Here is a 288,358-nt window from a genome sequence, read left to right as displayed (position 1 = left end):
CAAGGACATTTCTAAGTGACCTCAAACTTTTGAACGGTAGTATACATACAAACATACAAAAGTTTAGAATGATCACACCCGTGTGTTGGTACGTGTGAAAGGTTAACCAGCATGGTGACCACAGCATTCTGCAGCGATACGCCATCCCATCTGGTTTACGCTTAGTGGGACTATCATTAATTGTTCAACAGGACAATGACCCAACACACCTCAAGGCAATTTAAGGGCTATTTCATCAAGAAGGAGAGTGATGGAGTGCTCCATTAGATCACCTGGTCTCCACAATCCCATGACCTCAACGAAATTGAGATAGTTTGGAATGCAGAGTGAAGGAAAAGCAGCCAACAAGTGCTCAGAATATGTGGGAAATCCCTCAAGACTGTTGTAAAAGCATTCCAGGTGAAGCTGGTTGAGAGAAACGTCCGTCTTCAACTATGTGTGTGTGTGTGTGTGTGTGTGTGTGTGTATATATATATCAGTTGAAGTCAGAAGTTTACATACACCTTAGTCAAATACATTTAAACTCAGTTTCACAATTCCTGACATTTAATCCTAGTAAAAATACCTTGTCTTAGGTCAGTTAGAATCACTACTTCATTTTAAGAATGTGAATGTCAGAATAATAGTAGAAAATTATTTATTTCAGCTTTATTTCTTTCATCACATTCCCAGTGGGTCAGAAGTTTACATACACTCAATTAGTATTCGGCAGCATTGCCTTTAAATTGTTTAACTTGGGTCAAACCTAGCCTTCCACAAGCTTCCCACAATAAATTGGGTGAATTTTGGCCAATTCCTCCTGACAAAGCTGGTGTAACTGACACACTCTTTTTCAGTTCTGCCCACACATTTTCTATATGATTGAGGTCAGGGCTTTGAGATGGCCTCTCCAATACCTTAACTTTGGAAGTATGCTTGGGGTCATTGTCCATTTGGAAGACCCATTTGCAACCAAGCTTTAAGTTCCTGACTGATGTCTTGAGATGTTGCTTCAATATATCCACATAATTTTCCTGTCTCATGATGACATCTATTTTGTGAAGTGCACCAGACCCTCCTGCAGCAAAGCACCCCCACAACATGATGCTGCCACCCCTGTGCTTCACGGTTGGGATGGTGTTCTTCGGCTTGCAAGCTTTTTTCCTCCAAACATGGTCAAACAGTTCTATTTTTGTTTAATCAGAAAGTACGATCAAACAAGTACGATCTTTGTCCCCATGTGCAGTTGCAAACTGTAGTCTGGCTTTTTCATGCCGGTTTTAGAGCAGTGGCTTCTTCCTTGCTGAGCGGCCTTTCAGGTTATGTCTATATAGAACTCATTTTACTGTGGATACACATACTTTTGTACAGATTTCCTCCAGCATCTTCACAAGGTCCTTTGCTGTTGTTCTGGGATTGATTTGCACTTTTCGCACCAAAGTACGTTCATCTCTAGGAGACAGAATGCGACCCCTTCCTGAGCAGTATGATGGCTGCGTGGTCCCATGGTGTTCATACTTGCGTACTATTGTTTGTACAGATGAACGTGGTACCTTCAGGCTTTTGGAAATTGCTCCCAAGGATGAACCAGACTTGTGGAGGTCTACAATTGTTTTTCTGAGGTCTTGGCTGATTTCTCTTGATTTGATTTTCCCATGATGTCAAGCAAAGAGACACTGAATTTGAAGGTAGGCCTGGAAATACATTCACAGGTACACCTCCAATTGACTCAAATGATGTCTATCAGAAGCTTCTAAAGCCATGACATTTTGTGGAATTTTCCAAGATGTTTAAATGCACAGTCAACTTAGTGTATGTAAACTTCTGACCCACTGGAATTGTGATACACTGAATTATAAGTGAAATAATCTCTGTAAACAATTGTTGGAAAAATTACTTGTCATGCACAAAGAAGATATCCTAACCGACTTCCCAAAACTATAGTTTGTTAACAAGAAATTTGTGGAGTGGTTGAAAAACAAGTTTTAATGACTCCAACCTAAGTGTATGTAAACTTACGACTTCAACTGAATATATATTTGAAAATCATGTTTTTTTTGACTGCCCTGGGTCTTTAAGGAATTGAGAAGCATATTTATACTCTGGGCTGATTAAATCCTGCTCTAAGAATGTGCTAATAGTAATGGCAATGTTAACACACCAATATTATATGTTCACATAGGACCCTTTGAAAGCGTGATTACAAAGTGAAAAATGTTGCTGTTTAACATTGGCCACTCAAGCCCACTAGCTGGCATTAGCCATCCCCTGTAGTCACATGTTAGCGAGTAGGTGTTGTTTACTTAGCCTCACTCTCTCTCACACATGCACGCACACACCTCCGCTGCCATCTGACTTGCCGCCCATCGGAGGCTACTTTACAACAATACAGAAACCATCTGCTGTAGAAATTTACTCCACCGCAATTAGCATAGAATTTGCATGCATTAATCCAACCAATACACTGTGTAATATGATTTTTTTAATGAGTTGTTTTCTGCTGAGTAAAATCTCCCTTTGCCTAATTGCTGCGAAGTCCTCTCCCTGGTGCCCTGTCTCCTTGGGTCAGGGGAAATTCAGTGAGTCAGGATGCACATCCGAGACAGATGCACGCTGGTCAGTACAGGTACAGAAGTCATGGATGTATTTCACTACCACGGAGTCCATATCCATATCCACGTCCTCAATCTAATCTGTCAGAAGGTTTGAGGCCGTCCTTATATGAACACTGAACAGTGTATAAATGGTCAATAAAACCTGTATTCTATTTGCATTGATGCTTTGTCAGCTCTGCACTAGTGGATCATTTTCTGGCCCAAGTGTTCCTAGATATTTCAGCCTCTGTTAAAGCAGGGTCGATACTCCCCACTAATGGAGGTTAAGTCTGTGGGTCATGATGATTCCGGATAGAATATCTTTGCTCACTCCTGGCATATCCTTGCATTGTTGGCTACAACTTTTTGGGGGGTGTTTTCAACCATCATATCTCTGTTGCCATGAGCTCCAGGACACACAGGAAACCAAGTTACCTCTGGACTGCATCACTTCCTGCAGTGGCTCCTCATTGAAACCAAACTAGGGTTTATGTATGATACTTCGTTATTGAAGCAGAATAAAAGTCCCTTCAAATAAATTGTATTCATCCTTTGCTAAATGGAAATGTTTGCCTTTTGAAAGAAAGACTTCTTGTTACTATTTGAACCCAGGTCTGGATGGCATCTGAGCAATTGTTTGCCATTGCAATGTGGGTAGTAAGCAGCCTCATCTGAGACCTGAATAGTTGTATTAGCTTCACAAACCAATGCCCCTACTTTATTTCAGCAGGCTAACACAATCTTGTGGTGTGCAGGAGACCAGGGGTCTCATTTATCAACCATGAATACATTTCTTACTAAATTCTGGCATGTGGAGATTCTAGGATTTGTGTTTATCAAACTGTGGCACACAACACATAGGCATGTTAATTGATAAATCTGAGCCCTACTATATTTGCGCGTTACAACCCCGCCTCCATTCACTTTTTATGATAAAAACGACCTCATTTGCTGTATGATTTGGAGATGTTGAAACTGGGCCATGAGGGCTGTTGTAGTGACCATAAAAAGCCACACCTGCGGTCATGACCGAAGTAAAATTCCATGTGGCCGTTGTCATGGTAATCTCCTTTTTATGCACTCTGGACATGCTTTGGTAGTACCCAACTTGCCAACAACCATCAGGTCATAATGGCCTGGTTCAAAGGGCTCTATTGTCCCTCTAACCACTGACATCAGTGGAAATGCAAATGAAAATCACATCAAACACTTATCAAAACAGTAGGCCTATCATACTTAAAACTCACCTTAATGTGATCATCAATTTGAATTATGAAGTTCAACAGCAGGTTGAAACATGTGAAACATGGATGTTGTTTCAAAGCTGATGATTAATTCAAAACATCCATACGCAGATTAGAGCATATGCATAGGCTTATGGAGCCTAAGCCCCCCCAAACGGAATTAAAAGTGATTGTGCCCTTAAACAGTACAGTACATAGCCTACTGCATTTTAAGCATGGCAGCAAAAACCGAAAGCAAAACTGATTCAAGATGTCTTTGGTAGCCTATATAATTGGTCTAGCCTATATTCCAAAATCAAACACATTTGACTATGGACATTATGCATATTGTATGGCCTAGTTAACGTATGCTTTGCTCCAAAATGTATATCCATGAGTCTAGGAGATAATGTATAGCCCTAGTGTCACGACTTCCGCCGAAGTTGGCTCCCCTGCTTGTTCTGGCGGTGCTCGGCAGTCGTCGTCACCGTCCTACTAGCCGCCACCGATCCCTTTTTCGTGTGTCTGTTTGTTTTGTCTTATTAGTTTCACCTGTGTTCTGTTGTATGGCTTAATGCGCTTCCCTATTTTAAGTACGTGTACCCTCCCTTGTTTTGTGCGGGATTGTCTTTATGTTACGTGTGTGCGTTTTAGGTAGAGCTGGTTATATTTTCTGGACTTGGCACCCTGTGTTTTTGTGTAGTCACTTTGTTGTCTGCGCCCTGTGTTGTTGGGCTTGTCATTTTTGTGTGCCGTATTAAAGAGCACTTTTCCCCAGTGGAACTCTCTGCGCCTGATTCCTTCACCCACCTCTTCCCGCTGTTGGTTCATTGATTGTGCAGAGTGGCTTAAAGTTAGTATTTTATTTTGAATAGCCTAGTAATAGGGATTTAAAAAATATATTTTCATATTTAATTGGGTGACATTACCTTTTTAGCTATACAGAATATCTCCCCACCATGTGTTACCATCTCCTCTCAATCCTGAATTTATTTCTTGAGCGCGCAGACGGGCTGTCAACAGTTTAGTGAAATACAGTATATTTTGAAAACATGTTACTATCAATGTTTCCGAACAGATTTCACTTGGTTTCCCAAATAAAGCACTGGGTAGCTGCAGGAACAAAGTTGGGGAGCCCACGGCATAGGCCTATATTAAATTGATTTATTATTACCTTTTAAATGTAGGTGTGCATCAGCGGCTTGTATGCATGGTGGCCTGGAGATGCTAAATGTGTTTGTTGATGAACAGTAAATTACCATTAGAACCGCAGTCTTTTGCATGACAATAACCGTCTGACAAAAATGTAATGACTGTAACGCTCCGGGTGTCGTGGGTGTGGAGTCAGACGCAGGAAACAGAGAGTGCAATGCTGTGCTCTTTAATGCACAAAACGTAACACAGGGTGCTCACAACCAAACTGCCCCAAACACAGGGGACGAAAATAGTACAACCGAAATACACGACTAGGAACAAACACGTTCCTCTACTACAGAACCAAAGGTCACAATAATTAATCCCGCACAAAGAAACAGGCGGGCCGGCTGTCTAATAAAGCCCAACTAATCATTCACGAACAGGTGCTAACAATAAACATACAAGGAGGGGGAGGAAAGACAATCAGTGGCGACTAATAGGCCGGTGACGACGACCACCGAGCGCCACCCGACCGGGAAGGGAAGCCACCCTCGGTCGGACTCGTGACAATGACCGCCACAGCTCTAGCCATTGCAGTTTCTAAACAAAATAATTTATTGCATTATTGGTGTTAGGTTCTAAATAAAGTTAGTAAAGCTTAAACCAAGTTTATTCACCGATTGGAAAAACAGGGTTTATAATAAAATAACTTTTCCCCCTTCCACTTGTTAAAGGTTCCAATTGATAAAGTTTTTTAAATATTTTTTTTAATCAATTAGTATATTTGAGTTTAACCACAATTTTATTTGTATTATTTATTCTGTCTTTTCTGGTGGATTAAACTTAAATTGCAACCAACTTTCTATGGCTTGTTTAAAAAATTAACTATATTTTAGAGATTTTGTTTTCAAATAACCGAAAGTGAGCGAGGAAAAAGGCCATTCTTGAAAAGGGCACCCCCTTACTAAAATAAAAATCTCAGATTTATCAAGACCAGTCCCCATGCTTGTCTCAGAGCAGTGCTGTCTTGACCTCTGAATGCTGTCTTTTCCCCATTCCACTTGCCTCTTCCATTAATTTTGATAGAGTATTTTCCAGTAAGCAACGATTTGTTTACCTTCATTAACCTACTTTGTTCCAATATTTCTGTCATTCAGTGATATTTATTCCTATAGTAATTCATTATGGATCCATGTGGAAAATGACATGCTCAAGAGACGGTGGTAATATTTTTCCTTTTACAGACTATAATGCATGGTGTCCAGGTCAGGATAACCAAAAAAATGTCTTTATTAAAGACTATCAGAAAGAATGTTGGAACTTATTCATTTAGATCCAAAGCCATGAATGACTGAGTTATTCAGCTTTATGTAGGTGCCAAGGCTATATTGCTGCGCCATCAACTTGATTATTTAGCAGACCTTAGTGTAACAAAAAAAGTGTTTTTCCAGGTGTGCGCGTGCAGCACAGAGGAATAGCAATTCTCACAGTATTGTTCTAAATTCAATTTTGAAGTGCACAATTATCAGTTTCTATTTGGTTGATGTCGCATGTGTAGGTGGCAGGGATGTCAGACGCAGGAGAATCAAACTTGGTATAAATGGAGTAGTTTAATAACACATAAAACAAAAACTCCAAAACCATAGTACATAATAAAATAAACGTGGGTACAAGAACCTGTCGCGCACCAATCCATAAATCACAAGCATAACAATAAACAATCTCTGACAAGGACATGAGGGGAAAAACCAAAGACAAAACCAATGGAAAATGAAAAATGGATCAATGATGGCTAGATGACCGGTGACGTTGACCGCCGAGCACCGCACGAACAAGGAGAGGCATCGACTTCGGTAGAAGTCGTTACAGTCAGAGACACATTAGCGCCTTGGGACCCAAAAGCATAATCAGTACTCTAAATCCCCCTTGCGCTGGTCTGGAGCAATGAAGCAGTGACGTAGGGTACCGTACTAAACCACAAATTACCTCTAAGTCCCGCAGCATAATCTCAAAACTTTTAGTTGAGCAACCACTGTATACTCATCATTAAACTCCTAGACTGGGTTTCTGTGTCTCATCACTCTTTGACCAGAGTGCAGTTCAGTGTACATTTGCTCGGATTAATATGCTTCATTTTAAGAAGTTATTTGGACACTTTAGTTGTGATACATGTTGGGCTATATGTTTAGATTTTTAATATGTTCTAATGATGCGACTAATGATTGATTTAAAAAAAAGGTGCATGAAAGGCATGATCTCTACTTTGTGTCTCATTCACAATTTGACAATTAGTGTAACTAATTCGAACTTAGTAAAAGCCTCCATCTTCCTTTCTACGAAGGCAAGTCTGAATTTCCCGGCAGCAAGTATATCATTCACAAGTGATAACATAATATTGATTTAATCTTCTCTTTACATATACTAAATAATGTGTGAAATTTGTTTTGATTCTTCATGCATCTGTCTCGAAGCAGGGAGAAAAAATAAATGTAATTGAGGATGCTATTCCCGTAGTTAATTTTCATTCCATCCTGTACTTAATATTAAGAAAGTTGAGAAATAAATATAGTAGTACTAGCCTATAGAAAGCTGATGGGATTCTCTTTTAATAAGAGGCCATCACTTTGTTTTCTCACAATTGCATAGCCTATAGAAATGTTGCGCAACATGAGCTCATGAAGTGTTTGATTAGATTTAGGATTACTTTTGCTTTGATGTCAGAGTGATTAGTAGGTTACTAATGACCATCAGCAGCATCAGAGCTTGGAGAAGCCTAATTACCATGACTAAATGGTCACATGGAATTTGACTGCCATCATGACTCATGTGGCAGTAATACAGTCACCATGACAGCTTTGTGGTCAAGGGTGGTGCATTTTCCATACCAAGCAATTATGCAACCAGTCGAAATGCTTTTGATGGTGCAGCTGTATAACTGAAAATTTAAGGAGCCCATGCTAAATCTTTTCAGACTTCTGAGGGGATTCACTCGACTACAGCCCCGTCGATGTGGATGGGGTGTGCTCTCCCCTCTTTCTTCTGGAGTCCACTATCAGCTCCTTGGTCTTACTGACATTGAGGGAGAGATTGTTGTCATGGCACCACACCTCCAAGTCTATGACATCCTCAGTGTAGGCTCTCATAGCCATCAGTGATCAGGACTTCCACTGTTGTGCAGTCAGCAAACTTGATGATGTTGGAGTGGTGTGTGGCCACGCAGTTGTGGGTGAACAGGGAGTACAGGACGGGACTAAGCACACACCCTTGAGGGGCCCCTGTGTTGAGGGTCAACATGGCAGAGCTTTTGTTACCTACCCTCACCACCTGGGACCGTCCCGTCAGGAAGACCAGGATCCAGTTACAGAGGGAGTTCAGACCCAGGGTCCCAAGCTTGGAGGAGACTATGGTGTTGAATACTGAGCTGTAGTCTATGAACAGCATCCTCACAATGCTACAGTGTTTAGAAAGAATTCACACCCGTTGACTTTTCCACATATTGTTGTGTTACCTCCTGAATTAAAAATGTATTAAATAGAGATTTTGTATCACTGGCCGACACACACTCATACACAATAACCCATAATGTCAAAGTGGAATTATGTTTTTTGAAATGTTTACAAATGAACAAAAAACTAAAATGTCTTGTCATAAGTATCCAACCACTTTGCTATGGCAAGCCTGAATAAGCGTAGGAGTAAAAAAATTCTTTACAAGTCACATACAGTGGCAAGAAATTGTCAGGGCTCTGCTTTGCTGCCTCAGGGCCTGGACAGCTTACTGTCATCGAAGGAAAAATGAATTCTCAAGTTTATCAAGACATTTTGCAGGAGAATGTAAGGCTATGTCCTCCAGTTTTATTGCTTCTTTAATGAGTACAGCAGTTTTCAGCTGTGCTAACATAATTGCAAAAGGGTTTTCTAATGATCAATTAGCCTTTTAAAATTATTAACTTGGATTAGCTAACAACGTGGCATTGGAACACAGGAGTGACGGTTGCTGATAATGGGCCTCTGTACATATTCCATCAAATCTTTCCAGATACAATAGTCATTCACAACATTCACAATGTCCACACTGTATTTCTGATCAATTTGATGTTCTTTTAAATGGACAAAAAAAAGTGCTTTTCTTTCAAAAACAAGGACATTTCTAAGTGACCCCAAACTTTTGAACAGTAATGTAGATAAAACGTATCGGTGCTAATCGACAATTGGACATAACATTACACAAGAAGTTGGAAATCGCAAAATTCATCCAAAAATGAGGTTTTGGATGATGTCTTATGCGGCTTCATAAATTATGTAGGATGCCAGAGAGAGATGTATACTGTAGCTAAGAAAGTAATTCTAAGTGTATTGTGTGTAGTAAGCTGTTAGTAGCCCATGTGCCACACCCTAATAATTTGGTCTATTTTCACCAATTCAGTATTGCAAACTCATAGTTCGTGGCCGGTGTGTGCTCGTTTGCCTATAACCTGTTTTAGAAAAATCCTAAATATGATCCTCAAATAGAGGCAACGATTACCAGCTGCCTCTAATTGGGAACCATACAAACCCACCAACACAGAAATACCCCCCCCCCCAAAAAGGTGCAAACCTGATACCAAATGGGGGGTTGAATAGTGTCTGTGGGGGCTCCGGTGCGGGTCGTCGGATCCGGCCATGGAGCTGGGCTGGACGCCGCACCCGGACCTGGCACTGGCGCAGAAGAATGCTCTGGCCATGGAGCGGGATTGGACGCCGTTACTGGACTGGGCACTGGCGCAGAGGGAGGTTCCTGCCATGGAGCGGGACTGGACACCGTACCTGGACTGGGCACCGGCGTAGAGGAATGCTCCGGCCTTGGAGCTGGATTGGACACCGTGCCTGGACTGGGCACCGGCACAGAGGAAGGCTCCGGCCTTGAAGCTGGACTAGACGCCGTGCCTGGACTGGCACTGGCGCTGAGGAAGGCTCCTGCTGTGGAGCAGTACGGGACGCCTTGCCTGGAAGCTTCGGACCGTCGCCGGGAGGTTCCGGGCCGTGGACTGTCGCCGAGAGGTTCTGGGCCGTGGACCGACCCCGGGGGGTTCCGGACCATGGACCGTCGCCGGGGGGTTCCGCACTGGGAACCGTCACCGGAAGCTCTGGACTGTGAATGCGCACTGGAGGCCTAGTGCGTGGAGCCGGTACAGGTGGCACCAGACTGGTGACACAAACTTCAGGGCGAGTGCAGGGAGGAGGCACAGGATGTACCGGACTGGGGAGGCGCACTGGAGTCCAGATGTGTGGAGCCGGCACAGGTTTCACCAGACTGCTAACTGGATCCTCTGGTTGAATGTTGAGCAGAACACACTTGCACAACATCTCTCTAATTTCTCTCTCTCCCAACTTCTCCATCGCCTCCCTGACGGTCTCTGGCTCTTTAGGGCGAATGCAGGGTTCCGGCACATGATGTACCGGGCTGGGGAGGCGTACTGGAGATCTGATGTGTGGAGCCGGCACAGGTTTCACCAGACTGCTAACCGGATCTTCTGGTTGAATGTTGAGCAGAACACACTTGCACAACATCTCTCTCTCATCTCTCCAAACTTCTCCATTGACTCCCTGACGGTCTCTGGCTCTTGCCTCAGCTCGACCGGCCACCCCTTGTGCCTCCCCCCCAAAAAATCTTGGGGTTGTCCTTGGGCTTTCTGTGGCCACGAACTCTGGTGTTGTCGCTGTCCTCCATTATTACCTTCCGTCTGCCGCTAAGGAAGGGTTTCACATCCACCCATCACTTCTTCCCATGTCCAGAACTCCTTTCCCTTTTGGGCACGCTGCTTGGTCCTGGTTTGGTGGGATATTCTGTCACGATCGTTTTGAGAGACGGACCAAGGCGCAGCGTGAGTATAGTTCCACATATTTATTAATCTCCGTGAAACAAACAAAACAATAAATAAACAACGAAACGTGAAGTCATGACGTGCACACAGGCAACTAAACACAAACAATATCCCACAAAGCAAGAGGGAGATAGGGCTTCCTAAATATGATCCCCCAATTAGAGGCAACGATTACCAGCTGCCTCTAATTGGGAACCATACAAAACCACCAACATAGAAATACACACTCTAGAACACCACCCTAGTCACACCCTGACCTAAACCACTATAGAGAATCCAAGGGCTCTCTATGATCAGGGCGTGATAATAAACTTGTCCCAACACCAGTCCCCAACACCTTACCACTGCTACACCTGGCTTCCAGCGGAGTCCTGTCTGGCAGTAAAACAGTTAATTCAGCCTCATTTACTGCTGATAGGGTCTAGTTTCCTGAATTTCCGCCTGATTGACGTGCCAAAGTAAACTGCCTGTTACCCAGGCCCAGAAGCCAGGATATGCATATAATTGGTAGCATTGTATAGGAAACACTTTCAAATGTTTTAAAACTGTTATGTCTGAGACTATAACATGATTGATATGGCAGGTGTAAATCTGAAGAAAATACAAGCCAGGCTCTTATAATGGTAACCTATTGTTTCTTTGTAAATCCGTCTCCCAGATTGCAATTCCTATGGCTTCCACTAGATGTCAACAGTCCACTAGATGTCAACTAGTTGTCAAATGTCAGCAGTCTTTCGGCGCACGAGGGACAGGGTGCGCGCTTACTAATGTTCCTTTCCTATTGAACATACTACTTTCCGTATGAAATATTATAGTTTTACATTTTAGACTACCTGAGGATTAAATAGAAACGTTGTTTGACTTGTTTGGACGAAGTGTAGCGGTAGCTTTTTGTCTGCATGTTGAATGAGTGGATTACTGAAATCAATGGCGCCAACTAAACTGACTTTTTGGGATATAAAGAAGGAATTTATCTAACAAATCGACCATGTTGTAGCTGGGACCCTTGGGATTGCAAACAGAAGGAGATCTTCAAAAGCAAGTGATTTATTTAATCGCTATTTGTGATTTTTATGAGGCCTGTGCTGGTTGAAAAATATTTTGATGTGGGGCGCCGTCCTCAGACAATTGCATGGTATGCTTTTGCTGTAAACCCTTTTTGAAATCGGACAACAGTTAGATTAACAAGAAGTTGAGCGTTTAAATGATGTAAGACACTTTTATATTCATTGATGTTTAATATTATGATTATTTATTTGAATTGCGTGCCCTCCAATTTCACCGGAAGTTGTCAGCTTGTGTCCCGCTAGCGGGACACCTATCCCTAAGAATTCAGACTGTAACATAACAATGTGGAATAAGTCAAGGGGTATAAATACTCTCTGAAGGCACTATTTCACTTCTTGTGGAGGTGGGAGAGGGCAGTGTGGAGTGCAACTGAGATTGCATCATCTGTGGATCTGTTTGAGCGGTATGCAAATTGGGATGGGTCCAGAGTGTCTGGGATGATGATGTGTGTCATGACGAGCCTTTCAAAGCAGGCCAGGTTTGCACATTTGGGGGGGTGTATTTCTATGTTGGTGGGTTTGTATGGTTCCCAATTACATAATTACAGAAGTGAATGCTACAGGGAGATTTTAGGGGAGGGGGTGCTGAGGAGTATTTCTGTCTATAATAAAACCCTTTTGTGGGGAAAAACTCAATCTTATTGGCTGGGCCTATGCCCTCCAAGGTCCACCCATGGCTGCCAAACATTAGTCACACCATCTGGATAAGGCATTTCTGTGCTGTGCCAGAAACCCTAAACAGGGAGATCGGAAATTAGATTCGTATTATATATTTTTTTCATTTGCAAATCTCATGACGTGACTATGAGACGTAGCTGTATCTAGTGAGATTTTTATTTTATTAATCTAACACAACACTCAACTACTACAAACTAATTTAAATTACAATCAATAAAGGTTAAGTTATTTGTGGGATATAAAGATCAGCGTTTCGTCAGCAACACTAAAGTATTTTCAGGTCAGAAAATGTCAGAAATGTTCCAAATAAAAGTCCCCCCAACGTAATAGTAGAAAAGTGTCAACCTGTGTGTATTCATGATATGAAAAATAATTGTGACATTTGCATTAAATTTGGGCTTTAAACATGTTCCAATGCCCCCAATACGAATCACTGTATATGAAATACATGTTGGCTTAGAGCATGAACTATTCTGGAGTGGCGCAGTAAAAGTATTGTAGGGAATACTCAGTAGGGTCTATGGTGTCATTTCATGGGGCTCTGAATAATACGGAGTGTTGCTGGCCTTTTACTCCACCCAGTCCATTGGCAGTCACAATGCGAATCACTGTATATGGAATACATAATCACGTGCGCTTACTGCACTATGGAAAACCAACTAACCAAACATTGCAGGGCATGCTCACAGAATTAAAGGGCAACTACACTCATAAATAAAAGTTCCTTAGATTTTTCCCAGATCTCAAGTCATCCCCTAATGTGATTTAAGCATTTGTCACACCCTGACCATAGTTTGCTTTGTATGTTCCATGTTTTGTTTGGTCAGGGTGTGATCTGAGTGGGCATTCTATGTTGGATGTCTTGTCTCTGTTTCTGTGTTTGGGCCTGATATGGTTCTCAATCAGAGGCAGGTGTTAGTCATTGTCTCTGATTGGGAGCCATATTTAGGTAGCCTGTTTTGTGGGTGATTGTTCCTGTCTTTTGTGTTTGTTACACCAGATAGGGCTGTTTTCGGTTTTTCACGGTTCTTGTTTTTGTATATTGTTCAATTTTTCATCTTTATTAAAGATGTATCACAATAACCACGCTGCGTTTTGGTCCGCCTCTCCTTCAACAGTAGAAAGCCGTGACAGCATTGTTTTGAGCACAGACATATTTTGGGGGGTTTATCTACAATAAAAAAATATTTTCTATGTTCACAAACTGGGAAAAGCAGACAAAAATTGGGGGAATCCAAAACCTGGAAAAACAAAACTGAGAAAATGGAATTTGGCAAAATATGTAACTGATTTTCAAAGGCTCTACCAACATGTTTTGCTTGCATGAGTGCACTTTAGAGTCCTCTTGCAGCACAGCATTTTGGGGAAGGTTGATGTCAGGTCCAATAATGACAATGCACCCAATAGGGAAAGAGGTTGGGCCGTCCTATAACAGATGCAGATGCTTTTATCCAAAGCGATTAGTCATGCGTGAATCCATTTTTTTGTTTGGGTGGTCCCGGGAATCAAACCCACTGTCCTGGCATTGCAATGCTCTACCAAGATGCATGACAGGGTTATACATGCGTTGTGAAGCCTCAATTTAATATGATCTAAGGCCTTTATTAAAACCTCTTTAAGATCGGTGGGTCCCCTGCGGGACATTGAGTTAACATAGGCTAATGCGATTAGCATGAGGTTGTAAGTAACAATAACATTACCCAGTACAGACATATCTGATATTGGCAGAAAGCTTAAATTCTTGTTAATCTAACTGCGCTGTCCAATTTACAGTAGCTATTACAGTGAAAGAAAACCTTGCTATTGTTTGAGGAGAGTGCACAGCTTTGAACATGAACAGTTATTAATAATCCAATTAGGCACATTTGGGCAGTCTTGATACAACATTTTGAACAGAAATACAATGGTTCATTGGATCAGTCTAAAACTTTGCACATACACTGCTGCCATCTAGTGGCCAAAATCTAAATTGCAGCTGGGCTGGAGTAATTACATGGCCTTTCTCTTGCATTTCAAAGATGATGGTACAAAAAAATAATACAAAAGAACGGTTGGGGTTTTCTTTGTATTATCTATTACCAGATCTATTGTGTTATATTCTCCTACTTTCCTTTCACATTTCAACAAACTTCAAAGTGTGTCCTTTCAAATGATATCAAGAATATGCATATCCTTGCTTCAGGGCCTGAGTTACAGGCAGTTAGATTTCGGTATGTCATTTTAGGCTTTTTTTTTAAAAAAGGGTGCTTTTGCCACCCTTTATAAAGCACAGATTTGTCATTATTGACATTGGTGGTTGTCAGTTATGCCACATTTATGAACTCTTTATAAAGCATTATATACAGTTATAGATTTGTGACACATTACATTTTCCCATTATTCTTTAAAACATTTTTTCAAGCTCTGTCAAATTGATTGTTGATCATTGCAAGACAACGTTCAGGTTCAGGTCTTGCCATTGATTTTTAAGTAGATTTAACAGATGCATATCGGTTTTCCCAGTCATGTGAAATCCATAGATTAGGCCCTAATTAATTAATTTAAATTGAATGATTTCTTTATATGAACTGTAACTCAGTAATATCTTTGAAATTGTTGCATGTTGCTTTTATATTTTTGTTCAGTATAAAGAGTAAAGTACAGACCCCAAAAAGTTTTTTTTTTTTACTTAAGTATTTTACACCACTGGGTACAACTCACACTCATCAGTAAAGTTTCATGCACAGTCTTCCCTAATGCGACTGTAGGTGTTTGACCAACCCTGAAAGCAGCCCAAAGAGCACAGCACACAGTTGCTAGCGAGGTTCACGGACAGGTTGCGTTTATCAGGAGGGACCCACCTCATAATTGTTACAGAGCCACTTTAACTTCAAACATCCACAAACATCCTATGCATCCCCGCTGCCTCTCAGCTGTTAAGGGGGCTTAAAATAGAACTCAAGGTCCCCAAGCTATTCAACGCTGAAACCTGAACTGCTATTAAATGTAGTTACACTCCTTTGTTACTGACTTGTGGAGTCACTCCAAGGTGACAGGAACGGGTGTTGATTGTCTGCCCTTTTCTGGGGACATTTTCTTCTGGTGTGGCCTTTTCCAGGGGACAAGGACTTCTCTCAAGAAGTTCTATAATTATCACTGATACACTTCACTCAGACTAGACTTCATACGTATTATGAAGTCTTTCTGAAAAATACTTTATATGGACTACTGTACGTTACAGAAGTACATCTGACCGTATTTTTCTTAAATTCAATAGATGATCAATCAAACCAGATCATTGCTGTTTGGCATGACAATTCCATAAGGAGTTGGCAAGACCGCAAGAAGACTGGCACTAGGCTAGATTATTGGTAGAGTTGTCCTAGAATTAGGATAATACCGTAGTATGCCCATACTTATCTAGGCCATGAACAGGGGAAGACAGAAGCAATGGGACACTAGGACAAACGCAATGTGCTTGCTTTTGCAGCCTTGCTGTGCTGGAAATGCCATTGTGGCTCATTACATAGGAATGAGCCACTTAGTGCACATTTCTATGCAAGAGCCCGCATTAATCCCCCCAACTCCAGGGAATTTTAAATTAGAGCTGGAAGGCTTAGATACAGTCGCTAGTATGCTGATTAATGAAGAGGGTGGTTTGAATTGCCGACCAAATTAATCACGGTTCGAAATGGATGAAACAGCAGTCAGTATTCAGAGTTTACGTCAAATGCTGCAGCGAGGGATGAGAGAGGAGGAAACTAGAGAAACGTTTTGATGGGGGGGAAACCTGCTGGTGTAAATACTGCATTGGGGAAATAGCAGTTCCATCCATCTCCACTTTTACTAACTATTTGGGGCTCACTCTGGTTCTAATCATACCTTTGCATTTGGTGACAGCCTGAGGGTAACAGGAATTCACCTTTGACCTTCATTTTAGTCTGACAGTCACCTAATGTTTTGACTGATGTCTTGTGTCATGTTTTGCACCACCAGATAATGTTTTGAAATCTAATGGAGAAAGAAAGGTACGGTATAGATTGGTATAGACAGGCACTTCCATACAGTAGACTGGATTAGCAATTTTCCATAAAATAATCCAGAAAAGCCAACCAAAGCAAACTGAACACAGATGGAGAAGGTGTTCGTGAAACATTCCTGGAAAAGAAGCACTGCCATGAAACTAATTAAAAAGGCAGACTAACTAAACGGAGCACAGATATATATACACACTATATGACTAACCATCTGAATTCTTTAGCAATACAAGACCATCGTCTGACCATCGCTTAATGAGAGGTCTGGTTAGCAGATATCACTGAATTTGTTCAGGAAATGTGTCATTCTAATGCTTGTGTAATTTCTACTGCGAATAAAACTGCTGTTGTGATTGGTTTAAATTGAACTACTGCAAGACTCTACGAACAAGTGGCAACCAAATTGCTGATCATGTGTTGTACAGTACATTCAACATACTGAATGGTCCATCTTAATATTTGGTGGGTTCACAGTTTAGAGAACGCAGCACTCCAGTTTATGTAAACCTCTCCTTCGATAAAGGATCTTTCTAGGGAGTGTTTAGCACAAGTGCCATCCAAGCTGCTGCTGCTTGCTATTCAGAGATCAAAGAACAGGCTAATTAAAAAGATTCATCTCCCTTTAGGCCATTAGACGACTTCAATCATAACTGTTCCAAAGCGACAAAACCGAGATCCCCAGTGGCTAGTAAAGTACAACAATTATATCAGCAGCAATTGTAAAAGTGGCTGATTTTGTCATTCACACAATCCCAGTAAGCATCATTAGGTGTTTGCTCACACATATGTACCTGCATGCACACACACACACACACACACACACACACACACACACACACACACACACACACACACACACACACACACACACACACACACACACACACACACACACACACACACACACACACACACACACACACACACACACACACAGACACACAAACAGTATATGTGTTGTTATATAGTAGGTAGATATGTGTAACTGAATGAAAGGTTTGGGTAAGGCTTATGGTGATGCCCATCTACTGTGAGACTCTGATTAGAGAGCAGGCGGAGTCAGATGCAGATCAGTTTAAGAGTCTTTATATATTTTTCAGGTAATGGAGATGATACAGTTGACATGAACATTTCTGGAATCGGATGGACCAGCCGGTGGCTCTGTAGAGTATGTTTGTATGAAGCATGTTTTTTCTACAGAGGAGGCCCTAACGAAGCAATAAAAGCAAACATGCATAATTCATTGGCTGTTAATTAGTATAACAGATGAGTACCAATCGCAATATCAGTGTGCAAATGCTGTAAACATATTAATGGGTATTGCAGCAGTTAACTAATGGCGTGCGGCATGGTAGGCCAAAGCTAGAGCAGACTACATGAACAGTAGCATGGCATGTGGCAACAAACCACATACAGCTAACAGGGTCACAAGTATATCCATAAAGCAGGCAGAATTACATCATAATGCAACTGCATAAAAGGTGTAAACGACAATAAACAAGTCAGTTACTACATGTAACTACATGTAGTTACTACATGTAACACATGTACTACATGTAACTACATGTAACTACATGTAACAAAATCACATGACTAAATGGCTGCTTGGCCATTAACAGCCCAAATCCCACACAAACAAAACAGAAGTGAGGAAGTCGTCTTCTATGCAATAAAATATGTGATCCGTTTCAGGAAACCAGGCGTATGTCGCGGGTCAATACTTCTCAGGTGAGCCATTTGTACGTAATTTTTATTTTAAAATCAAAATGCGTTTTTTTCTAAATGCCTTCTCGAACATCTGAACTTTCAAGTGCCTTAACTTCTTGGATATAGGGGGCGCTATTTTAATTTCTGGATGAAAAATGTCCCCGTTTTAAACAAGATATTTTGTCACGAAAAGATGCTCGACTATGCATATAATTGACAGCTTTGGAAAGAAAACACTGACGTGATGAACAAAACGGAGCTATTTCGTCTACACAAATAATATTTTTTGGAAAAAATGAACATTTGCTATCTAACTAAGAGTCTCGTCATTGAAAACATCCGAAGTTCTTCAAAGGTAAATTATTTTATTTGAATGCTTTTCTTGTTTTTGTGAAAATGTTGCCTGCTGAATGCTAGGCTTAATGCTATGCTAGGCTATCAATACTCTTACACAAATGCTTGTGTAGCTTTGGTTGAAAAGCATATTTTGAAAATCTGAGATGACAGTGTTGTTAACAAAAGGCTAAGCTTGTGTTTGAATATATTTATTTCATTTCATTTGCGATTTTCATGAATAGGAAACGTTGCGTTATGGTAATGAGCTTGAGGCTATGATTACGCTCCCGGATACGGGATTGCTCGACGCTAGAGGTTAAACTTGTGTGCCATCTGTAAATACAAATACAATTGTTAAATTACGAGCCTAGTTGGTTAAGCCACAGAAAAAGTCAGCAACCTTCCCACTAGCCATGATTGGCTGAGAGAATGAATCCTGTTGAACGTTGCTTTTTAAAATGTATTGCATAGTAAAACTTAACAAAATACTCCACTATGCAAATATCCATTTCAATAGAATGTCACTGCACCAACTGTTTCACAGCGCTCTTGTCTGAGTGTGCCAGAGCGCAGAATAACTGATGAATTTATGAACGCTCAACAACCGTTGAATATGGCCGGTGTCAGTAAAAGTCAACAAAAAAGCGTAATTAAATTGTTGCCTTGAGCAAAGTTAGTCACCATCGCTCTGGATAATATGAAAACAGCCAAACCAGATCAGCTAGGTTGAGGTAAAATTGTCAGAGTTCGGGTGGGGAGACGACACAGGACTTTGTCACGATCTTCTTGGTAGGCAAACTCAGACCAACGTGCAGCGTGCCACATTTAATTAAACTGAAACAACCAACAAAAAAACTAACGACCGTGATGTACAATTGAAGTGCTCTCATGCAACAACAAGATCCCAGAAACCACAGTGGGGAAAAGGCTGCCTAAATATGATCTCCAATCAGAGACAACGATCGACAGCTGCCTCTGATTGGGAACCATACCTGGCCAACATAGAAATAAAAAAACTAGAGTACCCACCCTAGTCACACCCAGACCTAACCAAAATAGAGAATAAAAAGGCTCTCTAAGGTCAAGGCATGACAGACGTCTATTTTAATGAAAGGAGTTGCAGTCCGCCGTGAAGCTTACATCCAAGAGTAGTAAGAGTCTAGCTACAGTTTCATGTTTCTAATTTTGTCAGAAAGTTGTTTTCATTGCTAGCTGGCTCGCTAGCTAACATAACATTACTACACACAGATCATAAATGTTTTTTATGTATTATTTCTTACATTGTTACCCCAGGAAATCTTAAGTTATTTTACATACAGCCGGGAGGAACTATTGGATATAAGAGCAAAGTCAGCTTACCAACATTACCACCAGGAATACGACTTTCCAACCCAGGACAATGGATCGGATCCCAGCCGGTGAAACAAAACATAGGCGCCGCAGGAGGGGCAGAAGAAGCAGTCTTCTGGTTAGGCTCCGTAGACGGGCACATCGCGCACCAATGTCCAGTCTCTTGACAACAAGGTAGACGAAATCCGAGCAAGAGTTGCCTTCCAGAGAGACATCAGAGATTGTAACGTTCTTTGTTTCACAGAAACATGGCTCACTCGGGATACGTCATCAGAGTCTGTACAGCCACCTGGCTTCTTCACACATCACGCCGACAGAAACAAACATCTCTCTGGTAAGAAGGGCGGGGGTGTATGCCTTATGATTAACGAGACGTGGTGTGATCATAACAACATAAAGGAACCCCGGCTGAGGCGTGGGAGCCTGGCTGAGGAGCCCGACGAGGCCGGCTGAGGCATGGAAGCCCGACGAGCCAGGCTGAGGCATGACGTTGGATGAGAGCCCGACGAGCCAGCTGAGGCCCCCCGGTTCCAGCGGACCCGGACCTGACACCAGCAACAAAATCAAAAAACAAAAACTCCCTGAAGCTTCAAGTTGTGGTGTCAGAATTCTGTAAGCACTGGTGGAAGGCTATAAAGACAGTTGTCCATATAGAAGTGCTGCTCCAGGAATAGCAAGACGTCCCTCAGACCTTTTTGTAAGGACAGATGATTGGAGATGAGAAGCAAGTACAGGGAGTGAACATCTAATTAATAAACAGACACGAAACAGGACAGGACAGCATCTGGATATGAAAAACATAGCGACATTAATGCTGACACAGGGATGAAACAGACAGATATAGAGAAGGCAATCAAACTGTGAAGGAGTACAGGTCCAATGAAGCGCTGATGTGCGTAACAAAGGTGACAGGTGTGCTTAAAATGATGGGCAGCCTGGCGCCTTCGAGTGCCAGGGAGGGGGAGCGGGAGCAGGCATGACACCTTTGGCTGCTCCTCTATCCTCATGTTCCTCCAGATTAACTTCGGTACTGGCGGGTCCTCTGGAAGTAATCAAACCTGATGGAACATGTCTCGGATGTCCCCACAGATGGCAATAGCATGTTGGGAAAAACCGGAGGAATACCCAGGTCTGCGGTGGCTATCAGGCTGTTGTAGTCTGCTCCAATGACAATGGGTGTGCCTTGTCAAAGGCAGGAAGTGGGATGCCTCTTAGATGGCGATATCACTTCCACTGGATAGGACTGTTAGGCAAGGGCCAGTCGGTTGGCTGTGAAAGCTCCCTTTATGGTGTACCTCTCTTCCAGCCTGTCCGACGGTGACACCTGAACGTTGACTGATGACACAGTAAGATGAGCAACATCATGGTGGCTTGTCCTCCTGGCTAATGACTCCTCTGGGCCTTCGAAGTGTCTAACCGATGCGGGGAGAATGATTGTCTGTTCTGCTCAGTCATCTAAAATGGCATATGTACTCAGGGACTTCTAACCACTCCTGAGCATGACTGTCACTAGCTTCAAGGAGACTTGTCTGGTCTGAATAGATCGGGCAAGGTAGACCATCTAGATGGGTGACAAGCAGGACACTGGGCTCGACTTGGCTACACAACGAAGGACTTTGAGGTGTACTTAGTTTCATTCTCCATAGGCCTTCATAAGGATGCATGCATCATGCCCATGGTTAGTGCGGCAGAACTTCCTGCAATGCTTGTCGTCCTTGATACTCTTCTTAATCTGCTCTGACAACTGCTTTGCTATCTCCGGGCATTGAGAAATGTAGTGTTTGACGTTGTTCTGTGAGACGGTGGATGTCTGGACTTTCTGACCTGACTGTCTCTGAATCGCGACTGGTCAGAAACATGGTACATGGTGGTGACAGGTTGACCTTTTGGCCTTGGAGATGGTGGTTGTTCCCTTAGAGGGCTTTGTGGTTTTGCAGGAGAGCCGCTATGCTTCGGCCTTGGTCTTTGTCAGAGGTCAATCAGGTTGTACGTGTTTATCCTGTTCGTCTGCAACCTACCCTGTGCCTGTAGGTGCTCCACAAAGCTACCCCTGTAGTGCCTTGGAAGTTTACTCAGCAGGCGGCCTACGTCTCATGTGCATGACGGCTCCATGCCTTGGGGACCTTCAAGGGAATTCCACATACTAACCAGGAGTTCTACTCCGAGGGCAAAGCTCTGGAAAACCTTTGAATCCCCACCTCTGACATCAGGGGCATTAAGGATTGTAACGATCTCACTGTGCCAGCTGGTGTAATTGCCCATACTGCATCTGCAAGGCCTGTATAGCTGCAGTGTAGGGCTGCTGGTAGTGTCTACTCCACTAAAGGTTTTGTGATTATGCTGTGGGACTTAAAGTTAATTTTATGATTTAGTACGGTACCCTGCGTCACCACCCTGCGTCACCACACAGGTAAACCTCCAATATACTCAAATTATGTCAATTAGCCTGTCAAAGCTTCTAAAGCCATGACATCTTTTTCTGGAATTTTCCAAGCTGTTTAAAGGCACAGTCAACTTGGTGTATGTAAACATCTGACCCACTGGAATTGTGATACAATGAATTTTAAGTGAAATAATCTGTCTGTAAACAATTGTTGGAAAAATGACTGGTCATGCACAAAGTAGATGTGCTAACCGACTTGCCAAAACTATAGTTTGTTAACAAGAAATTTGTGGAGTGGTTGAAAAACAAGTTTTAATGACTCCAACCTAAGTGTATGTAAATAAAATTTGATTTGATTTGATTTGACTTCGACTTCAACTGTAAGTGCCTTATTACATTAATAGTTTCTGTATGTCGTGCTATGCAGTTTCAACTGTAGCTCACTATGTATGGAGTATAACATTTGTGTATGTTCCTTATAACCGCGGACACGCGAGGTAACGTTACATTCAATCGTGCTTATGTAGCTAGCAACATTCATCTAATAGCTCTGTGAAACAATGCTATTTGCGTCAGAGAAGTATTAGCTTGTGTTGTATTTTGAAGCTACCCTGTTCTTATGACTCCCAAGTGGCGCAGCGGTCTAAGGTCAGTGTCTCAGTGCTAGAGGTGTCATTACAGACACTCTGGTTCAAATCCAGGCTGCATTTCTATCAAAGTGCCTTTTTACTTTATAATAATTACTATATGTGAGCTGTATGTCCAATTACAAAAAATACCTTGTTCAGCAATCATCTCATCTGTTAGTTGACGGTGAACTATGTGGCCATTGAGGGCAGCAGTGTTGATCAGATGGAAAAATATCTTATACCACTTGGTCGTTTTCCAGAGTGCATTCCACAAAGCTGTTTATCATGTCCACCTTATCCACTGCCCCCATTTTGAGGTTATAGTCAAGCACGCAGTCTGGTTTGATTTCTCTCTCCTGTCAGGTGGTCCATCTTCCCTGTGGCCGACATGGTTGCCTATGGACAGTGGAGAGGACATGGATGTCTCGTTTGTCATGCCAATTTACTGCCAGCTGTTGACCGTTATCCTTGAACTCCACCTCTCCTCTCTGCATCTTCCTGCATCCGAATGCTGGCATCCCCTTCCTGTTCGACCGAACTGTGCCACAGGCCCCTGTGCTGTTTTGGAGCAGATGCTGGAAGAGTGCGGGACTGCTGTAACAATTGTTTCCCTTGCTGAAATGAGGAGCCAGCATGGTGTGTAATGCCCTGGACAAATCCTGTCTTCACATCGCACATGACATAGAACTTGACCCCAAACCTGTGCTTTTTGGAGGGAATATATTGACGGAATGCCAGCCTACCTTTACATAACATCAGGGACTCATCAATGCATATGTCCTTGTATGGCACAAGGACCCGACCAAATGCTGATGTCAGGCTGGTAGAACATATATTATTTTGTATTACGGGTCATTTAGGATAGCAGTAGCATTGTTGACGAAATGCAGGCATCGCAGCAGAACTAGGAAGCTGTCTTCGGAAGAGAGGGTGGCAAAGAAGGGCTGTCACCACTGAGGTTAACCTTAGGAAAAGGGATAGCGTGAGGCTTAGCTAAAATGCTTCAGTTATCGCCGACATGACAACTAGATGGACCTGTAAAGTTAACCACAATGGTACAAACCATCAGTTTCGACAAACCATAAGTATCATGACACTACACTTCCTGACCCATGATGGGGGAAAAAAAACGGACTCAAATCAAATCAAATTTTATTTGTCACATTTGCTGAATACAACCTTACCATGAAATGCTTACTTACAAGCCCTTAACCAACAATGCAGTTAAGAAAATACAAGAGTTAAGAAACCTGTTGCGTGTAGGGGGCAGTGTTTTGATGTTTCGATGAAAAACTTACCCTAATTAAACTGCGTGTTTAATTGTCAGATTAGGATAAACACTCTAAAGTTTCCAAAACTGTCTAAATATTGTCTGTAAGTATAACAAAACTGATATTGCAGGCGAAAACCTGAGGAAAATCCAACTAGGAAGTGCCTCTTATTTTGAAAGCTCCCTGTTCCATTGCATGCCTTCCCTCCATTTAAAGGGATATCAACCAGAATCCTTTTCCTGTGGCTTCCACATGGTGTGAACAGTCTTTAGACATAGTTTCAGCCTTTTATTCTGAAAAATAACGTCACGTCAGTGGATGCCTAGGTGCCAGCAGAGTTTTGCATGCGCAACAGCTTGGAGCAGACATTTTCTCTCTCTCTACTATTGAAAATGCTACGGTCCGGTTGAAATATTATCGATTATTAATTGTAAAAATAACCTGAGGATTGATTTTAAAAACGTTTGACATGTTTCTATGAACTTTACGGATACTGTTTGGAATCTGCCCCGTCGTGACCGCTCTGGCCTGTGGATTTCTGAACAAAATGTGCCAATCTTTATGGAACATTTATTGTGTAACTGGGAGTCTTGTGAGTGCAAACATCCGAAGATCAACAAAGGTAAGAGATTCACTTTATTGCTTTTCTGACTTTCATGACCAATCTACTTTGCTGCTAGCTGTTTGTAAAGGTGTTCATTCAGTCTGCTGAGAGAGATGTGCTTACATAAATGCTTGGTTTGCTTTAGCTGTAAAGCTTTTTTTGAAATCTGACACGTCAGGTGGATTAACAAAAAGCTAAGCTGTGTTTTGCTGTATTGCACTTGTGATTTCATGAAAATTAAATATTTTTAGTAATTGAATTTGAATTTGGCACTCTGCAATTCAGCTGATGTTGACACAAATTATCCCGCTAAAGGGATGGGTGCCCAAGAAGTTAAGAAACGTTTACTAAATAAACTAAAGTTAAAAGATCAACAATAAAATAACAATAATGAGGCTATATACAGGGGGTACTGGTTAGTCAAGGTAACTTTTCAGAATTCTTATGGCTTGGGGGTAGAAGCTGTTAAGAAGCCTCTTGGACCTAGACTTGGCGCTCCGGTACCGCTTTCTGTGCGGTAGTAGAGAGAACAGTCTATGATTTGAGTCTCTGGCAATTTTTAGGACCTTCCTCTGACACGGCCTTGTATAGAGTTCCTGGATGGCAGGAAGCTTGGCCCCAGGGATGTACTGGGCCCTACGCACTACTCTCTGTAGTGCCTTGCTGTCAGAGGCTGAGCAGTTGCCATACCAGGCGGTGATGTAATCAGTCAGGATGCTCTTGATGGTGCAGCTATAGAACCTTTTGAGGATCTGAGGACCCATGCCAAATCTTTTCAGTCTCCTGAGGGGGAATAGGCATAGTCGTGCCCGCTTCACGACTGTCTTGGTGTGTTGGGACCATGATCGTTTGTTGGTGATGTGGACACCAAGGAACTTGAAACTCTCAACGTGCTCCACTACAGCCCCATCGATGAGAATGGGGTCGTGCACGTCCCTCCTTTCCCTGTAGTCCATGATCATCTCCTTTAGGGAGAGGTTGTTGTCCTGGCACCACACTGCAAGATCTCTGACCTCCTCCCTGCAAGATCTCTGACCTCCTCCCTATAGGCTGTCTCATCATTGTCGCTGATCAGGCCTACTACTGTTGTGTCGTTGGCAAACTTAATGATGGTGTTGGAGTTGTGCTTGACTACGCAGTCATGAGTTAAAAGGGAGTGCATGAGGCGACTAAGCACGCACCCCTGAGGGGCCCCTGTGTTGAGGATCAGCGTAACAGATGTGTTGTTGCCTACTCTTACTACATGGGGGCGGCTCGTCAGGAAGTCCAGGATCCAGTTGCAGAGCGAGGTGTTTAGTCCCAGGGTCCTTAGCTTAGTGATGAGCTTTGAGGGCACTATGGTGTTGAACACTGAGCTATAGTCAATGAATAGCATTCTCACATAGGTGTTCCTTTTGTCCAGGTGGGAAAAGGCAGTGTGGAGTGCAATAACTATTGTGTCATCTGTGGATCTGTTGGGGCGGTATGCAAATTGGAGTGGGTCTAGGGTTTCTGGGATGATGGTGTTGATGTGAGCCATGTCCAGCCTTTCAATGCACTTCGTGGCAGAGACGTGAGTGCCACGGGTCATAGTCATTTAGACAGGTTACCTTGTTGTTCTTGGACACAGGGACTATAGTGGTCAGTTTGAAAATGTCAGTGAAGACACCTGCCAGTTGGTCAGCGTGCTCGGAGTACACATCCTGGTAATCCGTCTGGTCCTGCGGCCTTGTGAATGTTACCCTGTTTAAAGGTCTAACTCAAATCAGCTATGGTGAGCGTGATCACACAGTCGGCTGGAACAGCTAGTGCTCTCATGCATGCTTCAGTGTTGCTTGCCTCGAAGTGCGCATGGTCAGATCTTTTCTACTTATTCAGTCAAAATTACAAATCTTTCAACTAATTTCATTCAATTCAGTAATGCCCAGAGCATGCTGGATCCCCTACCGGCGAACAATAAACAAAACACTCAAATAAATCATGATACAAGTCTCTCGTTCACCTTAGGGGGCTTGTTATTGGAGCTGTCCTTTGTGACAAAGACTTGTAAAAGTGTGCATCAAACAATGTACATTTGTGATTGCTAGGCAAATAATATTGTTTATTGATACCTTTTGGAATTATCTAGTTGCAGCCGCAACCGGACTAGATGGTGAACGGCTCTTGGCGGAATGACACTGCTTGACTGCCGCAAGGGAGAATAGCACAAAACCGTTTGCGAACTGCAGCAGCCCCCGAACGATTCGTTCGAGTGTTGAGGAGAGGCAGACTGTGTATGTTTTGGTTCTACTAAAAGTTGTCCATCGAGTAACATTCAAGAATGAATTCATAGTATTCTTGCATCATATGATCAATTATCAGTTCTTAACATGTATTTTTCTCCTCTATGCTGCCAGCAGCCTGATCTATTTCCCTCCGGACCCGAATATTAATCCTGCTTTCAAGTCGGTTAAAAGAGTCATTCCAAAAGAATGAATCATTTGCGAACTGCACATGACTACAAAACAGAAACTCTGTGATACATGTGCGTCTCTCCCAATGACTGTATATGGTCACTCCAGCATAGACGGGAGAGGAGGTGAGACATCCCTCTGGCAATTTTTTTCTGGTTCATTTACAGGTAGACCAGACCCAGCTGCTATTGCATTGGTGTCTATGGGAGAGCCATCCCTTAAGTAGACCGGAACTGTGATATATTTTTCAATGGTAAAAGGCCTGAGTAAGACATCTGCCTCACATATTACTTATTGACGAAAAAAATAGATTTATTGTCGCTATCATGTGAAAGTGCAAGGCAGATCATCTCAAACCCAGGACTTGGCCCTGAAAGATGGTGGCCACTGCCACAGATTTTTGGGAAAGACAGCATACTATTAACATAATGATAAATTCACTCATCAATGGACAGTTGAACGGCAAGACACAGACACCTTTCCCGAAAAATTGCCATTGCAGAAAGAACAGACCCAAGAGTTATTTTGGCAGGATGAACATGGTACATTCATGTTTATTATTACAGAGTTGTTTGACTCCTCAGTAAAAGCATTCTTAAATCGTGCCTCCCAGTAGCCTATTCTCCAACTAAATATAACAATTTTAAAGATGTCTACTTTATTGCCGGGCCTTTCAGGCCCCTGTTTATTTTCAATGTCATTCTATTAGAAACCTTTATTATAAACGTTTGTTAGTTTCATGTTTTTAACTTTCATTAGGCCGGTGGTGGAAAAAGTACCCAATTTTCATACTTGAGTAAAAGTAAAGATACCTTAATAGAAAATGACTGAAGTAAGTGCCTATCATAGCAAAAACCAAGCCATGAGGTCGGAGGAATTGTCCGTAGAGCTCTGAGACAGGATTGTGTCGAGGTACAGATCTGCGGAAGGGTACCAAATAATGTATGCAGCATTGAAGGTCCCCAAGAACACATTCTTAAATGGAAGATGTTATGAACAACCAAGACTCTACCTAGTGCTGGCCGCCCGGCCAAACTGAGCAGTCAGGGGCAGAAGGGCCTTGGTCAGGGAGGTGACCAAGAACCCAATGGCCACTCTGATAAAGCTCCAGAGTTCCTCTGTGGAGAAGGGAGAACCTTCCAGAAGGACAACCATCTCTCTGCAGCACCACCAATTAGGCCTCAGTAAAAGGCATATGACAGCCCACTTGGAGTTTGCCAAAAGGAACCTAAAGGATTCTCAGACCACGAGAAACAAGATTCTCTGGTCTGATAAAACCAACAAATCAGTCAGAGTATGGTTAATTTGTACTGCAGGGTTTATTACAATGATCTACGGGGAAAGGAATCAGAGCAGCAGGGAAAGCCCCACTTACCCCCTTAAACCTGAATTCCAAACGTCATGTCTAGAAGAAACCAGGCACTTGGCCAATACCATCCCGATGGTGATGGCAGAATCATGCTGTGGGGATGTTTTTCAGCATTAGGGACTGGGAGACTAGTCAGGATCGAAGGAAAGATAAACAGAGCAAAGTACAGAGTGGTCCTTGATGAATACCTGCTCCAGAAAGCTCAGGACCTCAGACTGGGGCGAAGGTTCACATTCCAACAGGACAATGACCTAAACACACAGCCAAGACAATGCAACAGTGGGTTCGGGATAAGTCTCTGAATGTCCTTGAGTGGCCCAGCCAGAGCCTGGACTTGAACCCGATCCAACATCTCTGGAGAGACCTGAAAATAGCTGTGCAGCGATGTTCCCCATCCAACCTGACTGAGCTTGAGAGGATCTGCAGAGAAGAATGGGAGAATCTCCAATCTTGTGCCAAACTTGTAGCGTCATGCCCAAGAAGACTCAAGACTGTAATCACTCAAGACTGTAAGTACTGAGTAATGGGTCTGAATACTTTTATGTAAATGTTATATCAGTTTATTATAAAAATCTGCTTTTGCTTTGTCGTTATGGGGTATTGTGTGGAGATTGATTAGGAAAAGAACACCTTAATTCATTTTAGAGTAAGTCTATAATGTTACAAAATGTGGAAAAAGTGAAGGGATCTGAATACTTTCCGAATGCACTGTACATACCTTTGATCAGAGTGAGAGTAAGGATCTCACCAGGGTTGAATTTGAAGTGAGCTCAGATGTTATTGCCTGCACCCTAAACAGCTGTTTGTCATAGCAAGTGAAGATAGGAATGGTTTATATAGTGTCTTCACATTAGTGTATCCAAACAAGGACTTCACCATTGGACAGCTGACAGAACAACATGATATGGTAGACATGCTGGGAGAGGTTATAAGCACTGATTTTCGCTCATCATGTGTACTTACAAAGTGGTTTGCCACTGACCGACAGAAGGGCCTACCACGTGTTCAACCAGATGCAGAGCTAACACCAGGCATGGTACCACAGTTGTTGTCTTGTGATGTGCTTGTTGGTCCAGCATGTGAAAACACACATTTCTCATGTCATGGCTCGTGTAAATTGCTTCATGAAACATCCAAATTAATATAATTTACAGAGGTTTGGGGCAAGGCATTAGAATCTGTATCAGAGGCACAAGTTATTCCAGTTAAGAGAATTATGAAGCGCTGTGCATATATATATAGATATATATTTATATATATATTTTTCCACCTTTATTTAACCAGGTAGGCAAGTTGAGAACAAGTTCTCATTTACAATTGCGACCTGACCAAGATAAAGCAAAGCAGTTTGACACATACAACGACACAGAGGTACACATGGAGTAAAACAAACATACAGTCAATAATACAGTATAAACAAGTCTATATACGATGTGAGCAAATGAGGTGAGATAAGGGAGGTAAAGGCAAAAAAAGGCCATGGTGGCAAAGTAAATACAATATAGCAAGTAAAACACTGGAATGGTAGATTTGCAATGGAAGAATGTGCAAAGTAGAAATAAAAATAATGGGGTGCAAAGGAGCAAAATAAATAAATAAATTGAATACAGTAGGGAAAGAGGTAGTTGTTTGGGATAAATTATAGGTGGGCTATGTACAGGTGCAGTAATCTGTGAGCTGCTCTGACAGTTGGTGCTTAAAGCTAGTGAGGGAGATAGTTTCCAGTTTCAGAGATTTTTGTAGTTCGTTCCAGTCATTGGCAGCAGAGAACTGGAAGGAGAGGCGGCCAAAGAAAGAATTGGTTTTGGGGGTGACTAGAGAGATATACCTATATTGTCGGTATAAAGTGCAGTTTGCCAGAACTACAGAGATAGTAACTGTGGTAGTACCAGTTTCAAGCAGGGCTGCTTTTTAGGTATTAGGCTACTTGGAGGTGAAATACTGAGAAATCAAGGGGCCTAGCATTTGACATTTGAGAGCAAAGCTAATGTTTATTTCTTTAAATCATAGTTGTAAAAAACATTTTTCTTTATAAAATAAAGTGTATCACTTATGTTTTATTGTCAGTTTTTTATTTGGAAATTTGCATTGTACTGTGTAGCTGCTTGATGTGTTAAAATCCCATTTGTCAACCAGCCTTTTTAGCTTGGCCTTTATTCAATGACGCCTTTGTATTTGTTCTTTGATAACATTTTATCTTTAATTGCCATGCTTGTTTTTTCATTTTGTTTTAAGTGTTGCTATATTAATTTCACTTCAAACAAAGTTTGGATTGAAGTTTGATTTCATAATGGATCTTTAATTAATGATTGTATGAATATAGACTTCATAGACTATAAAGTTAATCATTCTTATTAAATGAAGACGTTTTTAAAATGAACTAAGTATAGGCCTACTAAATAAATATTTGGAGTAGACTGCCTTCTGAGCTGAACTGGGGTGTGATATAAGGACAGTAGACAAGGTGTTAGGGGCTATTATTATGTGTAAAGATCCATGACCTTCCAGAGCCAACTAATCAAGTCTGGTCAAGCTCTGTGTTTATTCTGACTTCTCAATACTGAGCATCTACTTCTTATGATTAAAGATATTCTGATATACATGTGCACACACAGAAACAGGCCATATTAAGCAGTGATAGTAGATGACCAACTATAGCCAACTGCAAGTGAGTCTCCTGTTATTAGTGGTTCCTGATGGAATTTGCCAGATACTGTTTTTATTTGCTGCATGATTTATTTCCTCAGGGAAATGTGGGCAGCATCTCAAATGTCACCCCATTCCCTACATTGTGCACTACTTTTGACCAGAGCCCTATTGGCTTTAAACCCTTTCATAAGGTAATTCTGAAATCCATCAAAAAGAGTGGAGTGCAATTTGGTGGATATTATATAGGTATAGCCGCTGATTTACTCTCCACTAGACGGTTTTATGTGCGACCCCAGTCCATCACGCAGTGTTATAACACTAGGGTAATTGCGCCGGCATGTCCTTCCTGAGCACTCCATATAACACAGTCTCTGGCTCTGCCATTTTAGGGATTGTATGTACTGTAGCTAACAATAACCTTGTCACATAGTGACTGTATAAATGGAATTAAATGTTTCCAAGACATGTGTGTGTATCGTGGCTAGATGTAGAGATCTCAGTTACTTTGAAAGTGAGTTCTTAAAGGAGCATGGGGGTTTTCTGTGTGTGTGTGTGTGTGTGTGTGTGTGTGTGTGTGTGTGTGTGTCAATCACCAGATCACAACCCAATTAAATACATGGGAGATTCTGGAGCCGTGCCTGAGACAGCGTTTTCCACAACCAAATGAAATTTTATTTGTCACATACACATGGTTACCAGTTGTTAATGCGAGTGTAGCGAAATACTTGTGCTTCTAGTTCCGACAATGCAGTAATAACCAATGAGTAATCTAACCTAACAATTCCACATTGTGCAAGTTGTCCCACTTAAAAAGATGAGAGAGGCCTGTAATTTTCATCATAGGTACACTTCAACTATGACAGACAAAATGAGGGGAAAAAATCCAGAAAATCACATCGTAGGATTTTTAATGAATTTATTTGCAAATTATGGTGGAAAATACGTATTTGGTCACCTACAAACAAGCAAGATTTCTGGCTCTCACAGACCTGTAACTTCTTCTTTAAGAGGCTCCTCTGTCCTCCACTCGTTACCTGTATTAATGGCACCTGTTTGAACTTGGTATCAGTATAAAAGACACCTGTCCACAACCTCAAACAGTCACACTCCAAACTCCACTATGGCCAAGACCAAAGAGCTGTCAAAGGACACCAGAAACAAAATTGTAGACCTGCACCAGGCTGGGAAGACTGAATCTGCAATAGGTAAGCAGCTTGGTTTGAAGAAATCAACTGTGGGAGCAATTATTAGGAAATGGAAGACATACAGGACCACTGATAATCTCCCTCGATCTGGGGCTCCACGCAAGATCTCACCCCGTGGGGTCAAAATGATCACAAGAACGGTGAGCAAAAATCCCAGAACCACACGGGGGACCTAGTGAATGACCTGCAGAGAGTTGGGACTAAAGTAACAAAGCCTACCATCGGTAACACACTACGCCGCCAGGGACTCAAATCCTGCAGTGCCAGACGTGTCCCCCTGCTTAAGCCAGTACATGTCCAGGCCCATCTGAAGTTTGCTAGAGAGCATTTGGATGATCCAGAAGAAGATTGGGAGAATGTCATATGGTCAGATGAAACCAAAATAGAACTTTTTGGTAAAAACTCAACTCGTCATGTTTGGAGGACAAAGAATGCTGAGTTGCATCCAAAGAACACCATACCTACTGTGAAGCATGGGGGTGGAAACATCATACTTTGGGGCTGTTTTTCTGCAAAGGGACCAGGACGACTGATCCGTGTAAAGGAAAGAATGAATGGGGCCATGTATCGTGAGATTTTGAGTGAAATGGAAGTGAAATGGAAGATGGGTCTTGGCTGGGTCTTCCAGCATGACAACGACCCAAAACACACAGCCAGGGCAACTAAGGAGTGGCTCCATAAGAAGCATCTCAAGGTCCTGGAGTGGCCTAGCCTGTCTCCAGACCTGAACCCAATAGAACATCTTTGGAGGGAGCTGAAAGTCCTTATTGCCCAGCGACAGCCCCGAAACCTGAAGGATCTGGAGAAGGTCTGTATGGAGGAGTGGGCCAAAATCCCTGCTGCAGTGTGTGCAAACCTGGTCAAGAACTACAGGAAACTTATGATCTCTATAATTGCAGAGGTTTCTGTACCAAATATTAAGTTCTGCTTTTCTGATGTATCAAATACTTATGTCATGCAATAAAATGCTAATGAATTACTTAAAAATGTTCTGGATTTTTTTTTTGATTCAGTCTCTCACAGTTGAAGTGTGCCTATGATAAAAATGACAGACCTCTACATGCTTTGTAAGTAGGAAAACCTGCAAAATCGGCAGTGTATCAAATACTTGTTCTCAACACTGTATGTTAGGCAAGCAATGGTACATGCAATGGTCCAACCCATCTCACTGCACCCTCATATGCTATGACTTGAAATTTGCAGACAGACGGATTAAATGTACATTTACATTGTAATTATTTTGACAGCCAACTTTCTAAATTGTCCCAAACATTTTGGACTTCATAGCATTCCCAGAATGCATGGATTATTGAGTCACTGTTAGTTTCAAATCAAATCAAATCAAATAATTTTATTTGTCACATACACATGGTTAGCAGATGTTAATGCGAGTGTAGCGAAATGCTTGTGCTTCTAGTTCCGACAATGCAGTAATAACCAACAAGTAATCTAACTAACAATTCCAAAACTACTGTCTTATACACACAAGTGTAAGGGGATAAAGAATATGTACATAAAGATATATGAATGAGTGATGGTACAGAGCGGCATAGGCAAGATACAGTAGATGGTATCGAGTACAGTATATACATATGAGATGAATGAGTATGTAAACAAAGTGGCATAGTTAAAGTGGCTAGTGATACATATATTACATAAAGATGCAGTAGATGATATAGAGTACAGTATATACGTATACATATGAGATGAATAATGTAGGGTATGTAAACATTATATTAGGTAGCATTGTTTACAGTGGCTAGTGATATATTTTACATCATTTCCCATCAATTCCCATTATTAAAGTGGCTGGAGTTGAGTCAGTGTGTTGGCAGCAGCCACTCAATGTTAGTGGTGGCTGTTTAACAGTCTGATGGCCTTGAGATAGAAGCTGTTTTTCAGTCTCTCGGTCCCAGCTTTGATGCACCTGTACTGACCTCGCCTTCTGGATGATAGCGGGGTGAACAGGCAGTGGCTCGGGTGGTTGTTGTCCTTGATGATCTTTATGGCCTTCCTGTAACATCGGGTGGTGTAGGTGTCCTGGAGGGCAGGTAGTTTGCCCCCGGTGATGCGTTGTGCAGACCTCACTACCCTCTGGAGAGCCTTACGGTTGTGGGCGGAGCAGTTGCCGTACCAGGCGGTGATACAGCCGGCCAGGATGCTCTCGATAGTGCATCTGTAGAAGTTAGAAGCCGAATTTCTTCAGCCTCCTGAGGTTGAAGAGGCGCTGCTGCGCCTTCTTCACGATGCTGTCTGTGTGGGTGGACCAATTCAGTTTGTCTGTGATGTGTATGCCGAGGAACTTAAAACTTGCTACCCTCTCCACTACTGTTCCATCGATGTGAATAGGGGGGTGTTCCCTCTGCTGTTTCCTGAAGTCCACAATCATCTCCTTAGTTTTGTTGATGTTGAGTGTGAGATTATTTTCCTGACACCACACTTCGAGGACCCTCACCTCCTCCCTGTAGGCCATCTCGTCGTTGTTGGTAATCAAGCCTACCACTGTTGTGTTGTCCGCAAACTTGATGATTGAGTTGGAGGCGTGCGTGGCCACGCAGTCGTGGGTGAACAGGGAGTACAGGAGAGGGCTCAGAGCGCACCCTTGTGGGGCCCCCTGTGTTGAGGATCAGCGGGGTGGAGATGTTGTTGCCTACCCTCACCACCTGGGGGCCGGCCCGTCAGGAAGTCCAGTACCCAGTTGCACAGGGCGGGGTCGAGACCCAGGGTCTCGAGCTTGATGACGAGCTTGGAGGGTACTATGGTGTTAAATGCCGAGCTGTAGTCGATGAACAGCATTCTCACATAGGTATTCCTCTTGTCCAGATGGGTTAGGGCAGTGTGCAGTGTGGTTGAGATTGCATCGTCTGTGGACCTATTTGGGCGGTAAGCAAATTGGAGTGGGTCTAGGGTGTCAGGTAGGGTGGAGGTGATATGGTCCTTGACTAGTCTCTCAAAGCACTTCATGATGACGGAAGTGAGTGCTACGGGGCGGTAGTCGTTTAGCTCAGTTACCTTAGCTTTCTTGGGAACAGGAACAATGGTAGTTTAAGATGTAAGACATGACACTGCTGTTGTGCTGTAGGATTTGTCCATTTTGTGTCTTGTGAAATATTCTATACATTACATTATACCTGATAAAGTGTGCTTTGCATGCAACATTCCTTCCATCTTGTGCCAATATCAGTCTTGGTTCCAATAGTACATTTTTTGCTAAGAGATTGTCAGTTGGATAGGCTCTCTGCAAGGTTTTGTATATCTTACATGTCTAATGAATATCCTTTTATAACTCAAATAGGATTCCCTCAAGATTGCTGGGATGATCAAAAGTCATATTGGTTCTTACAGAATACAGATGTCGGATCTTAATTTGACCCTTTTGTCGCAGGAGGAAAATAATCCTGCAGCAGGAGGATTTGAATACATTAAGAAATATTTAGAATTGGAAGTGGTATTTGTATACAATGCATTACCGTATCCAACATTGTACCTTACGTAGGCTACGTGCAGGCTACAGTGCGTCTCGTGTGAATTCTTATGTGGATTATAATAAATGGACAAATTTGACGGCGGTAGATGTCGTTTTCGTGAGGGAAAATTTGTTTTGTTTGATCAATTGTTTTATTATATGTTGAAGGCAAGCAATAGGCAGAATACATTATTGGTTACCTCAGGGCCTGTGTGGTGCAGCGGTTTACCCCGGCACACATATCCAGAGTCGGCATGGGTTTGAATCTGCCTCACTGACCTTTCACTCATGGATGAATGCATTTTTGACGCCTTAATTCTTCGTGGTTACAGGCTTAAAACAGAAACAACTCAAAGGTTAATAGTTTAGGCATTAAATCTGAGTAATTTAAAAAGACTACGCATGTATCATCAGTGTTCATAGCCTTCTTAGTGGTAGGCAGGTAGCCAAGCGCAGTGGTCTAAGCAGCACACTCTGGCTCCGAGCCTCATGAGTTTGCCCTCAGTGCTTGGTGAGCTAGTGACAAGTCTGAGCCTACATTAGGCCCACAAGTTAATTGCATATAAACTCAGCAAAAATGAAACGTCCTCACACTGTCAACTGTGTTTATTTTCAGCAGACTTAACATGTGTAAATATTTGTATGACCATAAGATTCAACAACTGAGACAAACTGAACAAGTTCCACAGACATGTGACTAACAGAAATGGAATAACGTGTCCCTGAACAAAGGGGGGCAAAATCAAAAGTAAAGGTCAGTATCTGGTGTGTCCACCAGCTGCATTAAGTACTGCAGTGCATCTCCTTTGCCAGTTCTTGCTGTGAGATGTTACCCCACTCTTACACCAAGGCACCTGCAAGTTCCCGGTCCCCCTGTAGTGCTGTCTTAGGCGTCTCACAGTACGGACATTGCAATTTATTGTCCTGGACACATCTGTAGTCCTCATACCTCTTTGAAGCATGCCTAAGGCACATTCCTGCAGATGAGCAAGGCATCTTTCTTTGTGTTTTTCAGTCAGTAGAAAGGCCTCTTTAGTGTCCTAAGTTTTCATAACTGTGACCTTAATTGCCTACCGTCTGTAAACTGTTAGTGTCTTAACGACCGTTCCACAGGTGCATGTTCATTAATTGTTTATGGTTCATTGAACAAGCATGGGAAACAGTCTTTAAATCCTTTACAATGAAGATCTGTGAAGTTATTTGGATTTTTACAAATTATCTTTGAAAGACAGGGTCCTGTGGACATAGTTTGTCCATTGTTTGTCCATGTGTATAGTGAGTGGAAAAGGTACTGTACAGTTACAGCATATCATTTATATGAAAGTATACACGGAAAGTATGTCGGTCAATCTCTGTACACAAAGAAAGACAATGGAGTTACATATAAATCCCAGATGGTTTTAAACAAGTTTAAGAATTTACATATAAAGTACACAAAACAAATATAACACATTTATATAAAAACGTACTGTGAAGAATGGTCATCAGAAACAATTTCATAAAACAGGCCTCATCTCCTGCCTATGTGGTGGTGATGGCAAGACTGTTTGACAGAAAGCAAGGTAGCATCCGCCACACTGTCGACTTTAGGTCCTTGGCATCCATTACAACCAGAAACCTAAGCTGCAAAATAAGTATTAGAAATGGCACTTAACATATTTCCCACCCCCTATATTTGATATACCTTTATTATGGCCAGATGGCCAGATATTTCCAATCCTGTAAGTATGTACATTTAAGTTGGTAACAGTAATGTTCTCACCGTTATGTCTACGACCCAAACTTGGCACTTTTGGCCCGTTGTAGTGACTCGATCCTGGCCCTGTCAGAAACAGTAACATTACATTGAAATAAAGTACATACTGTGCAAGAAAGAACAGATTGGCAAAGTCTCATCTGGGCTAAGTGAATGTAACATTACCTACCTCATTGGATATCACATCCACATGGTGCTGTGGTGAATATGATGCTGAGGCTGGCCAATGATCTAATGGAAAGAACAGATTAGCTAGCTTCTATAGATGACTAAAGAAAGGGTAAGTTTCTCCTCTGAATGTAGCTAACTAACTACATACGCTACATGACCAAAAGTATGTTGACAAGCTTTAACGTGTAAAAATTGTCTGTCCCCGGTTGTAACACTCACTACCAGTTCCAAACTGCCCCTGGAAGCAACGTCAGCACAATAACTGTTCGTCAGGAACTTCATAAAATGGATTTCCATGGCCAAGCAGCCACACACAAGCCTAAAATCACTATGTGGTGTAAAGCTCACAGCCATTGAACTCTGGAGCAGTGGAAAAACATTCTCTGGAGTGATTAATCACGCGTCACTGTCTGAACGTCTGACGAACAAATCTGGGTTTTGTGGATGGCAGAAGAACTCTACCTGCCCCAATGCATAGTGCCAACTGTAAAGTTTGGTGGAGGAGGAATACTGGGGCCAGTTTTCATGGTTCGGGCTAGGCCCCTTTGTTCCAGTGAAGGTAAATCTTAGCGCTACAGGATACAATGATATTGTAGATGATTCTGTGCTTCCTTGTGGAAACAGTTTGGGGAAAACCCATTCCTGTTTCATCATGACATTGCCCCCGTGCACAAAGCGAGGTCCATGCAGAAATGGTTTGTCGAGATTGGTGTGGAAGAACTTGATTGACCTGCACAGAGACCAAACCTCAATCACATTGAACACCTTTGGGATGAATTGGAACGCCGACTGCGAGCCAGGATTAATTGCCCAACATCAGTGCAGACCTCACTAATGCTCTTGTGGCTGAATGGAAGCAAGTCCCCACAATGTTCCAATATCTAGTGGAAAGCCTTCCAGGAAGAGTGGAAGCTGTTATAGCAGCGAAGGTGGGACCGCCTCCATATTAATGCCCATCATTTTGGAATGTTCGACAAGCAGGTTTCCACAAACTTTTGGCAATGTAGTGTACGTTAGCTATAAGGTTAGTCGATGTTGTTAGCCAGGTAGCAAACCATCTAGCGTAACATTAGCAAGCTAGCTAATTAACTCAGCTAGCAAGGACACAAGCAGATAGAAAACTAGCTAGCCAACTTAACCACATTCACCATAATTTCGCTAGCAATGGTCAAGTTCATGTTTCTATCTAGCTAGCTAATGTTAGTAAGCTAGCCACGTAATGTTAGCTAGGCTAGCTAGGTTACATTATTTTCCTTGTGGACGTTACACAAGTAAAACTACTAAGAAATTAAGGAATGCAGTAACATTATAGATGCATTCCAATCTGGTGCATGAACAGATGAGGACTAAAAACAAAAACAATGTTACTCCTCAGGGAGTAAAAATATAATAGTTAGCTAGGCTATCTAGCTAACAAGGTCTATTGTCTCCCACAAAGGATCCACTGCCTGGCTGCATGTAAGATTCAAAATTTAGGCTAGCGAATTGTTGCGCCATCTCATCGACCGCTACTGTAATATTATTAAGTATTTCCAAACGTTCGGTGGTGATAAATAAAACCATTAAACTGTTCTTTAGTTACAAAATCTTGTGGAATTTTCTTTCCCAAAAGCTAGCTTGCTAATGGCTATTAGCTAGCCAGTATCAGAGATTTGCAACCTCGATGGAGGATTGATTCCACTATCGTTAATTACCACAGCCACAAAGTCAATTGGCTAAATCGTAAAAATGTATGAAAACAGCTATTATCTTTTGGGTCTTAATTTAAGGTTAGGGTTATCAGTGTCGTTAAATTTAGGGTTCTTCTATTTTAAGATTGGGTTGGCAGATCGCATTCAACTTTTGAGGTGCCAGTCACAGCCTACCTACACTTAAAGGCTAGTCACGGCCAACCTACATTAAATTATCTTAATTAGTCAAATTCCTCAAAGAAAGTGAAATAGCGTCCTAGACACCACTCCCCTCCCATTTTCTCCCCCTACTACACAACCCAAACCCCAACCGGCGCCGACAGAGATGGCCGCCTCGCTTCGCGTTCCTAGGAAACTATGCAGTATTTTTTTTGTGTGTGTGTTATTTCTTACATTTGGTACCCCAGGTAATCTTAGGTTTCCTTACATACAGTCGGGAGGAATTACTGAATATAAGAGCAACGTCAACTCACCATCATTGCGACCAGGAATATGACTTTCCCAAAGCGCATCCTGTGTTTTGCCTTCCACCCAGGACAATGGATCGGATCCCAGCCGGCGAACCAAAACAACGTCGCCGTAAAAGGAGCAAACGAAGCGGTCTTCTGGTCAGGCTCGCGCACCGCTCCCTAGCATACTACTCGGCAATGACCAGTCTCTTGACAACAAGGTTGATGAAAACCCGAGCAAGGGTAGCATTCCAGAGAGACATCAGAGACTGTAACGTTCTTTGCTCCACGGAAACATGGCTCACTCGAGAGACGCTATCAGAGTCGGTGCAGCCAGCTGGTTTCTTCACGCATCGCGCCGACAGAAACAAGCATCTCTCTGGTAAGAAGAGGGGCAGGGGGGTTTATGCCTTATGATTAACGAGACGTGGTGTGATCATAACAACATACAGGAACTCAAGTCCTTCTGTTCACCCGACTTAGAATTCCTCACAATCAAATGTCGACCGCATTATCTACCAAGGGAATTCTCTTTGATTATAATCACAGCTGTATATATTCCCCCCAAGCAGAGACATCAATGGCCCTGAACTAACTTTTATGACTCTATGTAAAGTGGAAACCACATATCCTGAGGCTGCATTCATTGTAGCTGGGGATTTTAACAAGGCTAATCTGAAAACAAGACTCCCTAAATTCTATCAGCATATCGATTGCGCAACCAGGGCTGGTAAAACCCTGGATCATTGTTATTCAAACTTCCGTGATGCATATAAGGCCCTCCCCTGCCCTCCTTTTGGAAAAGCTGACCACGACTCCATTTTGTTGCTTCCAGCCTACAGACAGAAACTAAAACAAGAAGCTCCCGTCCTCAGGTCTGTTCAACTCTGGTCCGACCAATCTGATTCCACACTTCAAGACTGCTTCGATCATGTGGATTGGGAGATGTTCCGCATTGCGTCCAACAACAACAACATTGACGAATACGCTGATCCGGTGAGCGAGTTCATTAGAAAGTGCATCGGCGATGTCATACCCACAGCAACGATTAAAACATTCCCGTGGATTGATGGCAGCATTCGTGCGAAACTGAAAGTGCGAACAACTGCTTTTAACCAGGGCAAGGTGACTGGAAACATGACTGAGTACAAACAGTGTAGCTATTCCCTCCACAAGGCAATCAAACAAGCTAAGCGTCAGTATAGAGACAAAGTAGAGTTGCAATTCAACGGTTCAGACACAAGAGGGATGTGACAGGGCCTACAGTCAATCACGGATTACAAAAAGAAAACCAGCCCTGTCGCGGACCAGGATGTCTTGCTCCCAGGCAGACGAAATAACTTCTTTGCTCGCTTTGAGGACAATACAGTGCCACTGACATGCCAAAACCTGCGGATTCTCCTTCACTGCAACCAACGTGAGTAAAACATTTAAACGTGTTAACCCTCGCAAGGCTGCAGGCCCAGACGGCATCCCCAGCTGCATCCTCAGAGCATGTGCAGACCAGCTGGCTGGTGTGTTTATGGACATCTTCAACCAATCCTTATCCCAGTCTGCTGTTCCCACATGCTTCAAGTGGGCCACCATTGTTCCTGTTCCCAAGAAAGCTAAGGTATCTGAGCTAAACGACTACCGCCCTGTAGCACTCACTTCCGTCATCATGAAGTGCTTTGAGAGACTAGCCAAGGACCATATCACCTCCACCCTACCTGACACCCTAGACCCACTCCAATTTGCTTACCGCCCCAATAAGTCCACAGACGACGCAATCGCAACCACACTGCACACTGCCCTAACCCATCTGGACAAGAGGAATACCTATGTGAGAATGCTGTTCATCGACTACAGCTCAGCATTTAACACCATAGTGCCCTCCAAACTCGTCATCAAGCTCAAGACCCTGGGTCTCGACCCCGCCCTGTGCAACTGGGACTTCCTGATGGGCCGCCCCCAGGTGGTGAGGGTAGGTAACAACATCTCTACCCCGCTGATCACTGGGGCCCCACAAGGGTGCGTTCTGTGCCCTCTCCTGTACTTCCTGTTCACCCACGACTGCGTGGTCATGCACGCCTAACTCAATCATCAAGTTTGCGGACGACATTACAGTGGTAGGCTTGATTACCAACAACGACAAGACGGCCTACAGGGAGGAGGTGAGGGCCCTCGGAGTGTGGTGTCAGGAAAATAACCTCACACTCAACGTCAGCAAAACAAAGGAGATGATTGTCGACTTCAGGAAACAGCAGAGGGAGCACATCCCTATCCACATCGATGGGACAGTAGTGGAGAGGGTAGTAAGTTTTAAGTTCCTCTGCGTACACGTCACGGACATACTGAATTGGTCCACCCACACAGACAGCGTTGTAAAGAAGGCGCAGCAGCACCTCTTCGACCTCAGGAGGCTGAAGAAATTCGGCTTGTCACCAAAAGCACTCACAAACTTCTACAGATGCACAATCGAGAGCATCCTGTCGGGCTGTAGCACACCCGGTGTCACAGGAAGGCCATAAAGATCATCAAGGACAACAACCACCCGAGCCACTGCCTGTTCACCCCGCTATCATGCAGAAGGCGAGGTCAGTACAGGTGCATCAAAGCAGGGACCGAGAGACTGAAAGAAGCTGTTTATCTCAAAGCCATCAGACTGTTAAACAGCCACTACTAACATTGAGTGGCTGCTGCCAGCATACTGACTCAATTCCACCCACTTTAATAATGAAAATGGATGGAAATTGATGTAAAAAATGTATCACTAGCGCCTTTAAACAATGTCACTTAATATAATGTTTACATACCCTACATAACTCATCTCATATGTACAGTATATACTGTACTCTATATCATCTACTGCATCTTGCCATCTTTATGTAATACTTGTATCACTAGCAACTTTAAACAATGTCACTTTTATGTTTACATACCCTACATTACTCATCTCATATGTATATAATGTATCTACTGCATCTTGCCTATGCCGTTCTGTACCATCACTCTAACATACATCTTTATGTACATATTCTTTATCCCTTTACACGTGTGTGTATAAGGTAGTAGTTGTGGAATTGTTAGGTAAGATTACTCGTTGGTTATTACTGCATTGTCGGAACGAGAAGCACAAGCATTTCGCTACACTCGCATTAACATCTGCTAACCATGTGTATGTGACAAATAAAATTTGATTTGATCCCAGCCCAGCCTCTCTAACCCTTTCACACAGTCTCCCCTTCTACATCATATGTCATACAGTTCACAAAATATCCACTAAACACTCATAACACAGACCTGTTTTCATGTCTCTCTATCATCCACAACATGGCATTCAAACCTGTGGGCCCAAACCATATTCTACTCCGCACAACTTCTTCTCTTCTATATCCCATACTCCCCACCTCTTCCTTAACTGACCGGTGCACGCGATACAATTGCCTACCGTTGCTACTAGCACCCCACTCCCAAGGACTTCACTTCCCTGCGGCCCAACGGGACCTGAGTATGTACCCCCTCTCTCCTCACCGCACTCTTAGCCACCACATCAGCCTTCTTATTACCCTCTACAGCAAAAGCTTACCACCACTCCCATCCTCTCCAATACCATTAACAGCACCATCATCTCCACAAACATGTCTCCCTCATCTGACCTACCCATCACTGCAGGCGAATCAGAGCAGATCACCACTCTAAGTGGTTTCACCTCCTCCACCCATCTCAAATCATCAACTTGGCCACATACACTGACACATAATCAGTTAACCGCTTACATACTCTCACATTGAAATCTGGGATATACACCCCTGCCCCCACCCTACCATTGGCATACATAGCAGACCTTCTTCTCAAGCGTAGGGTTAGGTTTAAAATCACATTTTAAGAAGAACAATTTTAGAAATAGGCGTGGTTTATGACTTTGTGGCTGTGGTAACTAGTGACGACCATGGAGGATGGTAGCTACGAAGAACTTCCGGTTGAGGCTTTTCCATTTCTTCTGTGGGGTTTAAGAGGTGTCATCACCTAATGGCCATTGTGATCAATACTTTTCTTCAAGTGGGTGATGCGGTTTAGGGAGTGTCATTTACAGTGGTGGGAAAGGTACCCAATTGTCATACTTGAGTAAAAGTAAAGATACCTTCGTAGAAAATGACTCAAGTGAAAGTCACCCAGTAAAATCCTACTTGAGTAAAAGTCAAAGTACTTGGTTTTAAATATACTTAAGTATCAAAAGTAAATGTAATTGCTAAAAAAGTAAAAGCATTAATATTTTAAAATTCCTTATATTAAGCAAACCAGACAGCACCATTTTCTTGTCTTTTTAATTTACAGATAGCCAGGGTCACACTCCAACACTCAGACATAATATACAAACTAATCAAATCAAAGTTTATTTGTCACGTGTGCCGAATACAACCGGTACAACAGTAGACCTTACAGTGAAATGCTTACTTACAGGCTCTAACAAATAGTGCGGAGAGAAAAAAGTGTGTGTGTGTATAGGTAAGTAAAGAAATAAGACAACAGTAAAAAGACACTTGAAAATAAGAGTAGCAAGGCTATATACAGACACCGGTTAGTCAGGCTTATTGAGGTAGTATGTACATGTGGGTATGGTTAAAGTAACAATACATATATGATGAACAGAGAGTAGCAGTAGCGTAAAAAGAGGGGTTGGTGGGTGGTGGGACACAATGCAGATAGCCCAGTTAGCCAATGTGCGGGAGCACTGGTTGGTCGGGCCAATTGAGGGAGTATGTACATGAATGTATAGTTAAAGTGACTATGCATATAAGATAAACAAAGAGTAGCAGCAGCGTAAAAGAGGGGATGGGGGGTACACAATGCAAATAGTCCGGGTAACCATTTGGTTACCTGTTCAGGAGTCTTATGGCTTGGGGGTAAAAACAGTTGAAAAGCCTTTTTGTCCTAGACTTGGCACTCCCGTACCGCTTGCCATGCAGTAGTAAAGAGGACAGTCTGTGGCTGGGTTCTTTGACAATTTTCAGGGCCTTCCTCTGACACCGCCTGGTGAAGAGGTCCTGGATGGCAGGCAGCTTTACCCCAGTGATGTACTGGGCCATACGCACTACCCTCTGAAGTGCCTTGCGGTCGGAGGCCGAGCAGTGGCCGAACCAGGCAGTGATGCAACCGGTCAGGATGCTCTCGATGTTGCAGCTGTAGAACCTTTTGAGGATCTCAGGACCCATGCCAAATCTTTTTAGTTTCCTGAGGGGGAATAGGCTTTGTTGTGCCCTCTTCACGACTGTCTTGGTGTGTTTAGACCATTCTAGTTTGTTGTTGATGTGGACACCAAGGAATTTGAAGCTCTCAACCTGCTCCACTACAGCCCCGTCAATGAGAATGGGGACGTGCTCGGGGCTCCTTTTCCTGTAGTCCACAATCATCTCCTTGGACTTGGTTACGTTGAGGGATAGGTTGTTATTCTGGCACCACCCGGCCAGGTCTCTGACCTCCTCCCTATAGGCTGTCTCGTCGTTGTCGGTGATCAGGCCTACCACTGTTGTGTCATCAGCAAACTTAATGATGGTGTTGGAGTTGTGCCTGGCCATGCAGTCGTGGGTGAACAGAGAGTAGAGGAGGGGACTGAGCATGCACCCCTGGGGAGTTCCAGTGTTGAGTATCAGCATGGCAGATTGCTACCTTCCCTCACCACCTGGGTGCGGCTCGTCAGGAAGTCCAGTATCCAGTTGCAGAGGGAGGTGTTTAGTCCCAGGTTCCTTAGCTTAGTGATGAGCTTTGAGGGTACTATGGTGTTGAACGCTGAGCTGTAGTCAATGAATAGCATTCTCACATAGGTGTTCCTTTTGTCCAGGTGGGAAAGGGCTGTGTGGAGTGCAATAGAGATTGCATCATCTATGGATCTGTTTGGGCAGTATGCAAATTGGAGTGGGTCTAGGGTTTCTGGGATAATGGTGTTGATGTGATCCATTACCAGCCTTTCAAAGCACTTCATGGCTACAGACGTGAGTGCCACGGGTCTGTAGTCATTTAGGCAGGTTGCCTTTGTGTTCTTGGGCACAGGGACTATGGTGGTCTGCTTGAGGCATGTTGGTATTACAGACTCAATCAGGGACATGTTGAAAATGCCAGTGAAGACACCTGCCAGTTGGTCAGCACATGCCCGGAGCACACGTCCTGGTAATCCATCTGGCTCCGCAGCCTTGTGAATGTTGACCTGTTGAAAGGTCTTACTCACGTCGGCTAGGGAGAGCGTGATCACACAGTCATCCGGAGCAGCTGCTGCTCTCATGCATGCCTCCGTGTTGCTTGCCTCGATGCGAGCATAGAAGTGATTTAGCTCGTCTGGTAGGCTCGTGTCACTGGGCAGCTCGCGGCTGTGTTGTGTTTAGTGAGTCCACCAGATCAGAGGCAGTAGGGGTAACCAGGGATGTTGTCTTGATAAGTGTGAATTACACAATTTTCCTATCCTGCTAAGCATTCAAAAGTAAAAGTTGTCAAAAATATCAAAAGTAAAGTACAGATACCCCAAAAAACTACTTAAGTAGTACTTTCAAGTATTTTTACTTTAAAAATATTTGGGATAGGGGGCAGCATTTTCACTTTTGGATGAATAGCGTGCCCAGAGTGAACTGCCTCCTACTCAGTCCCAGATGCTAATATATGCATATTATTATTAATATTGGATAGAAAACACTCTGAAGTTTCTAAAACTGTTTGAATGATGTCTGTGAGTATAACATAACTCATATGGCAGGCATAAACCTGAGGTTTGTAGTTTTTGAACTCACCCCTATCGAATACACAGTGGGATATGGGTTATTTTGCACTTCCTAAAGCTTCCACTAGATCAACTAGTCAACCGTCTTTAGAACGTTGTTTCAGGCTGCCCCTGTGAAGGGGGGCCGGATGAGAGGGGATTGAGTCAGAGGTCTCCCTGCAGCCTCGTTCTCAGTCACGCACTTTCACTTGAGAGGTAGCTCTCATCCATTGATTTTCTACAGACAATGGAATTCTCCGGTTGGAACGTTATTGAAGATTTATGATAAAAACATCCTAAAGATTGATTCTATAATTAGTTTGACAAGTTTCTTCGACCTGTAATATAACGTTTCATCCGAATGGACCAGATCGCGCATTTGGATTTGTTTACCAAACGCCCTAACAAAAGAAGCTATTGGACATAAATGGAAATTATCGAACAAAACAAGCATTTATTGTGGAACTGCGATTCCTGGGAGTGCATTCTGATGAAGATCATCAAAGGTAAGTGAATATTTATAATGCTATTTATGAATAAATGTTGACTGCCCAACATGGCGGATATTTCTCTGGCTGGTTTGGGCTCTGAGCGCCGTTCTCAGATTATGTTTTTTTCCGTAACGTTTTTTTGAAATCTGACACAGCGGATGCATGAAGGAGAAGTGTATCTAAAGTTCCATTTATCATAGTGGTATTTTCATCAACATTTATTATGAGTATTTCTGTGAATTCATGTGGCTCTCTGCAATATCACTGCATGTTTTGGAACTACTGAACGTAACACGCCAATGTAAAATAAGATTTTTGGATATAAATATGAACTTTACCGAACAAAAAATAAATGTATTGTGTAACATGAAGTCCTATGAGTGTCATCTGATGAAGATAATTTCATCTCTATTGGTGCTTTTTCTGACTCCTCTCTTTGGCTGGAAAAGTGGCTGGGTTTTTCTGTGAGTTGGTGGTGAACTAACATAATTGTTTGTGGAGCTTTCGCTGCAAAGCATTTTTGAAATCAGACACTGTGGCTGGATTAACGAGAATTCTATCTTTAAAATGGTGCCTAATACTTGTATGTTTGAGAAATTTGATTTATGAGATTTCTGTTGATTTGTATTTGGCGCCCTGCAATTTCATTGGCTGTTGGCGAGGTGTTCCGCTAGCTTAGTCCTAGACAGGTTAAGTACTTTACACCATTGTTAATTTATTGCTAGAAACAAACCATTTAAAGGAACCTCAAATATATAGTAGCTTATATTAAAATCAGTGGTAAAATGTAGGCAATTTTGGGCGTAATTAATATATCATTAATACACTTAACCTTTTGACATGTACGAACACACGGGTGTGATCATTCTACAGTGCAGCGTATACTCAAACCGGTGTGATTAGAAAACGTATTTAGAAAGTCCAGTTACGATTGATGCAGCAGTCAGCGTTTTCACAAAAACATTTTGAACAAACAGTCTATACAATGTTATGTCCTCAATGTGAGCAGTTTATATGTGGATGCAATGTTCTGATATCCACAGAATTAGTGACAGCTCCTGAGTGGCGCAAGGCACTGCATCTCAGTGCAAGAGGCAACACTGTAGCCCCTGGTTCAAATCCATGCTGCATCTCATCATTGGGAGTCCCATAGGGCAGCATCGTCCAGGTTTGGCTGGGGGTAGGTCGTTATTGTAAATAAATAAAAATTCTTAACTGACTTGTAAAGGTTAAATAACACAATTCTCATCCAAACTGGAAAATGTAGGCTACATTAGGTCACTCTTTCGTCGCTAAAACTAACACAAGCAGACATATATAGCTAACTCTCAACTGACAGAAACCATAATATGAATTAGGTAATACAATTGCCAGTTACAATTCATCACCAAAATCAAAAGTAATCTGACAATGGGTAGTTTGTTCATGCCACCATGTTTAAAAAAAAAAATGTGTCAACCAAAGATAAGAGGTTGGAGATGAGTTGGGTCTGTTTGTAGTATGCATGTTGAAGGGGGTGTGTTGTCTACCATCATTCACTTCTGGAAGTTTACTCGAAAGACTAGTGAACCATCCTTTCACCTAATTTTGTTATAACATCTTTGGTCTGACAGACGTTTACATAACAACCAGAATGCATTGCATGATGCCAACAAACAAGGTGCCACACATAGCTGGTAATTAGCTTAGCATTAGCTCATCATAATCAGTAAAACTTTCAAAAAAGTATTTTACACACATCATGTGTGTCCATTACAATCTATGTAAGAATCGGAATGCATGATTTGACATCAGACCTGAAAACATGAATATAACAGTTAATACATTATGCGCCATACAAATGGTGTGCTATAGTAGAAAGAACAACACGATTTACAGAAACTATAATGATAACATGCTAGGACGCACGCATGTTCAAAGTTATTATTAGTAGTGTGAATGCAATGCGTGTGCCAACCGGAAAATATGCCAGGGAGGAAAACATTTGTGCTTGGGCTCTCATCAAAAAGAGAAGTTTGTCAAACACAGTAATGCCTCAAACGTAAATTGTCCACAACAGTGAAATGGGCTACTTCTATGTGAATTAATGAGGAGGCAGAACTCCCCTCAATTCAAACTTGTTAGAAAATAATTTGAAATAGACAAATTGAAGCCTATAGATAATTAACCTTGTTTGTCATCAGTGAGTGTATTCTGACATCATACTCATAAAAAACTAATGTTGGGGTGACCGTTAGAGATATTTGAATATTTGGATATTTGGATATTTGTGAAAAGGTTAAACAGTAAATTATTAGATGTTGGCCTGATGTTGACACGTTTTGTGTCATCAGCAATGATTGTAAATGGATTATGTCCACTTGTGGTTGTATTGTGTTTTTAAATTGGCAAATAAATTCAATCAAATTAAAATCACAACAGTAAGTTATTTATAGATACAACAAAAACAGCCTCTGTCTCAAATATATAGAAGCCTGCAAGGTGGCAGGCCGAATTTGAGATTAGAGAAATTCCTTGCTTTTGTCTTTCAAATTAACTCGTGCCTAAATGGCTTGCCTAAGGCTTATAGCTGTCCTCTGAGCGGATGCTAAATGCCAGAGATGCAAAAGTGGACTGCTGTGGGTTTGCAACAGATGCAAATCATGTCTAGAACGGCAAACTCCACTCGCCTGCTGGCGGTACAAACGTATAGACTTGGACGTAGCGCCAGCAGAAAATAGCACGTGGGGGACATTTTTGGTTATCAGGGACAATGCTTGAAAATATGAAGTGGTGTGTTGTGTTAGATTGCCCCAAACATAACACTTTGTATTCAGGACAGTTATTCAGGGCAGTTTTACTTTAGTGCCTTATTGCAAACAGGATGCATGTTTTAGATTTTTTTTTATTCTGTACAGGCTTCCTTCTTTTCACTCTGTCATGTAAGTTAGTATTGTTGAGTAACTACAATGTTGTTGATCCATCCTTAGTTTTCTCCTATCACTGCCATTAAAGGTAGTCATTCAGAAATCATGTTAAACACTATTATTGCACACAGAGTGAGTCCATGCAACTTGTAACTTGATAAGCAAATGTTGACTCTTGAACTTATTTAGGCTTACCATAACAAAGGGGTTGAATAATTATTGACTCAAGACATTTGTTTTTCATTTTAAATATTTCTAAGTGATCCCAAACTTTTGAACGGCATATCAACTTTTGAACGGTTTTATCAAGGCATATCAAGGTAAATCGCTTATAAATCAACTTCTGTTAGACCAAATCACTTCACGACAGTTCTGGCTGATTGCCCTGATTCCCTGTTTCAATTCAGTTGGCTCCGAATGACTCTGTGGTGTTGGGTTACATATCCGCAACCAGTCGAGGCTCGGGAGTGCCGCTTTAACACTCATTTGCTGTTCAGACTGTCCGTCAGTGTGAGGTGGAACGGTACATCCCAGGCACACAAGCTCCATAGCGCTGCAAAGCTGAGAGTCTACTGCAGTGATAGGAAATAGGCCATTGTACAATGACAAACATACAAAAAACACAATTTGAAGACGTGAAACAAAAACACTGTGTTCGTCACAGAGGGACAAAGTTTATATTAGATGAAAACTGAGATTGTGATCAGTCAGTAGATTTGCTAGCCAACCCTTTGGTACGTTCATAGGGGGATAGAGACAACAATGAATGAGAGAGCTAGTACCAGGAAATTGTCCCTTACCACGAGTTACTGTATACAAAAAAATGATTACAGTAGTAAGGCATCTGAAATCTTATAGCAAAGTTAATTATAAGTAAATGTAGACTATCAAGAAAAATTATAATTTTCATGATTATAATTTTAAAATGAAAACTGCAATGTAAAATGATTCATTCTGATTAGTATAACAGTGCATACTAGTGCAAAGAAAATTGCATACAAATCATATATAAAAAATAAATACCAAGTAAAAATTTGGAGCTTTATTACAGTACAAGGAATTACTGGGTACTGTTCATGGCCCTCTCACGATGATATGTCCACTTAACATTAATATTCAACGGGTCTGGAACTTAGCTTTACAAATATTTGTCCGTTTTGTCTATTGAGAGGACATATAGCGCAGCTGCCAAAGCAATGTCTGATTCATCTTAGCTGTGCTCAATAAAGACACTCAGTGATCCACTGCACCTGCAGACCGAGCCACTCTGAAGGTGTAAAAAGCAATCAAAAACGATTTCAATGGCTTTCAACATTGGATAATAGCATAGCTTTCTACTTACCTCACATTTGAATCGGTTGCCTGCATTCTCTGTCCTTGGTGCTTATGTGCATAATGGCTGTAGTGTGGTTGTCATGGAGGGGGTAATATTGGAACACAACAAAACATTATTGTGTCATAAGTTATATTCTCACTCTTCACAGGAACTGCCATGAGATTGTGTGTTCAGTCATCGAGACCCATAGGCTGAGTCCAAAATGACACACTATTCCCTATATAGTGCACTACTTTTGACTGGGTCCTGATCAAAAGCAGTGCATTATGTAGGGAATAGTGTGTCATTTGGGACATATCCATAGAGAGGCGTATCGCCTGATTTTGAGGCCTGCGTTTGTTGCTTCTCCTAGAGAGGGACACCTCATTTGGAGTCGTCAACTGTGATCAATGTCTCGTATTACTATTCAACACCCGTTGTTGTTCAGCGGGAGGGACAAAGTCCTGTTTATGACTCAGCCCAAGAAATGGTGGGCGACCAGCAAACAGATCTTTACAAGCAAAGGGGAGTTTTGGGGTAAAAGGATCCATTGCTTCAGCATGGTGCGGGTAACAAAAAGCCCCTGAGTGAGTTCCTGGAAAAGAGGCCACTCAGGATCCTCTTAATCAAAAACAACCTTTTTGGAAGACATCCCTATTATTATGTTGTTGAAGGGGTAGTATGAAAAAGGATACAGGGTCTCTGCCTCTTCTGTGGACTGACAATTATCTATTCTATCTATAGGAGAAGTTATTATGAACCCTCTGCACTGGTCAATTTCTAGGAATAATAAGAACTATTTTCAACAGAATAAAAAAAACGGTGGTTTTCTTTTAACCAGCAGTACAGTTCTTTCTGAGTCATTAAGTATCTCAGAGAGTTGAATTTAACCCTGTGTCACCTTATGATCAAAGCACAACATTTTTTAAAGACACCCAGGAGAGCACTCCAATCCTACACCCAAACAGAGCTGCTACACTGCGGGTGTCATGGGCGCATTTTTAAAACTCGATGTGGGTATTTAGCTGCTACACTAGCTGCTCTGTTTTCTTCATTTGAGAGACTTTAGGAAGGTTGAATGAGGCAAACGAAGCCACTACAATGAACATAGCAGCTTGTCAAAGAACAGATTGGCCATACAAAGTAAAAGGGTTACATTAAAATGTCCCTACACATGGGACCTTGCCTGGGTCACAGCTGTCATTGGCTGCCGTGAAGAAGGAGCACATCATGACATAACAAGTAGACAGCAGTCAGTGGCATTTGAACAAATACCAGCATTTGAGCCTCAAAGTTCAGGAGTGAGTGGCACTTCTCCCTTTGGGGAATGGGGAAACATTTGTCGGATCAAAGGTCCTGCCATGCAGTCACTCGTGGTTAACCTCCAGACCTCCCCAAAGGTATTGACCACTCAGACAGCTATGCTTCAGACAGAGTTATGTTTGAATAGTGGGCTCAGTTTTGAACTTAGTGTCATTCTCTCTCAGCCGTTAAAATCCGTGCCTCGCTGTCTTTTCAATCGAATGACAAGTTTTAGTATTTGCAAACTTGCGGTACGGTACGTAAAACGCTCTAAAAATTAAAAGGCAAATAGAAGCTTTGTTAACTCTGGTATATTTGATAAGTGATTTGCATATACATTATCTGCATATTTTCATGAAATTATTATGCAGTTATCTAGGTGTTTTACCCTGAGCCAATATATGGTTGCACAGGTTAAATGCAAAAAAGGGTCAATGTTTTTCACCATCATGACAGTTAAATAACAGTTGTTCCAGAAGTTCTCTCTTCTATTTTTCAACCAGAGCTGAAATCATTTTGTACATTCTTAGAAAAAAAGGTGCTATCTTGAACCTTAAAGGAAAAAAAACGTTTTTGGTTACATGTATAGAATCCTTTCACAGATGCTTCTACATGGAACCAAAAAGGGGTTCTACCTGGAACTAAAAAGGGTTCTCCTATGGGGACAGCCAAAGAACCCTTTTGGGACCTTTTTTTCTAAGACTGTACATAGGGGAATCCTTGAGGTAAATCAAATCAAATCAAATCAAATTTTATTTGTCACATACACATGGTTAGCAGATGTTAGTGCGAGTGTAGCGAAATGCTTGTGCTTCTAGTTCCGACAATGCAGTAATAACCAACAAGTAATCTAGCTAATAATTCCAAAACTACTACCTTATAGACACAAGTGTAAGGGGATAAAGAATATGTACATAAAGATATATGAATGAGTGATGGTACAGAGCGGCATAGGCAAGATACAGTAGATGGTATTGAGTGCAGTATATACATATGAGATGAGTATGTAAACAAAGTGGCATAGTTAAAGTGGCTAGTGATACATGTATTACATAAGGATGCAGTAGATGATATAGAGTACAGTATATACGTATACATATGAGTTGAATAATGTAGGGTATGTAAACATTATATTAGGTAGCATTGTTTAAAGTGGCTAGTGATATATTTTACATCATTTCCCATCAATTCCCATTATTAAAGTGGCTGGAGTTGAGTCAGTGTGTTGGCAGCAGCCACTCAATGTTAGTGGTGGCTGTTTAACAGTCTGATGGCCTTGAAATAGAAGCTGTTTTTCAGTCTCTCGGGCCCAGCTTTGATGCACCTGTACTGACCTCGCCTTCTGGATGATAGCGGGGTGAACATGCAGTAGCTCGGGTGGTTGTTGTCCTTGATGATCTTTATGGCCTTCCTGTGACATCGGGTGGTGTAGGTGTCCTGGAGGGCAGGTAGTTTGCCCCCGGTGATGCGTTGTGCAGACCTCACTACCCTCTGGAGAGCCTTACGGTTGTGGGCGGAGCAGTTGCCGTACCAGGCGGTGATTCAGCCCGACAGGATGCTCTTGATTGTGCATCTGTAGAAGTTTGTGAGTGCTTTTGGTGACAAGCCGAATTTCTTCAGCCTCCTGAGGTTGAAGAGGCGCTGCTGCGCCTTCTTCACGATGCTGTCTGTGTGGGTGGACCAATTCAGTTTGTCTGTGATGTGTACGCCGAGGAACTTAAAACTTACTACCCTCTCCACTACTGTTCCATCGATGTGGATAGGGGGGTGTTCCCTCTGCTGTTTCCTGAAGTCCACAATCATCTCCTTAGTTTTGTTGACGTTGAGTGTGAGGTTATTTTCCTGACACCACACTCCGAGGGCCCTCACCTCCTCCCTGTAGGCCGTCTCGTCGTTGTTGGTAATCAAGCCTACCACTGTTGTGTCGTCTGCAAACTTGATGATTGAGTTGGAGGCGTGCGTGGCCACGCAGTCGTGGGTGAACAGGAAGTACAGGAGAGGGCTCAGAACGCACCCTTTTGGGGCCCCAGTGATCAGCGGGGTGGAGATGTTGTTACCTACCCTCACCACCTGGGGGCGGCCCATCAGGAAGTCCCAGTTGCACAGGGCGGGGTCGAGACCCAGGGTCTCGAGCTTGATGACGAGCTTGGAGGGCACTATGGTGTTAAATGCCGAGCTGTAGTCGATGAACAGCATTCTCACATAGGTATTCCTCTTGTCCAGATGGGTTAGGGCAGTGTGCAGTGTGGTTGAGATTGCATCGTCTGTGGACCTATTTGGGCGGTAAGCAAATTGGAGTGGGTCTAGGGTGTCAGGTAGGGTGGAGGTGATATGGGCCTTGGCTAGTCTCTCAAAGCACTTCATCTTGACGGAAGTGAGTGCTACAGGGTGGTAGTCGTTTGGCTCAGATACCTTAGCTTTCTTGGGAACAGGAACAATGGTGGCCCACTTGAAGCATGTGGGAACAGCAGACTGGGATAAGGATTGATTGAAGATGTCCGTAAACACACCAGCCAGCTGGTCTGCACATGCTCTGAGGACGCGGCTGGGGATGCCGTCTGGGCCTGCAGCCTTGCGAGGGTTGACACGTTTAAATGTTTTCCTCACGTCGGCTGCAGTGAAGGAGAGTCCGCATGTCTTAGTTGCGGGCAGTGTCAGTGGCACTGTATTGTCCTCAAAGCGGGCAAAAAAAAAAATCCTAGCCACCGTGCTTCTACACCTGCATTGCTTGCTGTTTGGGGTTTTAGGCTGGTTTTCTGTACAGCACTTTGAGATATCAGCTGATGTACGAAGGGCTATATAAATAAATTTGATTTGATTTGATATTCTCCAAACAACCCACAGGGCAGACATCCCAATTATTTGCAAAAGGAAGCGATGCAGAGGACGAAGAGCCGGATACCTCGCCCGGACCCGCAGAAAACTATCATTGGACAATAAACTAGACGAGGTAAGATCACGAATATCCTACCAATGGGACATAAAAAAACGACATTATTTACCACCACAGACATATGCTGGCACTAAGACCGCACTCAGTCAGCTGTATAAGGAAATAAGCAAATGGGAAACCACTCACCCAGAGGCGGCGCTCCTAGTGGCCGGAGACTTTAATGCAGGGAAACTTCAGCATGTTAAATGTGCAACCAGAGGAACAAAAATTCTAGATCACCTGTAATCCACACACAGAGACGCGTACAAAGCTCTCCCTCACACTCCATTTGGTAAATCTGACCAGAACTCTATCCTCCTCATTCCTGCTTACAAGCAAAAATTAAAGCAGGAAGCACCAGTGACTCGGTCTATAAAAAAATTGTCAGATGAAGCAGATGCTAAACTACAGGACCGCTTCGCTATCACAGACTGGAACATGTTCCGGGATTCTTCCAATGACCTTGAGGAATACACATCAGTCACTGGCTTTATTAATAAGTGCATTGAGGACGTCGTCCCCACAGTGACTGTACGTACATACCCCAACCAGAAGCCATGGATTACAGGCAACATTCACACTGAGCTAAAGGGTAGAGCTGCCGCTTTCAAGGTGGGGGACTCTAACCCGGAAGCTTACAAGAAATTCCGCTATGCCATGCGACGAACCATAAAACAGGCAGAGTGTCAATACAGGGCTAAGATTGAATCATACTACACCGGCTCTGACGCTCGTCGGATGTGGCAGGGCTTGCAAACTATTACAGACTACAAAGGGAAGCACAGCCGCAAGCTGCCCAGTGACACGAGCCTACCAGACGAGCTAAATCACTTCTATGCTTGCTTCGAGGCAAGGACCACTGAGCAATGCATGAGAGCATCAGCTGTTCCGGACGACTGAGTGATCACGCTCTCCCTAGCCGACGTGAGTAAGACCTTTAAATAGGTCAACATACACAAGGCTGCGGGGCCAGATGGATTGCCAGGACGTGTGCTCCTGGCATGTGCTGACTAGCTGGCAGGTGTCTTCACTGACATTTTCAACATGTCCCTGATTGAGTCTGTAATACCAACATGCTTCAAGCAGACCACCATAGTCCCTGTGCCAGAGAACACAAAGGCAACCTGCCCAAATGACTACAGACCCGTAGCACTCACGTCCGTAGCCATGAAGTGCTTTGAAAGGCTGGTAATGGCTCACAACACCATTATCCCAGAAACCCTAGACCCACTCCAATTTGCTTACCGCCAAAACAGATCCACAGATGCAATCTCTATTGCACTCCACACTGCCCTTTCCCACCTGGACAAAAGGAACACCTATGTGAGAATGCTGTGCATTGACTACAGCTCAGCGTTCAACACCATAGTACCCTCAAAGCTCATCACCAAGCTAAGGATCCTGGGACTAAACACCTCCCTCTGCAACTGGATCCTGGACTTCCTGACAGGCCGCCCCCAGGTGGTGAGCGTAGGTAGCAACACATCTGCCACGCTGATCCTCAACACTGGAGCTCCCCAGGGGTGCGTGCTCAGTCCCCTTCTATACTCCCTGTTCACCCACGACTGCATGGCCAGGCACGACTCCAACACTATCATTAAGTTTGCTGACGACTCAACAGTGGTAGGCCTGATCACTGACAATGACGAGACAGCCTATAGGGAGGAGGTCAGAGACCTGGCCGGATGGTGCCAGAATAACAACCTATCCCTCAAAGTAACCAAGTCCAAGGAGATGATTGTGGACTACAGGAAAAGGAACACCGAGCACGTCCCCATTCTCATCGACGGGGCTGTAGTGGAGCAGGTTGAGAGCTTCAAATTCCTTGGTGTCCACATCAACAACAAACTAGATTGGTCCAAACACACCAAGACAGTCGTGAAGAGGGCACGACAAAGCCTATTCCCCCTCAGGAAACTAAAAAGATTTGGCATTGGTCCTCAAAAGGTTCTACAGCTGCAACATCGAGAGCATCCTGACCGGTTGCATCACTGCCTGGTACGGCAATTGCTCAGCCTCCGACCGCAAGGCACTTCAGAGGGTAGTGCGTACGTCCAGTACATTACTGGGACAAAGCTGCCTGCCATCCAGGACCTCTACACCAGGCGGTGTCAGAGGAAGGCCCTGAAAATTGTCAAAGACCACAGCCACCCCAGTCATAGACTGTTCTCTCTACTACTGCATAGCAAGCGGTACGGGAGTGCCAAGTCTAGGACAAAAAGGCTTCTCAATAGTTTTTACCCCCAAGCCATAAGACTCCTGAACAGGTAACCAATGGTTACCCGGACTATTTGCATTGTGTCCCTCCCCCCCCAAACCCCTCTTTTACGCTGCTGCTTCTCTCTGTTTATTTTATATGCTTAGTCACTTTAACTATACTTTCATGTACATACTACCTAAATTGGCCCGACCAACCAGTGCATCCCGCACATTGGCTAACCGGGCTATCTGCATTGTGTCCCACCACCCGCCAACCACTCTTTTTACGCTTCTGCTACTCTCTTTTCATCCTATATACACAGTCACTTTAACGATACCCAAATGTACATACTACCTCAATAAGCCTGACTAACAGGTGTCTGTATATAGCCTTGCTACTCTTTTTTCAAATGTCTTTCTACTGTTTTTTATTTCTTTACTTACCTACACACACATACACCTTTTTTGGCACCATTGGTTAGAGCCTGTAAGTAAGCATTTCACTGTAAGGTTTACACCTGTTGTATTCGGCGCACGTGACAAATAAACTTTGATTTGATTTGATAGACATATAACTATCTATTATATGATAGAATTTCATATTCCAGATGTTATATTGAACATTATACATGTTGAGCTCATCAACTTGTAGTTCTAAACCCGTAGTTCTAAACCCGTAGTTCTATGGGTTTAGACGTGTAGTTCTAAATTAGTTACCTCTGGTTCGTTCCGCCATTCCTATTGGGAAAATGAAAGCAGAAAGAATAGGGTTTGGGATAAACACCGAAAGTAAGTTTTGAGGTTAAATAACAAATCACAGGCTTAGGAGATCTTATACTGTATGTTTTGTTCAATGAGATTATATCAGTCAGTTAACATTATTAATTATGAAGCCTTTATGTGCTTTGTGCCTATTTACATTTGTTTTACATAAATGCTTTAAAATTCTCAAAAAGTGATGTTAATCTTCATAAGCTAACTCATAGAACAAAACTTATAAAATCTCCTAAGCCTGTGTTTACCACAGACTTTTATTTTGGTGTTTATCCAAAAACCATGAACTTTTCCCACAGGCTTTGTCCAACAAACCATGGCGGAGTTAGTGCCTACAAAAAACACCATTACTATTTCTCTCAATTCTATGGAACTAAAACAATGATTTGTTGCATAGGCTGTCTTTTCAATGAGATTAATGCTTTGAATTGAGGTTTGGGTACTGACATTGAGACAGCTCAGTATCCAGGCCATTACACACCCACACACACAGAGGACCTTGCTGATAAAATAGGGAGATGTCAAATACAAGCTAAAGACTCCATATTTACAGATGTACACACATCATTGTGTGTACAACATTTGCCTCAACAATACGAAGGACAAATACGACTGTGCGGTGGCAAACCCAAATTGTTACTTCCACTCCCTTGTTTAGAGTTAATGTTATCATTTACGGTTTAGCAGAGTAGGAAGTAAAGGGCATAAAGTGGGCAATAAGTGGTAAAGATTGGATATCCAGAATTCATCAGCCATCTCCTTTTCTAGAGGGTCACGGTAGTAATTAGTTGGAAATGTTTTGGGGAGTGACACCAAGTGATTATATCATTAATACACATATAGAGTGAGGGGGGGAAAGTATTTGATCCCCTGCTGATTTTGTACGTTTGCCCACTGACAAATAAATGATCAGTCTATAATTTTAATGGTAGGTTTATTTGAACAGTGAGAGACAGAATAACAACAAAAAAATCCATGTCAAAAATGTTAGAAATTGATTTGCATTTTATTGAGGGACAAATCTTGGGTGAGAACCTCCTTCCCTCAGCCAGGGCATTGAAAATGGGTCGTGGATGGGTATTCCAGCATGACAATGAAAACACACGGCCAAGGCAACAAAGGAGTGGCTCAAGAAGAAGCACATTAAGGTCCTGGAGTGGCCTAGCCAGAATCCTATTGAGAACTTCTCAAATGTGAGATTTACAGTGTGGGAAGACAATACACCTCTTTGAACAGAATTTGCGAGGCTGTGGTTGCTGCTTAAGATAAAGTTGATCGTGAACAGATCAAGAAACTGACAGGCTCCATGAATGGAAGGCTCATGGCAGTTGTTGAAAAGAAGGGAGGCTATATTGGTCACTGAATATTTCTGAAAGGCCAAAAATGTTATTTCATTGTCATTTTGTGTAACTTATTTGTTACACTTACTCTAAAAATAAAGTGAGTTGGTAGAAATAAATGTTGTAATTTAGTTGCCTAATAATTCTGCACACATATATTCCCCTGAGAAAGACAAAACTCATTTTTCCTTTGTTAAACATTCAGGTTTGAGGTTCAATAGCATTTTGGATTGACTGAGAGCATTTGTTCAACAAGAGTGTTTGTTCAACAAGAAAATTCATCCTGAGGAATACAAGTTGCCTAATAATTGTGCACACAGTGTATATTACACTACTTTTGACTAGAGCCCTATAGGCCATGCACTAAATAGGGAATGGGGTGCCATATGAGTTGCAGACAGTATGTATCTGTTATTCAATGTGTTTATATGGGATAATATCCGAATAAGGCCAAATTCAATGTTATATCAATAAGAAATGTTGGATACCTTGGGAGTGTTTATTAATTAAATTAATCCAAACATGTGGCACAAAGGAAAAGGGTTATCTTACCTTAGCAGGGATGTCCTGATACAGATTAAGATTGAGATACTGCCCAGCTTGAAGGCCATTGTGTAAATCAGAACCAATGACGTGCTAAATCAGACTACGAAAATAAAGCTCACTGAACATTTTGATCACACAGTGTTCCGTTATTTATCAAAGGGCAGTGGATACAGTCACTCGTCTAATGGAGAGTAAGTGTCTTCTATTGCCAAATTGAATTTTGTAAATAATTGCCACCTTGTATGTTCAATACAAATTATCCGAGCCAGAAATTTGCCCATGACAAATATACTTAGCTTACCCTTCCCTGAAATGGTCACGAAATAATAGGGTGCATGCGCCCCTCTCTTTGGGTAATAACGGGTCCATGAGCGTTCCGTTGAGATTGGCAGAGGATAATGATGATGACGACACATGGTTCCTTGAGACTGCAATGCATATCTGCCAAGTCCATTATGATACGGCCTGGCACACAGCAAAATGGATAAATACATAGTTCCTTAGCTGTCTTTTTTTTGTTCCCCTGAGACCATTAAGAACAATTGTGACAGCAGGAACAGCAAGGAACCATACTGGTGAGTGCACTTAATAATGTTGATCCGGGAACATAAAAGACATGCCATTTAGGTTTATAAAAAGACAGTTACAAAATCCCTGGGGTAGGGAGATGGCATAGTCTCGATGTTCGAGTTGGCAGGCTTTTTTGTGATTGTCAGGTAACTTTGCCTTTCTCTCTGAAATATGTTGGTCCATAGTTTCCATTGTGATAATGGTGTGCACTTATATTTCTACCATATGGATGGAGGAGTTGTAGAGTCATACTGTTGCAACATACACTGAGTGTAAAAAACATTAGGAACATAACAGGTGAATCCAGTTGATAGCTATGATCCCTTATTGATGTCACTTAAATCCACTTCAATTAGTGTAGCTGAAGGGGAGGAGACAGGTTAAAGAATAATTTTTAAGCCTTAAGACAACTGAGACATTGATTGTGTATGTGTGCCATTCCGAGTGTGAATGGGCAAGACAAAAGATTTAGGTGCCTTTGAACGGGGTGTGGTAGTAGGTGCCAGGCGCACCAGTTTGAGTGTGTCAAGGACTGGAACACTGCTGGGTTTTTCATGCTCAACAGTTTCCTGTGTGTATCAAGAATGGTCTACCACCCAAAGGATATTCAGTCAACTTGACACAAATGTGGGAAGCAGTGGAGTCACAGGAGGTTGGTGGCACCTTAATTGGGGAGAACGGGCTCGTGTTAATGACTGTAGCGGAATTAGTGGAATGGTAAATAAAACACATGGTTTCCGGAAGTTTGACATTCCATTTGCACCGTTCTGGCCATTATTATGAGCCATTCTCCCCTCAGCAGCCTCCTGTGATTGGAGTCAACATGGGCCATCATCCCTGTGGAACGCTTTCGACAACTTGTAGATTCCATGCCCCGACAAATTGAGGCTGTTCTGAGGGCAAAAGGGAGTACAACTCCATATTAGGAAGGTGTTCCTAATGTTTTGTACAAACTATTTCTCATTTGTGAATGTAACCTATATATTTCTAGTCAAACCATAAAGAAGGCATTCAAATAACTCACATTTTGTTCCCTTTGAGAATGCAAAAGCAGACATCCAGCAGCATTTTTCAAATAACTGTCCTACTTATTTTTTGTTTCCCCATACATTCCCTATTTATTTTAAGACGGTAGCTAGGTAATCCACTGGACATGAGAACCAATCTACTCCCCAAATTATCCCAACCAGAAGTTGTTTGTCCTGGAGGACATTCCATCTCTGCAAACTTGGACCTCACTACCATAGCTGTGATGTGTGTTTAGATTGCTTGACAGCCTTCATAATTCCAACACCAGTTTGTATCTCTAATTCATTCCAGTACACTATGACAACTAGGGCGGTTTGAATGTCTGCAAGGAAAGATATAGATCCTCGTTTAAATATCAATGCGACAGACTATTACATATCTTTGCTTGAACATGAAACTCATTTTCAGGTGTAGTGGGGAAAAATATTGAAATGTAGATAAAAAAGCATGGATTGACAAAGATCAACCACAAATGCGTGTCTTTCTCCTCTTTTGCCATTTTGGATTCATTTCAGATATGCTCTGTTGTTGGATTGGTGGCTAGGCTTCATCTCAATTTCAGGAAGTCAAATGTCCTCGCTTTATGAATTATTTGCCTAATGGAAGGAAGGTGACTAGAGTGAATACAGTAAATCAGTGCATGGAATAAGTACCTCAGGACTTGAAAAATCCCAGTACTGATCTTATCTCTTCGTAAAGGTTAGGCTTTAAGTAGTGGGTGACAATGGGGAAAGAATTAAATAACTATTTATTTTAATACATCAAAATACATATTTTCTATCTTAATGTGATAACTGTTGTTGCAGAGAATTTTCCTCATAGCAGGAAATGCAAACAGTAGTATATTCAGGGTTTACAGAGGCTCTAAAGTCTGAAAAAATTGATCAACCCCTACCAAAATGTAAATTTATTATAATTCAAATTTCCTGTTGCTCCAGGATTATTTTCCTGCTGTGAGAATTGGGGTCAAATTAAGATGGCGCATCTGTACCATTGACTATACCGAGTAATAAATGGCACTGTTTAGGCCCTCAACAAAATAGTATAATAAATAACACCCAATATTTCCTATTTGGACTACAGCCGTAGAAGTAGGAGAGGGAGAGCTGCTTCCCCCTCATGGAGGAGTTGTGTTTGAGGACATGGTTGAGGACTAATTAAAGCCTATCATATTCAACTCAAATAGCAAATGGTTGTCATGTGAAAGGAGTGTAATGTGAGAGAGGAGAGAAAGCTGTAGGAAAGCCAGAGATGGCTTTTATTTTCCGATTTTGCACGAAATGGAAAGCTCACGTCCCTGATATTTTAGTGCTCCTTTTTGAGTGCGACGTGAGTGTTTTTTTCGCTGCTGTATTAATGATGCACAATATTCAATACAGATTTATTCAGTGCCCTGAAAAGGAGAGGCAGTATCTCGCCAGCTTTTATAATGTGCAGTGGCATAGTCTATGACAGACAAATGGCTAATACTTGCTTGTTTAATAATTCAATGTATTCTAAAAAATGTCTTTAGACGAAACAGTATTTATGATGGTGGCCTTCAAGTGGACTGGTATCATACAAATGGTTGGGTCCTTGTGTAGCCTATCTATAGCAACTCTCTGATGATGAATTATGGCTTTGAGATACAAACAGGCAAAATTACAATGATGGAATGGATAAGCAGGTTAAAGCTAGAGGGGATACACCCAATGTTTGTAAAAGCCTTTATGGAAATGACTAGTCAATGTTACACAAGGTTTAGTGTTAGGCATTTACTCCTACATCACATTTATGTATTGTAAGCACACCCCTATGCTAAAACTTGATGTAATTGTGTTTTACAATAAGGAATTAATTTGGGAATACACAATCTCTGTTTTCACTGAAGTAAACCAATGATCACATTATTTCCCCAACCCACAGTAGCTGCATGGCTTTAAACCAACACAATGCATGTCCCTTAAAAGGGCAAAATCTTGAGTCCTGAGCTATTGTTGGTTGTAATTGAGTTCTGAACTGTTTGTAGCCCTCAGCTCTCTAAAGTGTAATCCTGGACCCTTAATTTACCATAGTTGTGCACTGCATGACAATTTCTACAACATAATCCTTTATTTTTTCCAATCATTTTTAATAGGATCTCCTTTGTGAAGGTGCTCCAAACCTAACAGGATTCAATGAAATTAAATTAAATGTTATTTGTCACATGCGCTGAATACAACAGGTGTAGATCTTACAGTGAAATGCTTACTTACAAGCCCTTAACCAGCCTATAAAACAGTGGTCAAATGAAGCAGATGCTAAACTACAGGACTGTTTTGCTAGCACAGATTGGAATATGTTCCGAGATTCTTCCAATAGCATTGAGGAGTGCATCACATCAGTCACTGGCTTTATCAATAAGTGCATTGAGGACGTCGTCCCAACAGTGACTGTATGTACATACCCCAACCAGAATTCATGGATTACAGGCAACATGCGCATTGAGCCAAAGGGTAAAGCTGCCGCTTTCAAGCAGCAGGACTCTAACCCGGACGCTTTAAAAGAAATCCCGCTATGCCCTCAGATGAACCATCAAACAGGCAAAGCGTCAATACAGGACTAAGATTGAATCGTACTACACCGGCTCCGACGCTCATCGGATGTGGCAGGGCTTGCAAACTATTCCAGACTACAAAGGGAAGCACAGTCGCAAGCTGCCCAGTGACACGAGCCTAGCAGATGAGCTAAATTACTTCTATGCTCACTTCAAGGCAAGCAACACTGAAGTATGCATGAGAGCATCAGCTGTTCTGGACGACTGTGTGATCACGCTCTCCGTAGCCGATGTGAGTAAGACCTTTAAACAGGTCAACATTAACAAGGTCGCAGGGCCAGACGGATTACCAAAACATGTACTCCGAGCATGCGCTGACCAACTGGCAAGTGTCTTCACTGACATTTTTAACCTGTCCCTGACTGAGTCTGTAATACCAACATGTTTTAAGCAGACCATCATAGTCCCTGTGCCCAAGAACTGTAAGGTAACCTGCCTAAATGTCTACTGGCTGATAGCACTCACGTCTGTAGCCATGAAGTGCTTTGAAAGGCTGTCATGGCTCACATCAACACCACTGTCCCAGAAACCCTAGACCCACCCCAATTTGCATACCGCCCCAACAGATCCACAGATGATGCAATTTCTATTGCACTCCACACTGCTCTTTCGCACCTGGACAAGAGGAACATCTACGTGAGAATGCTATTCATTGACTACAGCTCAGCGTTCAATACCATAGTGCCCTCAAATCTCATCACTAAGCTAAGGACCTTGGGACTAAACACCTCCCTCTGCAACTGGATACTGGACTTCCTGACAGGCCGCCCCCAGGTTTTAAGGGTAGGTAACAACACATCTGCCACGCTGATCCTCAACACAGGGGCCGCTCAGGAGTCCGTGCTGAGTCCCCTCCTGTACTCCCTGTTCACTCAGGACTGCACTCATGACACCATCATTAAGTTTGTAGACGACACAAAAGTGGTAGGCCTGCTCATCAACAACAATGAGACAGCCTATAGGGAAGAGGTCAGAGACCTGGCCGTGTGGTGCCAGGATAACAACCTCAACATGATCAAGGCAAAGGAGATGACTGTGGACGACAGGAAAAGGAGGACTGAGCATGCTCCCATTCTTATCGACGAGGCTGTAGTGGAGCAGGTTGAGAGCTTCAAGTTCCTTGGTGTCCACATCCCCAACAAACTAACATGGTCCAAATATACCAATACAGTCATGAAGAGGGCACGACAAAGCCTATTCCCCGTCAGGAGACTGAAAGGATTTGGCAGTGGGCCTCAGATCCTCAAAAAGTTCTACAGCTGTACCATCGAGAGTTCTACAGCTGTACCTGACTGGTTGTATCACTCACTGCCTGGTATGGCAACTGCTCAGGCCTCCGATCCACAAGGCACTACAAAGGGTAGTGAGTACGGCCCAGTACATCACTGGGGCCAAGCTTCCTCCCATCCAGGACCTCTATACCAAGGCCCTAAAAAATGTCAAAGACTCCAACCACCCTAGTCATAGACTCTAGTAAAGATGGTCTAGAGTTTTTTTCCCTCTAGTTGCACATTTAACATGCTGGTAGAAATGCATGTTTCCCTGCATTAAAGTTCCCGACCACTAGCAGTGCCACACCTGGATGAGTGTTTTACTGTTTGCTTATGGCCTTATACAGGTAATTGAATGCAGACTTACTGCCAGCATCGGTTTGTGGTGGTAAATTGAAAGCTACGAAAAATATAGATATGAATATAGAAAACTCTTCGTAAATAGTGTGGTCTATGACATACAGTGGGGCAAAAAAGCATTTAGTCAGCCACCAATTGTGCAAGTTCTCCCACTTAAAAATATGAGAGAGGCCTGTACTTTTCATCATAGGTACACTTCAACTATGACAGACAAAATGAGGGAAAAAATCCAGAAAATCACATTGTAGTATTTTTAATGAATTTATTTGCACATTATGGTGGAAAATAAGTATTTGGTCACTTACAAACAAGCAAGATTTCTGGCTCTCACAGACCTGTAACTTCTTCTTTAAGAGGCTCTTCTGTCCTCCACTAGTTACCTGTATTAATGGCACCTGTTTGAACTTGTTATCAGTATAAAAGACACCTGTCCACAACCTCAAACAGTCACACTCCAAACTCCATTATGGCCAAGACCAAAGAGCTGTCAAAGGACACCAGAAACAAAATTGTAGACCTGCACTTGGCTGGGAAGACTGAATCTGCAATAGGTAAGCAGCTTGGTTTGAAGAAATCAACTGTGGGAGCAATTATTAGGAAATGGAAGACATACAAGACCACTGATAATCTCCCTCAATCTGGGGCTCCACGCAAGATCTCACCCTGTGGGGTTAAAATGATCACAAGAACGGTGAGCAAAAATCCCAGAACCACACGGGGGGACCTAGTGAATGACCTGCAGAGAGCTGGGACCAAAGTAACAAAACCTACCATCAGTAACACACTACGCCGCCAGGGACTCAAATCCTGCAGTGCCAGACGTGTCCCCCTGCTTAAGCCAGTACATGTCCAGGCCCGTCTGAAGTTTGCTAGAGAGCATTTGGATGATCCAGAAGAAGATTGGGAGATTGTCATATGGTCAGATGAAACCAAAATATAACTTTTTGGTAAAAACTCAACTCGTCATGTTTGGAGGACAAAGAATGCTGAGTTGCATCCAAATAACACCATACCTACTGTGAAGCATGGGGATGGAAGCATCATGCTTTGGGACTGTTTTTCTGCAAAGGGACCAGGACGACTGATCCATGTAAAGGAAAGAATGAATGGGGCCATGTATCGTGAGATTTTGAGTGAAAACTTCCTTCCATCAGCAAGGGCATTGAAGATGAAACGTGGCTGGGTTTTTCAGCATGACAATGATCCCAAACACACCTCCCGGGCAACGAAGGAGTGGCTTCGTAAGAAGCATTTCAAGGTCCTGGGGTGGCCTAGCCAGCCTCCAGATCTCAACCCCATAGAAAATCTTTGGAGGGAGTTGAAAGTCCGTGTTGCCCAGCAACAGCCCCAAAACATCACTGCTCTAGAGGAGATCTGCATGGAGGAATGGAAAAAATACCAGCAAGTGTGTGAAAACCTTGTGAAGACTTACAGAAAACGTTTGACCTCTGTCATTGTAACGGTTTTCTAGTGGTGATGAAGGAGAGTCGGACCAAACTGCAGCGTGTCGATTGCGATCCATGTTTAATACAACAAAGAAACACGAACTTACAAAAAACAATAAACGAAACCGAAACAGCCTATCTGGTGCAAACTAACAGAGAGTACACATAGGACAATCACCCACGACAAACTCAAAGAATATGGCTGCCTAAATATGGTTCCCAATCAGAGACAACGATAAGCACCTGCCTCTGATTGAGAACCACTCCAGACAGCCATAGACTTTGCTAGACAACCCACTAAGCTACAATCCCAATACCACCACCAAAACCCCAAGACAAACACACCACAATTACAAAAACCCCATGCCACACCCTGGCCTGACCAAATACATAAAGATGAACACAAAATACTTTGACCAGGGCGTGACAGAACCCCCCTAAGGTGCGGACTCCCGAACGCACCTCAAAACAATAGGGAGGGTCCGGGTGGGCGTCTGTCCATGGTGGCGGCTCCGGCGCGGGACGTGGACCCCACTCATTTAATGTCTTAGTCCCCTCTCCCTTCGTCCCTGGATAGTCCACCCTCGCCGCCGACCATGGCCTAGTAGTCCTCACCCAGAACCCCACTGGACTGAGGAGCAGATCGGGACTGAAGGACAGCTCGGGACTGAGGCAGCTCGGGACTGAGGGGAAGCTCGGGAGTGAGAGGAAGCTCAGGAGTGAGAGGAAGCTCAGGAGTGAGAGGAAGCTCAGGAGTGAGAGGAAGCTCAGGCAGGTTGATGGATCTACCAGATCCTGGCTGGCTGGTGGTTCCGGCAGATCCTGGCTGACTGGCACTTCTGGCGGATCCTGGCTGACTGGTGGATCCTGGCAGACTGGCGGATCCTGGCGGATCCTGGCTGACTGGCGGATCCTGGCAGACTGGCGGATCCTGGCAGACTGGCGGATCTAACTGATCCTGGCAGACTGGCAGATCCTGGCCGACTGGCAGATCCTGGCCGACTGGCAGATCCTGGCCGACTGGCAGATCCTGGCCGACTGGCAGATCCTGGCGGATCCTGGCAGACTGGCGGATCCTGGCAGACTGGCGGATCCTGGCAGACTGGCGGATCCTGGCAGACTGGCGGATCCTGGCAGACTGGCGGATCCTGGCAGACTGGCAGTTCTGGCGGATCCTGGCAGACTGGCGGATCCTGGCAGATCCTGGCTGACTGGCGGATCCTGGCAGACTGGCGGATCCTGGCAGACTGGCGGATCCTGGCTGAATGGCGGATCTAACTGATCCTGGCAGACTGGCGGATCCTGGCAGACTGGCGGATCCTGGCCGACTGGCAGTTCTGGCGGATCCTGGCCGACTGGCGGATCCTGGTCGACTGGCGGATCCTGGCCGACTGGCAGTTCTGGCGGATCCTGGCAGACTGGCGGATCCTGGCAGATCCTGGCAGACTGGCGGATCCTGGCAGACTGGCGGATCCTGGCAGACTGGCGGATCCTGGCAGATCCTGGCTGACTGGCAGATCCTGGCGGATCCTGGCAGACTGGCGGATCCTGGCAGACTGGCGGATCCTGGCAGACTGGCGGATCCTGGCAGACTGGCAGTTCTGGCGGATCCTGGCAGACTGGCGGATCCTGGCAGATCCTGGCAGACTGGCGGATCCTGGCAGACTGGCGGATCCTGGCAGACTGGCGGATCCTGGCAGATCCTGGCTGACTGGCGGATCCTGGCAGACTGGCGGATCCTGGCAGACTGGCGGATCCTGGCAGACTGGCGGATCCTGGCTGAATGGCGGATCTAACTGATCCTGGCAGACTGGCGGATCCTGGCTGACTGGCGGATCCTGGCCGACTGGCAGTTCTGGCGGATCCTGGCCGACTGGCGGATCCTGGCAGACTGGCGGATCCTGGCAGACTGGCGGATCCTGGCAGATCCTGGCCGACTGGCGGATCCTGGTCGACTGGCGGATCCTGGTCGACTGGCGGATCCTGGTCGACTGGCGGATCTGGAAGAGTCTGATTGACTGGCAGATCTGGAAGAGTCTGGTTGACTGGCAGATCTGGAAGAGTCTGGCTGACTGGCAGATCTGGAAGAGTCTGGCTGACTGGCAGATCTGGAAGAGTCTGGCTGACTGGCAGATCTGGAAGAGTCTGGCTGACTGGCAGATCTGGCGGCGCTGGGCAGCCTGGCGGTGCTGGGCAGACTGGCGACGCTAGGCAGACTGGCAGCGCTGGGCAGCCTGGCGGTGCTGGGCAGACTGGCGACGCTAGGCAGACTGGCAGCGCTGGGCAGCCTGGCGGTGCTGGGCAGACTGGCGACGCTAGGCAGACTGGCAGCGCTGGGCAGCCTGGCGGTGCTGGGCAGACTGGCGACGCTAGGCAGACTGGCGACGCTAGGCAGACTGGCGACGCTGGGCAGACTGGCGACGCTGGGCAGACTGGCGACGCTGGGCAGACTGGCGACGCTGGGCAGACTGGCGACGCTGGGCAGACTGGCGACGCTGGGCAGACTGGCGGCGCTGGGCAGACTGGCGACGCTGGGCAGACTGGCGACGCTGGGCAGACTGGCGACGCTGGGCAGACTGGCGACGCTGGGCAGACTGGCGACGCTGGGCAGACTGGCGGCGCTGGGCAGACTGGTGGCGCTGGGCAGACTGGTGGCGCTGGGCAGACTGGTGGCACTGGCGGCGCTGGGCAGACTGGCGGCACTAGCTGCTCCATATAGGCTGACAGCTCTGGCGGCTTCTTACAGACTGACAGCTCTGTCGGCTCCGTGCTGACTGGCTGCTCCTTGCAGCCTGGCAGCTCCTTGCAGACTGACAGCTCCGTGCAGACTGACAGCTCCGTGCAGACTGACAGCTCCTTGCAGACTGACAACTCCTTGCAGACTGGCTGCTCCATGCAGACTGGCTGCTCTATGCAGACTGACATCTCTGGCTGCTTCATGCAGACTGACAGCTCTGGCTGCTCCATGTAGGCTGACAGCTCTGGCGGCTCCGTGCAGACTGGCAGCTCCTTACAGACTGGCAGCTCCTTGCAGACTGGTAGCTCCGTGCAGACTGGCAGCTCCGTGCAGACTGGCAGCTCCGTGCAGACTGGCAGCTCCTTGCAGACTGACAGCTCCTTGCAGACTGACAGCTCCTTGCAGACTGACAGCTCCTTGCAGACTGACAGCTCCTTGCAGACTGGCTGCTCCTTGCAGACTGGCTGCTCTATGCAGACTGACATCTCTGGCTGCTTCATGCAGACTGACAGCTCTGGCTGCTCCATGTAGGCTGACAGTTCTGGCGGCTTCTTACAGACTGGCAGCTCTGGCGGCTCTGTGCAGACTGGCAGCTCCGTGCAGACTGGCAGCTCCGTGCAGACTGGCAGCTCCGTGTAGACTGGCAGCTCCGTGCAGACTGACAGCTCCGTGCAGACTGACAGCTCCGTGCAGACTGACAGCTCCGTGCAGACTGACAGCTCCGTGCAGACTGACAGCTCCGTGCAGACTGACAGCTCCTTGCAGACTGGCAGCTCCTTGCAGACTGGCAGCTCCTTGCAGACTGGCAGCTCCTTACAGACTGGCAGCTCCTTACAGACTGGCAGCTCCTTGTAGACTGGCTGCGCTGAACAGGCGGGAGACTCCGGCCGCGCAGGAGAGGAGAAAGGCTCTGGCTGCGCTGAACAGGCGGGAGACTCCAGCAGCGCTGTAGAGGAGAAAGGCTCCGGCAGCGCTGAACAGGTGGGACGCACTGTAGGCCTGATGCGTGGTGCTGGCACTGGTATGCCGTGCATGCTATGCCAAGCCCACACCTTTCTTTCTACTCTGTCCAATACATCCTCCACACTCTCAGACTCAGCACTCTGCTTCGCCGACAGCTCCAATTCCATCCATGGCTCTGCCCAGGGTCCTTGTCCGTCAAGGATCTCCTCCCAAGTCCATTTATCCAAAGAGTGCAGCCTCTCCCAATGCTGCTGCTGCCTCTGTTGCTTCTCCTGCTGCTGCCTCTGCTCCTGCTGCTGCCTTTGCTGCTGCTGCTGTTGCTCCTGCTGCACCTGTCGCTTCTCCTGCTGCTGCTGTTGCTGCTGCCTCTGTTTACCACGCCGCTTGGTCCTTGGTTGGTGGGTGATTCTGTAACGGTTTTCTAGTGGTGATGAAGGAGAGTCGGACCAAACTGCAGCGTGTCGATTGCGATCCATGTTTAATACAACAAAGAAACACGAACTTACAAAAAACAATAAACGAAACAGCCTATCTGGTGCAAACTAACAGAGAGTACACATAGGACACTAAGGACAATCACCCATGACAAACTCAAAGAATATGGCTGCCTAAATATGGTTCCCAATCAGAGACAACGATAAGCACCTGCCTCTGATTGAGAACCACTCCAGACAGCCATAGACTTTGCTAGACAACCCACTAAGCTACAATCCCAATACCACCACCAAAACCCCAAGACAAACACACCACAATTACAAAAACCCCATGCCACACCCTGGCCTGACCAAATACATAAAGATGAACACAAAATACTTTGACCAGGGCGTGACAGTCATTGCCAACAAAGGGTATATAACAAAGTATTGAGATAAACTTTTGTTATTGACCAAATACTTATTTTCCACCATAATTTGCAAATAAATTCATTAAAAATCCTACAGTGTGATTTTCTGGATTTTTTTTCTCATTTTGTCTGTCATAGTTGAAGTGTACCTATGATGAAAATTACAGGCCTCATCTTTTTAAGTGGGAGAACTTGCACAATCGTGGCTAACTAAATACTTTTTTGCCCCACTGTACTTTTCCTCAGACAAAGCAAAACCTTAAGACTTCATTAATATTAGATTTTGTGCACCAGCTGTTGTTTATAAACATACATAGACCGCTACCCCTTGTCTTACCGGAGGTAGCTGTTCTCTCTTCTATTTTATCCATGTTGTCATTCAGCCACGACTAGGTGAAACATAAGATATTACCGTTTTTAATGTCCAGTTGGTAGGATATTCATGATCGTAGCTCTTCTAATTTGTTATCCAATGATTGTACGTTGGCTAATAAGACTGATGGTAGAGGCAGATGACCCATTCGCTGTCGGATCCTTACAAGGCAGCCCGACCTACATCCTCGATATCTCCATCTCTTTCTCCCGTGAATGACAGGGAATAGGGCCTTGTCGGGTGTCTGAAGTAAATCCTTCGCGTCCGACTCTTTAAAGAAAAAATCTTTGTACAGTACGAGGGGAGTAATATTTTGTTCTGATATCCAGAAGCTCTTTTCGGTCATAAGAGATGGTGGCATTGTCCTATGGCACACTATAGTGTGTCATAAGACTATTAGTGTTTGATATAGACTCGGTGCTTAGTGGAATCCTTTCGACAAACTGCTCCTATATCACTGTTAAAAGTTGTGTGATGTGTACATCCATCATGCCATACATCTTATATTTTCATGTTAGGCCACCTTAAGGCATATTTTTTTGTTTCAGTCCTAAGACCAGAGGCTTGGCTAACACTGTCACAGTGTACATTTCAACAGAAACACCAAGACAAGTAAAGTTAATGTCACGCCCTGGTCTAAGTATTTTGTGTTTTTCTTCATGTATTGGGTCAGGCCAGGGTGTGGCATGGGGTTTTTGTATTGTGGTGTGTTTTGTCTTGGGGTTTTGGTGTGTATGTATTGGGATTGTAGCTAGTGGGGTTATCTAGCAAAGTCTATGGCTGTCTGGAGTGGTTCTCAATCAGAGGCAGGTGTTTATCGTTGTCTCTGATTGGGAACCATATTTAGGCAGCCATATTCTTTGAGTTTGTCGTGGGTGATTGTCCTTAGTGTCCTGGTTCCTGTCGCTGTGTTAGTTGACACAAGTATAGGCTGTTTCGGTTTTCGTTACGTTTATTTGTTTTGTAGTGTTTGTAATTGATTCGTGTTTACGTTTTGTTGATTTAACATGGATCGCAATCTACACGCTGCATTTTGGTCCGACTCTCCTTCACACCTAGAAAACCGTAACAGTTAAACAGTTGAGTAAGCCTGTGAGATTTTACATCCACACATGGATAACATGCCCTTAATTCTGGCTGTGCATGTCTCTGACTGGCATGGCCCTTTGCTGACCTCCCCTTGCCTGGTATGGGCGGTGCGTGCGTGGCTGTGCACACACCCGTGTGTACGTGTGGGTTGATGCAAGAGAGACGAATAGGGCACTGTAGAGCTAGACACTGCTGTAAGATGAGAGCATCTTTTGCGGTCTGAACACTGAGAAAATAAACCCTGGGCAGCCAGACTGCTAACCATAGCCACAGAAAGTAGGAGTGCTGCAGCACACCCTGAAAAAAAATCTAAACCCCCCCCCCAAACTACTTTCCGTGGCTATGCTGCTAACACTACTGTTTCGGGGTAGTGTTAGACACTCCCATCAGCAGCTCGCTGCAACGCCAAGGAGCACTGGCCCTCAGTTCACTCTGCACAAAACCTTAGCAGCATGGAGGACCATGCCAATGGATTTAAACTGCACTGAACTAATTTCAAATATCTTGTAATCTCTGTGCAGAGCTATAGTTGAGTGGTAGCACTCCTAGCACAGTCCCATGCAATTATTCCCACTGGTGACCAAGGTTCAATCCTCTGGTTGATCACCCTTCCCACTGTACCCTCTTCTGATTTTCATACTATCTCAATAAAATGTCAAAAAACATATATTCTCCAATCGATTATAGCCCATAAATGGACAATTGAGTTGGTGTATTTCAGTTACTGCACCATTTGATTAAAAGTGCCCGAAAACAGCCAACACAGTACATGATCGTTTACTTAGATTTGTGTGAAATTGTTAGATATTACTTGTTAGATATTGCTGGACTATCGAACTAGAAGAGCAAGCATTTTGCTACATCAACAATAACATCTGCTAAACACGTGTATGTGACCAATACATTTTGATTTGATCCTAAAATTGCATATTAGAATAGACTGCAGTCATTCACTGATTCAGTGATGGTCGACCAAGATCAGGATTATAGCTGTATAAAGTTATGTCCCTCTTAAGTATTCACATGGTAATGGCAGGTACAGTGCAATTACAGTGTATAATTGTTACATTACCTGTTCGTAACAATACAAACTAAATATAAACATTACATTTGTAAAACAACTCAAATCAATTCCGTTGAAAAATGAGATTATGCAAGCCACTAACAGGTAGGATAACAGTGCTAAGCACAAACAAATTACAACATTACATTGTACCTCAGCAGTCAGCTGCAGTCATTCGAATTGTGATTTGTGTTTACACAATTTGAAATGGGAAACAAAGTAAAAAATGTTATTTCATATAAATGATTATCAACATTTCACATGGTTTTCATGGGGGTGAATAGTCTTTGCCTTAATCATGCGGTGGGAATGGAACTTCCAGTGCACTGTGCAGAGACAGATCCCTTGTTTCCACCCCTATGGTAAATAAATGGTTTGCTCCATGCAGATAGTGGCTCTTTGCTGAATTTCACTACAGTCGGTGCTTGCCTTGCTGCCGTGACAGTACTGTACCTTTTTCTGCGTCTGTTGATCTCTTATTGCTCTTTGAATAATTTTACTCTTGAAATTTTCCTTGGTGAGTAATTTCTTCCTCTCTTACCTTTTCTTTTTTTCTTATTTTTCTCTATTTTTGTTCCTCTTTATTTTGTTATATTTTTCCATTTCAGTGCCTCAATTCTCACAGATTTTTAAATTTTTTAAATGCATTTTGACTTTTGGATAGCTCGCAATTGACTTATAATTACAGTGTCCGAGGAAAGAATGTACATGTCTTTACTCTCTTACAAAATGTGTATTACGAATAGGATATATAGCCTATCTATGTGTTGGGAGGAATTTATATTTCCAATACTCAGCTATCTGTTTTCATGTTCTCTATTTTACTCCCGAATGACTATCATTGATTTTTGGTGTGCAGGTTTTTCTAAGCCTACAAAAAGTAACCCAATGACACACTGACCAGGTATAAAATGTTTTTTTGTTATTCGTCTGGCGTATCTCCGTTTGAGGTTATTAACCATTTTTCTTTTGAATATGTGGGGAATATAATAATTTTGTGCAACAATATTGAGATGTCCTGAATACATTAGTCCCCGTTCAGCATGCCCATGCCTACACCATTATCTAAATGTTATGAAATACCTTTCCCCGTTATGTTAGAATAATAAATACTTTTTAAGATGATATATATATATATATATATATTATTTTTATCGCTATTTTCATTAAAGTAGTTCATGCAGCCAAATATGCGTGTGGCTCAACGTGAAAGTTTAAATGCAAAATTAACATAAGGCATTAACGACTTCTTATTTATGTATTGTGTTCTTATATAGAACGTTCCATTGTACTTTGACTGATAGCATAGTGAAAAACAAAAAAACTAACCAAGAAACCATTTTCTCCAAACATGATGGCTAGAATTTCATAAGGTTTCCCTCATAGAACAAATTTCACCAACAGTCCAAATAGTTCATGTCAATACAATACTAATGATCCGACACTGCAGATAGGCTATTCATGCAGCTGACTGATGACACAGGGCAATGAGAAAGCTTAGCCCGAAGACAGCAATGGTATTTGCAGATCTGTCATCATCATTATTTAGTGTTTTACCCTAATGCATCTATTATTTGTGGATGCTGTGCTGTCAAATGTTTTGTGCTCCACCTCTGCCCTGATAGAATGTCTTTCCCTTCAACTGGCGGTAACCCCATGCTTCTATAGGGTTATCCATCAAAAATACATAATTACAATGTAATGTATGAAGCAAGAGCAGAGATGGACCTATTGAATTATAGCAGAAGCATTCATTTGTGGACGTGACGGAAGGGCAAACATTCTAGGGTCATTTTTTTAACGGAAAATGTATCATTATTTAGCTACCTCTGCATTATCAGTATCTGTCACTATAATGTATTTACAAAGGCGTTGCAACTGCTTAACCCCATCCTGACCAATTCAGTACCAGTATGAAAATAACAGACCTGGGTCCAAAAAGTATTCATTTTCTTTCAAGTACTTTACCTGCTTTTAATCATGCTTTAGTTGCGCTTTAGTTGTTGAATGGAATAGTCCCAAAAGTGCAAACTCCCTTCTGGCAGGTTCAATCAAATGCTCAAAGTGCTTGAAAGAAAACAAATACTTTTTGGACCCAGGTCTGAAAAACATGAAACTGTTGAATGACTGTTTCTGAGAGTGGGACGCCTTCTTGAAGTCCATCTGAGCTAAACTTGTTTAAATATAAGTCAAGGTGTTTTAATGTAGGGCTTAATTTTGGGCCAGGGAATGCTTCAGCCTATGCATGGAATGCTTTTAAAATGACTCAGACATACTGGTACAGAAATACTCCCGTAGATATGCATCACGTAGCTTATCATTCCAAGTCTTCTTCTCTTAAGTCTGTTAATTGCTAAGCCTCTCGTTGACTGAGGAAGATTCCCATTAAGAGTGAGTAAAGTGCCTGCATCCCAAGTCCAATTTTAATCAAAGAAATGTAGTCTTACTGAATATGGCATGAACAACCAAAATGGTTCTGAGAAGATAAACCAAACTTTTGAGTTAATTGACTAGATAATTAATTTAAGCACTCCATGAGACAAATGTGTTTTCACATAAAACTGAATGACAGATTTTGTATTTTTGACCGTCATTTTTCCAGCAGTAATGTTCACTGTCACCGGGGACAGAAGTGTTAAAATCTCTGTGAAAGCATAACAGAAGTATAGCAACCGTGTGAAGTGTAAGGGAATTTTAAATGGAAAGCTCAGGTGTATTGCCTTAGGCAAGAGCAGGCTGCCACTTCTTTGCAGGGGTCTGGGCTGAAAATGACAGGTGTTTGATCCTTTGATCTTCAGCAGGTTCTTCCAGGAGCTAACTCCAATTCACGTTGTAGAGAAAGTATGTCTTCTATAGTGTGCAAAATCCAGTGGGTAGTAACTTTTTTTCTTAAGCACGATGATCGAATATTTTCAACATCGAGCATGTGTTATGATACGGCCATGTTTTGAGGAGCATGGTTGGGTTCTGGACAGACCAGACCTCAATCTTTGATCAACAGTAATCCTATGGGTTACCTTCGAGCTTTGGAAAACACGAGTCCCCAGATCACTTGTTTCTAACCAACATACATTGCAGTAGCCTATTAGTAAGAAACTACCGTTATCTCACAGTGAACTGATTTTTCACCAAAAGATGTTGCCTAACTATCTTTTCCCTGTTGAACGCCATCAAGACATGCAACATATCCTCTTTAAATAGGACAGAATATTGGCACATACGGGGGGTATCATACAATATTTGCAATGTAAAGCTCTGTAGGGAATAATATTTTATCATCCAGATGCTGCATCAGTAATCCTGGACTCCCTAATTGAATCCACAGGGTGTTTTTAGTGATAAGGTCTCAGGTGAGCCTCTGCTGCGACAGGTTACGTCTCTGTAGTGAAATCACTCTGCTTATCATGCTTCTTTTAAATTGCAGGATTCCATTGTACAGTCCCGGGCTGAGAGCACTGGGACCAAGCATCTAGTATCAGACCTCCTCGTTACCTGGTCAGAGTAGACAGGTATGTGCAGTGGCTTTAATAACCAATACAGTATTAGGAACCTAACAATAGTCTGAGCAGTGATGTATTGAACATTTAGGAAAGATGTCATATGTTGGTTGTTATCTGGTCGGATAAGCAGATTTACAACCAGTTTAAGTATTTTCGGGTTGCTCAAATTGTTTTTGCAAAATAGTGTACAACTAGTATACAACTGGGCCATGTTGCCATACTGACGTCCTGTTTTGGCCGCTAAGATGCTGTCACCAAATGTTCTATGACAATAACACTCACATTTTCATTGTAACTGGAATGAAATTGTCCAACATGGCAGCAATGGAGGAAGTGCATGAAGATGGCTGCCTCATGCACTTACCACAAATGCCTCGTTTGCCATATTTCTCTACGTTACTCTTTCTTTGTATCGGCATTAGCATGATGCCTATTCTAGCTCCAAGACAGCAGCAATTTTAAAAAGTATATTGTGTTAATTTATTGGTGCATTGAACCATGTCGCACCCCATAGTTTAAAGACTATGTGGTAAAAACAATGACATCATATAGTATCTGTGCTCTGTCATCTTTATACATGTTCGCCATTGAAATATAACATTTGTTACAATGTAACAGTAGGTTATACCAGCTATAAGGACTAGCCTTTTGAAAATAATTTGAATGTTCTATATGGTCCTGTCGTATGACTGGTGGCAATACTTAGACTGGACACCCCCATTTTATGTTAAAACTACACTGGTCATGGTGTTGATATTTTTGGCATTAAAACAAAACTAAATGGAGTAAATATCCAACTCTCAGAGTTACTCCAATTGCCATTTTAGTATTTTCAGTGTTGTTTTTAATGAACTCCCTTGTCATTGTAAACTTTTTTGTTGTGAATTAACAATCAAGCAGAGAACATTCCTCTTTCAGTTTAGTTAATTTGAGTTATAAGGATGTACATGTTTATTTGAATATTTCACATTAAGGTGGTTTGAAATTTCTGGAAGCCAACATGCAGGAAGATATCCAGCTCTTCTATATAATTTACAAGCAATCAGAATGCCTGTCAAATTAAGGATGAAATGGCGTACATGAAGACTACCTACAGCATGTAAACTGGAACAGCAATCTTACCAATGATTGCTATAAATACAACCACTTACAGATTGGATTAGTTTAGAAATATGCATGTTTCTTATCTGTGTGTAGCATAAGATCAAAAACAATCAATGTACATGCGGAAACACATAATGAAACAAACAATTAAACAAATCAACAAGGCATGCTGGGAAATATTAGGCCCCTCCCACATTTGTGGATAACTCCATAGATTTAACTCCCTTGCCCAATTCCAAATCGGCCCCTAGATCCTACACTTTATGCAATTGTGGAGATCTGAGACGATTTGACAGGTGAAACCTTCACCTAGCCTATCAGAGGACAAGGTTATCAAATCAAATGTATTTGTCACATACACATGGTTAGCAGATGTTAATGCGAGTGTAGCGAAATGCTTGTGCTTCTAGTTCTGACAATGCAGTAATAACCAACGAGTAATCTAACCTAACAATTCCAAAACTACTACCTTATACACACACAAGTGTAAAGGGATAAAGAATATGTACATAAAGATATATGAATGAGTGATGGTACAGAACGGCATAGGCAAAATGCAGTAGATGGTATCAAGTACAGTATACACATATGACATGAGTAATGTAGGGTATGTAAACAAAGTGGCATAGTTTAAAGTGGCTAGAGATTCATGTATTACATAAAGATGCAGTAGATGATATAGGGTACAGTATATACATCAAATCAAATTTATTTATATAGCCCTTCGTACATCAGCTGATATCTCAAAGTGCTGTACAGAAACCCAGCCTAAAACCCCAAACAGCAAGCAATGCAGGTGTAGAAGCACGGTGGCTAGGAAAAACTCCCTAGAAAAGGCCAAAACCTAGGAAGAAACCTAGAGAGGAACCAGGCTATGTGGGGTGGCCAGTCCTCTTCTTGCTGTGCCGGGTGGAGATTATAACAGAACATGGCCAAGATGTTCAAATGTTCATAAATGACCAGCATGGTCAAATAATAATAATCACAGGCAGAACAGTTGAAACTGGAGCAGCAGCACAGCCAGGTGGACTCGGGATAGCAAGGAGTCATCATGTCAGGTAGTCCTGAGGCATGGTCCTAGGGCTCAGGTCCTCCGAGAGAGAGAAAGAAAGAGAGAAAGAGAGCATACTTACTTAAATTCACACAGGACACAGGATAGGACAGGAGAAGTACTCCAGATATAACAAACTGACCCTAGCCCCCCGACACAAACTACTACACCATAAATACTGGAGGCTGAGACAGGAGGGGTCAGGAGACACTGTGGCTGTGGCCCCCCGAGGACACTGCCAAACAGGAAGGATATAACCCCACCCACTTTGCCAAAGCACAGCCCCCACATCACTAGAGGGATATCTTCAACCACCAACTTACCATCATGAGACAAGGCCGTGTATAGCCCACAAAGATCTCCGCCACGCCATACATATACATATGAGATGAGTAATGTAGGGTATGTAAACATTATATTAAGTAGCATTGTTTAAAGTGGCTAGTGATATATTTTACATCAATTCCCATTATTAAAGTGGCTGGAGTTGAGTGAGTGTGTTGGCAGCAGCCACTCAATGTTAGTGGTGGCTGTTTAACAGTCTGATGGCCTTGAAATAGAAGCTGTTTTTCAGTCTCTCGGTCCCTGCTTTGATGCACCTGTACTTACCTCGCCTTACCTCGGTTGTTGTTGTCCTTGATGATCTTTATGGTCTTCCTGTGACATCGGGTGGTGTAGCTGTCCTGGAGGGCAGGTAGTTTGCCGCCGGTGATGCGTTGTGCAGACCTCACTACCCTCTGGAGAGCCTTACGGTTGTGGACGGAGCAGTTGCCGTACCAGGAGGTGATACAGCCCGACAGGGTGCTCTCGATTGTGCATCTGTAGAAGTTTGTGAGTGCTTTTGGTGACAAGCCAAATTTCTTCAGCCTCCTGAGGTTGAAGAGGCGCTGCTGCGCCTCTGGACCAATTCAGTTTGTCCGTGATGTGTACACCGAGGAACTTAAAACTAACTACCCTCTCCACTACTGTCCCATCGATGTGGATAGGGGGGTGCTCCCTCTACTGTTTCCTGAAGTCCACAATCATCTCCTTTGTTTTGTTATTTTCCTGACACCACACTCCGAGGGCCCTCACCTCCTCCCTGTAGGCCATCTCGTCGTTGTTGGTAATCAAGCCTACCACTATTGTGTCGTCCGCAAACTTGATGATTGAGTTGGAGGCGTGCATGGCCACGCAGTCATGGGTGAACAGGGAGTACAGGAGAGGGCTCAGAACGCACTGTTGAGGATCAGCGGGTGGAGATGTTGTTACCTACCCTCACCACCTGGGGGCGGCCCGTCAGGAAGTCCAGTACCCAGTTGCACAGGGCGGGGTCGAGACCCAGGGTCTCGAGCTTGATGACGAGCTTGGAGGGTACTATGATGTTCAATGCTGAGCTGTAGTCGATGAACAGCATTCTCACATAGGTATTCCTCTTGTCCAGATGGGTTAGGGCAGTGTGGAGTGTGGTTGAGATTGCATCGTCTGTGGACCTATTTGGGCGGTAAGCAAATTGGAGTGGGTCTAGGGTGTCTGGTAGGGTGGAGGTGATATGGTCCTTGACTAGTCTCTCAAAGCACTTTATGATGACAGAAGTGAGTGCTACGGGGCAGTAGTCGTTTAGCTCAGTTACCTTAGCTTTCTTGGGAACAGGGACAATGGTGGCCCTCTTGAAGCATGTTTGAACATCAGAACATCCGTAAAGACACCAGCCAGCTGGTCTGTGCATGCTCTGAGGACGCCGCTGGGGATGCAGTCTGGGCCTGCAACCTTGCGAGGATTAACATGGCTGCAGTGAAGTAGAGTCCGCAGGTTTTGGTAGCGGGCCGTGAGTGGCACTGTATTGTATTGTCAAATCCTCACAGATCTCCACAAGTGCATATGGTGTAGGGTCTAGGGGTCGATTTGGGATTGGGTTCCTGTCTCTGGTTACTCTTATTAATGGAGTAAAAACTACTCCTTCCAGTTATCAACACTAACTCCAGGGAGCGTATCACTCTGCTGAAGATATTTCCCAATCGAGTCAATTTAACCCATATTTTTTTTATCACTGTGATTTGTACTATCCTTGATTTACTGTGCATATTGATTGCTCTCGACCAAATAAAACAAGGAATATATTAAATAAATTCTCCTAGCTCAGACACATCCCCTCACATTTCTGTAATACTGAATACAGGATTATTTGGTCACACTTTACATAATGTATAATTGTTACATTGACAATATTGTTCCTTCAATTTATTTAAGTAATTGTAATGTGACAACATGTACTATGTAACAACATAATACAATGGTGTAATTACAGAGTTGCTACAAAGGCATAAGAGCAATTCATGTAACTGGACACAATAGTTAAGAACACCATTTAATTTCTTCCTATGAGTCGTTTCCTGTATCAAAGTTTGCCACGTGCAACATACCTCAGGTTGATAATTTGACCCACCTGTCCTATCCAATTACATAATTGAAGAACAAATTACACACACACACACACACACACACGTATATATACAGTGGGGAGAACAAGTATTTGATACACTGCCGATTTTGCAGGTTTTCCTACTTACAAAGGATGTAGAGGCCTGTAATTCTTATCATAGGTACACTTCAACTGTGAGAGACAGAATCTAAAACAAAAATCCAGAAAATCACATTGTATGATTTTTAAGTAATTAATTAGCATTTTATTGCATGACATAAGTATTTGATCACCTACCAACCAGTAAGAAATCCGTTTCTCACAGTCCTGTTAGTTTTTCTTTAAGAAGCCCTCCTGTTCTCCACTCATTACCTGTATTAACTGCACCTGTTTGAACTCGTTACCTGTATAAAATACACCTGTCCACACACTCATTCAAACAGACTCCAACCTCTCCACAATGGCCAAGACCAGAGAGCTGTGTAAGGACATCAGGGATAAAATTGTAGACCTGCACAAGGCTGGGATGGGCTACAGGACAATAGGCAAGCAGCTTGGTGAGAAGGCAACAACTGTTGGCGCAATTATTGGAAAATGGAAGAAGTTCAAGATGATGGTCAATCATCCTTGGTCTGGGGCTCCATGCAAGATCTCACCTCGTGGGGCATCAATGATCACGAGGAAGGTGAGGGATCAGCCCAGAACTACACAGCAGGACCTAGTCACTGACCTGAAGAGACCTAGGACCACAGTCTCAAAGAAAATCATTAGTAACACACTACGCCGTCATATTTTAAAATCCTGCAGCGCACGCAAGGGCCCCCTGCTCAAGCTAGCGCATGTCCAGGTCCGTCTGAAGTTTGCCAATGACCATCTGGATGATCCAGAGGAGGAATTGGAGAAGGTCATGTGGTCTGATGAGACAAAAATAGAGCTTTTTGGTCTAAACTCCACTCGCCGTGTTTGGAGGAAGAAGAAGGATGAGTCCAACCCCAAGAACACCATCCCAACCGTGAAGCATGGAGGTGGAAACATCATTCTTTGGGAATGCTTTTCTGCAAAGGGGACAGGATGACTGCACCATATTGAGGGGAGGATGGATGGGGCCATGTATCACGAGATCTTGGCCAACAACCTCCTTCCCTCAGTAAGAGCATTGAAGATGGGTCGTGGCTGGGTCTTCCAACACGACCCGAAACACACAGCCAGGGCAACTAAGGAGTGGCTCCGTAAGAAGCATCTCAAGGTCCTGGAGTGGCCTAGCCAGTCTCCAGACCTGAACCCAATAGAAAATCTTTGGAAGGAGCTGAAAGTCTGTTTTGCCCAGCGACAGCCCCGAAACCTGAAGGATCTGGAGAAGGTCTGTATGGAGGAGTGGGCCAAAATCCCTGCTGCAGTGTGTGCAAACCTGGTCAAGAACTACAGGAAACGTATGATCTCTGTAATTGCAAACAAATGTTTCTGTACCAAATATTAAGTTCTGCTTTTCTGATGTATCAAATACTTATGTCATGCAATAAAATGCAAATTAATTATTTAAAAATCATATGTGATTTTCTGGATTTTTGTCTCTCGCAGTTGAAGTGTACCTATGACAAAAATTACAGACCTCTACATGCTTTGTAAGTAGGAAAACCTGCAAAATCGGCAGTGTATCAAATACTTGTTCTCCCCACTGTATATATACAGTACCAGTCAAAAGTTGACTCATTGTTTGGGTTTTCCTTTAATTTTACTATTTTCTACATTTTTCTACATTGTAGAATAATAATGAAGACATGAAGACCATTAAATATCACATACTGTATGGAATCAGATAGTAACCAAAAATCTGTTAATCAAATCGAAATGTATTTTATATTTGAGATTCTTCAAAAGAGCCACCCTTTGCCTTGATGACAACTTTGCACACTCTTGGCATTCTCTCAACAAACTTCATGAGGTAGTCACCTGGAATACATTTCAAATAACAGGTGCGCCTTGTTAAAAGCTCATTTGTGGAGTCGAAAAAACAGCAAGCTCTACTACCGGAGAGCCCTTCTTTGTCTACACCCATTCAGCATCATTCACACACTCTTAAGCTTTAGCCCCTCCCATCTCTTTAAGGGTTGATCTGAGCGTTCTTTAGTAACAACAGAAGTTAATTCTTAGGGCCGCAATCCCGTTAACGGGATGATATGACAACAGCCAGTGAAAGTGCAGGGCGCCAAATAAAAAAAAACCTGAAATCTCATAATTAAAATTCCTCAAACATACATGTATCTTATGCCGTTTTAAAGGTAATCTTGTTGTTAATCCCACCACAGTGTCTGATTTCAAATAGGCTTTACAGTGAAAGCACCACAAACGATTATGTTAGGTCACCACCAAGCCACAGAAAAACACAGCCATTTTTCCAGCCAAAGAGAGGAGTCACAAAAAGCACAAATAGAGATAAAATGAATCACTAACCTTGAATTATCTTCATCAGATGACACTCATAGGACTTCATGTTACACAATACATGTATGTTTTGTTTGATAAAGTTCATATTTATATAAAGAAATGTGAGTTTACATTGGCGTGTTGCGTTCACTAGTTCCAAAAACATCCAGTGATTTTGCATAGCCACATCGATTCAACAAAAATTCTCATCATAAATGTAGATGATAATACAAGTTATACTCATGGAATTATAGATATACCTCTCCTTAATGCAAACGATGAGAAGGCGCTAATAAATTCAATTTTCCGCCATGTTGGAGTCAACAGAAACCAGAAATCACATTATAAATATTCCCTTACCTTTGATGATCTTCAATAGAATACACTCCCAGGAATCCTAGTTCCACAATAAATGCTTGATATGTTCGATAATGTCCATTATTTATGTCCAAGTAGCTGTTTTCGTTAGCTCGTTATGTACACATATCCAAACGCTCGTGCTTGTCCAGCCGAACGTCGGACAAAAACTTTATTAAGTTATATTACAGGTCGAAGAAACATTTCAAACTAAGTATAGAATCAATCTTTAGGGTGTTGTTATCATAAATCTTCAATAAAGTTCCAACCGGAGAATTCCTTTCTGTCTAGAGAAGCAATGGAACGCAGGTCGATAATCATGTGGAATGCACGTGACCATAAAATGGCTCTCTGCCAGTAACCTGACTCAGTCAGCTCTTATTCAGGCCAACAACACAGTAGAAGCCTCATTCAAGTTTCTAAAGACGGTTGACATTAGTGGAAGCCCTAGGAAGTGCAACTTCATCCATATCTCAATGTGAATTCAATAGGGCCTGCGTTGAAAATCGACCAACCTCAGATTTCTGTTTGGATTTCACTTCCTGTTCAGATTTCTTCTCAGGTTTTTGTCTGCCATGTGAGTTCTGTTATACTCAGACATCATTCAAACAGTTTTAGAAACTTCAGAGTGTTTTCTATCCAATACTACTACTACTAATAATAATATGCATATATTAGCAACTGAGACTGAGGAGCAGGCCGTTTTCTCTGGGCACCTTTTATCCAAGCTACTCAATACTGCCCCTGCAGCCATAAGAAGTTTTAAATCAAATCAAATCAAATCAAATTTATTTATATAGCCCTTCGTACATCAGCTGATATCTCAAAGTGCTGTACAGAAACCCAGCCTAAAACCCCAAACAGCAAGCAATGCAGGTGTAGAAGCACCCCTGTAAAGGCCATTATTTTAAATAGCTACAGTTGAAGTCGGAAGTTTACATGCACCATAGCCAAATACATTTACAATCAGTTTTTCACAATTCCTGATATTCAATCCCCGTCTTAGGTCAGTTAAGATCACCACTTCATTTTAAGAATGTGAAATGTCAGAATAATAGTAGAGAGAATGATTTATTTCATCACCTTCCCAGTGGGTCAGAAGTTTACATACACTCAATTAGTATTTGGTAGCATTGCCTTTAAATTGTTTATCTTGTGTCAAATGTTGTTTCGGGTAGCCTTCCACAAGCTTCCCACAATAAGTTGTTCAAATTTTGTCCCTTTCCTCCTGACAGAGCTGGTGTAACTGAGTCAGGTTTGTAGGCCTCCTTGCTCGCACAAGCTTTTTCAGTTCTGCCCACAAATCCTTTTCTATAGGATTGAGGTCAGGGCTTTGTGATGGCCACTCCGATACCTTGACTTTGTTGTCCTTAAGCCATTTTGCCACAAATTTGGAAGTATGCTTGGGGTCATTGTTCATTTGGAAGATCCATTTGCGAGGAAGTTTTAACTTCCTGACTGATGTCTTGAGATGTTGCTTCAATATATCCACATAATTTTCCTGCCTCATCATGCCGCCTATTTTGTGAAGTGCACCAGTCCCTCCTGCAGCAAAGCACCCCCACAGCATGATGCTGCCACGATTGCTTCACGATTAGGATGGTGTTCTTCGGCTTGCAACCCTCCCCCTTTTTCCTCCAAACTTAACGATGGTCATTATAGCCAATCAGCTCTATTTTTGTTTCATCAGACCAGTACAGTCTTTGTCCCCATGTGCAGTTGCAAACCGTAGTCTGGCTTTTTTTATGGTGGTTTTGGAGCAGTGGCTTCTTCCTTGCTGAGCGGCCATTCAGGTTATGTCGCTATAGGACTCGTTTTACTGAGGATATAGATACCTTTGTACCTGTTTCCTCCAGCATCTTCACAAGGTCCTTTGCTGATGTTCTGGGATTGATTTGCACTTTTCGCACCAAAGTACGTTCATCTCTCAGAACGCGTCTCCTTCCTGAGTTGCCTTATATTCAAGGTCTTTGTCTGTCGGGCTGGTATCATGTCAGGTAACGATAACGCACTACTGTACTGTTGACTGGTGAGCCATACAGGTCAGTAGTACCCAGGACATCCGTGTGATAGTGTATCCTATCACATGGATATACACAGTGAGTGTGTAATAGTGTGTGTGTGTGTGTGTGTGTGTGTGTATTTAAAGGGCTGGTATAGTGTGCTTACACGTGTGTGTGCATGTGACACGTGCACGCATGTGTGACAGTACCTGAGAAAACCCATATCAGCTGTCCGAGTTTGTAATCATCACGTCTCCCTTCACTGCCACTTTACTTTATTGCATTTTTAAAAAGGGCCTGAAAATGAATGGCATCACATGGGCTCACTCCCAGTTCATAACGAGTATCCTCTGTCTTGTCTCTCTAAGGGCTGGATTCAATCCGCAGCGCTGAAGTTTGGGGTTACAGCATGATTGAAATTTAAAGGCACTGTTCCCATGTTAGCAGAGGCTGCATTCACGGTAAACGCTGCATAAGTCAGCTCAATCAGAAATGACCTTAACATTTTGATCGCGCAATCTGTAAAGCTTCAGCGATACAGATTGAATTAAGCCCTTAGTGTTGCTCTTGCTCATCCCAGGGCACTTCCCTCAAGTCTCTTCCCGCCACTGTCAGCTTGTCCAAAGCGATTTGGAAAAGGAGTATTCCATGCTTTTTGGAGATCAAATGAAAGCCTATTATTTGTGTCCTTGCAATCTCTGTTACACAGTGTATAATAGTTCACATGCTCTGTGTCCCCTGTGGGCGATGGTATTGACCTCATAAACACAGCTTGATAAAATGACATGCCACTGAAAACTAAGTCATTACCCGACACTGCTCTTTTTCTGCCACTGCTCAAGTGTTAAACTATTGTCCTTTATTAGCACTTCTTTAAAAAAATGAAACACCACTTAATAAAATCAGATCAAATGTATTTGTCACGTGCCGAATACAACAAGTGTAGACTTCACTGTAAAATTCTTATGAGCCCTTTCCCAACAATGCATAACTGAAAAGTACAAACAATGTGCAAAAAAAAACACACAAAAAAAGTAACACTAAAATTACAATAATGAGGCTATATACAAGGAGTACCGGTACGAGGCAATTGAGGTTATTTAGGTAATATTTACATGTAGGTAGGGGTATAAGTGACAAGGCAATCAGGATAGACAATAAATAGAGTATCAATATGCATGTGTTGGTGTGTTTTGTGTGTGTTGGAGTGTAGTGTAGTATGTGTGAGTGTCTGGTTAGAGTCCAGTGAGTGTGCATAGAGCCAGTGCAAGATTGTCAGTGCAAATAAAGGGGGTCAATTTAAATACACTATATACCAGTGTTATGGTACTCGAGACCGGTCTATATATACACTTCTTTCTTGAAACATTAATATTAAAAGCCTTTATATCTATTATAAACATGTTTGCACAGTGGCGAACCTATAGGTCTTCAGTGTGTGACATGTTTGTGATTCTGAAAGGACAGCAACCATAATACCTTTTTGTAAAACTCAAAGTGCCAGTGGTGTATTGGAGGGTATATGCAGGTATAAACTGTATACCTACTTTTTTTCCCCAGTGGACATTGTTTATTCTCACTTCTTAATCCCTACTGATGCTTATATATATCAAAGTAGTGTAGTGGAGGTATACAATTGATCAATTATGTAGTACAATAGAGAAATCATGCACAAAGTAGTCTACACAATCACAAAGCAGGTGAAATACAGTATATTCACCTGTGTACCACACACACAGCCTAGTTTTAGTGGAATATCATCTGCAGGCAGCAAGAGTGTGCCGCTCTCAACTGGTTTTTGCATGGAACAGCTCACAGAAGAATGACATTGGTAACCAGGGAAGGAAAGATGTTTTGATTTATGATATCTACCAGTAAATGATAACTAAGGCAACAATAGGTATTAAATTTTAATCTGCGAGAGAAGGGCTACCCCTGGTGGAGAGAGGCTGTATGGCACAAAATAAGTTGAAAATGCACGCTGTACGTTACGTAGTGACATGTCATGATGTAATGTACAGCATCAAAGGGGTTAGTTTTTTCATCTTTTCTCCAATACTGTTAGTCCATTACCATGTCAATCAATGCTGAATCGAAACGTAGTTTCACACCCCGGACTTTGATGCCAACACAGTCACTGCAGTCCATTCGTTTTCATTGCAGCCTCGTTTGAATGCCGCACATTTGTACGGAAAGGGGTGAGTTTACGGTAACAGTTAGTCAATGCTCTAGATGTTATTAAACAGCCTAACCAGCTCTGCTGCAGTGAGTAAAATGGTCAGAGTGAGGTGTTCTCGATCTCTTGTGTCTGGTAGTAGCTAACTAGCATGCCAGCCAACTTTCGGCAGTTAGCTTGTGTTCTTGGTTGGGACAAGCATGCATTGACAACGAGGCGACAATTCGACATCCTTTATCAATACAATTTTGACAGCCAACTAGTTGAGAAAGTTTGAGAGGGTTTATCTAATGTTCCTTCATTAGATTTTAGCTTATCTTGCTCTGCCTCACAACTGAGGGAGAAGAGAGCCTACCTTTTCATGGTTGTTTTAATCAATAGAACTCTAAAGTTCCCAAAATGTAAGAGGACTCCTGTGGTGTTTACATAATTGCAGAAATCCAATTAGACCACATGGGTCACCCGGTCGCAGCCGGCTGTGACAGAGCCTGGATTCGAACCCAGAATCTCTAGTGGCACAGCCTTAGACCACTGCACCACCTTGGAGGCCCAATTGCATTTTATTGCTGGTAATTTGAGTGCACAGAGATACCGTGATGAGATCCTGAGGCCCGTTATCATGCCATTCATCCGCCGCCATCACCTCATGTTTCAGCATGATAATTCACGGACCCATCTCGCAAGGGTCTGTACACAATTCCTGGAAGCTGAGAATGTCTGAGTTCTTCATACTCACCAGACATGTCACCCATTGAGCGTGTTTGTGTGCTCTGGATCAACATGTACGACAGCGTGTTCCAGTTCCCGCCAATATCCAGCAACTTTGCACAGCCATTGAAGAGGAGTGAGATAAGCATTCCACAGGCCACAATCAACAGCCTGATCAACTCGATGTAAAGGAGATGTGTCGCGCTGCATGAGGCAAATGGTGGTCACACCATTGACTGGTTTTCTGATCCAAGCCCCGACATTTTAAAGGTGTCTGTGGCCAACAGACGCATATCTGTATTCCCAGTTATGTGAAATCCATAGATTAGAGCCTAATTTATTTATTTAAATTGACAGATTTCCTCATATTAACTGTAACTCTGTAAAATGTTATAAATTGTTGCATTTTGTGTTTATATTTCTGTTCAGTATATAAAGGTCTACTGTTGCTCTGATTGGCTATAGCGCATCAGTCTGTGTAGACTCTGGTCCTGGACAAGACAGATGTTTTTATTGCAGTGTCTATTAATTGTCCAAATGCACGGCAGCTTTCCCACGCTATATTGATATATAATTTTCACAAATGTCTTAGTATGTGTAATTCCAAAAGAATTTATGAAAATGTGAAAATTACCATATCTAAGTGGTTGCTTATCAGAAATGTTTTAAGTGGGGGTGTATATGAACAGATTTTAATAAGATTGTGTGTTGCTAAAATGTTGTCAGTTCTACTTAAAAATTAAACAATGTTTCACACACAGTTATTTCCAAAGAGATGGCTAACAACAGCAAGCGTGCTGCAATAAATAACTGAGTTTCACTCACCAGATGATGATCATTTGAAACTTAACTTCTTGGTGAAAGTTATTCTTGAAAAGGGAGAAGCTAACAAATTAGAAGCTAACAAAAATTGTCCCACTCATTAAGTCAAAATGTGATTGGTTGATTCCACTGTCACTCCAAAATGTTGCCCTAATACAGTTGACAGATGCCTTTATCTAGCTTCTGATGGCCTAGCCAATGACTGACTTAGCTAGCTAGATTTATCTCCCAAGAGACCAGCAAAGAGAAATCCTGAAAACTGAAGATGTTAAATCAGAACATCATTAAAAATAATGTAATGATCATTATTATATTATTATTTTATAAACCCTTAGCCCTTCTCTGAAGGCGTAGAAGGACCCATGGTTCCCCACTGTGTTTGGGTTAATAATAAATTATGGTGGCTCTATTTCCCCCTGCATGTATTTTTTCAATATTCTGAATGTCTAAATAATCCATATGTTGTTCTGACATTATCACAGAAATACTGGACATTTTGAACTCTTATCATGGTGTTAATTTGACAAAAGAATTTGGGTATCGGTCTTGACTCTATGACCCCTTGTTCCCCTCCCGGTCTTGGTCTTGACTTGGACTCAATTTGCTCGGGTCTTGGTCTCAAACACAACACTGTTGGACACCCCTTCAAATGAGTTTATTCGACTATTTCAACCACACTCGTTTCTGACAGGTGTATAAAATTGAGTACACAGCCATGCAATCTCCATTGACAGACAGAATGGCATTGGCAGTCGAATGGCCTTACTGAAGAGCTCAGTGACTTTCAACGTGGCACCATCATAGGATGCCAACTTTTCAACAAGTCAGTTCGTCAAATTTCTGCCCTGCTAAAGCTGCCCCAGTCAACTGTAAGTGATGTTATTGTGAAGTGTAAATGTCTAAGAGCAATAACGGCTCAAGAGTGAAGTGGTAGGCCACACATGCTCAAAGAACGGGACCGCTGAGTGCTGAAATGCGTGGCGCGTAAAAATCATCTGTCCTCAGTTGCATCACTCACTACCGAGTTCCAATCTGCCTCTGGAAGCAACGTCCTCTCAAGAACTGTTCATAGGGAGCTTCATGAAATAGTTTTCCATGGCCGAGCAGCCACACTCATGCCTAAGATCACCAATGCCAAGCTTTGGCTGGAGTGGTGTAAAGCTCGTCGCCATTGGAATCTGGAGCAGTGAAAACACGTTCTCTGAAGTGATGAATCATGCTTCACCATCTGGCAGTCCGACGGACGAATCTGGGTTTGTCGGATGCCAGTAGAACACTACCTGCCCGAATACATAGTGCCAAATGTAAAGTTTGGTTGAGGAGGAATAATGGTCTGGGCTGTTTTTCATGGTTCGGTCTTAATTCCAGTGAGGGGAAATCTTAACGCTACAGCATACAATGACATTCTAGACGATTCTGTGATTCCCACTTTGTAGCTACAGTTTGGGGAAGGCCCTTTCTTGTTTCAGCAAGACAACACCCCCGTGCACAAAGTGAGTTCAGTACAGAAATGGTTTGTCGGTGTAGAAAACCTTGACTGGCCTGCACAGAAGAACCCTGACCTCCATCGAACACATTCGGGATGAATTGGAATGCAGACTGCGAGCCAGGCCTAATCATCAGTGCCTAACCTCACTAATACTCTTGTGGCTGAATGGAAGAAAGTCCCCGCAGCAATGTTCCAACATCTAGTGGAAAGTCTTCCCAGAAGAGTGGAGGCTGTTATAGCAGCAATGGGGGCACTAACTCCATATTAATGCCCATAATTTTCGAATTAGATGCTCGACGAGCAAGTGTCCACATACTTTTGGTCATGTAGTGTAGTTCGGGTAGCCATTTGATTAACTGTTCAGCAGTCTAATGGCTTGGGGGTAGAAGCTGTTCAGGAACCTTTTGGTCACAGACTTGGAGCTCCGGTAGCACTTGTCATGCGGTAGCAGAGAGAACAGTCTATGACTTAGGTGGCTGGAGCTTTTGACAATTTGTATGGCCTTCCTCTGACACTGCTTGGTATAGAGGTCCTGGATGGCAGGGATCTCTGCCCCAGTGATGTACAGTGAGGGAAAAAAGTATTTGATCCCCTGCTGATTTTGTACGTTTGCGAACTGACGAAGAAATGATCAGTCTATAATTGTAATGGTAGGTTTATTTGAACAGTGAGAGACAGAAGAACAACAAAAAAATCCAGAAAAACACATGTCAAAAATGTTATAAATTGATTTGCATTTAAATGAGGGAAATAAGTATTTGACCCCCTCTCAATCAAAAAGATTTCTGGCTCTCAGGTGTCTTTTATACAGGTAACGAGCTGAGATTAGGAGCACACACTTAAAGGGAGTGCTCCTAATCTCAGTTTGTTACCTGTATAAAATACACATGTCCACAGAAGCAATCAATCAATCAATCAGATTCCAAACTCTCCACCATGGCCAAGACCAAAGAGCTCTCCAAGGATGTCAGGGACAAGATTGTAGACCTACACAAGGCTGGAATGGGCTACAAGACCATCGCCAAGCAGCTTGGCGAGAAGGTGACAACAGTTGGTGTGATTATTCGCAAATGGAAGAAACACAAAAGAACTGTCAATCTCTCCCTCGGCCTGGGGCTCCATGCAAGATCTCACCTCGTGGAGTTGCAATGATCACGAGAACGGTGAGGAATCAGCCCAGAACTACATGGGAGGATCTTGTCAATGATCTCAAGGCAGCTGGGACCATAGTCACCAAGAAAACAATTGGTAACACACTACGCCGTGAAGGACTGAAATCCTGCAGCGCCCGCAATTTCCACCTGCTCAATTAAGCACATACAGTGGGGAGAACAAGTATTTGATACATTGCCGATTTTGCTGGTTTTCCTACTTACAAAGCATGTAGAGGTCTTTTTTTATCATAGGTACACTTCAACTGTGAGAGACGGAATCTAAAACAAAAATCCAGAAAATCACATTGTATGATTTTTAAGTAATTCATTTGCATTTTATTGCATGACAAGTATTTGATCACCTACCAACCAGTAAGAATTCCGGCTCTCACAGACCTGTTAGTTTTTCTTTAAGAAGCCCTCCTGTTCTCCACTCATTACCTGTATTAACTGCACCTGTCCACACAGTAAATCAAACAGACTCCAACCTCTCCACAATGGCCAAGACCAGAGAGCTGTGTAAGGACATCAGGGATAAAATTGTAGACCTGTACAAGGCTGGGAGGGGCTACAGGACAATAGGCAAGCAGCTTGGTGAGAAGGCAACAACTGTTGGCGCAATTATTAGAACATTTAAGAAGTTTAAGATGACGGCCAATCACCCTCGGTCTGGGGCTCCATGCAAGATCTCACCTCGTGGGGCATCAATGATCATGAGGAAGGTGAGGGATCAGCCCAGAACTACACGGCAGGACCTGGTCAATGACCTGAAGAGAGCTGGGCCACAGTCTAAGAAAACCATTAGTAACACACTACGCCGTCATGGATTAAAATCCTGCAGTGCATGCAAGGTATCCATGCAAGGCATGCATGCAAGGCATCCTGCACTGCTCAAGCCAGAGCATGTCCAGGCCCGTCTGAAGTTTGCCAATGACCATCTGGATGATCCAGAGGAGGAATGGGAGAAGGTCATGTGGTCTGATGAGACAAAAATAGAGCTTTTTGGTCTAAACTCCTCTCGTCGTGTTTGGAGGAAGAAGAAGGATGAGTACAACCCCAAGAACACCATCCCAACTGTGAAGCATGGAGGTGGAAACATCATTCTTTGGGGATGCTTTTCTGCAAAGGGGACAGGACGACTGCACCGTATTGAGGGGAGGATGGATGGGGCCATGTAATCACAAGATCTTGGCCAACAACCTCCTTCCCTCAGTAAGAGCATGGAAGATGGGTCGTGGCTGGGTTTTCCAGCATGACAACGACCCGAAACACACAGCCAGGGCAACTAAGGAGTGGCTCCGTAAGAAGCATCTCAAGGTCCTGGAGTGGCCTAGCCAGTCTCCAGACCTGAACCCAATAGAAAATCTTTGGAGGGAGCTGAAAGTCAGTATTTCCCAGCGACAGCCCCGAAACCTGAAGGATCTGGAAAAAGTCTGTATGGAGGAGTGGGACAAAATCCCTGCTGCAGTGTGTGCAAACCTGGTCAAGAACTACAGGAAAACATATTATCTCTGTAATTGCAAACAAATGTTTCTGTACCAAATATTAAGCTCTGCTTTTCTGATGTATCAAATACTTATGTCATGCAATAAAATGCAAATGAATTACTTAAAAATCATACAATGTGATTTTCTGGATTGTTGTTCTCCCCACTGTATACATGCCCTTCTGAAGTTTGCCAATGAACATCTAAATGATTCAGAGGGGACAGGGGGGACAGGACAACTTCACCGCATCAAAGGGACGATGGACGGGGCCATGTACCGTCAACTCTTGGGTGAGAACCTCCTTCCCTCAGCCAGTGCATTGAAAATGGGTCATGGATGGGTATTCCAGCATGACAATTACCTAAAACACACGGCCAAGGCAACAAAGGAGTGGCTCAAGAAGAAGCACATTAAGGTCCTGGAGTGGCCTAGCCAGTCTCCAGACCTTAATCCCATAGAAAATCTCTGTGGAGGGAGCTGAAGGTTCGAGTTGCCAAACGTCAGCCACGAAACATTAATGACTTGGAGAAGATCTGCAAGAGGAGTGGGACAAAATCCCTCCTGAGATGTGTGCAAACCTGGTGGCCAACTATAAGAAACGTCTGACCTCTGATTGCCAACAAGGGTTTTGCCACCAAGTACTAAGTCAGGATTTGCAGAGGGGTCAAATACTTATTTCCCTCATTAAAATGCAAATCAATTTATAACATGTTTTACATGCATTTTTCTGGATTGTTTTGTTATTCTGTCTCTCATTGTTCAAATAAACCTACCATTAAAATTATCGTCATCAGTGATCGGACTTACCACCGTTGTGTCATCGGCAAACTTAAATCTATATTATTAACAATAACATACTACTTAGAGCAGGGGTGTCAAATTCATTCTTCACTGGGGGCAGCATAAATAATGTGGTGTTATTTCTTTGCTGTCACAATTGGAAGAAAATAATCCTCTATCCATTGTTTTAGGAATTGTCAATGCTCCCTGACTGTCTAGCTTAGCTGATTATTAGCGAGCTGGAAACAGTTAAGAAACTGTTGGAATGTTGGTTCATTATCATTTCTACACAGTTTCGATTTGATTTCAGTAAATAAGGTAAATAAATGTTTAAAAATTATGCTTATTTTGTTTTACCCGTGGGCCATATGTTTGACACCCCTGATTTAGAGGATGCTCAAATCAAATCATAACTTTATTAAAAATGAAAACGGTTGTCTTAATCTCTTTTTTGTTGTTGTAACTAAAATAAAAATTAATTGGTCTAGTGAATTGATTACAGTTCTATAAAAGCATCTGTTCCTTTTTCTGGGTCTAAGGATTTAATGGTTTTAGTCAGATTAGACTCTGTCTATCAAGTTAGCTACTCACACATCTCAGTTGGGGCCCATAAGAAAATGTAACCATAGGCACTAAATGGAGAGATAATTACTCAATTAGCTTTCTAGTAGCAAATGGAGATTATTTTTATGGCTTTAATGGTTATTTCTGAGGTTTCCCTGCAGCCCTCAATGGGCTTTGTCTATACAGTATGCATTCTTATTGAATATAGGTGGATACCTCTCTTTATTTCAGTTCGGCCTAATGTGCAGTTAGCCTACACATTTATGTAACCTCCCTTTTACAATGCACATTGCTTTTTTCATACCTTAGAGCCAGATAACTCTCGTGAACTTAGTATTAGAACCAGACATGGGCCACTATGTTTTTGTAATGAGGAAGATGCTGGGTTAGTCCTCCTGCCTGCATGCATGATGTGCCTGTCTTACCCAGCATCCACATCAGGGGTGACCAAGGAGAGAGGTTTCACACCCGGATGCCTGGGAAAATGAGGACAATTGCATATTATAGAGCACCGCGGCTTCAAAATGCGCATTAAGAAAGTTAATGGACGAGTTATTCGCACGCCATCTATACCTCCATAAAATCGACTTTTCACAGCATTCAATACAGCTTTCGTGTCACGAATCCCGCTTCCTGAGTCAATTCCCGCCTGGTCGTCGTCGGATTCCGCTACCCCATTGGATCCACCTATTTACTCCCATCAACTCACCACCGCTGCCCGCTACGCCACCTGGATATATCTACCCATTCACATTCACTTGTAAATAAATACTCACCTTCTTCCTACTCTCCTTGTCCTGGTCTGCTTCTGGGTTCGATTTTGAAAGAACGTGACATTTCGATCCTTATTGATAAAGTATGTTCATTTGACCTATAATGGTAATAATTAAGGATTTGTCGTTGGGTGGAATAAGGACTTTGACCATCCTTTACCCGTACAGAAATGTACAGCAAGTAAGAAAATGTGTCTATCAATACTAAGCTGTAATAGTAAACACCCTCAGAGCAGCTTTGGGGGCGACAAACTGCCCGCTTCACATAACATGTCTCCACACTCAGCCCAGCCTCCACTATGTTCATGTGGAAAGATCCGACATTTCTGATACTGAAATCAATGGGCACAGATACCCTGTGCAGAAAATGATATGCAGGGAGCTAAGCAGCAGCCAAACCGAAGACACGCCTCGCCACTCCTCAAACAGCAGTTGTCCTCCAATCTGTCTCAACCTTCCACAATGTTTACTGCTTCTTTCAAAATATCCCAACTAGTCGAATGGGAATGAGAAATGGCATTGTTAACAGCTGTAACTACTGTGACATCCACCACCCTTCCCCTGAACTCGTTAAATTACAGTTTGAGCAGTCAATAATCACTTCTGTATAAATAGCCTCTCAACCTAAGGGGTAACCTCGGCGAGTGAGTATGATCATTATTATTATTATTTTCGCAGCAGACCAATGTGTTATTTTTCCCTCCTGAGTTATTCACTGTGAATGTCAAACAGGCCCACCACACAGCTGCATGGCTGTGTGGTGGTGGTGGAGGGAGGGACTGTTCTCTGTTGATTAGGAATATTCAACAACAATTAGGATCAGAGTTGTTGCAGAAGGAGCCGGCCGCCGAGCCTCAGTGCCAAGAACAACAGAACAAATGTCACTAGAACTAATCACAACGTTTTTAGATCAGCAGGATACACTGGGGCCTTCCAGGCTAGCGTTTCCACAGGGAAAAAGCTCTCGGTTTTGACTGTGGAGATGGTGCAGGTAATTTTCGATTGGAATGTAGAGGCATTGTTAGGGAAGCTACTCTGAAAATATAGTTTACCCAAGCTACCAATTACTTCACATTGGAATAAGTTAAGCTACACTAAAGCTACCCTTAAGAAAAATATAGTTTACAAATTGCAATGACAGATCACTCTGTAGTCCAATGTTAACTGTGTAATTTAGCTTATTAAACACAAAAACTGTTTCAAGTGAAAATTAGGTAAGTATGATGCCGAAAAGAGGACATTCTTGCCTAATACACCCATATTTTATTTTGGCAAAAAAAAATAATTGTTCCAGTAGTTGGCAACACGGCAAAAAAGTAGTTAACTACAGAAAACACTACCGAGATTTTAATTTACTAGTTAAACTACCACCAAACTGCTCCACAATGGAGTTAAATTACTAGTTGAACTACATGTAGTTCACTACTTACTTGCACTGCATAACAGGTGTGTCTATGTTTTTATTCATGTATTTGTGTGTGTAACTGAATCAATTGGCCCCATTCTTAATCTCTCTTCCCCTTAAGCCATGAAGAGCCATAGTCACAATTGCTTCTCTCAACGCTTGGATAAGCACAGTTCGAACACAGTTAAGTATGCAGGCTGTCAAGTCGCTAGTTTATAGGAATTCTGACCACAAACCACTTTTGCATCAGCAGTCAACTATTAATTGCCAAAATGGGCAATTCTTTCCAGTGTAAACACAGATGGAAAAATAACAGCAAGAACAATGTGAACGCAATATGTATATAATACATATTGAATATATCGTTCACAAACTGCGCTGTATGTAGTTGGCCTCTGTGTTGCTGATGTCAACGATGGCTGCAAACATAAAAACTCTACTGAAATGGGTGCATCACAGCTCAACACAACAGGAGTCCAAAATTATCCACTTAAAAAAAAAACTGCTACATTTTAACATAATAGGAGAAAAGACCAACAGAGTTGCATTCAAGAACAACAATAAGAGGATGATATTGGGAGGTCTGTCATATTGGCAGTTATGTTATTGTGTGCCATCTTTCTGTATGAAATACACAACAAAGCAAAGGCTTTTGTCCAGACTTGTTTGTGTCCCTCCTGCTTTTCCTGTCTATTCACCGGCACCCAATGAATCAAAGTTAGTTTGTGCCATTAGATGAGTGTGTGTGTTCCCTGAATCATTATCTGTGAGCCTAATAATTTTCAGATGTGGGAGGAAGCAAGATGAATAGACTTTGCTGATGCGAGGTGTGTGCCATTTCATGTGTGGGCACTTGGCAAACAGATAAATAACACCAAGTCTTGTTTATGGTACAACAGATTGTAGAGACTGCGGACCAAATGACCAAGATCCATCACTTCGTTACGATTAGGGCCTGAATAGTAAAAACAAGATGTAATGTAATCTAATGTATGTTTTAACGAGAGGCTCCCTTTATTGTATTGCTCTGTAAATTACACGTGGGTGTGAAAGTGACACATTAAACAATTATATTATTATTGAGTGTGCTGTATGAGTTGTGGGAGAGGTGGGGCCAGGATAGCATCTCTTCTTCATTTGGCTATTACAAATTGTAAGGGTCTTGTTGGAGCTAAGCAGTGTGTGTGAGTGCGTGTGTATGGTGCGAGTGTGCTTTCTCGTGTCCATGCATTTAATTGCTTTATCAAACCATCTATTCAGAGTTCCTGCTTATGGCAAGCGTGCCACAAGTGATCCTATTTGAACAGGGGACTGTTTGCCCACTAAAATGGCTTTGCCAGGGCTCTGTGTATTTACTAAATTACTCAGAAGCTCAATTACGACCCCCCCAAAAAAATGTGCTCTGATATCCAAGTGATCTTAATGAAGGCCATTCTGATAAGCCGTGCGTTGCGTCTCTGGAAAGGAAAAGGGCATGGGCAGCTGTGTCGAAGGAAGTGTGCAAATAGGAGAACTGATGGGCTCAGCAGAAGTGTGTGAGACCGAGTGGGGACGAGAGAGATGAGGGGAGTGGGTAAAAGGGGAGAGGGACGTGGGATTCCTTGGCCCAGGCACGTAATGGAGGTATGCGGGGTGCATGTGTGTGGGCAGTCACTCTGGCAAGCTTAACAGATTGCCCGTCCGTTGAGTGGTGACCTTTGCTGACAGCAGTGCACTGTACAGCCCTGTTGCAGCCTCCAATCGGCTCCCGCTCTCGGGCTTTGGTCAAGTAGAATACAAACTAGGCTAAACCAAGCACACCATGCGGTGCTACTCCCCTTTGAGGAGAAACGGAGGGCCAGGGGGGATTTGGAGGGAGAGGGTGCGGGTGGGGTGGGGTAGATGTGTGGAAGGGCGGAGTAAGAGGAAGATGGGACATTTTGCATTCAGAATTTGGCAGTAAAGATCTAAAGAGAGGCATGCAACTTAGCATTTTATGCTAAATGTTATGTTTGTATTAGGTACAAATATTTGTAAAAATACATTATCAACTAACACAGAACGTCAGAGATGGAAAGAAAAAGGCTGTCCTCCCCCATACCTCGGCCCAAGTTGTGTTAGGATCTGTGGATCGTGAGCCAAACCACTCTGCCCTTTCATCAGGCTTATTCCAAACTGCTGGCACTGGCTTGCCTAATTAATGCAGAAGCATGCAAGAGGCTCAGGAGCACACTGTGTGTGGGAGAACACTGCTATAGTGCTACGGCCCTAGCGACACGGTAGGGCAGTGTCAAACTCATTTCACGGAGGACCGAGTGTGTCCGGGTTTTCGCTCTTCCTTTGTACTTGATTGATTAATTAAGGTCACTAATTAGTAAGGAGCTCCCCTCACCTGAAAGGAAAAACAAACAAAAAAACAGCAGACACTAGGCCTTCCAAAGAATGACTTTGACACCCCTGTTCTAAGGCTACGGCCCAGCTCCATGGGAGACAAGCCCACAGAGAGGAAGGTGTGAGTGGGGTGAATTGAGTGCGGTGAATGATTTTCCTGAGTGGGCCTGGTGGTTTTATTTTCCAAGAATTCATTAAGTGGTGTAGTCGGTAATGGATAGATTCCATTTCCTTTCCCTGCAGGGTTGGGCTCAATTCAAATCGAAGGCAGTCAACAATCGAAGGCAGTTAAATAGCTTCTAATTCTCAGTTTATTGAAAAGAAATGCCCTTTTTTCAATTATTGAACTGTAATTTGTTTACTTCCTGAATTGAGTGCCTTCATTTCTAATTGAGCCTAAGGGAATGTGGAATATTTCCCTGAGGAAATGTGTACTCCCACTGCCTTAGTAGAAGCTTAGCAGTTACTGTTGCAAGCTTACAATATGGGTTTGATTCAATGGAACCTAAAATGTTTCGGCTGTGTTACTCTGAGTAAGGAAGTGGCAACGCATGGGTGTCCACATGTTTTTTTTTTTTTTTTACAGTACCAAAAACAATCCTGATTGTATCCAACTAGTGGAAAATTACAGTTTAAAAAACTAACAATTTCACTTAATTAAATTCAGGAAGTTAACAGAAATTACAATTCCAGTGGCAGTCCTGATTTGAATGAATTGAAATTAAATTGAACCCAACCCTAGATAAAATAAAAAAATAAAAACAAGCCCCTGGATGGCTGTATTTCACTCAAACGTAACCACTAATGACTAAAGAGGCATAGTTGAGAGACTTCATTTTCTTGTTTCGCAGAACTGAACTGTTTTAGCTTTGATTAAGGACACAAAACTCAATAACTGCCTCTGCTCGATAACCATTGCTTCTGCTACATTGGAGACCATTTTAATTAGAGCAAAAAATATTAAGCATTTGATTCGCCAAGAGTTCCCAGGCCTGTTAAGCCATTGATTTCTTCACACCCTAATTGATCTAAGGGGCTCTGTGTGTACATTGCAAATACCAGTGACAACAGCGTGAGCAACATCAAACGTCATTGATGTTGTGCAGACAAACGGAGAGCCAGATAAAAAAAATTTAATTTTTATTTGGTATCAGAAACTCGCATTTTGCTGGATTTAGATGGAGGTAAATCTTTTGGTGTTTCACTCAAAATCCGAAGGCCTTTGGAAATAACGAAGGAGCCTTCAATAGAGATGTACTGTCGTAGTACAAAAGGCAATACAGTGGCCTTATAGCCTTCGTGCTGCCTGTAACACGAATCAAACCCACTTGACTTGATACGCTATTGAATGTGTCATGTGTGCTATTCCTTCTCTACCCTGTCACAAAGCACAAAGTTCTCTTGAAAAACCTTGGATGCTTTGATGACTTTGTGTGTGCGCTGACCAAGTGTGCGATTAGGCTAGGACTGGGCTGTCTGCAGCTTCTATTGTCAAAGAGCATTCCATGCTCCACTAGTTTCACATCATTGAAAGGCTACATACTCTCTCTGTCTGCTCTTCTCTCTCCCTTCAGGTGACACACTGTTGGAGGTACACTACATGACCAAAAGTATGTGGACACCTGCTCGTCGAACATCTTGTTCCAAAATCATGGGCATTAATATGGAGTTGGTCCCCCCTTTGCTGCTCTTAACAGCCTCCACACTTTTGGGAAGGCTTTCCACTAGATGTTGGAACATTGCTGCGGGGACTTGCTTCCATTCAACCTAAAGAGCATTAGTGAAATCGGGCACTGATTTTGGGAGATTGGGCCTGGCTTTCAGTTGGGGATCCAATTAAACCCAAAGGTGTTCGATGGATTTGAGATCAGGACTCTGTGCAGGCCAGTCAAGTTCTTCCACACCGATCTCGACAAACCATTTCTGTATGGACCTCTCTTTGTGCACAGGGGGATTGTCATGCGGAAACAGGCCTTCCCCAAAACTTTTGCTACAAATTTGGAACCACAGTATTGTCTAGAATGTCATTGTATGCTGTAGAGTTAAGATTTCCCTTCACTGTAACTAAGGGGCCTAGCTTGAACCATGAAAACCAGCCCAGACCATTTTTCCTCCTCCACCAAACTTTACAGTTGGTACTATGCATTCGGCCAGGTAGCATCCTCCTGGCATCCGCCAAACCCATTTTTTTCTGCCAGACTGCCAGATGGTGAAGTGTGATTCATCTCTGCAGAGAACACATTTCCACTGTACCAGAGTCCAATGGCGGCAAGCTTTACACCACTCCAACTGATGCTTAGCTTTGTACATGGTGATCTTAGGTTTGAGTGCGGCTGCTCGGCCATAGAAATCCATTTAATGAAGCTCCCGACAAACAGTTCTTGTGCTGACGTTGCTTCCAGAGCCAGTTTGGAACTCCGCAGTGAGTGTTGCAACCGAGAAAAGATTTTTACACGCTGCGAGCTTCAGCACTCGGCGGTCCCATTCTGTGAGCTTGTGTGGCCTACCACTTTGCGCCTCAGCCGTTGTTGTTCCTAGATGTTTCAGTTGACTGTGCTCAATTTTATACACCTGTCAGCAATGGGTGTGGCTGAAATAGCAGAATGCACTAATTTGAAGGGGTGTCCACATACTTTTGTGGAAATATAGTGTAGGTCTCTTGTACCATCGCTCACCCCACAGCTGTTTTGAGTTGTAATTACAAAAATAAGTCTGTTCAGAAAGGGAATTTAGTAACTGGAGGAATTTGTTATGGAGGGATAGGAGTTTAAGAAAGGAGCAAGAATCTTGTTATATATTCATGAGAATATTATACACCGGTGTCAACATACTTTTGTATTTAAAGGGAATACAGTGCATTCGGAAAGTATTCAGACCGTTTGCTTTTTCCACATTTTGTTACGTAGCTGTAGCTTTTTTCCAAAATGTATTAAATTGTTATTTTTCCTCATCAATCTACACATAATACCCCATAATGACAATTCAAAAACAGGTTTTTATAAAAAAATCCTAAACTGAAACATCACATTTACATAAGTATTCAGACCCTTTACTCAGTATTTTGTTGAAGCCCCTTTGGCAGTGATTACATCCTTGAGTCTTCTTGGGTATGACGCTACAAGCTTGGCACACCTGTATTTGGGAAGTTTCTCCCATTCTTCTCTGAAGATCCTCTCAATCTCTGTCAGGTTGGATGGGGAGCATCCATCGGTGGACAGTTATTTTCAAGTATTTCCACAGATGTTCGATCGGGTTCAAGCCGGGCTCTGGCTGGGCCACTCAAGGACATTGCGACTTGCCCCAAAGCCTCTCCTACATTGTTTGGGCTGTGTGCTTAGGGTCGTTGTCCCGTTGGAAGGTGAACCTTCCCCCCCAGTCTGAGGTCCTGAGCGCTCTGGAGCAGTTTTTCATCAATGATGTCTCTGTACTTTGCTCCATTCATCTTCCCCTCGATCCTGACTAGTCCCCCAGTCCATGCCACTGAAAAACATCCTCACAGCATGATGCTGCCACCACCATTCTTCACCGTAGGGATGGTATTGGCCAAGTGAGGAGCGGTGCCTTGTTTTCTCCAGACGTGACACCTGGCATTCAGGCCAAAGAGTTCAATCTTGTTTTCATCAGACCAGAGAATATTGTTTCTCATGTTCCGAGAGTCTTTTAGGTGCCTTTTGGCAAACTCCAAGCAGGCTGTCATGTGCCTTTTACTGAGGAGTGGCTTCTGTCTGGCCACTCTACCATAAAGGCCTTATTGGTGGAGTGCAGCAGAGATGGTTGTCCTTCTGGAAGGTTCTCCCATCTCCACAGAGGAACTCTGGAGCTCTTTTAGAGTGACCATTGGGTTCTTGGTCCCCTCCCTGACCAAGGCCGTTCTCCCCCGATTGCTCTTCCATTTAAAAATGATGGAGGCCACTGTGTTCTTTGGTATCCTTCCCCAGATCTGTGCCTCGACACAATCTCGGAGCGCTACGGACAGTTCCTTCGACCTCATGGCTTGGTTTTTGCTCTGACATCTCTGGGACCTTATATCAACAGATGTGTGCCTTTCCAAATCATGTCCAATCAATTGAATTTACCACAGGTGGACTCCAATCAAGTTGTAGAAACATCTCAAGGATGTTCAATGGAAACAGGACTCACCTGAGCTCAATTTCGAGTCTCATAGCAAAGGGTCTGAATACATATGTAAAAAAGGTATCTGTTTTAATTTTTTAATACATTTGCTAAAATTGCTAAAAACGTGTTTTAGCTTCATCATTATGGGGTATAGTTTGTAGATTGATGAGGAAACATTTTTACTTATTTTAGAAAAAGGCTGTAAAGTAACAATGTGGATAAAGTGAAGGGGGTCTGAAAACTTTCCGAATGCACTGTATGTCTGTGAGAGGTTAGTGGGCCTAGCCGGTCAGTGACTTGGCTGGACTGCGGGTCATGGGCAGCTAAATGGCCAGTCTGGCCCTGAGTTACCTCTTTGGGCTTTAGCATCCATGATCAAGCAGAGCATGGAAGATGTCTAAAGAGAAAAAGAGAGAGTTTAAGGGTGTGTGTGTGAGAGAGAGTGGAAGACGGCGAACATGTGTGTGACGGCGAACATATGTGTCAAATAGATGGGTCATGATCTCTGTGTGAGTGTGTGTGGAAGGAGATGGTGGCAAATTGTGTGAGTGGGTGTGAGAAAGGGAGAAGGTTAGTGTGTGTGTGTGAGAGACAGCAAGTGTGTCTCTGTTCTGCACTTGACGGATCATTTGTAGTGTTCCCCTGTGGGTTCCCACTCTCTCTTCCAGTCAGCACACAGAGCATTGAGCACAGAACATGCAACAGCAACGTCCCACATTCAGGCACCAGTACCATTAAATCCAAGAGGCCCAGTTTTGAAAAGAACGGCTGTATATAAGGCTTGTGCAGTTACCTCCATAGCAGCTGTTTTGATTCACTTAGTCACTGTTTTATTCCTAATTTCGCCAGTGTTGTTTACTACATCTTCTGGCAATCAGTGGCGTTGGTATTAATGTGTATAAGTGTATTTTCGCTGTTGCTAAAACTAACCTAGTAACCGAGATCAGCCTATTCGGATGGGATTAGTTTTACTGGGGGAGGTCGTATAATGTCATTTTGTGAACAAGGGCAAAACACCATATCTATCATTTTTGTCCTGTGCGAATCTGCCATGTCATTCATTTTTACATGGCTGGAGCGTAACAATTCCATCCAGAATAACCTACTGTATTTCGGCAAACTCCAAGGTCCTCTGATAATACTAGTCCCGTGCGTATTGGCATCCCTTTGTTTTGTGAGACATTACAGAGTTGGACAGGTGCGTCTTGCAAGAAAAAAAGAACTGATTTGTATTGTATTACCTTTATTTAAACTTCACTTAGTCAAAGTATTGGACAAAGTATTGCTGCAGAGTCAATTAAACATTCTTTAATGAGTTCGCCCTCAGCTAATGGCTTGCTATGTTTAGCAATTTTGTGGGACAGTACATAGCTAGCTCTCGCAATTCTGTCATTTGCTGAATGCAGTTTTGTGAAAAATACTTGCTGCTTTTGCAACTGAGAAAGCAACTGTTTTGATGCACTTGCCCTCTGCTCAGAAGACACATTCCTATATTTCTCTGCATGCTTCGCCTGGAGGTGTTGGGACAAGTTGTAGTCTTTCAAGACAGCGATGGTCTCTTTGCACACAGCTTTCCCTGATACCTCAATAAAGAAATATTTCAATGTCCACTCTTCCTGGAACACCCTACATTCATTGTCTACTTTCCTTTTCTTTGAAATCTTACAAAAAGTAATTTTTGCGCAATTTCTAACTAGCTACTATTTGTAAGTGTGATATGTGTCTGCCTGTCAGTCACTGTCTGTCCTCGTGCAGTTGTTATTTATACGTGCCTTCAAAATAAAATGTCCCACAAGCGGTGGGAGTTAAATCATTACACAAAGACGAGTATTCATTGGGCTTTTAATATGAATAACAAATGTTTTTGAAAACTATTCTATCGCAAAATCTTTGATCTGAGCATGATTCCGCAGGCCGCAAATCAGGTTTCAGGCCGCAAACGGCCGGTGTAACAGTTTAGCTTCCGTCGCTCTCCTCGCCCCAACCTGTGCTCGAACCAGGGACCCTCTGCACACATCAGTCACCCTTGAAGCATCGTTACCCATCGCTACACAAAAGCCGAGCAAGGGGAACCACTACTTCAAGGTCTCAAAACGATTGACGTCACCAAAGTAAACGCTATTAGCGCGCACCACCGCTAACTAGCCAGCCATTTCACATCGGTTACACCGGCCTTTGCCCAGGCCTGATCTAGAGGGACAATCCAGGAGGATTAACATTATTGTGGATGGCATACCAGAGTCTCCACATGAGACCTGGATGGAGTCTGAGGAGAAAGTGAGAAAGATGGTTATCGAAAAGCTGCAGACTAGTAAAATAGAAAAACTCAGAAGTGAAATGACAACTATTGAGAATGGTAGCAGACTGCATTGTCACCCCTAATTGCTCTATCTTTAACCAAAGCCTAAAATAGTGTTTTTCCACAGGCATGGAAGGAACCTAAAGTAACTCCACTACTTAAAAATGCTAAAGCACCCTTTGCTGGCTCTAACAGCTGCCCAATCAGTTTGCTGCCTGTTCTTAGTAAACTGATGGAGAGAATTGTGTTTGACCAAATATAATGCTATTTCTCAGATAAGTTAACTACTGACTTTCAGCATGCGTATATAGAAGGGTACTCAACTTGTACTGCACTGGCTCAGATGACTGATGATTGGTTAAAATAAATGTATAACAAGATGATAGTTGGGGCTGTACTGTTAGAGTTCAGTGCAGCCTTTGATGTTATTGATCATAAATTGTTAGTTTAAAAAAACACTTACTATGGCATGACATCACCTGCCATCACATGAATGGAGAGTTATTTAACCCAGAGAGTGTGGTATCCGTCAGGGCAGTTGCCTTGGGCCATTACTCTTTTCTATTTTTACAAATGATTTGCCACTGGTCTTACTCGAAGCTAGAATGACTGTGTATGCAGATTATTCGACACTATACATGTCAGCACCCAAGCCAGTGAGCTCACTGACATTCTAAATAAGGACTTACAGTCTGTATCAGAATAGGTTATTAACCTTTTACTGCAGTGGGCTAAATCAGGGTCACACAGAGTGATTATTGGTTGTCTTAAACAAATCTACTTTTAAAACCAAAGTATATACCTCACACATAGGGTTATGGAGTTGAAAAAAATAAGCCACCTGAACCATGTCAGATATAGTTTAAATGTATAATTTATTTTGTTTGCATCCCAATATTACACTTTATATGCATCACATAAGACTGAAATATAGAAAAAAAACATTGACATAGAAACACAGGATTTAATAAAAATTCATCTTTATTAATAATGAAATTATGAAAAATATTTACATTCCACCCATGGGGACAAAGAGAGCGCTTTTGGTCATTGACTGCAGAAAAGGGCTATTAATAAACTGGTCTTAAATACTGTACATATTAAACTAAAAGCATTGTATTTGGTTCAAAACATGCTCGAAGACATCAACCTCAACTGGAGTTGTGTATAAAGGGTGTGACCATTTACCAAGTTGAGGAAGCTAAACTCTTAGGTATAACATTGGATGGTCAAATTAGCATGGTCAAGTCATATTGACAAAGTTGTTGTGAAGATGGGGAAGAGTGTGTTAATATGGGCAGGGGTATGTCTGCTATAAAAAATATGTTATGTGTTTGTTTTTTTACACAAAAATCAACTGTACTAGTTGTTCATGCTCTGGTCTTGTCCCATCTTGATTACTGTCTGGTAATATGGTCAAGTGCAGCAAAGAAAGACCTAGCAAAGCTGCAGCTGGCTCAAAACAGAGCAACTTTTCAACGTCCTGCTACTCATGCCAGGAATATAGTATATGCATATGATAAGTATGTGTGTATAGAAAACACTCTGAAGTCTCTTAAACTGGTTAAATCATGTCTGTGGCTATAACAGAACGTGTTCAGGAGTAAAAATCCCTGGGAAAACTGTTCACCAAAAACACAAAAAAATATTCATCCGCCAGTCAATGTATTGTCTAAGGCGATAGAAAATAGATGAGGTTCCGTTTACAATGCTTACAGCTTCCACACGATGTCGCCAGTACTGGCATTTCATTGCTGGTTTATCCTTGGTTAGATGACATATAGGCACTTCCTGTCTTGGGGTGCACCGGAGGAAGTTATGGAAGTGAAAAAATGGACGATGATTTCAAGACTTGCTGCTATCGAATACAGATTGCCCCGTGATCAATTTGATTGATTATTAACTTTTATTAATACCTAAAGTTGGTTTACAAAAGTAGTTTGAAGTGATTTGTAAAAGTTTATAGGCAACTTTTTTAATTTTAAAAAGTGACGCTGCGTCTTGTAAAGGTGAATTTTCCTGGATCAGACCGGCCTTCATAAATTGACATTTTAGGTATACAATGACGGATTTAATCGGGAAAAAGACCCAATTGTGATGTTTATGGGACATATAGGAGTGCCAACAAAGAAGCTCGTCAAAGGTAATGAATGTTTTATATTTTATTTCTGCGTTTTGTGTAGCGCCGGCTACCACTAAATCTTTTGTTTAGGTCTCGTTCAGGTATTTCGGGGGTGCATGCTATCAGATAATAGCTTCTCATGCTTTCGCCGAAAAGCATTTTACAAATCTGACATGTTGGCTAGATTCACAACGAGTGTAGCTTTAATTGAGTACCTTGCATGTGTGTTTTAATGAAAGTTTGAGTTTTATCGAGTACTACAGGTGGCGCTCTGAAATTTCCGCTGATTTTGGTTCCTGTACAGGAACCACAATACGTAAGAGGTTTTAACTGTACATACAGAACTAACATCAACAACATGCATGCCAGTCTTTCCTGGTTGAGTGGTTAACTGCTTCTCCTAGCTTTTATGAGAAATATTACTGTGATGAAAATTCCAGGTTTGTCTGGATAATCGAATAACATACAGCTCAGACACCCATACCTATCCCATAAGACATGTCACCAGGGGTCGCTTCACAGTCCCCAATTCCAAAATTAATTCAAGGAAATGCACAGTATTATACCGAGCCATGATCCCATGGAACTCCTTCCATCTCCAATTACTCAAGCAAACAGCAACGTTTCCAAAATAGGGACGTTCGCAAAATAGGGACAGTGAAATGACACACACACACTAACACACAATCTAAACACACATTATTATTTAGTTTTGTTTGTATATCATTGTATTTTATATTTGTGTGACTGTTCTTGTCTATCAGTGTATTATTGCTTTTGTTACTTGTCGTGTTTTATGGTTTTGTGCAGACCCCAGGAAGAATAGCTGCCGCTTCGGAAAAAACTAAGGGGATCCGAATAAACCAATTGAGCTTCAACATCGCCAAATACGTCAGTTTAATTAAATGTGCAATAAAAATGAAATTGCCCTAGGCCTATTTAATGAAACCTGGCTGTTGATGTAGACTGTAGATCGCAAAGCAGGGCATTACCAAAACTTGGTGGAAATGGCAAATTCACTTTCTCATCCATAAACGCATCTCAAGTGTGCTGTTCAGCAGCTCACATAAGCAGGATGGAGGGCATTTTCACTAGGAAGGACGTGTACCATGAATTGATAAAATAACGATTATGATCACACTTCCTCAATTTAATTATTATGGGGAATACCTATGAATTTGGCAGCCAAGCACGAGTTATCAGTGTAGCTTAGTATCACCTAGACATAATATTGCAATATATTCATGTCTAGAATAAAAATCTCCAGGCTTCCTTAATAAGAGTCAATCGAATTTAAAAAAATAAAGAATTACAGGGGGCAGTACTCTGGAATCACGCACACGCTGGGGTGATATTTACATAACCAACGTCTCTAGTCCTGTCCGAATATGTCAGCAGACTCTATCCCTGTTAGGATGGTCCTGGAGAGCTGGAGTCCAGGGTTTTGTTCTAGCCTTGCACTAACACGTGCTCTAATCCAGTTCTTACTGTTTATAGTATCAGGTATGTTTGTTTTATTGCTATAGAATTATAATTGCTCCCCAGGACAGGGACCACCACTGGCTTACAGAACTGTAATAGGCCTCATCTACAGTATATTGAGGTCGCAGGTCATAGTGTAACAAAAACCAATAACTAGCCTGCTAATACTGCTGCACTCGCTATGCCTAGGGGTCTTAGTTAGACCTAGTTAACTGGTTTTTAACCTGATTTTAAGATGTGCATCTTTGTAAGAAGTCAGTGTCTGCACTAGGGGCGCAACGGTACACAGTATGTTATCGAACCATTCTGTATGTCCACTACGGTTCAATACGCACACGTGAACCACAACATTACGGTATGCCTGTCATTTTCCTATAATTTCCAAACGTGCTTATTGCGTTGCAGACTACATGCACGTCATACATTCAGATCCACAGAACCAGAAGCACAGCCTGTGGCCGTTAGGAGGCTTCTGAGGACTGACAAACTTTACTCCACAGCAATGTCTCAAAATGTGGCAACCGCAGTGACCGCAACCCCCTCCCCATTAAACAATCAATGGACAATTTGCAACGACATCTCAGTAGGAAACCTCCCTAAAAAGGGCCCCATGAAGAGAGGGGAAACTAAAAACGAATATTCTTTCAGCTCCAATGTGATAATGGCGAGCGCCAGCGAGATAAAGAGAAGCAAATTTGAAGAAGCACCGACGTCTTTCAAGTCCGCCGTGTGGGAATATTTTGGATTCAGCGTTCAATATGATGATGAGGGTAAGAAGACCATAAACAATCAAAGTACAGTCTGCAAGCATTGCTTTGCAACTGTTGGCTACTCAAATGGAAACACTTCTAACTTGTAATTTACATCGCCGTCACCACACCGTATCCCTTGCAGGTGGAGCTGTAGCAAGGAGAGTCCACTCGTTAGCGAAAACACAACACTCTCTCACTGCTGCCTTCCAACAACAATGTGACAAATTCAGAAAAACATAAAGAAATACCAAAAGCAGTGGGAGTATTCATAGCCAAAGATTTGCAGCCCTATTCGGTGGTTAAAAAATGAAAAAAAATTGGGGGGGAAATTGAACCACGTTACAATGTCCCCTCCCGCACACATTTTAGCAGCCAAGTAATTCCCAAACTCCATGAAACATCACAGAGAGAAATTGAAAACTAATTGACACAGACACCCTATCTAGTTCTCCCTATCTATCTAGTTCTCTCCACTGACAGTTGGACCTCCAGAGCAACTCTTAGCTACCTCACTGTGACAGTTCACTATGTACTGGATTGGGATATGAAGATCTACAGGTTGTCAAATCTAAGAAGCACTTTTTAATTTTAATGTTTTTCTCCCCTTGATTTCAGTAGAGTACAGTAGAGACAGAAACCAGGCCAAGTTTGATTTGTCTATAGGAAAAATAAAGAGTTAATTGTTTAAAGGGTGAAGTGTTTTTATTTTTTTCTTAAATATAAACATTACCGTGGCCCACAAACCGTGCTACATACCGAACTGTGGGCCCACTGTACCGTTGTTTCCCTAGTATGCACCTAGGGGTTGAATGTACATGTGCCCAAAGAGACGGCAACCTTACCATGGTCCAGGGCCAACTATAAATATGTACAAAAAGGAAAAAATCACAGGCATGCCCAAACTAAAGACTGAAAAACAAAACCAGACTTAATTGGCAGCACCTGTCTCCTTATCAACCAGGCTTTGCAACTGGGGGAATGGAGTGTTAAAGTGGTAGTGAGCTGTAGTGTGCTGTCTAAACTACTTGACCTATTCCATAACATTATGTGGAAGGTCATAGTAAACCTGTTCTAAATTGTAGCCCTGGAGGTTAGGCTTTATAGGCCTTAATCTTCCATGCCCTGATGTTTGTCTTTGTGACTCATGCAGCAGATGAGCTTATTTACAGCCATATAAATCTCTGCTATGAAACGACCTGTGGGTTGGCCCTGATGGAATTGTGTGTTTGCCAGTAGTTTGTCAAGACCGATGGATGTCACACTTGGCCTCCCAGGTCAGCTCCATCACGTCCTGGATTAAGTTAGCCAACCGAGGCTAGTAAACCCTAGTAACCTGATGAGGCTTGTGCTCTCTGCTCTTGTACAGGGGTTTTCTTCAACACTCTTAGAAAAAAAATTGCTTTCTAGAACCTAAAAGGGTTCTTCAGCTGTCCCCATAGGAGAACCCTTTGAAGAACCTTTTTTGGTTCCAGGTAGAACCCTTTCCACAGAGGGTTCTACCTAGAACCAAAAAGGGTACTCCTACTGGGACAGCCAAAGAACCTTTCTGGAACACTTTTTTTCAAAGAGTGAAGAATTTGTTGAGATACTGTTGAAAATCCCTCAATTGTTTGAATTTGAAAGGTTTTGATCTTTTGGAATGGTTAAAAAAATCAGAAATCAATCTACAAAGAGCTTACTTTAACACATGGTTTGTGGCCTACGTGTACTGCACTGGAACACATCAGACAGTGCAGAAGCAACGTCAGATTACCTCAGAAAACATTGTTATTCTGACTGAACATCAGAGGGAAATGTATTTGTAAATAATCTGAAAGTATATTTTGGATGCTGCTTTTATAAGCGTAACCATTGTGACTGCGGACATTTGTGTGCTGTGCTTCAGGAATACAGGCTACAGACATTAGGACCACTTTCTGCACGGCTAAACATCTGTGCTGCTTGTTAGGGTTCTGTCTGTGTGTGTATGCCATATGGCATGCGTGCACGTGTCTTCAAGAGAGCGGGAGCGAGTGTGTGTGTGCGTGCGTTTCCCAGCAGCTCTTTCTAAAAAGAGTAACATTGGGAGAGGATGAGAAGGGAGGGAGTGAGGGGCCAAAGCAGGTGAAATTTCCCTGGGATAAATGGCTGGTTTCAGCCTGGCAATAATGCAACCAGAGGCTCACTGCAACAAACTGACATGTGCTAGGCTGGCGGATTTGAAGGCCGCTCAACAAATAACTGAGGCTGGAGGTCAACCTTATTTTTCTGAATAATAATATTGCTTGTTCACGTTTAATTTCAGTGACATTTGGTGAGCTAGAGGGGCATCCGTCAAGGACTTAAGGGGATATAGGGGGAGAATCTCAATTGCAGATTCCTCGTGTCCTCTCTCCTAGCTGCCTTATCAAAACCTGTTGGAAGAGAGAGCCAGAGGTTACCGCAAGGAGTATGCAATTGAGATTCTCTCAGAGTAACTCCTAGATGAAGATGCAGTCGTGACTAGCTCTTAGGAAACTCTGCAGTATTTTGTATGTTTATGTACTATTGTTTTACGTTATTAGCTCAGGATATTGTTTTGTGTCATTACATACAGCTGGGAAGAACTATCAGATATTAGAGAGGCGGTAACTCAACAAAACTTCCAGCATTACGAAAAGGATTACAACTTCCCTGGAGCAGATCCTTTGTTTGCTCTCACCAGAGCAATTGAACTTATTCCAGAGGCTGACCCAAAACAATGAGAGGGGTACTCGGGGCGGTCTTCTGGTCCGACATAGGAAGCGTGGACACCACCCAGCGCTTCTGAGTATTTTACTCACTAATGTCCAATCTCTGGATCATAAAGTTGATGAGCTCAAGGTGAGAGACACCAGGGATTGTAACATACTTTGCTTCACGGAAACATGGCTCTCTCGAGATATACTGTCGGACTCTGTAAAGCCAGTTGGGTTCTCAGTACATCGCGCCGACAGGAACAAACATCTTTCTGGGAAACAGAAGGGTGGAGGTATATGATTAACGACTTATGGTGTAACTGTGATAACATACAGGAACTCAAGTCCTTCTGTTCACCCGACCTAGAATATCTCACAATCAAATGCCAACCTTATTATCTCCCGAGAGACTTTTCGTCAATAATAGCCACAGCGTTCTATATCCCCCCTCAAGCCGATACCACAACGGCCCTCAAAGAACTTCACTGGACTTTATGCAAACTGGAAACCACATATCCTGAGGCTGCATTTATTGTAGATGGGGATTTTAACAAAGCAAATTTGAGGAAAAGACTCCTGAAATTCTATCAACATATTGATTGTTGTACTCACGCTTCTAAAACTCTCGACCATCGTTATACTTACTACCTTCCAGAATTAAAATAAGGCCCTCCCCTGCCCTCCATTCGGCAAATTGGACCATGATTCCATCTTGCTCCCCCCCTCCTATAGGCAGAAACTCAACTAGGAAGCACCCGTGGTAAGGAGTATTCAACACTGGTCTGACCAATCGGAATCCTCGCTTCAAGAATGTTTTGATTACGCGGACTGGGATATGTTCAGAGTAGCTTCAGAAAATAATATCAACGCATACGATGAGACAGCCTATAGGGAAGAGGTCAAAGACCTGGCCGTGTGGTGCCAGGACAAGAACCTCTCCCTCAATGTGATCAAGACAAAGGAGGTGATTGTAGACTACAAGAAAAAGATGACTGAGCACGCCCCCATTCTCATCGATGGGGCTGCAGTGGAGCAGGTTGAGAGCTTCAAGTTCCTTGGTGTCAACATCACCAACAAAGTAACATGGTCCAAGCACACCAAGACAGTCATGAAGAGGGCATGACACAACCTATTCCCCTTCAGGAGACTTAAAACATTTGGCATGGGTCCTCAGATCCTCAAAAGGTTCTACAGCTGCACCATCGAGAGCATCACTGCCTGGTTGCATCACTGCCTGGTATGGCAACTGCTCGGCCTCTGACCGCAAGACACTACAGAGGATAGTGCGAATGGCCCGAAACAACACTGGTGCCAAGCTTCCTGCCATCCAGGACCTCTATTCCAGGCAGTGTCAGAGGAAGGCCCTAAAAATTGTCAGACTCCAGCCACCCTAGTCATAGACTGTTCTCTCTGCTACCACATGGCAAGCAGTACTGGAGCGTCAAGTCTAGGTCCAAGAGCCTTCTACTGCTCTTTAATTACTTGTTACTTATCTCTTATTCTTATCCTTTTTTTAAACTGTATTTAGGGGCTCATAAGTAAGCATTTCACTGTAAGGTCTACAGCGCATTTGATTAATACCTTTAAGTGTGTTAACCGTCGCAAGGCTGCCGGCCCAGATGGTATCCCTAGCCGCGTCCTCAGAGCATGCGCAGACCAGCTAGCTGTGTGTTTACAGATATTTTCAATCTCTCCTTATCCCAGTCTAAATTACTCTCGCCCCGTAGCACTCACCTCTGTCATCATGAAGTGCTTTTAAAGACTAGATAAAGGTCATATCACCTCCTCTTTACTAACCCTCAACACTGGGGCCCCACAAGGGTGCGTGCTCAGCCCCCTCCTGTACTCCTTGTTCACCCATGCCAAGCACGCCTCCAACTCAATCATCAAGTTTGCAGACGACACAACAGTAGTAGGCTTGAAAACCAATAATGATGAGACCGCCTACAGGGAGGAGGTGAGGGCACTGGGAGTGTGGTGCCAGGAAAATAACCTCTCACTCAATGTTAACAAAACTAAGGAGATGATCGTGGACTTCAGGAAACAGCAGAAGGAGCACCACCCTATCCATATCGACGGGACCACAGTGGAGAAGGTGAAAAGCTTCAAGTTCGTCGGCGTACACATCACAGACAAACTGAAATGGTGCACCCACACAGACAGTGTGGTGAAGAAGATGCAACAGCATCTCTTCCACCCCAGGAGGCGAAATAAATTTGTCTTAACCCTCCACAAACTTTTACAGATGCACAATTGAGAGCATCCTGTCAGGCTGTATCACCACCTGGTACGGCAACTGCACCGCCCACAAACGTAGGGCTCTCCAGGGGGTGGTGCGGTCTGCCCAACGCATTACCGGGGGAAAACTTCCCACCCTCCTGGACACCTACAGCACCCGATGCCATAGGAAGGCCAAAAATATCACCAAGGACATCAACCACCCAAGCCACTGCCTGTTCACCCCGCTATCATCCAGAATGTGAGGTCAGAACAGGTGCATCAGACTGCTAAACAGCCATGGAACACTGGCCACTTTTAGAGATGGATCAGCTTTAATAATGTTTCCGTATCTCAATCTCATATGTATTATCTGCCATCAGACTGCTAAACAGCCATCACTAACACATCAAACAGCCATCTCCAGTCATAGGCTGCCTATTGATTAGGAATTACTGGCCACTTTAAGGAAATGAAACACTAGCCACTTTAATAATGTTTCCGTATCTTGCATTACTCATCTCATGTATAAACTGTACTCTATACTATTCTATGGTATCTTAATCACTTTAATTGTGAATAAATATTGCATCACCCATCTCAAATGTATATACTGTATTCTACACTAAGCCACTATATGTTAGTCCAATGCCGCTCTTACATATATGTATATATGTGACCCGATTCAGGAAACTAGGCGTATGTCGCAAGTCACGACTTCACAGGAGAGCTGTTTGAACTTAAGAAATATTTGTTGTATCAAAATGTGTTTTTGGCCAGAAATGCCTTCTCAAACATGTGAACTTTCATGTGCCTTAAAACGTCTTAGGGCTGAAATCCCGTTAACGGGATCGATATGACAACAGCCAGTGAAAGTGCAGGGCGCCAAATTCAAAACATCAAAAATCTAAATTAAAATTCCTCAAACATACATGTATCTTATACCGTTTTAAAGGTAGTCTTGTTGTTAATCCCACCACAGTGTCCGATTTCAAATAGGCTTTACGGCAAAAGCACCACAAACTATTATGTTAGGTGACCACCAAACCACTAAAAACAGCCATTTTCCCAGCCAAAGAGAGGAGTCACAAAAAGCACAAATAGAGATTAAATGAATCACTAACCTTTGATGATCTTCATCAGATGATACTCATAGGACTTCATGTTACACAATACATGTATGTTTTGTTTGATAAAGTTCATATTTATCAAAATATGAGTTTACATTGGCACGTTACATTCACTAGTTCCAAAAACATCCAGTGATTTTGCATAGCCACATCATTCAACAGAAATACTCATCATAAATGTAGATGATAATACAAGTTATACACATGGAATTATAGATATACCTCTCCTTAATGCAACTGCTGTGTCTGATTTTAAAAAAACTTTACGGAATGAGCAAACCATGCAATAATCTGAGATGGTGCTCAGAAGAAATAGTCACAATAGCCGCCATGTTGGCGTCAACATAAACAAGAAATTACATGATAAATATTCCCTTACCTTTGACGATCTTCATCAGAAAGCACTCCAGGAATCCCAGGTCCACAATAAATGTTTGTTTTGTTCAATAATGTCCGTTATTTATGTCCAAATACCTTCTTTTGTTAGCGCGTTTGGTATACATATCCAAACTCTCATTCTGGTCAGCATTACATCGGATAAAAACTTCAAAAAGTTATACTACAGGTCGAAGAAACATTTCAAACTAAGTACAGAATCAATCATTAGGATGTTCTTAACATATAGCTTCAATAAAGTTCCAACCGGAGTATTCCTTTGTGTCTTGATGAGCAATGGAACGCAAATGGATACCATGAGGAATGCGCGTGATCAGAAAATGGCTGACTGCCAGTCACCTGATATATTCTGCTCTCATTCAGTTCCACAACATAGTAGAAGTCTCATTCAAATTTCTATAGATGGTTGACATCTAGTGGAACCCCTTGGAAGTGCAATATCATTAATATCTCAAGGGGATTTCATTGGGAACTGTGGTGAATACATACCAAACTCAGATTTCTCACTTCCTGTTTTGATTTCTCCTCATGATTTTGCCTGCCATATGAGTTCTGTTATACTCACAGACATCATTCAAACAGTTTTATAAACTTTAGAGTGTTTTCTATCCAATACTACTAATAATATGCATATATTAGCAACTGAGACTGAGGAGCAGGCCTTTACTTTGGGCAACCTATTCATCCAAGCTACTTAATACTGCCCCCCAGCAATTTTTAAAATTTTTTATTATTTTTATTTCACCTTTATCCAGTTAGGCTAGTTGAGAACAAGTTCTTGTTTACAACTGCGACCTGGCCAAGATAAAGCATAGCAGTGTGAATAGACAACAACACAGAGTTACACATGGAGTAAACAATAAACAAGTCAATAACACAGTAGAAAAAAATAAAGAGTCTATATACATTGTGTGCAAAAGGCATGAGGAGGTAAGCGAATAATTACAATTTAGCAGATTAACACTGGAGTGATAAATGGTCAGATGGTCATGTGCAGGTAGAGATACTGGTGTGCAAAAGAGCAGAAAAGTAAATAAATAAAAACAGTATGGGGATGAGGTAGGTAAATTGGGTGGACTATTTACCGATGGACTATGTACAGCTGCAGCGATCGGTTAGCTGCTCAGATAGCAGATGTTTAAAGTTGGTGAGGGAGATAAAAATCTCCAACTTCAATGATTTTTGCAATTCGATCCAGTCACAGGCAGCAGAGAACTGGAAGGCGGCCAAATGAGGTGTGGCTTTAGAGATGATCAGTGAGCTACACCTGCTGGAGCGCGTGCTATGGGTGGATGTTGCCATCATGACCAGTGAACTGAGATAAGGTGGAGCTTTACCTAGCATGGACTTGTAAGACGTTTTAATATCAAACTTGTATGCCATCTGTAAATACTCATACAATTGTTAAATTACAAGCCTAGTTGGTTTAGCCACAGAAAAAGTGAGCAACCTTCCCACTAGCCATGATTGGCTGAGATAATGAGTGGGCTGGACATGCCGAGAGTTGAGTTTGAATTGCTCTACCATATAGCACGCGTCTGTCTATTGGAACTGGTCAGTATGTTTAGGTAATCATGTCAAATGCGGCTTTAAAAATACATATATACTGAGTAGTAAAACTGTATAAACCTAGTGTCAAGTGTACTGTTAGCTAGCTAACGTTGGCTGGCTCGCTAGCTAACGTTATGTGTATGCTCTCCACTTTCTGGAGGACCTTGTTTTGAAATTAGTGGAATTCGAAAATGATAGCTAAGGAGATGGAGAAAACACCAGTCTGGATTACATCGTCAAACTAAGGCAACCATGCATGGCATCAGACAGGAGACGCACCCAACCATGATCTATACTGGTATGATTTTCAGATTTTACATGTTTCTAATTTTGACAGAAAGTGGTTTCATTTCAAGTGTACTGTTAGCTAGCTAACATTGGCTGGCTGGGTCACTAGCTAACGTTATGTGTATGATCTTATTCTTCATATCTCAGACACATTTGCTTATAGCCATAGAACCTGGTTGGTTAGCTACCTTCAGAGTGATGCAGGGTAGTAACATCATGAGTTGAGATTATGGTTAAAAAAAATTAGCTAGCTAGCTACATGTCTTAACAAAAGACTCCACTCTAATTTTGACAAAGTATTTTTATTTCAAGTTAAGGTGTACTGTTAGCTAGCTGGCATGCATTAGGATTTATTGTTTACCTAGCTAGCTATCTAGCTACATATCTTAACAAAATACTCTCGCCTTATTGTGCCAGAGCGCAGAATAACATGCATTTTTGATCGCTTGAATATGTCCGGTGTCAGTAAACATCGGCAACAAAGCATAATTAAATTGTTGCCAATTGCACAGTTAGTCACCAACGCTCTGTATAACATGAAAAAAGACTAATCCAGCTGTGCTAGGGCGAGTAAAATGGTCAGAGTGGGGTGTTCTCTCATTATGTGTCTGGAAGTAGCTAGCCAATGTTAGCCAGTTACCTTGGGTGCTTGACTGTAGTTGTGAGGTCAGAGCTTTCAGAACAACACTACTTATTCTCTCTGTCTTAGATGTCTGGAAGTAGCTGACAAGTTAGTACAGAACGGTTGGATCAACCCTTAATTAAAGAGATGGGTGGGGCTAAGGCTTAAGAGGGTGTGAACAATGCTGAATGGGTGTAGACAAAGAGGTGCTCACCAATAGTAGTACCAAAACATTGAAAGACAGTTTTCTCAAAAGTTAATTTACAAGATGATCAACTTTCAAAGCATAATTTCTTTCCCATTGTTTCCTCAAATGCAGCGGATGATATACAATTTTGTAGCTCTGAGTCTCTACTTTTATCCAATATAAAAAAACAGAGAAACAAGAAATTCAAATGTTGCTACATAAGACTGAATCCAGGTGGTGAGTCATATATTCTTAATCCATTCCTTACTTAGATGTGTATTTTGGGTATATGTTGTGAAACTGTTAGATATTAATGCACTGTTGGAGCTAGAAGCACAAGCATTTCGCTACACCTGCAATAACATATGCTAAACACGTGTATGTAACCAATACATTTGATTTGATCTCCACGTGACCAGGAAGTACGAAGCATAAAGTTTGGGGTGGCAATACAGCACTTTAGTGGTTTTATACTTTCTTTAAAGACCTAGCAATACAGTACCAGTCAAAAGTTTGGACACACCTATTCATTCAAGGGGTTTTTATTTATTTTTACTATTTTCTTGTAGAATAATATTGAAGATATCAAAATTATGAAATAACACATGGAATCATGTACTAACCAATAAAGTGTTAAACAAATCAAAATATATGTTATTTTAGATTCTTCAAAGTAGCCACCCTTTGCATTGATGACAGCTTTGCACACTCTTGGCATTCTCTCAACCAGGGTTGAGGTCGGGTGATTGTGGAGGCCAGGTCATCTGATGCAGCACTCCATCACTCTCCTTCTTGGTCAAATAGCCCTTACACAGCCTGAAGGTGTGTTGGGTCATTGTCCTGTTGAAAAACAAATGATAGTACCACTAAGCGCACACCAGATGGGATGGCGTATTGCTACAGAATGCTGTGGAAGCCATGCTGGTTAAGTGTGCCTTGAATTCTAAATAAATCACAGACAGTGTCACCAGCAAAGCTCCCCCACACCATCACACCACCTCCTCCATGCTTCACGGTGGGAACCACACATGCAAAGATCATCCGTTCACCCACTCTGCGTCTCACAAAGACACGGCAGTTGGAACCAATAATAAAAGAATTGAACTCATCAGACCAAAGGACAGATTTCCACCGGTCTAATGTCCTTTGCTCGTGTTTCTTGGCCCAAGCAAGTCTGTTCTTCATATTGGTGTCCTTTAGTAGGGGTTTCTTTGCAGCAATTTGACCATGAAGGCTTGATTCACACAGTCTCCTCTGAACAGTTGAGATGTCTTTTACTTGAACTCTGTGAATCATTTATTTGGGCTGCAATCTGAGGTGCAGTTAACTCTAATGAACTTATCCTCTACAGCAGAGGTAACTCTGGGCCTTCCTTTCCTGTGGCGGTCCTCATGAGAGCCAGTTTCGTCATAGCGTTTGATAGTTTTTGCGACTGCACTTGAAGAAACTTTAAAAGTTCTTGAAATTTTCTGCATTGAAATTATAGCAAAAATAAAGAAAAACCCTTGAATGAGTAGGTGTTTCCAAACTTTTGACTGGTACTGTATGTTTTATATTTCTAAGACACTTATGAATTGTAGACTTTTAAAGAGTGACTTCCTTTAAAAATCTATTAATCCCTTTGAAAACTACCTATGTGGCATCAACACGAGTCAGAAACAGTTATTCTAATGCCAAATAGTACTACAAAGTGTAAATAGGATAATTTTTTCCATGAAGTCAGTCTCATCTAAAACGGAGTTTGGAACACCAACAGGTAAATGAAGGATGGGTTTTGATTTGACGATGTTACTAGATGACATCACATGCATAGATGAATATTAACAATTTACCTTACTGAAATATGTTTGTTACCCACTAACATGGGGTGAACAACTGCGGTGATTGCTCTCTATCCAATAGCATAGACAGTGTCAGACCCGCTCAATGTCACGTCTACTCCCGCTCCTCCCCTCTGGCGTTATACTAACCACCGGTCCTGGGATCCATCTTCACGCACACCTGGCATCAATCATCGGGCACACCTGGACTCCATTACCTCACTTATTACCTCTCCTATATCTGGCACTCCCTTAGGTTATTTCCTCAGTCAGTATTGTTTGTGTTTTGTGGCTATATGTGGCTCATGTTTGTTATATTGTTCGATGTTCTGTTTATGATTAAACTCACCACTTGCTTTCTGACTCCCAGCGTATACGTTGCAGAATACTGACTCCAACAATGGAATCAGCAGGAAAACAGAATATATCCCACATGGTCAATGCGTAGGGATACCTTCTACGTCAACACCATGACCAGCTGGCACAACTGGAGATGGCTATAGAAGAGGCTCTTCGCAATGTGCATCTTCTCGAACATGCCCGGGCAGTGTTATGGTCAACTAGCGGAGGATACTCTACAACCAGTAGACCCAGCGAGCCAGCACAACAGCCCATTCAGCAACCCGCTCAGGTCAGCGATGCCAGTTTGTCCCTCCCAGGATAAATATGACTGTACCCCATGGGAGCCCCCACCACAGAGAGGTTCAAGGTTGCCACGGTTATTTCTCTGCTGACTGGGCAGGTGTTGGAATGGGCCATGGCCGTTTGGGAGAGAGGAGAGGAGCTAGATTCATATGAGGGGTTCATGGCTCTGTTCAAGTGTCTCTTCGATCATACCCAGGAGGGCAGAGAGGGGGTTGAGTGCTTGCTTCAATTACAGCAGGGTGACCAGACGGCTGACGAGCACACGCTCACCTTTTGGACAGTAGCAGCATCCAGTGGATGGAATGAGCCTGCCCGTACGCTATTCTGAAGAGGTCTGCACGAGGAGAGCCGGAAGGAACTGGCCTGTCAAGACGACTACCTCTCCTTGGACGCACTCATTGCAATGGGAATCTATCTGGATAACCTAATTTGGGAGTGTCGGTACTCATCACTTCTTTCCATCCCTCAGTGAACACTGGATGAGAGCCTGAAGGTAGGGGTCACACACCTTCCCACGGCGGAGCAATGCAGACGGAGACAGCTGGGTCTCTGTCTGTATTGTGGTCAAGGAGGGCTCCAACGGTGTCCGGCACTTCCTAATCCGGTATCCACAAGAGGAGAGGAATGGTCATGTGATCTTCCACTTCCTGGGGCAGGAGTGAGTTCCATCTTCATCACTTTCTGCTAAACACTTTTTGGTGTCCATCACACTAGTTGACTGTCTCTCAAGTACTGTCTACAGCGTTAGTGGATTCCGGTGCCGTGGGGAACTTTATTGACCAGACCCTTTCCTCCTTTCTTAACATCTCATACCCCCTCTCCTCTCCTTTCCCGGTTCAAGCCCTAGATAGTCAGCTATTAGGATCCGGAACCATTACATCACTCACCCTCACCATGGAGTCCATTCATCAGGACTAGTCACCTGAATGCCAGAGGACCTGCTTCCCCATCCCCTGTGGTTCCACGTCGGTTGAGAGTCCTTATGGTTGCCCTTCAGCTCAACATCTCAGAAGTTTACCAGGACCTGCTGGAGGTATTCTCCAAGACCCATGCCACCTGTCTTTCTCCTCATCGCCCCTGGGACTGTGCCATCTACCCTCTGTTGGTGGCTGAGACCCAGGCCATGAAGGATTACATCCAAGAGGTGCTCCAACAAGGTTTCATCTGCACAGCCACTTATCCTGCTGGTTTCTTTGTGGCCAAGAAGGATGGAGGGTTACGTCCATGTATAGATTACAGAGGACTTAATGAAATCACCACAAGGTATCGTTACCCTCTCCCGTTGGTGGTGGCAGTCCAGTTCTTTGCCAAACTGGACCTGCGGAGTGTATACAATCTCATTCGCATCTGGGAGGGGGATGAATGGAAGACTGCGTTTAGCACAATGTCTGGTCTCTACGAGTACTTGGTGATGCCATTTGGTTTAGCCAATGCTCTGTCAGTGTTCCAGGCATTTGTTAACGAGGTGTTCAGGGACATGCTCGGACGCCAGGTGATCGTGTATATCGATAACATCCTGGTCTACTCGGCTACGCTGGAGGATCACATCACAGACGTTCGAGCAGTCCTGGAATGCCTCCTGGCTAACCAACCACCTGTTCGTCAAGACTGAGAAGTGCCAGTTTCATCAGAAGGCGGTCTCCTTCTTAGGCTACCAAATCAGCCCACAGGGAGTGCGGATGGATGACCAAGAAGGTAGATGCGGTCAGGTCATGGGCAGTACCAACCATCATAAAGGAGTTACAACGGTTTTTGGCGTTTGCCAATTTCTACCGCCTTTTCATCAGAAACTTCAGCTCATTCGCCACCCCTCTCACCTCAAGGGTGGTCCCTGTAGGTTGGTGTGGAGCCCAGCAGCTGATGCGGCCTTCTGTCTACTCAAGGGACGTTTCCCCTCATCCCCATTGCTCAAACACCCAGATCCCATTATCTCCTTTTGTGGGAGAGGTGGACACTTCAGAGGTGGGTGTGGGGCAGTTCTGTCTCAACGGCAGGGTAATCCACAGAAATTGTATCCATGTGCATATTACTCTAAGAAACGTGCCCCTACAGAGAGGAATTACTACGTCGGCAATCGAGAGCTCCTGGAGGTGAAGTTGGCATTAGAGGAGTGGAGACACTGGCTGGAGGGCACCAAGGAACCATTCCTCACCGACCATTGGAGCCTGGAGTACATGCGGACAGCAAGGAGGCAGAATCTGCACAAAGCAAGGTTGGCCCTTCTCTTCACAAGGTTTGACTTCACGCTGACCTATCGCCCAGGTTCAAAAAACACCAATGCCAATGTCCTGTCTCTACGATTCGGAAGACGGTCCTGTCTTGTATGCTCCTATATTCTCAATCTCCCAAGTCATAGCTCCTGTGGTCTGGGATGTAGATGTGGCCATTCGCCAGGCTCTGGAGAGGGAGCCCGCACCCACTAACTGTCCTCCTGAGTGCATCTACATTCCCACGAGGATAAGGGATCAGCTGCTGACCTGGGCACACACAGCTTTCGTCACTGGACATCCAGGTATTTCTCGCACTACCCAATCCATCTCTGAGAAGTACTGGTGGCCCACCTTGGCGCAGGATGTCACTCATTACGTCAACTTCTGGCCTCGCTACTGCTCAACAGGTTCTGAGGCACTATTCCAGCAGGTCTTCCGGCATTATGGCCTTCCGGAGGACATTGTCTCCGACTGTGGCCCTCAATTCACATCACGGGTATTGGGAGCCTTTATGGAGAATGTACGCCCAGAACTCGCTACGTCACTCTTCCACCGAATTGACCCCCTTCCAGCGTTCTGTGTTTTCAACTGGCCCTGGCTCTGTGGACCCCAGGCCAGACGGAAACTCCTGCTGTTGAGTGAGCAGAAGGTGAGCAGAAGTGTGGAGCGACGCTGACGTGAGACTCCAGTGTGCCGTCCACCATCAAAAAGAGCAGGCAGACTGTCACCGCAGTGAGACCCACGTGTACCACCCTGGGGATCGTGTCTGGCTTTCTACCAGGAACCTCCCACTTCGCCTGCCCTGCAAGAAGCTGAGCCCCCATTTGTAGGGCCGTTCATATCTCCCTTCTCAGGCCGGTGGTTCATGGTCCCCCACCTGATGTTTTCCCCCACAACACCCCTCCAGGAGGGGTCCGGCCTATGCTGTCAGATTTCTATTGGACACTGTATGTCGTGGGGGTCGGCTCCAGTATCTGGTGGACTGGGAGGGGTATGGCCTAGAGCAGCGGTGTTGGGTTCTGATGGAGGACATTCTGGATTCCAACAACATCCGTGATTTCCACCTTCGCCGCCATCCCTCTGGCCGGTGTTTTTTTTTGGGAGGGGGGGGGGGGGAGTACTGTCACATCTACTTCCACTCCTCCCCTCCGTCGTTTGACGTCACCGGTATATTAACCACTGGTCCTGGGATCCATCATTACGCACACCTGCATGTCATCAGGCACACCTGGACTCCATTACCTCACTTATTACCTCCCCTATATCTGACACTCTCTTAGGTTCTTTCCTCAGTCAGTATTGTTTCAACTTAATGTACGTAAACCTCTGACCCACTGGAATTGTGATACAGCGAATGAATCTGTCTGTAAACAATTGTTGGAAAAATTACTTATCATGCACAAAGTAGATTTCCTAACCGACTTGCCAAAACTATAGTTTCTTAACAAGAAGTTTGTGGAGTGGTTGAAAAACGAGTTTAATGACTCCAACATAAGTGTATGTAAACTTCTGACTTCAACTGTAGCTGGTAGCTTGTTAGCTAGTTAGACTTGAAATTGGCATGTGAGCTATCTAAACTAATATCTGACTAACTCGGAAATAAGTTAACTGACTTCATGCTTTGTGACATTATGTTGGCCCATATACTCCCACTTCATGAAGATGGTGACCTGTGTGACTAATAATTTAATTTAAATTTCCAAACTCTTGCCTCATTAAAATCTTAGAAACTTTGCTAAATATTCAACTTAGATGCTTTTTAACTATGAAATGTATTCTAAATGATCATCAGTTGATTTTCAGACCTGGTCATAGCACTATTTATGCTACTTCTATGGTTTTAAATTTAATTAATTATATGAATAGGAAGAATACTGTGGAGCTCTTTTTTTTGGCCTGTCTTTGACACTGTGGATCACTCATTACTTATTCAGTGACTTTCATCCTGAACCAGCCTGCATGTAGCTGGTTTGAAAATGATTAAAACCTGATTTTTCTGGACAAAACAAAGAGTGTCCCACGGGGATCAATTCCAATGTCTGTTTCTTTTGACTATTCCCATAAACCAATATTATTAATCTGTAAAATAAATAAAAAATAAAAACAGTCTGACCAGGCTAGTTCGGAGCTTCAATCTTCCTTTATTGTATTCCAAAAAGCCTTTGTTAAACTGAAATTGGTAGTTAATGCAGGTAAAACCAAGTATATGTTATTTTCCAAATCATGTAAAAATGTGTCTGATTTATTTATACATACATACATACATACATACATTGGATGGTGCCTTCATTGACCTTGTCCCCGCTTATAAATATCTAGGCAGTTGGATTAAGGATTTCCTTCAAAAAGCATGTTGAGTTTGGTTAGAAGTTAAGAAATTAAATATGCATATTTTATAGGAATAGGTCATGCCTTTTGTTAAATAACAGAAAATAAATAATTCAGTCGACATTCATTCTAGTCTACAATTATAGCGATATCATCAATATATATACAGTATATTGTCAATGCAGCTGCCACTGTATTGAAGCCACTGGACGCAGTTTATCAAAGTGCATTATGCTTTTTGGGAGGGCTCCCAAGTGGTGCAGCGGTCTAACTGCATCTCAGAACAAGAGGTGTCGCTACAGTCCCTGGTTCGAATCCAGGCTGTATCACATCTGGCCGTGATTGGGGAGTCTCATAGGGCGGTGCACAATTGGCACAGTGTCTTCAGGGGGAGGCTGTCATTGTAAATAAGAATTTGTTCTTAACGGACTTGCATAGTTAATTAAATGTTTTTAAATAAATGTATTACGGGCTATAGTTTCATCACACATCGTAGATCAATTGTTAATAAAGTCCTCTTCCATAAACTACCACCGTACCTAACTTCTCTTACCAACACATACTGACCAGCTCAAATAGCATGCTAAACTCAGCAAACAAAGAAACGTCCCTTTTTCAGGACCCTGTCGTTCAAAGATAATTTGAAAAAATCCAAATAACTTCACAGATCTTCATTGTAAAGGATTTAAACACTGTTTCACAGATCTTCATTGTAAAGGATTTAAACACTGTTTCCCAGTCTTATTCAATGAACCACAAACAATTCATGAACATGCAGCTGTGGAACGGTCGTTAAGACACTAACAGCTTACAGACAGTAGGCAATTAAGGTCACAGTTATGAAAACTTAGGACACTAAAGAGGCCTACTGACTCTGAAAAACACCAAAAGAAAGATAGCCAGGGTCCTTGCTCATGAGGACTGCAGATGTGGCCAGCGCAATAAATTGCAATGTCCGTACTGTGAGATGCCTAAGACAGTGCTACAGGGAGACAGGATGGACAGCTGATCGTCCTCGCAGTAGCAGACCATGTGTAACAACACCTGCACCGGATCGGTACATCTGAACATCACACCTGCGGGACAGGTACAGGATGGTAACAACAACTGCCCGAGTTACACCAGGAACGCACAATCCCTCCATCAGTGCTCAGACTGTCCGCAATGGGCTCAGAGAGGTTGGACTGAGGGCTTGTAGGCCTGTTATAAGGCAAGTCCTCACCAGACATCACCGGCACCAACATCATAGGTACAAGCCCACCATCGCTGGACCAGACAGAATTGGCTAAAAGTGCTCTTCACTGACGAGTAGCGGTTTTGTCTCACCAGGGGTGATGGTCGGATTCGCGTTTATCATTGAAGGAAAGAGCATTACATCGAGGCCTGTACTCTGGAAAGAGATCGATTTGGAGGTGGAGGGTCCGTCATGGTCTGAGGCGGTGTTACAGCATCATCAGACTGAGCTTGTTGTCATTTCAGGCAATCTCAAAGCTGGGGATTACAGGGAAGACATCCTCCTCCTTCATGTGGTACCCTTCCTGTAGGCTCATCCTGACATGACCCTCCAGTATGACAATGCCACCAGCTACACTGCTCGTTCTGTGCATGATTTCCTGCAAGACAGGGATGTCAGTGGTCTGCCATGGCCAGTGAAGAGCCCGGATCTCAATCCCATTCAGCACGTCTGGGACCTGTTGGATCGGAGGGTGAGGACTAGGGCCATTCTCCCCAGAAATGTCCGGGAACTTGCAGGTGCCTTGGTGGAAGAGTGGGGTAACTTCTCACAGTAAGAAATGGCAAATCTGGTGCAGTCCATAAGGAGGAGATGCACTGCAGTACTTAATGCAGCTGGTGGCCACACCAGATACTGACTGTTACTTTTTATTTTGACTCCCTCTCCCTTTTTTCAGGGACACATTATTCCATTTCTGTTAATCACATGTCTGTGGAACTTGTTCAGTTTATGTCTCAGTTGTTGAATCTTATGTTCATACAAACATGCTAAGTTTGCTGAAAATAAGCACAGTTGACAGTGAGAGGATGTTTATTTTTTTGCTGAGTTTACAGTCTATTAGACACGGTCTCTGGGATGGCTACTTCTGGAGATCCCTTTTGATCTCGAAACAGTTCGATAGATCTGCCTTCAGTTATTTTGCACTTTGCTTGTGGGACGGTTTAGGTGACACTGAAGCAGTTCAGATGGGTGTGTAAGGACTAAGGATGCAACGGTACACACTATGTTATTGAACCTTCGGTACGCCCCCTACAGTTCGAAACGCACATGTGAACCGCGGAATTACAGTGTCATTTTCCTACAATTTCCAAATCTTGCTACAGGCACGTTGTACATTTAGATCCACAGATCCAGACGCGCTTGTGGCCGTTAGGGGGCTCCTGAGGGCTGACAAACTTTACTCCACAGCAATGTCTCAAAATGTGACAACCGCAGTGACCGCAACCCCACTCCCCTTACCTTTTGTGTTAAACAACCCATGGACGATTTGCAATGACATCTCAGTAGGAAACCTCCCTAAAGAGGCCCCATGAAGAGAGGAGAAACTAAAAACAAATATTCTTTCAGCTCCAACATGACAATAACGAGCAATAGCAAGACAGAGAGAAGCAAATTTGAGGAGGCACTGACGTCTTTCAAATCCGCCTTGTGGGAACATTTTGGATTCAGCGTTCAATACGATGACGAGGGTAAGAAGACCGTAAACAAACAAAGTACACTCTGCAAGCATTGCTTTGCCACTGTCGGTTACTCGAGTGGAAACACTTCTAACATGATGTGTCATTTATGTCGCCATCATCTGGCTGTGTCACTTGCAGGTGGAGCTGGAGCAAGGAGAGTCCACTCGTTAGCGAAAACACAACAATCTCTCGCTGCTGCCTTCCAACAACAATTTGCGACAAATTCAGAAAAACATAAAGAAATAACGAAAGAAGTGGGAGTATTCATAGTCAAAGATTTGCAGTGGTTACTGACTCGGGAGAACATCACCTGATGAAAGAAATTGAACCACGTTACAATGTCCCCTCCCGCACACATTTAAGCAGCAAAGTAATTTCCAAACTCTATGAAACATCACGGAGATAAACTGAAAACAAATTGACACAGACACTATCTAGCTCTCTCCACTGGTAGTTGGACCTCCAGAGCAACTCTTAGCTACCTCACTGTGACAGTTCACAATGTACTGGATTGGGAGATGAAGAGATACAGGTTGTCAAAGCTAAGAAGCACTTGTGATTTTAATGTTTTTATACCCCTGATTTATTTCATACAGTAGAGACAGAAACCAGGCCTAGTCAGTCATGCTGCCATTTTTCCGAATGGGACGTTTTATTTATCTATAGGCAAAATAAAGACTTAATTGTTTAAAGGGTGGTGTTTTTATTTTTTTCTTAAATATAAAGATACCGAAACTGTACCTTTACCGTGGCCCACAAACTGTGATACCTATCGGGACCCCCATCAGACCATCATAGTTTAATGGATTATGTGAGTGACATTAAAGTAATTTACCATCAGTAGGCTACTGTAGTCCTCCTTTAGCAAGCTACTGAGTTTCTGCAGGTGACCTACAGTATGTTATGCTCTTTGAGTAGAGGGTGCAAATTTGGGAAAATCCTGTTTCAAAGATTTAGAAAACAGTGGTTGTGTTTTTCACAATGGACAAATGTCTCCACGTGTAGCACATTTATTTGTTCAGCCTAAACTGCGTTATATGGGAACGCTGAAACAGCTTTTTTCCCATTAGTTTGCCTGAGGACTGCTTGCCTACAACTAACATCTTGTTAATTATGGCACATGAGCAAAACACCAAACAAAAGACCTTAAGCTAATGTTTTCAATTAGGGCTTTTATTCACATCATTAGGTTCTTTTTAGAAGTAGGGGTTCCTCTTACCCAAGAGTTAACTGCTAATAATAGCCTTTCGCTTTAATGCCAAACGATGCTAGCAGTTGCAGTTCAGAACAATGCAAATTAAGGAGTGATACAGCGTCTTCTTTAGGTTGGTGCATGCAGGCATAGGCATCTGTAGCCACATTTTTGTCTTATAGAACTGCCACAAATAAAACAGCAAAAATATTTGAACATCGCTAATACACTAGCCTTGGGTTACAGTAGTTAACAAAGTTGAATGTAAAACATAACCGTCTAGGTCACAAAATTAACATGAGTGGTAACTTAAACAGAATCAGTAGTCATACTAACTTGATTACATTAAGTAATACTTTTACACAATTCCTCGTGTGTATCATAGCCTTTGAACTGAAATGTCTGTCATCTTGCTTGATTGGTCATAACAAAATTGTGAGCTATTTAGTTACGACAAATAAAGAAGCAATTTGCATATACTGAAAATGTTGCACACCTTGCATTTTACTTCTGGTGGATGCCTGAAGAACGGAGGCAAGAGGTCATTCATTTTTAGATCAAATGGAGCTTGACTTATCCTCAGTTCATACTCTACCATTTCTTCTCTAACTGCCTGAAAAAGAAACCATTTATACGGTTCTTCCTCTTTAGATGAAACATATTCTAGTTTGCTGTTGGTTTTAGTGACTCAGACTGTTTTTGCTGAGGCAGTGAAATCACAAACACTGTTAATTCCAATGTCATCATACAATGAGTCTAATTTCCTAAGTAGTGGACTCAATTTCAAGTTGTAGTCTGATATCAAATAAATTAATCAGAAATGCAGAAACTCATTTGGATTTGGAGAGAAAGTAATTAGGCCTACTATGTCTATGACCATATGATGAGAATGTGGAAGACCCTGTGTTGATATGGCATGGCTCAAACATCAATACATTTTCAGCTACCCTTCCTTATTGTTTCATTCAACCCCTGACGTCTCTCAATAGTTAGCTCCCTCACCACTTTCAGTGGGGCTAGGATTAACAATTGTTTCAATCTTGTAACATAGATATAGTGCCTTCAGAAAGTATTCATACCCTTTGACTTATTCCACATTTTGTTGTTACAGCCTGAATTCAAAATGGATTAAATATTTTTTTCTCACCCATCTATACAATACCCTATAATGACTAAGTGAAAACATGTTTAAATAATTTTTTGCAAATGTATTGAAAATTAAATACAGAAATAACAAATGTACATACAGTACCATTCAAAAGTTTGGACACACCTACTCAAGTGTTTTTCTTTATTTTGACTATTTTCTACATTGTAGAATAATAGTGAAGACATCAAAACTATAACACATATGGAATCATGTAGCAACCAAAAAAGTGTTAAACAAATCAAAATATATTTTATATTTGAGATTCTTCATAGTAGCCACCCTTTCCCTTGATGACAGCTTTGCACACTCTTGTTGCATTCTCTCAACTAGCTTCACCTGGAATGCTTTCCCAACAGTCTTGAAGGAGTTCCTTTCATTCACTCTGAGGTCGGTGATTGTGGAGGCCAGGTCATCTGATGCAGCACTCCATCACTCTCCTCCTTGGGCAAATAGCCATTACACGGCTTGGAGGTGTGTTGGGTCATTATCCTGTTGAAAAACAAATGATAGTACCACTAAGCGCAAACCAAATGGGATGGCGTATTGATGCAGAATGCTGTGGTAGCCATGCTGGTTAAGTGTGCCTTAAATTGTAAATAAATCACAGACAGTGTCACCAGCAAAGCACCCTCACATCATCACACCTCCTCTTCCATGCTCACGGTGGCTACCACACATCAAAATAAAATAAAATGTTATTGGTCACATACACGTGTTTAGCTGAGGTTATTGTGAATGTTCTTGAGATGCACCTGTTCTGACCTCGCCTTCTGGATGATAGCGGGGTGAACAGGCAGTGGCTCGGGTGGTTGTTATCCTTGATGATCTTTCTGGCCTTCCTGTGACATTTGGTGCTGTAGGTGTACTGGAGGGAAGGTAGTTTGATGTGTTGGACAGACAGCACCACCCTCTGGAGATGACTGTGGTTGCAGGCAATGCAGTTGCCGTACCAGGCGGTGATCCAGCCTGACAGGATGCTCTAAATTGTGCATCTGTAAAAGTTTGTGAGGGTTTTAGGTGCCAAGTCACATTTCTTCAGCCTCCTAAGGCGCTGTTGCGCCTTCGTCACCACACTGTCTGTGTGGGTGGACCATTTCAGTTTGTCAGTGATGTGTATGCCGAGGAACTTGAAGCTTTCCAGCTTCTCCACTGCGGTCCCGTCGATGTGGATAGTGGGGTGCACCCTCTGCTGTTTCCTGAAATTGGTATTCCTCTTGTCCAGATGGGATAGGGCAGTGTGCAGGGCGATGGCGATTGCATTGCCTGTGGAGCTATTGGGGTGGTAAGCAAATTGAAGAGGGTCTAGGGTGTCAGGTAAGGTACAGGTGATATGATCCTTGACTAGTCTCTCAAAGTACTTCATGATGACAGAAGTGAGTGCTACGGGGCAATAGTCATTTAGTTCAGTTACCTTTGCTTTCTTGGGTACAGGAACAATGGTGACCATCTTGAAGCATGTGGGGACAGCAGACTGGGATAGGGAGAGATTGAATATGTCCGTTAATACTCCAGCCAGCTGGTCTGCGCATGCTCTGAGGATGCGGCTAGGGATGCCGCCTGGGCCGGCAGCCTTGCGAGGATTAACGCACTTAAATGTCTTTCGGCGGCCACGGAGAAGGAGATCCCACAGTCCTTGGTGTGGGCCACGTTGGTGGCACTGTGTTATCCTCAAAGTGCACAAAAAATGTGTTTAATTTGGCCGGAAGCAAGACGTCGGTGTCCGCGACGTGACTGGTTTTCCCTTTGTAGTCCATGATTTTCTGTAGACTCTGCCACATACATCTCGTGTCTGAGCCATTGAATTGCGACTCCACTTTGTTTCTATACTGACGTTTTGCCTGTTTTATTGTCTTATGGAAGGAATAACTACACTGTTTGTATTCGGCCATATTCCCAGTCACCTTGCCATGGTTAAATGTCGTCATTCCCGCTTTCAGTTTTGCGCGAATGCTGCCATCTATCCACGGTTTCTGGTTAGGGTAGGTTTTAATAGTCACAGTGGGTACAACATCTCTTATACACTTCCTGATAAATTGTAGGCATCCCAGAAGTTGGAGTAGCAGTGGTCAAGTGTTGTAGCAGTGCAAGTACTGCAGTCAATCTGTTGATAGAACTTCGGTAGCGTTTTCCGCACATTTACTTTGTTAAAATCCCTAGCTACAATAAATACGGCCTCAGGATATATGGTTTCCAGTTTAAATAAAGTCCAGTGGAGTTCTTTTTGAGCCGTTGCTGTATCGGCTTGAGGGGGATCATCTGTTCACCTACTCTGCTTCTCACAAAGACACAGCAGTTGGAACCAAAAATCTCAAATTTGGACTCATCAGAACAAAGGACAAATTTCCGCCGGTCTAATGTCCATTGCTCGTGTTTCTTGGCTCAAGCAAGTCTCTTCTTATTATTGATGTCCTTTATTAGTGGTTTCTTTGCAGCAATTCGACCACGAAGGCCTGATCCATGCAGTCTCCTCTGAACAGTTGATGTTGAGATGTCTGTTACTTGAACTCTGTGATGCATTTATTTGGGCAGTTATTTCTGAGGCTAGTAATGAACTTATATTTTTTGACTGCACTTGAAGAAACTTTAAAAGTTTTTGAAATTTTGTGCATTGACATGTCTTCTTGTCTTAAAGTAATGATGAACTGTCGTTTCTCTTAGCTTATTTGAGCAGATCTTGCCATAATATGGAATTGGGTCTTTTACCAAATAAGGCTATATTCTGTATACCACCCCTACCTTGTCACAACACAACTGATTGCCTCAAACACATTAAAAAAATTACTTCTCCAAAAGCTCATTTGAGTCAGCTAACCTGGGGTCCAATCAGTGAGACGAGATTGGAGATGTTGGTTAGAGCTGCCTTACCCTTTAAAAAACACTCACAAAATTTGAGTTTGCTATTCACAAGAAGAATTGCCTGATGTGAACCATGCCTTGAAGAAAATACATCTCAGTAGACCTAAGATTGAGAATTGTTGACTGGAAAGGGTTACAAAAGTATCTCTAAAAGCCTTGATGTATATCAGTCCACGGTAAGACAAATTGTCTATAAATGTAGAAAGTTCAGCACTGTTGCTACTCTTCCTAGGAGTGGCCGTCCTGCAAAGATGACTGCAAGAGCACAGCGCAGAATGTTCAATGAGGTTAAGAACAATTCTAGAGTGTCAGCTTAAGACTTACAAAAGAAAGATGGCACTACAGTTGAGTTTTTTGGAAGTGAACACTGTAGTGGTAATTTCCTATATTTCTAAGTGAAAGGAGAGTTTACAAACCACACACAAGTCAGAGTTATACTTTAAACTTCATATTTTAATAATATGAGCTTCACCATAGCCCTTTGACTCTCAGATCAATTCAGTGTCGATAAATTAGTGTCAACATAATGGTAACTGAGATCTTTTATAGCAAAGATCCACCCCTCTCAACTCACAATGACGAACCACAGGTCTTAGGAAAACTGCTCAAAGGAAGACTTTTACTTGAGAGAGGAGTATCCCATAGCCAGAGAGCATTAGCTATAAATTATTGTTCAGTTTGCTCTCTTAGACGAGGTTCTACTTCTCGTTCTTGGTACTCTATTACCAAAACATTACCTCATCCAATGGCATATATCAATTGTCAATTCTAGATATTCCCATCTCTCATACAACCACTCCTGGACAAGCTCACGGAGAGGAGTGAGCCTCTAGGTCATATACTACGAAAGACAAGTTTCGACATCAGAGGGGACAATGGTTCCAGACACTGCCATACTCCTCCCCCCAATGGGAAAAGTAGGGAGTGACTGGTGTACAGACCTTGTGGAGCCCTTCACATATTTTAACAGATACACCCACATATGAAGACAATCCTGACCTCTCCCCTCTCTGGGCCCCAACATTTTTTCCACATAAGCATATTTATGAAAATTGATAAACATCTTATTTATCAATGTTACCTAACTAATTCTGATTCTGCTATGACAACACACAACACTATGTGTGGAGAAAAAAAGGCACAGCACACCAACATCAAAACCTCATCCCAACTGAAATGTATGGTGGAGGGAGCATCATGGTTTGGGGCTGCTTTGCTGCCTCAGGGCCTGGACAGCTTGCTATTATCGATGGAAAAATGAATTCCCAAATGTATCAAGATATTTTGCAGGAGAATGTTAGGCTATCTGTCTGCCAATTGAAGCTCAACAGAAGTTGGGTGATGCAACAGGACAACAACCCAAATCACAGAAGTAAATCAACAGAATGGCTTCAACAGAAGAAAATACCCCTTCTGGAGTGGCCCAGTCAGAGTCCTGACCTCAACCCGATTGACATGCTGTGGCATGACATCGAGCAGCTCACACCAGACATCCCAAGAATATTGCTGAACTGAAACAATTTTGTAAAGAGGAATGGTCCAAAATGCCTCCTGACCGTTGTGCAGGTCTGATCCGCAACTACAGAAAACATTTGGTTGAGGTTATTGGCGCCAAAGGAGGGTCAACCAGTTATTAAATCAAAGGGTTCACAAACTTTTCCCACCCTACACTGTGAATGTTGACACGGTGTGTTCAATAAAGACATGAAAACGTGTAATTGTTTGTGTGTTATTAGTTTTAAGCAGACTGTGTTTGTCTATTGTTGTGACCTAGATGAAGATCAGATCAAATTTGATGACCAAGGTATTTCCAAAGGGTTCACATACTTTTTCTTGCCACTGTATATGTTATTTCATAGTGTTGATACCTTCACTATTATTCTACAATGTTGAAAATAGTCAAATAAAGAAAAACCCTTGAATGAGTAGATGTGTCCAAACCTTTGACTGGTACTGTAAGTATTCACACCCCTTTTGCTATGACACTCCAATTTGACGTCAGGTGCATCCAATTTCCTTTGATCATCCTTGAGTTGTCACCTCATTTTGATTGGAGTCCGCCTGTGGCCAATTCAATTGGTTGTACATGATTTAGAAAGAAACACACCTGTCTATAAGGTCCCACAGTCGACAGTGCATGTCAGAGCATAAACTATACCATGAAGTCTAAAGAACTGTCTGTAGATCTCCAGTATATAATTGTGATGAGGCATGGATCTGGGGAAGGGTATTAAACCATTTCTAGAGTGTTTCAAGAGCACAGTGAGAGAGCACAGTGGTCTCCATCATTGGGAAATGGAAAACATATGGAACTACCCAGCCTCTTCATAGAGCTGGTCGTCCGACCAAAATTAAGGACCTTGGTCAGGGAGGTGACCAAGAACCCGATAACCACTCTGACAGAACTACAGAGTTCCTTGGCTGAGATGGGAGAACCTGCCAGAAGGACAACCGTCTCTACAGCACTTTACCAATCTTTGCTTCATGCGAGAGCTGCCAGATGGAAGCACATGAGAAAAAGGCAAAAGATTCTGTGGTCTGATGAGACAAAAATGTAACTCTTTGGTCTTAATACAAAGTGCTATGTCTGGGGAAAACCAGGCACAGCTTATCATCCATCTAACACCATTCCTACTGTGAAGCAGGGCAGTGGCAGCATCCTGCTATGAGGTTGGCAGGGGCTGGGAGACTGTTAAGGATAGAGGGAACAATGGATGGAGCCGAATACATGAAAATCCTTGATGAGAACCTGCTACAGAGTGCTGAGTGACTGGGATGAAGATTATACGTTTAAACAGAACAATGACCCCAAGCATCGAAGGAAAATGGCAAGAATCGTACAGGGTAACAGGTGGGCCACAAACAGGCAAATAATGGCATAGTACAACAGTGTGCAGAACGGCATCTCAGAACGTACAAGTCATCAGTCCTTGTCACCTATGGGCCATTGCAGCAGACGACCACACCGTGTCTTCACTCCTATCAGCAAAAACAAGAAGCAGCGGCTCCAGTGGGTACGTGATCACCAACACTGGACAATTGAGGATTATAAAAACATTGTCTGGTCCGACAAATCCAGGTTCCTGTTGAGTCATGCTTATGGCAGAGTCAGAATTTGGCGTGAGCAGAATGAGTCCATGGCTCCATCCTGCCTGGTGTCAATGGTGCAGGCTGGTGGCGGTGGTGTAATGAGTGGTGAAGGTTTCCTGGCACACGTTAGGTCTCTTGATACCAACTGGGCAATTTTTTTCATGACCCAAAGAATGCATTATTTTCTGGAGGCTACAGGAGGTCCAACCTGGTACTAGTTGGGTGTACCTAATAAACTGACAACAGTGTATATTTCTATATGTTGTTGCGTAGCTGACTGTTTCAGAACTAGGAAAGTATCTGAGAATTTCAGATAGCTATAATTCCAACGTGATTAGTCAAATGTGTGATTCAATCTCAGACTGAAATGTTGATCAATATGAAACGCTGATGACAAGGGTTTTCATCCTCACAATTTGATTTAAATTCCTTACAAGTACATTTCCTGTGAGGTAAAAGGGGGATCTGTGTCAATTAAAATTGAGAACACAAAATCACGGCCTGTATGCCATTATTCTGATGAATCACAGTAGCACAATCTGTATTATGTGCATATGTAAGCTATACTTGGGAACCAGGGGGTAGTAAACCCAATTATTGAAATGCTTAATAAATTATTTTAGTGTAACAAAGTTAAGAATGTTCTGTAAGCTCACTCAACAGCTAGTTTGAAGTGTTGAGGATGGAGCCATCCAATCAGTGCCTAACTTAATGGCGTAACATAAATGCCTGTAACTATATCCCCTACATATTGCTCTTGACAAAAAGAAGAAAAAAAACAGTACGGGAAGCTCTCTTCTACACTGTTCAACCAATCCAGTAAATGTGGAGGAGGGATTAAGATGGTGTCGCCTTTGTAACATCTAACGTCCAAAAGCAGACTTTGTGTAATGGGCTGTCTTTCCATTTCCCCTGAAAACCAGAACATTTGGTTGTCGGGACTCAGTAGATGCTCGGGTGGGTCAAACCGTTGGTGAGTTGTCAAGGAGGGAGGTCACGTGTGTTGTGAGGCAGAGGATCACTGGTTCCTCTGCCTCACAACACACGTGTATGGGACAGTGGAGTATGCTATGGGACAGTGGAGGAAGCTAATCTGTTACTAGCACACTGACCCCTGTTACATAAAAAAATACTACAGTTTTCTATAGAATACTACAGTACTCACTATACTATACTGCACACTGAAGTATCCCTTGGTCATGTGTAGACCCCAGTCCTAATCACCTGCAGGTTATGGACATGTTTATATTTGTGTATTCTTCCAGTAGGTTTCCTCAAGGAGAAAGCCTCCACTTCTATGTCAAAGAAAAGAAAATCACTACAATAAGGTCCTCAAAAACACTACAGTAAATACTAAAGTATACTACAATCCGCAAAAACAAATACATTAATTCCTATAGTGTACTGTATATAGTACAGTTATTTTACCACAATAGTTATACTATAGTTAACTCTAAATAATACATTATACTAAAGTTAAAACTTCAGCAAAGTCTGCAAAAACACTACAGTAAATACTGTAATATTAATACCATAGTATACTATAGTATTTTTTTCATGTGGTTAGCTCAGCAAACAATTTACTAATTTACATCATATGTAGCTAACATCTCCCTGTTTTTCATCTATGTGTGGATCAGTTTGATGACAATGCACGACAAATATCAAATTACCGGTCAGAAATGAGAGGAACTGGGTGAACTGTTTAAGGGTTTATGCAATACACATTAAAGCAACTCCTATTCTAACTGGTTTTTAATGACCGCATTGGAATTTGATTTGAGGACTGCAGTTTTTGTTAATGAGGGCAGAATTCTGAAGTACTTTGTCTTCTGCTTTCTGGGGCATATGAAAGCAGCGATGGAACTGTCTTTGCCTCCTGCAGCAGATTTTTTAAAGAATCTCAGTACTCCCCGGGTCACGAAATTCAATGCGCCAAAAACGGGATCCCTCTCCATACTGTCAACAGCCAGTCAATGCAGAAGACTGGAGAAAATGTCATTCGTGTCACTGGATGTGTGTAGGAGTCGTGTAGGTGAGGGGAAGAAATTATCATAAATTACAATAGAGTAAAGATTAATTTAACAGTCCATTAGCACACCATTAGATTAATCCACACCCATTAAAATTATAAATGATAATTATGAAGATAGTTATTTCTACATTGCAGAGAATAAAGTTAATTATTATTCAAATGAACACATGTAATGCAATTTCATGTTAAAATTATGTAATCAACCTCACATGAATGAAAATGGTTGAAGATGCTATCTTCCTCATTGAACACTGTCTATTTGTTTGTGAGCTCAATTTTATTTTTCAATTATCCTTTTTTTCTCTCTCACTGTAATTGTACCTCCTTAATGGGAAGTCTGATAATGCCTGGACAGGAAGACAGGTTTTCAAGCAGAGACATTATTTTTCTATCTGTTTACGGTATCGATGCAAGGTGTTGGAAAAGCTTCTTGTGGTTCTGTTTCAGCTCAAACTGTAGTAAATTATGTATTATGTCCTATATACAGATGAAGTCAGATGTTTATATACACTTAGGTTGGAGTCATTAAAACTTGCTTTTCAACCACTCTTGTTAACAAACTATAGTTTTGTCAAGGCGGTTAGGACATCTACTTTGGGCATGACAAAAGTAATCTTTCCAACAATTGTTTACAGACAGATTATTTCACGTATAATTCACTGTATCACAATTCCAGTGGGTCAGAAGTTTACATACACTAAGTTGACTGTGCCTTTAAACAGCTTGGAAAATTCCAGAGAAGTATGTCATGGCTTTAGAAGCTTCTGATAGGTTAATTGACATAATCTGAGTTAATTGGATGTGTACCTGTAGATGTTTTTCAAGGCCTACCTTCAAACTCAGTGCCTCTTTGCTTGACATCATGTGAAAATCAAAATAAACAAGAAAGACCTCATAAAATAAATTGTAGACCTCCACAAGTCTGGTTCATCCTTGGGAACAATTTCCAAACGCCTGAAAGTACCACGTTCATCTGTACAAACAATAGTACGCAACTATAAACACCATGGGACCACGCAGCCGTCATACTGCTCAGGAAGGAGACGTGTTCTGTCTCCTAGAGAGGAAGGTACTTTGGTGCGAAAAGTTCAAATCAATTCCAGAACAACAGCAAAGGACCTTGTGAAGATGCTGACGGAAACAGGTACAAAAGTATCTATATCCACAGTTAAACGAGTCCTATATCGACATAACCTGAAAGGCCGCTCAGCAAGGCCTTCAGGTACATATCTACCTCAAATACCTTGTACCGCTGCAGATCGTTGTGGTACTGATTTCCCTGTATATAGCTCCATTCTTGTGTATTTTATTCCTTGTGTTACTATTTATTGGAAATGTTTTAACTCTGCATTGTTGGTAGCTAACCGAGCAGCTAACCGATCGCTGCAGCTGTACATAGTCCATCTGTAAATAGCCCACCCAATTTACCTATCTTATCCCCATACTGTTTTTATTTATTTACTTTACTGCTCTTTTGCACACCAGTATCTCTACTTGCACATGATCATCTGATCATATATCACTCCAGTGTTAATCTGCTAAATTGTAATTGTTCACCTACCTCCTTATGCCTTTTGCACACAATGTACTGTATATAGACTCTTTTTTTTCTACTGTGTTATTGACTTGTTTATTGTTTACTCCATGTGTAACTCTGTTGTTGTCTGTTCACACTGCTATGCTTTATCTTGGCCAGGTCGCAGTTGTAAATGAGAACTTGTTCTCAACTAGCCTATCTGGTTAAATAAATAAAGGTGGGAAAAAAGTATTTCAAGGTAAAGTCTAAACCAGATGTATTCGGTACATATGACAAATACAATTTAATTTGATTGATTTGAATGTCTTTTCTATGGCTGTACCATAGCCAATATTCCAACAGAACCTTAAGGTAGGAACAGATTTATCCCAAAACCAGTACTGTATCTAGAACAGTGGCTCCCAAACTGTGGGGTGCGAGGTGTCAGCAGACTTTAAATGGTTTTAAACTTACTCTTGAAAGTTGTAATAGTAGAATGCACAAGGTGCAATTTCGAAATTGGGTAGTGTATCATCGGTATCTCTTATCATGTTAGTCACACCTTAGAGAGCTATTTATAACTTATCAGAAATGTCTAGATCAATTAGCTCATGTCAGCTGTTTTTTTATTTAGTTTTTTTTAGACCATATACAGTATATTGTTGAAAAAAAATGTGTCACTCAAATATCACATGAATACCCATTAGACATGGCAAAATGTATAGAATTGCAAGAAAAGTACCTTTAAAACAAAATAATTTTCTTTGCACCACATGACAAAGTGTGTCGAATTACAGGAAATAAGATTGAAATCTGCAAAATTCTCTACGCTAACAAGAGGGGTGTGAACAGTTTGTGTCATGAACAGTGCTTGTGCCCATAGAAATAGACTTGGCGTGTGATAATATTGGAAGGGGGGCCCCGAGTGAAAACATTTGGGAACCCCTGATCTAGAACACTCTGTCATAAAGCATTAGTACTATTTCAATGGTAATTAAAAAGAGCATAACATTCAGGGTATGGATTACCCTTAGTCTGTGTTTAAGAAATGACTAAGTGAATTTCAAACTGTTTAATGCATCCTCATACTTAACTTTGAGCTGCAGATACTGAAAAACGTCCTCCGCTTAACTACTTAGGGTCTTTGTCTTGTACCTATCAAGCGTAAACATCACAGAGAAGACCTCTGATTCACTGAGAGAGATATTTAAGAGCTCTCAGCCAATGGATGTGCAAGGGGCCGAGCACCCAGCCTTGTGATGCCGCCTTCCCATTCATTATCACCCAGTACTCCCAGCCGCCTCAATCATTTTGCTCTCCTCCTATTGTTTCCTGGTGATGAACGAGCAACAGAGGCTCTAATCTATCTGCAGGGCAGCTCCATTTATCCACGCGGCTGAAAAATAGATGGTATATGAAGTGTAATTTGGTGCCATTGCCCGGCCCTGTCCCTGTGGATGTGTCAGCGCCGGTTTGATTAAATCCCCTTTATAGGAAATCAATACTTTCTTCATTAGGCCTCTCCATTCAACAATCCAGCCTTCTTCATAAACATCAAACCCATGTGGGTAAAATGGAGAAGAGAAATGAGTGGAATCAGCCACTCCTATTCACTCTGGCTTTCTCCCTCTTCCCCTATTCCCTCAGTCATAACCACCCCCGTCCTCATTCCCCTCTCAATGTTCCCACGCTACTGGAGTAGAGTAAGCAGGCTCAGAGAAGATCAATAGCAGAAATGCTAATGCTCACCAGAGAAAAGGTCTCAGAGAGGGCCTTGTAAGGGCCTGTAAACCATACACAAAAAAGGGTTCTTTGTCAGTGCCCATAGGTGAACCCTTTTGGGTTCCATGTAGAACCCTTTGTGTAACCAAAAAGGGTTCTGCAAAGGGTTATCCTATGTGGACAGCCGAAGAACCCTTTTAGGTTCTCGATAGCACCTTTTTTTCTAAGAGTGTACTAATGAACAAGGAAGAAGCCTTTGTGAAATATTGCAACCAAACAGCAAATCCCAGCCAAGTGGATAGATCAGACGCAGAGGAACGAATATCACATTAGGTAGCATTGACATTCAATACAGTCAAATTATTTTGTGAACAGCTGGTCAGCTAGCCAGTTAATTTTCCTATGTTCTTTGGGCAGGGGACCTGAGTCGAATCATTTTAAAGGCCGGGAGGGCGTATGACATTTTTTATTTATCCTCCCTTGCTGATAAAGAGACGGCTAGCTCTGGCCACGCTTCCGCCAGGGCTATTTTAATGTTTGCAAGTGTCACCTGCTGTCAATTTAAATTTGAGGAGAGAAGCTCCCTGGAGGCTAATTTGCTGTTGCAGTGGCTACGCGCTAGCGAATGGCAGCACCCATGCCTGGTGCCTTCCCGTCACTCTCTATCTCCCCCACATAATCTCTTCCTTCATTCCTTCATCCCCTTATGGTGAAATGTTCTACTTTTGCCGATTGCATTGAAACTTCAGCCACCTACTGTATAGCCTGCCAAAAAAATGCCTGGTTACACCAACCCCCAAAGGAGAAAAAAACAAGCTTATTTATCATCCCTTGTTATAGTGAAAGTGGTGTGAAACAGGATATCACATATCACCGAGGCCCTAATTTCAAATCAAATCAAATTGTATTGGTCACATACAAACATTTAGTAGATGGTTATCAAAATGCGTGTGTTCCTAGCTCCAACAGTGCAGTAGTATCTAACAATTCACAACAACACACACATCTAAAGGAAAAAGAATGGAATTAAGAAATATCTAAATATTAGATTGAGCAATGTCGGAGTGGCATTGACTTAACTTCAGTAGAATAAATACAGTATATAGATATGAAATTAGTAAAGCAGTATGTAAACATTATTAAAGTGACTAGTGTTCCATTATTAAAGTGGCCAGTGATTCCAACTATATAGGGTAGCAGCCTCTAAGGTGCAGGGTTGAATAACCGGGTGAAAGCCGGCTAGTGATGGCTATTTAACAATCTGACGGTCTTGAGGTAGAAGCTGTTTTTCAGTCTCTCGGTCCCAGCTTTGATGCACCTGTACTGACTTCGCCTTCTGGATGATAGCGTGGTGAACAGGCCGTGGCTTGGGGTGTTGATGTCCTTGATGATCTTTTTGGCCTTCCTGTGACATCGGGTGCTGTAGGTGTCCTGGTAGAACCCTTTTGGAGAGCCCTGCGTTTACCGGCTGTGCAGTTGCCGTACCAGGTGGTGTTACAGCCTGACAGGATGCTCTAAATTGTGCATCTGTAAAAGTTTGTGAGGGTTTTAGGGGCCAAGCCAAATTTCTTCAGCCTCCTGGAGTTGATGAGGCGCTGTTGCGCCTTCTTCACCACACTGTCTGTGTGGGTGGACCATTTCAGTTTGTCAGTGATGTGTACGCCGAGGAACTTAAAGCTTTCCACTCCTCTCCACTGCGGTTCCGTCAATGTGGATAGGGAGGTCCTCACTCTGCTGTTTCCTGAAGTCCATGATCAGCTCCTTTTTTTGTTGATGTTCAGTGAGAGGTTATTTTCCTGGCACCACACTCCCAGGGACCTCACCTCTTCCCTGTAGACTGTCTCGTCATTGTTGTTAATCAGGCCTACTACTGTTGTGTCGTCTACAAACTTGATGATTGAGCTGGAGGCGTGCGTGGCCATTACAGTCATGGGTGAACAGGGAATACAGGAGGAGGCTGAGCATGCACCCTTGTGTGGCCCCTGTGTTGAGGATCAGCGAAAAGGAGATGGTGTTTCCTATCTTCACCACCTGGGGCCAGCCCGTCAGGATGTCCAGGATCCAGTTGCACAGGGTGGGGTTCAGACCCAGTGCCCCAAGCTTAATGATGAGCATGGAGGGTACAATGGTGTTGAATACTGAGCTATAGTCAGTCAATGAAGAGCATTCTTACATAGGTATTCCTCTTGTCCAAATGGGTTAGGGCAGTGTGCACTGCGATGGCAATTACACCGTCTGTGGATCTATTGGGGCGGTAAGCAAATTTATGTGGGTCTATGGCCGGGAGCCTTGCAAGGGTTAACACGCTTAAATGTCTGACTCACGGTCGGCCATGGAGAAGGAGAACCCACAGTCCTTGGTAGCGGGCCGCATCGGTGGCAGTGTGTGATCCTCAAAGCGGGCAAAGAAGGTGTTTAGCTTGTCCGGAAGCAAGACGTCGATGTTCGCGACGTGGCTGGTTTCCCCTTTGTAGTCTGTGATTGTCTGCCAGAGACGTCTCGTTTCTGAGCCGTTGAATTGCAACTCCACATTGTCTCTGTATTGACGTTTTCCCTGTTTGACTGCCTGACGTTTTGCGCAAATGCTGCCATCTATCCACGGTTTCTGGTTTGAGTAGATTTAATAGTCACAGTGGGTACAGCATCTCCTGTACAACTCAGTCACCATATCCGTGTATTTGTCGATATTATTCTCAGAGGCTACCCAGAACATATCCCGGGTAACAAACCCTTGTTGGTGATTGCTTGAATTGATAAGTACTGACCCATTTCACAAGGTGACCTCTTAACACACCTACAGGGAGCTCCAAAAGTTTTTAGGACAGTGACACATTTTGTTGTTGTTTTGGCTCTGTACTCCAGCACTTTGGAATAATGATGAGTGAGAAAGTTAGAAGCTCAAGGTTAGCATTTTGGGGGGGATATGATATTTATGCCTCTAACTTTCTCACTCATCAAAATTCATGCTAGCATCCACTTTAATGTAGAAGTGTTTAGAAACCTATTCTTATTTAGAATAAAAGTGACTCCAAAATGACACAATACATTATTTACCATTAATTTCTATTGGGCATAAAATTATCTGAAACACAACCAAAACAAACACAAAATGCCTCCAACAAATTTGTAGAATTCCATGCTTGATGTACTTGCGTGCTGTGAATATGGTATCAAATACTTATAACATGAAGGGTAAATTGACCTGCGCTAACACGTCTTGCTGGCTATTCCTGTGTGGAGTGGGTTGAACCACAGGTAGAGACTCTGGCCTATCTAAAGTGCATGCCTGCAATGCCCCTGCAGATGTTGAGTGTGTTACTGGGGTTTTTGTATGTTGCACTAGCAGGCCTCCTCTAGCACACAGGTCTGTGTGTGGCCGCTACTCCTACTGCCCACCTCACACCACCACACACACCACCCCTACTGCCTGACACACAACTCCCCTACTGCCTGACACACCACACTACCACCCCTACTGCCTGACACACACCTCCCCTACTGCCTGACACACACCACACACACCACCCCTTCTGCCTGTGCTAGTAAAGGCCACGCACCATTAAAGCTGGATGAACACAGATAAGCAGAAGAGAGAGAAACAGGAAAATGGCTGCAGGGACAAACTTGCTGCGAATATCAGAGATTGTGATGGAAATTAATTCTGCCAGCGAGGGAGGGCAGGCGCGGAAAGTGAAGGAAATCAGTGGCAGCGGTTTTTCGGCTGTGTTAGGGGGAGGAAATGCAGTGAGGCAGCATGGCCCCTGGGCTAGCTGAAGGGCCCTTCATACTGGAACTCAATTATGCATCAGTCTGGTGATCCATTGAACATGGTCGCAGCTATGCTAATGGTTTATCAAGTTGCCCAGCTGCAGCCCCCGGCCACGGCACTGTGTCTGCGGAAAGGTCCCTCTTCCCAGGCAACATTAGAAATGTATTGGTGGTTGGGAAACGTGCATCTAATTAATGTTTTTGGAGCACGGTGCAAACTTGTGCAGAAGGTTCACCCAGTGCTGGTGTGATGGAGAAGCTGGGATTTGGAATAGAATGCCTGTCAGTTTATATGTGGATAATGGCAGAAATAATTTGAACAGAATGTGTAGAAAGTTGAAACGGGAATTTAAAAAATGCATTTTTAGACCTACTGGAATTTACGTGTGTGTTTTGAAAAGAACAGCAAACAATACTAGATTAATCCCCATGTCAGCGACATTGCAAACGTTGCTGATTTTGTTTTCTAGACAAAATAAAATATTCAGTGCTACAACTGTCCTTGGAGGACAGTCAAAAGATTCATGTTGTATTGCTCAACAGTGTGTAATGTTGTTTACCTCCCTTGGTATGACCTTTTACACAGTCAACATATAGACTGTCGCTGTTCGATAGACACATGAAAACATATTAAAAGTACAGTGGTGCTGGGCTGGGCCATAGTGTAAATGGCTGCAGGTATTAGCAATATATTTCCTGCTTGCCTGACAACGGTGGCAATGGGTGTCAGCACTTCCTATTGGCAGAAGAGAGACCCGATAACTCAAAGGAAGAAAACAATCAATATACCCCCACCTCTGTTGTTCTGCTGGCGGTTTCACAACAGAATATGATGGACTGTGACCTTCACGCCTGTGCCGCTCTGCTAGAGCTTGCTAATTATTGTGCAAATGATAGCGGAGAGGCCGGTAATAAGCAAGACATCACATTCTGACAGGGAATTAGGATATACCAGCCCCACCACCTTAGCTCTATGGAAGAGAGAGAAAAAAGTGTGCTATTACACATTTATTAAGCCCTTCGCTGTTATCTCGGGAAGGACATGTACCTTCTGGGGTGACTTATATTTGTTTTCTCAGGTGCCAAGACACTTTGGGATATATGGGGCTTTGCACTGACCTGCTTTAGTGTCATCTAAGGGTATGAACAATGATTTATATATACACTAGATGACATACAGGGGGGCTGTTTTGAAGCCAACGTGCCTCTATATTGGTATTCCCCCACCGTTGTAAAAAAAAATGCATTTATTCATGTCTACATTTGTTTTTGCCATGTTTATTCTATTGCAGATAAAATAATGCATACTTTAAAAAATCTAATAAAACATGAAAAAATATATTAAAACATTTCCTTAAAGTATATGTATATTTTTAAGTATTTAAGAAATACTTAAATACAATTTTATTTTACCCCGGAAGGAGGTCTGCTCCTTCCGGGGAGTGCCAATATGGCCAACTGGTGGCTTCAAAGCCTCTCATTGGCAAATACATAGCATCCACAATGCAGGGTATATATACATCACTGGGTACGACCTTGAAAGGAAGGGCACGACCTTGAAAGGAATATGAGCCTCAGATCTTGTTCCCACATTGCTTCTATGTCACATTCTGACCTTAGTTCTTTTGTTATGTCTTTGTTTTAGTATGGTCAGGGCGTGAGTTGGGTGGGTTTTCTATGTTAGTTTTTCTATGATTTGCTATTTCTGTGTTTGGCCTGGTATGGTTCTCAATCAGAGGCAGCTGTCAATCGTTGTCCCTGATTGACAACCATATTTAGGGAGCCTGTTTTCTATTGTGTTTCGTGGGAGATAATTTTCTGTTTTCTGTTGTGTGTCTGCACCAGCCAGAACTGTTTTCGGTCGTTTCTCTTTGTTATTTTTGTTATTTCCGTGTTCATTCTAATAAATATGGACACATACCACGCTGCACCATGGTCTTCACCTTCTTCCACCAACAACGGCGTGTACAGAATCGCCCACCACCAAAGGACCAAGCAGCGTGGTAACGGGCAGCAGCAGCAGGAGCAGCGCTATAAGGAGGAATGGACATGGGAGGACATTCTGGACGGCAAGGGTTGCTACACATGGGAACAGGTGGAGGCAGCCAGGAGAGCGGAGGCAGCAGGTAAAGGGAGCCAGCGCTTTGAGGGAACACGGCTGGCAAGGAAGCCCGAGAGGCAGCCCCAAAAATGTATTGGGAGAGGGCACACGGGGAGTGTGGCTAAGTCAGGTAGGAGACCTGAGCCAACTCCCCGTGCTTACAGCGCACGGTGTCCCCAGTGCGCAGGCATAGCCCGGTGCGGTAAATAGCAGGGCCTCGTATCTGCCATAAAGCCGGCTCAGCGCATCTGGTCTCCAGTGCGTCTCCTCGGGCCGGAGTACTTTACACCAGCCCTACGCATGGTGTCCCCGGTTCGCCAGCACAGCCCAGTGCGGGCTATTCCACATCGCCGCACTGGCCTGGCTACGGGGATTATTCAGCCAGGTAGGGTTGGGCAGGCTCGGTGCTCGAGAGCTCCAGTGCGCCTTCACGGTCCGGTCTATCCGGTGCCACCTCCATTCTAAGAGCAAATATTATTCATATACAGTTCTTTCGGAAAGTATTCAGACCCTTTGACTTTTTCCAAATTTTGTTAGGTTACAGCCTTATTCTAAAATGGATTTAAAAAATACAAATCCTCTGCAATCTACACACAATACCCCATAATGACAAAGCAAAAACAGGTTTTTATAAATTTTTCAAATGTCAAAAAAATTAAAAACAGCTTATTTACATAAGTATTCAGACCCTTTGCTATGATCCTCGAAAGTGACCTCAGGTGCATCCTGTTTCTATTGATCATCCTTGACATGTTTCTACAAATTGATTGGAGTCCACCTGTGGTAAATTGAATTGATTGGACATGATTTCGAAAGGCACAAACCTGTCTACAGTATATAAAGTCCCAAAGTTGACAGTGCATGTCAGAGCAAAAACCAAGCCATGAGGTCGAAGGAATCATCCGTAGAGCTCCGAGACAGGATTGTGTCAACGCACAGATCTGGGGAAGAGTACCAAAACATTTCTGCAGCATTGAAGGTCCCCAAGAAAACAGTGGCCTCCATCATTCTTAAATTGAAAACATTTGGAACCACCAAGACCCTTTTTAGAGCTGGCCGCCCGGCCAAAATGAGCAATCGGGGGAGAAGGGCATTGGTCAGGGAGGTGACCAAGAACCCGATGGTCACTCTGACAGAACTCTAGAGTTCCTCTGTGGAGATTGGAGAACCTTCCAGAAGGACAACCATCTCTGCTGCACTCCACCAGTCAGGCCTTTATGGTAGAGTGGCCAGACGGAAGCCACTCCTCAGTAAAAGGCACATGACAGCCCGCTTGGAGTTTGCCAAATTGCACCTAAAGAGTCTCAGACCGTGAGAAACAAGATTCTCAGGTCTTATAAAAGATTTATAAAGATTTAACTCTTTGCCCTGAATGCCAAGCATCATGTCTGGAGGAAACCTCACACCATTCCTACAGTGAAGCATGGTGGTGGCAGCATCATGCTGTGGTTTTTTTCAGTGGCAGGGACTGGGAGAAGTCAGGGTTGAGGTTCCGAGAGCTCAGGACCTCAGACTGGGGCAAAGGTTTACCTTCCAACAGGACAACGACCATAAGCATACAGCCAAGACAGCGCAGGAGTGGCTTTGGAACAAGTCACTGAATGTCATTGAGTGGCAGAGCCAGAGTCCAGACTTGAACCCAATCAAACATCTCTGGGGAGACCGGAAAATAGCTGTGCAGCAACGCTCCCCATCCAATCTGACAGAGCTTGAGAAGAATGGAAGAATGGAAGAAACTCCCCAAATACAGGTGTGCCAAGCTAGTAGTGTCATACCCAAGAAGACTTGATGCTGTAATTGCTGCAAAAGGTGCTACAACAAAGTACTGAGTAAATTGATTAAATGATGGCCATAGGTGGCACACAATTGGCCCAGCGTCGTCCGGGTAAGGGGAGGGTTTGGCCGGGGTCGGCCATCATTGTAAAATAAGAATTAGTTCTTAACTGACTTGCCTAGTTAAATAAAGGTTAAATAAAAAAAATATTTAAAAAGTAAAGGGTCTGAAGAAATGTAATATTTGGCTATTTTATTGTATAAATTAGCAACAATAAAAAAAAACGATTTTTGCTTTGTCATTATGTGGTATTGTGTGTAGATTGACAAGTAAAAAAAATATTTAATCATTTAGACATTGCCTCCCAGAGCTCTCCACACAGACACTCAGGAGGCCGGGGAGCCGCTTCACACTGTTCTGTGCAATAGAATCAACTTTAGTCCTTTCAACTCTTGTCTTTAAAGTCCTTTTTTGTTATTTTACACACTCAATTTACATACTGTAGAATTCTGAATCTCTCAAAATGCAACGCCTATAGTCAGAGTGCGAATTACACCACGACATGGGGGGGTCTCTATATAAATGATGGGCCTATTAGTAAAGACGGTATTTAAACGCTAAAAATGAATGACCTTTTAATGTGTCACACAACATTTCATAATTTTTTCATCTGATTGTCAAACAAATCACTTCAAAAAGTAGGCTTCCTGTGCATGTTCATCCACTCCAAAATAATTCCAGCATCCAAACGGCATGTATACTCGCGCCATTTGATTAATGGAAATAGACTTCTGTTTACAAAACACCAAAAAGTGTGCCCACTGACATTCAGCGATCGCTATTGATTAGGCCTAAATTAATTGATGCATCTTCCTGACAAATGTTTTTAAAAATTGCAGCCTGAAAAGTCAGAAAACCTGAAATGTGGCTGAAACTGTCCTCGTTAAAATAGGATGGTCACATGTATAAGGGCACAAGGTGAGACCCAAATGCAGGCACAGGAGCAGATGGTTGAGCTCCGATATTTATTATAACAAAGAGAGTAGGCAATGGCAGGTCGGGGACAGGCAAGAGTTCATAAACCAGGTCAGAGTCCAAACAGTACCAGGTGATAGGAAGTCTCGAGGTCAGGCCAGGCATGGATCAGAACCCAGATTTGAGTCCAGAACAGTACAAGGGGATAGGCCGGCTGGTTGTCAGAACAGGAGTGGTCAGGCAGGCGGGTTTAGAGTCAGGACAGGCAACGGTCGAAACCAGGAGGACTATCACAAGGACAGGTGAACCAGATCACGGTGTGACAAGATGATAAACTTATTCGACTAGGCTACAATGTGTATTACCATGAACTTCAAAAAGGCCTACCAGTAGCCAGTGATATTGTGGTAAAAATGGTTGGTGAACTGATTCCCGGGCGTGGTAAAAAAAAAAAAAAAGGTAATGCTCCCTATACTTTCAATGCATTTTTCTGAAAAAGCTGGTTAAACAGCATTTACTTGTGTTTACCCTCCACTAGGCCTACACTTCCGGTAGTCTACCCTCTCAACCGAGGCAATTTTACACACATGAACACATGCAGAACAGGTAGCCTACGTTCAATATAATACATGAGTTGAATCAAAACATGTTTTACACATTTGACTTTTTCCACATTTTGTTACCTTACAGCCTTGTTCTAAAATTGATTACATTATTTTTCGACCCTTATAAATTGACACACAATACCCCATAATGACAAAGAAAAAACAGGTTTGTAGAAATGTTTGTAAATGTATAAAAACCCTAACCTGAAATATCACATTTACATAAGTATTCAGACCCTTTACTCAGTACTTTGTTGAAGCACCGTTGGCAGCGATTACAGCCTTGAGTCTTCTTGGGTATGTCGCTACAAGTTGGCACACCTGTATTTGGGGAGTTTCTCCCATTTGTTCTCTGCAAATCCTTTCAAGCTCTGTTAAGTTGGATGGGGAACGTCGCTGCACAGCTATTTTCAGTTCTCTCCAGAGATGTTCAATCTGGCTGGCCCACTCAAGGACATTCAGAGACTTGTCCCAAAGCCACTCCTGGGTTGTATTGGCTGTGTGCTTATGGCCGTTGTTCTGTTGGAAGGTAAACCTACCATAAAGGCCTGATTGGTGGAGTGCTGCAGAGATGGTTGTCCTTCTGGAAGGTTCTCCCATCTCCACAGAGGAACTCTGGAGCTCTGTCAGAGTGACCATCGGATCCTTGGTCACCTCCCTGACCAAGGATCTTCTCCTCAGATTGCTCAGTTTGGCCAGGTAGGCCAGCTCTAGGAAGAGTCGTAGTGGTTCCAAACTTCTTCAATTTAAGAATGATGGAGGCCACCGTGTCCTTGGGGACCTTCAGTGCTCCAGACATGTTTTGGTACCCTTCCCCAGATCTGTGCCTCGACACAATCCTGTCTCGGAGCTCTACGGATAATTCCTTCAACCTCATGGCTTGGTTTTTCTCTGACATGCACTCTCAACTGTGGGACCTTATATAGACAGGTGTGTGCCTTTTAGAAATCATGTCCAATCAAATGAATTTACCACAGGCGGACTCCAATCAAGTTGTAGAAACATCAAGGATAATCAATGGAAACAGGATGCACCTGAGCTCAATTTTGAGTCTCATAGCAAAGAGTCTGAATACTTATGTAAATAAGGTATTTCTAATAACCTGTTTTCACTTTGTCATTATGGAGTATTGTGTGTAGAATGATACTTATTTAAATCAATTTTAAAATAAGGCTATAACGTACCAACATTTGGAAAAAGGAAAGGGGTCTGAATACTTTCCTGAATGCACCATCATTAAAATATAGCCTACTTGTTGGATGGATTGGATGCACATTGGTGTCTAGCTGGTTAGTTAGTTAGGCTAGTTGTCTCGTGATATTGTTGACCATCATCACCTGATCCAGGAAAGAAAACAAATATTGATACAAAATAATAAAGCTAAATAAACGGTCTACTACTTCTGGCCACGGATGGCACGGAAAACACCAGTAGCCTATTCGCGTGCACCAACAAACAGCTGACTGACAAAAGCAAACGATGATAAATTAACAGATACGTCTAATGTATTGGAATTAAGGCAGCATGGAAAACAAATGGCGAAAATAAGGAAGTACAAAGGAAAATCTATGCTTAAAGTAGCTCAGTTGAAGCCGAAATTCGGCACTACTTAGTGGACAGAGCCGCCACATAGAAATAAATGGTTTAAACCATGATGGAGAGGTGGGGGTGTTAGTTTCATTTGGAAGCTTTTATTTTCATATTTACCACGGTAAAACATATTTACCACTACATCTAAAACAAATAGGAGAATGGTTAAATTAGCATTATTTAGAGACCCCCCAAAAGTTAGACTTTGTTGTATTTAGGGGAGTTAATGTCTCATTCAGGGATCTGAGTCCCCCCTAGCTCCCCCATAATTTGCACCTTACCTAAAGTAACAGTAAAACTGACAGTACTGGGTGACTCTTGGAACTTAGTTTTCAAATAACTGTGTCTGCAAACCCACTGTGTACAGATGCCAATTTAATGTCTATTACACATGTTGGTTCAACATAATTTCATTGAAATGACGTGGAAACAACATTGATTCAAACAGTGTGTGCACAATTATTTTTTGTACATGTTTTATTTCACCTTTATTTAACCAGGTAGGCTAGTTGAGAACATGTTCTCATTTACAACTGCGACCTGGCCAAGATAAAGCAAAGCAGTGCGACACAAACAACAACACAGAGTTACACATGGAATAAACAGACATACAGCCAATAACACAATAGAGAAAAAAAGTCTATATACAGTGTGTGCAAATGAGGTAAGATAAGGGAGGTACGGCAATAAATAGGCCATAGTGGCAAAATAATTACAATTTAGCAATTAAACACTAAAGTGATAGATGTGTAGAAGATACTGGGGTGCAAAGAAGCAAAAGAACAAAAACATTATGGGGATGAGGTAGTTGGATGGGCTATTTACAGATGAGCTGTGTACAGGTGCAGTGATCTGTGAGATGCTCTGACAGCTGGAGCTTAAAGTTAGTGAGGGAGATATGGGTCTCCAGCTTAAGTAATTTTTGCAATTCGTACCAGTCATTGGCAGCAGAGAATTGGAAGGAAAGGCGGCCAAAGGAGGAATTGGCTTTGAGGGTGACCAGTGAAACATACCTGTTGGAGAGCGTGCTACGGCTGGGTGCTGCTATGGTGACCAGTGAGCTGAGATAAGGTGGGGCTTTCCCTAGCAAAGACTTATAGATGACCTGGAGCCAGTGGGTTTGGTGACGAATATGAAGCGAGGGCCAGCCAACGAGAGCATACATGTCGCAGTGGTGGGTAGTATATGGGGCTTTGGTGACGAAATGGATGGCACTGTGGTAGACTGCATCCAGTTTGCTGAGTAGTGTTGGAGGCTATTTTGTAAATGACATCGCCGAAGTAAAGGATCGGCAGGATAGTCAGTTTTACGAGGGTATGTTTGGCAGCATGAGTGAATGATGCTTTGTTGCGAAACAGGAAGCCAATTCTAGATTTAATTTTGGATTGGAGATGCTTAATGTGAGCCTGGAAGGAGAGTTTACAGTCTAACCAGACACCTAGGTATTTGTAGTTGTCCACATATTCTAAATCAGAACCATCCAGAGTACTGATGCAGGGCGGGCGGGCAGCGATCGTTTGAAGAGCATGCATTTAGTTGCAATGGGAAGTGACAGAAGTCTGTTAAGTGATGGCAACCTTGATGTTATTTGGTTTTCTTTTGTCCATTATCGATTGTTGAAAGGAATTCTGCATATCTTGTCTAGTATTTCTCTATTAACTCATAGCACCTCATTAAACCAACGCAGTTTTGTCCTCGCAGCAAGTAGAATATCTACCACAGCAAAACATCCACCAGGGGACTTACAGTATAATTCCAAAACAAAACAAAAAAAGTTGAAGAGCAACTTATCATCCAAAGAAAAGGAACTTACAATTTTTGTTTATCATCCTTTTCCCCCCTCATCGCAGATATTTTGAGGTTCCTAACCAAGATGTCTCTGAAGGTTCAGACCAGCAACGTCACGAACAAGAACGACCCCAAGTCCATCAACTCACGCGTGTTCATCGGTAACCTCAACACAGCGGTGGTGAAGAAGATGGATGTGGAGACCATCTTCTCGAAATATGGCCGCATGCTGGGCTGCTCTGTGCACAAGGGCTACGCCTTTGTCCAGTACGCCAGCGAGAGGCATGCCAGTGGGGCTGTTATTGGGGAAAACGGACGAATGCTGGCGGGACAGACTTTGGGTGAGTCCTGTTTGGGTTCTTCTCTCATTCGTCTGAATAGTGAATACTACCCAGCTAGCACATAACGTTCTAAGAACCATATGTTTCTTAGAGTTTGGTGAGAGTGTGGTTGACCTATGGTTATGTTTGCATACAACCTTCCCACAACTTTCTGGGAATGGTGCATGATAGTTGCTTGGTTTAGGAACATTCCCAGCCAGTGCTTCATTTGTAAATCGGGAGGTGCCGGAACAAAAAGTGAGCTCGAAAGGGGGGTGACCTGGGGAGCTCTGAGGTACCAGAATGCATGAAAACAAAAATCACCTTTATAAAGAAGCATTGCATGCATATCATCTCATTTGCGTAGTAGCATAGAGCAGTAGAGTAGAGGCACTTACAGAAGTTGCATACATGGAGAATATTTTTTTGTGGCCTAGGATCTGGGAAAATGTTGGCCTTGCATTTCATGCAATTCTACATAATACAAAATTTGGCATAATATTTTTTTATGCCGCGTTCGAAACAACTGGGAATTTGGGAACTGGGAAATCTCCAACTTCAGTGCATTCAAGACAGCTGGGAAGCAGAAAAAAAAGCTCCTCCTGGAAAAATGTGTTTTGAACTGTCAGTCAACTCGGAATTCCAAGTTGGGAACTCGGGCCTCTTTCCAGAGCTCCAGCTTTCCGACCTGAAGTTAACTGAAGTCATGAATCGACCTAGTTTTTTCTGAGTTCCCAGTTATCTTGAAAGCACCTTAATACCGCACAAATGATCCAAATGACAGGCTACTTTGACACTGACTAACTGAGAATCTAATAATGAACCTTGTCTTGAATCCATCAATAGCCTAGGTGTGTGGAGACATGTAGGCTACAATATAAGAAGGAAATTATAGTCATAAAAATACTTTCCAGTTTCACTGACTCACCCAATGATGTGTAGCTCACTTGCTGGTGATGGCCCATGCACTCGTTCTAAAAGCCTCTCTCTTTCTTGTTTTACTTTGTAAAACAATATTTGGAAGTTGATGAAATATTTCAGTAGCCTACAGCAGACAAATTGGGGTCTTCTCTTTTCAGAAGGAGCCATTTTCCTTCCAACCTGTGTTTTTCCACGATTGGATTTGAAATATTGCGAAAGGCCTGTTTTGTTTGCATGTTGTTTGTTCACTGACAGATTTTACCTGTGTTCCCGACTGTAGTCTACGCCTTGTTATTGGGCTACACTCCACAGCTAGGCTATTTTTTAAAGAAGCTATTGATCTTCTGTGGTTAAATTATAGGCTTTGTCATGGTGTAGTAGGCTATTCTGAATTATTTAATTTCTTTTTGAACAGTAGGTCTAACTTTGGCAAATTTATTTCAATGAATCAGGGGTACTGAAGCTCCACCATAAGCATTCGGGCGGCTATGATTTCTATAAGGAAATAAATAATGAAGTGCAACGCTTGAGCGATGAGAGTTGCGGACTCATGTCAATCAGAGAGAGAGGGAGAGAGATCATAGAAAGTGAATCTCATTCTAATTCTGTGAGTGATACAGACTCGCTTCTCACACAGCCATGGCCACGCGTTGGTCTCAAACATAGGTTACAATGTTGCGCAAACAATAAGCCCGGGCCGGCCCAACCCAAATCAACTCTTAGAATATCAGGCCCAGGCTGAAAATGTACTTTTGTTTTTGAAAATTGAAAATGTTTTTTTTTTCTTGGTGGCAGAAGAATTAACGAAAAGGCAACTCAAATGAACTTTAATTGCTTTTATTATAATTTTTACTTTGGAAAAAGTTACAATAATTAGGTACCGGATCCGGCCAAATTATGTTCCAGAATGAAACAGTCCAAAACTGACAGGTCCCAGATCCTGTTCCAGCAGGATCCAGCTCAAATTAAACACTGTTCTCAGCACATAGTAACTCTTAATAGAGAGCTTGTAATTACATTACTTTAAAAGAAAATTTCCTAAAGGTTAAAACATGGTTAAATTTAATGTCCATTTTAGTATGTACCCCATGTATAATCCAGCAGCCTTGGCTACAGGTCGGCTATGTTTATTTTGGTCTTGCATCAACTACCTCTGGGAATGAGAGAGCAGAGAGAGCTTCTGGGCCAGAGCTAAGAGCAGTGGGTATATAAACCACTCTTACAGCGCTCCCTGTAGTCCTTATCAGGCCTTTGAAGAGTGGTGCTTGTTATCAGAGTATTGATCTCAATGGAACATGGAGATTAACCTCCTGACTGTGTGGTGAGCCACAGAGGAATACCAGCAGAGACTACACTGCACTGGGAATCATTTAACACCCTGCTACTGGTTGTCTGGTAAAGCTTCATCCCCCCCGTTACAGAGAGCACCAGCTGGACAGTTTCAGGGAGCTAAATGTGAGTGTCGGAAAAGACCAGAAAAGTCACATTGGGCAGTATTTTGATTTGTCGTGAATTTTTATACATTTATTTATATACATTTTTTTCCTCCCAATGAGTGATTTACAGAAAAGAGATGTGTGCACTTGACTCTGAATTGGGCCTAAAGAGATTTGATATCTATTTGATAACAATTACATATCACTCTTCTTAGCTACACATCATCTCCATTGATGCACTACTTTTGACCAGAGTCCAATGGGCATAATCCTATATAGGGAATAGGGTACCATTTGGGAAGCAGCCATACTGTTGCTAGCTACTGCAGTAAATTGCTTGACTAGTCCACTTATGCAGGCTACACAGCTTTACACATATCACCTCTGTATCACATAACGCTCAGGATACCGCTTATTAACTAGCAGCTGGAAACCTCGGTTTTCATTTCAACTTTGTCCTCCAAAATTAGATCTAGGTTAATCAGCTGTGGCATGGGCCGCTGTAACCACCGGTAATGTACCCCGGCAACAGGGCCTTTGCTGCCCTTCATGCAGATAGATGAGGGGCAGGCCGGGGCCAGGTGTTGACTCTGCAGGTGCCCATACCCAGCTAGCACATAACGTTCTGAGAACCATATGTTTCTTAGAACTTGGTGAGAGCGTTGTTGTCCTATGGTTATTTTGAATACAACCTTCCCACTTTCTGGGAATGGTGCAGGATAGTGCTCAGCTCATTTAATGACATTTTTTTTTACTTTAACCAAACATTTCCTAAAAGTTCAAACATGGTTACATTTAATATAAATGTTGGTAATGTTCTAGGAACGTTCTCCAACTAGTTTGACATTGGGACTGTTGTCAAAAAAAACATTCTATTGGAATTTCAGTACTTCAGCATAACGTTTCCTACAGGTTTCCTCATGGTTCTATTTAAAGTCATGTTCTCAAATTGTTCTGAGTACTTTAAGAAAACTTTCCATAAAAAAACACAAGAAAACGTTAGTAAGTTCAGAGAATGTTATTTACAAACACATTATTTCTCAGAACGTTAACAAAACGTCCCATAAAAAACTAAAATGTACGTTCCCACAACTTCCAAGGAACCAAATGTGCTAGCTGGGTAGGATCACAGGGGGAATCAGAGAGGGCTTAAAGTGCTCACTGACTCGTGCCAACTCTGCTTTCAAAGACCCTGGTCCCGGCAGACCGAAATACTCGGACATGCCAACAGAGACACAAACACACATGCACAGACACATAAACAAAGACTTTCAAAGATACACACAACCTGATGCACACACACACACACAAACACGCACCTACTCATATACACACACACACTACTGAAAAACACACCACACACAATCTGCAACATATAGACTGTAGGCTCACATCTACTCTCTCTCTCAAACACACACTCACACTCAAACACAGCTCGTTCACGTCACAGTCAAATTAACAGGCTTTCAGTGTGGAGTGAGGCCCCAGCGTACACCTCACAGCCTCATCCTTAATCCCGACAAGGTGGGTGTGCCCAGAGAGCACAATCAGGATTGTGTCCACAGGAGCCTGAGAGAGTGACAGCTAGGGATCAGGCCACTGATGTTAGCTTTAGCTACATTCCAGTGGAGGGAGAGGCAGAGAGAGGCGTAGCATGGCTAAACACCTCCCTCTGGTGGAGATGGTAGGCCTGCACAAACATCAAGGTAGTCAGGCAATTATGTTGCCCTTTTATGACTAGACAGATCTAGAATCAGCTTCCCCTCCCCAATACTAATCTTAATCATTAGTAGAGAAAATGCTAAACTGACCCAAGATCATCATCTAGCCTTCTGTCGCGTTCAATCAAACATTTTTTGATCATTGTTGAGTGGTCCCTGCATACCATCGCGAATATGGGATTTGAACAGAAGCAACAGGGTGTCTACATATGATGCAACAAACGCGTCTAAATATTATTGTTGTCTGAAAAACATCGACTAAACAATGTTTTGTACTGATGGAAAATAAAGGACTTCACAACTTTATTCCTCAATTTCACCTTTTATTGTAAAAGATAAATGATAAACTTCATCATCCAAGCATTACACGGAACACATTCACAGCCAAATCATTCCATAAACCAGTTTAAATTACAGGATGTGTTGACAGAAAACAAAACATAAGTTAGACTTGTTTACAATGCACCATTTCTCATCAGAGAAATGTAATATTGTTTAGAAAAGAGATACGTGTCAGCTAAGCTAACAGCGGCTAAATCCATTATGATAGCAGCTATGTTTGACAGATATTACACATCTTCGATGTGCTTGTTACAGTGTATACAAGAACCGGACCACATGACTTACCATTTTTGACAAATCACAAAGCACACAGGTTATCACCTCACAGATTATCACATCACATACAGGGAAAGGAAATGGAATGGGGGATACCTAGTGAGTTGTACAATGGAATGCATTCAACCCAACCCCTCTGAATCAGAGAGGTGTGGGGGGCTGCCTTAATCAACACCCACGCCATTGGCACCCGGAAAACAGTGGGTTAACTGCCTTGCACCTTAATTGTTGACAGATACTGATAGCCATTGAGTATAGAGTAATGATATTTTGTCATTCTGATGAAGAATCTGTGTATGAGAGTGAGTCGGCTCAATTAATATCTGCCCCCCACCTTCTGGACTGTGAGCGTGAGATGTCTGAGGACAATGGTAACCACATAATTTATTTTTTTGTCAATAAAGTTTTTTATTCATTTATCAACAGGATACTAATAACAACAAAAACATAACACTCAACAAGTGAGTAAACAAGACAGCACCTTTTAACCATATATCAGTGGTTGAAAAATTAAACAGCAAATAAAAATAAATGACTATATATTTTTTTAAATGGCAAACAAACACCCATTACATATATATTTGTTCTAACTTATGCCCTAGCTTCTCACCCGCATGTCCCTTATATAATTCAATAAGTGTTATATCATATCTTGCTAAATTTCCCTTTCCTCTCCTGTAATTTTGCTATCTTTGATTCATAAGATGCAGTCTCCACCATGAGTTTCAGCCAATCTGTTGATTTCGGACTATCTGCACTCTTCCAGTTACGTAGTATGAGTCTAGCTGCAGTAAGAAAACCCACACAGGCAAGACCAAACTCTTCTTTGCTAATACCTGGTGGTAAAATAGATATCCCCTAATAAGCACACCTGTGGGGACTCTAGGATAGGCTGTCCCACCCATTCTTCAAGAACCTTCTTCCAAAAAGGGAGCACCATGGGACATTCCCATATAGCATGAAGAAAGGTACTTACTTCACCCTTGCATTTCCAGCATAAATTGTTTTGCAATAAACCCATTTTAAGTCATCTAAATGTCCCCCTTGTATCCCTGGTACACCACCCTACATTGGAAACAAAAATCTTCCTCAATGTCACAATTCAGATCCCTCTGCCAAATCAACCTTCAATTCTCACTGTTTCCATATTGTGCATATGAGACTCTTTTATAAAACACTGAAACGGAGTGTGATATTCCTAACAACATGAAATATTGTTCTAATAAGTTTTAAACTCTCTGGAGGTTAATACTCATAAGAGACCCCATGCAGCTCCTTAGTTGTAAAGTATTTCCACAAATCTCCCTTATCTGGCAAATGTTCCCTTCAGATCCTGATAGGACACAAGCACTCCTTTCTCATATAGATCCCCTAGTGCATGCAGGCATTGTCTAAGCCATACCTCCCAGATAAATGAATGTTTTCCTATGCAAACCGATGGGTTGTGCAATATGGAGGAATCTTTTTGTTTAAACTGTGAAATTCCAAACATATTTTGAATCTTAACCCATACCTCTCAGGAATGTTGTAGGATTGGGTTATCCTCTTCAGTTAGCTGTCTCTGAATGTTTGGGGGTGATAAGGCCTCAATAGGCTTAAACGGGACTGTGATTGAGAGGTCTGTCTGAGTCCATCCCAAATGGAAATCATAATTGTCCCAGTGTCTGGACAATTTGGCTACTTCAAATGATATGTTGTACAGTTCTACATTGGGTAATGCTAGTCCTCCTTCATCCCTTGGAATATACAACCTGTTCACATTTATACTGGGATTTTTCCCATCCCAAAGATAATCCTTAATCATTTGATTGTACTGCTTAAATAGTAAGGGAGAAATGGTCACAGGGAGCATCATGGACACATAATAAAACGTTGGGGACACAACAATTTTAACAGTATTTATTTTACCCCATAAAGTAAGATTAAGCAACCTCCATTTATCAAGATTATTCTTTGTTTTTTGTAGTCGTGGCATCATATTACTTTGCCTGATATTCAGTAGTTCGTTGCTCAATTTTACACCCAGGTATTTCATCCCTGATGGTATCCATTTGAACTGTAATGAAGTAATTGCAACAGGAGGACATAATTTGGATACAGGCATAGTTTCTGACTTCTGCCAATTAATCTTATAACCAGATATCTGTGAGAACACGTCAATTGTGTTCAAAGCCAAAGAGACTGATGTGGCCGGTTCCCTAATATGTCGTCAGCATATAAAAAACGTTTATGTTCTCTGACACCTCCAATCACTCATTTGATTCCTGAATCAGCTCTGATTAATGCTGCCAAGGGCTCCAAAAATAGAGTAAAAAGGAGAGGTGAGAGAGGACTACCCTGATGGGTTCCCCTCGACAGATTAGAAAAGAAAGAGATCATACCATTTCTGAGAACTGCTGCTCTTGGATTGGAGTATAATACCATAACCCACTTAATAAATCCAGTGCCAAAAGCCAAACATCTCAAGGGTATTCAGTTGAAGTCGGAAGTTTACATACACCAGAGCCAAATACTTTTAAACTCAGTTTCTGACATTTAATCCCAGTAAAAATGCCCTGTCCTAGTAGGTCAGTTAGGATCACCACTTTATTTTAAGAATGTAACATGTCAGAATAATAGTAGAGCGAATGATTTATTTCAGCTTTTATTTATTTTGTCACATTCCCAGTGGGTCAAAAGTGTACATACACTCAATTAGTATTTGGTAGCGTTGCCTTTAAATTGTTTAACTTGGGCCAAACATTTTGGGTAGCCTTCCACAAGCTTCCCACAATAAATTGCGTGAATTTTGGCCCATTCCTCCTGACAGAGCTGGTGTAACTGAGACAGGTTTGTAGGCCTCCTTGCTCATACACACTTTTTCAGTTCTGCCCACAAATTTTCTATAGGACTGAGGTCAGGGCTGTGTGATGGCCACTCCAATACATTGACTTTGTTGTCCTTAGCCATTTTTCCACAACGTTGGAAGTATGCTTGGGGTCATTGTCCATTTGGATGACCCATTTGCGACCAAGCTTTAACTTCGTGACTGATGTCTTGAGATGTTGCTTCAATATATCCACATAATTTTTTTGCCTCATAATGTCATCTATTTTGTGATGTGCACCAGTCCCTCCTGCAGCAAAGCACCCCCACAACATGATGCTGCCCCCATGCTTTACGGTTGGTATGGTGTTCTTCGGCTTGCAAGCCTCCCCCTTTTTCCTACAAACATAACGATGATCTTTATGGCCTATTTTTGTTTCATCAGACCAGAGGACATTTCTCCAAAAAGTGCGATCTTTGTCCCCGTGTGCAGTTGCAAACCGTAGTCTGGCTTTTTTATGGCGGTTTTGGAGCAGTGGCTTCTTCCTTGCTGAGCGGCCTTTCAGGTTATGTCGATATAGGACTCGTTTAACTGTGGATATAGATACTTTTGTACCTGTTTCCTCCAGCATCTTTACAAGGTCCTTTGCTGTTGTTCTGGGATTGATATGCACTTTTCGCACCAGCGTACGTTCATCTCAAGGAGACAGAACCCGTCTCCTTCCTGAGGGCTGCGTGGTAATACAGTGAATAATAATTTAAATAACATGTCTGTAAACAATTGTTGGAAAAATTACTTTGTCATGCACAAAGTAGATGTCCTAACCGACTTGCCAAAACTACAGTTTGTTAGCAAGAAATGTGTGGACTGGTTGAAAAACTAGTTTTAATGACTCCGACCTAAATGTATGTAAACTTCCGACTTCACCTGTATGTCAAAAAGCCCCACTCCACCCTATCGAATGCCTTCTCCACATCTAGGGAAAGGGCTGCTACCTGAGTATCCTCTTTTTGACTCAGCCACATGAGGTGAAGCAAACGTCTAAGATTGTCTGTGGAGGTTCTACTTTTTACAAATCCCACCTGATATGTGTGAGTAATATGAGGTAAAACCTGCTCCAGCCTCATGTCTAGTACTTTGGAGAGCACCTTACAATCAACTCTAATTATACTGATAGGGTCAGTGGGGGTCTCTATCCTTCTTGAGAATTAATTAAATTAGTGCCTTGTTAAAAGTGTCAGGTAGCTGTTCCAGTTCCAGAGCTTCTGCGTCCACCTGTGTTAATATAGGAGCTAATACGTCAATATTCCTTTTATAAAACTCAACTGGGAAGCCGTCTAATCCTGGTGAATTTCCAGATTTCATTGTGAGGTCTGTTCTTATCTCAGATTCTAGTTTAGGAGCATCCAAATCCTTTATTTGACCTGGGGACACCCCCGGAAGCTGTATCTTTGAAAAAAAAGGCATTCATTTTAGTTGGGTCTAAGCTTCAGACTTATAAAGAGTCAAATAAAAGTCACAAAGCAAATTGTTAATATCTTTTGTACCAGTCATTACCTCCCCACTTCCATTTTTGATAGCTGGTATTACAAAACTGGCATCGTTTTGGTTCAATTGTCTAGCCAATATTTTACCAGTTTTTTCACCACTTTCATCAAAGTTTGTCCTCAGCCGAATCATTGCATATTCAGCCTTTTTGTTAAATATTTCATGTCATTGAAACTTCAGATCACAGACTTGTTTCAACAGTGACTCAACAGTATTTCTCTTGGATAACTATTTTTCCAGCTCTTTAATTTGAGACTGGTTTTTCAACTCTTTCTCTATCTTCCCTTATCTTTCTACTGGTGTGTGCTATTATTTTGCCCCAAACATAAGCTTTAGAGGCCTCCCATACTGTACTCAATTTGTCAGTGGCACCAATGTTTGTTTTAAAACAAAACTTGAGGTCTTCATTGAGAGAAAGATGAAATGTTTCATCTTGGAATAAGGACGTATTCATCCTCCATCTAATTATTTTCTTAGCCATATCAGCCTCAACTGCTATACATAATTCCACTGTTGCATGGTCAGTCAAAGCAATAACCCCTATTTTACTATCTATGAGGATTGGCAAGTCTCCATATATCTACCAGACCCAAATCCCTCATTAATAGTTGTATCACTGCTCTGTCCCCTGGTAAAGGTTTAGAATACATCGTTTTATCAAGGATACCATGTTGAACCTGGTTAAAGTCTCCCATTGTATTGCCACCAATTATTTCTCCCATGACCATATTAACCTTATGGAAAAACCAAGGATCTTCCCTGTTTGGTGAATAAATATTACACATATTAACCGTATTACCATTTACCAGAGCCTCAACACAAATCATTCGTCCTTCCTCATCCTTATGTTGCTTTAACATGACAAAATGAAACTTTTTATGTACCAAAATTGCAACACAAAATTGTAACTTGAAAATGAGCTATGAAATTCCTGCCCAACTCAATCCATTTTCAATTTAGCAGCCTCTGAATCAACCGAATGTGTTTCTTGGATAAAAGCTATATCAGCCTGTTGGGATTTGAGATAACAAAAACATTCCTTCCACTTAATACGATTCTGTGAACAGTTGATATTCCATGAAATTAACTTTGTATATGTTTTAGACATTTATCAAAACTTGCATATTAACTATTAGAATTATTGAAAATCAATCATTTTCGATGTTGTCATATATTACAGCCTCAACATTTGTCGTGCCAAAAACACTTGCACGCGCCATGAACCTGACGACACAATACAAAACACAAAACAGCAACAACCACCCCACCCCTCTCTTTGTTTTTCTACTTAAAGAGAAAAGCCCTCTATTACACAGTCCACGAGACACTTACAAGTGGTCACCCTAGTCCCAACCCCCTCCCCTTCTCAATTTAGCTGTCTACTTGAAAATATACAGCACACCTTAGTAAAAAAATATATACATGCGTGAAAGCGTGCACCCCATTTCTTCAGCTTATTTAATATTTAATATCAAATCAAAGTTTTTGTCACGTGCGCTGAATACAAAAGGTTACACCTTACAGTGAAATGCTTACTTACAGGCTCTAACCAATAGTGCAAAAAAAGGTATTAGGTGAACAATAGTTCGGTAAACAAATAAAACAACAGTAAAAAGGAAGGCTATATATAGTAGCGAGGCTATAAAAGTAGTGAGGCTACATACAGACACTGGTTAGTCAGGCTGATTGAGGTAGTATGTACATGTGGGTATGGTTAAAGTGACTATGCATATATGATGAACAGAGAGTAGCAGTAGCGCAATTGAGGGGGTGGCGGGTGGGACACAATGCAGATAGACTGGTTAGCCAATGTGCGGTAGCACTGGTTGGTCGGGCCAATTGAGGTAATATGTACATGAATGTATAGTTAAAGTGACTATGCATATATGATAAACAGAGAGTAGCAGCAGCGTGAAAAGTGGGGTTGGGTTTGGGGTTGGGGGGTACACAATGCAAATAGTCCGGATAGACATTTGATTACCTGTTCAGGAGTCTTATGGCTTGGGGATAAAAACTGTTGAGAAGCCTTTTTGTCCTAGACTCGGCACTCCGGTACCGCTTGCCATGCGCTAGTAGAGAGAACAGTCTATGACTGGCGTGGCTGGGGTCTTTGACAATTTTTAGGGCCTTCCTCTGAGGTCCTAGATGGCAGGCAGCTTAGCCCCAGTGATGTACTGCGGCGTACGCACTGCCCTCTGTAGTGCCTAGCCATAGCTAACAATACTTGTATTCACCCACCAAATGGCAAGAAGTAAAAAGAGTCGAGAAGCAAAATAAACAAAACTGAAATGGAAAGGGGAGAACAACATTTTCTATGCAACCATATAAAATCAGATCAATTAAAAATAATGTCAAAGTTGTTAGTTCCATCTACTCACTTGACCACATCCTTGCTTAAAAACCTCTATAGGGTAGGTGAGACGATAGCGTCCCACCAGGGCAACATCTGGTGAAAGTGCTAACATTCTAAATACACCATTTGTTATAGTAAACATTATTGTAAATAAATATATCTTACATCATTTAAAAGATGAACATCTTATTAATCCAGCCACTTTGTGTCAGATTTCATAAAGGCTTTACTGCGAAAGCAAACCATGCAATTTTCTGAGGAAAGCTCCCTGCACACACAAGTATTACTAGCATATTCCAACCAAGCATTAGCGTCACGAAAGTCAGAAATAACAATAAAATAAATCGCTTACCTTTGAAGATCTTACTCTGGTGGCAATGCCAAGTGTCCTAACTACACAGTGAATGTTCGTTTTGTTTGATAACATCCATTTTTATAGCCTAACACGAAACATCTGTAAACCGCTTGCGTCGTGATTGTCGTCTCATTCAACTTTGGCGAAGCGATCGTGGTAATTACACACACTAAACAAACGTTTATCCAGTCATGGTTGGTTTCATTGCAATCCTCTGGTTGTTACTAACACAACCATATGTGATGGTTCTTTTCCCGGGACGTATTGACCGAAACAAACCCATTTGATGACACCAATCAATGACCTCATTGCTCACCAATGGTAGGACCTGTCTATCGTTGATTGACTGTATTTTGGCCCAATGACCACTGATCATCTTGAAATCTAGCTTGGAAGATAGCCAATGAGCTGAGGTAAACGTCAATATGTAATGGTTATACGTTCGAAGACCAGCCTTTGTCGTAAACTCTGGCGTAAAAGAGGTTAATTCGCCATTCCAAATCCTTCTTGACGGAGCCACAAGTGTTACGCATAGCAGTACATAGTCAATAGCATTTTCAGCAAGTTTATATAATTAAATTATGGCGAATAAATCAGGAAAAGCGAAAACAAAGTCTAGGTTTACAGATTTAACCCAAATTATAGAGGAAATTGATAGAGAAAGCGAGACCGAATAAATAGTTACCCTTGTTATTTTTTATATATGTATTTTTTGGTGTGTGTTAGAATAGCATTTGTGTATTTTGTATATAGTTATTTCCTTCAAAATGTATCACTGTACCAATTCGGCCACTTGGGTACATTTGGTTACATTTGTGTGGGACACCTGGGTGACTTCATGCTCAATGTCATGTAACTCGCTCATTTTTTAAAGTTATCTGTCTAAAACTTTGCTCAGCTATTGGTGCCATCTTTTGTTCTTCATTAAAATCATCCACAGCATCCTATCTGTATGTTTGGCTGTTCTTGGTCATTTGAAAGATGATGCAGCAACAATAAAAAAACAGAAAACCCATGTTTATTTCCTTGTTTTTTCTTCTAGAAGAAAAAGAAACGCACACCTATTTAGACGAGGTGCTGGCTAGCGGAGTAAAAAACTTGAAAATAAGAGAGCCGCACACTCTAGGAGCTCAGATGCAAAAATGTAATTACCAACGTTTCGACAGCCAAGCTGTCTTCATCAGGGTATAATCGCCCTCGGGATGCGTTGTTGAAGACAGCTTGGCTGTCGAAACATTGGTAATTACATTTTTGCATCTGAGCTCCTCGAGTGTGCGGCTCTCTTTTATTTTCTTGTATTTTCTTCTACCAGATCTATGGTGTTATAATCTCCCACATTCAATTCACATTTCCACAAAATGCAGAGTGTTTCCTTTCAAATGATACCAAGAATATGCATATCCTTGCTTCTGGGCCTGAGCTACAGGCAATTAGATTAGTGTATGTCTTTAGGCGGGAAATTGAGAAGAAGGGGAAGTACCCCAAAGAAGCTTTAGTGTTGACCAGGCAAGTTGAATATAGTCACTGAGTAGCCAACCGGCTAAACCTCCAGTGACCAAAATAACATTGTAGCTATACAGTCTGAAATTCACAAATAGCCGAATTGTCATTTCACAGTGTCTTTGTGATAGTGTGTAACACAGATACCGGCCAAAATAGCTATGCGAGTCATGCCCTTATTTCTGGGCCTCTGAGTTTTTCTTGTTTTTCTTGAGGAATTTCATCGCCTTGCGATAGTCATCGAAGCTGTCTTTCCCCCTTCCATGAAAAGGGTAGCACAGCTGGGTAGGCGAGTGTGAGACTATATCCAACTCATGCAGCCTTTCCTTGTTGTGGTAAAAAGTATAATTTTATCTGCTAGCTCCTTGGTCATATCAGGAAAGAATGATAGCTGGTAGCTCTTCCAGGTCACCTCTCTCTTCTCCCGATACATGCCCTTCGCAGTGGCCAGTACTCTCTCTCTCCAGATCCCTGAGAAAGAGGATGATGACCGGTCTAGGCGGCTGATTCTCGCGTGGTAATAATGCTAGGGAATGGTGGACTTGTTGAAGCTCAGATTCATCCAGGTCCACCCACACAGCCTCCGAGATAATTTGTCTCACGCATTCCCGCGGCTTGCCATCCTCTAGACCCTCCTAGACCCCTTAAAGTCTTAAATTGAGGCGCCTGTCTCGGTTAGATGTGACTTGCACGCTTCTGTGGAGATCCTCATATGGTTTGGCATTCTTCTCTGCGTTCTTAATCAGTCGATCATTGTCGTCCTCAAGCATTGATATCCGACCCTCTGCCTCGTCTAGCCTCTGTAATATGACCGATACATCTTCTTGCATATCCATGTGAGATTGTTTGACCTGAGAAAAATCAGATTCAAGAGATTCAAGAATGATGCTGACTCTACCCATTTCTTCCATGGCCTTCTGTAGGGATGATTTCAAGGCCGACAACAAGCTGGGTTCTATGTTCTGCCCTTTCAAATTCATGCTTGCTGAAGTGCTAGCAACAGAGCTAACGTTGGCCTTGTCAACCACTGGACTAAATGTACTATTCTATTCTAGGCTCCGTTCAGACAACCACCTTGCTTCGCAGCATCACGTGGCTCCCCCCACCCCAAACTTGCAAGCAATGAGCATCCCTCACTTTCCCAAGATGCTTGTGCCTGTCAATTTTGTAGGCTGTGCAGTAGAAAATATTGAAATTGAGGAGGATGGCTGGAGATCCTGCCATTTCACACCATTAGAGATAAACTTCAATGACACCCTTTCTGGTGTACAAAGGACCCTGCCTACCCCCTCAGAGGCAGAGTGTTTTAAACTGTTCCTTGATGAGGAATTGGTGGAGAGTGTGGTGCAGGAAACCAATAGGTATGTCCAATATTATATTAGAGACACCAAAAGGCGCTCTTCAAATATTTAAAAATTCAGAATACCTTTAGCCTACTAAATATGCATATTTTTTTGCAGGTATGCTCATGAACTGAAAACGAAGACTGCACCTGGCATAAAAGGGAAGCTCTCAAAATGTGTGAACACTACGAGCAAAATTAGGAATGTCCTTGGCAGCTTGGCCAGGGCATTTGGAAGAGAGTTTATGCCTCACAAACATGCATGAATGAGTCTCTCATGGCTTGGAAAGGGAGGCTTGCATTCTGCCAATACATCCCATCAAAGCACCACATATTTGAAGTTGTTCTTTGTTCATGTCACTGTCTGACAGGATATGTACAGGACCTGATCATCTACACCAGCACCACCACAGATATAAGGCATGTTGAAGGTCTTGGCATATCTGGATTAGTGGTGATCACCATGCCGCAGCCTTACCTCGGAAAGGGGCACACTGTATTTGTGGACAGCTGGTACAGTACGCCTAGCCCTTTTCCAGTAACATTTTTTAGGGAGAACATAGGGGCCTGTGGCACAATAAAATCCAACAGGAAGGGGATGCCAATATTAAAAAATAAAAATTAGCAATGGGGAGGTGGAGTTCCAAACCAACGGGGAGATAATGGCAGTGAAATGGCATGACAAACCTTACGTCCATGTTCTGTTCACACTTCCAAAATGTCGGATACAGAAAAAGTGGACTGTCACCAGAGAGAGGAACATGAATTCAGACTGTGACTTGGAGTACAATAAGAAGATGGGAGCAGTTGACAAGTGGAGTGTGTTGAGTGTGCCAGAAAGTCCCTCAAATGGTTCAAGAAGCAATTTTCCTACCTAATAGACACAGCTCTCCTCAACGGCCATATTGTCCACTGGCAGATCACAGGACAGGTGATATCGTACCAGTAGTACAGGATAAACCTGATTCGGCAGCTCCTGGAGGACCACCACACTCATCCTCGTCCATCCACTGGGGGCTGGCCTGCCACTGACAATACTCTCCTCCTAACTGAACACCACTTCCCAAGTGAATTCACTCAGACCACCCTGCAAGGGAAAGGCACAAGTACACATTGCAAAGTCTGTCTATCATCTACCCGGCAACCAAACCAAAGGATGATGACCAAGTACGTGTGTGCCTTGTAACACAATCTTGTGTGCAGTCCCTTGCTTTGGCGAGTACAACACCCTCAAACAGTTGAAAGTATGCCTATGCGGCTGACAGGAATAGCTGATTGACCTATGAGGTGTATATAATGACTGATAGCAGAAGGAGAAGTAAAATGTGTGTGTGGGGGGATATCAAATACATTAATATAAACTCAACAAAAAATAAACGCCCTCTCTGCCAACTGCGTTTATTTTCAGCAAACTTAACATGTGTAAATATTTGTATGAATATAACAAGATTCAACGACGGAGACATAAACTGAACAAGTTCTACAGACATGTGACTAACAGGAATGGAATACTGTGTCCCTGACCAAAGGGGGAGGGGGGTCAAAATCAAAAGTAACAGTCAGTATCTGGTGAAGCCACCAGTTGTATTAAGTACTGCAGTCCTCCTCATGGACTGCACCAGATTTGCCAGTTCTTGCTGTGAGATGTTAACCCTCTTCCACCAAGGCACCTGCAAGTTCCCAGACATTTCTGGGGGGAATGGCCCTCACCCTCCGATCCAACAGGTCCCAGACGTGCTCAATGGGATTGAGATCTGGGCTCTTCGCTGGCCCTGGCAGAACACTGACATTCCTGTCTTGGAGGTAATCATGCACAGAACGAGCAGTATGGCTGGTGGCATTGTCATGCTGGAGGGTCATGTCAGGATGAGCCTGCAGGACGGGTACCACATGAGGGAGGAGGATGTCTTCCCTGTGACACACAGCGTTGAGATTGCCTGCAATGACAACAAGCTCAGTCCGATGATGCTGTGACACACCGCCTGTCAAGCCCTGACCATAGAGAGCCTTTTTATTCTCTATTTTGGTTAGGTAGCGGTGTGACTAGGGTGGGTGATCTAGTGTGTGTATTTCTATGTTGGCCTGGTATGGTTCCCAATCAGAGGCAGCAGTTTATCGTTGTCTCTGTTTGAGGATCATATTTTGGCAGCCATTTCCCTACTGTGTTTTGTGAGATCTTGTTTTTGTGTTGTTGCCTGTGAGCACTCCAGAACGTCACGTTTTGTTTATTTTTATTGTTTTGTTGTGCGGGTGCACTTATAATAAATATGTCAAACCGATTTCTGTGCTTTGGTCTGAATGTTATTACGACGATCGTGACACCGCCCTAGACCATGACTGACCCTCTACCTCCAAATCAATTCCACTCCAGAGTACAGGCCTCGTGTAACGCTCATTCCTTCATTGATAAACGCGAATCCGACCATCACCCCTGGTGAGACAAAACCGCGATTCGTCAGTGAAGAGCACTTTTTGCCAGTCCTGTCTAGTCCAGCGACGGTGGGTTTGTGCCTATAGGCGACGTTGTTGCCAGTGATGTCTGGTGAGGACCTGCCTTACAACCATCCTACAAGCCCTCATTCCAGCCTCTCTCAGCCTATTGCACTGATAGAGGAATTGTGCATTCCTGGTGTAACTCGGGCAGTTGTTGTTGCCCTGTCCTCCATGACACCTACAGCACCCGATGTCACAGGAAGGCCAAAAAGATAATCAAGGAGGTCAACCACCCGATCCACTGCCTGTTCACACCGCTACCATCCAGAAGGCGAGGTCATTACAGGTGCATCAAAGCTGGGACCGAGAGACTGAAAAACATCTATCTCAAGGCCATCAGACTGCTTAACAGCAGTCACTAACTGAGGCTGCTGCCTACATTGAGACTGAATCACTGGCCACTTTAATAAATGGATCAGTATTCACTTTATACAATGCCACTCTAAATAATGCAACATTAATAATGTTAACATATTTCACATTACTCATATCACATGTCTATACTGTATTTTATAGCATCGATTTCACCTTGCCTATGCCGCTCGGCCATCGCTCATCCATATACTTACATGTACATATTCTCATTCACCCCTTTAGATTTGTGTGTATTAGGTAGTTGATGGGGAATTGTTAGATATTACTGCACTGTCGGAACTAGAACACAAGCATTTCGCTACACTCGCATTAACATCTGCTAACCATGTGTATGTGACAAATAACATTTGATTTGATTTGAAAGACCCAGAGTTTCCTCTGCTACAGAGGATAAGTTCATTAGTGTTACCAGCCTCAGAAATGGCAGCCCAAATAAATGCTTCACAGAGTTCAAGTAACAACATCAACTGTTCAGAGGAGACAGCGTGAATCAGGCCTTCATGGTCGATTTGCTGCAAAGAAACCACTTCTAAAGGACACCAATAAGAAGGAGACTTGTGTAAGAATATTTTGAAGATAAGTACACAACGCAGAGGACGAGAGGTCAAAAGTACTTAAGGTCAATAGAGTACTAACGGTCAATAGGGAATTTATCAATTTTGGTTCAACCTGAAATAGGATACTTGTTATCTGGCCATTGGCACAGTTTTATTGCAAGGAATTCTAATTGGTCAACCACAGGCTATGGCTGAGTTATAAAACAACATCCTATACTTTGTTCTGTGGAGAGAACCACAGGAGAGAATCACTGAGGACAGGGGAGCATGAACATTACTTCCATGCATGATGTGTTCGCTTTGAATAAACCTATTTCCCCCCCACCCCTGATTTACTTTGGGGCATGTGTTATTGAAGAGTAACATCAACTGCTAACATTTGGTGCTGTAACCCGGATGACTTGGTCTAAACAACAACAAGAAAAACTCAACAGGGTGTTGTTCCAGAAGAAAGAGAGAAGGCTGAGCACAACCCACTTTGGGGAGTCAACTCTTAATCTCCTGATTGATGGCATAAGTGCTGGGTGAGTCTAGACCAATATAATTTTAAAAGAACCAATCAGGTTAAAATGTGTGCATGCAATGAGTGATACGTATCTGTGATGTATAAGGGTTCAAGTCCTTTGTTCTATTACAGAGTTTAGTCCTTTGTTTGCTCAGTTAGTGGTTTGTGTCCTCTGTAACAGATTTGTTCTCTATTATAGGTGTTCAAATCCTCTATTAAAAGGTTAGAGTCCTTTCTTTTTGTGAAACCTTGTTGCATAGAAGTGAGTTGCTAGTTGAGAAGCAATTTTTACACGTATGGTTAATGTAAGGCTTCAATGAGCTTTTTGAGGTGAACATACATTTTTTATGGGTAGCCAGACCCAACAGAAAAAATATTTGAGTAATCAAAAGGGGATATATTTTGGGTTAAAATAAATGTATAAACATTGTGTATATCTCTGAGTTCCTCTGTCCAGTATCTGTGTTCTTTTGCCCATCTTAATCTTTTATTTTTATTGGCCAGTCTGAGGTATAGCTTTTTCTTTGCAACTCTGCCTAGAAGGCCTACATCCAGGAGTCACCTCTTCACTGTTGACGTTGAGACTTTTGTTTTGTGGGTACTATTTAATGAGCTGCCAGTTGAGAACTTGTGAGGCATCTGTTTCTCAAACTAGACATTTGAATGTCCTCTTGCTCAGTTGTGCACCGGTGCATCCCACTCCTCTTTCTATTCTGGTTAAAGCCAGTTTGTGCTATTCTGTGAAGGGAGTAGTACACAGCGTTGTAAGAGACCTTCTGTTTCATGGCAATTTCTCGCATGAAATAGCCTTAATTTCTCAGAATAAGAATAGACTGACGAGTTTCAGAAGAAAGTCCTTTGTTTCTGGCCATTTTGAGCCTGTAATTGAACCCACAAATGCTGATGCTCCAGATACTCAACTAGTCTAAACAAGGACAATTTTATTGCTTCTTTAATCAGAACAACAGTTTTCAGCTGTGCTAACATAATTGCAAAAGGGTTTTCTAATGATCAATTAGCCTTTTAAAATGAGAAACTTGGATTAGCTAACACAACGTGTCATTGGAACACAGGAGTGATGGTTGCTGATAATGGGCCTCTGTACGCTTATGTAGATATTCCATAAAAAAATCTGCCGTTTCCAGCTACAATAGTCATTTCCAACATTAACAATGACTAGACTGTATTTCTGATTAATTTGATGTTATTTTAATGGACAAAAAAATGTGATTTTCTTTGAAAACAAGTACAATTTTAAGTGGCCCCAAACCTTTGGACTGTAGTGTATATTATAATGCCATTGTTACGTTAGAAGGCCACTCTGGAAAACAGCTCCTCTGGATGTGAGCATGAAATATATTTTAATTTCACTATCTAGTGATATGAAGAACCATTTCAAAGTAAAGAAGTGTAGGCAAGAGATAATAAAGAAATATTCTGTCATTGTTGACAAAGATGGAATATGGAATCTGTCTGATATACAAAAAGCTGGGGGGGAAATACAGAGAATGTCTAATTCCTTGACAAAGACACGATGGTAAGAAAACGGGATGAGAAATCATTTCTGGAGAATCGTAACAGGACATTGAAGAGAGAAGGATAATGTGAAAGCTCTCGGTGAACAAATCAAAACCTTGAAAGGAGAAATTCAACAATTACAGGCAAGGGTAGTTAAAACAGACTTGACACCCACCTGCGGACCATTTGTTCCCTCAATCTACCCTCAGGCTGAGTTGCGCAAGGATGATCGGGTTTCAAGCATCTGGTCAGTACTGCCTGGCTTTGAGTCAAAAGATACTGACAGTGGTGACGAACAATGTCTTAGGCCAACCAGAATACAGGCTGTAAAAGGTAGTAAAGACAAACCTCTTCTGACAGTTATCACGCACAAATCAGCATCTCCAAAACAGTTGGATGAATAGTCAAAAACGTTGAAACATCCACAAGAAGTGGGTATGAAAACATGGGACCATTTGAAGCGCTATAAGAAACTCTACAATCTACATCCTTATGATGGGTTACAGTTATTAGCCTTTGTTTTGAACAACAGTGAACATGGTGTACTTGAAGAAAATAGTTTAGAGCTGTGGATGGTGAAGAGCAAGATGTGGCGGATGGATGGAGAACCATACACGTTTTCCTTAAGGGTCTGACCAATGCAAGCACTAATTGGGGAGAGAGAAACCAAATGTGTTCAAAAACCGAAATAAACATTTGTTGGATTTTGAAGAAAGGTTTAGAGCGACGGTGGTTATACACAGTGGGTTACCTGACATGGAAGATGAAGATACACACAATTCCTCCAAAAATGGGGCAATCACTCATCAGCTGATGCAATCCATACATGATGATTTGCGAAAAACGTTTGTTTCCACAACTGATGACTGGGAGAGACAAAACTACGGCAACATCATCGACATGTTGTCCCAACTGGACAGAGACATCAATCAACATAATAAACCGGCTGTTATCAGAGTTCTGCGGGTTACGAGTGAAACCTATAACATTATTCGTTCAGCAGAAGAGAAACTTGGTGTATGTCATTATTGCTGCATTTCTGTTCACAACGAGAATGTCGGAAAAGAAAACTAAATCTTATGATGAATTGCCAGAAGAAATAGGGTCCGTCTAAGGGAAAATGGAAACAGGACAACTGCCTCAATGATACAATGCTGATGCAGAAATTTAAGGAACTCTCTACGACTCAGCTGGATGCTGTGGAAGTAAACTAACAAGGCCCCCTCTTACGTCCCATCTCAGCTGGTGTACATATGAATTCAGCTGGAATATATGTGAACATGATTAACAACTTTGCAGTCGATTTTTTAGTAGATACGGGTGCTGAAGTCACTGTATTGCCCATATCTTATGCAAAACATATATGTCCTCAGTACAGTACACGGGCAAGAAGAGCAACAGGAGTTGGGGGGAGACTGAGACAGATATGAAACAGACTAAATCATTATCAATTTCTATTGGTCCAATGAAGATTGATGCAGGGGTGTGGATAGGCTCATTTGAACAACCTATTTTAGGTCTTGATGTTATTATGCAACTTGACTCTACATTGAACATTTCTGAAGGGAAGGTGAAGTAGAAAATTAGACAACTGCAGGGATCTACAGTTCAGAACCATCCTATTTGGACTACGAAGAAAAACAAGCGTGGAACTTTGGATATGGAAACAGTGTGCTAGCAACGAAGCTATGGCCGCTACTAAAGTAGTGGAGGCTCCTAACAACATCATACAACGTGGCACCACATGTAATCCAGCCACTCTGACGTATCTTACAGATACCACATTATTTGAACACGACTGTTGTGAGTTGGTTTTGGATCAGCTCTCTGATAGGGTTAATAAGAGTCGTCTGTTGGAAAACCCTGAGTTTATCTTATACATAGGCGGTTTAAGCATTGTGGAGGGGGGTGTGAGGAAGGCAGGCTGGGCAGTTACTACAATGGACAATGTGATAGTGGCAGGCACGTTAGATTTGAGGAAAGCAGTTGTTCACCTTATGAGTGACACAATGCTTAACTATTGCATACAACTCTTTAATGCAGTATGGGAAGCAGACAGACGAGAGGAGTGGGGAATAAGCCCTGAGGGGGTACATGACGTAGTACCAGGACAGTGGGTGATGGTAAAAGAAATATGGCCAAAATGGGAAGGTCCTCATCAAGTTTTCCTCATGATGAGGTCAGCAGTAAAAGTCCAGGGAAAATCACGACGGATACATGTCACTCATTGCAAGGTTGTCCATTTTGATGACAAAGCAGAGTCTGGAGAATTTAGAACTGATTGATTAGCAATCGGGGGCCAATCTTGGGTGAAGAAGCATAGTAAGATAATCAGAACCTGATAAGCTTCTATGTTGTACACAGGAGTCATCATATTAGGGATATCTAGCCAACATTTTCCAGAAAATCGGGACATGCTTACTTAGGGAAATCTATTTTTCTTGAAACCAGGACATGTTACTTTCACTTTTTTGTTTCCTTCGTTACAGGTTATGTGAATTTACAGTCTGAAGCTGAAGCAATATCCCTTGATCCAAGGACTGTACTTGAAATGATACAAGATCACCGGTGAAGTGTTCATTAGAGAGTCCTTATCAACCAGTGGAACGGAAGAAGAATTCGAATGGAAGAAGAATTCCTTACTACCGGCAGACTGTCAGAACATAATTTCTAATAGCTATCTATGTGAGACTGATACCAGTGTGGAAGAGCTGGTCACTTTTAAAGGACCTGGTGAATGATTACCTTGCCAATAGGACGATAGAATATTGTCTTGTAGAATTTTTTTGTTTTTTGTTTCCTCCTAATACAGGATGTTGTAGGGACATTATCATTACACCTGTTAATACTTGTTTTCTATAACTGTTTGAAATCTATTTCTTATTGTAACAGCAAGTACAATATGCCCTTTGTGTTTTATAGAAATGCAAGGAGTGGATTGTGAATGATTTATGCTTACTACTGTTTTTATACTGTCTATTTTTTCATGATTTTTGTTTTCTTAAAATACATTTTAAGTATTTATTTTTTAAATGGCGAGATTAAGGGGGAGAGTAAGAATATTTCGAAGATAAATACACAACGCAGAAGACGAGAGGTCAAATGTACTAAATGTCAATAGGGAATTATCAATGTGAATTATCAACATCTGTTAGGAATGTCAGTCCTGAACTCATAGCTACGTGGGGCACGTTCTCATTGGTCAAACCTGAAATAGGATACTGGTTATTTGGCCATTGGCACAGTTTTATTGCAAGAAATTCTAATTGGTCAACCACAGGCTAGGGCTGGGTTATAAAACTACATCCTTTCCTTGTGTTGTGTGGATAGAACTACAGGAGAGAATCACTGAGGACAGGGGAGCATGAACATTTACTTCCAAGCATGATTTGCCCACTTTGAATAAACCTATTTTAATCTCCCTTATTTGCTTTGGGGTCTGTGTTATTGAAGAGTAACATCAACTGCTAACACTTGCTTGGGCCAAGAAATATGAGCAATGGACATAAGACCAGTGGGAATCTATCCTTTGGTCTGATGAGTCCAAATTTGAGATTGTTGGTCAAAACCGGCATGTCTTTTTTGGACGCAGAGTAGGTTAACGGATTATCTCCACATGTGTGGTTCCCACCGTGAAGCATGGAGGAGGAGGTGTGATGGTGTGGGCGTGCTTTGCTGGTGACACTGTCAGTGATTTACTTAGAATTCAAGGCACACTTAACCAGCATGGCTACCACAGCATTCTGCAGCGATACGCAATCCCATCTGGTTTGCAATCAGTGGGACTATCCAACCCTGATCCAACACACCTCCAGGCTGTGTAAGGGCTATTTGACCAAGAAGGAGAGTGATGGAGTGCTGCATCAGACCTGGCCTCTACAATCACCCGACCTCAACCCAATTGAGATGGTTTGGGTTGAACCGCAGAGTGAAGGAAAAGGAGTCAACAAGTGCTCAGCATATGTGGGATCTCCTTCAAGACTGTTGGAAAAGCATTCCAGGTGAAGCTGGTTAAGAGAATGCCAAGAGTGTGCAAAGCTATCATCAAGACAAAGGGTGACTACTTTGAAGAATCTCAAATATAAAATATATTTTGATTTGTTTAACACTTTTTCGGTTACTACATGATTCCATATGTGTTATTTCATAGTTTTGATGTCGTCACTATTATTATATCATGTAGAAAATAGTAAAAATAAAGAAAAATCCTATAATGAGTAGGTGTGTCCAAACTTTAGACTGTTACTGTTTTTATAGAAAAATATAATATATGTTTGTTAACCTGAAATTTTTTGACTCCTGGGTTCCATTCCTGAAATAAAACAGAACAAGGAAATAATGTATGACTTTTGTTATTCCTTGAGATGTAATGCTTTATATTTGATCAATTTCAATCAAACTTTTCAAACTTTTTCAAATCATATTTTCCCATCCTTTAGCCAAACTGTTTCATCAGCTGGTTACTACTGTACGTAACGTCTGCTTCCAACTCATTCTCAAACACATAGATCCCCTGAATGCAGCTCACTCTCCAGATCCCAATCCCCTGAATTCTGATCACCTGTTCACAAACCTGTATGTCATTTACACTATTTAGTTCAGTTCATTGTAACCCATCATTGTGAGGTATTGTTTGTTTTTTGTGCACATTCTATTCGGAGCGCTTATTTTAGTTTATTTTCATATTAGTCCTCCCGTGTATCGTAGTTTTTGGCCATCCTCACTAACAACGTTTTTTGCCTATCAGATTTCCTATCATCAACTTCTTGTCTGATCTCCCAGACTACGTTATTAGCCTTTTTTCCCCACCTGTAATGTTACCTTTTTGGATTCCCTGTGTATGACCTTCTGCCTGTCCCTGGACCCTGCTACCAGCCTCCTCCTGTGGTCCTTTACTAAATAAACACCTGCTGTGCCCTGCGCTTTAAACCAGCACTCTGTCTCCCATCATGCTCATTACACTGTAGACTAAAGAGCACGATTTGAATTGTTACATTACATAGATTCTTCCGAGGAATATATAGTTGGTGTCGTAACGTGACTATCATATTAATGTGATGACTGCAAATAATTACCTACTACGTTTAATTATTACTCAATTAAATTAATCATGTAATAATTAACTCATTGGGAATTTGGGGCACCACGGGAAAAGTCATTTACCGAGTCACTATCTCCCGACAAACTCTCAAGATTATCTAAATATCTCTTACATCAATAAGTCAACTATTCATTATTTCCTCATATCAGTCTAATTCGTAAATCTGCACAAACCCTAACCTAAGTAATAAATCAGCGATACACAAATTGGCTTAATTATTTATTTACTAACTAAATAATCACACAGAAGTACATAAAACATACTCACACGGTATTGTGTATGTTATTGATTACTAACATAATGCAATGAAAACAGTCCCTAGTGGACTAACAAAAACATGACCTTCTGGTTACACAATGGAAAGGGGAGGGGTATGTAAGGAGAGAGTCAACTTCTCGTACATACATTTGTAAACTACGCTCACCGTAGTCAGAATATTTAGCACCCTAACAACCGAAATGCAACATATATTTACGCATAGATTTCTTTCTCTGTTGTCTCTATTTTGAAGCCATTCGATCCGTCTATGGAGAGTAGTTCAATGTACGTCTCTGTCCTTTTTAGTTGTATGCTTCTTTGTCTTGGAATGTCGGTTAGAATGGATACATCAGAGGTGCATATGGTGGTGAGAGGGAACTGTTCTTCCCTCTTTGGTCATGTTTCCTAGACTACTTTACAGAGCTTCAGACTGTGAATGTTTGGTCTAGTCTTCACCTTCTTCCCTCATCGAGAGTTTCAGAGGGTCTTAAAATTTCTGGTCTTGAATTTTTAACCATTTCAACATGTGGACCATGTCCTCATGTTATCTGGTCTGTATTTAAATTCTCAGAGAGTCCTTTTAAGCACTCTGGACTGAAAGGCGGTTCCATCCTGTTGATACAAACTCTAACCTCATTAGGGGCGTGGCTTAGTTTGTGTGCAACAAACATGAAAACCATTATCTCATGAGAAGACTAAAATCACATTTCTATCGTTTCAAAAATAGTTTCATATTTAATCATACGTTTTACAACATTTAGATGTACATCTGATATATACTGTGTGGAAGCTCTTAGTTACAATGTTTCAGTTATGTCTTTCTGATCATTTTAATAGCATCACAAAATAGACATTAATTTCCCATATTCTGTCATCATTCCCAACATTCTTTATGTTAGAAATATTGCTTCAATGTCCATTGTTTGATGTTAAAGTTTTGGCGGCACAGTCTCTCTGAGTAACAAAGGATTTTCAGCCTTCCATTTCTGCATGTGGGAGAGTTTCTGCAAGGTATTTAAGTCATAAAACAGGCCAAACTCCCCCCTCTCCTCTCCTGTGGGAAGAGGGGGGAGTCTGGCTATCCTCAGACATTTGTCTAGCTGATGGGTCCTTTTGATCCTCACCAAAGAGAGAGAGAGTCATGACATTGGTAATACTTGAAGTTTATTCAAATGTGATCAAGGAGATCAATAACGTGTCCACGTAACAATCAGCCCGTAGATGTCGCCAAAGCATAAGCCTTGATAATCCTGTCTGGCTTCAGAGTTTACGATAACCCATTATCTCTACAACTTTGCCTCACTCATGCCATGGTCTCTGCATACAACATATCTAATTACACACACACAATTCAATTGGATGATATCTACAACCTCGCCTCAATCACGTCACATTCTCTGCATACAGTAGATCTGATTAGACGCCCAAACTACCTCACTTTGTTGCTTACTTGACTTGATCCACCCTTGTTCTCACTCCCCTCCACAAGGTAAAACTTCCCCAAGCTATAATACTCACCGAAATATCTTCCTCGCTTGGTGATGAGGCAGGAATCTCAAGTGGTGATGAAATGTAGCCACCGCTGTAGCCCTCTCTTTCCAGGGGAGAATAAATTAAACAATTTTTTTTTAAATGAACCAAATGTATTTAGATGCCAGCGTTTCCCTTAGCCGTGGTTGACATATGTACGTACGTGTTAAAAGGCTAGGTGCAGATTCACCCTATTTCTGTGGGCTTGCCTTTGTGTTATGGCTAGGTTCCATGCAGAGATCAAAGGGTGGGGTCTAGATATTCTTGTTATTTTGAAACGGTTTACATTGTGCCATTTATGTTGATTCACCGTTACCTGACTCCCAAATGTCAGACATAATATTGCAGCACTTACACCTTTAGCAGAAAACGTCCTCGTCTAATATTGAGAGATGAAAGGAGTCCTGCTCTTTATTGTATGTCTATGTTTGATGTAATATTAAAGTTCACCCAAATTACAAAATGACATATTGGTTTCCTTATCCTGTAAACAGTCTATGGACAAGGTAAGACAGCAGTCCATGCTTTGGTTTTGTTTATTCGACCACTGTCTCCGAAACCTAATACCAGGGATATTGACTTGTATTGGATTTGTTCCACAAATGCGGAGAGTAGGCAGGTAAACCAAACCAAAGCATTGATTGCTCTCTTACCTTGTCCATAACCTGCTTACAGGGTACAGAAACCAATTTGTAATTTTTTTATTTGAGTGCACTGTCCATTTAAACGGGCAATCTGCAGTTCAAACAATAACAAAGTGACACCCCGCCACTGATTTGGTAAATAGCTGAGGGATGGGACTGGACAAAATGTAACCACTCTCAAATTCAGACAGAGATGTGTATGCAAGGACTGACCACCCATGAGATAGAAAATATAGTCTCAACAATTTTTTAAGGCTATAAAGTGCTTGTTCACACTTATTGTGTACAAACAAAATGACAAAACAAGCTTATTTTGGGTTCTGATGGCGTACAACAATTGAACTAAGTTCATAAAGCATTTATACATTTTATCCTTCAAGATAGCTATACACTAAGTGTACAAAACATTAGGAACGCCTTCTGAATATTGAGTTGTACCCCCTTTTGCCCTCAGAACAGCCTCGAGTTGTCGGGGCATCCGTGTCGAACGCATTCCACAAGGATGCTGGCCAATGTTGACTCCAATGCTTCCCAAAATTGTGAAACTGTTGAGCATGAACAACCCAGCAGCGTTGCAGTTCTTGACACACTCACACCGGTGTGCCTGGCACCTACTACCATACCCCATTCAAAGTCACTTCAATATTTTGTCTTGCCCATTCACCCTCTGTATGACACACATACACAATCCGTGTCTCAATTGACTCAATGCTTAAAAATCCTGTCTCCTCTCCTTCATCTACAATGATTGAATCCGATTTAAGAGGTGAAATGAATAAGTGATCATAGCTTTTACCTAGATTCAACTGGTCAGACTATGTCATGGAAAGGGCATGTTTAGTATACTCAGTGTACTGTATGAATTTAAAAGTCCCAAAATTGGTGGAACAATCGCAGATTGCCCCTTTAATAGCAGATTATAAGGGTGATGTTGATACAATTGATAATTGAGACTCATTTTGTCTCGATCCATCTGCTTTTCTCTGTAACACCCCTTTTCTCCACTCCTCTCCTCCTCAGACATCAACATGGCGGGGGAGCCCATGCCCAACAGACCCAGAGGGCAAGGTTGATATTGATGATTGAGAGACTCCTGTGACTTTTTACTACATTTTTCTAAATTTCTCTGTAACATTCTCCCTCTCCGTTTTTCCTCAGACATCAACATGGCGGGGGAACCCAAGCCCAACAGACCCAAAGGTCTGAAGAGGTCTGCCACTGCTCTCTACAGGTACTCCATAGGGAGTAAAGCTTCATGGAAGGGACGGGGCAATAAGTAATAAGGGTTCAATCTCAATTGTCTCAATACAGTAATTGTTGATAATTCCTTTACTCATTTCCTATCCTTCAACATCACTGATCTGATAGAACCGGACAGTGGGTTTTTTGCCATACAGCTCTGATCTGTCTTTTTCTGAGACCAATACAATGGAGAGGAATTTGAGGAAATGAGGAAACTTTTGATGCTAATTGTCATTCCAGAATGTTATAATGTTGTTTAATTATATATATACATAAATATACATTACTGTTCCAAAGTTTGGGGTCACTTAGAAATGTCCTTGTTTTTGAAAGAAAAGCACATTTTATGTCCATTAAAATAACATCAAATTTATCAGAAATACAGTGTAGACATTGTTAATGTTGTAAATAACTATTGTAGTTGGAAATGGCCGATTTTTTTATGGAATATCTACATAGGCGTACAGAGGCCCATTATCAGCAACCATCAATCCTGTGTTCCAATGGCATGTTGTGTTAGCTAATCCAAGTTCCTCATTTTAAAAGGCTAATTGATCATTAGAAAACCCTTTTGCAATCATGTCAGCACAGCTGAAAACTTTTGTTCTGATTAAGAAGCAATACAACTGGCCTTCCTTAGACTAGTTGAGTATCTGGAGCATCGGCATTTGTGGGTTCGATTACAGGATAAAAATGGGCAGAAACGAGCACTTTCTTCTGAAACTCATCAATCTATTCTTGTTCTGAGAAATGAAGGCTATTCCATGCAAGAAATTGCCAAGAAACTGAAGATCTCGTACAACATTGTGTACTACTCCCTTCACAAAACAGTGCAAACGGGCTCTAACCAGAATAGAAAGAGGAGTGGGAGGCCCCGGTGCCCAACTGAGCAAGAGGACAAGTACATTCGAGTGTCTAGTTTGAGAAACACACGCCTCACAAGTCCTCAACTGGCAGCTTCATTAAATAGTACCCGCAAAACACCAGTCTCAACGTCAACAGTGAAGAGGCGACTCCGGGATGTTGTCCTTCTAAAGCAAGGTTGCGCTGTTTCTAAAGAAGGCCAGTTGTATTTCTTCTTTAATTACCACAGTTTTCAGCTGTGCTAACATAATTGCAAAAGGGTTTTCTAATGATCAATTAGCCTTTTAAAATTAGGAACTTGGATTTGCTAACACAACGTGGCATTGGAAAACAGGAGTGATTGTTGCTGATAATGGACCTCTGTACGCCTATGTAGATATTCCATTAAAAGATCTGTCGTTTCCAGCTACAATAGTAATTTACAACATTAACAAAGTCTACACTGTATTTCTGATCAATATAATGCCTTTTCTTTCAAAAACAAGGACATTTCTAAGTGACCCCAAACTTTTGAACGGCAGTGTATATATATATATATTTTTTATCTTTCAGTGGGTACGACTTTGATTATCACTACTACAGAAATGAATTATATGGCAGGTGAGTGGATTACACCAGAGCATTTCCATCTAAAAATACCCATGAGCATCAACATGTGAAGTTCATAGGAGCACATCAAATTTGAAACTAAGAGAAATGAAGGCATACATTTTCCATCCCAAAAAATTGGAATAAGCAAAGGTATAGATTTCTGGTCAAACATATGGAAAAGGGGTCTAAGAAAACATTTAGCAGAAAAGGTCTTAGAAATACATCAAAACACAATGTTGAAGTAAAGAAACCTCTCAACTAATATCAACATTTATATTTAGTTTGCTGAAAAGATGTGCCTTCTGTAAGTTTAAGAAACATTGCCTAGCATCTTGTCATTCTGTTACCAAAATCCCACATACAGTAAGTATTCGCATCCCTGAGTCAATACTTTGTAGAAGCACCTTTGGCAGCGATTACAGCTGTGAGTCTTTCTGGATAAGTTTCCACACTTATTCTTTTCAAAAGTCGTCAAGCTAGATAGATTTTCAAGTAGATTTAATTAAAAACTGTAACTCGGCCACTCAGGAACATTCAATGTCTTCTTGGTAAGCAAATACAGTGTAGATTTGGCCTTGTGTTTTAGGTTATTGTCCTGTTGAAAGGTGAATTCATCTCCCAGTGTCTGGTGGAAAACAGACTGAACTAGGTTTCCCTCTAGGATTTAGCCTGTGCTTAGCTCCATTGTTTTGGTTTATTTGCACCGGCTTCCTTCTTTTCACTATGTCAAATAGGATAATATTGTGGAGTAATTACAATGTTGTTAATCCATCCTCTGATCTCCGATCACCGCTATTTAACTGTTTTAAACTCACCATTGTCCTAATGGTGAAAACCCTGAGCGGTTTCCTTCCTCTCCGGCAACTGAGTTAGGAAGGACACCTGTATCTTTTTAGTGACTGATACATCATCCAAAGTGTAATTAATAACCACCCTGCTCAAAGGCATATTCAATGTATGCTTTTTAAAATTTGACCCATCTACCAATAGGTGCCCTTCTTTACAAGGGCATTGGAAAACCTCCCTGGTCTTTGTAGTTGAATCTTTGGTTGAAATTCACTGCTCGACTGAGGGACCTTACAGATAATTGTATGTGTGGGGTACAGAGATGAGGTAGTCATTCAACAGAGTCCATGCAACTTATTATGTGACTTATTAAGCAATATATTACTCCTGAACTTTTTTTTAATTGAACCTTTGTTTAACTAGGCAAGTCAGTTAAGAACAAATTAAGATTTACAATGGCGGCCTACCCCGGCCAAACCCTGACGACGCTGGGTCAATTGTGCGCCGGCCTACGGGACTCCCAATCACGGCCGGATGTGATACAGCCTGGATTCAAACCAGGGACTGTAGTGACGCCTCTTGCACTGAGATGCAGTGCCTTAGACCGCTGCACCACTTGGGAACTTATTTAGGCTTGCCATGACAAAGGGGTTGAATACTTCATTTGTAAATGGGGTATTGTGTGTAGGGCTGTGAAAAAAATCTGAATTGAATCCATTTTAAATTTAGGCTGTAACACAACTAAATGTTTAAAAAGTCAAGGGGACTGAATACTTTCTGAAGGCACTGTATTCAAGAGTTTTTGGGAAATGTGGTCATAAAAACTGAGGGAGATTGTTAGTCATTCTGTTACCAAACTTTACAGCTGCACTGTTCTTCGAGTAAATGTGTTTTTGTAAAATGTTCTGTGGAAATTGTTAAAAGTAGTCCTTGTGCATAGATTTGTATGGTTAGTTTAATTTTGCAATCAATGGTTTTTGTTTGGCATACTTTTAAAGTGAAGAATTTGTGTCTCAGCATTCTGTTACTGTGGAATTGCCCACCTGTTAATACCCTTTCAGTATAACTCTACTTAGCACAAATGAGGTAGAAAGAAGAATTTTGCAATGGTGAACATTCACAGTAAATTAAATAAAGAGATAAATTGTTTTGCAATCTCCCAAAAGCTCAGTCACTGATGGCATTATAAAGCAGACATACAGAGGGTGCAAACCATTAATGTAATTGATCAAAAGTATAATCTCTATATTTTACTATCCAGAGACTTTTTGTGAGAGATGTTTTTGCCTTTTGTTCTCCACTCATCATCACTGGAAGGTCTTTAAACTCGTTCCCATAAAGAAAGCTCAACCAGCTTTTAAGTCCAGCTTTAGTTTCACAAGACGACCTTTGCCAAGCAAACTTTGGCAGTGTCTTTTCCCCCATCTCTTGGCCGCCCCTGTTTCAGTGGCTATAGAAGCCCCGCTGGTGCTCTCCGCTGGATGCCCGTGTTTGCAGACGTAAGAACATAATATCCAGATGAGGAACACATTTCAACCATCTAGGGAAGTTTATTTATACCCTCTCTGTGATGTCCAATTCAGAGTTACGGCTGTCAGAGGCTGCCTTTGACTGGGATCAATATATTACAGAGAGATACACCCAATAATTTCATTGCCCTTCTGCTTTCAAGTGATCTCCAAAACCCCCAGTCTTCGGGGAGCCGCTGACGTAACCGGCGAACCTGCTCTCTGTCTGGACTGCAGATATTGCTTTGAAGCAGAGGCGATAGCCTATTACTTCAATCGCAACACACCAGATAGAAACCTTTTTTCCTCAAAATCCTTGCTTATCTAAATCTTTACAGCGCAGTGGACTCATATACCCTTAAAGGCAATATACAGGTAACTACCAAAATAAAGGAAACACTAAGATAACGGGTGTTAATAGGGTGCTGGGGCACCACAAGCTGCCAGGACAGCTTCAATGCACCTTAGCATAGATTCTACAAGTGTCTGGAGCTCTATTGGAGGGATGCAATCATACAGGGATGTAGTCATAGAGACCATTCGTCAAAAAAACTAAATATGAAATTTATTTTGGAAGGTGGTGGAAAAGGCTGTCTCAGGCGCTGCTCCAGAATCTCCCATAAGTGTTCAATTGGGTTGAAGTCTGGTGACTGACACACACAAACACACACACACACACACAAACACACACACCCTTTAAACCCCATTCTTCTCCTTTGAGACGCCTCTTTCAAAGTCACTGAGATCTTTTCTTCTAGCCACGGTAGCCAAAATAACGGGCAACTGGGAGTTTTTATACATGATTCTAAACATGATTGGAAGCTAATTGCTTAATTAACTCAGGAACCAAATCTGTGTGTGGAAGCACCTTCTTTCAATATACACTAAACAAAAATATAAATGAAACATGCAACAATTTTTAAGATTCAAGATACAGTTCGTAAAAGGAAATCAGTCAATTAATCTATGGATTTCACATGACTGGGAATACAGATATACATCTGTAGGTCACAGACACCTTTCAGTATCTGGTGTGACCACCATTTGCCTCATGCACCGCGACACATCTCCTTTGCATCGAGTTGATCAGGCTGTTGATTGTGGCCTGTGGAATGTTGTCCCACTCCTCTTCAATGGCTGTACGAAGTTATTGAATATTTGCGTGAACTGAAACACGCTGTCGTACACGTTGATCCAGAGCATCCCAAAGTTTCCAGGAATTGTGTATAGATCCTTGCGACATGGGGCAGTGCTTTATCATGCTGAAACATAAGGGGATAGTGGCAAATGAACGGCATGATAAATGGGCTTCGGGATCTTGTCATGGTATCGCTGTGCATTCAAATTGGCATCGATAAAATGCAATTGTGTTTGCTGTCCATAGCATATGCCGCTCATACCATAACCCCACCGCCACCATGGGGCACTCGGTTCACAACGTTGACATCAGCAAACCGCTTGCCCACATGACACCATACACGTGGTCTGCGGTTGTAAGGCCGGTTGGATGTACTGCCAAATTCTATAAAACACATTGGAGGAGACTTATGGTAGAGAAATTAACATTACATTCTCTGGTAACAGCTCTGGTGGACATTCATGCAGTCAGCATGCCAATTGCACGCTTCCTCAACACTTCAGACAGCTGTGGCAGAGTGGCCTTTTATTGTCCCCCAGCACAAGGTGCACCTGTGTAATGATCATGCTGTTTAATGTGCTTCTTGACATGTCACACCTGTCAGATGGCTGAATTATCTTTGCAAAGGAGAAATGCTCACTAACATTTATTATGTTAATAAATGTGTGCTGAAAATTAGAGAAGTAAGCTTATTGTGCATATGGAACATTTCTGGGATCTTTCATTTCAGCTCATGAAACATTGGACCAACACTTTACATGTTGCGTTTCATATTTTTGTTCAGTGTATTTTGTATCCCTCATTTACTCAAGTGTTTCCTTAATTTTGGTAGTTACCTGTAGTTCTCTCAAACTCCATAAAATGTATTCACCACTCTCAGTCCATGGTACTGTACTGTAGTAATAGCTACAGTTGACCTTTTCAATGTTTCAGGCATGCCAAGATCTTTTCAAGACCTTTTACCTCTGAACTGTCATAACTCAATACGGAAATGTACATTATGAATGTATCAATATCCTTCCACCAAATGCTTTGTTAATGATTAGTGTCCCCCATCTCGCTTTCCCTCTGTAGGCTGTTTGAGTACCGGGGCAGAGTGTCGCCAGTGCCTCGAGTGATGCCAGTTAAGCGGCCTCGCATGGCCATGCCCCTGGTGCGCCGGGTCAAGTCTTTGCCCGTCAAGCTGTTGGCACGTGCTTCAGTCCTCCCCGGCAGCACCATCAAGCAGAAGGGTGAGTTTCTGCAGGCGCTCTATACAATTTATCCAATAAAGTTTGAGACGTCTTCGAGACAAAGCTTTGACCTGAATTGGCTGGGTTGAACATGAACAACTCTAAAGCCAGCTCTTTTCATCTAGAATAATGTTATATCTGCTTTAAAACAGTCAATTCTAAGGTTAAATAATGGATTTAATTTTGTCGGGACAAATAATTGTTATTGTCTTGAGTAATAACCTTTTGCAGTGTTGTTACCATATATACAGCAATCTTCTCTTGATTCACATGCTATTACATTGCAATGAATGTCAGAGTGAATGTCTTTTAAAGGCCCAGTGCCATCAAAAACATTATTTTTTTTGAGGTTGGAATAACACTATGAAATTGTGATAATGATGATAATGCCCTTTTTGTAAAAGAGCTGTTTGAAAAGGCCGCCTGAAATTTCAGCCTGTTTTGGTGGGATGGAGTTTTGGCCTGCCTGGTGACATCCCCATTTGGTAAATTAGTGAATAGATTAATAAGAACGAGTTCCAAACCTCTCTGCCAATAACAGCTTGTTTTCAGTTTTCCCCTCCTCACTCAGACCACTCCCAGACAGTCTAAGCAAAAATTATTGCTTGAGAAATTGTTCTTTATTTAGAAGCTATTTTTGTTTCTTTTTGACCATTTTAATTGAAAATAATCACAGTAAGGAACTTCATTGTTACCCAGAGATGATTTAATATTGAGATGAACATACCTGCATTGGACCTTTAAACTTAAACTCTCTTCTCTGCTGTCCCTTGCTCTCTCTCGCTCTGTCTCTCTCTCTGGTGTTTTCTGTTTATGGGTGGCTCAGCGGTGAACTCCAACGAGCTACAGGATATCAAATCAGAGCTGACTCAGATCAAGTTCAACATTGATGCGCTGCTCGGCCGACTGGAAAGGATCACAGAGGACAAACACATCGCTGCTGGTGAGTTCCATCTCCATCAGGCCACAAGAAAAATACAACTCTACAGCGCACACCTCTACAGAGTACCCTTTCTCTATCAGGTGGAGTCAACCAAGGGTCGAAAATGTCTGTGTGAAAACCAGGGGTTGAAACCGGTTCAGGCAACAAAATCAGAACCACAAACGAAAGTGATCTATAATGTTCCAGAACAGAACCGTTATTTTGAAAGCATGAGAACGGGTTAAAAATGTTATTTTATGTTACCGGCATTTTCCAGTCCCACAAAAAGCCCCCACTCTGTCACTCAGAAACATATTCCAGTGTCTGCCTGACAGAAAATATTTTCCAGTGTGTGTGCCAGGGTTTCCATCAGGAAAAAATGTCACCAGACAATGTTACTAGAAAGATGAAAATGTATTGGACATTTGAGAAATTTTACGGACATATGCGTTCAGATCCGACCTTGCGCAGCCAGCGCCATCAATAGCGCCACTCAATAGCGCCATCAAGGGATATTGTCCAAATGAGCCAAATTGAATTGCCCTTACAGCCTATAAATCTTTTTGTAACTGTTAATTGGGTTTCGATGTGTAGCATATGCTAAATGTTATAGCCAATCTGTATTTATTTTTTACTTTCCCAAAACAATGATTGTCCACCTCACAGTGTAGCTGTCAGAGATTTTATCACTAAATGCAACAGGGCACTGCATGCAGAGGCCGATAGGCTATAATATTAAAAATATATATTTACAGTGCCTTCAGAAAGTATACAGCCTGAATTCAGAATGTATTAAATATTTTTCTCATCCATCTACACACAATACCCCATAATGACAAAGTGAAAACATATCTTTAGAAATGTTTAGAAATGTTTACAAAGGTTTACAAATTTATTGAAAATTAAATACAGAAATATCAATACTTTGTAGAGCACATTTGGCAGTGATTACATCTGTGAGTCTTTCTGGGTAAGTCTAATGGCTTTCTACACCTGGATTGTGCAACATTTGCCCACCATTCTTTTCAAAATGTTTCAAGCTCTGTTTAATTGGTTGTTGATCATTGCTAGACAACCATTTTCAGGTCTTGCCATAGATTTTCAAGTCGATTTAAGTCAAAACAGTAACTCGCCCACTCAAGAACTGTAACAGCAGATTTCCTCCTCTTCGTCCGAATTGTCATCTTATTGTCCTGCTGAAAGGTGAATTAATCTCTCAGTGTCTGATGGAAAGCAGACAGAACCAGGTTTTTCTCCAGTATTTTGCCTGTACTTAGTGCCATTCTGTTTCTTTCTTTTATCCTGAAAACCTCCCCAGTCCTTAACGTTTACAAGCATACCCATAACATGATGCACACACCACTATGCTTGAAAATATGAAGTGGTATTCAGTAATGTGTTGTGTTGGATTTGCCCAAAACATAACACTTTTGTATTCAGGACAAAAATATAATTGCTTTGCCAGGTTTTTTGCAGTATTACTTTAGTGCTTTGATGCAAACAGGATGCATGTTTTGGAATATTTTTATTCTGTTTCCTTCTTTTCACTCTTTCAATTAGGTTAGTATTGTGGAGTAACTACAATGTTGTTGATCCATCCTCAATTTTCTCCTATCACAGTCATTAAACTCTGTAACTGTAACTTAGTCACTATTGGCATAATTGTGAAATCCCTGAGCGGTTTCCTTCCTCTCCTTCAACTGAGTTAGGAAGGACCAATGTATCTTTAGTGACTGGGTGTATTGATCCACCATCCAAAGTATAATTAATAACTTCAACATTGTTAAATGGGATATTCAATGTCTGCTTTTTTATTTTTACCCTTCTACCAATAGGTGCCCTCCTCAGCAAGGCTTTGGAAAACTCCCTGGTCTCTATGGTTGAATCTGATTTTGAAATGTACTGCTCAACTGAGGGACCTTCCGATAATAGTATGTGTGGGGTACAGAGATGAGGTAGTCATTCAAAAATCATGGTAAACACTATTATTGCACAAAATGAGTCCATACAACTTATGTGGCTTGTTACGCAAATATTTACTCCTGAACCTATTCAGGCTTGCCATAACAAAGGTGTTGAATACTTATTTACTCAAGACGTTTCAGCTTTTCATTTTTTATTAATGTGTAAGAAATTTGAAAAGCACAATGCCAATTTGACATTATGGGCTATTGTGTGAAAGCCAGTGACCAAACATCTCAAATTAATACATTTTAAATTCAGGCTTTAACAAAATGTGGAATAAGTCAAGGGATGTGAATACTTTCTGGGGCTAGGCCTAAACTTTTCTTCTTCAGAGAGTTGACACCGACATGCATTTCTATGTCAGATACAGTGGGGAGAACAAGTATTTGAAACACTGCCGATTTTGCAGGTTTTCCTACTTACAAAGCATGTAGAGGTATGTCATTTTTGTCACAATCTGAAACAAAAATCCAGAAAATCACATTATATGATTTTTAAGTAATTAATTTGCATTTTATTGCATGACATAAGTATTTGATACATCAGAAAAGCACAACCTAATATTTGGTAGAGAAACCTTTGTTTGCAATTACAGAGATCATACGTTTCCTGTAGTTCTTGACCAGGTTTGCACACACTGCAGCAGGGATTTTGGCCCACTCCTCCATACAGACCTTCTCCAGGTCCTTCAGGTTTCGGGGCTGTCGCTGGGCAATACGGACTTTCAGGACCCTCCAAAGATTGTCTATTGGGTTCAGGTCTGGAGACTGGCTAGGCCACTCCAGAACCTTGAGATGCTTCTTACGGAGCCACTCCTTAGTTGCCCTGGCTGTGTGTTTCGGGTCGTTGTCATGCTGGAAGACCCAGCCACGACCCATCTTCAATGCTCTTACTGAGGGAAGGAGGTTGTTGGCCAAGATCTCGCGATACATGGCCCCATCCATCCTCCCCTCAATACAGTGCAGTCGTCCTTTCCCCTTTACAGAAAATCATCCCCAAAGAATGATGTTTCCACCTCCATGCTTCAAGGTTGGGATGGTGTTCTTGGGGTTGTACTCATCCTTCTTCTTCCTCCAAACACGGCGAGTGGAGTTTAGACCAAAAAGCTCTATTTTTGTCTCATCAGACCACATGATCTTCTCCCATTCCTCCTCTGGATCATCCAGATGGTCATTGGCAAACTTCAGACGGGCCTGGACATGCGCTGGCTTGAGCAGGGGGACCTTGCATGCGCTGCAGGATTTTAATCTATGACGGCGTAGTGTGTTACTAATGGTGGTCCCAGCTCTCTTCAGGCCATTGACCAGGTCCTGCCGTGTAGTTCTGGGCTGATCCCACACCTTCCTCATGATCATTGATGCCCCACGAGGTGAGATCTTGCATGGAGCCCCAGACCGAGGGTGATTGACCGTCATCTTGAACATCTTCCATTTTTTAATAATTGCACCAACAGTTGTTGCCTTCTCACCAAGCTGCTTGCCTATTGTCCTGTAGCCCATCCCAGCCCTGTGCAGGTCTACAATTTTATCCCTGATGTCCTTACACAGCTCTCTGGTCTTGGCCATTGTGGAGAGGTTGGAGTCTGTTTGATTGACTGTGTGGACAGGTGTCTTTTATACAGGTAACGAGTTCAAACAGGTGCAGTTAATACAGGTAAGGAGTGGAGAACAGGAGGGCTTGTCACGCCCTGACTGACCATAGTTTGCTTTGTATGTTTATATGTTTTGTTTGGTCAGGGTGTGATCTGAGTGGGCAGTCTATGTTGGATGTCTAGTTTCTGTGTTTGGCCTCATATGGTTCTCAATCAGAGGCAGGTGTTAGTCATTGTCTCTGATTGGGAACAATATTTAGGTCGCCTGGGTTGCACTGTTGGTTTGTGGGTGTTTGTTTCCATGTCTGTGTTTGTCACCACACGGTACTGTTTCGGTTTTTGGTCATGTTCACATTTATTGTTTTGTATTTCTTAGTGTTCAGTTTATGTTTTATAATAAACTATATGGACACTTACCACGCTGCGTTTTGGTCCGATCCCTGCTACACCTCCTCTTCAGACGAAGAGGAAATCTGCCGTTACAGGGCTTCTTAAAGAAAAACTAACAGGTCTGTGAGAGCCGGAATTCTTACTGGTTGGTAGGTTATCAAATACTTATGTCGTGCAATAAAATGCAAATTAATTACTTAAAAATCATACAATGTGGTTTTCTGGATTTTATTTTTAGATTCTGTCTCTCACAGTTGAAGTGTACCTATGATAAACATTACAGACCTCTACATGCTTTGTAAGTAAGAAAACCTGCAAAATCGGCAGTGTATCAAGTACTTGTCCTCCCCATTGTAGATACTGTCTGCTATACAGATAAAGGTGTACAGAAGGAGGTTAATTTGTTCATTTTGCATCAGAATATATTTTTTTAAGGTAAGCATTATTGTTAGAAGTAACTATAGGAGTAACTCTGGAAGGCCGAAAACATTCTTCCTCACCTCAAGTTCAAATGCCATAGTCAGTTGGAGAGCTGGTGCGCACTGCCTTCACATCACAGGCCTGCAGTAGGTAAAGCTTAATAATAGCCACACCTTAATTAACAAAAGTAAGTAAATCCATTTACAGTTGGAATTTAATTTGTATACTTAAAGAACTGGTTTTCATTCATCAATAGGCTTCAAAAATAATAACACAAATTATTATAAATACGGAAATAAATAAAAGTAACCTGCATATGCCCCTGCCAATGTTATTCTCATCTTAGTCCACAACAATATTAAACATTTTCCATGCAGAGGACATTCCTCTTGTAGCCTTTTCACTGTAGGCATATTCTTTTTTTTCTCTCCAATGAAAAAGGCCTCAGTCTTCGCATTCAACAGTAGCCTGGGCCAAGCTCTCTCTCTCACTCTCTCACTCTCTCTCACTCACTCACACACACACACGTGCACAAGGAGTGTGAGAATTTGGGGAGTTGGCTATGATAGACAGCCTCTCCAGGAAAATTTGTCTAGCTACAATTTTACTTATCATTTTTTTTCAGGCAATAGGCCTACCGGCTAGTGTGTGCATGTGTAGGCAACACAGCTCCCCCTCGAAAGCATAGTCTAGTAAGTAGCCTACTGACTTTACAAGCATGATTCAGAAATTAGGGAGAGATTTTTAATTAGAGGATTAACCTTTTCATTGCAAGTTAAGGATACTATAGTTATCATGTTTCACATTGGATTTATTACCTACAAAAAGGTAAGACATGTCTTTATTTTAATTATGGTGCTGCTCTGCAAAACAAATTAACAGAAAGGAATGATATAAACCGTTACTTTTGAACCGGTTCAAAACTTTATTTTGCTGGTCAGGCCAGTGGAACGAACGAAAAAAACAATGGTTCTGTTCAGAACGAAACGATTGGAACATTTATTTAGGTTTTAACCTCTGGTGAAAATGCCTTTAGAGGACAGAGAAAGTAGGGTAGAGAGAAACTCCCAACACTGAAAATGTTAGGTCTTCACAGCCAAGTTTAAGTACATTTCAATACAGTTTAATCAACCACAAAATAGGCCCAAAATAAACTTTTAGATTTGCAGCCAAGCAAATCAGACCAATTAATAAATCATCTCAATTAGTATAATAGTGCATTCAGATATTTTAAAGGTCAAATTTAGCAATTTTTATTTCAATATCATAATTTCTAGGTAACAATTAAGTACCTTACTGTGATTGTTTTCAATTAAAATGTAAGAAAAAAAACAAAGGCAAAAATTGCTTGTTAGCAAAGAGCAATTTTTCACAAGCAAGAATTTAATTTGGACTGTCTGGGAGTAGTCTGAGTTGGGAGGGAAAGCAGAACACTAGCTGTTATTAGCAGATAGGTTTTGAACTGTGTCTCTCTCTTATTAACTAATTTACCGCCTGGTGAGCTCACCAGGAAGGCCAAAACTCTATCCCACCAAAACAGGCTGAAATGTCAGGTGGTCTTTTCAAACAGCTCTTACACTAAAAGGGTATTTTCATAATTTTCACTTTCTTCAGTAGGTTTCCTCAAGGAGAAAGCCTTCACTTCTGTCAAAGATAATACAATAAAAACACTATATTAAATATTATAGTAATGTCCACAAAATCACTACACTAAATACTACAGTATATTACAGTCCACAAAACACTACAGTAAATACTACAGCATAATACAATCCCCCACTACACTACATAAATTACTATAATATATGCTACTGTTTTCTTTTACGACAGTATTTATACTATAGTTAACTGTAAATACTACATTCCGGGTCTCTGGCAGCGTTTGGAACTGCCGATCTGCAGTCAAGAACGTTCATCTCAACCCATACTGCCCTTCAGTCCCTTTATTTTTTGGCCCTGACAGAGACATGATCACCCCAGAGAACACTGCTACTCCAGCTGCTCTTTCGTCATCTAACTATGTTTTCTCTCATAGTCCGAGACCATCTGGTCGTCGCGGTGGTGGCGCACGTCTACTAATTTCTCCTAAATTGAGATTTTCTCTTTTCTCCCTCTCACCTGTCCATCTCCTCATTTTAATTCCATGCTGTCACTTGTCCACTCAAGCTTAACATTATTGTCATCTATCGACCACCAGGTGCCCTTGGTTCCTCAATGAGCTTGACACCTTGATAAGTTAATTTCCTAATGATGGCTCCCTCTCTTCATACTTGGCGACTTCAACATCCCGACGTCTGCCTTCCATTAATTTCTTTCCAATTTTCTCTTTCCCCTCCTTGCCTCTCTTACCCTTTCCCAATCCCCTCCAACTCACAAGGCAGGCAATACGCTTGAACTCATCTTTACTAGAGTCTGCTCGCCACCTAATCTCTCTGCAACCTCCCTCCAGGAGGTTGTCTCCCTTTCCTCCAACCCTAACCACTCAACCCCTAAACAGATGGTCATGCACCGTCCCAATCGTTGCTCTTTTTCCCACTACTCTCTCCTCTTCTATCCTATAATCTCTCCCTTCTGCTAAATCCTTCTCCCTCCTGTCTCCTGATTCTGCCTCTTTGACCCTACTCTCCTCCCTTTCCGCACCCTATGACTCGCACTGTCCCCTTTCCTCCCGGCCAGCTCAACCCTTCCCTCTGTGGCTGAGTGACTCATTGCGAGCTTACAGAACAGGGCTGCTGGCAGCTGAGCAAAAATGGAGGGAAACTAACTAACTTCTGGAGGACCTATCATCCTTTAACTCCCTCCGCTCTACCTTCTCTTCCTCTGTATATGCTGTGAATGACACTTTCTACCACTCAAAAATGTCAAGCTTCTACTTCTAGGAAACTCTTTCCTTAATCCTCCACCGATCCCTCTCTGCGGACGACTTTGTCAACCACTTTGAAAAGAAAAGAAGGTTGATGACATCCGCTACTCATTCACTCAGCCTATTGAGTCCACTGGTCTCACTCACACAGAACTACCCTATGCCATGACCTCTTTCTCACCTCTCTCTTCAATGACATCTTGCGACTAGTGAGGTCTGACCGCCCGACAACCTACCCGCTCGACACCATCCCCTCCTCCCTTCTCCAGACCATCTCTGGAAAACTTCTCCCATTCCTCACATCCCTCATCAACTCATCTCTGACCACTGGCTGCATCATCTCTGACTTCAAAATGGCCCGAGCCGCTGCCCTCCTCAAGAAACCAACACCCGACTCATCTGAGGTCAAAAACTATAGACCAATATCGCTTATTTCTTTTCTTTCCAAAACACTTGAGCGTGTTGTCTCTGATCAACTTTTTTGTTTTCGCTCTCAGAACAATCTTCTTGACCCTAACCAGTCAGGCTTCAAGACGGGTCACTTAACCGAGAAGGCTCTTCTCTGTGTCACCATAGCATTCTCTGTATACTATAGCATTTTTTCATGTGGGGAGAAGAAGACTGGGGGAGAAACGGGCTCAGAGTACACACTGCACACAAGCAGGCTAGCAAGCCAAGCAATCCACAGCTGTAGTTAGCAAACAGCACAAAGCCTATACAACAACTTATGTGGTTTGTAAGAGTTGGGAAAAGACAAGCCTGCCGGGAAGTTTGTTATGCAGCCGGGCCCGGGCAGCCTGCCCAATTTGAATATCCAAGTGTATGTACGTCTGGCAAATCGGCTGTTTATGTCTGGTGTACGCCCAAACCACTAGGTTGTTTCCTAACAGGCCAAGCAGGGGCACAGAGAAAAGCTGTTTATTTAACATCCTTGACTTCAAAAATGGTAAGGACATCTATTTAATTCATATTGTAATTAATTTGAGGTCATAATTCATAGAAATCTGGAACAGTTGACAGATACTTTAAATCTCATTCAAGTTGTGTTATTATAACAGGACTGGTGTGCAGTTCGCATAGTTTCCTTCCCTCCCCTCATGCCCAAACTGTCCAGTAGGTGGCATAATTACACAATCAGCCATTGGCTATCCTTCTGGTGTGACGAAAGACGATAACTCTCTCCCACTTCCTGGTCACAGATTGAACTTTATTTTACTAACAGCGCCCACATACTTTTCCCTATAATGTGATATACCTTATAGGTTGTGTGACCCTCCACAGACACCTAATTCACTGTCTACACAAACACTGTAACGGTGCTGAGTCAGCGAGGTCCTAGCCGTGTCTCAAATGGCACCCAATTCACCATGTAGCACATCACTTTTGACCAGAGCCCTATGGAAATAGGATGCAATTTGGGACGCAGCCCTGTTATATGAGCTGGCATTCACACTGGGTTTATGACCCTATTGGCTGGGCCAGCTGTGCTCCTCACTCTCTCTCAAACACATACACACACACACACACAGGTCATAAATTCAAGCTCCCCTGTCTCTGACCAGGTGTGGCCTTAAGCCACAGGTTCAGGTTCAGTATTCTCTTTCTAAATATTTAAGTCAAACCGTATAGATGTGAAACACAATTCATCATGGATCAGGTGTTTAGGGGTCTACTCTACGGAGCCCTATATGTTCTAACTAAACAAATATATGTTTGACAGTTGTTACTCTGCTGCCTGTACCGTACTTTTAGTTTTCAAGTAGACTTGTCAATGATGTGACTGGACAAATAGTACCTAGTTGAAGTGCTCTATTGAGAGCAGACACTTACCTATGGAGCCTTTTTGGGACCCATTCAATGATATTGCGAAACGGTGGTGAAAGCATACCAAAAAAAATGTATGCACAAGTCCTCTGTGTTACTGGTTTCATAACTTTGGCTCATGACATGTTTAAGGTGCAACCTAGAAAATTAGCCCCAAAGGGCAAATCTTGTGTGGGATCTGAAAAGGCATGTGGTTAACAAAATGTGCAAGGCACCCAGACACTAAATGAGACACAAAAATGGTTACGATTCGGATAAATCCAAATTCTGATTCCCTCGAATCAACTTGTCTCACATGTCTTTGGTTTTGACTGACTTCTGGTCTTCTAGAATGGCTTAACTTTCTCAGGCATGAGGGTTTCTGTAGCTAAGCTTCATAGCTACAGCTCTAGTGTAGTAAATGTATAATTCCCCCAACCCCACACATTCCCCCAACCCCACCCATCTAACATATCTCCATCCAACCACCCCCCTCCCCCCAGAAAACCCTTCCCATACCACATCAAATAAAGTAAAACATTTATAGATTAATAGATTCAAACAAAATGTATATATGTGTAACAACTGCATCCCATGAAGCATCGTTACTTGTTGCCTTACAAAAGTCGTGGCCCTTGCAGAGCAAGGGAACCAACAAATTCAAGGTCTCAGAGCGAGGGACGTCACCAATTTAAACACTATTAGCGTGCACCCAGCTAACTAGCTAGCCATTTCACACCGGTTACAAATGTACAGTACCAGTCAAAAGTTTGGACACCCAACCTCAAACCAATTGAGATGGTTTGGGTTGAGTTGGACCGCAGAGTGAAGGAAAAGCAGCCAACAAGTGCTCAGCATATGTGGGAACTCCTTCAAGACTGTTGGAAAAGCATTCCAGGTGAAGCTGGTTCAGAGAATGCCAAGAGTGTGCAAAGCTGTCATCAAGGCAAAGGTGGCTACTTTGAAGAATCTCAAATATAACATTTGATTTGATTTTTTGGTTACTGCTGATGTCTTCACTATTATTCTACAATGTAGAAAATAGTTTTAAAAAATAAAGAAAAAACCTTTGAATGAGTAGGTTTGTCCAAACTTTTGACTGGTACTGTATTTGTTGGGATTTCTGGATTTTGTATTTGTATGTGTTGGGCTTTAGCTGAGATTATTCTTTACAGAGCCAAGTGTATTCCAGGCTTCAATTGTTCCTTGACAAAAAGCATTAATTCTCTCTGTCAATAATTCTAATGTTATAACTTCTAAGTAACTGTACCCACTGGCGAATTGGGAGAGAGTGGGGGAATTGCCATCTAAGAGCCAATATCTTTTCTTGCATCAGTAAAGCATTCCAGCAGTATTTGTCTCTGATTAACTGACAGATTCAAGGCGCTATCATCGCTAATTAACATAGTAGATGCAATATGCATTGAATATTTACATCATGCACTTCTAAATTAATTTTGTAACTTTGTACCAGAAGCAATTAACTGCAGGGCACTCCCACGTCATATGAAGGAATGTGGATACCTGATTTAGGTATCCACATTTAACCAGTATTTTAAATTTGCAGCCAGAGGGAAAAATAATCTAGACCACCTTTAACTCCACAATACAGAGACGCGTACAAAGCTATCCCTCGACCTCCATTTGGCAAATCTGACCATAATTCTATCCTCCTGATTCCTGCTTACAAGCAAAAAGCACCAGTGACTCGGTCAATAAAAAAGTGGTCAGATGAAGCAGATGTTAAGCTACAGGACTAATTTGCTAGCACAGACTGGAATATGTTCCGGGATCCTTCCGATGGCATTGAGGAGTACACCAAATCAGTCACTAGCTTTATCAATAAGTGTGTCGACGACGTCGTGACTATACGTACATACCCCAACCATGGATTACAGGCAACATGGATTACAGGCAACATCCGCACTGAGCTAAAGGGTAGAGCTAACGCTTTCAAGGGGTGTGGCTCTAACCCGGAAGCTTATAAGAAATCCCGCTATGCGCTCCGACGAACCATCAAACGGGTAAAGTGTCAATACAGGACTAAGATTGAATCGTACTACACTTGCTCCAACGCTCGTCTGATGTGGCAGGGCTTGCACACTATTACAGCCAGGAGCTGCCCAGTGACACCAGCCTACCAGACAAACTAAATGACTTATATGCTCACTTCGAGGCACTGAAAAACACTGAAACATGCATGAAAGCATCAGTTGTTCCGAACGACTGTGTGATCATGCTCTCTGTAGCCGAAGTGAGTAAGACCTTTAAACAAGTCAACATTCACAAAGCCAAAGGGCCAGACAGATTATCAGGACGTGTACTGCGAGCATGTGCTGACCAACTGGCAAGTGTCTTCACTGACATTTTCAACCTGTCCCTGACTGAGTCTGTAATACCAACATGTTAAAAGCAGACCACCATAGTCCCTGTGCCCAAGAACACTAAGGTAATCGGCCTAAATGACTAAAATGAATGGTGGAAAAACGATTGGAACCATTTCCCTATTTGACCACTATGTTTCATGGGTATTATGCCACTTCCATTGTGGGGCTCTATTTCTCTCTATACTCCGCCAGGAGGCAGAAGAATCGTGTCTAAAAATGTAGGAAGGGACGAAATGCTAGTGCCTGGAAATACAATTTAAAGTTTGGTACGGATAGTCCTCCTACGTCTTTTCCTCTTTGTACGTTTGTTAATTTTATCCTCAATCGCTTACCTTGCCACATTTTATCCCAATAGCCAGAAGGCATTAGACATGGGAATCATTGAACCGTGAAGACAGTCAGCGTACATATCTCCGGACATCCTGGTGAAGAAAGCACGACAATGACTCTTCAACCTTAGGATGTTGAAAAAATTCAGCCTTGCGCCAAAGCCAGGGCATGTTTTCCCCGTTTCCATCACTCAGACTTCCAGTCTTCGCCTGGTTAAAGCAACTGGGATGTTAGTCCATCTACCGAGGTCGGGTTTAATTTATTTGAGCTTTCTGTTAAGGTTTCTGGCAATGGTTTTATCTAAGGAAGGAAATATACAGTATCTCCTCACAAATATTTTAAATGGGAAACGATTGGGATTACATAAGTAGAGATAGGAGTCCTCCATCGGGGTCTTGAGAGGCACTAGGGCTGATTTGGTTTGATTAATATTATAACTTGAAGCGAACCTGAAATAATTGAATCTTCAATGTGTTTCAAATCAAATTTTAATTGTTACATGTGCCGAATACAACAGGTGTAGACTTTACCATGAAATGCTTTACGAGCCCTTTCCCAACAATGCAGAGTTAAAAAGTAAGAAAAATTTGCAAAAGGAAATAGTATCAATAATGAGGCTATATACAGTACAAGGAATACCGGTACCAAGATAATGTGTAGGGGTTCACCTTGACTTTTTCCACATTTTGTTGTGTTACAGCCTGAATTAAAAATTGATTAAAGTGCGATTTAAAAAAATAAATAATTTTGGTCACTGGCCTACACACAATACCTCCATTACAAGTGAATAAAAAAAACTTTGTTATGGCAAGCCTGAATAAGTTCAGAAGTAAAAATATGCTTAACAAATCCCATAAATTACATGGACTCGTGTGCAATAATATTGTTTAACATGATTTTTGAATCACTTTTGCATGCCACATATACAATTATCTGTAAGGTCTCTCAGTCCAGCAGTGAATTTCAAACAGATTCAACCACAATGACCAGGGAGGTTTTCCAATGCCTCCATAACCTACAATCAGAAGTGCGCAGAATTTGGGCAGCACGTGGATCAAATACAAAATAGATGATTGCTGAGTTGCGAATGTCAGTGAGAAGTAGAGACCCAGGCAGGCAAATTGCAATATTTAAAAATAAATTGTGAAAAACTGTTTGGAAAGCAAATGGCTATTGCTCTAGAGATTACAATGAAAAGACTCCAATCGGTCTTTAAATTATGAAAATTCTCAACTTAATTGAGTGAACAGTAAGTAGCCTATCTTATTGGCACCAGCAGAGAGCATCAGCCATATCCCTGCATTCCAAGTCGATCGCCAAACATTTCTGCAAAAAAAAAAAAAAAACGATAAAGCCTTAGGTTCCTATTTTTCTTGCGCTGTTGATGGTATGTGCACCAGATTCAGCTGCCCTGCGTGCCGGATAGGCGACGTGTTCCCATTTTTTTAGACATTTTGTGTGTCTGGCCATGGGATAAACAACATGGATTTGTGCATGAGGCAAAACAATGCAGTGTGACTCGAGTTTCGCCATAAACTGGAAGACGGTGTCCCTTTTTGGTTAGCAGAGGAAAAGTAGAGCGGAGGGACGTTGAGAGCGAACCCTCAGTCTGCTGCTTTCTCCCTCCGCTGAGACTGACAATCAGATGCAGGCACCATCAGCCCAGTAAAATCAAAAAGCGAATTATTTAAATGTAGGCTCACTCAGCTGTACCTCACAAAGTAATACAACGTACCCTATCTATTGCTGGTGTGATCGTATAGCAACAATTCTCTCTTTTATGAACAAGTCTTACAAATGGATACATTCTTTTGACAGCTTCTCAGTGTACACCCAATATGTCCCCCCTGTTGATGATGCTTATTATGCATTATGGTTGAACCTAAAATATTACATGTAACAAAAAAATTAAATAGGATTAAATATATATGTGAAATTGAATTAAACAATAATGTATGTTGATGCTAATATTATGAAGAATATTTAATTATGTTTCCATATGATAACAATAGCCTAATATATTCAATAAATGATTGTTTTTTAACAGTTTCACTTAATTAATTCTAATGAACTTAATAATTATGACACACCCCTTACTGTTGTCATTGGTTGCACTAATTGCACTGTTAATCTACATAACCTGGTTCAAACATTCACTGTCACGCCCTGATCTGTTTCACCTGTCCTTGTAATTGTCTCCACCACCTCCAGGTGTCGCTTGTTTTCCCCAGTGTATTTATCCCTGTGTTTCCATGCCAGTTCGTCTTGTATTTTTCCAAGTCAACCAGCCTTTTTCCCTTTCTCCTGCTTTTTGCATTCTCCTTTTTCCTAGTCCTCCTGGTTTTGACCCTTGGTTTTGACCTTTTGCCTGTCCCTTTGGATTAATAAACATGGTAAGACTCCAACCATCTGTCTCCTGTGTCTGCATTTGGGTCTTGCCTTGATAGTATGAACTGGCCATGACAGACCCAGCAGACTTGGACCAGCTCTGCCAAGCTGTCTCCCTGCAGGGAACCACCATTGGGAGACATCAGGAGTTGCTACAGGGCCTTTTAGAAGGGATCAGTTCCTTGACAGAACGCCACGACCATGGGTTAAAGGCTATTTTAGAGCAAATCAGGGAGTTAGCTCAGACTGTCTGCCACCTCTAAAAAAATGTTTTTAAAAAATCTCCCTCTGTTGAGTTTGTACAGCCTATCCCGACTCTCCGTGAACCCCGCTTACCTCCTCCAGAGCGATATTCAGGAAATCCTGGTACCTGCGGGGGTTTTCTTTCTCAGTGCTCGGGTATTTTTGAGCTACAGCCATCTTCGTTTTCTTCAGACTGATCGAAGATAGTGTATATAATTAAGCTAATGTCAGGAAGGGTGCTCTCCTGGGCTACGGCAGTTTGGGAACAACAATCTGCCATTTGCGGTCATTTGGTGGAATTCATGGCAGAGATGAGAAGTTTGAGTCCCCAGTATCTGGGAGAAAGGCAGCCAGCAAACTGCTTGACTTACGTCAAAACTCCCATAGTGTGGCAGTCTACGTGGTGGACTTTTGCACCATGGCTGCCGAGAGTGCCTGGAATCCGGCACCTTTTGATACTTTTCTGCACGGATTATCTGAGGTAAAGGATGAGCTAGCTGCTCGGGAACTTCCGGTGGACCTCAACTCTCTTATTGCCTTAACCAGTAACATTGATGGACACCTAAGTGAATGTGAGAGGTGGTCTGGTCTCGGGTACACCCGATATGGTGCGTTCACCTCGTATGGAATCCGGAAGTTTCCGAAGGCAGCCCTTCCAAGAGGAGTCGAGGTCACCCGAGCGCTCTCGTGAATCTATGACGGGTGAGTTGGATACTCCTGAGCCTGTGCAGTTGGGAAGAATTAAGCTATCAGTTTGGGAGTGCACACAGAGGATGAGTAATAACTGTTGTCTGTACTGTGGAGTGGCATGACATTTTACAGCTACCTGCCCTATTAGGAAACCCTTGTCTCTAGTGGGTACTAGTACTATGGTGAGTCAGACTGGGAGTTCCCAAATTCCCATCACCCGCACACCCCTTTTTGCTCTTGTGCTGTGGGGAGACCAATCTAAGTCTTTCTGAGTGTTCATTGATTCTGGGGCTGATGAATGTCTTATGGATGCCATGATATCTTCAGAGCTTGGTATTCCCACTCAGCCTCTCTCTGTGCCCATGGATGCTAGTGAACTGGACGGCCACTCTATAGGGGAAGTCATTCATAGTATTGTGCCCGTTCAATTACGGGTTTCTGGTAACCACAGTGAGACCATACAGTTCCTCCTCATTGCATCTCCCCATGTTCTAGTTGTTGGGATTTTCCTGGCTACAAAAGCACAATCCTGTGATTGACTGGACAGCAAGCTCCATCCTGGGTTGGAGTCCTTTTTGCCATTCCCTACATAAGGGATGCCGATGGCATTTCCCGTATGATTGATGAGGATCTCCATATTGCAAATGTACAGTCCCTTACTAGACGTCCGCAAATGTTTTTAAAATAGGCCGCCGGACTCAGGTCGTGCCCCAGGGTCAGATCTTCCGGGAAGTCATCAAATAAAGTCTCTCGGAGATTTGGCTTCCATTTTATAACATTTTAAACTTTTAGTCATTTTTACGCTGTCCTGGAGAATTCCACCAGATGGCGACTGGCTACTTATTGCAAATTGAGAAAACCTCACCAAAGTGACATGGCCATTTCTCCTAAATGGAAAAGACTTCAAAGACAACTCGGTGAGCACAGGTTTGTCCAAATTGGCTTTTAGCCCAGAAACAAGACGCTTTTTGAGTTATAAGGCCCATTTTCTGGGATTAAAGGTAAACGGTAATAGAGCTCTAATTTGACCGCTTCACATCAAAGTACATGAACCTACAGTGTAAGGAAAAAAGAACCAGCCATTTATCTATCGTAATTTACGAGAATGGTTAAAGAATTAAAAAAATAAAATAATTGAGTTACAGATCCAGTTGTGGCATGTTCAGACGAATCCGTTAAGGCGGGTTTTGGAACTGTATGTGATTTCTGTGATTTTCTGAACTCGCACACACAGTCAATGGGGAAAGACACAGTGTGAGGCTTTCAGACAGAGCGTGCAATAGTGACCTGCTTTCGAACTATCAAAGAACCGTCAGACCTAGAGCTCTGAAACTTTAAATACATGTTCTAGAGCTTAAGTCGATAAATGGCATCACCATAGTCTCTAGGAAGTGCCGAGTTCAACAAGATGCCCCACTTGACCATAGCGACCTTGCAAAAAAGTATGCCCAAAATTAAGCCTGACCTAAATTTGAGGTGCTTTTGGGCGACAGCTGCAGAACCGTTGACACTAGAGACACAATTCAACCACAGGAACGTTCCTAAGGTCCTCCCGATCTGTGCAAGCCTAACCTTAACAGTTTACAATGACATCTCTCCCCATAGGAATACATTGCCTGCTCCCCTAACTTCAACCTGATGCCTATGTGGCATCAAACTGTCTTCGATAACAATCCATCAGGCCACTATGAGGATTACCTGTGTTGATTCTAAGCTTCCTGGAGAAACCGGAAGTTGTTAAATTCACCCTAAAAGTGGTTTTGATATACCCAACCTGCAGTTTTTCAAAAACACTGCATTCAACCCTCTGTAAATCAGTCAGTTCTTATCGTAGAGACTTGAAACTCAGGATTCTGTAAAAGCCTACCCCAAGGAGGATATGTGTTTAACTTCAGTGCCAACATGACGTGCCTTAAATTGGGGACATAGGGGCTGTTTCAAAGGGTTAAAGTCACATCTTTCCAAAATGTAATGTGTGATTAGGCAACCCTCGAACTGTAAATCAGTCATTTCTCCCATCAGATGTCCAAACAGTGACAGTGTGGGGCTTACAGACACACAGAGCATACAATAGTTACCTGCGTTCGAACTATCAAAGAACCGTCAGACCTAGAGCTCTAAAACTTTAAAGCCTGTTCTAGAGCTTCAGTCACCGTGCACTATGTGGCTCTAGAAGGTTCCTAGGCCGAGAAACAGCCGTGTACATTTGCAATGACTTCAATTCACTTTGACCATCGCAAAAATGACAACATTTAGAAAAGTCCCAGAGTCACAAGACTAGGTGTAAAGAAACCGCCTCGGCCCATAGAGATGGACCCTAATGTTTCTGTCCCATAGCAACGCCAGGATAAAGTGCACTTTCAGCAATAATTAAGGTTGCTGCTCGGGCTCCGAAGGACCTATCATGTCGAAACTTGGAATTCGGGGTTGCCTTAACTAGGCCTACACATAATGTCAAAACTGGACCCGCAGCTAGAACATAACTACGTGTTTAAACAGAAGGCGCTGTGAATTTTGGGCCTGCTCTGAAATATGTGATAGTTGCCTTCTAAACGAGTTGGAAGTGGGTTTGGTGTCAGTTTGTATCAGTTTGGTGTCAGAATGATATCTTATTGACTGATGGACTGTGACTTTATTGTTGACTTTTGTCCATTTGCAATAAGTTTAAACAGTGATAAACCATCACCAAATTGACATGCTGAAATCAACACCAATGAGCGATGGAGAGGAACCACTATCACTGCCCGAGTTCAACGGGCCAGTCAATTGGGCATTTCTGCAGTATATTAGAGCATGTGAAATTTGTGATGGTAAATGCCCATTGCAAGACATAGCAAATGGACAGTACATTTCCAATGTTTTTAATGAGTGATTTACCATCACCAAATGGACATGCTGAAATCAACACCAACGAGCGATGGCGAGGAACCACTATCACTGCCCGGCCATCCCGAGTTCAACGGGCCAGTCAATTGGGTATTTCTGAAGTATATTGGAGCATATCAAATTCGTGATGTAAATGCCCATTGTAAGACACTGCAAATGGACAGCCGTGCACCTGGAAATCGGAACGGGTTACCAGGCGCACATTATTTATTTATTTTTACCCCTTTTTCTACCCAATTTTGTGGTATGGTATCCAATTGTTTAGTAGCTCGGGAGAGACGAAGGTTGAAAGTCATGCGTCCTCCGATACACAACCCAACCAAGCTGCACTGCTTCTTAACACAGCGCGCATCCAACCCGGAAGCCAGCCGCACCAATGTGTCGGAGGAAACACCGTGCACCTGGCAACCTTGGCTAGCGTGCACTGCGCCCGGCCCGCCACACGAGACGCTGGTGCGCGATGAGACAAGGATATCCCTACCGGCCAAGCTCTCCCTACCCCGGACGACGCTAGTCCAATTGTGCGTAAAATAATAAAATAAGACAAAGGTATTGTTATATATGTATAATTGACACACAAAAAAAGAAAACGGTCCAGAAAGTACTTTTTAGAGGGGGTTGTATTTTTGAAAATGTCCTGTGGCTTGTCCATTTGCAATATGAAAATCTACGGTGGAGCGCGCTCGCCATCTTTGGGATTTTTGTTGTATGACACTTAGCATTTGCATGAACTGCCGTCCAGTTGAGCGGTATTTGGGATTGTGTATATGTTTCACCCAATGGCAATAAGTTGCCATCCATTTTTGTTCATTTCATGGGGGTCTTCCCTTACCACTGCCTTCAAGCAGCACAGCCTTCAAGCAGCACAGCCAAATCGTCCTCCTCAGGATGTTAGCAAGAGTGTGGTTTTCTCTGCTAGTCCTACTGAATACCATTGACCTTCTGGAAGTGTTCAGTAAGGCACGTGCTATTTCCCTTCCCCCATACCATCCTTATGATTGTGCCATTGACCTTCTCCCAGGCACTACACCACCTCGGGGTCGGTTGTATTCTCGGTTGTATTGCTGAGGGCAATGGTCAGATGGATTGACATAAACCAATGTCCAGTGTGCAGTTGCAAAGGTTTCTTGGGTTTGCAAATTTCTACCGCTGTTTCATTTGGGATTACAGCACCCTGGCGGCCCCCCTCTCGGCATTCACCTCCCCCAAGGTACCATTCAAATGGTCTCCAGCTGTCGACAAAGCCTTTGTGGACCTGAAGCATCAGTTCACAACAGCACCCATCCTCATCCATCTGGACCCTTCGCTTCAATTTGTGGTGGAAGTGGATGCTTCGGAAGTTGGAGTGGGGGCCATCCTGTCCCAGCGATCTGCCCCTGACCAGAAGCGTCATCCCTGTACCTTCCTGTCTCATCTCAATCCTGCTGAGAGGAACTACGATGTTGACAACTGAGAACTCCTGGCGATGAAGATGGCGTTGGAGGAGTAGAGGCACTGGCTGGTAGGAGCAGAACAGCCATTCCTGGCCTGGACCGACCATAACTTGGATTATCTCCGTTCAGCCAAGAGCCTCAACTCAAGGCAGGCCCGGTGGGCCCTCCTGTTTACCAGATTCAACTTGACCATTTCTTACCATCCTGGGTGTGCTCTCTCCCACCTATACAGTTCCTCTGCCACACCCTCTACTGCCAAAACCATTCTCCCTACCTCATGCCTTGCTGCCACTGTGGATTGGGGTATTGAGAACCTGGTTCGTGAGGTGCAACGCTCCCAACCTGGATCTGAAGGGTCCCGGCTAACCGTCTGTTTGTCCCTAACCCAGTTCAGTCCGAAGTTCTGGAATGGGCTCATTCCTCCAGGCTGACCTGTCATCCAGGGTCCTGTCGTACACTAGCTTTCCTTCAACGTTTCTGGTGGCCCACAATGGTCCCTGACGTCTCTGCCTTCGTCACCGCATGCACTTTTTGTGCTCAAAACAAGACTCCACGGAAAGCTCCTTCTGGCCTCCTGCAGACACTCATCCCAGGTCTCATATTTAATATTAGACATCGCGCAGCAGCTGTTATTGACAGACACACCCCCACCCCTCGTCTTACCAGACGTAGCTTCTCTGTCCTGCCGATGCATGGAAAATCCCACCAGCTCTATAATATCCGGGTCGCCATGACCTGGTGAAACATAAGATATTACAGTTTTTAATGTCCCGTTGGTTGGATAGTCTTGATCATATATCATCCATTTTGTTTTCCAATGATTGCACATTGGTCAATGCATTGCTTCTGACACATGGTAGTGGAAGTTTACAAACTCGCCTACAAATTCTCAGAAAGCAGCCCGACCTCCACCCCCTTTAATTTCCGTCTTCACACAAATGACGGATTTGGGCCTGTTCCCGAGAAAGCAGTATACACTTTGCATTGGACTCATTAAAGAGAAAATCTTTGTCCAGTTTGAGGTTAGTAATCGGTGTTTCTGATGTCCAGAAGTGATTTTGTGTCATAAGAGATGGTAGCAGCAACATTATGTGCAAAAAAACCTGACAAAGCACAATTGATTTGGACCCCGTAAAATGGCAGCCATTCCCTTCGGCGCCATATCTGTCAGATCTAAAGCATGAAGGATCGTGGCATGTGTCAGAAGCAATGCATGTTAGATAGATCCCATTAGCTAGTTAACTATAGCCTACAGATGTAACTCAGAGGTGTAGCCTACTTAAAACCTTTTTGGGATAGGGGGCAGCATTTTCACTTTTGGATGAATAGCGTGCCCAGAGTGAACTGCCTCCTACTCTGTCCCAGATGCTATTATTAGTATTGGATAGAAAACACTCTGAAGTTTCTAAAACTGTTTGAATAATGTCTGTGAGTATAATAGAACTCATATGGCAGGTCGAAAACCTGAGAAAAATCCAACCAGGAAGTGGGACATCTGAGGTTTGTAGTTTTTCAAAGCTTGGCCTACCGAATACACATTGAGATATGGATGAGGTTGCACTTCCTACGGCTTCCACTAGATGTCAACCGTCTTTTGAAACTTGAATGGGGATTCTACTATAAAGGAGGGGCTCATGAGACCTCTTTGAGTCAGTGGTCTGGCAGAGAGCCTTGGTCTCATGACGCGCGCTCCCGACAGAGTTCTCGCATTCCAGTGCTTTTCTGAAGACAAAGGAATTCTCCGGTTAGAACATTATTGATGTTTTATGTTAAAAATAAAGATTGATTACATACATCGTTTGACATGTTTCTAAAGGACTGTAACGGAACTTTTCGAGTTTTTGTCTGGATGAAGTGCCTGCGCCTCATGAAGATGGATTACTGGGCTGAACACGCTAACAAGTGGCTATTTGGACATAAATGATGGAACTTTATTGAACAAATCTGTCATTTATTGTCGAACTGGGATTCCTGGGAGTGCCTTCTGATGACAATCATCAAAGGTAAGTGATTATTTATGGTGTTTCTAACTTTGTTGATTCCAAAATGGCGGATATTCCTCTGGCTGTTTTGGGTTCTGAGCGCCGTTCTCAGATTATGCTTTTTCCGTAAAGTTTTTTTGAAATCTGACACAGCGGTTGCATAAAGGAGAAGTCTATCTTTAATTCTGTGAATAACACTTGTATCTTTTATCAATGTTTATTATGAGTATTTCTGCAAAATCACTGGATGTTTTGGAATCAAAACATTACTGCACGTAAGGCGCCAATGTAAACTGAGATTTTTGGATATAAATATGCACATTATCGAACAAAACATACATGTATTGTGTAATATGATGTCCTATGAGTGTCATCTGATCATCAAAGGTTAGTGATTAATTTTATCTATATTTCTGCTTTTTGTGACGCCTATCTTTGGCTGGAAAAATGGCTGTATTTTTTTCGACTTGGCGGTGATCTAACATAATCATATGTTGTGCTTTAGCTGTAAAGCCTTTGAAATCGGACACAATGGGTAGATTAACATGATGGGTAGATTTTGAATTTCGCGCACTGCCTTTTCAGCGGAATGTTGTCGAGGGGAACCCCTGCGCTAGAAAGGTTAAGAAATAGAGTAGATACTTAAGGTTGTCGCTTAGCTAGTTACCTAGGCAAATCTTTCCGACATCACCATGAGCCAGTTTGGTATCAACAATCACAGGCAACTAAGTTAAACAGCTAGCAAACTACTGTACAAGAAGGAGGAGCATGATGTTGTCATTGTCAATAAGTTGAGGTAGCAATTGTTAGTAAGATGAGACGTGGTGCCATAATATAATTCACTTGGAATGGCATGTCATGATTTTTTTTTTATCAACTCTATTGTTGTAATTTACAGACATGAATCATGAAATAGGCAAACTGATACATGAACTCTAAATGCAGGAACCATTTTCTTTTGTTAATGTCTGCAGGTTTGTCATCTGATTTCTTGGAGCCTGCTGGCTACACTATCTAGACAAAGGTATGTGGACACCTCTTCAAATTAGTGGATTTGGCTATGGCTGAAAGTTGTATAAACTTGAGCACACAGCCATGCAAACTCCATAGACAAACATTGCTAGTGGAATGGCCTTACTGAAGAGCTCAGTGACTTTAAACATGACACTTTCATAGGATGCCACCTTTCCAACAAGTGAGTTCTTCAAATTTCTGCCCTGCTAGAGCTACCCCGGTCAACTGTAAGTGGTGGTATTGTGAAGTGGAAATGTCTAGGAGCAACAACGGCCCTGCTGCGAAGTGGTAAGCCACACAAGCTGACAGAATGGGACTGCCAACTGCTGAAGCATTTTGCTCATAAAAATCATCTGTCCTTGGTTGCAACACTCACTACCAAGTTCCAAACTGCCTTTGGAAGCAACGTCAGCACAAACTGTTCGTCGTGAGCTTCATGAACTGGGTTTCCATGACCGAGCAGCCGCAATGCCAAGCCGCAGCAGGACTGGTGTAAAACTCGCCACCATTGGACGTGTTCTCCGGAGTGATGAATCACGCTTCACCATCTGGAAGTATGATGGACTAACCTGGATTTGGTGGATGCCAGGAGAACGCTACCTGCTCGACTACGTAGTGCCAACGGTAAAGTTTGGTAGAGGAATAATGGTCTGGGGCTGTTTTTCATGATTCCCAATGAAGGACAATCAGCATACAATGACATACTAGACAATTCTGTGCTTCCAACTTTTCTGTTTCAGCATGACAATGCCCCTGTGCACAAAGCAAGGTCCATACAGAAATCGTTTGTCGATCAGTATGGAAGAACTTGACTGGCCTGCACAGAGCCCTGACCTCAACCCCATCGAACACCTTTGGGATGAATTGGGACACCGACAGCGAGCCTGGCCTAATTGCCCCACAACAGTGCCCGATCTCACTAATCTTTGTGGCTGAATGGAAGCAAGTCCCTTCAGCAATGTTCAAACATCTAGTGGAAAGCCTTCCCAGAAGAGTGGAGGCTGTTATAGCAGCAAAGGGGGGACCAATTCCATATGAATTTTGGAATGAGACATTCAACAAGCAAGTGTCCACATACTTTTGGTCATGTTGTGTAGATGCCACCATTCCACAATGGAAGACATTGATCTGCAGCCATTGCATGATACTATTACAAGAGCACAAAGGCCCTATACACCATAAACCTGTGAAATCCTGGATATAACAAGATTCAACAACTGAGACAGACTGAACAAGTTCCACAGACATGTGACTAACAGAAATGGAATAATGTGTCCCTGAACAAAGGGGTGGTAAGGGTCAAAATCAAAGTTAGTCAGTATCTGGTGTGGCCACCAGCTACATGAAGTTCTGCAGTGCATCTCCTCATATACTGCACTAGATTTGCCAGTTCTGGCTGTGAGATGTTACCCCACTCTTCCACCAAGGCACCTGCAAGTTCCTGGACATTTCTGGGGGGAATGGCCCTAGCCCACACCCTCCGATCCAAGAGGTCCCAGATGTGCTCAATGGGATTGAGATCTGCTCAATGGGATTGAGATCCGGGCTCTTCGCTGGCTATGGCAGAACACTGACATTCCTGTCTTGCAGGAAATCACTCACAGAACAAGCAGTATGGTGGCATTTTCCTGATGGAGGGTCCTTTCAGGTTGAGCCTTGAGGGTTGAGGGTACTACAGCGTTGAGATTGCCTGCAATCACAACAAGCTCAGTCCGACGATGCTGTGACACACGGCCCCAGACCATGACGGACCCTCCACCTCCAACTCGACCCCGCTCCAGAGTACAGGCCTCGGTGTAATGCTCATTCCTTCAACGATAAACGCGAATCCGACAAAACCGTGACTAGTCATTGAAGAGCACTTTTTGCCAGTCCTGTCTGGTCCAGCAACGGTGGGTTTGTGCCCATAGGCAACATTGTTGCCGGTGATGTCTGGTGAGGACCTGCCTTACAACAGGCCTACAAGCCCTCAGTCCAGCCTCTCTCAGCCTATTGCGGACAGTCTGAGCACTGATGGAGGGATTGTGCGTTCCTGGTGTGCATTCCTGGCCATCCTGTACCTATCCAGCAGGTGTGATGTTCGGATGTACCGATCCTGTGCAGGTGTTGTTACACGTGGTCTGCCACTGCGAGGACGATCAGCTGTCCATCCTGTAGCGCTGTCTATGCATATCACAGTATGGACATTGCAATTTATTGCCCTGGCCACATCTGCAGTCCTCATGCCTCCTTGCAGCATGCCTAAGGCAATTTCACGCAGATGAGCAGGGACCCTGGGCATCTTTCTTTGTTTTTCAGAGTCAGTAGAAAGGCCTCTAGTGTCCTAAGTTTTCATAACTGTGACCTTAATTGCGTACCGTCTGTAAGCTGTTAGTGTCTTAATGACCGTTCCACAGGTGCATGTTCATTAATTGTTTATGGTTCATTGAACAAGCATGGGAAACAGTGTTTAAACCCTTTACAATAAAGATCTGTGAAGTTATTTGGATTTTTACAAAATATCTTTGAAAGACGGGGTCCTCAAAAAGGGACATTTCTTCACTATGGCATTCTTCCTGTGTGATTGCACAGCATATTATCCAGGGCCACTGATTGGATTTAATATACTCACTCAAACGCATGCTCTCTCATCTCTGTAAAAGTATCCCAGACTTTTATAAAGAACTAGCATGTGTCCATGCCCCTATCCCCAGGTGAGTCTGCTGGGCTATAGTACTCTAGAGCAGTGCATCAAAACACCTGCCACCCTGTTGTCAGCTATCCGCAGACAGTTCCCTGAGGAAGGATGCAACTAACCCTTTAAATGGCCACATTTTGGGGATGACCAATGCAATAAAGTTTTGTATAAACAAATCATTTAAATTTTTTATATATTTAACTCAATTGTTAGATTACAAACAACTTTTTCAAAGCATGTTTGCCACGTTAGGCTCTTTTTATTTTTTACTTCTGTGCTAACTTCAACATCAAGATATCACTTAGAGCTTGTGATTGAAAAGGTCTAACATCAGTGACATTCCCATGTCCAGGGTGAATTCCTTTCCATTAATTTACACCAGACACATCACACAGGCGTGTAAACTAAAACATACTGTATATATTATTCCAGTCAAGATTTAAGAATGGGTCAAATGGACAAAGTGAATATAAGTCTGGGCTTTTGCCTCTAGTACTTTGTATGAATTTGAGTGGTTATATACAATACATGTTGACAGAATGGCTGTGAGAGAAACTGTTGCTGTTGCTCCCAGGTAAGGTCCTTGCTTCTGTTAGCACTGAAGGCCCCAGTATTCAGTCAGGCAGCTTGAATCCGTGACAGTGGCTAACTGCAAGCATTGCAAAGCAATCACTAGCCTGATACTCAGTGGAGTGGGTGTGTGGTCCATGTCTGGGTTTAAGGGTCTCTATTCCAAGTTTAAAATGAGAAACATTAAAATGCCATGGGTCAGAAAAGGTTGAATACATTGGCCATGCTGTGAATCCAGCATGAATTATGTCATGTTCAAAACAACTGGAAACAAAAACACAAGCTCCGACTGAGAAAATACGTTTTGAACAGTCATCCAAGTCGGATCTTTCTAGAGCTCTGACCTGAAGGGAAAGGGGGATACCTAGTCAGTTGTACAACTGAATGCCTTCAACTGAAGTGTGTCTTCCGCATTTAACCCAACCCCTCTGAATCAGAGGTGTGGGGGGCTGCCTTAAATCAACATCCACGTCTTCGGCACCTGGAGAACAGTGGGTTAACTGCCTTGCTCAGGGGTAGAACGACAGATTTTTACCTTGTCAGCTCAGGGATTCGATCCTGCAACCTTTTGATTACTGGCCCAACACCAACCACTAGGCTACCTGCCACCAATCACTTTTTCTTTTACCAAGTTCCCAGTTGTCTTGAATGCACCATAAATCCAGAGAATGCCAGACTTTGATGACAAAGTTTGACAACAAAATTTAACCACGAAAGACCGCCGCTTTTTCATGTGAGCCCTACACAAAAAATTTTTGTATGCTGCTGCATAAATGCTGTAATATGCCAGGGAGATATGTATACTGTAGCTAAGAACGTAATACTAAGTGTATGTTGTGTAATACACTTTTAGTAGCCCATGTGCCTCACCCTAATAATTTGGTCCCTTTCCCCCTCATAATTGTTTTGACTTGTTCGTTCACATATAGCATATATTCTGTTTTTAGAGAAATGTAATCATCAAATATTGTAAGAGATTTCATTGTCTGCTTATATGCCACCTATAGGGAGAATACTGTAAGAACCACCCATGTTCTGAATTCTGTTGCTGTACATTTCAAAAGTGCTGAACAAATATTTAGATTGACTACGTCCGATCTAGCTCGCTCAGTAATGTCTTAACCGAAATTATGGATTGCCTCTTATCTGCTTGTTGTCCCCGTATGCTATAGTTTGTATATCTCAATTGTCAGTAAAACCACATTTGTTTAAGCAACTCAGCTATGTTTTTTAAAAAAGCAGTAAATTAGTCTGAATTAACTGTTTCGCTGCCAGTCAAGACTCAAGAATCAAGACTGATAGCCAGATGTAGCAGTGGTGAGGATTCACTCTATGGTGCTGAAAATAAAGCTCTGCTGTTGGGACAGCTTTATGTAGGCCCTAACAGTTTGTGGGCACCACTTGTCACCGTTATAGTGAAATTAATGTATTGTTTAGTGTTGTGTTGTGGTTTTGCTGGCATGCATCTAAAGAAAAATTGGGGAGTTTTCCCCACCAACATTTACAAGCTAAAATCGCCACTGGATATAATAACCCTCATATCGCAGTAAACTTGGAGTCACGCGATGACATGTTGTGTGGTCTCCCACTACGACTCATCGGGAAAGCATGCAGTTTTAGGTTACAGATGAAATATATGATGAACCCACAGGGTGGTGAATGTGCAAGATAATGAGCTTGAATGCTCCTTTTCAATAAATATCGAGGGTCATATTCTGGTGACATGATGATTGAAGCTCGACTGTCGTTTGACAAACACAAATAATCTTGCTCTTTTGTCCATAATAATAATAATCTCATCATGTAGGCTCTATTTGCACTCTAGCTCGAGGTTGACTAGAGTAGTGTTACTCTAGAATTGCAGGAAATAAGCTTTAAACATGCAAAATTCTCTCCACCAACAAGAAGGGTGTGAACAGTGTCATGATCAGTGCTGGTGCCCTTAGAAATAGATGTGGCATAAAGATGTTCCAATGCTGGAAGGGGGCACCGAGTGAAAAAGTTTGGGAACACCTGGGCTAGTGCACATGTGCCAATACCAAAGTTTGCATACTAGCTATATAATACAAACACATTTGAGAAAACCATCAGTAGAGTTGAAAATGCAATGTAAACCCATTTAACTTGTATTTTTTATTTGGTACATGGGAATTTAACTGCAAAACATATTTTATATACAATACTTCATCACGTACAGCCATTTATCTGCAACAAGTACATTTAATGGAAACCACTGGTAGGAAAATATGCATGTTGTTTTTATGCAGATTCAGAATATTCTGTCACCAACTGGATGGAAATTCACTTAAATTCAGTTCATAAGCATCAACTAAAACCTCTAGCATCCTATGATGAAACGACTGCTGTGCAAGGTATTGGGCAAGAGCTTTATTCCAGGGCCCGTATTCACAAAGTGTCTTCAGACTAGGAATAGTGATCTAGGACCAGCTCCCCTTGTCAATGTAATAATATTCATTGTGATCTTAAAATGCCAAACTGATCCTAAATCAGTATTGCTACTCTGATATGCTTTGTGAATACGGGCCCTGGTCTGTCTGCAGCATGCTCCTTTTTGTGATCCAACTCCCTCTCCATCTGAAATGCAACAAGAACATGAATAAGAATTACGCAAGTCAGTCAGTAACTTAGCTAACTAATGAAACTCAGGTAAATGTGCACAAGCCTAATCAGCCAAATTATATTTTAAAAAAAGCCTATTTGTGGTCAAATCCGGAGGGGCATTTAGCTATATTGCCAACTTTTTCGGTCTCCAATGCGTCAATAAACAGGCAGGGGAACGAAGTAGTTCGACAAAAAGTATTCAAAAGTCAGTAACTAGTCTTTAAAATATAGCTAGCAATTATATAGCTAGTTCTTTTTTTTGTTACCTAGCTACAGTCCACTTAGCTAGCTAAGGTGAACTCAACTCAGAACATTAGTTTCCTCCAGCAGTTTCAATCTAGCAAACTAGTTAACACGGCCACTGACGTTTGATTTTGTAACTTTTAAAAAATCAGCTATGTCCTGTTCTTTCCCTGACTTTTACTAAATGTTTGTATTTTACACTGCTCATTTGTCCGAATTTTTAAATCACAAACAGAAAATTATTTAGAGCCTTTTTTTTAACCAGTTTTCACACCTATTCCCAACCTAACCCAAACAAATGGACTCAGAATTTAGATTAGTTGGAGTTGGATGGAGGATCGGACGGACGGATTGAGCTTGAAATTGACGTTGCTAATTAGGAGTCTTCGTGTGAATCTCATGTTGACTTTGAGCCTCGCCGCAGCAGAACCAGGACAGAGCAAACAGACAGTGATCAACTGCCACGGTGAGACAGGAGTCTGGAAGGGATGGCACAGTTTGGGTAGAAAAGAGTGACGAGTTTGTGACATGCAGATGTTGCTGCACAGAGATTGCACTGTTGCTCATGCACACAGAAAAGGGACAGGGACATAAATGGAAAGCATTTAACTCAAAGCATTTATTGCACTCTTGTATGTCCGGGAGCATACGACGGAAAAAGCATGGATGTGGAGTCATTTGGTTTGATAGGTATGGGGTGGGCTTTTTCCAAGATACCATGCCACTCAACCGCTTGAGAAATGGAGTCGCACCTCTGTCGCATTGGCCACATTCTCCAGACTTTCCACTTTAGTTGAATAGGCATCCACTTTAGAAGTGAGCAATGCGGGTGATTAATTTACCGATTTTAATTGCAAGTTGAGGATAGAGGTGTAATCTCCTCACGAACAATCTCTTATAGTAGTGACCAGCTCTTTCTGTTTTCTGGTGTTAAGAGCCACCATGTTCCCACAGGTGAATTGTGAATGGACCAGCAGCACCAGTGTGACAGAAAGAAATCTATTCAGTCATGTTTGTTTCCTCATCAGCTAGCTAACAAAGAACCAGCTAACTTTACCAGTATATTCAAACATTTGGGGGCACAGAAAGTAAAAGGGATAGCTTCTTCAGGAGAGCAATAATCATAGCAATGAACGAATGACAGATCTCTAGAATGTTGTCATCACAAACGTGACACTTAAAGAGTGTACAATTTTCAATATGATGTGTTCTCTAGAAAGGAAAATTGTACTTTTATATAATATAGAAACCTAATATTCCATAAATGAGGGATTTGTATCAACATTTTAGCTTTTAATAATAAACAAATGTATTTACATGATTACATATTTGTTTATAGGGCACAACATGTACTTCAGAAGTAGCTGGAAATCTCATAGGCTATATCTCAATCGATTTAAAAAATATATATTTTCTTGTGTTTCAAGATGTTGTGCTCTTACCCTTTTTAAAGTAAAACCATGTAAATGTAGAGCCGTGTGTGTGTGTGTGTGTGTGTGTGTGTGTGTGTGTGTGTGTGTGTGTGTGTGTGTGTGTGTGTGTGTGTGTGTGTGTGTGTGTGTGTGTGTGTGTGTGTGTGTGTGTGTGTGTGTGTGTGTGTGTGTGTGTGTGTGTGTGTGTGTGTGTGTGTGTGTAGAGCTACGGAAGTCAGAGGACAACAAGAGTGAGGCGTTTCAGGACGAGTCATGCTCAGACACAGAGGAGCTGGTAGACGAGCCCCATAACAGTGATGTGGAGGACGGGGAGGAGGACGTCACACAGAATGAGTGTGAAGATGACGACATGGTCAGATTGTGTGTTTGTGCTTGCAAGAATGTGTGCTTGAAGCCTGTATTGATGTGGGGTGTGTGTGCATGTGCAAGCATATTTACAAGGGTGGGGGTTAGTGTGTTTGTGTGGCCGTGCGTATGTACCTTTGTGTGGCCGTGCGTGAAGGCAGTATGGATGCGGGTGAAGGTATTTGAGGTCACATATGACATTTGTGTGTGTTTTGGCTTTAGCACGGTATTGTACTGGCATCACACGCTGTCTGAACTAATGTTTGCTCAACCATAAGTTCTATTGCATGATATTACATTCAATTCCCTCACATTTCTCCTCACGTCATTTCACAGGAAAACAACCACCTATCAGAAATGGACTCCAACCTGCAATAAAAGGCAAGTTGTTCTGAATGTCGAAATACTCAAGTGAAGCAAAGAAACCTTCGATTAACACTAATTACTTGAAATGTGCATGGCCACCGGGCATTTGTATGAGACAATAGGTCAGAACAGAACTACTCTGATGCACATTCATAGCTGTGCTTTTGAAAGACAGCCTGGTCCAAATAGCATGGCAGCTAGTCAATCATTATATAAATGATGGTAAAGTGCTTTATTGACTTGAATGTAGGAACATTAATAAATGCTAGAGCACTCACATGGATAACGTCTGGGTAGCTTGCTAGCTAAGTAGATCGAGTAAGCAATTGCGGTCTTCTATGTTGAGTAGATACAAGGACTTGACTTGGATGTCCATCCGAAAGCCTTTTTCTTGGTATATTTCCAAGAGCAACTGTGAGTACCAAAACATGAATATTGTAGCACAATATTCAGTGAAATATAGACTGTTTGCAGATTTCAATCAGTTTTGTTTCTCTGAGAATTCTGTAGATGTATGGATACGTACATTACTCACTTGAAAACCTGTTATGCAACAGGACCATCCCAGATTAAATTGACCAAATCACCTATGTACTGTAGTAAATGTTAACAACAAATCTGTCTTGGCTCTAAGCTAAAATGTCAGTTACAGATATCTAGTGGGAAATTACTCACATTGAACTTGAAACAGTTGGTAAAAGCTATCAAAATGAGGGAAATTATCCCAATTGTTTTCTCTAATCTGGTGTTCAAGGTTAAATGGCTCAACTTCTCTCGCGTTTAGACCTCCTCAGCCACTGCGATATTGCAAGGCTTTCAGAAAACAAACACACCATAGTGTCAGGAATCTGTTTCTGATTCCACTGTGATCACATTTCCCCATTTCTCCTCTGAGCAAACACAGAGTGAGGCCCAGGAGACCCAAGCAAAATTAACACAGCGCCAGACACCAATTTCCCCGGTTCGTCACGCTGCCTCCGACCGACACGTGTTTATTTATTTATAAGTTGACGCTCACAGAGAGGGTTTGCATTGGAGACTGAGTCGGGCTCATGAGGAAGGTCGTTTTAATACAGTAGGCTGCAGATATTCACATCTGAGCCTGCATTGAAATAAAATGAGAACATACACTCAGCGGACAGTAAACCCATCTAGTCCTGGGTCGGATCCCCTTTTGCCTCCAGAACAGTCTGAATTATTCGGGGCATGGACACATTGCTCAATTGGTATCAAGGGACACAACTTGTGCCAGGAAAACATTACCCCAACCAGCCTGTACCGTTGACACCAGGAAGGATAGGGCCTGACTCTGCAGTCAGCATAACAAAACAGGAACCGTGATTCGTCAAACCAGGCAATGTTTTTCCTCTCCTCAATTGTCCAGTGTTCGTGATCGCGTGCCCACTGGAGCCGCTTCTTCTTGTTTTTAGCTGATAGGAGTGGAAACTTGGTGTGGTTGTCTGCTGCAATAGCAGAGTTGTGCTTTACGATATGTCGTTATGCACACCACTGTTGTAATGCACCATTATGCCTTGTTTGTGGCCCGCCTTTTAGCTTGCATGATTCTTGCTATTCTCAGTCGACCTCTCATCAACGAGCTACAATGACACTGCTGCTGTTTGTCGCACCATTCTCGGTAAACCCTAGACATTGTGCGGTGAAAAGCCCAGGTAACCAGCTATTTCTGAGATACTGGAATCGGCTCTTGAACTGCACTGTTGGTTAAGGGCTTGTTAGTAAGCATTTCACGGTAAGGTTTACACTTGTTGTTGTATTTGATACCAATGATCGTACCACTCTCAAAGTCGCTTAGGTCACTTATTTTGCACATTCCAACGTTCAGTTGAACAGTAACTGAATGCCTAGATGCCTGTCTGCAAGCCACAGCCACGTGACTCACTGTCTGTAGAAGATAGCCATTTTGAATGGGGTTGTGTACCTAATAAACTGGCCACTGAGTGTATATCACCTCACCAAAAGGGTGCTTCAACTGTCCCCATAGGATAACCCTTTTGGGTTCCAGGTGGAAGCCTCCTTGAAAAGGGTTCTACCTGGAACCAAAAAATGGTTCTTATGGGGACAGCCGAAGAACCCTTTTATGTTCTGGATGGCACCTTTTTTTTCTAAGAGTGTATGTGAGCCACAGCACTGCTCATTTTTCATCCTTACCCTCTAATCAGGGACTGAGTGAATGGACTGAAATCAAAAACTCTGAGGCAGAGGGCAACAGAGCATGGCAGGCCTGCTCTACCTACGTAATGGTAGGGGGAACACTAATATTGGGGACCTCAAGGCCCGTGTTTGAATTCTCTTGGAGTGGGCGTTTTCCCAAAGCCTACTTTGTTCCATCTATACGCATACAGGAAAGGCTAATAATGTTTAAAACCTGCATATATTAATGCCTTGGTGTGTTGCACAGGTGAATGCTACAGTTCTTATTATTCAAAACTAAAGCGTATGTACTGTATGAATGAAGCCTAGCTGGATTTTTCACACCGTACTGATGGCATACTGTGTTGAACCACTGTCTTTTCATGTGTGTTCCTTTGCCTCAGTTTTGAGTATTAGTCCCATAAAGTATGACTTTGTTACCATTTAACCCTAGAGGAAATTCACCCTTCATTGTTGAGACAAATATTGGCAAAATCTATAACCATTACCAGACAGTATTCATCACGATCAGAAGGGATTCTTAAAAGGAAGATTGTTTCATAGACTCACTATAGAATTGTAATTTATTTTTACTAGTAATAATGGAAAACTTTGAAAATGCAGGGAAAACGGGTATAATCTTTGTAGCTTTGACACAGTACATCTAGAATCTGTTTACAAGAGCCAGGATTTTTTCAATTCAGGAGAATCTCTCATAAGATTGGTCAAAGTTGCATACAACACTCCTTTATGTAAAATAATAAATAATAGTTACTTCTCAGATAACTTTGAATTGTAAAGAAGCATAAAACAAGGTTTCCCTATGTCACCATACCCTATTTATTATGGCTATTGAACTGTTAACATTAGATCAGTGTCACGGCTGTTGGAGGAGGACCAAGCTGCAGCGTTGTGAGCGTACATATTCTTTATTTAAGATGATGCCGACACAAACAAACCGTGAAAGGCTGTGTCCTAAACAAAGTCAACTTCCACCACCAAGAAATGAGGGAAAAAAGGGCTACCTAAGTATGGTTCCCAATCAGAGACAACAATAGACAGCTGTCCATGATTGAGAACCATACCCGGCCAAAACATAGAAACACCAAATCATAGAAAATGAAACACAGAGTGCCCACCCCAAATCACACCCTGACCAAACCAAATAGAGACATTAAAAGGCTCTCTACGGTCAGAGCGTAAGGTGTGGACTCCGGACGCAAAACCTGAACCTGTAGGGGAGGGTCTGGGTGGGCATCCATCCGCGGTGGCGGCTCAGGTGCGGGATGCAGACCCCGCTCCACCTCTGGCTCACACCACTTTGGTGACGCCTCTGGTGTGGGGGACCTCGCCGCTGCCCCCGGACTGGGCACCCTCGTTGCTGCGGGCCCCGGACTGGAGGCCGTCTCGCTGCGGGCCCCGGACTGGAGGCCGTCTCGCTGCGGGCCCCGGACTGGAGGCCGTCTCGCTGCGGGCCCCGTGCCATGGATCATCACTGGAGGCGCCGTGCCATGGATCATCGGTGGAGTGGAGAGACACACAGGAGGCCTGCCTCGGAGTAGGCACAGGACTCACCAGGCTGGGGAGACATACAGAGAGGATTAGTTCTTGGCCGAGGCACAGGACTCACCAGGCTGGGGAGACATACAGGAGGCCTTGTCCTTGGCTGAGAAACCGGATACACTGGGCCGTGGAGGCGCACTGGAGGTCTCGAGCTAAGAGCCTGCACAACCCATCCTGGCTGGATGGTGACTTTGGCCCGACACGTGCGGGGCACAGGAAGCACTGGAGACAGTGCGCAGAGCAGGCGCAGGATATCCTGGGCCGTAGAGACGTACTGGAGGTCTGGAGAGCAGGGCTGGCACAATCCGTCCTGGCTGGATGCTCACCCTAGCCCGGCAGATGCGGGGAGCTGGGATGTAGCGCACCGGGCTAAGAACACGTACTGGAGACACCGTGCGCTCCACCGCATAACACGGTGCCTGACCAGTACGATGCCCGCCACGGTAAGCACGGGGAGTTGGCTCAGGTCTTCAACCTGACCCTGCCACACTCCCCGTGTGCCACCCCAAAACAATTTTTTGGGGCTGCCTCTCGGGCTTCCTTGCCAGCTGTGTTCCCTCATAACGACGCCTCTCAGCTTTAGCTACTTCCAGTTCCTCCCGTGGACAGCGATACTCCCCAGCCTGCCTCCAGGGTCATATCCCATCCAGAATCTCTTCCCATGTCGAGGAGTCCTGACCACGCTGCTTGGTCCCTTTGTGGTGGGAAGTTCTGTCGCGGCTGTTGAAGGAGGAGGACCAAGGTGCAGCGTGGTGAGCGTACATATTCTTTATTTAAGACGACGCCGACAAAAAACAAACACTACAAACAAACCGTGAAGCTAAAGGCTATGTTCCCTAAACAAAGTCAACTTCCACCATAAAGAAAGGAGGGGAAAAGGGCTACCCAAGTATGGTTCCCAATCAGAGACAACGACAGCTGTCCCTGATTGAGAACCATACCCAACCAAAACATAGAAACACCAAATCATAGAAAACGAAACAGAATGCCCACCCCAAAATCACACCCTGACCAAATAGAGACATTGAAAGGCTCTATATGGTCAGGGCGTGACAGATTGTTAAAGCTAACACAAAATGAAAGGATTAGAGACAAAAGTATCAATGTATGCCGATGATTCAAGTTCGAGTCCTCAATCTTCAACCTTGAAGAACCTCATTGAGTACCTGGATAATTTCTCCTGTTTCTCTCAACTAAAACCCAACTATGATAAGTGTACTACTATATTACAGATTGGGTCTCTAAAAGATTCAAACTTTAAATTGCCATGTGGTCTCCTGATTAACTGGGCAGATGATGTACTTGGTGTACATATCTCAGAAAAGTTTAGCGATCTTACAAATATGATATTTTATCAAAAACTTAGCAATAGAGTCTCAAAACCTTGGAGAGGGAAACACCTATCCATTTACGGGAAGGTGATATCACAGTTTAAATATTTATTCAGGGCTCAACAGACTCTAGGGAGAATCCTATTTCAAATCATGCGCAATTTAAAAAAAAACTTTATTTGGAATGGAAAACAAGTATATTTATATAATAAGGCATTAAACCACTCTCTTAAAGCCTTCATTGTTTCTAGCAAGCTACTAAGAGAGGCCCATCCACACTCTCTTAGAAAAAAGGGTTCCAAAAGGGTTCTTTGGCTGTCCCTGAAGTAGAAAACATTTTTGGTTCCATGTAGAACCCTCTATGTAAAGGCTTCTACCTGGAACCAAACGGGGTTCTTCAAAGGGTTCTCCTATGGGACAGCTGAATAACCATTTTAAGTTCTAGATAGCATAAAAACGGTAAAAGTATGTCACAAGTGTGTATGAGTTAATACACGCACACACACCAGTCAAAAGTTTGGACACACCTACTCATTCCATGTCACGTTGGTATAAAGGGATCGAGAGACAGGCACGTAATAGTTTTTTTAATTGACCCAAATTACAGCATGCCATGTTTGTAGACCAAACAAACACTATACAAAACACAGGGTTGATACCAAAACAAAAAGAGTGAGGAGTACCTCAAATAAGTGTACAATGATAACACATGGGACGAGACCCGTAATCATCTGCGCAATACACGCGGCACGAAGGCCAAAACACAGCACAGATTCTCACACGACCAACGGACATTGGAACAATAATTGACACCCCAATTGTGAACAAACGGGCACATTTATACAATTACAATCGGGGGAGTATATGGGAACCAGGTGTGCTTAATGACACAGTTCCTAGAGACCAGGACACACCGAAACTGGTGCACGGAATGAGCAAATCCGTGACATTCCAAGGAGCAAAGCTGTCATCAAGGCAAAGATTGGTTACTTTGAAGAATTGTTTAACACTTTTTTGCTTACTACATGATTCCATGTGTTATTTCATAGTTGTGTCAGTATTCGAGCTAGCCACACATTTCTTTCACAGAAACATTTTGCACAAACACAGTCCTTACAAAGTTATGCCCTGAATGTAACCAGTTTGATTTTGGATGCAATGTTCAGACATTCACACAAGTCACTACAGCATACACAATCATCCAAACCGGAAAATGTAGGCTACATTAGTCCTAGTGCTAACTGGGGAAAGATTGACATAACACAAGCATATAATATTTCGATAACTCTTGGCTGTCAGAAACCACAAAATAAATTAGCTGAAAGCAATTACTATTTCTAATTCATCACATCGCGGGTGAACTCACCACTGATAAAAGTAATTGAGTTAAACACTTCTTAGAAATCTAAAGTAATCTGACGATGGGTAGTTTGTGCGCGCCGCAATGTTTCATTTCTTTTCAAGTCAACCAAAGATAAGAGACCAGATGAGTTTGGTCTGTTTGCTGAATGCATGTTGAAGGGGTTGAGTCATCTTCCGGAAGTTTACCCTTCACCTCATTATAACATCTTTGGTCTGACAGATGTTTACATGACAACAAGAATGCAGTGTATAATATCAACAAACATGGTGTCACACATAGCTTAGAATTAGCTCATTATTAACAGTAGAACCTTCAAAAAAGCATTTTACACACATCATAGGTGTCCATTATAATCTATGCAATAATTGGAATGCATTACTCGTCACCAGTACTTGAAAACATTTAAATACATTATAAGACAGAGTGCTACAGTAGAAATGACAACACGATATACAGGAACGCACACATGCCCAAAGTTATTATTTGTAAGGAAAACAACAAGGCAGGCAATGCGAGCGCCAATTAGAAAAAGTGCCAATTTGTGCAAGACTGAGCAAATGTCTGCATACCTGATCTGCAGAAACATTGGTTTAGTGCTTGGGCTCTCCTCGAAGAGAGAAGTTTGTCCGGCTCAGTAAAAGCCTCAAACATAAATGGTACGCAACACTGAAATGGGGTACTTCTATGTGAATTAATGAGGCGGAACACACCTAAAATCAAACTGAAAATGAAACTTGTTAGAAAATTATTTGAAATTGACCTGTTGAAACAGGCTATAGATAATTAGCAGGCAGCGTGTGTTAACTGTCCTGTTGCATAACAATCACATTTTGGAACAGTGCATTCTGACATCACTTGCATAAAACTCACACTGGGGCAACAGTTAGAAAAATGTGGAATTCACGTGTAAACAGGTTAAGAATGATGATGGTGCCTCGAGTGGCGCAGTGGTCTAAGGCACTGCATCACAGTTGCTAGCTGTGCCACTAGAGATCCTGGTTCGAGTTCAAGCTCTGTTGCAGCCGACCATGACTGGGAAACCCATGGGGCAGCACATGATTGGCTCAACGTCGTCTGGGTTAGGTGAGTGTATGGCCGGCAGGAATGTCCTTGTCCCATCGCGCTCTAGCGACTCCTGTGGCGTGCCGGGCGCATGCACGCTGACAAGGTTGCCAGTTGTACCGGACACATTGGTGTGGCTGGCTTCTGGGTTAAGCGGGCATTGTGTCAAGAAGCAGTGCGGCTTGGTTGGGTTATGTTTCGGAGGACGCATGAATCTCGACCGTCGCCTCTCCCGAGTCCATATGGGAGTTGCAGAGATGAGACAATTTTGGATACCACAAAATTAGGAAGAAAAAGGAAGAAAAGTAAAACAATTAATTATTATTTTTAAAGAATGTGTTCTTTGGGACCTTCAATGCTGCAGAAATGTTTTGGTACCCTTCACCAGATCTGTGCCCCAACACACTCCTGTCACGGAGCTCTACAAAACAATTCCTTCGACCTCATGGCTTGTTTTTTTTTTTGCTCTGACATGCACTGTCAACTGTGGGGCCTTATGTAGACCGGTATGTTCCTTTCCAAATCATGTCCAATCAATTAAATTTACCACAGGTGGACTACAATCAAGTTGTAAAAAAACGGCTCAAGGATGATCAATGGAAACAGGATGCACCTGAGCTCAATTTCGAGTCTCGTAGCAAAGGGTCTGAATACTTATGTTAATAAGGTATTGTTTTTTACTGTCATGTTTACTCCCCCTCCCCCCTCAAAATGACGTCACCAGTTGTCTCATTACACACACCTGCCACCATCATTACGTGCACCTGCGCCTCATGACACTCACCTGAACTCCATCACCTTCCTTATTATTACCTCCCCGATATCTTGGTTCTTTCCTCAGGCGTTATTGACTCCGTTTCATGTCTATACACTTTGTGTTTCTTGTTTTCTACTATGTTCTATTTACTATTGTACTTCCTTCCTGACTCCCAGCGTACACAGTACATATACACTCCCGTTCAAAAGTTTGGGGTCACTTAGAAATGTCCTTGTTTTTGAAAGAAAATATATTTTTTTGTTAATTTCAAATAAAATCAAATTGATCAGAAATACAGTGTAGACATTGTTAATGACTATTGTAGCTGGAAACGGCTGATTACCACAAACAGTTGAATTTGGAAGTTTACATACACCTTAGGCAAATACATTTAAACTCAGATTCACAATTCCTGACATTTAATCCTGGTAAAAATTCCCTGTCTTAGGTCAGTTAGGATCACCATTTTATTTTAAGAATGTGAAATGTTAGAATAAAAGTTGCCACAACTTTGGAAGAATGTCTGGGGTCATTGTCCATTTGGAAGACCAATTTGCGACCAAGTTTTAACTTCCTGACATATATATCCACATAATTTTCCCCCCTGATGATGCCATCTATTTTGTGAAGTGCACCAGTCCCTCAAGCAGCAAAGCACCCCCACAACATAATGATGCCACCCCTATGCTTCATGGTTGGGATGGTGTTCCAGCATCTTCACAAGGTCCTTTGCTGTTGTTCTGGGATTGATTTGTACTTTTTGCACCAAAGTACCTTCATCTCTAGGAGACAGAACGCGTCTCCTTCTTGAGTGGTATGATGCCTGCGTGGTCCGATGGTGTTTATACATGCGTACTATTGTTTGTACAGATGAACGTGGTACCTTCAGGCGTTTGGAAATTGCTCCCAAGGATGAACCAGACTTGTGGAGGTCTTGGCTGATTTCTTTTGATTTTCCCATGATGTCAAGCAAATAGGCACTGAGTTTGAAGGTAGGCCTTGAAAAACATCCACAGGTACACCTCTGATTGACTCAAGTTATGTCAATTAGCCTATTAGAGGCTTCTAAAAAGCCATGCCATCATTTTCTGGAATTTACCAAGCTGTTTAAAGGCACAGTCAACTTAGTGTATGTAAACTTTTTGGAAAAATGACTTGCACGAAGTAGATGTCCTAACAGACTTGCCAAAACTATAGTTTGTTAACAAGAAATTTGTGTAGTGGTTGAAAAAAGTATTTTTTAGATTGGATTAAAATAAAAAACATGTCACGCCTTTTTTTCTCCCCAATTTCGTGGTATCCAATTGGTAGTAGTTAGTCTTGTCTCATCTCATTGCTGCAACTCCCGTACGGACTCGGGAGAGGCGAAGGTCGAGAGTCATGCGTCCTCCGAAACACAACCCAACCAAGCTGCACTGCTTCTCGACACAATGCCCATCCAACCTGGAAGCCAGCCGCACCAATGTGTCGGAGGAAACACATTACACCTGGCGTCAGCGTGCATGCGCCCGGCCCGCCACAGGAGTCACTAGTGCGCGATGAGACAAGGACATCCCTACTGGCCAAACCCTCCCTAACACGGACGATGCTGGGCCAATTGTGTGCCGGTCCATGGGTCTCCCAGTTGCAGCCGGCTGCGACAGAGCCTGGACTCAAACCCAGAATCTCTAGTGGCACTGCGCCACCCAGGAGGCTGAAAAGGGATTTTTAATGACTCCAACCTAAGTGTGTGTAAACCTCTGACTTCAAATGTAGGTGTACAGGTGCCCATTATTAGCAACCATCACTCCTGTGTTCCAATGGAACGTTGTGTTAGCTAATCCAAGTTGATCATTTTAAAAGGATAATTGATCATTAGAAAACCCTTTTGCAATTATGTTAGCACAGCTGCTAACTGGCCTTCTTTAGACTAGTTGAGCATCAGCATTTATGGGTTCAATTACAGGGTCAAAATAGCCAGAAACAAAGTCCTTTCTTCTAGAACTCCTCAGGCTATTCCATGCGAGAAATTGGCAAGAAACGTACAATGCTGTGTACTACTCCCTTCACAGAACAGCGCAAACTGGCCCTAACCACAGTAGAAGTAGTGGGAGGCCCTGGTGCACAACTGAGCAAGAGGACAAAGTACGTTAGTGTCTAGTTTGAGAACAGACACCTCACAAGTCCTCAACTGGCAGCTTCATTAACCTCCAGGCTGTGTAAGGGCTATTTGACCAAGAAGGAGAGTGATGGAGTGCTGCATCAGATGACCTGGCCTCCACAATCACCCGACCTCAACCCAATTGAGATGGTTTGGGATGAGTTGGACCGCAGAGTGAAGGAAAAGCAGCCAACAAGTGCTCCACATATGTGGGAACTCCTTCAAGACTGTTGGAAAAGCATTCCAGGTGAAGCTGGTTGAGAGAATGCCATGAGTGTGCAAAGACGTCAAAGGCAAAGTGTGACTACTTCGAAGGATCTAAAATATATTTTGATTTGTTTAACACTTTTTTTGGTTACATGATTCCATGTCTTATTTTATAGTTTTGAAGTCTTCACTATTATTCCTAAATGTAGAAAATAGTAAAAAATAAAGAAAAACCCTTGAATGAGTAGGTGTGTCTAAACTTTTGACTGGTACTGTATATACACACATTCACACACAGTGTATGGAGGTGTATGCTCAATACAAAATTATAACTCACCTCTGTGCCTCAACATTGGAAGAGAATTACTTAAAGAATTAATGTAATAGTTAGTCTGACTGCTACCCATTGAAATTATAAATATTCTATTCTACAATAAAATAAGACTCCAAGCTGACACAATCCGTTATTTAGCATTTTTTCCTATTGGGTTGAAAATAATCTGAAACACAACCAAAACAAACAGGAAATGCATCCAACAAATTAGTAGTCACAAGTTTGATGTAGTTTGTGTGCTATGACTATGGGACAAAATACTTAACTTTAACTACTTTAATACAAATAATTTAATTTGTCCCATAAAATGTGAGGACTAGGTACACAAAGTGCTATATATTTCAAAATGGTTCACCCTATATGGATGAAAATACCCCGAAATTAAAGCTGATAGTCTGCACTTTAACCTCAGTCATTGTAGCATTTCAAATCCAGAGTCCCCCCAAAAAACAAAAATCCCAATACTTTGAGCTAACTGTATCTGTATTGTTGTCCATTTGTTTACTCCAATTATATATATGTTTTTATTAACCCTACAGGCCCCAGAATCAGCAGTGACTGGCCGGTGATGGGCATGCCCCCACAGAGTAAATTCCCAGACCATACCTAAATGATTATTGCACTGTCGGTCAATTCTTGCTGTTCAGTTCCATAAACTGGTGCTGTCTTACCAGGAAGATGCACACACAAAAAATAATCCACTCTTACATTCTTTATGTGTCCAACATGACTAAAATATTTGTTTGATGGAAACATTAATGTGAAAGTAAAGATGACAATGGATCTCTCTATTCTCGCTTGGCTGTGGGCTGGAATTTTTCCTCCTTTTGTTTGTCTCTGAAGTAAGGGGGAAATAGTTCATGTTAGCTATTCAGCTTTAAAAGCAATTGAGGGAAAATAAAACCACATGTGAGGTTTGACAGTAATCCAGCCAAGAGGTTTTTCTTTTTTTGGTTTTAGCATGCTCTGGTGCTCTCCCTGTTCACAGACACATCTTAATACTGCTTTCCTTTTCTTGTCCAGTCAGCGGGGAGAAAAAAAAAGATTGTCGACTGGAAACTGTTTTAGTACCACAGACTCCACAGGAAGACACTCAAACCATAGGGTGCCGTCAAAACCCGCAACACCGGCCACAGATGAGACGGACAGACTCACAGCTCCACTGTTAAGCAGAGAGGGGGAGCCTCTCTCTTCAAACTGAGAACTCACAGAACGCCACTACACCTCCAAATGACACCACCAGACAATTAATACAGGAATCAAGGACCTGTAAAATTGTTCTATAACTGTCCAAAACGAACAGAACATGTCAAACTGAGGAATGCTACTAGCTAAGGAAAGGAATTACGTTTTTATACTGTATGCTACAGAACTCTCAAATCACTCCTTGTCCAGTCTCCATCCTGCCCCTGTTCTTCCTTCCTCAGTCTTTTCACAATGTTTCTGTTGTCTTATTTATATGCTGATCTCAAATAGATCAAACTGTTATTTTTAATGACTGTGCATATTCTTCTGCTTGCATTCTAGAGGCTGCAAGAGATCTTTACAGATGTAAATAAACTATGTTAACTTGTGACTTGGACTTGTGCTTTCACTGCAGGTACACACATCCTTTCGAAAATCTATGCAGAACTGCAGAACCTGGCAGGGTTTTCATGAAAAAGGGTGACAGAGGGTAACTTACACTAAAGAAAATAATTAACGTTTCTGGTCTGTGAATTTACCACTGGGTTAATTCAAGTTAACAGATCAGTAGTATTCCAAGCAGGCAATATTTGGCACAGAACGTCTTAATGACATAATTTGTTTGTAAACCATTTCTGGGATATGATATAACCAGATTACAACCAACTGGTCTCTGTTACAACCAGGTAAATATTTTTTATGTTTACGCAAGTCGTTAATAATCTTACTTGAGAAATATCCAAGTGTCTTGGCTGTGTCTGTTTAATATCAAGATGGAAGATCTGGCTTTTTCACCTGAACAAGACCATGTGCAAACTCCCGTTGCCTGAACAGGATTGGCAGAACAAAAAGTATTTGGGAAGATGGGGAACAGGTTGACATGCATAAATAACAGATGGAATGCTATTTTGACAAGTAAGTAAGTGAACACTAGTTAGGGCTGCTATTTGACTTATCAAGCTCTATTTAGGAATGAGAAATGAGTAATGCTTTATTAGGGGTTCAGAACAAAGCTGTGAAACATATTGTTATTCTCTGAATTCTTCAGGTTTTTGTTTTTAGCATAGATTGGTAACTTGTCTCATTTGGAACACAGAAACTAGATGCCATGAGTAACTTGGTTAAAAAGATTGGCCTATAAGCCGTTATAAGCAGTCTCAAGTAAACCCTCATATCCGTCGCCCCATTTGACAGGGAGACGTGAAACTTTGTATGTAGGTGTCTTTCCTCATGTTGAACAAATCTTCCGCAAGGACACAAGGTCCGTCAGGATAGATTTTTCTCCATCTTGGAAATTTTGAAAAATCCTTTGAAAAACCTATTCTCATTAACCATAACCACATGTAGTATGTAGGCCAATCAATGGCACATGTTTTAACGTAGTTTGAGAAAAGCTAAGGGATTGGTCAAAAGATGGCTGAGTTTTGACAAATCCAAAATCTGATTTTACATGTCCATTTAAATCACTGTAAATCCACTCCACAGTGGCATATCAATGTGAATACTTGCCATCGCTATCATGGATGTCCCTAAGATGAACCACACTTAATTACATTTTGAGATCTCAAAAAACAAGGAAACTACAACTACTAATTCTTTGCATATGTAATGCTAATGCTGAAAATCATCTGCTCTTCATCTTCTCTTTAATGGTTTTGAGAAAAGATTGTTGCTGCATTCATTTATTTTACAATCCCTTAAATGGCACACAGTTCTCAATGGTTTACTGTCGCTGCGGGTTTACTGGAGCTGGTTTACCCAGCAGCCAAATCAAATTCTCTGCACGGTATTGTGACGTTTTATTGATAACAACCTATTGTTTTCAGGCACATTCATTTATTTTCGTTTGCTTGTTTCATATGAAACTACAAAGTACTGGTGCATAGGCTTACTGTGATTTGATTGATGAACAGCAAGCTTGACATAGTTATAAATGGTGCAAAGTTTCTCATATATCCTTGGTATTTGTAAATAATAAAACATAGTTATATGTCCATGGTATCACAAGTAAACTGAAGATCTCGTTTGTATTTTTGATATGAAGACCATCAGGACTTGCCAAACAGTGACGTTAAAGTGAGTGAATCGTTACTAGCCTACCGGATCACATCGGTAAGAGAACCGTTCATTTGGCTCCATAGTTTGCATACTAGTAGGCTTTTTTGGCGATTTAACTGATATCGTTTTCTCTCTTCTCTTAACAGGTATGGAACCAGAAGTTAATTAACCATCTGCTCTGTTTATTTTAGAGACACATTTTTCCATTTGAAAAAGTGCCCCTCAAACAATTGTTTTTATTTTAAATTGAACCTTTAATGATTTTTTTTCTAGATAATTTGGGCTATTTAATTGAAATTCTGTTTTAATAAAATACATAATTTAAAGAACAATATAATTGTGGGAATCCATATCTTGCTGTAAAATACTTTAATCTCAAGACAGGTTAAATGTAAAAAAGTTTGAATGTTCTTTTACCTAGAAAATAGTCCTGGGCCCAGTTTCCCAATAGCGATGGAACTTAGGCTTACGAGTGTTTTAATAATGCATCTTTCCTACATCTAACGATGCACTTAGCTGTTCTACGATTGGGCTGAGGTAGGCATTAGATTACGAGCATTTAAATGCGACGCCAATAACAATGGTTTTGGGAAACAGCTCAGAGATTTAATGATGCTTCTATGAAGGTTCTAGCGATTAACTTAGCCTTAAGATGATTATGGGAACCCGGGCCCAGATCATATAGGCGTAGGCCTAGACAATATCCTAAAAAACAAACAATACAGTGAATTCTGTAACAATAATGCTAGTACGAACTTGAACCCAGGCACATAGAAACAGGGCAAGGAGAGGTAAGGATAAATCCAGAACTTTTACCTAGTCTGAACAGAAACAAGGCAACCGCACAAGAGCACACTAATAAAACATGAGACCTAAGCAAAGATACAGAACTACTGAGGAACCTAAATAAAAGGGCAACCAGGTGAACAGAGAAGGTAATTAAACACAGGTGAATCCAATGAGTAATCAGGGTAACCTGGAAACTATACAACAAGGTAAGGGTTCCCTCCAGAGGTAACCTAAGGAAACAACAATCAAATAACACAGAAACGGCTCCTGACGTTCCACCATAAGTAGCTGAACGGCGACAGAAATCACAAATGAGTCTGGGGTCCAGAATGTCCCGAGCCGGAACCCAGGATCGCTCCTCAGGACCATAACCTTCCCAGTCCACGAGATACTGAGTCCCACTTCGGAACTGGAGAGGATGCGTATAGGATAGAGGATAGTGTAGGCTGGCTGTACCTCTATCATGCGAGGCGGAGGCCGAGTGGCCAGAACCAGAGGACTGAACACCACAGGCTTCAGTCTGGAGATGTGGAAGATGGGATGAACCCTCATGGACCGGGGAAGACGATAGGTCACTGGATTAATGCACCATAGAACCTTGACTTGCCCAATGTACCAGGGTGCCAACTTCTTGATTCCACGTGCAGAGGCAGATCCCTAGTAGACAACCAGACCATCTGGCCTGGATGCAGGAGAGGACTAACGGCGATAACGGTTGACCTGTCGTTGAACCTGAGCTGAGGACCTTACTTTAATCGGGTAACAATTAAACATAGTAGGTTGATTAGATAAATAACAGTCTTCAGATTAATGTTAGAAGTCAAGTCACAACATATTGGAGCCCCGTGCGAGCAATACATGACAAAATTAGGCCTTGCTGTTGAATTCAGTCTACATAAATTGTGTAGAAAATTACATTATACAGTTGAAGTCGAAGTTTACATACACTTAGGTTGGAGTCATTAAAACTTGTTTTTCAACCACTCCACAAATTTCTTGTTAACAAACTACAGTTTTGGAAAGTCGGTTAGGACATCTACTTTGTGCATGACACAAGTAATTTTCCCAACAAGTGTTTACAGACAGATTATTTCACTGTATCACAATTCCAGTGGGTTAGAAGTTTACATACACTAAGTTGACTGTGCCTTTAAACAGCTTGGAAAATTCCAGAAAATTATGTCATGGCTTTAGAAGCTTCTGGTAGGCTAATTGACTTAATTTGAGTCAGTTGGAAGTGTAGCTGTGGATGTATTTCATACCTTCAAACTCAGTGCCTCTTTGCTTGACTTCATGAGAAAATCAAAAGAAATCAGCCAATACCTCCACAAGTCTTGTTCATCCTTGGGAGCAATTTCCAAACGCCACATTCATCTGTACAAACAATAGTATGTAAGTATAAACACCATGGGACCGCGCAGCCGTCATACCGCTCAGGAAGGAGACGCGTTCTGTCTCCTAGAAATGAACGTATTTTGGTGAAAAAAGTACAAATCAATCCCAGAACAACAACAAAGGACCTTGTGAAGATGCTGGGGGAAACCGGTACAAAAGTATCTATATTGTCACGCCCTGGTCAAAGTATTTTGTGTTTATCTTTATGTATTTGGTCAGGCCAGGGTGTGGCATGGGCTTTTTGTATTGTGGTGTGTTTGTCTTGGGGTTTTGGTGGTGGTATTGGGATTGTAGCTTAGTGGGTTGTCTAGCAAAGTCTATGGCTGTCTGGAGTGGTTCTCAATCAGAGGCAGGTGCTTATCGTTGTCTCTGATTGGGAACCATATTTAGGCAGCCATATTCTTTGAGTTTGTCGTGGGTGATTGTCCTTAGTGTCCTATGTGTACTCTCTGTTAGTTTGCACCAGATAGGCTGTTTCGGTTTCGGTTATTGTTTTTTGTAAGTTCGTGTTTCTTTGTTGTATTAAACATGGATCGCAATCGACACGCTGCAGTTTGGTCCGACTCTCCTTCATCACCACGAGAAAACCGTTACAGAATCACCCACCAACCAAGGACCAAGCGGCGTGGTAAACAGAGGCAGCAGCAACAGCAGCAGCAGGAGAAGCGACAGGTGCAGCAGGAGCAACAGCAGCAGCAGCAGCAAAGGCAGCAGCAGGAGCAAAGGCAGCAGCAGGAGAAGCAACAGAGGCAGCAGCAGCATTGGGAGAGGCTGGACTCTTTGGATAAATGGACTTGGGAGGAGATCCTTGACGGACAAGGACCCTGGGCAGAGCCATGGATGGAATTGGAGCTGTCGGCGAAGCAGAGTGCTGAGTCTGAGAGTGTGGAGGATGTATTGGACAGAGTAGAAAGAAAGGTGTGGGCTTGGCATAGCATGCACGGCATACCAGTGCCAGCACCACGCATCAGGCCTACAGTGCGTCCCACCTGTTCAGCGCTGCCGGAGCTTTTCTCCTCTACAGCGCTGCTGGAGTCTCCCGCCTGTTCAGCGCAGCCAGAGCCTTTCTCCTCTCCTGCGCGGCCGGAGTCTCCCGCCTGTTCAGCGCAGCCAGTCTACAAGGAGCTGCCAGTCTGTAAGGAGCTGTCAGTCTGCACGGAGCTGCCGGTCTGCACGGAGCTGCCGGTCTGCACGGAGCTGCCGGTCTGCACGGAGCTGCCGGTCTGCACGGAGCTGCCGGTCTGCAAGGAGCTGCCGGTCTGCACGGAGCTGTCTGTCTGCACGGAGCTACCAGTCTGCACGGAGCTACCAGTCTGCAAGGAGCTGCCAGTCTGTAAGGAGCTGCCAGTCTGCACAGAGCCGCCAGAGCTGCCAGTCTGTAAGAAGCCGCCAGAGCTGTCAGCCTACATGGAGCAGCCAGAGCTGTCAGTCTACATGAAGCAGCCAGAGATGTCAGTCTGCATGGAGCAGCCAGTCTGCATGGAGCAGCCAGTCTGCAAGGAGCTGTCAGTCTGCAAGGAGCTGTCAGTCTGCAAGGAGCTGTCAGTCTGCACGGAGCTGCCAGTCTGCACGGAGCTGCCAGTCTGCACGGAGCTGCCAGTCTGTAAGGAGCTGCCAGTCTGCACGGAGCCGCCAGAGCTGTCAGCCTACATGGAGCAGCCAGAGCTGTCAGTCTGCATGAAGCAGCCAGAGATGTCAGTCTGCATAGAGCAGCCAGTCTGCAAGGAGTTGTCAGTCTGCAAGGAGCTGTCAGTCTGCAAGGAGCTGTCAGTCTGCACGGAGCTGTCAGTCTGCACGGAGCTGTCAGTCTGCAAGGAGCTGCCAGGCTGCCAGGAGCAGCCAGTCAGCACGGAGCCGCCAGAGCTGTCAGTCTGTAAGAAGCCGCCAGAGCTGTCAGCCTATATGGAGCAGCTAGTGCCGCCAGTCTGCCCAGCGTCGCCAGTCTGCCCAGCACCGCCAGATCTGCCAGTCAACCAGACTCTTCCAGATCTGCCAGTCAACCAGACTCTTCCAGATCTGCCAGTCAACCAGACTCTTCCAGATCTGCCAGTCAACCAGACTCTTCCAGATCTGCCAGTCAACCAGACTCTTCCAGATCTGCCAGTCAATCAGACTCTTCCAGATCCGCCAGTCAGCCGGGATCTGCCAGAACTGCCAGTCAACCAGGATCCGCCAGTCGACCAGGATCCGCCAGTCGGCCAGGATCCGCCAGTCGGCCAGGATCCGCCAGAACTGCCAGTCGGCCAGGATCTGCCAGTCAGCCAGGATCCGCCAGTCTGCCAGGATCAGTTAGATCCGCCATTCAGCCAGGATCCGCCAGTCTGCCAGGATCCGCCAGGATCCGCCAGTCAGCCAGGATCCGCCAGTCAGCCAGGATCCGCCAGTCAGCCAGGATCCGCCAGTCAGCCAGGATCCGCCAGTCAGCCAGGATCCGCCAGAAGTGCCAGTCTGCCAGGATCCGCCAGTCTGCCAGGATCCACCAGTCAGCCAGGATCCGCCAGAATTGCCAGTCTGCCAGGATCCGCCAGTCTGCCAGGATCCGCCAGTCGGCCAGGATCCGCCAGTCGGCCAGGATCCGCCAGAACTGCCAGTCGGCCAGGATCTGCCAGTCGGCCAGGATCTGCCAGTCGGCCAGGATCTGCCAGTCGGCCAGGATCTGCCAGTCGGCCAGGATCTGCCAGTCGGCCAGGATCAGTTAGATCCGCCATTCAGCCAGGATCCGCCAGTCTGCCAGGATCCGCCAGTCTGCCAGGATCCGCCAGTCTGCCAGGATCCACCAGTCAGCCAGGATCCGCCAGTCTGCCAGGATCCACCAGTCAGCCAGGATCCGCCAGAAGTGCCAGTCAGCCAGGATCTGCCGGAACCACCAGCCAGCCAGGAGCTGGTAGATCTATCTACCTGCCTGAGCTTCCTCTCACTCCTGAGCTTCCTCTCACTCCTGAGCTTCCTCTCACTCCTGAGCTTCCTCTCACTCCCGAGCTTCCTCTCACTCCCGAGCTTTCTCTCACTCCCGAGCTTCCTCTCACTCCCGAGCTTTCTCTCACTCCCGAGCTTCCTCTCACTCCCGAGCTTTCTCTCACTCCCGAGCTTTCTCTCACTCCCGAGCTTTCTCTCACTCCCGAGCTTTCTCTCACTCCCGAGCTTTCTCTCACTCCCGAGCTGCCTCAGTCCGGAGCTGTCCTTCAGTCCCGATCTGCTCCTCAGTCCAGTGGGGTTCTGGGTGAGGACTACTAGGCCATGGTCGGCGGCGAGGGTGGACTATCCAGGGACGAAGGGAGAGGGGACTAAGACATTAAATGAGTGGGGTCCACGTCCCGCGCCGGAGCCGCCACCATGGACAGACGCCCACCCGGACCCTCCCTATTGTTTTGAGGTGCGTTCGGGAGTCCGCACCTTAGGGGGGGGGTTCTGTCACGCCCTGGTCAAAGTATTTTGTGTTTATCTTTATGTATTTGGTCAGGCCAGGGTGTGGCATGGGGTTTTTGTATTGTGGTGTGTTTGTCTTGGGGTTTTGGTGGTGGTATTGGGATTGTAGCTTAGTGGGTTGTCTAGCAAAGTCTATGGCTGTCTGGAGTGGTTCTCAATCAGAGGCAGGTGCTTATCGTTGTCTCTGATTGGGAACCATATTTAGGCAGCCATATTCTTTGAGTTTGTCGTGGGTGATTGTCCTTAGTGTCCTATGTGTACTCTCTGTTAGTTTGCACCAGATAGGCTGTTTCGGTTTCGGTTATTGTTTTTTGTAAGTTCGTGTTTCTTTGTTGTATTAAACATGGATCGCAATCGACACGCTGCAGTTTGGTCCGACTCTCCTTCATCACCACTAGAAAACCGTTACATATATCCACAGTAAAACAAGTCCTATATCGACATAACCTGAAAGGCCGCTCAGCAAGGAAGAAGCCACTGCTCAAAACCGCCATAACAAAAGCCAGACTACGGTTTGCAACTGCACATGAGAACAAAGATGGTACTTTATGGAGAAATGTCCTCTGGTCTGATGAAACAAAAATAGAACTGTTTGGCCATAATGACCATCGTTATGTTTGGAGGAAAAAGGGGGAAGCTTGCAAGCCGAAGAACACCATCCCAACTGTGAAGCACGGGGGTGGCGGGTTGTGGGGGTGATTTGCTGCAGGAGGGACTGGTACACTTCACAAAATAGTTGGCATCATGAGGCAGGAAAATTATGTAAATATATTGAAGCAACATCTCAAGACATCTGTCAGTTAAAGCTTGTTTGCAAATGGGTCTTCCAAATGGACAATGACCCCAAGCACACTTCCAAAGTTGTGGCAAAATGGCTTAAGGACAACAAAGTCAAGGTATTGGAGTGGCCATCACAAAGCCCTGACCTCATTCCTATAGAAGATTTGTGGGAAGAACTGAAAAGGCGTGTGCGAGCAAGGAGGCCTACAAACCTGACTCAGTTACACCAGTTCTGTCAGGGGGAATGGGCCAAAATGCACCCAACTTATTGTGGGAAGCTTGTGGAAGGCTACCTGAAATGTTTGACCCAAGTTACACAATTTAAAGGCAATGCTACCAAATACTAATTGAGTGTGACCCACTGGGAATGTGATGAAAGAAATATAAGCTGAAATAAATTAACTCTACTATTATTCTGACATTTCACTTTCTTAAAATAAAGTGGTGATCCAAACTGACCTAAGACAGGGAATTTTTATCGTTGAGTGTGAACTATCAAATGTCCTTAAATAGCTGGCCCTAGGACATAAGGGCCAGCAGATTAAGGAAATTTGATTAGATATATTCGTTGGGCCGAAGCAAAGTATTATCTCTCTGTTTCTCGCACTTCAGGAGCAAGCATTACGTTTCCAGAGCCAGGACATAAGGGCCAAGCCGATTAAGGAAATATGAGGAGATATATTTGTTTGGCTGACTCAAAGTATTATCTCTCTCTCACATTTCAGGAGCATGAGTAGAGGTGTCTAATATTTCTTTATGTTACAGCCTGTTCCTGAAGTAGAAAAAAATTCAATGTGATGGCACAACATCTTCTCACAACTATAACATCTGGTTACACTTTTTAATATCCAACCAATCTCAACTGATTGGATATCGTTGCCTCCTTCGAGTTAAATTGCCAAACAAACATTTTTAACAGGTTGATCATTCAGATAAAGACCAAATTAATTTGTTCCAACCATTGAGACATTACATTTTTCAATCTTAACCTAGATACAGCGACGCTTTCAGTTGTATTAAAGTTTAATTCCCAGAAATCCTATACAGGTATGATTAATCATTAACATTGCTAAATCAATTAAATTTGCTTTTGCAAATTCATTAAAGTCCAACTCCTTGATCCAGTATTGATGATTAATTAACGTCTATAAATAGATTGTTTTTATTTATCCGTTATTTTACCCGGTAAGTTGACTGAGAACATATTCTCATTTGCAGCAAGGACCTGGGGAATAGTTACAGGGGAGAGGAGGGGGATGAATGAGCCAATTGTAAATTTATGACTCCAAGGAGGAAGGAAGTTGCCGCTTCCAACGACTCATGAACCCAAACTTTACAAAACAAAATAATAATAATGAGCAAGCTCTCAAGAGGAGGTGGCCCCCATTCCCACACTAATTAGTGAACCCTCACCCATGGAAAGATTAATTGTTGACCTCCGCAGCGATATAATCCCAAACTATGCCAAAGGGATGAGAATGTTACAATGGGTCACAATGCAATGGGGTCACAGTGCAATAAGTGAAAAAACAGCAGAAATTGCAACAAACACTCCAAGATAAACCATCAGGTGCAGGTAAAGGTTCTCTCCAGTTTAGCCCTGATATATGGCCTCCAGCAGAGATTGACATCAGCTTCCGCAGTGCACAGCAGAAGCACGAACAAGAAATGGTTGACATGAAGGGACAGGTGGAGAGAAACAGGAAGCCAATGACAAAAATAGAAAAGGAAAAGATATTGTTAGCCGAGGAACTGCGTTTGAGAACGTAACAATGAAAAGAAATAGCAAAAACTTATGCCGACAAACGAGCACAAACTCTTTAACAAAATCGTCTTTTACAGAAACAAAGTCATCTTCTACAGGAACAACTTGATTTAGTCAAAAATAAAATATGAAGTCCACACCAAACTAGATAAATCGGACGAGTTAGCTACAAACGAGAGCGCACAATTTCTTAACATGCATGCAGTTTTGATGAACAACACTCAAAGCAATAATGTTCTAATCCAAATGAAGCAGACCAAAGATGATCCGTTAATGAACACAATGACCAACTTTAATGCAGGGAAACTGAAATCCATTTTACCAAAGTTCTATCAGCATGTTAAATGTGCAACCAGAGGGGAAAAAATAAATAAATAAATAAATAAAACAATTTTAAAAACTCTGGACCACCTTTACTCCACACATAGAGATGCATACAAAGCTCTCCCTTGCCCTCCATGACCAAAATTATATCCTCCTGATTCCTGCTTACAAGCAAAGCAATTCAAGCAGGAAGCACCATTGACTAGATACTTTTTTAAAAAAGTGGTTGTGTTTAAGCAGATGTTAAGCTACAGGACTGTTTTGCTAGCACAGACTGGAATATGTTCTGGGATTCCTCTGATGGCATTGAGGAGTACACCAAAGCGTCAATACAGGACTAAGATAGAATCAAACCACACCGGCTCTGACGCTCGTCTGATGTGGCAGGGCTTGCAAACCATTACAGACTACAAAGGGAAGCACAGCAGAGAGCTGCACAGTGACACGAGCATACCAGGCGAACCAAACAACTTCTATGCTCGCTTTGAGGCACATAACACTGAAACATTCATGAGAACGCCAGCTGTTCTGGAAGACTGTGTGATCATGCTCTCCACAGCCGATGTGAGTAAGACCTTTAAACAGGTCAACATTCACAAGGCCGCAGAAACAGATGGATTACCAGGACGTGTACTGTGAGCATGCGCTGACCAACAGGCAAGTGTCTTCACTGACATTTTCAACCTCTCCCTGTTCGAGTCTGTAATGCCAACATGTTTTAATAAGCAGACCACCATAGTGCCTGTGCCCAAGAACACTAAGGTAACCTGCCTAAATGACTACCAACCCATAGCACTCACGTATGTAGCCATGAAGTGCTTTGAAAGGCTGGTCATGGCTCACATTAACATCATTATCCCAGAAACCATAGACCCACTCCAATTTGCATACCACCCCAAAAGATCAACAGATGATGCAATCTATATTGCACTCCACACTGCCCTTTCCCACCTGGACAAAAGGAACACCTATGTGAGAATGCTGTTCTACAGCTCAGCGTTCAACACCATAGTGCCCTCAAAGCCCATCACTAAGCTAAGGACCCTGGGACTAAACACCTCCCTCTGCAACTGTACCCTGGACTTCCTGACGGGCCGCCCCCAGGTGGTAAGGGTAGGTAACAACACATCCACAACACTAATCCTCAACACAGGGGCCCCTCAGGGGTGCGTGCTCAATCCCCTACTGTACTCCGTGTTCACTCATAACTGCACGGCCAGGCACGACTCCAACATCCTCATTAGGTTAGCCAATGACACAACAGTGGTAGTCCAGATCACCAACAACGACGAGACAGCTTATAAGGAGGAGGTCAGAGACCTGGCTGTGTGGTGCCAGGACAACAACCTGTCCCTCAATGTGATCAAGACAAAGGAGATAATTGTGGACTACAGGAAAAAGAGGACCGAGCATGCCCCCATTCTCATCAACGGGGCTGCAATGGAGCAGGTTGAGAGCTTCAAGTTCCTTGGTGTCCACATCACCAACAAACTAACATGGTCCAAGCACACCAAGACAGTCGTGAAAAGGGCACGATAAAACCTATTCTCCCTCAGGAGACTGAAAACATTTGGCATGGGTCCTCAGATCCTGAAACGGTTCCACAGCTGCACCATCGAGAGCATCCTGACTGGTTGATTCTCTGCCTGTTATGGCAACTGCTCGGCCTCCGACCACAAGGTACTACAGAGGGTAGTGCGAATGGCCCAGTACATCACTGGGGCCAAACTTCCTGCCATCCAGGACCTCTATACAAGGTGGTGTCAGAGGAAGGCCCTAAAAATTGTCATAGACTGTTACTCTCTGCTACCGTACGGCAAGAGGTACCGGAGCGCCAAGTCTAGGTCCAAGAGGCTTCTAAACAGCTTCTACCCCAAGCCATAAGACTCCTGAACACCTAATAAAATGCCTACCCAGACTATTTGCATGCTTCCCCCCCTCCACCCCTCTTTTACACCGCTGCTACTCTCTGTTATCATCTCTGCTTAGTCACTTTAATAACTACCTACATATACACATTACCTCAACTAACCGGTGCCCCCGCACATTGGCTCTGTACAGGTACCCCTTTGTATATAGTCTCGCTATTATTATTTTTCTGCTGCTCTTTAATTACTTGTAACTTTTATTTATTTTTCTTATCCATATTTTTTTATGCATTGTTGTTTATGGGCTCATAAGTAAACATTTCACTCTAAGGTTGTTTTCAGCGCATGTGACTAATACAATTTTATTTGATGACAAAACAGCAGAACTCATTGAAGTCGCTGATCAAATGATTGTTGAGAGAACCCAGGTGAGGAAGATGGAAAAATGTATCTCTAAGCAATTGGAGGAAATCTCATTGCTGAATCTCTCGCTCCGCGCTCTATTTGCAAACCATGAGAGATAAGTATGACCCCGAACGGAGCAAGTGCTAAAATAAGTACTGTAAGCGCCCAAGTGGACTCTGCTATGCAGCAGAATACCACCCTTAGGTACCACCTGGAGGAACTCCAGAACAGTGACGGGCTACCCAACAAAGCAACCAAGCTCGGTACACAAAAGAGTGAATATGACAGAAGGTTTCAGACTTTACCTCTCTCAGGTGTCCCTCAGTCTTTTACTCTTGGCCATTCGGCACAGAGTAATATGGCGCCTCCTCGTCAACAAGCCAAAGTTTGTCTTCTCCTTTTGGCCTCTCCACGCACTTGGCACGGAACGCCATGACAAAATCGTCAAAAATGATTCTTAGCAGACAGAGGGTGCCTTGGATGGCTTCCCCGAACGCTACGGGTACTGACAGGTTTTACCTCTTGAAGCAAACGTCGACTAGATAAGTGAAAAGGTTCATCCGTCTACAACAGCAATACGTGCTAAACGACTACGCAAAACTTGCCACGGCTTTGAAAATAGAATTCAGTGGTTCTGCGACTCGCAAACATGACGGCTTGCTGGCTAACACTGTCAAACAAGCTCGAAATCAACACCCATGAGCATTCTATCATATGCTTCGTTCAGTTTACTTTGGTCTACTCACTGAAACAGGAATGGAAGAGCTATTATCATTCAAACATGTATCCCAACTTCATTAACTACTTGGGCCCTACGGCCCACGTTGGTCTGCCAATCTTAAAAGGCAGAGTGCTTGCGAGCACAGCTTTTGAGGGATCAAAAGTGAGCCACGGCAAGAGCCCTGACATCTCTGTTTTCAATATTGAACTTGAGCACTCACTCCAGTTAGAGGATGCGTTATCCTGGGATAGGAGCATTGAGAGATGACGCACAACAACGGTTTCTACCACGAAACCACAATATCAATAACCACCACAGGTCAAACTAACTACAAAGAACATTGACAGCGAAACGACTACCGCTACAATCAACCTGATTGCACACAAAGTGTGCCCAACCCACACAAAGTGTCAGGGCACAAAGGTAACAAAGGGTTCAATGACGATCAAAACGTAGACCAGTGCTCTCTAGAAGTTCTGCTAAGAGAAGTACAAAAGCCCCAAAATTTGACAAAGAGGAAAAAGACAAGTCACCATGACTAGGCGTGGATTTGCTGGAGAACAGCTCCACCACAATGAACACCATTAGCAAGGACGTAAACGTTGAAATTACCCCCGCTCTCACTCGAAACCCTATCCAGGGCCCGCTCGATCAAGACTGTATGATGCAACACTGTATGATGCCACCCGATCAGGAAACAAATCAAGTTGTAGACTTCCCCATGAGAACAGAGAGGAGTGGGCAAGCCCTTCAATGTGAATAACCTTAGAATACATCTGAGATATCACATAGGTGTCCCACACTGGTCGTAAAAGAAGTCCAGTGGACCTTCCACCACCCCCCCCCAAAAACAATTGTAAGAATAATCATTCCTTGCCATTCGTAGTCTCATCTATAATCCAACTAGTAAAATGCTCTAATCATGTGTTCCGGTGGGATAACATTACGGAATAAATTGGTAGGATAGCTGGTCCCCTTGGGTACCAGTACCAATGCCAGCAACAGTCAGTCCAGCAAGAGTCAGAAGTAAGAAGTAAGGTTAGAGACCTAACAAGTCGAATTGCCCTTGATAGCAGTGACAGAGGTGGTAGTAGCCACTCAGATTGCAACACGTGGAAGGGAATCTACAAAACACTCTTCTGATGCTTAGCATACATGCTGCTAATAAATAGGATCCTCCATTCTGGAAGAAATTTATTAGAGGTCATGAACCATGATCACACTGCATATGACTGGTTCAGTGATTATAGAGTACTTCCGTCGTGAGGTTAGCTCCTCCGTGGATAACATCGCTATGAAATAGACTCCTTCATACCTATCACCACTACAATGGTGTAAGACACATTGACTTGTAGTAAAACCACTACAGATCCCCTTGGCATATGGTTTGAGGTCGGCACCGATTCTTACTGACACACGGTCACTGACATGGACATTTTCTGATCACGTCATTCTGCCCAGGTTGCAGCCTACCAGGTACTTGGCTTTCTTGCCCTTGGCATGCTCGGTTGTGCAAGCATAAACGCACATGCACAATGGAACATTTAATGAGGATTTATACTTGGATCACTTAAAAGGGTCCAAGCAAAATACCAGTCTTGAGTTGAAAATAGACCCTGAAGCCCCTTTTGACTCTACAGCTACATTAATCACCAGTTTCTTCCCAGAGGTCCATAGGTCATCCCTGTAGACTGTCCGAAGCTAGTGCATGAAAGCTGTAGACTTATCATGTAGTTATCAACTTAGTGATGTGTTGCTAAGGGCACTATCCTATGTAGGAACGTCCTAGAAATGACATGATAGAGTCATTTCGCCAAGCCGTGTACATATAGAGAATAGAGTCCAATTAGATGATTAAGGTGTGGTAACTATATATTTTTTTATTTAACCTTTATTTAACCAGGTAGGCAAGTTGAGAACAAGTTCTCATTTACAATTGAGACTTGGCCAAGATAAAGCAAAGCAGTTTGACACATACAACAACAGAGTTACACATGGAGTAAAACAAACATACAGTCAATAAAAATAAGTCTATATACGATGTGAGCAAATGAGGTGAGATAAGGGAGGTAAAGGCAAAAAAAAGGCCAAAGTAAATACAATATAGCAAGTAAAACACTGGAATGGTAGATTTGCAGTGGAAGAATGTGCAATGTAGAAATAGAAATAATGGGGTGCAAAGGAGCAAAATAAATAAATACAGTAGGGAAGAGGTAGTTGTTTGGGCTAAATTATAGATGGGCTATGTACAGGTGCAATAATCTGTGAGCTGCTCTGACAGCTGGTGCTCAAAGCTAGTGAGGGAGAAAAGTGTTTCCAGTTTCAGAGATTTTTGTAGTTCGTTCCAGTCATTGGCAGCAGAGAACTGGAAGGAGAGGCGGCAAAAGGAAGAATTGGTTTTGAGGGTGACCAGAGAGATATACCTGCTGATGCGCGTGCTACAGGTGGGTGCTGCTATGGTGACCAACGAGCTGAGATGAGGGGGGACTTTACCTAGCAGGGTCCTGTAGATGACCTGGAGCCAGTGGTTTGGCGAAGAGTATGAAGCGAGGGCCAGCCAACGAGAGCATACAGGTTGCAGTGGTGGGTAGTATATGGGGTTTTGGTGACAAAACAGATGGCACTGTGATAGACTGCATCCAATTTATTGAGTAGGGTATTGGAGGCTATTTTGTAAATGACATCGCCAAAGTCGAGGATCGGTAGGATGGTCAGTTTTACAAGGGTATGTTTGGCAGCATGAGTGAAGGATGCTTTGTTGCAAAATAGGAAGCCAATTCTAGATTTAACTTTGGATTGGAGATGTTTGATGTGAGTCTGGAAGGAGAGTTTACAGTCTAACCAGACACCTATGTATTTGTAGTTGTCCACATATTCTAAGTCAGAACCGTCCAGAGTAGTGATGCTGGACGGGCGGGCAGGCGCAGGCAGCGATCGGTTCAAGAGCATGCATTTAGTTTTAGTTGTATTTAAGAGCAGTTGGAGGCCATGGAAGGAGAGTTGTATGTATTTTGTATATCTTTTTGTTTGTGTTTTTATAAAAAAAGAAAATAATGATCTTTGACACTTAGGAAGTGATAGTGCCACAAACAATTTTCCCATACGATCACCAGTTAGTGCCACAACTCCGCTCATTTGAGGAAGAAATGTAATGATGTATTTTGTGAGTGTTGTGCGATATTAACGTCAGTCTAAGTTACTGCCTAGATCTACCAGCCTGGACAACCAGATGATGGACCCGGAAAGACGATCCACAACTAAGACATCCCATGGCCATTCTTGTGGGGGTCTGCAGCTTGCAGAAATCCTACCAGTTTAAACCAGAGGGGGACTGTCATGATGATCCACAAACCAGGACACCCCATGGTCGTTTCCTGTCGTGGGTTGCAAGAATCCTTCCAAGATTGTACCCACCAGACTAGGACTGTCATGACTGTCCTGTGAGGATCCAAATAGGTCAGATCAGCTTTGCAATAAATAACTTAAACCAGACCGCCTCTCACCCGCAGAGGGGGGAGGAGGGAACTGGTGGGGGTTAACACCTCACACCCTGTTGTAAATCAAGGACAGAACATTCAGCTCTTTCCATCTCCAAATTCACCAGAGGAATGTGCCTTTTTTTTCACAAATTTGCCCACCAAAACTAACACAAATGCTGGAACAATATTTTTAACATAGAACGTGGGGAATGGTCAGAAGTGACCTGAAGGAACACTGATGACGGTTTGTTTGTTATTTTGTGATGTCATTAAAAATGTTAAACAAAATATTGTAACTTGAAAAGTATACACACTACATGTATGAAGTTTCCGTCCCCTACGTTGTGCATGCTATATGAAAAATTGAGTGTTTTTGTTGAGAGGCATGTGATTTTAGAAACTATAAGAGGAAATTGTTTCTATAACTGTGCACAGTAAGTAGTCACCGCCCCCTTGAGTGAGGTCAGAGAGCGTGTAAACCTGACAGAACTGTCCCTTTTGAACAAACTATATAAAATGAGGGGTTAAAAATGAACATATTAGAACAGAGAGACGTAGAGCTGCAGCTAACATTTAAAGTGGTTTGAACTCTGAATCTTAATACGAGGTAGAGATGATAAAATCACCTCCCGGACAATCCCTGGTACAGCTGATTAGCTGTCCTAAATAAAGTATCTAGAAAAGTGAACTTAAGTGGGACCATTCTACTACTCTTGTCAAACCACCGTAGTACGCTACTCTCATCACCCCACTGGGAACTATCGACACAGCTGGCTAGCCTATCTTCAAAGAGGCATCTTCCAGAGCGAATGAAAGGAGAATAAACGTGTAGTTCTGTTCAGGACTACACGACAAGTCACCGGATACTGGACAACTGCAGAGGAGAACAACAGAGAAACCCTTTGGGACAATCAGAGCCTCACAAGCATGCCACAAAAAGGCCCAACCCCCTTTCCAAGAATGCCTTGTCCACCAAGAGAAACTAAGGATTTTCACATAAATACATTAATGATTTCTTACCCAAGCAGGTGGCGGTTCGTGTGTAAAGTATAGGAGTGCTATAAGTGAGAGTAGTTTCTAAAAATGTACCAACGTTAAGTGTCTCTATCCGTCTCTATCTCTCTCTCTCCATGTCTTTTGAAACAAGCCGCCATATTGTTGTCAGTCTGCTAGGGACCTGTTTTTAATGTATTAAGTGTGTATGTTTATCCTGTGTTACCATTTAGTTAGCTAGTAAATAAATAATTAAACCAATTTGTGTAGTACTGAATCATAAGTAAAGCCTGGGTTTTTGCAGATGCAAAGAGGTTACGACTGTTCAGAATGATATGATACGAGGTTATGATTAATAAGTTGACTGTTTATAGATGTAATAGGTAAAGATCTTTAGAGTTTAATTCGGGAGATCGTAAGTCTTTAAAGAACCTCTCTCGTGGTGCCCCAAATCCTAATGAGTTAATTGTTGCACAATTCATTTAATTGGGTAACAATTAAACATAGTAGGTTGATTAAATAAATAACAGTCTTCAGATTGATGTTAAAAGTCAAGTCACAACAATGCTTTCTGCGGTACAAACCCAATACACCACAGTAGGGTAATTCTCAAAGCAAAAGCTTTGATTGGTTGGAGGACGTCCTCCGGAAGTAATCAGAATTACCTTGTAGGTCTATACGGACAAGCCTTTGCCCAAATTGATGGTGTATGTCTCGCAGCTGAGAGACGAGTGTGGAGACAAATGGGTTTGGTTCAGTCAGTCGATCTGATGATAAGCCCATCCCAGCTAGCTAGTTTATACTAGCTGACAATAACAGAAGCATGGTCCTAGTTGCAGCATGGCGCTTCTAAAATAAAGTTTCTGAAATAAATAACTTGTAGCATTGATCACCATCTGGATGTGATGGAGTGAATGACCAGTACAACGGTGTTGTATCAAGGTGGTTGCCGACGTGAGTTACTTCCCAGTGTGCAGCAGTTGCTTCCCACCGGGCAACTGTCACATGTCGACGGTAGTAGCGAATGTGGCCAATTTGTTCCATTTGATTTGATTTAGAGTAGGATAGCAACCTACACGAGAAATAACTTGTAGTAACTATCTGGATGTAACCTCCTCTGCCCAGATACTGCTGGTTCAGATGTCACCGAGATAGTGCTAACTCTCCCCATTGAGCAGTAGCAGTAGCAGTAGTAATCCAGCAACACAACAACACGGGGCAGTGTCCTTCGCTCCCGCTTGCAGCAGTAAGGAGAGGGAAGTAGCTAGATAGTGTAGCCAATATCAGGCCAGGGTGACAGCTAAAACACATTTGTTGTAGTGACTTTTACTGAAAATGTATAACTACGATATTAATGTCTACATTTCGTCCAAAAACAACAACTAACAAATACTCCAATAAAAACACTCTCCCAAGTCCCAACTTTGGCAGACAAGTTTCAAATTCCCGCAGATGTGTCTAGCCACAAGCATAAACTAGGTAGCTGGGAAGGGCTCAACATGTCCATATAGCCTCTCCCCTATGGAAGGGTTACCAACGCTATATTTATAATTTAATCTAAAAAAAAAAAACTTTAATGTTTTGTTATTGTAAATGTTTATGAAATTCACTAAGTAGGATGGTACTACGGGGTCAAATCAGCCTCTAAAGTCCATTGCGCACGAGATGGTGTTTTCCAGCAAGATGAAACATTAAGCAAGCAACCACTGGGTTGAGAGCGCAAAGAATGGATCCCGCAAGTAGAGGATGAGTGCTGTGAACAGACAGGCCAAATTTGAGAGCTTGTAAGTGTGACTTTGGGCAAACAGAACATCATTACCGCAGATCAAAAAGAAAAATGTCTGAATCAAAAACGATAGAACCGTAAGCAAAGAACCATGGTTCAAACATTTTTTTTTAAAGAATTGAAAGCATCAAATTGTTCACTACAAATAGTAATGTCTGTGTCAAGTTTTCGGTCTAAATTTTAAAAAAATCTATGCACCTTTGTGTTTCAATTTCTCTTTTTTCTTGATTGTTATCAGGCAGGCTTAGAGGCGGGTGCGTGTCTTACAAACCTTTGATTGGCCACTCTGACTGGAGTAATGGACGAACTAACAAATGCTTGCCTTTAGCCAGTCCAGTATTGTGTCGTACGATTGAGTCTTCTGGGATGCATGACGTCCAAACAGATGCACTTCAGAACTTCAGTTAACACAGCCACAAAGTCACAAACCTGCCTATTTCTACAATTGATCTTCTTAAAAAAATGTAAAAAAAGATTTTAACCCTAACTTTAACACTAACCACACGGATAACCTTATGCCCTATCCTAACCTTAAATTATGACCAAAAATATTATTTTTGTTTTCATTAATTTATACGATATAACCAATTTAGACTTTGTGACTGTGGTACCTCGTGGAAACTGCTACAGAGCTGTCTGTTTTGCCTCCTAGCAGGCTTGAATTGTAAGCACCAAACGACTTGGGAAATTCAGCTTCAGCTTGATACATGAGAAAAGTAATTGCGAAATCAATGAAACAGCTATACCATATCTTGAGTTGAGTGGAATCTACTTGCTACGTTTAGCTAGCTAGCTAATTACTGTATTTGCTCGTCAATAACGTTCGTATGTTAGACAAAATGTAGACAGGTGGCTCTAGCTAAGTAACAGCAGTCCACCACTAGCGAATTGTTTTTCTTCATCTTTCCACAAAGTGTCTGTTATGTGTTTGCTTGATATGAGCAAGGTAATCCCAAAGTATCAAAGAATTAGTTGGAGTATTGGCATAATGTGCTTGGGATCTAACAAGTTCATTCATTATACACTAGGTCATGACCATATTTTGATATAGGTAAATATAATGACTAATGTTGGGAATAACATGAGGGTACATTTTATGATAATGGAATAACGATGATAACATTGAAAGAAAGGAAGCCCTAGTGGCCTAAAGTGCAGGAATTCAAAAGAAGGCAAGATCCAACACTTTGGGTATTTAAGCCCAAGGCCACACACACACACACACACACACACACAGAGCACATGGGAATGTTGAATTATATGGAGACACAAAGAGGAGAACCTGCTACATTAACAGTACATAACCAGTGCCAAATAATATAAAGTAAACTGAAATGTACTGTATAGGATTAACCACCTAAACTCAGGTTAACATGTCATCATGGTACACACATCATTCAAAGGAAGAATGAGGACAAAGCACAACATGCATTCACCAAACATTTAACTGAGGAAAATAGATTTGTTTCATGGTAATTGTCTGATTGGGAACTACCATTGTCTATCAAATTAGTGTCAAATTATTTTAATTTTCCATTGGAAGTTTTATTGAGTACGGGCAGTAATGCAGGAGTCAAATCGCATAGGGAGTCTCATCAGATCAGATGTTATCAGCAAACCAGAGCCATCTGTGGAAAGAGCACAAGTAGAACTGAGTCAATTGGAGGTGTACCAGTGGATATATTTCAAGGCCTGCCTTCAAACTCAGTCCCTCTTTGCTTGACATCGTGGGAAAATCAAAAGAAATCAGCAAAGACATCAGAAAAAATTGGAGACCTCCACAAGTCTGGTTCATCCTTGGGAGCAATTTCCAAATGCCTGAAGGTACCACGTTCATCTGTACAAACAATAGTACACAAGTATAAACACCATGGGACAACGCAGCCATCATACCGCTCAGGAAGGAGACACGTTCTGTCTCCTAGAGATGAACGTATTTTGATGAAAAAAGTGCAAATCAATCCCAGAACAACAGCAAAGGACCTTGTGAAAATGCTGGGGGAAACCGGTACAAAATGATCTATATCCACAGTAAAAACGAGTCCTATATCAACATAACCTAAAAGGCCACTCAGCAAGTAAGAACCCACTGCTCCAAAACCACCATAAAAAAGCCAGACTACGGTTTGCAACTGCACGTGGGGACAAAGATCGTAGTTTTTGGAGAAATATCCTCTGGTCTGATGAAATGGCCATCGTTATGTTTGAGGAAAAAGGGGGAAGCTTGCAAGCAGAAGAACACCATCCCAACCGTGAAGCACAGGGGTGGCAGCATCATGTTTTTTGGGTGCTTTGCTGCAGGAGGGACTGGTGCACTTCACAAAATAAATGGAATCATGAGGAAGGAAAATTATGTGGATATATTGAAGCAACATCTCAAGACATCAGTCAGGAAGTTAAAGCTTGGTCGCAAATGGGTCTTCCAAATGGACAATGACCCTAAGCATACTTCCAAAGTTGTGGAAAAATGGCTTAAGGACATCAAAGTCAAGGTATTGGAGTGGCCATCACAAAGCCCTGACCTTAATCTCATAGAAAATCTGTGGTCAGAACTGAAAAAGCGTGTGCAAGCAAGGAGGCCAACAAACCTGGCCCAGTTACAGCAGCTCTCAGGAGGAATGGGACAAAATTCACCCAACTTATTGTGGGAAGACATTTGACCCAAGTTAAACAATTTAAAGGCAATGCTACCAAATACTAATTGAGTGCGTGTAAACTTCTGACCCACTGGGAATGTGATGAAAGAAATAACAACTGAAATAAATCACTCTACTATTATTCTGACATTTCACATTCTTAAAATAAAGTGGTGATCCTAACTGACCTAAGACGACATTTTTACTTGGAATAATATCAGGAATTTTGAAAAACTAAGTTTAAATGGCTTACTAAAGTCATGACAGGGAGACTCTGCATAGTGCATTCCCTCTGAGAGGGTCTTCTCGAAAATGGGACAAATAATTACTGAGAGAAGAAACCGCATCAGCCCCTCGAAAGTGAGGCAGCTTGCACTTTGGAATGCAAATATCTCATAAATGCAAAAATATGGTCAGCATTGCTGTGTGCTGCTGGTTATAACATGGCAATAAAGGAGAGAAAAGAGGGACCAGTTTAATGTTTTAAGTGGGATGCTGCAGTTTTGCACATAGTTATTTATTTTTCTTTGATATGGTGCAATATTTTATTTTGTTGTTCAGATTGTATTTGTTTTCAATTGTTACATTATATGCACTTTGTTTATATACATTTAAAAAGGTTATACTATAAATGCACATGTGTAATAGCATCCTTTTTTATATTTATTTCAATTTGTGGGATGCTGCAGTTTTGCAAATTGTTATTTATTTTTATTTGATATGGTGCAATGTTCTATTATGCTGTTCAGATTGTATTCGTTTTGAATGGTTAGATTTATATGCACTTTGTTTATATACATTAAAAAGTTCTACTTTAAATGCAAATGTTTAATAGTATTCTTTTTCATAACAAACCAATGCATTTTTAAATACATTGTGGTTAAGGTAGAGTATGATTTCATTTAATAAACACCAATCATAGTCAAACTATCGCAAACTGTTTGACTTGAAAAAATACCGAGCCGAATACTGAGGTGAGCTGAGCCGAACGAGCCGGCTCACTGAAAAGAGCCAGAATGCCCATCACTACGGTCCACGGTCGCTCCACCGTTCATATTGTCAGTATCTTTCCACACCCTAATGCATCCAAAATAAATGTACACAACTCTCAATAAATCGATGTAAATATATTGTAGAACACAATACATTACAATATAAAAATATCTACATTGAATACATGGTAATGATGGTAAATATATAAAAAATATTTTAAAAAGTGGTTCACACTTAAATAACGTGCCATAGAGTTCTGCGGCACCATGCAAGCTGCGCCGCAGTACGCTGCAACCTTTTCTTTTTTTACAATTTTACCCCCTTTTCGTGGTATCCAATTGTTAGTAGTTACTATCTTGTCTCATCGCTACAACTCCCATACGGGCTCAGGAGAGACGAAGGTCGAAAGCCATGCGTCCTCCGAAACACAACCCAACCAAGCCGCACTGCTTCTTTAACACAGCGCGCATCCAACCCGAAGCCAGCTGCACCAATGTGTCGGAGAAAACACCTTCAATAGTGACATCACAACTATGAAATAACACACATGGAATAACAGAGTTAAGAACAACTTCTAATTACCTAGCATTAATGGTACCATTAATGCTAGTTTGAACACCAGATGGCATCTTTGAGAAGCATTTGATAACCTCCAATAGTGGCTGTACTAGAGAATGCAGGCACGCAGGAGACCTGTGTTCAATTCCCTGATGGGGAGGAAGGAGTAGGCTGTCCTTGTAAATTAGAATTTGTTCTTAACTGTGTGTTATTCCATGCGTGTTATTTCATAGTTGTGATGTCTTCACTATTATACTAGAATGTAGAAAATAGTTTAAAAAAAGAAAAACCCTGGAATGAGTAGGTGTTTCCAGACTTTTGATTAATATTATGGTGTTTCTATTCCAAGAAAAACCCTCTGGCTTTCCATTAGGATGGGACGGAAAATAGCACACTGTACAACGTAACTGTCGGGAGTACAGTAGTGGGCTATTTAGCTCAAGAATTCCAGTTTCGTGCAGGCACGTGAGAGACTGGGAATCAATTCCCCGACAGGGAGGAAGGAGTAGGCTGTCCTTGTAATTAAGAATGTGTTCTTAACTGACTTGCCTCGTTAAATAAAGGTTACATTAGGATCATAATATTTCTACATCCTAATTTTCTAATTCTAGTCTAACAAATACCCAAATGGAGATTCACTGAAAATATAAATCTCATGGATTTATCAAGACCAGTCCCCATGCTTGTCTCAGAGCAGCGCGAAACGGTGCTAAAATATTTGTAGGCTATTGCTTCTAAATTAATAATAATAATAATAATTTGATTTGATTTGATTTGAATAGCGGCGTATGCCTTATGGCTAACGAGACATGGTGTGATGAAAGAAACATACAGGAACTCAAATCCTTCTGTTCACCTGATTTAGAATTCCTCACAATCAAATGTCGACCACATTATCTACCAAGAGAATTCTCTTCGATTATAATCACAGCCGTATATATCCCCCCCCCCAAGCAGACACATCTATGGCTCTGAACGAACTTTATTTGACTCTTTGCAAACTGGAATCCATTTATCCGGAGGCTGCATTAATTTTAGCTGGGGATTTTAACAAGGCTAATCTGAAAACAAGACTCCCTAAATTTTATCAGCATATCGATTGCGCAACCAGGGGTGGAAAAACCTTAGATCATTGTTACTCTAACTTCCGCGACGCATATAAGGCCCTGCCTCGCCCTCCTTTCGGAAAAGCTGACCACGACTCCATTTTGTTGATCCCTGCCTACAGACAGAAACTAAAAAAAGAAGCTCCCACGTTGAGGTCTGTTCAACGCTGGTCTGACCAAGCTGACTCCACACTCCAAGACTGCTTCCATCACGTGGACTGGGAGATGTTTCGTATTGCGTCAGACGACAACATTGACGAATACGCTGATTCGGTGTGCGAGTTCATTAGAACGTGCGTTGAAGATGTTGTTCCCATAGCAACGATTAAAACATTCCCAAACCAGAAACCGTGGATTGATGGCAGCATTCGCGTGAAACTGAAAGCGCGAACCACTGCTTTTAATCAGGGCAAGGTGACTGGTAACATGACCGAATACAAACAGTGCAGCTATTCCCTCCGCAAGGCTATCAAACAAGCTAAGCGCCAGTACAGAGACAAAGTAGAATCTCAATTCAACGGCTCAGACACAAGAGGTATGTGGCAGGGTCTACAGTCAATCACGGACTACAAGAAGAAAACCAGCCCAGTCACGGACCAGGGTGTCTTGCTCCCAGGCAGACTAAATAACTTTTTTGCCCGCTTTGAGGACAATACAGTGCCACTGACACGGCCTGCAACGAAAACATGCGGACCCTCCTTCACTGCAGCCGAGGTGAGTAAGACATTTAAACGTGTTAACCCTCGCAAGGCTGCAGGCCCAGACGGCATCCCCAGCCGCGCCCTTAGAGCATGCGCAGACCAGCTGGCCGGTGTGTTTACGGACATATTCAATCAATCCCTATACCAGTCTGCTGTTCCCACATGCTTCAAGAGGGCCACCATTGTTCCTGTTCCCAAGAAAGCTAAGGTAACTGAGCTAAACGACTACCGCCCGTAGCACTCACTTCCGTCATCATGAAGTGCTTTGAGAGACTAGTCAAGGACCATATCACCTCCACCCTACCTGACACCCTAGACCCACTCCAATTTGCTTACCGCCCAAATAGGTCCACAGACGATGCAATCTCAACCACACTGCACACTGCCCTAACCCATCTGGACAAGAGGAATACCTATGTGAGAATGCTGTTCATCGACTACAGCTCGGCATTCAACACCATAGTACCCTCCAAGCTCGTCATCAAGCTCGAGACCCTGGGTCTCGACCCCGCCCTGTGCAACTGGGTACTGGACTTCCTGACGGGCCGCCCCCGGGTGGTGAGGGTAGGCAACAACATCTCCACCCCGCTGATCCTCAACACTGGGGCCCCACAAGGGTGCGTTCTGAGCCCTCTCCTGTACTCCCTGTTCACCCACGACTGCGTGGCCACGCACGCCTCCAACTCAATCATCAAGTTTGCGGACGACACAACAGTGGTAGGCTTGATTACCAACAACGACGAGACGGCCTACAGGGAGGAGGTGAGGGCCCTCGGAGTGTGGTGTCAGGAAAATAACCTCACACTCAACATCAACAAAACTAAGGAGATGATTGTGGACTTCAGGAAACAGCAGAGGGAACACCCCCCTATCTACATCGATGGAACAGTAGTGGAGAGGGTAGCAAGTTTTAAGTTCCTCGGCATACACATCACAGACAAACTGAATTGGTCCACTCACACAGACAGCATTGTGAAGAAGGCGCAGCAGCGCCTCTTCAACCTCAGGAGGCTGAAGAAATTCGGCTTGTCACCAAAAGCACTCAAACTTCTACAGATGCACAATCGAGAGCATCCTGGCGGGCTGCATCACCGCCTGGTACGGCAACTGCTCCGCCCACAACCGTAAGGCTCTCCAGAGGGTAGTGAGGTCTGCACAACGCATCACCGGGGGCAAACTACCTGCCCTCCAGGACACCTACACCACCCGATGTTACAGGAAGGCCATGAAGATCATCAAGGACAACAACCACCCGAGCCACTGCCTGTTCACCCCGCTATCATCCAGAAGGCGAGGTCAGTACAGGTGCATCAAAGCTGGGACCGAGAGACTGAAACAGCTTCTATCTCAAGGCCATCAGACTGTTAAACAGCCATCACTAACATTGAGTGGCTGCTGCCAACACACTGACACTGACACTGACTCAACTCCAGCCACTTTAATAATGGGAATTGATGGGAAATGATGTAAAATATATCACTAGCCACTTTAAACAGTGCTACCTAATATAATGTTACATACCCTACATTATTCATCTCATATGCATACGTATATACTGTACTCTATATCATCTACTGCATCCTTATGTAATACATGTATCACTAGCCACTTTAACTATGCCACTTTGTTTACATACTCATCTCATATGTATATACTGTACTCGATACCATCTACTGTATCTTGCCTATGCTGCTCTGTACCATCACTCATTCATATATCTTTATGTACATATTCTTTATCCCCTTACACTGTGTATAAAACAGTAGTTTTGAAATTGTTAGTTAGATTACTTGTTGGTTATTACTGCATTGTCGGAACTAGAAGCACAAGCATTTCGCTACACTGGCATTAACATCTGCTAACCATGTGTATGTGACAAATAAAATTTGATTTGATTTGAAAACATTATTTTGGAGATTATTTCGTTTTCAAATAACATAAAATGAGTGAGAAATAGCCCATTCTTGAACATGGGTGTCACACTCTGGCCATAGAGAGCCCTCGGGGTTCTCTATGGTGTATAGGTTAGGGCGTGACTAGGGGGGTTTCTAGTTATGGTGTTTCTATATTGTGTGTGTGTATGTGTGTATGGTTCCCAATTGGAGGCAGCTGATGATTGTTGCTCTAATTGGGGATCATACTTAGTGTGTCATTTTTCCCACCTGCGATGTGGGATATTGTTTTGTGTTAGTGCCTATGTGAGCTACGTTCATTATATCGTTGTGGTTTTTGGAAGTTTCACTATTAATAAAATGTGGAACTTTACTCACGCTGCACCTTGGTCCACTTATTTATACAACGATCGTGACAATGGGGTGAGCATGGTTACTAATTTGTAAATAAAGTCAGTTTGTTATTTAGAATTATTTATTTATGCTTTTAGAGGGAGAGAAACCAAAAACCTACATTCTTCTCATGGGTCTCTCAGTAGAGGGTGGCCCGGGTATTGAACCAGCATCTGTAGCAACACAGCTGCTATGCAGTGTCTTAGACCATTGTGCCACTCAGGCGGGAGTGGCCTCCAGTACTACAGTAAGAGCAAAATAATCCTAACAAAATCAAATAATAACCTTAGTGTAACAGTTTTACTAAGTAATACTGAAGTCGTGCACAATTATCAGTTTCTATATAGGTTTATGTAGCCCATTCATTGTCAGTTAGAGACACAGTAGGAGGCAAAAGCATAATCAGTGTTCTAACTCCCCCTTGCGCTGGTCTGGAGCAATGAAGTGGTGACGCAGGGAACCATACTTAACCACAAATTAAGTCCTGCAGCGCAATTGCAAAACTTTTAGTGGAGCAACCACTGTATGCACTAAAACACAAGAAAGGCAGAGAGAGCTCAACACTAGATTTAAACTACTCAATCAGTGTGAGGAGTGAAGTCTGATGGGCATTGACTAGAGAGGTATAGGTCAGGTATAGTTTCTGATGTTGCTATGCGCAGGATTGCTGAGAAGTGAGAGTCAGTAAGGGATGATCTGTGCTTTGAAATCCTGAAAACGATGCGAAAACTCCCCGTTCAAAGCATGCAGCAGCGATGTATACTTTCTACCGCTGGTTATCTGATAGGGAACAGACTAGTAGTGTCGGAAGGTGGGTGAGATTGTTGGCTTCTATTTGGCAGGTCAGGAAGAATAATTTTCCCTTGAAGGCTTTGACAAGGCTGTACAGCTGATGTGCAAAAAGGCCTTTCCCTTGTAGTTTGGAATTCAGTTTATTCATGAGGGCCATGAATGTACTGTGAAGGCATAAATCAGCCAACCATTCTTTATCTTGCAGTTGAGGGAAATCCACATTTTCATTTTATTTGCAAAACCTCAGCAATATCTGACTTCAGGTCCCACACCAATTAAGCAACTTCCCCAAACTCAGCCATCTCACGTTTGTGGGGTAGGGGAGATCTGCAAGACGCATCTCTGTCTATTCCAACAGTGAGGTTTAAGAAGTTGCTCTTATGAAGTTTACCACTTTAGTGACTGTATCCACAACAGGGCTCATTTTCAGAACACATTTACAGATCACCTCCTGATGAATAATGCAATGCAGGAAAATTATTTTCTGATCTGGGTTCAGCTCAGCTACTTGATCTTGTATCCTTTTCAGGTCAACATTTTTCATGTCAAGTTTGGGCACCCATCAGTGGTCACACTGGATAACTTTTAAAAACTCAGTCCCAGCTTTGCCACACTTATTAACCTCAATAAATATTCCCGGTGGTTGTGCTCTTCATTGACAGCACTGAAGCAAACTCCTCTGTCATTCAAAAGTCTGGGGTTATGCCTTGTAAGAATATCAACAACTGCACCGTGTCACGTGCATTGCTGCTCTCATTCAGGGCCAAGGAGAAATAGGTGAAAACCTTTACCTTGTCTTTCAACTGTTGTTCCATATACTTTGTGATGTCCTCAGCATGCCGTGTCACTGTTCGTCTTGCCAGGGAAACATTTTCAAACAGATATTTTTTGTCGGGGCAAAGTACTGCTGCAGAGTTGATGAAACATTCCTTAATGAAGTTGCCCTAAGCTAATGGCTTGCCATGTTTAGCAATTTTGTGGGACAGTACATACAGTTTAAGTTTGGAGTAATTCAACTCGTTTTTCAACCACTCCACAAATTTCTTGTTAACAAGCTATAGTTTTGGCAAATCGGTTAGGACATCTACTTTGTGCATGTCACAAGTAATTGTTTAGACAGATTATTTCACTGTATTACAATTCCAGTGGGTCAGACGTTTACATACACTAAGTTGACTGTGCCTTTAAACAGCTTGGAAAATTCCAGAAAATTATGTCATGGCTTTAGAAGCTTCTGATAGGCTAATTGCCATCATTTGAGTCAATTGGTGGTGTACCTGTGGATGTATTTCAAGGCCTAAGTCCTTTCTTCTGAAACTTGTCAGTCTATTCTTGTTCTGAGAAATTGCCAAGAAACTGAAGACGCTGTGTACTACCCCCTTCACAGAACAGCGCAAACTGGCTCTAACCAGAATAGAAAGAGGAGTGGTAGGTCCCGGTGCACAACTGAGCAAGAGGACAACTACATTTGGGTGTCTAGTTTGAGAAACAGACGCCTCACAAGTCCTCAACTGGCAGCTTCATTAAATAATGCCCGCAAAACACCAGTCTCAACGTCAACAGTGAAGAGGCGACTCTGGGATGCTGGCCTTCTTGGCAGAGTTCCTCTGTCAAGTGTCTGTTCTCAAAGGGCCAGCTACCCTTTGCCTTGATGACAGCTTTGCACACTCTTGGCATTCATGAGGCAGTCACCTGGAATGCATTTCAAATAAAAAGTTAATTTGGGGAATTCCTTTCCTTCTAAATGTGTTTGAGCCAATCAGTTGTGTTGTGACAAGGCAAGATTGGTATACAGAAGATAGCACTACTTGGTCAAATGCAACATTACGGCAAGAACAGCTCAAATAAGCAAAGGGAAATGACAGTCTATCATTACTTTAAGACAAAGGTCAGTCAATCCGGAAAATGTCAAGAACTTGGAAAGTTTCTTCAAGTGCAGTCGCAAAAGCCATCAAGCGCTATGATGAAACTGGCTCTCATAAGGATCGCCACAGGAAAGGAAGACCCAGAGTTACCTCTGCTACAGAGGATAAGTTCATTAGAGTTACCAGCCTCATCAATCAGCAATTAATTGCACCTCAGATTGCAGCCCAAATAAATGCTTCAAATAACAGACATCTCAACATCAACTGTTCAGAGGAGACTGCGTGAGTCATGCCTTCATGGTTGAATTGTTGCAAAGACACCACTACTAAAAGGTCACCAATAACAAGAGACTTGCTTGGGCCAAGAAACACAAGCAATGGACATTAGACCGGTGGAAATCTGTCCTTTGTTCTGATGAGTCCAAATGTGAGATTTTTGGTTCCAGCCGCCGTGTCTTTGTAAGACGCAGAGTCGGTGAATGGATTATCTCCGCATATGTTGTTCCCCCATGAAGCATGGAGGAGGACGTGTGATGGTGTGGGGATGCTTTGCTGGTGACACTGTCTGTGATTTATTTAGAATTCAAGGCACTTAACCAACATGGCTAACACAGCATTCTGCAGCAATACACCATCCCATCTGGTTTGCGTTTAGTGGGACTGTCACTTGTTTTTAACAGGACAATGACCCAACACATCTCCAGGCTGTATAAGGGCTATTTGACCAAGAAGGAGAGTAATGGAATGCTGCATCAGATGACCTGGCCTCCACAATCACCCGACCTCAACCCAATTGAGATGGTTAGGGATGAGTTGGACTGTTGAGTGAAGGAAAAGCAGCCAACAAGTGCTCAGCATGTGGGAGACTGTTGGAAAAGCATTCCAGGTGAATACCTCTTGAAGCTAGTTGAGAGTGTGCAAAGCTGTCATCAAGGCAAAGGGTGGCTACTTTGAAGATTCTAAAATATAACATATTTTTTGATTGTTGAACACATTTTTGTGTAGATAATAGTACAAATAAAGAGACGTCACTACAGACCCTGGTTCGTTTCTGGGCTGTATCACAACCGGTCGTGATCAGGAGTACTATAGGGCGGCGTACAATTGGTCAAGCATCGTCCGGGTTAGGGCCGGAGTAGGCTGTCATTGTAAATAAGAATTTGTTCTTAACTGACATGCCTAGTTAAATGAAAACATTTTTAAAAAATGATTAATTTCTGTCAAGTTGGCTGTTGATCTCTGCTACACAGCCATTTTCAAGCCTTGTCATAGATTTGCAAGCAGATTTAGGTCAAAACTGTAACTAGGCAACCCAGGAACATTCAATGTCGTCTTGGTAAAAAACTCAAGTGTATATTTGGCTATGTTTCAGGTTGTTATGCTGAAAGGTAAATTTGTCTTCCAGTGTCTGTTGTAAAGCAGACTGAACCATGTTTTCCTCTAGGATTTTGCCTGTTTAGCTCTATTCTGTTTCTTTTCATCCTAAAAAACTCCCTATTCCTTGCCAATGACAAGCATACTCATAACATGAGGCAGCAACCAACATGCTTGAAAATAGGAAGAGTGGTACTCAGTGTTGCGTTGGATTTTTGTTGCAGTTTTACTTTAGTGCCTTATGTTTCTTTTCAATCTGTCATTTAGGTTAGTATCGTGAAGTTACTACAATGTTGTTGATCCATCCTCAATTCTCCTTTCACAGCCATTCAATTATGTAACTGTTTTAAAGTCACCTCATTGTGAAATCCCTGAGCAGTTTCCTTCCTCTCCGGCAACTGAGTTAGGAAGGACACCTGTATCTTTGTAGCGACTGGATGTATTGATACACCATCCAAAGGGTTTTTAATAACTTCACCATGCTCAAATGGATATTCAATGTCTGCTTTGTTTTATTTTTACCCATCTACCAATTCTTTGCGAGGCAAGGGAAAACTGCTCTGGTCTTTGTTGTTGAATCTGTATTTGAAATTCACTGCTCAACTGAGGGACCTTACATATACTTTTATGTGTGGGGTACAGAGATAAAGTAGTCATTTAAAAATCATGTTATACACTTTTATTGCACACAGTGAGTTCATGCAACTTATTATGTGACTGGCTAAGCAAACGTTTACTCTTTCCATAACTAAGGGGTTGAATACTTATTGACACAAGTCATTTCAGATGTACATTTTTTGTTAATTTGTAACAATGTTTAAAAACATAAATCCACTATTATCATTGGGTTTACTTGCTAGCTACCTACACAAATAGCTAGCTAGAACAAAGTGTTAATAAGATAAATTCATTTAAAAAGATTAAAAGCAATACAAATAAGTTCTCCAGTGTGTGTGTAGGACAGTGACAGAAATCCTCAATTTCATTTAAAAAAAATTGTAACAACAAAATGTGGAAAAAGTCAAGGGGTGTGAATACTTTCTGAAGGCACTGTATATGTTCGAGCTGTTGGCTTCTAGCGACGAAGAAGATGTGAATTCAGAAAACGATGTTCAACTACCCTTGCCCGCGACGTCTTTGAATGGTATGTAACGTTATGTAGCCTAGCTAAAGTTGTTATAGCTAGTTAACGTTACCTTGTTAAATGTATCTCTAGCAGGCACAACACTGAAAGTTCTGACAAAGCCTGTAAATTAATGTTAACTGGAAACATTAGAAACTGGAGCCTTACTGATGTGTTTATTTACTGGTTCTGAGCATATCTACTACTTGCCTGGCTACCCAGACTCTTTGCTCCAGCCAAAGGCCCACAGACATTAGTTTCTTCTCCGCAATGTGTCTGGAACTGATTACCTCCTCGACCCTTCAGCCAGGGCCGGCGCTATAGGCGGGCCTTAGGGGGCCTGCCCTGCCCTAGTGTACCTCCTTGCCCATCTAAATAAAATATTGAAATATTTATAATTTATTTGATCGAGACGTGTGCCAACAAAAAGATGCATCAATTTCAGTTTAAGCATCCAAGCGAGTGAAACAGCACCCCTCTGTCTCAGTATGTGTAGACCATTTATTTGATGCTGTCTGGACCAAGAGTATGGCATATCATATTATTTCTAGCCAGACAGCATAAGATACATGTGCTACATATAGAGGGGCTCTGTTTCGCTTGCTCGGATGCTTTTTCCAGTGATTCTGTCCTATATAAGCCCAATGTGTTTCTATGGGAATAATATGCAGACCTAAGCTTGTCACCTGTCTTTCCTCCTTTAGACAAAGACTCCCATTGTTAGGGCAGAGAAATGAGAATCTCATCATTATATACAGATCGCTGGTTTCTGCCTATTGCAAATTAGAAAGGAGAGTTGGTTGGAGGAGAGTTGGTTGGTGCACAGTGCTGTGTTAGAATGCTGCATTGCCCTAAAGTAAATTAATGTTCCGCCTAAATTAGATAATTACTCCTGTCTAAATAAAATAATTTAAAATACTTCACCAGGGAACATGTCTTATACACAGAGGATCATTAGTTTATTTTTTTCTGTGGATTGTTTCAAAACACAAGTGTGTTTGGGAAGCCCATGATTTGGGTAGTGTGCGTGGCAATAGGTTACGCTGATTGAGTTGCGGCTGTCACTGTAAAGCGTTAATAAATATGTGTTAAGAGAGTGTCTTGAGTATAATTTAAAATGTTGCATCAAGAAGAGGGGAGGGGGGTGTGGCGAAGATATGGTATGTCTCTCTCCACAAGCATGCATATGTAGGAAAGTGCCCATTTGGCAATGTCTGATTTCTGATTGTCTTAACTCACCAAGTACACCACAAATTTTTTCTTCACCTCACACAAGTCAACAAAGTCTGTTTTTTAATATCCATTGCGAAAGATGGTTCCTCAGTATTTGAAAAATCTTTCCAACACTTCCGGCCTCGATAATCAACAAGACGTGTGAAAGAGCAAAATATCATGACCTGATGATCCCATAAATCCACTGGAAACTTAATAAAAAAACAACTTTCTGTCCCGAGCTCACTGGCGCAGGAAACTCTGAGGCCCTGGAATAGGCTAGTTGATACAATGTTGCCAGTTCGCTAGCAACAGCTCAAGTCAAGACAGATAGAAAGGGAGGAAGACAGGCGGGGTAGATAAAAGAATGTGATTGGTAGAACCAGAATTTATCCGAATATTTTCTACTGTTTGTATTTGTTGGCTTTAGGCCTATTTATTTTACTTAGTTGACGTTGTAAGTTATAGGCCTACTGCTGGATCTTCGAGTTCTGTTTTAATTTCTTTAGCCGCCAATGGATCAGCCTGTGTCAATGTGTCCATAATACTTTTAGATTTTTAACATTTTACTTCAGATTGAGAAATTAAACTGTATTATTGAAATGAAAGTGTTTCGAGAAAATGTGATCTGCGTGGCAGGTTTTATATGCACATTTTCTCAGTGTACCAGTTGGGATAATGGTACAATGTATTTCTCATCCCTGGATTGAAGTACGTTTTCCGAGCCACGTCTCTGGCCGGCTCCGCGGTGCCTTAATGCTGTCCGACCCTAGTGCAGCTGTAAGCAAGTGGGTTGGATCTGCTGTCTATAAGTGCAGGAGCATACAGGTCAGCAACTGAATAACTGCAGAAGACAGTCTTCATAGATAATGTACTTAGTAGACAAGAGCAAAGGGGTCGGGGATGACCTGAAACAAAAGCAAATAATTACATAAACATAAAGCCAAAGATCTGTATAACTAACCCTTGTCCTATCTGTGATAAAGCCGAGCTAGTAGGTGCAAGTCTAATACACATCATGTGATCAAGCATCATGATACCACAGGTGAATGGGGTTAGTTAGCATCTTTTGACCATACTTTGTGTAGCTAGTACATGCCAGACATAAAGATATTGCAGGTCATTGTGTGTGTAGCTAGCTAGCCTATTTGCAAGGCAATGTTCTTTTGCATTGTCACTGAAAGATGGTGGGTAATTATGCAGGAATTTTGCAAACGCGTTCCCATTATCATGCTTTGTTTACAGAATTTACTTTGTTTATCAAGCAAAGGCAACTACAGCAAAACGTTTTGCTGTAGTGTTTCTAGTTAACTAGCTAGCAAGCTAAATATTCAAAAGTTTTTAGATGACCATGGCAAAACATTTATACCAAGGCAAACGCATTACTCATTACAACAGCAAAGGTGAGCTAGCCTACCTTTCTTGTCCGTCCTCAGTGTCTGTGATGGTTTCATCCAGATGAAAAGTACTATCAGATCCTTCACTAATGTTAAGAGTAAAAAGCGTGGCCTTTTTAAGTCTGCCTTTACCAGCAAATTCCAACCATCGTCATCAGTGTTCTGGACTTGTTGGGAAGATAACAGTTGGCTTGGGTGTCTTGCATCCAAAGTTGAGGCACCTAGGTGTCCTTTTTCGGTTTGGCTGTACTGTGACTTTCTCCAAAACAATGCTACTGGATTACCGACAATGGTAGTCAACTCTGCATCCAGGTAACCTAACCTACGATGATTTATGCCTTCCAGTTGTGGAACCTCCGTCTGAGGGAGGTCACTTAAGAACCCACAGAAAGTAACAGATTATTTTTTACACACAATACTCTTCAGCACTCAGCGGTCCCATTCTGTGAGCTTGTGTGGCCTATCACTTTGCAGCTGAGCCGTTGTTGCTCCTAGACGTTTCCATTTCACAATAAAAGCACTTACAGTTGACCGGGGCAGCTCTAGCCGAACAGAAATTTGACAAACTGACTTGTTGCAAAGGTGGAATCCTATGATGGTGCCAAATTGAGAGTCACTGAGCTCTTCAGTAAGGCCATTCTACTGCCAATGTTTGTCTATGGAGATTGCATGGCTGTGTGCTCGATTTTATACACCTGCCAGCAACGGGTGTGGCTATATACCTTTGTGTATATATAGTATGTGCAGTGCTTGCTTTGTTATCCAACTGATCTTGTGTCCTTTAAGTCATCCTGTGAACACTGTTCATTGCTGCTCGCAGCTATATTTTTTGTTCTGTCTCCAATTGTTGTAGTGTGGACAGTTACCACATCACTGATATTATCTGAGTATTTCCTAGGGAATGAAGAAATGATGTAGTAACCAAATACACAATTGCTAACTTTCTGGTTCTGATTTATACGTAATGGTTATTAGAATGAATCCTGAAGAAAATAACAATTGTTGGTAAGCATTGTGTAATTACCATTTTACCATGCAATTTCTCAATCCCAGGCAATTAGCATACAGTTCATTTGAAAAAGATTCGATGGTACTTTTGTATACTTTTTAGCCAGTAGTTCTGAAAGTAGCACTCACGGACCAAAAGTGGTCCCCGCACATTGTATACTGTCATATATAGTATGTGAAGATACAGTGCATTCGGGAAGTGCTCACCCTTTGACTTTTTCCACATTTTGTTACTGTAGAGCCTTATTCTAAAATGGTTAAAATATTTGTTTTCCCTCATCAATCTACACACAATACCCCATAATTCGACCTGTACGCTCTCATTGGCTGGCCCTCGCTTCATACTCGTCGCCAAACCCACTGGCTCCATGTCATCTACAAGACCCTGCTAGGTAAAGTCCCCCCTTATCTCAGCTCACTGGTCACCATAGCATCACCCACCTGTAGCACGCGCTCCAGCAGGTATATCTCTCTGGTCACCCCCAAAACCAATTCTTTCTTTGGCTGCCTCTCCTTCCAGTTCTCTGCTGCCAATGACTGGAACGAACTACAAAAATCTCTGAAACTGGAAACACTTATCGCCCTCACTAGCTTTAAGCACCAGCTGTCAGAGCAGCTCACAGACTCCATGTGTAACTCTGTGTCGTTGTATGTGTCGAACTGCTTTGCTTTATTTTGGCCTAGGCGCAATTGTAAATGAGAACTTGTTCTCAACTTGCCTACCTAGTTAAATAAAGGTGAAAGAAAAAATAAAGAAAAAATGACAAAGCAAAAGCAGGTTATGTTTACAATTTGCAATGTTTGCATATGTTTTTAATGTTAAACTGAAATACCACATTTGCATAAGTATTAAGACCCTTTACTCAGTACTTTGTTGAAACACCTTTGGCAGGGATTACAGCCTTGATTCTCCTAGGGTATGATGCTACAAGCTTGGCACACCTGTATTTGGGGAGTTTCTCCCATTCTTCCTGGCAGATCCTCTCAAGCTATGTTAGGTTGGATGGGGAGCGTTGCTGCATAGCTATTTTCAGTTCTCTCCAGAGATGTTCGATCGGGTTCAAGTCTGGGCTACTCAATAACATTCAGAGACATGTCCTGAATCCACTACTGCGTTGTCTTGGCTGTGTGCTTAGGGTCGTGGTCCTGTTGGAAGGTGTACCTACGCCCCAGTCTGAGGTCCTGAGCAGGTTTTCATCAAGGATCTCTCTTTACTTTGCTCTGTTCATCTTTGCCTCGATCCAGACTAGCCTCCCAGTCCCTGCCACTGAAAAACATCCCCACAGCATGATGCTGCCAACACCATGCTTCACCGTTGGGATGGTGCCAGGTTTCCTCCAGACGTGACACTTGGCATTCAGGCCAAAGAGTTCAATCTTGGTTTCATCAGACCAGAGAATCTTGTTTCTCATGGTCTGAGAGTCCTTTAAGTGCCTTTTGGCAAACTCCAAGTGGGCTGTCATGTGCATTTTACAAAGGAGTGGCTTCCATCTGGCCACTTTACCATAATGGCCTGATTGGTGGAGTGCTGCAGAGATGGTTGTCCTTCTGAAAGGTTCTCCACAAAGGAACTCTGGATCTCTGTCAGAGTGACCATCGGGTTCTTGGTCACCTCCCTGACCAAGGCCCTTCTCAGTTTGGCCCGGCAGGCCAGCTCTAAGAAGAGCCTTGGTGGTTCCAAACTTCTCCCATTTAAGAATGATGGAGGCCACTGTGTTCTAGGGGACTTTCATTGCTGCAGAAATCTTTTGGTACCCCTCCCCAGACCTATGCTTCGACACAATCCTGTCTCGGAGCTGTACGGACAATTCCTTCGACCTCATGGCTTTGTTTTTGCTATGACATGCACTGTCAACTGTGGGACCTTATATAGACAGGTGTGTGCCTTTCCAAATTATTTCCAATCAATTGAATTTACCACAGGTGGACTCTAATGAAGTTGTAAAACATCTCAAGGATGATCAATGGAAACAGGATGCACCTGAGCTCAATTTCGAGTCTCATAGCAAAGGGTCTGTTTACTTATGTAAATAACATATTTCATACATTTGCAAACATTTCAAAAACCTGTTTTTGCTTTGTCATTATGGGGTACTGTGTGTAGATTGATGAGGAAATAAATAAATGTATTTCATATTAGGATAAGGCTGTAACGTAACAAAATGTGGAAAAAGGAAAAGGGTCTGAATACTTTCCAAATGCACTGTATGTGCCTCAGGTAATTTCTCTCTCCCTCTGTCCCTCGCACTGCAACCTCATTGGAAAACGCTGGGCAGGCCTCATTCTAGCTGTCACTCAAGTGCAAGGGGCTGAATCTCATTGGCTAGAACTTTAATTTACTAGTGGACTGGCCCATGTGGGGGGAAATTTAGGGAAAATGGAGTGGCTCAGCTTCAAGAAAACAGTTGATTTCAAACTAGGGATTTCGTGGCTCATTGAGGTAAAACAGTAATTCTGCTAATAGATTATCCATGTATGAACTACACAGACACATCCGGCCCAAAGCGGGAGGTTTAAAACATAATTTCTTAGTCGCAAAAGTAGAGGAGCATGTCTTTAAAGTAAACCATAGCCATTAAGCGTGATTTCCTACACAACCATTACCCTGATTATGTGCTACTACCTTTGAAAAAATATCAACATTTTGTCACATCCTGACCATAGAAAGCTTTTATTTTCTATGGTAGAGTAGGTCAGGGCGTGACTAGGGGTGTTTAGTCTAGTTTATTATTTCTATGTGGGGTTCTAGGTTTATTTTTTTATGTTGGTGTTTGTGTATGATTCTCAATAAGAGGCAGCTGGTAATCGTTGTCTCTAATTGGGGATCATACTTATGTTGCATTTTTTCCACCTGTGGATTATGGGATATTGTTTATGTTTAGTTGCCTGTTCACAATACATTGTCATCACGGTTCATTTATTCTTTATTTTGTTTTGTATTCGTTTAAGTTTCACTTTCTTTATTAAACATGTGGAACTCTATGTACACTGCGCCTTGGCCCGATCATCATTATTACGAACAACATAACACGTGTTCACTATACAGACCCACCATACTGCTCAACCAGTTACCTCAAACCAACTCCTGGGCAAAGAAGTCTCCTTCCAACTGAAATATAGCCCTATTGAGCAATGGCATACTTTATTCTTGGTTAATAGCTGAGCAGTTTCTCTGACATTATGCATTAAAACATGCATTTTTCATTGGAGCCCAATTACCCATAGGCTTATGGTGTGAGGCTATCACAGTTAGTCAGCCCAGGATATTTCTGGAGGTTCATGCTGGCTACACGATCATGCCTGACTGTATTTCACTCTCTCCAGTTGAGCAGATCTAGGAATGCATGTGGAAAGGCCCCCTGGAATGAACTCTTGCTCAGAGTAATCCATCACATCATGTCCACAGCACACAGCGGTGCTGTGGGGCTATCTCAGAACTTGTGCAAGTCACTCAATTATCAGTAACTACTCGTAGATCCATTACTTCTAGCCAAGGCTTGTGACACTAGCAAGATACACTTTAATTGGGAATACATCAATCTGAGGTAAGTGAAGAGTTTCCAAAATGTTTGGCAAGGGAAACTACATCTTGTGCAATTAGCTACATAATTTATATCATAATTGATTTGTAGTAATCCTTTATGTTCTTTCAAGGTACATATGACTTGGATGAGCGAACCTTTGAATGTCCAATGTTTTAAAGTATTTACAGATTTTGGAGCTGCCTTCAAAGACATTCCATCCCTTGACTATGTGGAAATATGCACTAGTTTTAAAGAGCCTCTGCTCAGTCTCAGTAAGGCCAGGCTAGAAAACACGCTCATTATTCATGAGTGCCTCACCTCCTCTCTGAGTGTACGGTGATGTTAACCAGGAGGGTCACATTGGAGGACATGCTGCTGCGGAGGCTGTGTGAGAGCAGCACTGGGCCTTTAATCATTAGATTAAGCACATCCTGAGTCACATGAAACCATTTTAACAAGGAGAAAAAGCAGAGCTGTTCATGAATCGTGTCACAACAGCTGCCAGTGAACACACCCCCTTTTAGTGTGAGATGGAGTCAATTAGAGGGAGTAAAACAATAGTTGGCCTTGCTAGCATTTCCTTGTCTCCATATAAAATTAGCTATTTTTCCCCAGACCTGTGCCTCAACACAATCCTGTCTCGGAGCAGTATGGACAATTCCTTCGACAGCAAGACTCTTCCTAGAGCTGGCCGCCTGGCCAAACTGAGCAATCTTGGGAGAAGGGCCTTGCTCAGGGAGGTGACCAAGAACCCGATGGTCACTCTGATAGAGCTCCAGAGTTCATCTGTGGAGATGGGAGACCAATCAGGCCTTTATGGTAGAGTAGCTAGATGGAAGCCACTCCCCAGTAAAAGGAACGTCAGCCCGCTTGGAGTTTGCCAAAAGGCACCTAAAGGACTCTGACTCTGACCATGAGAAACAAGATTCTCTGGTCTGATGAAACCAAGATTGAACTCTTTGGCCTGAATGCCAAGCGTCACGTCTGGAGGAAACCTGGCAACATCCCCAAGGTGAAGCATCATGCTGTGGGGATGTTTTTCAGTGGCAGGGACTGGGAGACTAGTCAGGATCGAGGGAAAGATGAAAAGTTCAGAGATCCTTGATGAAAACTTGCTCCAGACTGCTCAGGACCTCAGACTGGGCCAAAGGTTCACGAGCCTAAACATACAGCCAAGACAACGCAGGAGTGGCTTCGGCACAAGTCTCAATGTCTTTGAGTGGCCCAGCCAGAACCCAGACTTGAACTCGAATGAACATCTCTTGAAAGACCTGAAAATAGCTATGCCGTGACGCTCCCCATCCAACCTGGCAGAGCTTGAGAGGTTATGCAGAGAAGAATGGGAGAAACTCCCCAAATCAGGTGCCAAGCTTGTAGCATCATACCCTAGAAGACTCCAGGCTGTAATTGCTGCCAAAGGTTCTTCGGTTCTTCAACAAAGTACTGAAGAAAGGGTCTGAATACATATGTAAATGTGATACTTAAGTTTTATATTTGTAAGAAATGTGCAAACATTTCTAAAAACCAGTTTTTGTTTTGTCATTATGGGGTATTGTGTGGAGATTAAATAAGGTCGTAACGTAAAAATGATGAAAAGGTCAAGGGGTCTAAATACTTTACGAATACTCTCACACTTGCTTTTCCAACTGTTATATCCTCAAGTCACACGATTAACATGATTCATAGTGGTCATATTCAAACAGATGCATCTGGCTGAGAAAACCATGCAGGGGGACAGGTTTTAGGAGTTGGCCTATTACCTTCACATCTTCTCTACCATCTTACCTTCAGCAGGAAGAAAAGTAACCTTTTCTGACTTATTCGAGACCCGCCCCGGATACAAAGAACTCCAAAATGAGCCTTAAATCTTTTTCAGCAAACTTTTGGTGCATTCAAACCAGAAAGCATGTCCGATGCAGCGTTAGAGAAATGATCTGTAAACATTTAAATTAGCATTACACAAAAAAAATCTGTTTTAAGCTGACAGTTGTATCTCAATTTTATGCATCTGTGCTGAAAGGTGAGAGCGGTTTGTCAGACCATGATACATCCCAAAAATTGGTATTCTGTCATCTGTAGCATCCGGTTAGGCCTACTAACTATTATGACCCCTTTATGGAAAAATGGAACTCACAATGGTGGTCTTCCTTTTGCTCTACAGCCCCCACAAGCATCTTGGGACTCGTATTCAGTCGATCTACAAACTTGCCCAGAATCAAACCAGGGCCTGTGGGGATACCTCTAGCACGGAGATGCAGTGCTTTAGACCGCTGCGTCACTTAAGAGCCACAAATTATAGGACAGATACTTCAGACCAAACCTATAGATTTTGAGAGGGGGGGGGGGTAAAACTGTTCCATGTAGTGAATCTGTTAATGAATAACCTAATACAGCCCTTTAACTTTGGCATTCATAACACTGAGCTTTCTTTCTTTTGAAAAAATGTGAAAACCTGGTGCACACAGTGAAGGTGTAGACAAAATAATTGATTTCAAAGTAGTATAGAGTAAACAACACATTAAGTTCATCACCTTGGCCCTCCATAGTGATGGGATGATAGAATTGGGAAATATAGACAGCGTCTGATCACACAGATGGTATGCGATTTATTAATTTCTTTACAATAGGCAGCGGTAACAAATCCACACAGTCCATAAAAGCATCCAGCCTGGCCCATCCTAATTGGCTTTGGCACGGAGCTGTGCCCTCTTGCCCGTGACGGCCTGGAAACCAGCCTTGATGCTGGCAACGGAGCAGCGGGAGTGGCATGTCTCGCACTGCAGGAAGTAGAGTCGTGTGTCCTTCTGGAGGATGGTGTCGGGGGAGCGGCATGTATGGCACGTCACATACTCCTCTGTGAAGAGAGGGAAAGAAACACTGGCGTGAGACTGGGAAGTAAAGCGGATTTATCTAATTAATCTTAACAGTAAGTTATTCAAAATGCAATAAAAGAGCCTACACTACGAATTGACATAACGTGATCTCTGGAGAAACATCTCCAGCAGGTCTGGTTATGAGCATGGCTTGCGAACCATGTTGTTATCCCTATCATATTAAACACATTTTTGTAAGTACAGTAGATAAACACCATCCTCTCATTTGCAATTATATGATTAACTGAAATCAGAATTATATCAATTAAATAGAGATGTGTACAAAGGTAGGACAATTGTCAACACAAACACTTACTAATATATCTCCGTAAGACATTCTCTATCTGTTTCTGCTGGAATCTTCCTTTGATGATGAGCTGATTAGTTCCGTCTATAGAACCACTGTTGCAATAAAAAACAGTTTCATTCATGAATCCATAGCATTCTTAGACTCATTCATTTAACAATTATTATTTAAGCATGATCTGTTTTTCTTCACTTGCCAACCCAAACCTTACCTTGTTCCAAGCTCAGCCAACAAGAAGGCCAGGAGATGTTTTGGCTGGCGATGCAACCTGTCAAGAAATTAGCAAATGATTAGCAAATCAACAAGTGAGAGTGAAAGTCATAAAAACTCCACATCTCTAAAAAAGGCAACAGGGGATCCCAGGGTACTGGCATATACGGTTGGGCGGTATGCAGATTTTTATAGTCATAACGTTTCTGTACCATACTGGGGTATACGGTATTTCCGGAACGGCACAAAGGGGCACTACAAAAAAAAGTTTAAATTGGAACAGGGATCTTGATCCAGGTGGGGATTGAATGTAGCTTGATCTTGACATCTAGCCACTTAGCTAGCAAGTTAGAAAACGAAATGCATAGCTGGAGCCCTGCGCTGGATATTATTTGACATCTTAGATTTCTTAAAGTTATAACGCATTGGCGTATTATTGAAAACAATACTGTCGGTATTTTGAAATACCCCGGTATATCGCCCAAGCCTAGTGGCATATCATTCTCACAGTTTGCAGATGTCTGTGAAGTTAACGAAGGAGGACTTCTTGGTGCCCACTCGGACCACCTGGGGAGGCTTCATGACAAACTTCCTCTTCTCCCCAGCCACCATGTCAGGGTTCTTTTCCCGCATGATGTTGAAGACACGGTTCAGCAGCTATAAGGGAGGGAGATGAGTCAGCCTGGATTTTAGGATGAAATACTTGGGAAACACCACATAAAAACATTCACGTCAACAAGACGAGACCAATTGATTTTCTAAATGAAGATGTGACTAACCATTCCTTTCTTTAAGGTCATGATGACCAGGTGTCTTGTCCTACATCTTAGGTCTCTTATGAAAATGTTCAGTTGGTAATAACTTGGGTGTAATATTCCTCTAAAATCTTAAGAAGTCTCTCTTGACCCAGACTTAGTTTGTACCTCGTCATATGTGTAGTCTCTCTCTGAGCCCGCCCACGCAGGGCCCGACTGTGTGCTGCTGAACGTGATGTCGTCAGTGTTCTTTCCATCTTCATCTTCCTGGGCTGTAAACCACAAGGTATGACGGACCAAAGGTCAGTTAGCATGCTGGTTGTATTAATTAAACACATTATATCCAGCCTGTAAATTTTATCCAGCCTTTAAATTTGGTACACTCACCGTCATCTTTGATTTCCATGTCATCATCCATGTCGAAATTCACAGCCTTTGACTTCCTTTTCTTTTTTCCTAGTTCCAACATCAAGTCGTCCTCGTCGTTGGTTTCGGAGGGCTCTGCCTCAATTTTCAGTTCCTGTACATCGAAAGTTTTGCAATACAGTCAATTTAATACATACTACAATGTCAAGCCACAACAGATACACTGTATAATTGAAAGAAACATAATATTTTAACTTTCTACATATGCAAGGATATATCTTATCCCTAAATATGAGACACGAAGTGGACAAACTACAAAGTTGAAAGGAATCCATTTTGTAGATAAGTCAACAAACATTATCATTTAACAGACGCTCTTGTGAAAACGTGTTAAAAAAGAAGGCAACATTCTACACACTAAGGTCCACTGGGCACTTGACCCAAAACGTACCTTCATTCCATCCTCTATGTCATTGTCAAATGTCTTTGCTTTCTTCTTTTTTTTCTTCTTCTGGTTGAAGAAATTTAAGTCGTCCAGGTCATCTGAGATTTCTGGAAAACAAACAAATCAAGATCAAAAAGTTGTACTTACAACAGGTCTTAAAAAATTCTGACTACATGCAAACTCACCCTTTGGGTTTATATTATGTTAAGGTCTCGCCTTCCTCACCTTTCCTCCTTCCCTCATCCTCATCAAAGTCCACCTCTCTGTCCTCTCCTCCATCCACCTCCACCTCCTTTGTTTCTGGCTGTGGAGCATCCTCACTGGCACCGTCCCCTCCTTCTTCATCCAACATGAAAGGCTTCTTCTTCTTTTTCTTCTTCTTGGACATGTTGGGGTCAAATATCATCTACAAAGCCAAAAGAAAAGTGTTACAAATGGCTGACCCCTATGACACTGTCAGTATTACATCTTGCAAATATAGCTAGCTTAAAAGCCTGTTGGGGATGACAAATATTGGCAGATTATGTGTTCCTAGTCAATGTTGCATCATGTTAAGGAATTCATGTGTAATGTTAGCTAGCTTGCTGTCAGTAACTAGTTAGTATTTCGCTAGTCTGATTGTTCAGGTGAAAATGCACAATTAATTGGTATATACAGCCTGACATTAATGCCTCCAAAATCTTGTAAATGTTCCTTTACAAGCCATAATATTGAATACAATTCCATTTAAACTCGGGCTCCCGAGTGGCACAGCGGTCTAAGGCACTGCATCTCGGTGCTAGATGTGTCTCAACTAGAGGTCGACCGATTAATCGGAATGGCCGATAAATTAGGGCTGATTTTAAGTTTTCAGAACAATCGGAAATTGGTATTTTTGGGCGCCGCTGTGTCGATTTTTTATATTTTTTATATATACCTTTATTTAACTCGGCAAGTCAGTTAAGAACACATTCTTATTTTCAGTGATGACCTAGGAACGGTGGGTTAACTGCCTGGTTCAGGGGCAGAACGACAGATTTTCCCCTTGTCAGCTCGGGGGATTCAATCTTGCAACCTTACAGTTAACTAGTCCAACGCAATAATGACCTGCCTCTCTCTCGTTGCACTCCACAAGGAGACTGCCTGTCACGCGAATGCAGTAAGCCAAAGTAAGTTGCTAGCTAGCATTAAACTTATCTTATAAAAAACAATCAATCATAATCACTAGTTAACTACACATGGTTGATGATATTACTAGATATTATCTAGCGTGTCCTGTGTTGCATATAATCTGACTGAGCATACAAGCATACAAGTATCTAAGTATCTGACTGAGCGGTGGTAGGCAGAAGCAGGCGCGTAAACATTCATTCAAACAGCACTTTCGTGCGTTTTGCAAACAGCTCTTCGTTGTGCGTCAAGCCTTGCGCTGTTTATGACTTCAAGCCTATCAACTCCCGAGATGAGGCTGGTGTAACCGAAGTGAAATGGCTAGCTAGTTAGCGCGCGCTAATAGAGTTTCAAATGTCACTCGCTCCGAGCCTTCTAGTGGTTGTTCCCCTTGCTCTGCATGGGTAACACTGCTTCGATGGTGGCTGTTGTCGTTGTGTTGCTGGTTCGAGCCCAGGGAGGAGTGAGGAGAGGGATGGAAGCTATAAAGTCACACTGGCAATAGTAAAGTGCCTATAAGAACATTCAATAGTCAAAGGTTAATGAAATACAAATGGTATAGAGGGAAATAGTCATATAATTCCTATAATAACTACAACCTTAAACTTCTTATTGAAGACTCATGTCTTGAAGACTCATGTTTCCAATTCTAGGCTGTATCATAACCGGCCGTGATTGGGAGACCCATAGGGTGGTGCACAATTGGCCCAGTTTTCTTAACTGGCTTGCCTAGTTAAATAAATACTTCCTCCACTGGTTGTCTGAGGTTTTCCTTCTGCAGCTCAAAATTTGAGAAAACATCCATAGGGAAGTATTGTTTACCCAACTTTATAGTGCTGATAGGTATATGGTTAGGCACAGAGATAAAGTTAGATTTAAATTGGACATTATGTTTCTCTCGTCAGTAACTATTGAGCCAAGCATCTCATGACAAAAATGTCATATTGAAATCAGGGGAGGATGGAGAACCAAAACATTTCTTTTAAAATCACAATAAAATTATGTTCATTATCCTCCTGATTCAGAAAATACTATTTGTATTGTCATAGCATGATTTGTTCAATAGCTAGTTAACGAGAGAAATCGAATATCCAATATTAAAATATTTTTATCTCAGTACTCAAGATAAACGATATTGTCTCACATTTTGAGCAGCTAAAGGACAAACCGCAGAGATCACCGGCAGTTTAAATGTGATTTTATTCAACATTCTGGCTTGTAAGGAACATTTAGATGATTTTGCAGGCATTACCGCCAGGCTGTAACTACTATAAAGTAATTAATTGTGTTAGCTAAACAATGTATCCAATTCCTTAGTGGAGCCGCATATGCTCATATTTAAGATGGCAACAACAATTAGACTGTTGGCCATATGGATGGAAACTAGCGGCGACGAATCACTTCCATTAGAGCACACAATGAAGAAATGTCTGTTAGTTAACTATAGGAGCTAGCTAGCTATTGCATTGTCAGCCAAATTAAATTGAATCAGAGACTTTCACACAATCACAAATAGTTCGCAAGCTACATTGCTAGGATTTTTACTATTTTTTTTCGAAATGAAGCAGCTAAGGGGCGGCTAACGTTAGCCAGTAGTTAGCTAGCTAGCTTACTGCCTCATGTCATGCTCACACATGTGTAGGCCATAATGACGTTTCTCATGAAGACGAATTTACAATGGTAAATCACTATATAAAACGGGATTAGTTACCTCGTCGTCTCCCGACATGTTTCCAGACTATAATAACGATGAAAATCCCGTACAGTATGTGTTTTAACCAACCAAATCATTCAGTTTCGGGTTTCTTGCATCAGCTACCGGGCACTAGAAGATGCGCAAGCGCAGAAGTTCCATCTTTCATGCGCATGTGTAGAAATATCTACTGGGATATGTTTTTTGCTCCACCTCAACCTTCAGGTCAATATCTACGAAGATGGAGATAGTATAGGCTTTAAAGCAAGTATCTTTCACAAATTATGCATTGCTATTATTTCTAACTTTTAAACTATTTATTTTTTAAGCCACAATAAAAATATTTCCATAGTTTTCTTTGCATAGTATTTATATTTACTACTGTATTTATATGTACAGTGCCTCCATTGAGATCCAAGGTTCACAACATGTATTTCATGCATGTTATACCGAACAATGTGTTAGTTGCTGGAGCATTTTATTCAGAAACCCAGATATTTCTCCAACAATGTTATGGTCTCAAAACATAATTATTTTGCACATAAGTTATTCATTGCTGTTCTTATTTTGGGCCTGTATTTAGCATTTTATAAGGATCACCATTAGCTGCTACTTTTCCTGTGGTCCAAACAGGAACAAAAACAATACATCAAAATGAAACAATATCAAAACAACTACATCAGGTAGGTAGCCTAGTGGTTAGAGCGTTGGACTAGTAACCGAAAGGTTGCAAGATTGAATCCCTGAGCTGACAAGGTAAAAATCTGTCATTCTGCCCCTGAACAAGGCAGTTAATCCAGTGTTCCTAGGCCATCATTGAAAATAAGAATTTGTTCTTAGCTGACTTGCCTAGTTAAATAAAGGTAATTAAAAACAATACATAACACAATACATTGTGCACTATACAAACCACAATACAATGTGAGTGTGTGTTAGGGGAGGGTTTCCCAAACTCAGTCCTGGCCCCCTGGGTAGATTTTTGGGTTTTTCCCCTAACACTATACAGCTGATTCAAATAACCAACTCATCATCAAGCTTTGATGATTTGAATAACAGAGTATATTACTTCCAAGTATATTACTTGCTAAAGTTCAGTCCCTGGACGATAAAGTAGACGAGCGCAAGGCAAGGATCTCCTTCCAGAGAGACATCAGGGACTATAACATACTCTGCTTTGCAGAATCATAGCGCTCTCCGGATATATTGTTCCAGTCCAGCGGGGTTCTCTCCACTGTGATGATTAGAACTTATCCAAACCAAAAGCTGTGGATAGATGGCAGCATTCACGCAAAACTGAAAGCTTGAACCACCACATTTAACCATGGCAAGGTGACTGGGAACATGGACGTGGACGTGTAAAAAACAGACCAGCTATGACATCCGTCCCAGCAGCACTCAGGCTCTGTGTGTAGTTAATCCAACCCTCCCTGCCTAGTCAACGCCATTTTACCTGCTGTTGTTGTGCTAGCTGATTAGCTGTTGTTGTCTCACCTACTGTTTTAGCTAGCTCTCCCAATTCAACACCTGTGATTACTGTATGCCTAGCTGTATGTCTCTCTCAAATGTCAATATGCCTTGTATACATACTGTTGTTCAGGTTAGTTATCATTGTTTTAGTTTACAATGGAGCCCCTAGTTCCACTCTTCATACCCCTGATACCTCCTTTGTCCCACCTCCCACACATGCGGTGACCAGCATGTCCAGAGATACAACCTCTCTCATCATCACCCAGTGCCTGGGCTTACCTCCGCTGTACCCGCACCCCACCATACCCCTGTCTGCGCATTATGCCCTGAATATATTCTACCATGCCCAGAAATCTGCTCCTTTTATTCTCTGTCCCCAACGCCCTAGGCGACCAGTTTTGATAGCCTTTAGCCGCACCCTCATACTACTCCTCCTCTGTTCCGCGGGTGATGTGGAGGTAAACCCAGGCCCTGCGTGTCCCCAGGCACCCTCATTTGTTGACTTCTGTGATCGAAAAAGCCTTGGTTTCATGCATGTCAACATCAGAAGCCTCCTCCCTAAGTTTGTTTTACTCACTGCTTTAGCACACTCTGCTAACCCTGATGTCCTTGCCGTGTCTGAATCCTGGCTCAGGAAGGCCACCAAAAATTCTGAGATTTCCATACCCAACTATAACATTTTCCATCAAGATAGAACTGCCAAAGGGGGAGGAGTTGCAGTCTACTGCAGAGATAGCCTGCAAAGTAATGTCATACTTTCCAGGTCCATACCCAAACAGTTCGAACTACTAATTTTAAAAATTACTCTCTCCAGAAATAAGTCTCTCACTGTTGCCGCCTGCTACCGACCCCCCTCAGCTCCCAGCTGTGCCCTGGACACCATTTGTGAATTGATCGCCCCCCATCTAGCTTCAGAGTTTGTTCTGTTAGGTGACCTAAACTGGGATGTGCTTACCACCCCGGCAGTCCTATAATCTAAGCTAGATGTCCTCAATCTCACACAAATCATCAAGGAACCCACCAGGTACAACCCTAAATCTGTAAACAAGGGCACCCTCATAGACATCATCCTGACCAACTGGCCCTCCAAATACACCTCCGCTGTCTTAAACCAGGATCTCAGCGATCACTGCCTCATTGCCTGTATCCGTTACGGAGCCGCAGTCAAACGACCACCCCTCATCACTGTCAAACGCTCCCTAAAACACTTCTGTGAGCAGGCCTTTCTAATCGACCTGGCCCGGGTATCCTGGAAGGATATTGACCTCATCTCGTCAGTTGAGGATGCCCGGTCATTCTTTAAAAGTAACTTCCTCACCATTTTAGATAAGCATGCTCCGTTCAAAAAATACAGAACTAAGAACAGATATAGCCCTTGGTTCACTCCAGACCTGACTGCCCTCGACCAGCACAAAAACATCCTGTGGCGGACTAGAATAGCATCGAATAGTCCCCGCGATATCAACTATTCACGGAAGTCAGGAACCAATACACGCAGTCAGTCAGGAAAGCTAAGGCCAGCTTCTTCAGGCAGAAATTTGCATCCTATAGCTCCAACTCCAAAAAGTTCTGGGACACTGTGAAGTCCATGGAGAACAAGAGCACCTCCTCCCAGCTGCCCACTGCACTGAGGCTAGGTAACACGGTCACCACCGATAAATCCATGATTATCGAAAACTTCAACAAGCATTTCTCAACGGCTGGCCATGCCTTCCGCCTGGCTACTCCAACCTCGGCCAACAGCTCCCCCCCCGCAGCTACTCGCCCAAGTCTCTCCAGGTTCTCCTTTACCCAAATCCAGATAGCAGATGTTCTGAAAGAGCTGCAAAACCTGGACCCGTACAAATCAGCTGGGCTTGACAATCTGGACCCTCTATTTCTGAAACTATCCGCCGCCATTGTCGCAACCCCGATTACCAGCCTGTTCAACCTCTCTTTCATATCGTCTGAGATCCCCAAGGATTGGAAAGCTGCCGCAGTCATCCCCCTCTTCAAAGGGGGAGACACCCTGGACCCAAACTGTTACAGACCTATATCCATCCTGCCCTGCCTATCTAAGGTCTTCGAAAGCCAAGTCAACAAACAGGTCACTGACCATCTCGAATCCCACCGTACCTTCTCCGCTGTGCAATCTGGTTTCCGAGCCGGTCACGGGTGCACCTCAGCCACACTCAAGGTACTAAACGATATCATAACCGCCATCGATAAAAGACAGTACTGTGCAGCCGTCTTCATCGACCTTGCCAAGGCTTTCGACTCTGTCAATCACCATATTCTTATCGGCAGACTCAGTAGCCTCGGTTTTTCGGATGACTGCCTTGCCTGGTTCACCAATTACTTTGCAGACAGAGTTCAGTGTGTCAAATCGGAGGGCATGCTGTCCGGTCCTCTGGCAGTCTCTATGGTGGTGCCACAGGGTTCAATCCTCGGGCCGACTCTTTTCTCTGTATATATCAATGATGTTGCTCTTGCTGCGGGCGATTCCCTGATCCACCTCTACGCAGACAACACCATTCTATATACTTCCGGCCCGTCCTTGGACACTGTGCTATCTAACCTCCAAACGAGCTTCAATGCCATACAGCACTCCTTCCGTGGCCTCCAACTGCTCTTAAACGCTAGTAAAACCAAATGCATGCTTTTCAACCGTTC

General features: G+C 42.5%; 2 protein-coding genes across 2 annotated transcripts; one reads left to right on the top strand and one right to left on the bottom strand.

The window, feature by feature from the left end:
* The first annotated feature begins 75,311 nt into the window (after nucleotides 1-75,311).
* Nucleotides 75,312-236,467, top strand: raly (RALY heterogeneous nuclear ribonucleoprotein). Its single transcript, XM_024444889.2, has 11 exons — nucleotides 75,312-75,393; nucleotides 78,301-78,385; nucleotides 157,223-157,501; nucleotides 186,082-186,129; nucleotides 186,220-186,292; nucleotides 187,720-187,767; nucleotides 192,265-192,422; nucleotides 193,249-193,365; nucleotides 223,478-223,626; nucleotides 223,956-224,000; nucleotides 235,917-236,467. Exons 3-10 carry the CDS (start codon nucleotides 157,246-157,248, stop codon nucleotides 223,995-223,997), a joined length of 891 nt encoding a protein of 296 aa, XP_024300657.1. The 5' UTR covers nucleotides 75,312-75,393; nucleotides 78,301-78,385; nucleotides 157,223-157,245; the 3' UTR covers nucleotides 223,998-224,000; nucleotides 235,917-236,467.
* Nucleotides 236,468-279,022: 42,555 nt separating this feature from the next.
* On the bottom strand, nucleotides 279,023-284,416 carry eif2s2 (eukaryotic translation initiation factor 2, subunit 2 beta). The gene is made up of 9 exons (XM_024444904.2): nucleotides 284,258-284,416; nucleotides 281,623-281,803; nucleotides 281,404-281,504; nucleotides 280,974-281,106; nucleotides 280,755-280,858; nucleotides 280,340-280,488; nucleotides 279,833-279,889; nucleotides 279,631-279,716; nucleotides 279,023-279,295 (listed from the first exon to the last, which is right to left on the bottom strand). The coding sequence occupies exons 1-9, from the start codon at nucleotides 284,273-284,275 to the stop codon at nucleotides 279,120-279,122; spliced, it is 1,005 nt and encodes a 334-aa protein (XP_024300672.1). The 5' UTR covers nucleotides 284,276-284,416; the 3' UTR covers nucleotides 279,023-279,119.
* Nucleotides 284,417-288,358: the final 3,942 nt, after the last annotated feature.

Source organism: Oncorhynchus tshawytscha, linkage group LG02 (genome assembly GCF_018296145.1).
Source record: "Oncorhynchus tshawytscha isolate Ot180627B linkage group LG02, Otsh_v2.0, whole genome shotgun sequence".
NCBI lineage: Eukaryota > Metazoa > Chordata > Actinopteri > Salmoniformes > Salmonidae > Oncorhynchus > Oncorhynchus tshawytscha.
This window is presented reverse-complemented; position numbering and strand designations above follow the sequence as displayed.

Bases quoted from the DNA above. Each gene is read 5' to 3' on its own strand.
- raly (XM_024444889.2), top strand. From the start codon at position 157,246: ATGTCTCTGAAGGTTCAGACCAGCAACGTCACGAACAAGAACGACCCC. The intron at 193,366-223,477 runs GTGAGTTCCATC...GTGTGTGTGTAG, and splicing joins GGACAAACACATCGCTGCTG to AGCTACGGAAGTCAGAGGAC. The intron at 223,627-223,955 runs GTCAGATTGTGT...GTCATTTCACAG, and splicing joins AGTGTGAAGATGACGACATG to GAAAACAACCACCTATCAGA.
- eif2s2 (XM_024444904.2), bottom strand. The intron at 280,489-280,754 runs GTACAAACTAAG...CCTCCCTTATAG, and splicing joins GAGACTACACATATGACGAG to CTGCTGAACCGTGTCTTCAA. The intron at 279,890-280,339 runs GTGAGAATGATA...ATTTCTTGACAG, and splicing joins TTCACAGACATCTGCAAACT to GTTGCATCGCCAGCCAAAAC.